Source organism: Pyrus communis, chromosome 10, assembly GCF_963583255.1.
Source record: "Pyrus communis chromosome 10, drPyrComm1.1, whole genome shotgun sequence".
In the NCBI taxonomy this organism is placed as follows: Eukaryota; Viridiplantae; Streptophyta; class Magnoliopsida; order Rosales; family Rosaceae; genus Pyrus; species Pyrus communis.
The window spans coordinates 3282876-3564729 of NC_084812.1; the positions used below are offsets into that span (position 1 = coordinate 3282876).

The 281854-nt window shown below is 37.6% G+C and overlaps 28 protein-coding genes, 3 long non-coding RNA genes and 5 pseudogenes across 46 annotated transcripts; 20 read left to right on the plus strand and 16 right to left on the minus strand.

The window, feature by feature from the left end:
• The first annotated feature begins 2086 nt into the window (after positions 1–2086).
• LOC137746589 (sugar transport protein 14-like) lies at positions 2087–4958 on the plus strand (annotated as a pseudogene).
• A 310-nt stretch (positions 4959–5268) lies between these two features.
• On the minus strand, positions 5269–8397 carry LOC137748330 (CRS2-associated factor 1, chloroplastic-like). Its single transcript, XM_068488472.1, has 5 exons — positions 7389–8397; positions 7043–7170; positions 6674–6899; positions 6446–6573; positions 5269–6341 (listed from the first exon to the last, which is right to left on the minus strand). The coding sequence occupies exons 1-5, from the start codon at positions 8242–8244 to the stop codon at positions 5355–5357; spliced, it is 2325 nt and encodes a 774-aa protein (XP_068344573.1). The 5' UTR covers positions 8245–8397; the 3' UTR covers positions 5269–5354.
• Positions 8398–9063: 666 nt separating this feature from the next.
• On the plus strand, positions 9064–13275 carry LOC137747419 (probable glycosyltransferase At3g07620). The gene is made up of 5 exons (XM_068487523.1): positions 9064–9141; positions 9708–10553; positions 10641–10771; positions 11025–11379; positions 11535–13275. Exons 2-5 carry the CDS (start codon positions 9729–9731, stop codon positions 12201–12203), a joined length of 1980 nt encoding a protein of 659 aa, XP_068343624.1. The 5' UTR covers positions 9064–9141; positions 9708–9728; the 3' UTR covers positions 12204–13275.
• LOC137747420 (uncharacterized) lies at positions 12919–17325 on the minus strand. 8 transcript variants are annotated; one of them, XR_011069967.1, is made up of 11 exons: positions 17204–17325; positions 16867–16910; positions 16577–16753; positions 15594–15691; positions 15060–15464; positions 14498–14595; positions 14297–14409; positions 13961–14178; positions 13747–13872; positions 13601–13666; positions 12919–13508 (listed from the first exon to the last, which is right to left on the minus strand). It is a non-coding gene; the product is annotated as an uncharacterized lncRNA (long non-coding RNA). The 8 variants fall into 8 exon arrangements; XR_011069966.1 differs by having other exon boundaries at positions 14498–14599; XR_011069963.1 differs by having other exon boundaries at positions 14498–14599; positions 15043–15464.
• Positions 17326–17386: 61 nt separating this feature from the next.
• On the minus strand, positions 17387–25554 carry LOC137746952 (putative disease resistance protein RGA3; annotated as a pseudogene).
• A 1850-nt stretch (positions 25555–27404) lies between these two features.
• LOC137747422 (probable glycosyltransferase At3g07620) lies at positions 27405–30913 on the plus strand. Of its 2 annotated transcripts, none has more exons than XM_068487524.1 (5): positions 27405–27610; positions 27968–29045; positions 29123–29253; positions 29344–29692; positions 30004–30913. In XM_068487524.1, exons 2-5 carry the CDS (start codon positions 28203–28205, stop codon positions 30670–30672), a joined length of 1992 nt encoding a protein of 663 aa, XP_068343625.1. In that variant the 5' UTR covers positions 27405–27610; positions 27968–28202; the 3' UTR covers positions 30673–30913. The 2 variants fall into 2 exon arrangements, with proteins under 2 accessions (XP_068343625.1, XP_068343627.1); XM_068487526.1 differs by having other exon boundaries at positions 28117–29045.
• A 1278-nt stretch (positions 30914–32191) lies between these two features.
• LOC137747665 (uncharacterized) lies at positions 32192–35656 on the plus strand. Its single transcript, XM_068487811.1, has 9 exons — positions 32192–32432; positions 32599–33084; positions 33196–33448; positions 33560–33664; positions 33857–33985; positions 34152–34201; positions 34307–34404; positions 34494–34778; positions 35022–35656. Exons 2-9 carry the CDS (start codon positions 33015–33017, stop codon positions 35532–35534), a joined length of 1503 nt encoding a protein of 500 aa, XP_068343912.1. The 5' UTR covers positions 32192–32432; positions 32599–33014; the 3' UTR covers positions 35535–35656.
• Positions 35657–42942: 7286 nt separating this feature from the next.
• On the plus strand, positions 42943–44135 carry LOC137748836 (ethylene-responsive transcription factor TINY-like). Its single transcript, XM_068489025.1, has one exon. It carries the CDS (start codon positions 43263–43265, stop codon positions 43971–43973), a length of 711 nt encoding a protein of 236 aa, XP_068345126.1. The 5' UTR covers positions 42943–43262; the 3' UTR covers positions 43974–44135.
• A 28261-nt stretch (positions 44136–72396) lies between these two features.
• Positions 72397–73990, minus strand: LOC137746953 (uncharacterized). Its single transcript, XM_068486956.1, has 3 exons — positions 73879–73990; positions 73483–73589; positions 72397–72804 (listed from the first exon to the last, which is right to left on the minus strand). The coding sequence occupies exons 1-3, from the start codon at positions 73988–73990 to the stop codon at positions 72397–72399; spliced, it is 627 nt and encodes a 208-aa protein (XP_068343057.1).
• Positions 73991–87564: 13574 nt separating this feature from the next.
• On the plus strand, positions 87565–92212 carry LOC137746657 (protein unc-13 homolog). The gene is made up of 5 exons (XM_068486659.1): positions 87565–88411; positions 88807–89673; positions 89864–90316; positions 90427–90616; positions 90708–92212. The coding sequence occupies exons 1-5, from the start codon at positions 87905–87907 to the stop codon at positions 91637–91639; spliced, it is 2949 nt and encodes a 982-aa protein (XP_068342760.1). The 5' UTR covers positions 87565–87904; the 3' UTR covers positions 91640–92212.
• A 216-nt stretch (positions 92213–92428) lies between these two features.
• On the minus strand, positions 92429–99201 carry LOC137746658 (dolichyl-diphosphooligosaccharide--protein glycosyltransferase subunit STT3A-like). Its single transcript, XM_068486660.1, has 23 exons — positions 98994–99201; positions 98538–98600; positions 98230–98285; positions 98045–98116; positions 97761–97866; positions 97626–97676; positions 97437–97532; positions 97184–97243; positions 96979–97092; positions 96428–96514; positions 95858–95961; positions 95668–95763; positions 95015–95135; positions 94815–94895; positions 94592–94723; positions 94265–94495; positions 93893–94036; positions 93581–93767; positions 93405–93502; positions 93200–93279; positions 92999–93086; positions 92780–92869; positions 92429–92683 (listed from the first exon to the last, which is right to left on the minus strand). Exons 1-23 carry the CDS (start codon positions 99108–99110, stop codon positions 92624–92626), a joined length of 2334 nt encoding a protein of 777 aa, XP_068342761.1. The 5' UTR covers positions 99111–99201; the 3' UTR covers positions 92429–92623.
• A 713-nt stretch (positions 99202–99914) lies between these two features.
• Positions 99915–101359, plus strand: LOC137746591 (SNW/SKI-interacting protein-like; annotated as a pseudogene).
• Positions 101360–102186: 827 nt separating this feature from the next.
• LOC137746954 (SNW/SKI-interacting protein A-like) lies at positions 102187–103998 on the plus strand. Its single transcript, XM_068486957.1, has 2 exons — positions 102187–103240; positions 103280–103998. The coding sequence occupies exons 1-2, from the start codon at positions 102187–102189 to the stop codon at positions 103996–103998; spliced, it is 1773 nt and encodes a 590-aa protein (XP_068343058.1).
• Positions 103999–110572: 6574 nt separating this feature from the next.
• On the plus strand, positions 110573–112976 carry LOC137747034 (SNW/SKI-interacting protein A-like). Of its 2 annotated transcripts, none has more exons than XM_068487030.1 (2): positions 110573–110648; positions 110956–112976. In XM_068487030.1, the coding sequence occupies exon 2, from the start codon at positions 110988–110990 to the stop codon at positions 112815–112817; it is 1830 nt and encodes a 609-aa protein (XP_068343131.1). In that variant the 5' UTR covers positions 110573–110648; positions 110956–110987; the 3' UTR covers positions 112818–112976. The 2 variants fall into 2 exon arrangements, with proteins under 2 accessions (XP_068343131.1, XP_068343132.1); XM_068487031.1 differs by having other exon boundaries at positions 110604–110723.
• Positions 112977–113291: 315 nt separating this feature from the next.
• On the minus strand, positions 113292–115815 carry LOC137747035 (protein phosphatase 1 regulatory inhibitor subunit PPP1R7 homolog). 2 transcript variants are annotated; one of them, XM_068487033.1, is made up of 7 exons: positions 115481–115815; positions 115078–115308; positions 114827–114973; positions 114589–114731; positions 114391–114505; positions 113657–113806; positions 113292–113557 (listed from the first exon to the last, which is right to left on the minus strand). In XM_068487033.1, exons 1-6 carry the CDS (start codon positions 115781–115783, stop codon positions 113726–113728), a joined length of 1020 nt encoding a protein of 339 aa, XP_068343134.1. In that variant the 5' UTR covers positions 115784–115815; the 3' UTR covers positions 113292–113557; positions 113657–113725. The 2 variants fall into 2 exon arrangements, with proteins under 2 accessions (XP_068343134.1, XP_068343135.1); XM_068487034.1 differs by having other exon boundaries at positions 113653–113806.
• A 971-nt stretch (positions 115816–116786) lies between these two features.
• LOC137748373 (cell division cycle protein 27 homolog B-like) lies at positions 116787–124005 on the plus strand. 2 transcript variants are annotated; one of them, XM_068488519.1, is made up of 16 exons: positions 116787–116952; positions 117522–117594; positions 117720–117829; positions 118077–118123; positions 118638–118735; positions 119015–119319; positions 120115–120267; positions 120630–120843; positions 121149–121372; positions 121465–121530; positions 122099–122218; positions 122465–122541; positions 122654–122773; positions 122898–123117; positions 123229–123510; positions 123643–124005. In XM_068488519.1, exons 1-16 carry the CDS (start codon positions 116848–116850, stop codon positions 123688–123690), a joined length of 2262 nt encoding a protein of 753 aa, XP_068344620.1. In that variant the 5' UTR covers positions 116787–116847; the 3' UTR covers positions 123691–124005. The 2 variants fall into 2 exon arrangements, with proteins under 2 accessions (XP_068344620.1, XP_068344621.1); XM_068488520.1 differs by having other exon boundaries at positions 116938–116952; positions 117770–117829.
• A 280-nt stretch (positions 124006–124285) lies between these two features.
• LOC137748374 (lachrymatory-factor synthase-like) lies at positions 124286–124938 on the minus strand. The gene has a single exon (XM_068488521.1). It carries the CDS (start codon positions 124884–124886, stop codon positions 124380–124382), a length of 507 nt encoding a protein of 168 aa, XP_068344622.1. The 5' UTR covers positions 124887–124938; the 3' UTR covers positions 124286–124379.
• A 6679-nt stretch (positions 124939–131617) lies between these two features.
• On the plus strand, positions 131618–133469 carry LOC137746608 (uncharacterized). The gene is made up of 4 exons (XR_011069881.1): positions 131618–132341; positions 132879–132954; positions 133073–133205; positions 133332–133469. It is a non-coding gene; the product is annotated as an uncharacterized lncRNA (long non-coding RNA).
• Positions 133470–136545: 3076 nt separating this feature from the next.
• LOC137746955 (uncharacterized) lies at positions 136546–137892 on the plus strand. Its single transcript, XM_068486958.1, has 5 exons — positions 136546–136549; positions 136653–136794; positions 136908–137321; positions 137408–137531; positions 137633–137892. The coding sequence occupies exons 1-4, from the start codon at positions 136546–136548 to the stop codon at positions 137529–137531; spliced, it is 684 nt and encodes a 227-aa protein (XP_068343059.1). The 3' UTR covers positions 137633–137892.
• A 290-nt stretch (positions 137893–138182) lies between these two features.
• Positions 138183–140054, plus strand: LOC137748979 (uncharacterized). The gene is made up of 4 exons (XR_011070138.1): positions 138183–138316; positions 138808–139225; positions 139336–139543; positions 139678–140054. It is a non-coding gene; the product is annotated as an uncharacterized lncRNA (long non-coding RNA).
• Positions 140055–140878: 824 nt separating this feature from the next.
• On the minus strand, positions 140879–143285 carry LOC137748484 (DEK domain-containing chromatin-associated protein 4-like). 2 transcript variants are annotated; one of them, XM_068488645.1, is made up of 3 exons: positions 142873–143285; positions 142645–142666; positions 140879–142238 (listed from the first exon to the last, which is right to left on the minus strand). In XM_068488645.1, exon 3 carries the CDS (start codon positions 142221–142223, stop codon positions 141177–141179), a length of 1047 nt encoding a protein of 348 aa, XP_068344746.1. In that variant the 5' UTR covers positions 142224–142238; positions 142645–142666; positions 142873–143285; the 3' UTR covers positions 140879–141176. The 2 variants fall into 2 exon arrangements, with proteins under 2 accessions (XP_068344746.1, XP_068344745.1); XM_068488644.1 differs by lacking the exon at positions 142645–142666.
• A 7744-nt stretch (positions 143286–151029) lies between these two features.
• Positions 151030–151944, plus strand: LOC137747474 (uncharacterized). The gene has a single exon (XM_068487587.1). It carries the CDS (start codon positions 151094–151096, stop codon positions 151724–151726), a length of 633 nt encoding a protein of 210 aa, XP_068343688.1. The 5' UTR covers positions 151030–151093; the 3' UTR covers positions 151727–151944.
• Positions 151945–156017: 4073 nt separating this feature from the next.
• Positions 156018–162172, plus strand: LOC137747241 (golgin candidate 1-like). 2 transcript variants are annotated; one of them, XM_068487311.1, is made up of 21 exons: positions 156018–156321; positions 157019–157096; positions 157360–157409; positions 157501–158148; positions 158260–158322; positions 158508–158585; positions 158689–158892; positions 159101–159157; positions 159239–159313; positions 159402–159473; positions 159871–159933; positions 160038–160136; positions 160325–160402; positions 160524–160592; positions 160697–160744; positions 160825–160920; positions 161052–161128; positions 161260–161305; positions 161382–161480; positions 161567–161611; positions 161713–162172. In XM_068487311.1, exons 1-21 carry the CDS (start codon positions 156294–156296, stop codon positions 161782–161784), a joined length of 2145 nt encoding a protein of 714 aa, XP_068343412.1. In that variant the 5' UTR covers positions 156018–156293; the 3' UTR covers positions 161785–162172. The 2 variants fall into 2 exon arrangements, with proteins under 2 accessions (XP_068343412.1, XP_068343413.1); XM_068487312.1 differs by having other exon boundaries at positions 160331–160402.
• A 2568-nt stretch (positions 162173–164740) lies between these two features.
• LOC137746956 (probable RNA-dependent RNA polymerase 5) lies at positions 164741–172531 on the plus strand. The gene is made up of 20 exons (XM_068486959.1): positions 164741–165251; positions 166133–166252; positions 166349–166507; positions 166620–166710; positions 166817–166946; positions 167185–167259; positions 167387–167567; positions 167918–168116; positions 168215–168305; positions 168430–168567; positions 168674–168745; positions 168940–169046; positions 169170–169318; positions 169470–169695; positions 170209–170434; positions 170574–170722; positions 171176–171332; positions 171605–171743; positions 171850–172019; positions 172108–172531. The coding sequence occupies exons 1-20, from the start codon at positions 164741–164743 to the stop codon at positions 172339–172341; spliced, it is 3324 nt and encodes a 1107-aa protein (XP_068343060.1). The 3' UTR covers positions 172342–172531.
• A 1916-nt stretch (positions 172532–174447) lies between these two features.
• Positions 174448–179486, plus strand: LOC137746957 (uncharacterized). Its single transcript, XM_068486960.1, has 5 exons — positions 174448–174868; positions 175191–175313; positions 175524–175618; positions 178029–178277; positions 178370–179486. Exons 1-5 carry the CDS (start codon positions 174448–174450, stop codon positions 179303–179305), a joined length of 1824 nt encoding a protein of 607 aa, XP_068343061.1. The 3' UTR covers positions 179306–179486.
• A 5908-nt stretch (positions 179487–185394) lies between these two features.
• Positions 185395–190179, plus strand: LOC137746757 (NADP-dependent malic enzyme). The gene is made up of 19 exons (XM_068486767.1): positions 185395–185664; positions 186395–186515; positions 186740–186814; positions 186988–187139; positions 187223–187328; positions 187436–187501; positions 187634–187729; positions 187818–187889; positions 187989–188072; positions 188168–188266; positions 188384–188431; positions 188549–188602; positions 188696–188794; positions 188881–188970; positions 189076–189153; positions 189263–189337; positions 189431–189521; positions 189646–189774; positions 189885–190179. The coding sequence occupies exons 1-19, from the start codon at positions 185528–185530 to the stop codon at positions 189971–189973; spliced, it is 1761 nt and encodes a 586-aa protein (XP_068342868.1). The 5' UTR covers positions 185395–185527; the 3' UTR covers positions 189974–190179.
• Positions 190180–191330: 1151 nt separating this feature from the next.
• LOC137747493 (2-oxoglutarate-Fe(II) type oxidoreductase hxnY-like) lies at positions 191331–194462 on the minus strand. 2 transcript variants are annotated; one of them, XM_068487615.1, is made up of 11 exons: positions 194218–194462; positions 193911–194106; positions 193703–193801; positions 193516–193567; positions 193029–193150; positions 192844–192944; positions 192684–192742; positions 192399–192455; positions 192184–192229; positions 191780–191859; positions 191331–191617 (listed from the first exon to the last, which is right to left on the minus strand). In XM_068487615.1, the coding sequence occupies exons 1-11, from the start codon at positions 194323–194325 to the stop codon at positions 191527–191529; spliced, it is 1011 nt and encodes a 336-aa protein (XP_068343716.1). In that variant the 5' UTR covers positions 194326–194462; the 3' UTR covers positions 191331–191526. The 2 variants fall into 2 exon arrangements, with proteins under 2 accessions (XP_068343716.1, XP_068343717.1); XM_068487616.1 differs by having other exon boundaries at positions 193911–194132; positions 194218–194352.
• A 2584-nt stretch (positions 194463–197046) lies between these two features.
• On the minus strand, positions 197047–197439 carry LOC137746959 (E3 ubiquitin-protein ligase CIP8-like). Its single transcript, XM_068486961.1, has one exon. It carries the CDS (start codon positions 197437–197439, stop codon positions 197047–197049), a length of 393 nt encoding a protein of 130 aa, XP_068343062.1.
• Positions 197440–204499: 7060 nt separating this feature from the next.
• On the plus strand, positions 204500–205126 carry LOC137746960 (pentatricopeptide repeat-containing protein At4g14820-like). Its single transcript, XM_068486962.1, has 2 exons — positions 204500–204814; positions 204941–205126. Exons 1-2 carry the CDS (start codon positions 204500–204502, stop codon positions 205124–205126), a joined length of 501 nt encoding a protein of 166 aa, XP_068343063.1.
• Positions 205127–211559: 6433 nt separating this feature from the next.
• LOC137746743 (putative ABC transporter B family member 8) lies at positions 211560–218487 on the minus strand. The gene is made up of 9 exons (XM_068486754.1): positions 218212–218487; positions 218024–218078; positions 217073–217251; positions 216240–216697; positions 214432–214972; positions 213995–214174; positions 212598–213887; positions 212086–212513; positions 211560–211905 (listed from the first exon to the last, which is right to left on the minus strand). Exons 1-9 carry the CDS (start codon positions 218485–218487, stop codon positions 211560–211562), a joined length of 3753 nt encoding a protein of 1250 aa, XP_068342855.1.
• Positions 218488–224932: 6445 nt separating this feature from the next.
• LOC137748433 (tRNA A64-2'-O-ribosylphosphate transferase) lies at positions 224933–232229 on the minus strand. Of its 2 annotated transcripts, none has more exons than XM_068488582.1 (7): positions 231770–232227; positions 231515–231672; positions 230306–231005; positions 230019–230116; positions 229824–229932; positions 226139–226198; positions 224933–225690 (listed from the first exon to the last, which is right to left on the minus strand). In XM_068488582.1, the coding sequence occupies exons 1-7, from the start codon at positions 232065–232067 to the stop codon at positions 225512–225514; spliced, it is 1602 nt and encodes a 533-aa protein (XP_068344683.1). In that variant the 5' UTR covers positions 232068–232227; the 3' UTR covers positions 224933–225511. The 2 variants fall into 2 exon arrangements, 1 of the variants encoding a protein (XP_068344683.1); XR_011070053.1 differs by lacking the exon at positions 224933–225690 and adding an exon at positions 226973–227269 and having other exon boundaries at positions 226164–226198; positions 231770–232229.
• A 6522-nt stretch (positions 232230–238751) lies between these two features.
• On the minus strand, positions 238752–241019 carry LOC137747293 (senescence/dehydration-associated protein At4g35985, chloroplastic-like). The gene is made up of 5 exons (XM_068487380.1): positions 240320–241019; positions 239816–239943; positions 239563–239729; positions 239285–239369; positions 238752–239031 (listed from the first exon to the last, which is right to left on the minus strand). The coding sequence occupies exons 1-5, from the start codon at positions 240908–240910 to the stop codon at positions 238839–238841; spliced, it is 1164 nt and encodes a 387-aa protein (XP_068343481.1). The 5' UTR covers positions 240911–241019; the 3' UTR covers positions 238752–238838.
• Positions 241020–245137: 4118 nt separating this feature from the next.
• Positions 245138–246925, plus strand: LOC137748648 (cytochrome B5-like protein). The gene is made up of 6 exons (XM_068488815.1): positions 245138–245275; positions 245600–245717; positions 245821–245852; positions 245946–246023; positions 246113–246204; positions 246706–246925. The coding sequence occupies exons 2-6, from the start codon at positions 245639–245641 to the stop codon at positions 246770–246772; spliced, it is 348 nt and encodes a 115-aa protein (XP_068344916.1). The 5' UTR covers positions 245138–245275; positions 245600–245638; the 3' UTR covers positions 246773–246925.
• Positions 246926–247389: 464 nt separating this feature from the next.
• Positions 247390–252340, minus strand: LOC137747630 (uncharacterized). Its single transcript, XM_068487772.1, has 14 exons — positions 252195–252340; positions 251473–251528; positions 251167–251341; positions 250610–250711; positions 250254–250325; positions 249932–250048; positions 249761–249838; positions 249529–249591; positions 249328–249424; positions 248955–249033; positions 248662–248873; positions 248340–248485; positions 247972–248094; positions 247390–247847 (listed from the first exon to the last, which is right to left on the minus strand). The coding sequence occupies exons 1-14, from the start codon at positions 252288–252290 to the stop codon at positions 247698–247700; spliced, it is 1566 nt and encodes a 521-aa protein (XP_068343873.1). The 5' UTR covers positions 252291–252340; the 3' UTR covers positions 247390–247697.
• Positions 252341–257340: 5000 nt separating this feature from the next.
• LOC137746665 (rRNA methyltransferase 1, mitochondrial-like) lies at positions 257341–258613 on the minus strand (annotated as a pseudogene).
• Positions 258614–274114: 15501 nt separating this feature from the next.
• LOC137746965 (disease resistance protein RPV1-like) overlaps positions 274115–281854 on the minus strand; it is a 9222-nt pseudogene continuing 1482 nt past the window's right edge.

The following is a 281854-nucleotide window of genomic DNA, read 5'->3' on the forward strand; positions in this document are numbered from 1 at the left end:
TAAAAATATTAATAATAAATTATACTCTCCAATATATATATATTGTGGGTGTGTGTATTTACACATGGGTACGTTCATAAAAAACCAACCAAAAAATTATTGTACCAAAACATGGGTACATTTTTCAAAAACACTATATATTATATATATATATATATATAATATTAGGCTTAATAATATTATTAAATTTCTTCTATTAAACTTGACATAGATACATTATCAAATTAACGAAATAGAATGTACCTATATAGGTTTAAAAATGGATTAGAGAAAAGATTGAATGAATTTTATATAAAAAATGGGTACACTTTATATTAAAAAAGGGTACATTTTTCATATAACAAATTGGTATATTTAAGAATTGATACATATCAGTTTTTTTTATAAAAATTTAATAGGTACAAACTTATTCTAATTTTATTTTTTATATTTTGGAAATGTTTGAATTGAAAATTAATTTTTATTATAAAAATTATGTAACTTATATGTAGTATCCCACATTGCCCGTGAGGGCGTGGTCTTTGGGCCTTATATATCCATGCCCAGAGCTTTAACTTCAGAGAGGCCTTTTGTGGACTACGGTCCACAAGAACAAAACCGTGCGGTAGCTGGGTGGCTGCGACATAGTCCAGGCCCAGAATGCCAAAGCGGACAATATCCGAGAGGTTGGAGTCTGGGATGTGACAATTTGGTATCAGAGCCAGACTCACGGTCGTGGTGTGCCGACGAAGACGTCGGGCCCCCTAAGGGGGGTGGATTGTAGTATCACACATTGCCCGTGAGGGCGTGGTCTTTGGGCCTTATATATCCATGCCCAGAGCTTTAACTTCAGAGAGGCCTTTTGTGGACTACGATCCACAAGAACAAAACCGTGCGGTAGCTGGGTGGCTGCGACATAGTCCAGGCCCAGAATGCCAAAGCGGACAATATCCGAGAGGTTGGAGTCTGGGATGTGACATTATATGTAATTCATTAATATATTAATGATAGGAACTTTGATGAAAATCTAAAAACTAATAAGGTCTTAATCAATGAACAAAAATTAGGGACCGGATACTAATATTTCATATATATATATATATATATATATATATATATATAGACGAGTAAACTGTCGATTTACCCCTTGAACTTTCACTTAGATTTTGATTCCCCCCTGAACTTTTCTATTGGAAAATTAAGAACTCAAACTAATTTTTTTTAGCCGATTTGCCCCCTACCGTTAGTTTTGCATATATTACGTCCATATTTCTATTAAGTGAGACCATATGCACAACATGTGAAGGTAATTAAGTCATTTCACTCTTAAAAATGTTTAAAAAACCGAAAATAAATTAAAAAAACAAAATTTTCCCTCTATTTTTTCCCGCTAATTCCTATCCTCAATTTTATTTAACCCTCTCATTTGTGGAATTGTATTGGGATTATTATGGCATTATGAAAAGTATGTAATTATCTTGAGCATTTTTTTATGAGTATTATGAACATGTTTCTTATATTAATGCACTGTTTTGGAGACAATAACACTATGAGCGTTTGTCAAATTATTAATTTGTTAGAGAAAATAACAATAGTAGTACATGCTTCAAGAAAAAGATTAACTTAGCTACTTATGAAGAAAATAACACCATATGACATTTCTCATGCATAGAAGTGAGAGGAAAAAAAAAAATTGAGGATAAAAATTAGTGGGAAAAAATAGAGGGAAAAATTTGTTTTTATTTTTTTTATTTTCAGTTTTTTAATCATTTTTAAGAGTTAAATGACTTAACTACCATCACATATTGTGCACATGGTCTCACTTAACAGAAATATGGATGAAATATATGAAAAACTAACGGTAGGAGCAAATTGGCTAAAAAAATTAGTTTGAGTCCTTAATTTTCCAATAGAAAAGTTCAGGGAGGAAATCGAAAATTAGGTGGAAGTTTAGGGGATAAATCGACAGTTTACTCGTATATAGACACAAACACACACACACACACAGACACTTCTGCTCCTCTCTATGTATATATTGTCCTTGTTCCCCAGCATTCAAGCAAGCCAATAGTTCTACTGCCATAACTGACATATTAGAGAGAGAGAGAGAGAGAGAGAGAGAATGGCAGGAGGATTTGGAGGTGGAGTAGTATCTGAAAGGGCTCATCAGTATGAGTACAGAATTACTGGGTATTTCGTCTTTGCCTACATTGTTGCAGCTCTTGGAGGCTTCCTCCTTGGCTATGATCATGGTGTTTCAGGTCAGTTTTCTTCCTGGTCTATTCAAAATTTTAAATAGATTAGATTTTTTATTTATTAGGTAGTAATTTTCACTCTCATTTTCTTTCATATGCACTCCTCGTTGTTTTTCTAGCATTTGGATTGAATAAATTAGAGGAGAATTGAGTGACGGGACTGTAAAAATCATTATCTTCTGATTTGCCATATATCTGTATTTCCTAGCATCATCATATCCTGTGAACCGGATTTGTTTGACTGATGCTTAGCTTCGGTACTAATGTTTTTATAGAACTAATTTGAGAGATTAGGGGAGGTGTCTGAAATATGAAATTTTGAGTGTTCATGGACATATGAAGAGAAAGATGAAGACTTTTTTATGTTTGTTCAAGAAAAAAAAAATTTATCAAATGATGATATAAGGCTTTTATGGTATATTTCAAAGTAATAGATAGACATTTTTTTCACTCTTGGTATTATTTGTCACATGATTGCGATTTTCACGCTCTCGTTTTCTCTTTGAGCTTCTCATGTTTCCATCCCTTGATTCTCTGTTTATTTATTCAATTCAAAGGCTAGAAAAAATGGATTGTTGCAACAAAACAATGCAATCATTTTCCTTTACTAAATTTCCAAATTGCCGCAAAAATCTTTCAATGATATACCTTAGTTGCAACAAACGATCAGTGATGTGCTCCTCACCTAACATTGGAGCTTATCCTTTCCATGATTCCCTTTTGATAAAAATAGACAGAAGTCTTTACAAATTAAGAGTTACCATAACAAGTTACTCTCTGGTAAATTTCAGGTGGAGTGACTTCCATGGATGATTTCTTGAAGGAATTCTTCCCCAAAATATACAGTTGGAAGCAATTGCACCTCAATGAGACAGACTACTGTAAATATGATAACCAAATTTTGACACTCTTCACATCCTGTTTGTACTTTGCGGGCCTCATTTCTACATTCGGAGCTTCTTATGTTACCCGAAACAAAGGAAGAAAGGCAAGTATTCTTGTTGGAGCAGTCAGCTTGTTTTTAGGAGCAGTCCTGAATGCTGCTGCAAAAAACATTGCAATGTTGATCATCGGACGAATATTACTTGGTGTTGGCTTTGGATTTGGAAATCGTGTAAGCTTAATTCTATGCTATCCGTCGACCTCTAATTTCTAATTTACTAACAACTTTCTTGTTCTGTAATCCAGGCAGTTTCCTTGTATCTCTGGGAAATGGCTCCTGTGAAAATTCGAGTAGCAGTTAACCAACTTTTCCAGCTGACAGCTTGCTTAGGCATCCTGATTGCTAACTGGATAAATTATGGAACCGATCAAATCCATCCGTGGGGTTGGCGATTGTCTCTTGGATTAGCTACAGTCCCAGCAGTTCTTATGTTTGTTGGGGGTCTTTTTCTTCCTGAGACCCCAAATAGCCTTGTAGAGCAAGGCAGGTTAGAAGAGGCAAGAACTATACTTGAGAAAGTGAGAGGTACCAAAAAAGTTGACGCGAAGTTTGCCAACCTGGTTGGTGCTAGCAATGTAGCTCGAGCCATAAAGAACCCGTTTAGGGATCTACTCGCGCGAAAAAATCACCCCCAATTGGTGATAGGGGCTTTGGGAATCCCTGCATTCCAACAGCTCACTGGCATGAACTCGATCCTCGTCTATGCACCTGTCATATTTCAGAGCTTGAGATATGGATTGGGGGCAGCTCTGTACTCATCTGTCTTCATAAGTGGAGCACTTCTTGTTGCTACATTCATTGCAATGGGTTATTATGATAAGTTTCGTAGAAGAGCTTCCTTCTTAGAAGCTGGAACTGAAATGATATGCTGCTTGGTAAATCCTCTTACTTTAATTACCTGAATGCCTATAACTGGGATGCCACTGTGGCAGTATTCCAAGTCAATCAAGTACTGTCGCATGGGAAAGTTATAATACACGCCAGCATTTGATTAGCTTAGGATGCCGCCACATTGACATCCCAATGGTACGGAAGTTTTTCTCCGGACTTCAAATAAATTACTCACTAGAATGTCTGAATTTACGCAGGTTGCTGTGACCGTAACCCTAGCCCTGAAGTTTGGACAAGGAGAAATCCTCCCAAAAGGGATAGGAACCTTCCTTGTTATCGTCATATGCATATTTGTTTTGGCTTATGGAAGGTCATGGCGTCCTTTGGGGTGGTTAGTTCCTAGTTAGCTGTTTCCTTTAGAGATGAGTTCGGCTGGACATAGTGTCGTTGTCTGTGTCAATCTCCTCTTCACGGCTTTGATAGCGCAGGGCTTCCTCGCAGGGCTTTGCCATCTTCAATATGGGATTTTTCTGCTGTTTGCTTGTTTGATAATCATCATGAGTACCTTCATCTTCTTCCTCTTGCCAGAGACAAAGCAAGTCCCCATAGAAGAATTATATCTTCTGTTTCAGAAACATTGGTTTTGGAAAAGAATAGTAGGAGATGGGGAGCAAATTGGACCCAATGGGAAGCCAAGCCAACCAGATGGGAAGTCTGGAGCACAAGTTTAGAATCAATCTCTCTCTAGCTAGTACATAAAACATTGTTCAGATTTCTTTTCCATAGTCTGTTTTCTGAAACCCAGTTCTACAGATAATAGGGATTAGTTTCAACAATTTTCAAAGTTTTAAAGAATTGATGTCATCTAGGTGTTGGATAAGTCCCTAAGTCATAGCTAAAATGTGGAAGAGTCTCGTTCTTCTGGACACCATGTGTTGATTTGATATTAAGAGTTGTGACTGAAACATTAAAAGCACATTTATAAATCTCCACCCTTGATATCAAATCAAAGTGTCGAAATATGGAAATGCCATATGGGATGGGTGAAGTATGCATAACCTTTAATTCGGGTGATTCGTGGTACCACAAGATGCTCTAATACCATGATAAAGTTTATGAGTTAGTCGAATGGCCGGTTACCAATCAACACCGATATTGTCCCCAACTTCCCGGTTCTCACCTCTGCAGTCCAATACATGTGGGGTTTTGTGTTTTCAAGACTAAAATAACAGAAATTGAAAACTGAAATGGGAAGTGAAATAAGATGGAGAGGAAGTCATGTGAGATAATGTGTCATATTTTATCACCAAAAGCTGTGTTAACATTCATAAATACGTCTCAGGAACTCATGCTAATAGCTTAGCAAGTTCATCAACTCTCAAACTTCCCTGTGGTACAACATTATCTAGTATATTTTCACCAAAATCTCTTGTCATTTTAACTTTACTACCCTTCTTCTGAATCTTCTCACTTCCTCTCTTCACAGAAACTGTTATCTCTTTCACTTCTGAATCCCCAGCATCTTGTTTCACAACCTTTACTCTCTTTAAAACTGCTACTTTCTTGGGTCGTTGATGCTTAAACACCGGGCCAGGGGGAGCAGACTGCGCTAAGGCAACTGACCGTTGATAAATAATATCGGCATCCAGGGATGACTCATCTAAAATAAGTGCACTCCCACTACCAACAGCTTCATTCAAGAGTAACAGCACATTTTCTGTACAAGGTGCACTCAATTTTGCTGGCTCACTATGAATTTGTGAGCCTACTGAAGCTTCTTGAGGATTCTCGTCACTTCCAGGACCTACCGTTATGGAATCCAACCTGGTTTCGGCGCTTCCAACAGGCACTGCCATGGTCCCAGACCCCATTACTGCAGTTGGTGATGCTTCATCAGCACAGCCTGCTTTAGCCAACATGGGATCAATTTCAGATGTAAGCGGCGTAGTTTTTGACTTATCATCAGCACAGTGGATATTGTCTTGCAATGTTGAGCTGTTACTGGCATTCATTTTAGCTTCTGATTCATTGTTTATATAGCCTTCAACATCTGAAATGGGTTTGTTTTCAGAGGTTCCTCCAACGGTAGAAGCCCCATCAACTGTGGCATGTGGCTCAACATATAGTGATGGCGAGAGATCCTCACTTCCCTCTGCCCCCACAACTTCAGAAGTACATGATGTTGATGCAATTGAAGTTGAATCATCAACATCAGATTCGTTGACTTCCTTGAGATCACTCTCTAGATTTGGAAGAGAAGACTTCCATTCCCGTCCTCTCCACAAAAGAATGTGCTCAAGTTCAAATGACATTAACACACAAGGGACAAGATCCTGCATTCACATGGCAAAGAATATTGCTCAACATGCTTTGTTATGAAAATCATCATGACTTGAGAAATGTTTTGTTAAACAAAGAAACTATAAATTTAGCATACCTTAAGTTTAGCACCTATTTTTCGGTAGTCACTCCCATTCATCCCCTGACAATTTATTCGAACTAGCTCACACTCTTCGAAGGCCTCTCTGACATTTTTTACCAATTCAGAGTACACACCATTTTTCCCTGTTAAAATCAAACAACACATTATCAGTTTACTTGAGGCCAAACCTTAAACATTCTTATTGCCATTCAACAGATTAAATTCAAGGCATAACCACGTTACCAAGCTTGCATATTGGTATCAGATTCCGTCCCTTCTTACGCATCTCAGATGCCTCTTCTACTGTTAGACCCTCGGGAGCCCGCTGAACCAGTCTAGGATATACAGGAGTGATAGGCCTCCAAAGCATGAGAGGAAACTTAGGACGAGTTTTATAGTTGTAGTTTCTGCCTCGGAAAAGGTATATCACTCCACCTTTCCTGTAAATGATCTTCCCTCCAGTTCTTTCCTGTCAAATAATATATGATCCAAGAATAATTAACTTAAAAGAAAAACTGGAAGTAAAACACAAGGACGAGCATATTCAACTAAACTGGAAGAAAAACACATCCCCAAACATATCCATTCAGAAATCAGCAAGGAGAAACCAACCTCTAATTGCTCGCACACGTTCTCCATATCCACTGTACAAACACCTTTGCATTTAATCTTGCACACTCTCCGGCGCTTCCAGTGAGCATGTATGTTATCCAACATGTTGTGGGTCAAACCATCTCTACCTACAAATTCCAAATGAACTGAATCAGTAACCAGAAACTCATAACCTTTCTTACTATTTTCCTGCATTTCGAAGCTCTAAAGTCAAAAACTTTCATCAACGAAAACCCAAATCGAAACGCTCTCCAATTTCACAAATCTCATTAAGAAGCAATCAAATGAATCAAAACCCAAATGAAGGCTATAAAAAACAAAGGAAGAAGATTATCTATAGATATACCCATATTCAACTGCCTCTTGGTTTTGATGCACCCTTTAACTAATTCCTTAACTTCCTCAACTGTCAGCGGCTCCCCCAAAATCTCTTCCCTGGACTTCACATACTTAGGACCCGACCCCGCCAAATACGGACCCGGAGATTGCACCGGCTTAACCCCCTTCTTGTGCGGCGGAGGCAGCTGGAAAGAGTCGAATTCCTTCAGTTTCTTCTTGCTTGCTGGCAAGGGGGCCCGACCCGTCCATGGCCGGTCCATCGTGGTGGGCCCAAATGGCACGAACGGCGGTTCCCGGAGCTTAATGGGCTTGATTTTAGGAGTCTCGGTGTAGCTGTACTTGAATTCAAAAGGGGCTCCGTCGATGACGTAAGAAAGCCCATCGTCGCCGATGGAAATGTCGGCTTTTCTGTCGACTGCCGGCCTTTTCTCCCTCAAAATTTTCGAGACCTTCGTGGGTCTTATAATTCGGCGAAATGCCGGGTGCGAATCGTTAGGGTTAGGGTTTTTGGAGTACTTGGATTTCTTGCCTGGGATTGAAGGGCTCGAGGGATACGACGGCGTGCCAACGGATTTAAATGTTTCACTACTCGTGGTGGCGTTGGCGGCGGCGGCGGCGGTGTCAGTGGCAGAGTCGGAAAGAGTGGCAATTCTGGTAGCGGACTCGAATCGGCGCTCCCGGCGAATATCGTCCTCGATTTCTTGCTGGGCCCTCCGGCGTTGGTTGAATTTCTCGGCGTTGGCGTTGTTCCACCGCGCGAATCGGACCTCCGTTGGCGGGCGGTGCTGGGCCGGGTTGTGGGTGGGGCTCGGGTTCAATAGTGGCGCGAAAATGGGACAGGAAGTGGGCAAATTTAGCGCCATTTCTTGCTGGGTTCCTCAAATTGAAGCCGAAAGCTTCAAACTTTCAGCAGATAGGAGTCCTTTTGCTGGGTTCTGGATGCCTATCAGTTAAACGACGTCGCAGCAGCTGACAGTAGGGGGCTTTCAAGGTGAGATTTTGCAGGGAAGAATTGAGAGAGAGAGGGGGGGCTTAAGGTTTAACTTGGCGCTAACTGCCAACGGCCATGTCCCTTCGAGCGCGACAACTAATTGAACGACATGCCGTTTGACGAAAACGTGGCTTTCACCGTAGTAATATGCAACAGCAAGGTTACTTTCGGAGTCCCCGTTAAACCCCTAATTTAAGGGCATGTTTGGTACCTTCGTAGATTCCATTTTCTGTTTTTAAAACTAATGATTACTATTACCAATTAACTTAGCTATATTTATAACTTTTGAAAACTATAAATTAAAAGAATACCAAACATCCTCTTGGCTACAGTACTAAAAAACAATGATTGATTCTTTTTATTTGATCTTGTAAAGTGTTTAAGTCAATATCGGTAGCACTGTGTGCTCTGATTTCTGGAGAGATTCTTTTATCTTATCTATTTTATTTTCTTTCTTCTTATTTGAATGATTACGATTAAATTACGTTAACATATTGATACGAAAAAAGTGTTTCCCCTTGCTAATGTAGACGTTTTTTCAGTGCGTAAAACTCAAGGATGACGAAAGAGTGGCTTCACCGTAAATACCACGAAACAGGAAGGGTTTTTTAGCTGTACCCTGCCGTTTCCACTTCCAGCGTGGAGTATTCTGAGATTATAATAATTTGGCCAAGCGGTAGCAGAAGCAGAAGCAGAAGCAGTAGCAGTTTTAGTTGACCGTAGGCTACAGAGATCTCTTCTGAAGTCGGAGCTCCCCCATTCATTCAAGGTACTCAATACAACCAGTGATTCTAATTCCTCATTTGATCTTGTAAAGTCTTTAAATTTATGAGGGGTTTTTAAATCATAAATCTTTCCTGTTCTGAAATCTGAATTTGGAAAAGTTATGTAATTTCTTGATGGAATGCATAAAGATTTCTGGGTTTTTGTGATAAATGTAGAATCTTGCTTCCAGCTTTTGAAGTGTGTTCAAAACAGTGAATCTAATCCTTATTTGGTTTTGTAAAGTCTTTAAATTTATGGGTTTTTTTTTTTTTTTTTTTAATTTAATATAGTGGGCAGGCTGCTACTAAAAGTCTAAAAGGACGAAGCCAAGCTAACAAAGCTCCCGGTTTGCGAGAGTGGGGAACGTCTATTGCGCCCTTATCTTTGCTTTGTAAAAATGCTGTTTTCTCGACTTAAACCTGCGACCTTTGAGTCACCTTTCCGTTGTTACGAAAATCCTAAATCTTTTCCTGTTTTGGATTTGGCAATATTTGTGTAATTTCTTGATGGCATGTATTAAGTATATGGATATCATAGTTTTTGTGGTAAATGTATAATCTTTTGTTTCAGCTGTTGTGCTTTTTGTATGATATGGATACTGCTGCTGCTCGAACCCAGAGATTTTGGAACATTGGAATCCGGAGACTGCTGTTAATAATCGGCGGGGCGGTTGCCATTGTAGTTGTATCCCAGTGTTTTGAGCTTCCCTATGACACAACTTTTTTCTTTTTCCCTGCTGATATTGGTTCGATTTCAACAGCCACAATGTTTGCCAATGTTGGTAGCTCAAACATGTCAAAGTCTGGCAAGTTTAGTGTTGGTGGTGTAGAGGGCCTGGTGGTTAATGACACTGAAGTTTCCGATTCGGTGGAAGAATCTGGGCATGGGAATGATACGAATCAACAGACCTGGGTGTATGGATTAGCACTTGGTAATGACAGCAGTTCCACCGGGGATTCCATGTTAGAGAATAATGTAACACTTGGAAAGAGTTATCCCGTGGGAACGGGTGGAAATGAAGATGGAGTTTTTTTCCGGGGAAAGACTCGAGATTTTAAAAATGGTTACTTACAGACAGCTAATGAATCAGCTGACAGTTGCAGGGAAGACAACGAGCCTGGAATCAGCTTTGGTTTAAGGGTTAATGAAGTTGGTCTTGTGCCAGTTGTATCACAGGAAAGCTCTACAAAGAGTCCGGAAAACTTGAATGTAGATTCAAACGGCAATGTCGAACAAAATATAGAAACCCAAATTGATCACCAGAAGATTGAGCTACGGCAACCTGTTTCAGTCACCTTGGATGATAATTCTACAATGACTGATATATCTGTACTAAGGAAGTGGAACCGACGACCAACATCAATATCACAGATGAACTCATTATTGCTTCAAAGTTCTGTTTCTTCTCGTTCAATGGTATGAATTTAATTTTGAGGTTCCAATTTGGGAAACTAGAAATGAGTTAGATTTCCAGATCCTCACTTGTACTTTTATTGGCACTAGCAACTGCGGAGGTACTCAGCACGTGATCGTGAACTACAATCTGCAAAACTGGAGATTGAGAATGCTCCCATCATAAGGGATAATGCAGGACTTAGTGCTTCTGTTTTCCGAAATCTCTCCAAATTTATAAGGTAAGCCCAATTTGTCTGTCCACTCCGTATATGCATCTAGTAAATGCTTTATATTGTTTTCTCTTTATGATTGCTTGTAAACTGCTTCAATTGTGTCTGTATATAAATATGGTGCTTTTCAAATATCTGCTTCACGTTGAAGCTTATCGTCTCTATACAGATATGGAATCCTTCGAGAGTAAAAAATTTGAAATGTAGGCTTCTTTTTGGAAACCCGTGACAATCTTGAGATTTTATTTGTACTCGACTGCAGGAGTTATGACTTGATGGAGCACATGCTCAAAGTTTACATCTACAGGGAAGGTGAAAAGCCGGTATTCCATCAGCCTTTGATGAGAGGAATCTATGCCTCAGAAGGATGGTTTATGAAACTAATTGAAGGAAATAAAAAATTTGTTGTGAGGGACCCCAAGAAAGCTCATTTATTCTATTTACCCTTCGATTCGCATATGCTAAGGTTGACTGTTCCTAGACACTCTATCCATGGTAAGAGTAAGACGGTCCTAGAAGAAGTTTTGAAGAGCTATGTTGGGTTAATTTCTAGAAAATATCCTTTCTGGAACAGAACGAAAGGGGCAGATCATTTTCTTGTTGCTTGTCATGACTGGGTATGATTCTCATGCATCAATCTAGTTTCTATTTCATACTGTCAAAGTCACTAATCTTTCTGGTCTTGTCTGTCTATGCTGATGAGGTCCTATGGATTTTAGACTATCTTCAATCGATGCCTTAATCTAACACATCCTTGTAATTGGAATTTCAGGCCCCCAAGCTCACAAAACAGTGCATGAAGAATTGCATCAGGTCTCTTTGCAACGCTCATGTCGATAGAGAATTCGAAATTGGCAAGGACACCAGTCTACCTGTGACATATATACGTTCCGTGGAGAATCCTCTTCAGGATCTTGGAGGAAAACCTGCTTCAGAAAGATCTATCCTGGCCTTCTTTGCCGGGGGCTTGCATGGCTATCTCCGACCAATCCTGCTACACTACTGGGCAAACAAAGAACCCGACATGAAAATCTTTGGCCCAATGCCGCATGATATTGAAGGCAAAAGAATGTACAGGGAATACATGAAGAGCAGCAAGTATTGCATATGTGCCAGGGGTTACGAGGTCCACACACCTCGAATAGTTGAGGCCATATTCTACAAGTGCGTGCCAGTCATCATATCGGACAGTTACATGCCTCCTTTCTTTGAAGTATTTAATTGGGAGGCATTTGCAGTTTTCATACAAGAGAGGGACATCCCCAATTTGAGAAACATTCTGCTCTCAATCCCGGAAGAGAAGTACCTTACAATGATGTCGAGAATAAAGATGGTGCAACAACATTTCTTCTGGCACAAGAAGCCCAAGAAGTACGACTTATTTCATATGGTACTTCATTCAGTCTGGTACAACAGAATTCTTCAGTTAAAAACCAGATGAAGATGGGAGTTTCTTCGGGTTCTTTGATACTAAAAAAGAAGACCGGTGAGTGCAGATTAAAAGGTTTCTGTGAAAAAGCAGCAAACAAAGAGACACAGAAACCACACTGACTCTACTGAATCTTTTGCCACTGAAATTGAATTCGAAGCTGACAGAGGGATTCGTTCAAGTACAAGGAAATGGTCGTCGGATTGTCATTTATGTTGTGTCCACCTGGCCAAGACAACACGGCTGCGATGCTATTCACCCTGCCGGAGAGGGATCCTGCTCAAAGCCTCCTTTATTATCTGTAAATGGGGTGAATTCAGTTGTGTACTCGACAATTTCGACTCCGATAGCGAGGACGTCTGTAAATGACCAATGGTTAGGGCCGGCCTAATCAGCTGCAGGTTTCGACCTCACAGGGTTCATAAATCTCTAAGGCTGGCCCGGCCAGCCACGTCATAATATTCACCTAAGGAAAACAATAATCTCTTGATCGAAAGTTTTTATTTCTGGTAGGACTATATGTCGAAGAAAAGTGTACAACAACAATAATATAGAACCGGACCGAAAGGGGGAATATGATGCTGATGGGTCCGTCTAAAATCATTCTGCGTAGGGATTTTATTTACAAATGAAGGTGGAGTTTAACATATATTTGAACATAAAATTTCGTCCCAAGGCACATTTTTCTTTCAAATATCAAAAGTATGGACATCCAACTGAAGTTCAATAGATCATAATGTTCACTCTTATCAATTTTAATTTAGAGCGTAATGCGACCAAAGTTCGATAGCATTTACAGTTAAAAGAGAAACCGCAAAAAATAAAGACTACGCAGAGTACGTCGAACAAGTGATACAAGGTTCAATACGAAGGGAGGCAAGAGATGTACGGTTCCCCAACCAATCTGGTAAAGCCTCCAGTCCACTAAAATCGTGTATCTTCAAAGTTGTTAGAGACTCGAGCTTAGGCGACCCCCACAAGTCTAATCTTTCGAGTTGTGATGGAACTTGAAGGTTGAAAATCAGGAAAAGAATCGAGCTCCTCCCAAAACGCACCGATTGACATCATTTCAAACCAGTCAGGGAGTGTAATGATCAAAATTCTAAGAACACGAAGTCTGAACATACTCGGGATCAAAATACCGCACTGTGCCCATGACCGGTGCCACAACATGAGTCTCATTGTCACTGGGAAAAACCATGGACATACCAAAATCTGCTATTTTTGCATCCAAGTTTTCGCTTAAGAGAATGTTGGCAATCTTTACATCTCTATGCAGGATACGTGGATTGCATCCTTTATGCAAGTAATGTTGCCCTGTGAGCCAAATTTCACAATGTACATAAGTTGAATTAGGCACATGAACTTACGCAAATATATTAGTGTACGAAGTAACACGCAGCACCAACCTAACGCAATATCTAATGCTATCCGATGTCTCATTTCCCAAGTTACATGTGAGCTTCTATCTGCATCTGCAACCATTAACGTGACACTTCAATATTTTGAAACCCTCTGATGGAGGACAATGCTTATAAAACATATAACTACATACCTGAGAGATATTCTCTTAGGTTTCCGTTAGGCAAGTACTTGTATATAAGTGCCAAGTTGTCGGTATCATCACAGTATCCAATAAATGAGGCCAAGTTTCTAGATGGATTCTCATCAGGAGCTCAACCTGCAGCGATAAGGAACTCATCAATCTCTAACCAACGAGACAAGGCATTTAACTTGCATTCCAAGGAATTAAATTATAACTATCAAACCTCTGTTTGGAACTCCCTAACTCCTTGCGATGACGATGGAGAAAGTATTTTAACCGCAACTTGAGTGCCATCTTTCAAGTAGCCATGGTATGCAATCCCAAATCCTCCCTTCCTGATTTTAGTTTGAAAATTTTCGGTGTATTGTAAAATCTTGTCGTAATTGAACTGGGACTTCTTTGATGCTACAGGTGTTTTGTTATGTTTTTCTCCATCTTCAGCTTAAGCAGACAAAAACATATGAGTTCTGACAAAGTGGATAGGATCATAGGAATACCACTAAGCCATAGTAACAGCATTGGTTCTAACTGAATAAGTATCAAGCATATAAAATGGTACCTAGTTTTCTTTTTCTTCTAAGCTTCCATACGAGTATGAGCACTATAACTAGAAGGAGGGCCACTGCTGATAGTTATGATCCAAGTATTGGAACAACTTGCACTTGCTTGGATCTGAGCTAAAAAAAGAACTTATAAACAGAAAGAAAATATAAATCTGAAGGATGCAATACCATTCGCTTTTGTTAAGGAAAATGCTAACCTATTTGGCGCTCTCCATGAACGAAACTTGCACAGAGCAGTAGGATGAGGAAACCAGTTGAGATCTTCATCTCTCTTTATCTCATTACAGCCTATGAACTACCTGGTATTTAAAACGTGCAACAATGTCCCGATCAGAAAAACAGAAAAACGTATATGACAGTGTGGATTTGTAATTCATGCTGCACAACTTGCACAATACATGCATGATCCTTATTACATGGAGATGCCTAGTCTATGACAATCAATGGATTATGAAATGTTCATACTAAAAGAGCAATTTGGTCAGGCCAACGTATTTTCTAGTCAAAGCATTTCAAAGATCGTTCCTGTTAGGGTTATGTGGTGTCATACAAGTCAGGCACACAACCCAAAGTATTGGACCAAAGTGATTAAGTCGAAGAGAATATGAATATATACTAGTATTTATCCTACACTGATTCACTGCACAACAGATCCACACCCATTTTTAAACCACCAAATTTTGAACATGGGATGAATGAGATAGTTTGTAGGAACCGGCAAAGGTAAAGCCTAACTAGCTACCTAGCATGGTATGGAACCTGCATTTGTGAAATCTGAACATATGGAAATCACTCTAGGTGAACTCTGGTATGGTGAAATCATAACACGAGTTTCTTCATTTGAGCCTGGAGTTCTTTCTCGATGCCCAGACACCTCCGTTTCCAAACATTGTGTTAGTTGACACAGCACAAAACCCATGGTGGCTCTATGTTGGGAGGTTGAAGTTGTGCATGCCATTGCTGTTTATAAGGCTTTCCAAACCGAATTCACACTGAAATCTCCTAAAATCCTTCAATACAAAATAGTTGTAAAATCCCTCTGCTGGAACTCAGGATTTACCCGCTACACTATGTGGACAAGATCATCACTTTCTACGATTGCAGGTTGTCCAGTAAAACTATAAACATCAAAATTCTTTATTCAACCATTGATAGTTATGGTACCTGCAGACCAAACCACTCATTGTTCATACATTTGTATTCACAACGTTATAAAAAAGAACTTATAAGCAGATAGAAAATATAAATCTGAAGGATGCAATACCATTCGCTTTTGTTAAGGAAAATGCTAACCTATTTGGCGCTCTCCATGAACAAAATTTGCAGAGCAGTAGGATGAGGAAACCAGTTGAGATCTTCATCTCTGTGTCTCATTGCAGCCTATGAACTACCTGGTATTTAAAATGAGAGACAATGTCCGATCAGAAAAACCGAAAAACGTATATGACTCTGGATTTGTAATTTCATGCTGCACAACTTGCACAGTGCATGCATGATCCTTAATTAGTCTGCGACAATCAATGGATCATGCAATGTTCATACTAAGAGAGCAAATTGGTCAAGCCAACGTATTTTCTAGTCAAAGCATTTCAAACATTGTTCCTGTTAGGGTTATGCGGTGTCATATAAGTCAGGGACACAACCCAAAGTATTGCACCAAAGTGATTAAGTCAAGGACAATATGGATATATACTAGTATTTAGCCTACACTGATTCATTGCACAACAGATCCCACACCCATTTTTAAACCACCAAGTTTTGAACATGGGATGAATGAGATAGTTTGTAGGAACCAGCAAAGGTAAAGCCTAACTAGCTACCTAGCATGGTGCTGTCATGGAACCCGCATTTGTGGAATCTGGACATATGGAAATCACTCTATGTGAACTCTGGAATGGTGAAATAGAAACACGAGTTTCTTCATTTGAGCCTGGAGTTCTTTCTTGATGCTTAGACACCTCTGATTCCAAACATTGCGTTAGTTGACACAGCACAAAATCAATGGTGGCTCTATGTTGGGCAGTGGAACCGTGGAAGTTGTGCATGTCATTGCTGTTTTAAGGCTTTCCACACTGAAATCTCCTAAAATCCTTCGATACAAAATAGTTGTAAAATCCCTTTGCAGGAATTCAGGATTAACCCACTCCACCATGTGGACAAGATCATCACTTTCTATGGTTGCAGGTTGTCCAGTAAAACTATAAACATCAAATTTCTTTATTCAACCATTATAACATGATAAAAAGGTTTAATAGAACAAGGAAATTTGAACATACTCTGGATCAAGATAACCAGCTGTGCCCATGACCTATGTCAGCACCCGAGTCCCATTATCACTGGAAAAAACCATGGACAGACCGAAATCTGCTATTTTCGCGTCCAAGTTTTAGTTGTGCCGCGCTTGCTCTCCTCTCTTAATGCAATTCTCTTACTGGAATCCCTTGTCAAGTGAGCTGAAATACTAATCCAATTTATCTGTGATTAACGTATTCTAGATAACTTGACATGATTATTTTCGAGGATGAAAGATGGAAGAAAGAAGTTAAATATGAACAAAACAGATTACCTTCCACAAAATTGGTCTAATAAAACCGTGTTAGTTGGGTGAACCTGCACCCTGTACAAAAGTGTATCTGCACCATAACAACCAAATGGAACTAAGACGAGAACAGAACACGAAAGGTTGCGTAATCACTCGGGCCTTTTGAATCATCAAGTGACAATGATTCCGATTCTTCACCAGACAAACATCCCCGTAAAAAAGTGTGTTAGTTGGGTGAACCTGCACACAGTGAGATGAAACACAACCCCGTAAAAAAGTGTATCTGCACCATAACAATCAAATGGAACTAAGACAAGAAAACAGAACAAATCGTGAATTACTGTTTCGGGAAGAAACCTACTCTTGACTGTCGGAAATGTGAGAAATGTTGCAATTTCTTTGAATTTAGAACGCAACAGAAAAAATTGTACCGGCTTCCCCACTGCCGTAGATACTTGAGATTCCCACAGCTGTGAATAGATACTTGAGATTCACACGAAAGGTTGCGTAATCACTCTGGCAAGAGCCCTTTGACTCCGATTCTTCACCAGACTAATATCCGTTTATTGCAGAAAACGAGAGTGAGTGAACAATATTGGACAAAATATACATGCAAAATTGATTGGAAATCAAAATAAAGATTACCTGTGATATCTGGAATGTGAGAAATCTTTGGCCATTCTGGGCCGCTGTCCTTGGCGCATCTTTCTTTGAGATGGGGACACATGAAGATCTTTAGCTTATGTAATTTGGCTAGGCGTTGCATACCTTCGACCGTAGGCAGATACATCAGATTCTCACAACTGTGAATTGTCAACTTTGTAAGAGATGTAAGGTCGCCCAACCACTCCGGAAGAGCCTCCACACCACCGAAATCAGAAATGGACAAAGATGTAAGAGAAGTAGAGTGTTGAATTGGCTGAGGCAGAGACTTGAGCTTAGGCCACCCGTACAATACTAATTTTTCCAGTTGCGATGGGACCTGAAAATCCGGGAAAGAATCGAGCTCCTTGCAGAAGTTACCGATCGACAAGCTTTTCAAACGAGATAGAGAGTGCAGCCCCTTGGGAAAATATTGTAATTTCCCACAATTAGTAATACCTAAATAGGAAAGAGATTGCAAGCTGGACAAATTGTGATCCGCCAAAGATATCAAATTGTGGCAACCATCGACAGTCAAAATGGTAAGAGCTGTGCAGGATGCAAGCCCACTCGGTATACTTGTTAATCCATCACAACTAATATCCAGCAGAGTGAGGGACGTGAGGTTGTCTAAACTGAAAATAGCCTCAAGATTAGGACATCCCCGTATAAACATTACCTCAAGAGAGGCGGGGGTTGGTAGCCCAGGACCCGACAAAGTCCTCAAATTCTCACAAGAGAAAATTTTCAAATTTGTAAGAGATGTAAGGTCGCCCAACCACTCCGGAAGAGCCTCCACACCACCGAAATCAGAAATGGACAAAGAAGTAAGAGAAGTAGAGTTTTGAATTGGCTGAGACAGAGACTTGAGCTTAGGCCACCCGTCCAATACTAATTCTTCCAGTTGCGATGGGACCTGAAAATCCGGGAAAGAATCGAGCTCCTTGCAGAAGTTACCGATCGACAAGCTTTTCAAACGAGATAGAGAGTGCAGCCCCTTGGGCAAATATTGTAATTTCCCACAATTACTAATACATAAATAGGAAAGAGATTGCAAGCTGGACAAATTGTGATCCGCCAAAGATATCAAATTGTGGCAACCATCGACATTCAAACTGGTAAGAGCTGTGCAGGATGCAAGCCCACTCGGTATACTTGTTAATCCATCACAACTGCTAATACCCAGCACAGTGAGGGACGTGAGGTTGTCTAAACTGGGAATAGCCTCAAGATTAGGACATCCCACTATAGACATTTTCTCAAGAGAGGCGGGGGTTGGTAGCCCAGGACCCGACAAAGTCCTCAAATTTGGACAACCGATGATATCCAGTGTGCGAAGACTAATACAGGAATGGAGCCCACTCAGTATACTTGTGAATCCATCGCAGTGTTTAATTCTCAATTCACGGAGGGATGTGCAACCGTTTAAAGACAAGTCATCTTCCTGCTGCTGCTGCTGCTGCTGGAGAGTAGTGCTGGTCGTGGACTGTAGATTTTCCGACTCCTCAAGAGACGTACATCTTTCAATAACCAATTTGCAGAGCGAGGACAGACTGTGAATTGAAGTGCATCTTAGCTTTGGGCAACCACGTAATTTCAACTCCTTAAGAGATTGGAATTGTGCAATTGGAAAGGATTTTAGTTTGGGGCATTGCTCAATGGAAATCCTTCCAAGATTCGGCAACTGTCCGAGTGGTGGGACCGCTTCACATTCTCTACAACCGATTAACTTAATCTCCGTTAAATTAATGAGCAACGAATCACTCATCATCCATGATGCAAATTTAGTACCCATGAAGTTCTCAATCGTCAAGCTTTTTAAGTTGGAGTGCGGTTGGAGTCCTTCAAGAATATCCTCGTCAAGATTCGCAGAATGGTACATCCCCCCAGTGTAATTCCAATTTTTGTAGGTTTGCTTTTCCCACTAAATTTGATTTCATTGCTTCTTCCTTGTCTCTCACATATTCCAATGCTCCAATAACTAGTTCCCCTTTCAATTCATTTAACCCACCTAGCTCATCAAGTCTATGACGCCTTGCTCTATCCAAAATAAAAGAAGGTAGCGTTTGCAGATGAGTTAATCTTGTCATCCCAAATGGAACTTCTTTGTACTTATCGAAATAAACATGTCTCAAGTTGATCAAATTTTCCATTTCCCTTGGAAACTTTGTAAGATTCCGTGTCCTTGACATTCTTAACGTCTGAAGATTGTAGAGCTTGCCAATAGATTTTGGGAGTTTTTTTATTCTTGTATTAGAAATGTTGAGATATCTCAAGTGTTTCAACTTTCCAATTGAGCTGGGCAAATCCTCTATTGCAGCCTCGGATAAATTCAACATCCGTAAAGCTCTAAACCTTTGGAGGATGTTACCAGGGACCTCCCAATCAACAAACAACGATCGCAATCTCAACGATCGCAATCTCCTAACACTCCTTTGTAGAATTCTTTCAAGTGTCGTGGAAGAAATTCGCCCAACATGCTGAATCTCAAGTGCATCATCCATCTGGTCGGAGTCCCCCATCAAGCTTTGAGATTTAAATACTTCCTCTGCAAGATCATGCACAAGATCGTGCATCTTGCATTCGGTAATAACACTGTACTCATCTTCTATGGCATCTTGAAATAAGGAGCTTTGCAATAGAATATTAAAATATTTATTGCCTATATCCTCCATGCTCATGTTGGGAGAGGAATGGAGATATCCTTGAGCCATCCAAAGCTGGACCAAGTTATCTCGTTCAATTTCAAAATCTTTTCTAAACATTGAACAATATGCAAAACATTGTTTCAAGAATGGCGACTTCAAATTATCAAAACTTAACTTCAAAACCGACATGATTTTCTCCTCTTCATTTGGTAATTCCCATATCTTACTTTGTAGAATTGACGACCATTCACTTGTACCATAGTTAGAATGCATAAAGCTTCCCAAAACCTATTAACAAATAAATTAATAGTTTAATACTTGATTAGATCAATTAAATACAAGTCTTAGAATAAAATCATCATGTTTATAACTTAGTAATTGAAGAGTTCGTAAGGGCCATAGTTTGAAAGAGCGTTTTGTAAAGGAGTGTGCTATCCACACACTTCTTTTTACTTCTCACACACCTCTTGTTAATTTATGTCCGTTACTCTTCTTCAATTATCCGATCCAACGATCCAAAACTAAAAAGGTGTGGAAGAAGTAAAAAGGGATGTGTGGATATCACACCCCTTTGTAAAATGCAAGCTATTCCTAGATTAAGAGTACTGTTACTTAACCACTTGTCTTATTTCTTCACCCACTATCAAATTTAAAAATGAACTTTTTGAAATTTAGTCCTTAAATAAGATTGAAATCTAAAAACAATAAAATAAAAATAACTTTAAAAAAAAGATATGAAGTGAAAATAAAATAAAAAGTTCACAAATAAAATGGAAATAAAAAATGAAGATTAGGAAATATCAAGTGGGCGGTGAAGATGGTTGTGGCTACATCATGACAGTCTGCACCATTTCAGCAACCTCCACGACCTTCTTCTCATTGTTTGCTAATTGAGTTGTAGGGTGCAGTTTGGGTTTGGAGGTGATGGCCTGATATGGGTGGTGGTGACCGTTACTTGGTGGAGATCATGCTTCCATTAATTTCTATTGATTTTGGAAACAAAGTAAGCCCTAGATGATTTAACAGAAATTTAATTTTCAATAGATTTGATACTTGTTTGAAATGTTTAAAAATGTTGAGACCAATTTGGAATGACACTAAAAGGTTAGGGGGTTTAGGTACATTTTTTTTTTTTTGAATTAACGATATTATCTACACTAAGAGGGTGAGGGAATATGATAAGCTTCACAATGGGTTAGCAATAATGTGATTCAAATTCACTTTTGGTAAGAATTAAACCTAATATCCCTCACTTACAAGTAATGAAGAACCACTAGACCGGAATACTAAGTGACGAGAGGTTTTATGTGACATCCCGTCCCGGGATTATTAAAACGCACGTGTGAAATTACCTTATTGCCCCTAGTTCGTTTTTGTCACGTTGTGGGTTGTTTTGTGTGGTGAGGCATGTGTTGGACCACACACACACTCTCACACCCACAGACACTGTCTCTCTCTCTCCCCCGAGCTCCATTCCTTCCTCTTCTCTCTGTAACGTACGGACAAACACCAAAACCACCCAAACCATCACGGATCGAGGGAACCAACTATACCATTGAACTCGTGAGGTCGAGGCGAGCACAGCCATACCATTTTCAGGTAAGAAACACTTGGTTTTCACGTCGATTCGACAATGTCCGTTTCAAGCACTGTTCATGCAAAGTTTATTCATTTAGTTTTTGGGATTTCTAAGCTCGTATGTGTGTTTGTGAGGTTCCAAGGAGCTTGGGAGTGCTTCGTTGGTCGAGTTTTGACGTCGGAGAAGCTTGGTTCGAAGTTGGCCGAGTTTTGGAGTTTTGAGACAGGTATGATCGCGTGGTTTTTAGCTTTTGAAAATTATATAACGTGATTCTACTAGTCTAGGGCTTTCTTTTGGTCCAAGAATCATAGAAAATGGTTGAAAAACGAAGGAGAATAGTGAAATTGAAGTTTTCCCAGTTTTCCGATGGCCGGAGTCCGGCGAGGGTGAATCGGAGAAGAAAGGGGAATATTCCGTTAAGTTTAACGGAATATTCCTAACGGCAGTGACGGCGTCAGTTAGGTTTAACGGAATATTCCGTCAGTTTAACGGAATATTCTGACGGCGTCTGTTGACACCGTCAGTGTGCATGGCACGTGGCCGCGCGTGGGGGCGCGTAGGTCCGTGCCTTGGCCGGCGCGTGGGGGCGCGTGCGGCGGAGGAAATTTTTTCTAAAAATATGGTTGTGATCCTGAGGTTGTGTAGAGCACGTTGGTATATTCATTTGTCCATTTTGAGCAATGTATGAGAAGTTATTACGAGAAGTTGGTTATGTGCTTTAAAGTTAACGTTTTTATAGTTGTTTCGCATTTAGGTGACACGTACCCCGAGGACGAGCGTGCACACGCGAGGCAGGGGGGCTACGACCCTTCTACATACCAGTGAGTGGGCTTTTGTTTTCCGTATATACCTATATACGTTTATTTTCCCATAAATTGTTTAAAAAGGGTTAAGTGTTTTATGCCATGCACCATATTATTATCGTTTATGCATCATTGCATACATTAGTAGTGGTACACATATACATATGCATATTGGGTGCTGTGGACGCACAGGTAAGTGTCAGGTAAGTGGTATTCGCATTTACATTCAGCAGTAGTTTGAGATGTTTAGAGAGCTCATAACCTGCACCCCCGGTGTTAGTGCTCCCGCCCAGAGTAGGGCACAGTCCTTCACGTGTTGTTCACCTCCCGCACCACACGCTCAGCTTAGATCCAAGTTAGGTGCACAGGCTTGTCGTACAGACCACATTAGGTGGTTCCGACTCGTAGGTGACCCGCGATTATTCGCACAGCCTTCACGTGATCGTAGCACTAGAGCGTATATATATGTTACACCCAGGCCTGTCGTACAGACCACTATAGGTGGTTCCGACTCGTGGGCAGGTTCAGTTACTGAGTTTGAGATTTGAGCTCTATATGCAGCCGTACAGGTCACTTTAGGTGACTCCGGCTGCCAAATTTCATGTTATCGACATACTTTATACCTGAGCACTTGCATACCATTACGAGACTTTGACATGGCATATTGTTGAGCATGATTGGCATACCCTTGAGCATGTTGGCATATCTTTACTTACGTATATATATGTTTACTTTCTGGGAAGTATACAGGTTTTACGGCGAGGGGTTAGAAAGTATTTTATAAATGGTTTTCGAAAGCTTTGTTTTTGCCCACTCACGCTTTTGTTTTGCGCCCCTCCAAGTTCTAGTTGCTTAGCCGTTGCGGTGGTTTTCCCTGAGGGTTTTCCGGCATTTCTGACAGACATTCACTATTGTAGGTTCGCCTTCGGGCGTACTACTGTTGTCTTTTCATTTGGGCTGCTATAGACCTGCTCTGAATTGTATCTCACTTGCTAGCACTTATTTTAATACCTTGTATGCTAGTTTTTAATTATTTGTACTTCTATATTATTACTTTATTAGCTTCCGCACGTGCACATGGCTTCATCACCTTCGTGTGATGGCCAGCACGCTCCGGTCTCGGTCGGGGTGTGTCATTTTAAGTACTTAATTCTAAATTCTAGATTATATATTGATTTTGGTCCTTTCACTAGATATTTAATGTATATCTTCATTCTAAAAATTATCCTCATAAATATTTGATTTTATGCTTAACTTCATCCAATTATAAATGAGAAAATATTTCCAAAAAAAAAAAAAAAATATTAGAAATACAAAAAATATGCAAATCCATAAGTGTATCTAAATATATTAAAAGATGTACTAAATGTTTGTACCAAAATGTACATTAACATACTTAAGTGTATGTAGCAAAATATTGTATGAGTTGATGTACCTACTTTTTTGTATCAAAATATATAAAATGAATTAATGTAACTAAATGAAGAACGTAAAGTATATCGAATTATATTGTTTAAAAAAATTAATGTACCTAAATGTATATATCAAAAATATTACCATGAATAAAATAAAAAGATAATTAAATGCATTAACATAATGTGAACACATGGTATTACTATTATAGCTAGGAGGAAAAGACTAATAAAACCTCAAATTATAAATAATAAGTGAGGTAATTAAATGTATTTTGACTTGGATATTGAGTAATGGGACTCGAATTAGACTATAATCTTACAAAAGGTATTAATATAAGAGTAACCTTTTTCAACGATTAATTAAATTAAATCTTACACCCAAAAAACCCCCACCCATCCTTCTATTTCTATATTTATGTTATTAAAATAGAATTTCAAATACATAACAACAAGGGGAAATATAATAATATATCAATGCATACCTTTGCCACCAATGGTACACCAACACACTTTTTAGCTATGTCCTTTCCAATGCGCTCTTGATCTGAATCTAGAGGAAAAACATTACCATTTGATAATGCTTTACTCTTTATTATGGACCAACAATCCTCCACTGGTAGGAACTCCAAATCACACCTAGGCATTGTCTCCATGATTGATGCAACCTTAGCACTGCGGGTGGTAACAAGGGCAATGCTTCCGGGGGCAGAATTGAGTCCAGACAAACAACTCTTAAAATTGCTCCATAAATCCTCATCTTCATTCCAAACATCATCGAGTATCAGAATATATCTCTTCCCTGTCAACCTTTCTTTGAGGTTATTCAGCAATGCTTCCCGACGTTTAAGTCCAGCGTTTTTTGGGTCGAGCAATTCAAGCATCCCATCTAGAATCAAATTGACCTCAAAAGTGTTGGACACACACACCCACAATTTTTCCTGAAAATGTCTACCAATGGCATCATCATTGAATATTGATTTTGCCAAAGTCGGCTTTCCGAGTCCCCCCATTCCCATAATGGCCTTAACCGAAAGGTTCTTTTCCTGATTCTTGGACTCGATCAACGTTGCAATGATATCCGACACAATCTTCTCCCTTCCGATGATCTTCTCATCATGACCCAAGCTTGAGACGGTTTCTCTGTTCCCCATACCCGGAAGGGTTGGATCTACTCCCCTTGCAACTAAGCCAATGTAAGATGCCTTACTCTTGAGAACCGCCAGAGACGCACTGATGTTCTTAATCTTGTGTGCCATCTTTTGACGAAATAAAATGGGATTGGAGAGCGAAAAGAAGTTAAGTACCTTCTTCTTCATGTGGTCTTGAATTTCTACTTTACGCCGGAGAACTTCGTAGTTGATGTCCTCCAAGACGTCATCGGCATCTTCAGCTACGTCTTTCAGTTCCTTGACCCAGTTTCTGACTGCCATGCCCCGATCCTGTGGTTTGTGGGCAACATCGCCTAAGTACTCTTGAATTTCCATTAACGATTGATGAAGCTCAGTTCGTTCTTTTTTGAATCGTCGGAAAAGACCGATTTCTTGAGCAGCAAGTGAAGCGACCGAATTCAGTATTCTCTCCACCGGAAAAGTGTAGAGAACTTCTAACACCTTTGCAGGATCCATACTCGCAGGGGAGACGACGGAGATAAGGGGAGAGCAGAGAATAGAGAAATAGCTAAAGGACACAAGAAGGGTGGAGGTGTAGAGTGTTGGAAGCTGATGAATGAAAGGTCTTGACAAATGACAATATATATGGTGCATGAAATAGTGAATAATAAGAGAGGAGAAAGATCCATTACCATTACTTGTTCTTTCTGCAAAGGGAGGTGCCTTGCTTCCCCGTATAATTAACTGGTCTTTACATAAGCATAAAAGCATAAAAGCATAAAAAGCATAAAGCTACTTCCAACAAGCAAGACACAATGCTCACAGCCCCGCCAAGGTACAATGCTTTACCCAACCATAAAGCCTAAAGCCATTCCATGCACCCATTTAAAAATCATCTATGCAGAAAAAATATTTCATTTTTATTTTTATTAAAGATAATACTTGGGTACTTACTTGGGAGTATCCAATTTACTGTCCGGATGACATGGCCCAATATAGTCAGCACAGCTGTCCCTCTAATTCTTTATTAAACTTTTGCTATGTTAAGAACCAAACAGCCCTCCTCTTCCTCCCATTACCCCTGCCATGGCATATCTGGACAAGTCCTATCCTCCTCCAACCTCCATCAACCCCATCCCATGACCTCGTCGGCTCCGGCATCATGCGCAAGCTTCAAGCTCACTAAATCATCCCAGATTTCGTCGGGGCAGTCTAGCAAATGTTTGCCAATGTTGGTAGCTCAAACGTGTCAATGTCTAGCAAGTTTAATCTTGGTGGTGTAGAGAAGTATAGGGCCTATAGTTAATGACACTGATGTTTCGGATTCGGAGGAAGAATCTGGGCAGGGGAATGAAACGAAACAACACAACTGCGTGTATGGATTCGCACCAGGTAATGACAGCACTTCGACCGGGGCGTCCATGTTAGAGAACAATGCAGTACCTGGCAAGAGTTATTCAGTGTGCACGGTCGACAGTGGCAATCTTGTAATTGAATAAAGCCAAGTGTAACTTCAACTTTGATAGTGGTCCTTTAAACCCAATATAGCTTGGTTCCCATTTGTTTACGTCCAGAAAAATTTCGGTTCAGTTAGATCTGTTCTCAAGTTGAATGTGATCAATATGAATCGGAAGAGACTAAAATGCAAGCAAGTCTTAAATTTTGTGTAATTTGGCATATAATTAACATGGTCACAATCCTTTCTTTTGTTAAGTATGTTTTGGCCAATTCTTAAGAAAAATGATTATATGCTACTTTAATTTACAAACAATTTTTTAAACAAAATCTAAGATACAAGCACATTATATTTTCGATTGATATCGTCTTTACGAGCTTTTATACTAAAAAAATAGAGTAAAAAGGGATCATCTAATGCTAGATCCTTAATGATTAAATCTTTAAGTATTGAATCCTTGACACACATTTTATTATTGAATCATTGTTATACATCCAACTCTTAGTTCAGTCGATACGGACTACACCCAGGAGAAGAGTAAATTTTCGAAAACTTAATCCATTTCGTAAAAGTTTAACCATCCGGCAGGAAAGTAATTTAATAGACAAAAGAAAATAATACTTAATTCTGGCACCTATACTTAATGGTGGAAAAAGATCCTTGCGGATCAAATTTCGTGATCGGGATCGTTTATTGTATATCGTCTGATCAGTTTTTTAAGTACTTTTTATATTTAATTTTAAATTTTAAAATAATTTTTAACTGCACGATATACTATGAACGATTCCGATCATAAGACAGATTTCCAAAAAAAAGATTCGAATCCTTTTTCCTTCTCCGAACCGTGTCACAGTAAAACCGGTAATTTATGTAAGGAGAAAATATTTTAATATAATAAGTGGATGCGACTGTGACTGATGAGAGAGATTCTCTCTTTCTTCTTCAAACGGAGTTCCGACCGGCCCAAATCCCAACTTGGAATGCCCTGTTCTTTGCAAAGTTGTCACCTTTGGATCCTTGTTCTTTGCAAAAAGCTTCAACCGATCGGTTTCTGGGGTTTTTCTATTTGGCTTCTGAGAAAATCCAGTCTCGAATTTTGTGCTTCACTGTACTCAGGTCAGTTCAAAACTTTCATTTTCTCGGCAACCAAACAGGAAATAGCATTTCTTTTTTGCTAATGCTTAGTGGGAATGCAACTGTTACTCACTCTCATAAAGCATAGATTCATTCCTCATAGATTAGACTGCCTGCTAATTGCAACTGAAATTTATACTGGGATTGCTTGGATTCTGATTAGCATTGTTGAGATTAGTCTTAATAATCAGTTCCGAGTCTTCTGACTGTGCATGTTACGAGTCTAGTGTTTACTTAGCCTGAATTAACAAGCTCTATTAAGCAAGATCTCACCTTTATTTTCTGTGATTAATTGTGACTGTTCTGGAAATGCTAATGTGCTAATTCTTTGTTCTGCAGAATTGCTAATAACTACTGAATTTCAACCTTTTTGTTTCGGTTTTCGCTATGACCCCGATTTCAGGACAGATCTATGATCTAACTGTTATTGAACTGCACTGTTGGATTTTGATTGTGCATAATTTGTGCTGTTGTGGGAATCTATGCAGGATTTGGTTTTGCAAGTGAGTCAATTTCCTGTTAAGATGTTTCGGTAGCTTCTGAATTATCTGCATTGCAAGTATTAGTGCCTAGTATGGAGTACACATTTCAATTTCCTAAGCTATGCAATATAGAACCCCGGAGTCGGAGATGGCTTTTTCTTCTCGGGGTAGTGTCTGTTACTTATTTATCGATTCAGTCGCTTTTGCTTCCCTATGGCATTGCTCTTCGGTCTCTATCGCCTCACAGTGAGGTTCCAGCACAAGTCAAAGGTAGCGGCCTCCCTGTTCATTCTTCTGCCAAGTCCATGATGGTTCGCAATCCTCTCATGGTAAATTCTTCGGCTTCGATTGATGTTTCTATGTTTGGAGGAGAAATTAGGCAGGGTACTGAACCAAATGGAAAGGATGTATCTAAGGAAATCGATTTAATGTTAGAAGAAAAAGAAATAGACAATGATTTTGAAAGTGACACTGATCGAAATGTAGATGATGATTTCCCGTCTGAGAATGTTGTAGCCATAAATCAAAGTCTCAGCATTAAGAATCGAGAAACTGTTACTATTTTGGATAAGGCTGATGGAACTAGGGATGGCTTCCATTTGGAGAATTTTGTGTTGCCGAACTCTGAAATTACTAGGGAGAATGCTTCAAAAGAAAATTTAACCGTGACAGTAAAAAAATCTGATGGTGTCAAAACTGCTGTTCCATCGTATCCACTCATTTTTCCTGCAGCGAATTTGTTAGAAAATAGAAGCACTTCCGTTGGTTCTACTTCCTTGAAAAGTGGTGTTGTGGCTTCAAAAAATGGTTCTGTAGTGACGACAAGACTTGGGAAGAAGAAGAAGATGAGGTGTGAATTGCCACCAAAGTCGATAACATCAATATCTGAGATGAATCGTATACTAGTGCGGAAGCGCGTTTCTTCTCTTTCACCGGTAAGATACTGCTGCTGCTAATCTAATCATCCCCCAATCAATTTGTTATGGTTCCTAACTTCTTCCATTGATTGTAGAAACCACGATGGTCCTCTGTACGTGACCAGGAGATTCTAGCTACGAAGTCACAGATCGAGCATCCTCCTATTGCAATAAATGATCCAGAACTTTATGCTCCTCTCTTTAGAAATGTTTCCATGTTTAAAAGGTGGTTGGAATTAAATTTTAAGAGGTAAAGTTAATTTTAATGCTAAGTGGAAGTGATTCCGTTTACAGTAACATTTTGTTCCATTCTCAGGAGTTATGAACTTATGGAACGAACGCTGAAAATCTATATCTACAAGGAGGGAAACAAGCCGATCTTTCATCAACCAATACTCAAGGGTTTATATGCTTCAGAAGGATGGTTCATGAAACTGATGCAGGGATATAAGCGTTTTCTTGTGAAGGATCCTAGCAAGGCTCATCTTTTTTATATGCCATTTAGTTCCCGGATGCTAGAGTATGCTCTATATGTACGTAACTCTCACAACCGTACAAACCTACGCCAATTTCTGAAGGAATATTCTGAAACAATTGCAGCAAAGTATCCTTATTTTAACAGAACTGATGGCGCAGATCATTTTTTTGTTGCTTGCCATGACTGGGTATGCTCTCAATGCACCTTTATTTTTTCTTGCTTTTTCCTGCGTGACTAATATCTGCTTCGTTATTAGTAATAAGATACTACGATAGTAAAATGGGATTCCACAAATGGTTTTGAGATTCATACGTACTGCCAAGATTCTCATGAAAATGAATCCTATCATATTGGACATTGATGTTTACTTATTTCAAAAGTCAAGTACCATATGTTCTGTCTATAAATGTGTACTGTGTCCCCCCACACGAATGTATTTCTTACATGCGTGTGTCTCAGAGTGCATGCCTTTCTAACATGTGAGGTTGACTTTTCTAGGCTCCATATGAAACAAGGCACCACATGGAGCGCTGCATCAAAGCGCTTTGCAATGCTGATCCGACTTCCGGCTTCAAAATAGGAAGGGATGTGTCTCTTCCAGAGACATATGTTCGTTCAGAGAGAAATCCCCTTATAGATCTTGGAGGCAAACCTCCTTCTCAGAGGAAGATTCTTGCCTTTTATGCTGGAAATATGCATGGCTACTTACGTCCAATTCTGCTAGAGTACTGGAAGGACAAAGACCCCGATGTGAAGATTTTTGGCCCAATGCCTCCCGGTGTTGCAAGAAAATTGAATTACATCCACCACATGCAGAGCAGCAAATACTGTATCTGCCCCAAGGGTTATGAGGTCAACAGTCCGCGAGTGGTCGAAGCAATATTTTATGAGTGCGTACCTGTGATCATATCTGACAACTTTGTGCCGCCATTTTTCGAGGTTTTGGATTGGGGGGCATTCTCTGTGATTCTTGCAGAGCAAGACATTCCAAAGTTGAAGGAGATACTAGTTTCGATACCAGAAGAGAAGTATCTTCAGCTGCAGCTAGGGGTCAGGAAGGTTCAGAAACATTTTCTGTGGCATGCTAAACCCCTCAAGTATGATCTCTTCCACATGACACTTCATTCGATTTGGTACAACCGAGTTTTTCAGTTAAAACTCCGTTAAGTTCTGCTGAAATTCCCCGACGAACAGAGGTGGAGATGCTAGCACACGAAATAGAAATGAGGCAGTTTCCGATCGCGTCTTGTTCTACCTGTGAAGCTGTAGAAAGAGTGTTTAAATGCTACACCACGAAATTAACTGTGAGTAAAGCTTTTCAACTGTTTTGTAAGTAACATATTTCACATTTTCCTGTTTTGTAAATAATTTCTTTCTTCTAATCCCAATAGCTGAAACTGTTACTACTAGTTGCTACCAGTAAGAAATTCACACCTGAAAGCTATCTTTTAATGGTTAAAGGTATTTATAGTGATCACCAAGACAAATGAAGGTGATAAAGATAAGTTTTAGGGCGTGACGGACACGAGGACTTTCATGGCGCGGACACCAATGTGACAGTGTTCCGTGGCATATGAGTTGCTGTGTAACTGCCAGTTTGATACAACAACAACAAAGTCTTTTTCCACTAAATGAGATTAGCTATATGAATCTTAGAACGTCATTGCGCTCAGTTAACGTTATGTCGTTCAGGATTCATTATCATGATTTGATGTAAGATAGGAGTGTCGACTGTTTACTATCCGATACCCTCTCCCTCCTTTTTTATCCGGAATTGGGACCGACAAAATCAACGTAACAGTGTTCCGTGACATGTAAATTGCTCAGTGACTAAGTTTGACGCAGGATTCCCAGCATGGCTCATTGAGCAACGAGATGTCTCCACGCCAAACCAAAAGAGTTCGTTCCCAACACGCCGCGTGGTTCCTCTTCTCTCACGCACGAGCGAGCTATCCACTTTGAATTTTGATTGGAGTAGTCACTGAGAGACATCGACGTCTTCTTGGTGGGCCCCAGCTGTTCCACTCGCTGACTGTTTTCTGCACACACCAGAAAAGCACCACGTATACTTCTCCATCTTCAAAGTTCAAACCTTGTCCCCTTTGTTACCCTACAATTGCCACTGCTTCCGAGTTTCGATCCTCAAATTCTGGGTTTTACTGTTATGGCGGAAGTTTAAAAATTATTTCTCCGTTTGCCAATGTTTTTATTTTTTATTTTATTAGTTTTCAAAATACTCATTTGTTGAATGAGGAAATGAATATCAACTCATACATATTTGTCTATTTGAAGACGACTTTCTCTTCTAAATCTCATAAAAATAGGATTTTCCCTTCTAAACCTTCTACCTTCGATTGACATTGGAAGTTTCCATCATTTTTTAGTTCTACAAACATTGGACTGTGTTATACAAAAACGTTAAGTTTAATTCACTCATCATGTATCTTTACTTTAAAATGATTTTAATGCAATATAAGTCATTATAACAATATTGTAAATCTAACATTCTCATTTAAAGATATTAACAGTTTACGATTAGTTTTAAAATATCGCTCCAACATCTCGAAAATGAGTTATCTCCCTTTGCCACCTTGGCCGCTGTTGAAGTCCTATGGTGGGCCAGAGCATCCACGAAATAAAGGTAACTGGATAACGATAATCTATTGCTCCATTGCATCCCCCACGACAGCTTTTTTCTCATTCGGTTGGTACCATTCCCAATATTCCACTAATCCACTTCTCTCTCTTGTTCTTCTCATTCATTAACTTCACTTATTTCAAGCTTTCAACTTCGAAATTTAGTTTGGACTTCATTGGAAATGGGGTCTGTAGATACTTGTCCATCACTCTTCCCTCTATAAATTCAAGTGGCTTTGCTTCTGAACAGGAACCTGCTTCTGGGGTTTTCAAATCGTCCTCCTTTGACTGTAAGTTGCTATCTTTCTGCTATTTTACTTGCATTTTGTTTGCAATAATGGAGTTGTTTTGTTATGTTTTTTGTTCCATATGATTGATTTGCTCATCTGGTTTTTGTTGCTGTACCTTAATTGTGTCAAAGTTCCAACCTTTTAAGTTTTCTTGTTGTAAATTCAGGATTCAAAGAGTTAATGGGCGATGTGGTTTTTGAGAATGATATATCTGAAATGCCTGTCACAGTAAGTACTTTCAACTTCACAATTCTGCATTATTGCAGACGATTCTACTTTTTCTGTGAGTGAGTGTATTTGGTAATCTCTCCTCTATTGCAAGTTTGTAACTATTATTTTTTCGCCTTTTGACTTAATCTTCAATCCATTCCGCCATCTGATCTACATCAACATGTTAAAATTCGGAAGCAGCTTCCGGTCCATATCTTTAAAGTTTGTTTTTTAACATCTATCTGTAGTTTTGTGTCAGATTGATTTCAAACATTGTGTTTAAAGTGCTAATATAGGTAATTGAATCAGGTCTATAATGATACCGTGAGGAACACGAGTTTTCTTTTCGATAGCTTGGGATTGTATTCGTCGATGGATGACATTTTCACCCATCTATTGACATTGGCTAGTTACATTAGTCATCGGTTTGTTCAATTTATCGGTGAGTAGTTTTTTCTATGCTTACATGTATGCATAGTTGCATAATGTATACTGATGCTGATGTTATATTCTCATAACATAATGAATGGATTTGGAAATGGTGTTATTGCAGAGGATCTCGTACGTAGAGATGCTGATAGATGTTCAGATGATTTGCTGGTCAATTCTGCTGGACAGCATTTAAGATCATTGAGACACGGTGTTTGTAATTTTTTTGCTGAAGGTTGTTCATCGTCTTCAAACTCTTGTATTTCCGGTCGAAACCCTGGAATCTGTGAAAGAGCCTCAGAGCCCGGGGAAGACGCTAGAACTGAAATTGTAGCCGCCAATTCCAGTTATGCAGTAGTCCCATTCATCTTTAAAGGGTAATACCATTTGGTCCAATTACGAGAAAACACCATGATCCCATCTACTTTTAAGTTTTAAACTGAATGATAAATTTTAAATATTTAATCTGTTGCTTCATCCTGATGTAGGTTACTACTGCCATTACATGGTTTACAATTCGCATGGAGGTTGGCAATGTCTTGTTGCAGAAGCTCTGTGGCATACGTTAGATGTACTCATCTTCGAATTTGTAGGTAAACCAAGCAGATTTTAGTTATACAAAATTGCGAACTGATGAATCCATATTCCGTAGTCTATAGATCGTTTCTTTTAGTTTTAGTTCAGATTGGATTTTATTTTACTTCGAGTAAGAAATTTGTTGCTTTTACATGTCATCATTCATTGTTTTAGGTTCTCGTAGGTTAACATCATTTTGCATTTGTCAGCATTGCATCTCGAATACAGAAATCATTGCGAGGCTCATCAGATGATATTGGATGGTTGCAGCACACTGACGGCATGCCTGGTGTGGAGGATGGTACAGCAAGATTTTTGGAATTGCTTGTAGGAATTAGGTACCATCTAATATAATAAGCTCGACTGCACTAGACGGTTGGATCTGTTAAGAACTGAGTTCAATTTGTTTTTATGTGCTGTTCAGATATTTGATCAATTGTGTTTACTAGTGTGTTCATGTGTTTATATATTCTTATTGCTTGTATGCCATGCTGTATACTTCAGGAATGGAGAGCACCGACTTCCCAGCTCATATGTCTATCTACTAATTCCAGGTACAGAAGATTTATTTTTCCCTGAGTTTTGATTTTGTTCTTCTCACCCGTTCAATCCACATTTAGCGTTTTGCGCATATAGTTACAGGAATTTTGAACTTTCAGGCCTCTTTAGCAATCACGGCCCCTTATACTTTGTTGGAACTAAGAAATTCTTTTCGAAGATGGGTCTAGTGTGCCATGTTGCAAAAATTCACAGCGAGGTAATTACTTAATACTGACTTTTAAGGATCTTCTGAACTGGTAAAAATATGATATTAGTCTTCTTTTTTCATGTTATTTTTGTACAAAGGCATCTGTTGCACACAATGCATGGGAACTCAAGCAATATATAGAGGAGCTATATTGGGGATCCGGTAAGCGTGTTATGCTGCTAGGGCACAGCAAAGGTGGTGTGGATGCTGCAGCTGCATTGTCAATCTATTGGTGTGATTTAAAAGACAAAGTGGCTGGTTTAGCACTGGTACAGAGCCCATACGGCGGCACTCCATTGGCTTCTGATTGTCTTCGTGAAGGCCAGGTTGCTGACAAAGAAACCCGCCGGATCATGGAGCTCTTGATATGCAAGCTAATTAAGGTAATAGCTACTTTTTACCAAACACAAACATCATGGCATTCCCTTTTTCGAATTTTATAAACTCAATCTAGTACTACATGTTTGTAAGGCCTTTCCTAATACACTTCTGTTTTCAATTATTCACTGATCAATGTTTTGTGATGCTTATTTTTGTTACACTAATTTCCAAATGCATAGTCATGGAAAGTTTTTCATTCAACCATCTTGTTGGGTTTTGTTCATTGCCCTCTGTCACGCTGGTAGGGTGACATTCGGGCACTAGAGGATCTTACATACGAGAAGCGAAAGGAGTTTATCATGAAGCACAAACTTCCAGCAGAGCAAATTCCTCTGGTTTCCTTCCACTCTGAGGCCAGCATTGCTCCCGGCGTCCTTGCAACAATGACACACATAGCGCATGCAGAGCTTCCCTGGCTTCCCCTACCAAACTTTGGCAATAAGGAGTCAGATGAAATCATTCAAGCAGGTCGTCAGCTGCCAGTGGTGATTCCTTTATCTGCTGCCATGGCTTTGACTGCACTTCATCTCCAACTCCGGTATGGGGAGAAGAGTGACGGGTTAGTGACCTGCCGTGACGCTGAAGTTCCAGGTTCGGTTGTGGTCAGACCGGACAGGAAGCTTGATCATGCCTGGATGGTTTATTCTACAAAGAAAAAGAACCCAGGTGAGGCTGATGCCTCAGAAATGTGTGAGGCTATTCTGACTCTGCTTGTAGAGCTTGGAAAGTTAAGGGAAGAGGCAAAAGCTATGAACTGATCTAATCCTTCATACAATTTCTTTACTTAGCATTTTATTTATGTTGTTTTTGCTTTGATTTGCTATACATTCTGTTATTTAAACATATATTCACAGCAATCAATGGTAAATGAGAAAAACTACTGCCTACTTAGTCTCTTAACAAAAATCATGGAATTTCCTATATTTTGGTTTCAATTAACTCTGTATTAATTCTTTTCGATATGAGAATTACCCTAATCAGATAGCTTAGTCGATGTTTCTCTCCTTATAATAAGGCCCAAAACTATCTGCTAGGCCCAATTAACAATTAATTTTGTTTGAGTCCATCAACAAGTAAATTTGAAAAGTCCAAACCAATAAATTCTTGTAGGCCCAAAAGGTCACCAACCCAATAGCTAAGACCCAAATTTTTCTTAATTGAACTAGCAAGTTAGCAACAAAGCCTAGCCAACAACCCAGAAATTGTTAATGAACAATTGAACCCTAAGAGGCATACCAAAAATAGCTTCTTTTTTTTTTTTTTTTTTTAACAAATTATAGGACAATTTACATTTAATTTATCTAAACTACTGACAGGAGAATTTGAACATAGAACCACAAGCAAACCGAGTCGTAAGCCACTCACACCAAATGTAGCTTCTTTTGAGATATATTTATTTTCTTTGAGAATTTTTATAGTTGAGGTCAGATTTTACGTCCCCTTCATTGTAATGTTTCTAAACTAACTAATAAAACTTTTCCTTGCATCGTGGAGTTTCTCTTAAGATTTAAAAATAAAAGGAATAAAAGAGTATGATCCATTGCCATATCATAAGGTAGGAAAAACCAATTCTAAACCTAAGAGAATCCAACAAGTTTCTTTCTTTATAAAAAGTATGGGTGACACATGGATTGCATGTGTATGAGATTGAAGAACAGTAGAGCTTAGCATTTATATTTTTAAAGGTCGACATTCATGAAGTTACCAGTTGGCTCAAATGAAAATAAAATAAAATAAAATCAGTTGGCTCCACATATTTAATGGCTCAATGGGTCTTGCTCTGCACAACTACTCCTCAAACGTGAACACTATCATATATAAGAAAACTAATATATATATATATATATATAAAACAACCAATTTATAAGACCCATTTCGTAATGTATTTTAAGATTAATGATCCAAACTATTCATTTTTTAATACATTATTGATAGATCATTCTTACAAAAAAAAAAAAAGATAAATCTAAAACCATTAAGACATTCATTTGTAGTAAAAAAAAAAAAAAAAAAAAAAAGGCAAATACGATCTTACAAAGAAACATTAAATTTAATCCAACGGTCATATGATTTCGGATTTGGGGATTTTTGGTAGAAATGATCTTTGAAGTAAAACATAAAAGATGAACGGTTGGAAAGTAACCAATTGTCTGGTTTTAGTGAACATGAAAAGTACTAATTAGAATTCAGTTTTGAAACTTTGGGGTTTTCCTTTGAAATAATTATGTTTCAGGTAGCTGTAATTTTCATTTTCATGATATAACATCACATTTTCTGGTGCAACTGAAGCAGTGAATAAAAGCTTCTTTCTGTTTTGTGTTAAGAGATGGATAACTTTCTGGCTTGCATGTCGATTGCTTCCATGGATGTGGCAGCTATTAAAAGTTCAAACCATCACACTTTCCATCAAACTGAAACCCTAGATTAGTTCATGAGAACATTATTTTTCTTCTTAAGGCCTAAAAACCAAGAGAAATCTCACTTTCTGCACTAGTCAATTGACATCCAAATTACATTTCAAAACCCAATAGATAAATACTCCTTGTGTTTTCGATTATGTTGTTTTTGCAGAGAGAATTTTTAAATGCTGGTTTAAAAGAAATTTTTTTTTTGGTCGAAGTTTAATTAAGAGCAAATTGTTCTCATCATTGTAAGAATGATTAATGCATGACAACATGTATAACCCGTCAATTTGACATGAAACAATTCAAACGACACAACCTAATAACTAATCGAGTTGTTATCAAGTCACCTAATAAGAACCCGTTAAGATAATGGGTTTGACACGACACGACCCGTGTGAAATTGGTTTGTTGGCCATATTATTTCCTTAGAATAAAAGTATAGAATTAGAGCATGATTTTCTCCACAAACCGTTCAATATTGGCTTTAATTCGATACATTCTGCACAGCAATGAATATAATTTTAACCCTCCAAAGGTATACGTATCACTGATTTTGCATCAAAACCATATGTTGAATATTGGTGGACACTTTCCAGTGAATATAGTACCCCCACTATCAGTTACATTATTTCAAGCTTTTCAGGCCGTCCATGAAACTCAATCGATTAAATTGTACGTGTGGCCATGAAGGCAAGATGCATGCATGCAAACCCTAGCTAGCAAAGCGGACCCAATTGATAACTACGTTCCAATTCCAAAACTAGAATGGAAACAAATCGAAACATCTTTTGCAGATCTTGTTTTCGAGTCTGGCCAGCTCTACAATTATTCAACGACCTATTTCTTATACACGCAGTAACATGCTACAAAATCAATTGGTGCATGCATGGGAAGTTAGTTTTGGACCTCACATTCTTCATCACATTATATTATTAGTTACAATCGTTTAGAGTTATGCAGAAAAGAAGAACAATGTGGAAAATGAGCTTATAGCTCGTTGATATATAAGCTAAGTCTCAGTCTGTACTTTGTTCAAGGTGGGGGAGGCATGAAAAAGCAAATTTATTCAGCATGCATGAGTGGTTGATTCATTGTCCCATTAATAGATAAATTTAATTACACGAACATCCTCTGGAAAAACGATTACTTTTCGTTCGGTTTAGGTCATGTATTTTCTGTTTCTTTGGGTTACATTAGGAAGAAAATCGAACCCTTTGACCTAACTTGATCCTAATAATTGAACCCTTATCAACATTACGCCGATATATAAGATTGGAAGAGAATCGAACTCTTGATGATCTGATCTCATTCAAACCGAACCCTAAAAAACCTATGCCTATAAGACGATTTGGGACGTAGTAAAGTTCTCATTAGAACTTACTTTAATTTCTTATTCGTCCGATTTTCCAATAATTCAAATATCTACAAGTAGGGCTAGCTCGAAGGAAAGCATGAGTTTGGTTTCTAATATGAAGCAAATGAAACAAAAATCTATATAAAATAAAAAAAAATGGAGCTTGAAAATTAATTCGAAGTTTGTTGCGTTAGACTTGCCTTAATGGTCAATCACTGTTGAGTTCAGATGCTGATAGCACAATATATGAAACTGATGAACCCAGCTGGGCCATGTTATATATAGGCCTTTTTTGTTCTAGTACTCCATAGATGCCTGCATTATTTTTTATTGGGCAAATTAACAATAAATATGTGGTTTCCAGCTTGCTTTTGTTTTCGTTTCAGATCAAATGATTAGAAAACTCATACTTTACGAGGCTCGCTTGCTTTGCAAGATTAATGGATATCTTCTAAAAATCAAAGATATCGCGTTAAATTACGAAATAATGGTGGAAATGACTTTTTTTTTTAATTATATAGTGTTAAGGGTGATGAGTTTTTTTTTATAAGTATCCAGTCTCGTTTTCTGAATAAACTCTATGTTTTAAGAAAATTATGGTGATCTATTATTTGATTTAAATCCAATGGTGGAAGAGAAGAATATACAAACTGGACATCTGCAAGACTGCAATAGAGTATTTGCCATGGAAATTAATTGCTCTAATTACTAGATTATATTATGTTATCTCCGGTGTTTAATATATTGGTATCAGTGAAAATATCAATATGCATATTTATGAAAATATCAATGCCAACATGATCCTCTCCGGATCTTTTTGGTGAGGATCCTGAGGATCAGCGAATCGTGTCCGTTCATCGTACATCGTGCTATCAATTTTTATCATGTACTGTTTGTGTTTAATTTTAAATGAAAATATTTAAAATGATTAATGATCTCAATTCATGAAGCCTGACTTGCCCTAATTTGAGTAACCCCTTTAGCAAGTGGAAACAACTACAAGGACACTCATGACTCATTTATTAGAAAAGAACAATGAAACCGTACATGTACTATAATATAGGTAATTTATTTACAGTATTATTGATCAGATGGTAATAGCTTGGAATGGATAAATGGACTTTGAAACAATGAGAGATTTTTATATGTCACTAATTGTATACATTCATACGTATATTTCTTTCATTGTAATAATTGAGGATGTGAAAGATTCTTTGTTTTACAGTCAGTTGTAAACATTTATATGTCTATTTCTTTAATTACATAACAAATCGGGAATAGGATAGATAATTCTCTAAAAAAACAAATGTGTTTCACAACTGTGTATCTTTTTCTCATATTCACATGACAAACCGGAAATAGAGCAATTTCTCTAAAAACCGACTAATTTTATAAATCTATTCGTCTATTTCACTCGGTAAGTGACAAACCGTGAATAGGGCAGCTTCTCTAAAAAATAATTGTTGGATACACATTTGAGTCTATACCTAATATCTCTCATCACACGACGGATTGAGACTATGATAGACTCTCTAAAAAAAATCGAGTTTACATACAAACTAAAAAAAAATTATCTTTCTCATCATATGACAATTGAGAACACAGCAAATTCTCTAGAAAAAACAAGGCATGAGCCAAGAGTACACCGAAGGGTTATGCAGGGCAGTAGTCTAGCTGTTAAGGTTGGTCCGGCAATGGCTGTGGGGTATGGGGAGATTAATGAATCAAAAAATTTTGAAGTCTGGGTTGGCTGAAGAAGTAGAAGAGTTTTAATTATCGTTGGTGCGTAATGCTTATGGGGAGAAGGGGAAAGAAGGAAAGATATTGGCAGGATTGGGTGGTACACAACAAAGGCCTAGCCCATCCTAGTATGGTAATCTTAAGGTCATTTTCAACCAAAATGACTAAATATAGTCTCGTTCAAAATTATAGTCATACAAAAAATTATTTTTAAATAAACAATATTAGGCTATATTCATATATTATCTCTAATCGAATGGGCTAAATATTGCACATTTAATAATTTATTAGTTTTAAGTTTATACTTTAAATTTATTATTTAAATTAATTACACTACTATTAGATGTTTTCAAACTCAGCCGTTGAATCAATTATTGTTGCAGATGAGCTATGCCCCAAAAACAGGCTAAAGTGGGGCTACATTTGTGTAACTTGATGCCCATTTAGCCAAATAATAGTCTAGTGGTCTTCAGAGCACTTCCAACGTGTGCTTTCCCCCGAGGGACAAGCCCACGAACAATGGCAGAGAGCCCGAGCAACCAAGCCCAGCGTGTGCTAGCGATGGAGCCCGAGCGAGCCCTAGGGAGAGGCTCGGCACGAGTTGCCAGCCCGAGAGCCCGAAGGCAATGTGACGTGGGCTGACGTCAGGGCGACGCCAGCCATAATATAAAATTAATAAAAATATAAAATATTAATAAAAAAAAGTAAAATTAAAAAAAATTAAAAAAATTGTAAAACCCAGGTTTTGAAGTCAATAGCTCTCGCCGGAGTTCGTCGCCGAGGTTGATGAACACCCACAGACAAATGGCAGAAATCCAGTCCCTCCTCCGCCGCAGTTGCCGCTGCACCCCACACCGCCTTCGCCCCTTCACGATCCTCCTCCTTCCACTAGCGTGCCCAGATCGCACGATTTGAGATTTGTTTTGGAGGAAAAAAGTAGAGAGAGAGAGTTTGGTTAGGGAGCGGGGAAGATCAGGACCGTTGATGGAGGCTGAGGTGGGTGGGATGGTGAAGATGGAGGAAGAGAGGCGGCGGTGGGGTGGTGAAGATGGAGGAAGAGATGCGACGAGGGTTTGGGTGCGTTGGAGGGGGGCACAGGTTGAAAGCAAGGGTTTGGGTTTTTGGAATGGTGTGTTGGCACCATGTGAAAGAGTAGAAGAAAAATAATAAAAAAAAAAAAATAAAGGTTTTGGAATGATGTGCTGCACCATGTGAAAAGAAAAAAAAAATTAATAGAAAATGGTACAACGATATCGATTAAAAATCTTATCTGAAATTACAAATAAAATTATTTTGTATTATTTAAAAAAATAATAATAATATTTTATTGCCTATTGACAAGGCTATTCAAATGCAACGGTGGAAATGCAAAAGGTAATTACTATTCATTAAGGGCAGTTACTGTTTACTGGATGTATTAAATAGTGAATAGCTTGGGGGAGGGTTTCCCACGGTGGAAGTGCTCTCATAGAATTATAACTTAGTCATCTATTAGTAATGTATTTTTGTAAAATCGAGCCATTTTTGGCTTTAGACTTTTAGCCTCTTCGTTGAAGATGGCCTAATTATCGAGAGATTTTTTAATGTTCCCAAAATATGAGATGGTATGTTATATATTATTATACAAGTAGGAGAAATTATTTTTTTCAAGTGTTCCTATACTTATATAATAATATATGACGTATGTATCTGATTCTGAGTAATAAAAAAATCTCTCATAGTTGTCCCACACGACTGTGTTGCTGTGCCAGCTCTGCTTTTCTGACCCTTGGAGCTGTCTCTGATATCCTAATCTATCCGTACCATTTTTTCTTTTTACACTCCCATTGCTTTATGACCGTTTCTTGTTTCTTTATCTCTACGCACTGCGTATCTTCGGCACAAACTTTACTTATTTACAATGAGATTGGTTGTTTGGAAATTGAAAAAAATGGAGTTGTATTTTAGGAAAAGACTTGGTTCAAAGTAGGTATTTCTGCTAGGTATTTTCTATGGTGCTGTACCTTGGAACACAATAAGTTTTTTCTTTATTATCTTATCAATTATAGTTTGACACTTGAGCATAAATTTATTTTTTTTGTGTTTTTACGATGAGTTATTTTTGCATACGTGTCAAATTAGATTGCAGAAAGGAGAAATTGTCATTCTTCCTTCTACCACAAGGTCATTCATAAGGAAACTCACTTTACCAACAGTTAATTCGACCCACTACACAATGTATTAGATAATTTGAACCATCCATTTTATAGACTTTGAGCGTAAAATCATTCTTACAAAAATTCACAATTTAAAAGTAAACTCAAAAGACTAATTTAGATTACAACATTATACTGCAATTAGACTTCAATGAAAAATAAGTGTCATATTAGCTTATTAACGGATTAGTGCTTGAGCGGTATAATATTTTTATATATGGTCAACAGAATGATGAAAACGATGGGGTTAAAAGGAGGGAGTCAGACCGACTCAGTGTTGTTGGCGTGGTCACTTAACGAAGAAGCCCCACGTTTTTCACTTCAGATTTCTTCTCTCTCTCTCTCTCTCTCTCTCCCCTCCTCGAATAAATCCCCTCCCTTCACTCGCTCTTGTTTCTCAATTCCCCTTCTTCCTTTCCCGTTTCCCTCACTCACCCACACACGCAACAACTACGTGCACTCTCCAACTCTCTCTCTCTCTCTCTCTCCAGCGTTACCCTATATATAATATAACTCGGTCACACTTCCTGAATCTCACAAAAGCCAACTCCTTTCCACTACCAGAACGCATTCTATTTATAGTAAACCAGAGGAAGAAACGAAAGCTCGAAACTTTTGCCTTGGTTTCTTTTTTTAGCATTTCACTGAGTCCACTACTTGTCAACAATGGCTGACCCAACTCACTCGGAGACCGAGTAGAGCTTCAACTCCTCCTCACACTCCCCTCCTTCCCCGTGCTCATCTGGGTTTTCCCACTCCATTCCGATTACCGGTCGAAACCCACTTCCCGAAATGTCCAACTCGCCAGACCCGGATCAGAAGCGGGCCAAGCGAGCCAGAGAAACCAGCAGCAAGCACCCAGTTTACAGAGGGGTCCGAATGCGGACATGGGGCAAGTGGGTCTCAGAAATCCGCGAGCCCAGGAAGAAGAATCGGATCTGGCTCGGTACATTCTCGACACCCGAAATGGCCGCGCGTGCCCACGACGTGGCAGCGCTGACCATCAAAGGCAACTCCGCGATCCTCAACTTCCCCGGACTCGTCGGGTTGCTGCCTCGACCCGACTCGAACTCTCCTCGGGACATACAAGCCGCGGCTTTCAAAGCCGCTTCAATGGAAACTCTAAATGCTCCGCCTCCTCCACCGTCGCAGTCTTCTTCGTCGTCGTCGTCAGCATTGTCACAGTCCTCACCATCATCCTCAATGGTGGCTGCGACAAGTACGAGCGAGGACGCAGGAACGCCGGAGGAGCTGGGGGAGATAGTGGAGCTGCCGAGCCTGGGAACGAGCTACGAGTCGGCCCAGTCGGGGAGCGAGCTCGTGTTTGCTGATTCGGTGGAGGGGTGGCTGTATCCTCCGCCGTGGTGGCACAACAGTTATTTCGAGGAAGATTACGGGTATAATAGTCTTATCAACAGTATTATTAGGGATGATCAAATGTTAATGCCTGAACCACCAGCTGCCGAGTGTGTTGAAGTTGAGGCCTTATTGTGGCATCATTAAATATGAACCGCTGGATCTTATTTTCTTGTTAGTTGAGTTAATTTACAGCCTTTTTTATTTTCATTTTATTAGGATATTTTGAGTATTTTACCCCTTTTGCTAATTGGAGTTGTTATTCCAAATCTATTTTTACTTTCACATACTATTTATTAATTTATGTCATTTTATTTTCTCTAATTATTTTGATTCGATGATCAAGAATTAAAAAAATTGTGTAAGAGATAGACGGAACGTGTGGATAACGGCACCCTTGTCAAAATGGTCAATGGCCTACTGTCCACAGTCCACCCACAAGTTTTCAGTTACTTTCTTAATTTTTCTTCTTAAATATTTATACTTTCTTGAATAATAAAATACAGGAGTTGAGATTTTGACTTCCCCCTTCATTGAAATCAAAAGGGGCCTTTCTAGATACAATGAGATTCGAGCGGAGGATTAAGGTCACGTAATGAGTTGGCCAGTATTTGATAACAAACTTATCATTAAAGAGAATCGAACTTAATGTCTCTAGATTATTGTTACCCTCATTTTTCACTACTCGATCATTTATATCCTATCAGTAAATTAAATATTTTTATATCTAAAGGTTTAATAAAACACAATAAATTAGTTTTTCTTTTATTTTATTTTTTTATCAAAAGACCTTCTACAACTTTCTCAAAACATCAAATTAATAATTTATCAAAATTGGAATTATTAATTTACTCAAATTAGAAACTCTGTTTTTTCTAAATTTTCAGGCATGAGGCAAATTTCAGAACCAAATTACATACACCCTAAAATATGTCTTCCTTTTGTCGAAAGATCGAATAAATAGATTAATAATTTTGTTACATGCATTATTGCCCCCGCCCATGTACTACATGATTTTGGCCACGTGTGCGTGTGACGCATACATGTAAAAAAAAGGAATTATATGAATTAATTATATTTTTTTTTTCTATCGTACTCAGTTTTACTTTTATTTTACAAAAAGATTATTTTCACAACTCGAATTCGTGATCTTTTAATTACAAAAGAGCAACATTTTTATTCGTACTCAGTTTTACTTTTATTTTACAAAAAGATTATTTTCACAACTCGAATTCGTGATCTTTTAATTACAAAAGAGCAACATTTTTATTGTGCTAAGGCTCACCTTCAGTTAGAGTTTTACATATGTAAATTAATTTCATCTCATTTAAGATTGTGGTTACTTAACTAGGTAAGTGCGTTATTTGGAATTACATAGAGGTATGTCGTTATTGGTCTAGTTACGAATAGATTGTACAATATAACACGATGTGTAACCCCCTTACTTTCACATTTCTCCACTAGAGTCATCTTCGGATCTCTCCCACTAAAGCTACCAAGTTCACTCATTCGGGCCTTTAAAATTTGATCAAACGTCTACAATTATTATAATTTTTTTAAGTTGAAATCATGGGTGTATGTACCTGCCATCATTACAATCATTGCCATAAAGGAAAGACAGCAGGGAGGACATTAACTTCTGGAAAGGAAGGTTGCATGTGGTTGCTGTGCTGTTGCATCTGGACAGCAGGGAGAACATTTTAATATTGCTGCATGTGTGGTGTTGCTGCATGTGGCATCGGTGTAAAGCTTTGATCTTATTGTGTATAAGTATGCCTTCCCATAAGGCTTTCAAGTATTGTAAGTGTATGATAGTTCAAATCAGTTGGAAATCGATTCTTTCAACATACATACACTTCGCCATTTTTACATGGTATCAGAGCACCTTCCTGGTGCCTGAAACGCTTCCGCTCGATCTCGTTGTTCATCATGAGTGACGAAGAAACTCCTAAACACAAACCACAACTCACAACAACAATGGACATCACTGATCCATTCTACATCCATCACTCGGATCACCCGAGTCTACACCTTGTTTCCAAACCATTGGATGGTGACAATTATTCCACATGGAGTCGTGCGATGACAATCAGCCTCAGCGCCAAGAACAAGCTCGGTTTTGTGGATGGTTCGATAGAAGCCCCGCCAAAAACCGACGCCAAATATTCTCTTTGGAAACGGTGCAATGCTATGGTCCTCTCATGGGTCGTTAGTTCTGTTGGTAATGATTTGATGAGCAGCGTCCTATACACGGATTCACCCTCTGAGATATGGGAGGATTTGAAGGAACGTTTCTCGCAAGGAAACGTTTCTCGCATTTTTCAAATTAAAAGAGAGATCATTGAACATCGACAACGTCAACAATCCATATCGGCATACTATACCAAACTCAAAGGACTTTGGGATGAACTAGCGTCCTACAATACCATTCCAGCATGCACATGTGGAACGATGAAAGCGATCAATGAAAGAGAACAATAGGAACAGGTTATTCAATTTCTCATGGGATTGGATAACTCTTATTCGGCTGTTCGTGGACAAATCCTCTTAATGCAGCCACTACCAAACATTCGTAAGGTATATTCCTTGACTTTACAAGAAGAAAAACAAAGAGAGGTGGCAGAAGGTGGTGAAAGTAACACTACACATGCCATGCACGTATCCAAAACCACCTGGAATAAGCAGCCTCGCAAGCCGAACAATGGTGGCAAGGCAAACACTGGTAAGGATTTTCATTGTACTTACTGCGATGGAACTACTCATACAGTTGATTACTGTTTCTACCTTCACGGATTCCCTCCTGGCCATAAGTTTCACGGGAAGGACGTAAAGCCTCCCAACAAAACCAGGCGCGCAGCAGCCAATAATGCCCACAAAGAAGAGGCCAAGTCGAGCACTACCAAAGAACCTGTTGATTTGAAATTCACAGTGGATGAGATCAACAAAATCAAGGCTATTCTTCGTGGTGATGGTAAAAATCAGTTTTTTGCAAATGCAGCAGGTATACCTAATACACGATGCTATTCTTTTTCCACAAACAGTCCAGATTCTTGGATTATTGACAGTGGGGCTACAGATCACGTTTCTTCTTCTTTCAATTTACACGACAAAAGGAGACCACATTCTTCCTCTGTCAATCTGCCAGATGGGTCACAAGCACCAATTTCTTGTCTTGGTTCAATCAAACTCACTCCAAATTTAAACCTAAAAGATGTCCTTTGTGTCCCTGGTTTTCGAGTTAACCTGATATCAGTTAGCAAAGTTACTCGGGGATTAAATTGTTTGATCATTTTCTTCCCTACTTTTTGTCTCTTACAGGATTTGGCTACGAAGAAGATGATTGGATTGGGGAAGGAGCGTGATGGCCTGTATTACCTAGTCCCAGTCACAGAAGACTTCGTCTTTCGACAGAATAAGCCTGGGGTCGTTGCTGCTTCTGCATCCGCATCATCCAATGTCTGGCACCAACGCCTTGGACACCTTTCCACTGGTCCAGCCCGTGTCTTATCTAGTTCCATTCCTGATATTTCTTTTAATTTTGATTCTCATTGTGATGTCTGTCCAGTAGCCAAACAAACAAGGTTACCTTTTCCCTTAAGTTCTACTTCTAGTCTGCAACCTTTCGAGTTAATACATTGTGATATTTGGGGTCCGCATAGTTTGCCATCTTCATCAGGTGCTAAATACTTCTTAACCATAGTTGACGATTACTCCCGATTTACTTGGCTCTTTCTCATGAATTTAAAATCTGAAACACAAGAGAAAATCAAACTGTTTTTTTCTTATGTCAACACTCAATTTCAGCGTCAAGTTAAACAAGTACGCACTGATAATGGCGCAGAATTCATATCCATGCGTTCATTTTTTGCCAACTCAGGCACTGTTTTTCAACATACTTGCCCACACACACCTCAACAAAATGGGGTGGTGGAGCGTAAACATCGACACCTCCTTAATGTGGGTCGGGCACTTCGTTTTCAAGCAAACCTTTCCCTCAAATTTTGGGGAGAAAGTCTTCTCACTGCCACTTATCTTATCAATCGCACACCCACCATCGTTTTTTCAAAAAAAACACCTTATGAAATGCTCTACACACGCCCCCCCCCCCCCACTTATATGCACTTACGGGTTTTTGGGTGCCTTTGCTATGCTACACACACCTCACCTAAACACAAGTTTGATGCTAGGGCTCACAAGTGTCTCTTTGTTGGTTACCCTTCTGGACAAAAGGGGTATCGTCTCTACAATCTTCACACTCATCAATTTTTTACTAGTCGTGATGTGGTTTTTCATGAACACATCTTCCCTTTTGCTCATCATCCTCCCGAGACCCAACCTGATGAAGTTGTGCCCGTCATTCCTCTTCCCCTCACCGATACCATATCAGATTCTTCCATCTTTCCACAAGAACCCTCATCTCCCATCATCTCTAGTCCGCACACTTCTCCTCCTTCACCTGCCGTAAATGTCGTCCCTTTCTCACCATCACCTGTGTCGCCACCATCACCTGTGTCGCCCCCACCACCACCTGCCCTTGGTCGTGGCCTCCGCCCCAAGCAACCTTCTGTCTTATTAAAGGATTATGACTGTTCACAGGTCACCACGGCACCTTCTACGTCCACTTCTTCTTCGCGGTCAGGTACTCGCTATCCCCTCTCTCATTATCTCTCTCCTTCACATTTATCACCATCTCATCAAGTGTTTATCAATAATATCACTCGTAGCATCGAACCTACTTCTTTTGCTCAGGCCAACCTTGATCCTAATTGGCAAGCTGCCATGCAGTCTGAACTTGCTGCACTTGAACAGAACCATACCTGGACACTCACTTCCCTGCCTCCTGGAAAACGTGCTATCGGCAGCAAGTGGGTTTACAAGATCAAACATCGCTCTGATGGCTCCATCGAGCGCTATAAAGTGCGTTTTGTTGCTAAAGGTTACACGCAAATTGAAGGCCTGGACTATTCTGAAACATTTGCACCCGTGGCCAAACTTACCACTGTTCGTTGTTTATTGGCCGTGGCTGCTCAACGCCACTGGCCTCTCCATCAGCTCGATGTCCAGAATGCTTTTCTCCATGGTGATTTGGACGAAGAAGTTTTCATGTCTCCACCTCCTGGACTTCGTCGACAGGGGGAGAACTTGGTTTGTCGACTCCATAAATCCCTCTATGGCTTGAAGCAGGCTTCCCGTCAATGGTTTTCAAAGTTTTCTCAAGCTATTCAACTCGTGGGGTTCAAACAATCAACTGCAGACTATTCATTGTTCACCTGCACTACTGCGCATTCCATTACAGTGGTTCTTATCTATGTTGATGACATGATCATTACAGGGAACAACCATGAGGCCATTCAACGTTTAAAACGTTTTCTTCATCATCAGTTTCGTATTAAGGATCTCGGACCTCTCAAATATTTTCTTGGGATTGAAGTGGCTCGTTCACAGCAAGGCATTTCTATCTCACAAAGGAAATATGTTTTGGACATACTGGACGATGTTGGACTATTAGGGGCATGTCCAGTGGATTTTCCCATGGAACAAGACTTGAAGTTAAGGCCAACGGATGGTGAATTATTAAAGGATCCAACCAGATATAGAAGGATCGCGGGACGACTCATTTACCTTACCATAACAAGGCCAGATATCACATTTTCTGTCCAAAATCTTAGCCAGTTCATGAACCAACCACGCAAGCCTCATCTTGAAGCTGCTATGCGAGTCTTGAAATACCTCAAAGGGACTCCAGGACAAGGTCTATTTTTTCCATCTACAGATGCTTTACAATTGAGTGGTTACTGTGATGCTTCATGGGCATCATGTCTAACGACTAGAAGGTCTGTGACAGGTTATTGTGTGTTTTTGGGGAAATCACTTATCTCCTGGAAGACTAAAAAACAACATACGGTTTCACGATCATCTGCAGAGGCAGAATATAGATCAATGGCTGCAATCACTTGTGAACTTACGTGGCTTCGTTATCTGTTACAAGATTTACAGGTCTCCCATGCAGCTCCAGCTCATGTTTACTGTGACAATAAGGCAGCGCTACACATTGCAGCTAATCCAGTCTTCCACGAGCGAACTAAACATATCGAATTAGATTGTCACTTGGTCCGAGAAAAGTTACATTCAGGAATGATTGCAACAAGGTTCACACCTTCAAAACATCAGTTGGCCGACATATTTACAAAAGCACTAGGAAATGCATCGTTTCATTCTCTTCTCAGCAAGTTGGGCATTCAAAACATTCATGCTCCAACTTGAGGAGGAGTGTTGAAATCATGGGTGTATGTACCTGCCATCATTACAATCATTGCCATCAAGGAAAGACAGCAGGGAAGACATTAACTTCTGGAAAGGAAGGTTGCATGTGGTTGCTGTGCTGTTGCACCTGGACAGCAGGGAGAACATTTTAATATAGCTGCATGTGTGGTGTTGCTGCATGTGGCATCGGTGTAAAGCTTTGATCTTATTGTGTATAAGTATGCCTTCCCATAAGGCTTTCAAGTATTGTAAGTGTATGATAGTTCAAATCAGTTGGAAATCGATTCTTTCAACATACATACACTTCGCCATTTTTACAAAGAGGTTCCCTGTTTGTAGCCATTAGATCAAATTTCAGGAATCCAGATAAGTGGACTTGGTGACTTTGGTGGGAGGAATCCGTAGAGAATCTCTTCCCATTTGTGAAAACAATAGAATACAATGACATCTTTGATAGTACCTAAGGAATCTCTCATGGTGAGAGATCTCATTGCAGACTGTAATATATATCTCGTTATTTCTACATCTCTAATTAAGTAACGAGCGAGTATCGCCGAAACACAAAGACACATCATCAGATAAGTACCTAAAGAATCTCTCTCCCCTTGTGAGGGGACTTATTGCAGTGACATGTTCATATATTTACTCAGGGGCTGGTCTTTTTGTATTCTGAGAGTCTTCTGACATGTTCATATATTTACTCATATCTTTATAATTGCACGGTCAATGCTCTATGCCTGCATTTTTTGTTTTTCTCTTGCTGTAACTTGTTTCAAATATCATACTGAATCAATGACATCAAATCAAGGACATGCATATAAATATGGTCAGAAAATGTGATATTTATAAACCAAAGTTCCAAAACAAAAGTTCATAGCGATAGGGTTGTTAAGATTTTCTTTCTCCTCTTTCTACTTCCTTATTTGTTGCTGAAAATGGTGATTGGTGCTAATATTTACAAATTTTTGTGGAATTGTTAAATTACTTATCAAGGGTTTACATCAAGAAATTAAAATATGTGGGTTGTTTTTAATAAACCCTAGTATTTTTGGTTTCATATCTGGTTTTCTTTTTCTTTTTTTTTTTTGTTTTTTTTTTTTTAATTTTATTAAGGGAACACAATTACTCAAACACAATTACTCAAACATAGGAAACAAGGAGTTAGGAGAAGACAGCATGTTGATTGGTTGGTAAGGTTTTCGAACTTCAAACTTGAGAGTAGAGCAGTGGCGAAGTTAGAATTTTTAAATAATGAGATCATGATTTTGATAAAAAAATAAAAAAAATAAAAAACTTAATTTGACCATTTTATAGAGCACCTAGTAGGAATTTATCGATTCTTGCCAACATCTGGCGAAGGCTTATGCCAACATAGGCCAACAATTACTATGATTTGTAAAGCCTTGTCAAGGGTGGTTATAGTAAATGGTGGAGTAATGTTGAAGACAGTCAAGGTTTATCAACTGAGGCATATCATCGAGCGCTTGGTGTGTACAATAAAATTGCACACAAGAAGAGGAAAAGGAAAGACAAGAATGATAGGAAAAAATATAGAAGAAGAAGAAGTAAGAGGAGAAGGTTGTATGGTTTGCCCTAACTGTTTATAGAGTGAAATACAATACAATACAGATACAAATATTCATAGAGTTTTTGAAGTTGTTGAGATCATGAACAACCAATGACCTCATGCTGGCTCGGCTCTGCTACTGGTGTAGAGAAATGAGTATACTACTCTAGCCAACTTGACCCGCTCAACTTCACGTCTTCATTTTAAACATTATATTTGATCTTTTTGTTGTGAAAACAAAATTACAAATAAAACCATAAAGGCAATCCGATCATAAACAATCAAAGTTGGAAGGCATAACTAGAACAATGCTAATGAAGTTGTACGATTCCATTTTATATAGTATATATAGTACAAACTTTGCTTAAAAAATAATTTCTAGGGCTTGGAAGCTGTCAATAGTACTACTCATGAGCTTCCTAAGTGCTACGCACCGGATAAGCATCTCAGCTGCTAGCTCAAAGCCAAGCTCGCGTACTATTTAAGTTTGTGCTTCCATTTACCGACCAAAACAAAAAAGTACTATTTAAGTTTCTGCTATCTAGGATCTAGCTAACCTTTTACACAAAATTTAAAAAGATTTTTTGTTAACTTTATCTTCACATTGTCCCCGTAGTTTTTGGTTGAAGTTGATTACAAATGGAAACTTTTCATTCAATCATCTGTCGACAACAAAATCCTAAACCCAATCACCACGGACTGGCCTAGTAATTGAAAACGAATTTCAAGTATGTATTTTTTAAGGATATGTCATAGGTTCCATTTTTGAAGTTGATGAATTATTTGATGATGACCAAGAGGATGCTAAAATGTCTATGTGAATCTTTATAATCTCTGAAAAAATAAATTGTCATGAACCGAAGAAGAATGCTGTCTTTAATGAACTAAGACTTATCTTCCCTATAACCCACCAGCTGATCTCTTTAAAAAGAAAAATCCTACAGCCCACTTGCTCTATGTTTTCACTGAAGCCGGCCCTGAGCTGCGTCGTGGCTCCTCCATCGATTACAAAAAATAATGATTGAACATTGAAGTCAAATATCTGTGACTCCACTGCAAATTTTTGCGTCGCTGGAAGATGTGAGATGAAAGCAAATTAAGGACCCCAGTTCTTTGATTAATATCTTTGTCTTCTAACTAGAATTATGATTATTGTTTTGCAAGGTTCTGGAATATTAATTTTTGTGGCTGGAAATTGGGGGTCCTTTTTATTTAAGTCTAGCTCGTAATATGATTGAGTCGTAGCAAATCAACATCCAAGGACTAATGATTTATAAATTTATAAAAATAGCCAAGACAATTGTTGAGAGTAAATCCTACATTAAAAAAAAAAAAAAGAACATCGCATGTGCTTACATGATATTGGATTACTCCTCAATTGTCAATTGGATTTATGGTGGAACTTCAACTTTCTTCATAATATCAGAGTAGATTGTTTCACGTGTGAACTCTAACGATCTCACGTGCTCCACGTCATCCTGCTTTTGTTGTTCACGTGATTGACTTGAACATTCACCACATGTGAGAAGGTGTGTGAGGAGTGAAACCCAAATCGAAGAAATAAGGAATTTTATATGTGTTTATAAGAGAGATTAAACTAATCTTCATATTACTAATTAATTTTATAGTTGAATTCCACCTTTCTTCGACAATCTTCACTGTTTAATCCATGGTGATGAGAAAGATCGTATAATATTCCTGTCTACTGTCTACAGAAGACAAGACGTCTCACCTGAATAAAGCTCTCCACCAATATTACGTCTCACCTGTATAAAGCTCTTCACCAATATTATTGGTACTTCTTTACATATGAAAGCTGCGAGCTAAGGACATAAAATGGTATATGTACTTTTGGAGAATTTATTGGAGAACTTACTTGCCAAAAAGGTTGTGTTTGTATCATTTTCGTGTCATATTTATTATCTTAACAGGGTCGTATTGTGCCAAACTCGTTATCTTAATGGATTCTTAAGAGATGATTCGATAACAACCCAATTTGTTAACGCATCATTTCAGGTTAATAGATTATGTAAGAAATTGTTATGTTTAATGTTTAAATCTGGAAAACGATATCTTATTGGGTTCTTAAAAAGTGACCCGATAACGACCTGACTCATTAACAGATTGACTCAAAACCCGTTATTTTTATGTCGAATTAATTGGTTGCGCAATATATTGCTAAACTTACGTGATATATATTAATTATACCACGTAATCGTATTTCACTATCTTACAAAGACTTTCTCCTACTTTACTATATGATTACTAGATTATTTACCAGTTTGCTTCAAGAAAATGAGGCATCCATCTGCTACATTGAAGATTAAAAAAGTGATTAGGTAGTGAGTTGTAGTAAATCCGTCACACGTGCACTTAAATTTGGAAGTTGACCTTTGATTATCTAAGCAATTGATCGGCCATCCCAAAACCCAAATTAAGCATTTGGTGTGTTGTTTCATGCCTGTAATTTCCATGTTACCTCAAATTTTTTAATTAAGATTTTAATATCCCAAAGAATGTTGCAGACTTTGCAGTGCTAAACTTTAAATTAATAATTAGGGTTTTACGAATAAGTAAAAGACTTTTTCATGTCATTCAGTACTACGATCTGGTGGTATTTCTTTTCATTTAGAAGTGAGAGATCTTAGGTTCGAATCTCGTGGATAGCGAATTCGATATTAAATTAGGTTGCCTATTATATGACTTAACAGAACTTCCTTTTTCCCTAATGTAAAAATGTTGATTTACTAAAAAAAAAAAAAAAAAAAAACCTTCTTCATAAACAGGGTTTTGCTTCTGCTTATCACCATTTTCATATAACTGAAATCTGTAAATTAATCACCTGCATTAAAAAAATTATATTGATTAGTGTAGCATCTAATTAGGCGTTGGACTAGGTGGTGCAAAGCACTAACTTCGATGCAAATTTTAGGTCAATAGAATATACTGTTTCTTCAAACATAATAAACTAGTTAATTTGCTTTCTATTTTTTCGTTGTTCCAAGCCAAATCATCTACTAATCATTCTTCATTAGTATTTTAATATACATATATATATATATATATATAATATGATCATTTTACGCATATCTAATTTAGAGTTCAAATCTTTTGCACTTATTTTGTGTGTGGTCTTTCTAAGTTTTTATGACTTCTAGCAATAATTGACATGTCTCCATAAACTTAACCCTCCTAACCCTATCATTCATAAACTTAACACATATCAATAACAAAGATCATAGAAAAACCACACACAAAATAAGGGGAAAAGATTTGAACTCCTGATTTGGAGCCACAGCTTTGTAACTTTTTTAATTGTTTATCGTGATTCACATTAGGGTTTCGTTAGGGTTTGGAGAAAATTAAGAAGTTTCCGGAGCACATGCTTCTATGGAACCTTTGTATGCGCTCGAAATTGACCAGAGTGTAGTTGCTTCCTTTAGTGTGATGATGATGAAAGATATTATCATAAAATGGTGATCGAAGAGACCCTGATGCAGGAGATGCATGTGTTTACTTCATTAGTAAACTTGTTATACATAAATCATATTTTTATGAATGTAAAACTAAAATGCATCTACATATTGACTGCGAAAACATACATTATTGTAGTTAGAAGTTTTGGTCAACGATGTGTCCACGAAGTCTCATATAATACTCTCTCTTAAAAAAAAAAAATCTGTAACCAGCTATATATTTTATTGTGTATATGTCTCTTATCGTGATATATAGACAGAAATAACTATAAGATTCTATCTTCTTTTAGTCATTGTTTTCATTATTTAATATCAAATGTTGCTATTTGGACTACGTTTTATTGACCACCATCTTTAATAAGTTACATATGTATAGGTGAAGTCCATCTTGATTAAATTGCTCATCAACAAGGTGATCATTAGTGAATGTAAAATAGCATTAGTGTTTCTCTCTTGCTTTTATTTTTAAAATTACTAAATTAAAAATGTGTATTGCATCATTAGTTATGATATGCCCAAACTGATAAAATTAGTTGAAATTCTCTCCCCGAGTCCAAATTCGTCAAGTATTATATTGAAAAGTATAATATACATACAAGCATCGAAAGTAGGGAGGGAGACCTATTTGTGGCCCATATACATTCATGAATACATGACAAGTCACGCGTATAAAAATTTTATTTCATTAAGTCAAATTGACTATATGCATCATAGAATGTTACTATGCTCGATTTTGCATCCAGTATCCTGCTAACTCCAAGTACTACATGTCTTTTCGTAAAATCTCTTTCGAAGTTTTTCTAGATATGGCAAGTCACACATATACATGATAAAAGCACCCATGTACATTCAATCATTCAAATACAATATTTTCGTATAACATATGAAATTATTTATTTACATTTATATAGCTAGCTGTTTTGATGAAATCTAATGCATATGCACCCTAATGAAGGTGGTTGGGATGATTTGATGGTACATGTTCTCTTGGAAGAGAGACCATAATGTAAAGGGTATGTGCACCATATCTTTCCGAAGGGTATTTCCCATGCCCTCAGGACTAGTCTTGTAATGCAATTTATGGGATCTATATATCAAAGGACATGTAGGACAACAGATCAAGCAACGTATACAATACAACCCCTGGCTAGGTTTACTTGAACAGCGATGTATATCCATGCACTAATTCACAATTGATTGGTTTTCATTTGCTTTCGGAAATTCTCATCCAAGTAGCTAGCTTCTTATTTTTATTACTTATATTAATGGCTTTTTATCCGAAATTGTGAGATTGATATAACTCATCACTTTGATCTATGATATTTAAAATCAATAGAAGTGGTTCTTAAGATTGTCTATCGTCATCATTTTGGTTATTCTGTGAGAAATCTCCGTTAAATTGATGGTATTTTGTCACCTTAACCCCCCTTAAATTGGTGGTTTCTTCAATTTAACAAAGATTTTTCACATAATGACCAAAAAAAATTGACGATGAACAATCTCATGGACCACTTTTATTGATTTTAAATCTAAGAAAGTAAAGTGAAGAGTTATGACAATCTCAAAAACCATTTTCAAATGTCAATATTAATTTGATACAATGTTCAGTTTCATCATATCTAGCTAGCTACTAGATTTCAAACAGCTACAATTAACAAAACTTTTTCATCCGTATGAAATGTATTGGTAGTTCGTATGCTTTTGAGTTCTGCGATATGAAGTAATACAATGCATAAAAAATAAAGATCAATTCACGTGCGACTGAACGTATCATTTTCCATTAATGTTTTAGTAGTCGCGAAACTATTTGGATGGTTACGTGCAGTACATGCATAACAATATCGTTGAATCAATTAGTTAATTAGAATGCAAGATATTAATGTGATAATTAAGTACGTACAAATTATCGGGGGCTCTAGGTTCTAATTGATCTTAAATTAATTAATTTACGGGCTACAGCCTTCTCTAACTTCTTCCAAGCAGTTCGTAGGTCATGCTCGATCTTTAAGCACAAATTATCGAGTTTGAGTACCTTAATTGACATATACCAACTTGCTAGCTCGCTCTAGGGTTCTAGCTTAGCTTGGTCCTATCTTTTGGGGAGCATCAAGCTTTATGGCACATTATCTTCTTCTCGGCCGCAATCGAGTTTGTGATTAATTTTGGAAGTATGATTCTCTTCCGTCTAAATTCCTCTCCTCAAGTCACCTATTCTCTCACTTTTCTCTTTTTCTCTCTATAAAGAAGTTAACATCAGATGTTGACGGGTCTTAACCGTAACAGTTCAAATATAAGAGACTTGGAAATGAGGAGAATTTAAAGAGGAGAATTACATGATAAGTGTGATTAGGTTCCATTTTGAAGCATGTACGTAGTCTTGATTATCTTCTTACTCTACTTTGGGGATGTTCAAGAAGTTTAATTACCTTATCCGTGTTTACCCTCAGTTAAGTCTGATTGTGCGTGTGTTTGATGCATCTCAATCCTCTCGTGCCTTGTCCTTCCGGTAGTTATAAAAATTTATCCATCATACATTAAAGTAATTGAGGTATAGTAGGATCAGTCTCAATTGAAGATAAGATGAGTGAAAACATGTTAAAGTGGTTTGGACACGTGAATTGAATATCTATAGATACTTAGAAAATACGACTTTGAGATGGATGGTCAGGGCAAAATAGGTAGAGGAAGACTTTAAAAGAGACTTTAAAAAAAAAATACAAAGCAGGTAGAGCTAACGAAAGACTTAGCTCAAAATAATTTGCCAGTGATGTTCTAAGATTCATGCAGCAAATTTGACTCAGTTGAAAAAGATTTAATTGTTGTTGTTTGTATGCATTAAAGTAATCCTATTCAAAGTATGATTAGCATTATATGAACCTGTTTTCATCGATTGATAAATGACCACTGAACTGCATGCAATCATTAGAGTAACCATTTCAGATTATACTTTTAAAATAAAAATTAATTAAAACTCATTAAATCATTCCAAAGACCACTAGTTCACCAATTCAAAGACCACTAGCTTTTGGCAAATGGAAAGTTTCGGTCGATTATTTTGTATGGTATGATCGCAACGAATCCGAATTCTCGCCGGATTCTTTTTGTAAGAATCTCGGATATTTGTAAATCATATTTATTCATCATATATCATACGATTAGAAATTATTTTAAATATTATTATTTAAAATTAAATACAAATAATATATGAGAACAATTGACCACATAATGTGTGATAAACGAACACAATTTATGAATTTTTAAAATCTTCACCAAAATAATCTGGAGAAGATCCTATTGGGATCACAACAAGAAGACAAAAACAAAAGGAGCAAAATTAGAGTATCTTAATTTTTAGGCAACTTTCGGTCACCAATCCCAAATCAGATATAATTACAACGGTTTTGTTGTCAAATTTTCATACATCCTTCTTTCTTTTGACTTACCTGCCTAAGCTCAATATCCTGTTTAAACCCACAAACGATGCAGGAAAGGCAACACGTGTGCAATAAATTGTTAAACTCCATGTTGTCCTTTAAAAAAACAGAGCAATCTTTAACCTTTAATTGGCCCCATATCAATATACGTAGACTTAAACATCAAATATGTTTAATCATCAGCTTAACGACAATGTTGATTTAAACTCCAATTACAAAATACTAACTAGTGAATTTTAACAACTTTCTCATTTGAACTTTTTCAAATATCTTTATCATCCTCAATATTCCACGGTGATTCGAAATTTTTGTTTTCTCAATCATATTTTAAAGATACCACAAATTAACAAAATTTGTAATAATTCAATTATCTAACGGCTGTCGAAAAAATAGACGAATCATAGTATTTAATTAAGTATTGAAATTTTAATGGCGTTAATCAAGAGTTAAAATATTTTTAATTTGGTTAATTTTTGGTTGAGATATTCTTTAAAGGTAAAACGAAAAAGTCAGACTAAAAAGGTCAGTAACATCTCTTCTTACTTTTTCCCTGACCAGGTATAGCTCCAAAATATTATCACTAACCCATTAGCATGATGAATGAGACTTGGTTCCCGGAATGCCATCTCATGCATATGTGAATTTGCTGTAAAATTACCCAGAGAATTAAAGTAACAGCCCAAGTTAAAATTACTTTGGAGTTTACTGGAGTAACTATAAGACAAATACCAACAGCTGTCTTCAATTCCCACACATCATTGTGTTATGGGCTGACCGATCTCTTAAAACATGCAAACATAATTTGGTAGTTAATTAAGTGAAAGATATTTAGGGTGTTAATCTCACATCGAAAAAAATAAAGAACTTTATATATGCTTATAAGTAATTGAGCTATTTTTTATAGTGTCAATTATAGTTTTATGGTAAAATTTCAACTTTCTTGATGGTATTAGAACAAGTTATCCCACGTGTGAAGCCCAACGGCTATATATGCTCCATGTCATCCGATTTGTGTTGTTCACATACTAGACTTGAAAATTCACCACACGCGAGGGAACTTGTTGAGAGTGTTAATCCAACATTAAAAAAGAAGAAACCTTACATATACTTATGAATAATTGAATTACTCCACATATTACTAATTAATTTTACAGTGTAACCTTAACTTTCTTAAAAAAGATCACTATGTTGGATCGAGTGCTCTTCTTTACGCATGAGCTAATGATCATGAAGGATTAACATCTGCCCGCATCCAATCCTTTACTGCGATAGTGCCATCCTTTTTTTCGATCACCTTTTCTGTCACATCTATAAGATAACCAAGCATTCTCTATCGGGCGCGGGATATCCAGGCTTTGAGAGAGAAAAAAAAAGCATCATATATAAACAAATTATTCATAGTTTGGATCAATTAATTTGAATTTATAGGGTATATGTATGTTAAGTGGATTATATATTATAGTTAGATTCCTTGTTGCACAAGTACTGTAGTAATTTAGTTTTTCTTATTTTTCAAATAATCTTAATCCTTAGTTTTTCTTAAATTTTGATGAATTTTAATCCTTAAAACCCAATGCTTGTAATGTACAAAGATATTTACCCTATGAATAAAATCAACTAATTCCATAGTACTAAGGGAATGGTTATTGGCATTCCAAAAATCTCATTCTACATTCCAAACTTTCTATATTTGGAAAGAAAAATATACTTGTGGGAATTGTTATTGGCACTCAAAAAATCTTAATTTTTTTCTTAAAAGTGAATTTAATATTGTAAACCAAGCATTGTTTCTAATGCTTTTTACTAAATTTACAAGTGGCCACTATATATGCAAAAGAAATGTTAAGGAGACCCTTTAAAAAATGAGACTCCATGAGCTCTCTGTCATCTTATATTTTTAACACAATGTTTTATAATGTTGATACGGGAATTGACGTTAAATTGCGAGGTGACAAAGAATCCATGAAGAGTCCCACTTTTGAGGGAGTCTCATTAACAGTTAAAAAAATATATGGTGTTTTCAGCAAGCAAATGATGCCGATATGTATTGACAAGAATGCATGGCACGTCTTGACCATAAAAAAAAGGTGGTGTTATTCACGTATCATTTTTTTACTATCCACACACTTTATGTTAATTCTTGTTATTTGATCTTGTTTTAATTAATCTGATCTTACGATTGAAAATTAAGATAATTGTGTGAAAGATGAAAAAGAGTGTGCGGATAGAATCTCCCTAAAAAATTAATGGCACGTAGGACATGTTAATATGCAGGGATAGGAGTCCGATAATCATATCGACAAAGAAGTACAACCAACCCAACTAGAACTAGCCATGCATACACTGCGTGCTGATAAACAGCAATCTTCTAACAATGATGAAACATTAATCATTACTGCCGATCGAGCATATATATTACAGGAGTGACGACCGAAGACATGTAAAATTACTTCAGGAGGAAAGAAAATATTGAATTCGGAAAGGATATTTCTTTGCTGTATATGTTTATTAATTCTGGTAAGAGGTTATTTGTACTATGTTTGGTAAATGTAAATTACTATATTTGATGTTTGCCTTTCCCATGGAATATTGAAGGGAAATTTTATTTGAAACAAAATATTGAAAGGTTATTTTCACATGCACCTGTTGAGTGGTGTTGTTTTATTCTGATTTGGACGAAAATTGCACAACTACACAATTCTATTTTTTTCTTGTTAAATCTCTGTTTTTTTCCCTAACGGTTATGACGCTTGGTTTGCTTTTTTTATTCACTAAAACTCAATGCGTATAATTTACCATTTTACAATTACCTATTGGGTCCCAAATTAAGAGATACGGCGAAGCTGTTAGCAAGGAATCCAAGAGAGAAGAGAAGACATACGAAAAATAGTAGAGAGGGATTGTGGTCGCCGACGACATTGGAGAAGGGTTGCTGGCCGGCACTAGGTTGCGTTCACCGAATTAAATGAAAAGGTGTAGAGAGAGTATATTGTTGCTGTTTGTGTTTTGCAGTTACAAGGTGATATTTGTCTTCACTTGTAAGTAGGTTTTAATCTTGTGGATGGTAAATTTGATACCAAATTAGGTTGTGCATTGTGTGGCTTAACCGAACTCTCACACCCCTTAATATAAAATATATCGTTGTACTAAAAAAAATCATTTTTATTTATTCAAGGACAAATTTGGATGTTTGGTGGATAAATTTTTTTAGTTAAAGTGTAGAGAAAAGAAAACAGGTTTCAAATAAAATTTTCCGCTATCGAATTGTGGGAGAAGCACAACCTGCTTATATTTTTATTTTTTTTATTTTGATAGAAACGATAGAATTTCATTACCATAAACAACCACTTACAAGGATGCCAGATGGGTACATATACTCCAGTGATCAATTTTTTGTTATGGAGGTAATAAGCACAAAATACAAATAATTTAAAACTTCTATACAGCCATCACACAAATCACACCACTAGAACAAGGAATTATGAGACATATATACCACATAGACAAGATGTGACATACCAAGCACCAAAACTATCCCAAGACAACGAGGCAACAAAATCGCCGAAGCAACACAAACCACTTGCCAAAGCCGCAGAGACCAGTCATAAAACTAAATTAGAAAACAAAAGAACTGACATGTCCACAATGGAGATGCAGTTGAAAAAATTGGCAATAGATGTAGGTAGCAGAAGCAGAGGCATGTGCAAAAATGTCAGGAGGTGTGAAACGTCAGCTGCTGGGACAAACTCAAAGAGGTGAGGTGAAAAGGGATCCAGCCAGAGCCACCAAAGTTATCGGAACGCCACCACAATCCAAAAACCTACATAAAACATGTTAGCACCAAGAACCACCAGAAGTTTCCTCCGATCAGTGTTGGTTGCAATTATAACAAGAAATAGCGGTAACAACATGGATGGTAAAGGGGTTGCCAAGCCAAGACCACCCACGTCGTTGTACCACCATCCCCACCACCACGACGAACCCAAAGAGGATAAAACGATAATTCCAAGGGCACAACCCTCGGAAAGTCCAAACAACCTAGAGAAATTTCTGACGACAAATCTACACAGAAGCTACACGAATCTAAAAAAATGAAACCTCTAATAGGCTTGGCTGCCACCAATGGAACATCCCACATTGCCTAGGGGAACGGATCATGTAAGCCTTATATGTTTGTTCCCATCTCTACCTAGCACGAGGCCTTTTGGGAGCTCACTGGCTTCGTGTTCCATCGGAACTTTGAAGTTAAGCGAATAGCGCGCGAGAGCAATCCCATGATGGGTGACCCACTGGGAAGTTCTTATGTGAGTTCTTAGAAACAAAACCGTGAGGGCGTGGTCGATGCCCAAAGCGGACAATATCATACTACAATGGTGGAGCGGGCCCGAGATGTGGTGAATCCCAGGTCGGGATGTGACAATTTGGTATTAGAGCCTAACTATGGCCGTGGTGTGCTGATGAGGACGTTGGGCCCTTAAGGGGGGTGGATTATAACATCCCACATCGCCTAGGGGAAAGGATCCTATGAGCCTTATATGTATATTCCCATCTCTACCTAGCATGAGGCTTTTTGGGAGCTCACTGGCTTCGGGTTCCATCGGAACTCCGAAGTTAAGCGAGTAGCGCGCGAGAGCAATCCCATGATGGGTGACCCACTGGGAAGTTATGTGTGAGTTCCTAGAAATAAACCGTGAAGGCGTGGTCGAGTCCCAAAGCAGACAATATTGTGCTATGTTGGCGGAGCAGGCCCGGGATGTAATGAACCACGGGACGGGATGTGACAACCAAACAGGCAAATAGAAAGGATCTGACCCACAAAAACAACCCAGAGACCAACTCAAACCTGTAGATCTAAGCCCCAAACAAGGGAGGAGCCCTGTACGGCAACAAAATCTAGAACACGGGTCGGAGGCCCGCAACAAAGCCTTGAAAACTGGTGAGCACATTAGTGGGTGGTGAAGGTGATGGGCAACACCAAGGAATAAAGAAAAAAGGGAAAGCTGCGGGGATGGGAGTCAGGGGGCGTGGAGAGAAAGGAATGTGTGTGGTTCGCGGACGAGATGACAAGGGGGTAGGAAGCAAGGGGTGGAGAGGCTAGGAGGAGGGGGATGCTAGGAGGTGGAGGGGCTACCGCCGGCCTTAGCCTAAGCAAGGGACCGGCCCCTATGGGTTTACAAAGCGGTTTGTGGTTAGGCATGGAAGAAAGATTCTTTGTCGCACGACAAAATATTTTTCAAAATCTAATTTCCAAAGTACCCCACATATATGTTTATATGTAAATGAGTTTATAAATTTTTTAATATGGTGACATACATTAAGTGATTATATTAACCCAGTATACTGGCATGCTAATTTGTTCATGGGACCGGATATATTGACATTTGCCATAACTTAGTTTTGATGGGATTTTATAAAAGTGCCTTGACTGATGATATTTTTCTTAATTAATCTAAATGTGATTACATATGGCATGCTATGGCCAAACAAATGTGCAATCACGTTTAATTAACCCAACACAACAAACATGTACATGTGCTCAGCTGGTATTTATCATTAGGAAGAGACAAATTTGTTACTATAGAAAGACTGATTTGTGGCCCGAGCGTCAGCGTCGCAGCCGTGTTCGATGGACACGGTGGACGGTGGAGTCCGGGGGTGCAGCAAATTGCAATGTCTGCCATAACAATATTTATTATAATTAAAGTCACCAATTAACAGGGTACTGTCGGCAATTCCCAAGTACTCCTCCTCAACGAGTGATCATGCATATGTCACACTGAACAGTCAAGGCTCCATCCCTGCTTAATATTTCAACTCATTAGGGTTTCGCGTTCATATCTTCTCACCGGTTTTTCTAGTATGCACTACGTACGTAGTACATACCAAAATTTCGTTGAATTCTTGATCATTGGAGATTGATTACATTATTCAGCTTTTTACTGTTTCGACGTACGTCGTGTACCGATGTATGGTAAAGATTTTGCCGTGCAGCTCGTGTACTCATCACACAGCTAAGCCTGAAAGCGAGTTTGTCCTTGGTGGCATGGCCCCCATGCAAGAGGCAAAGAGAGTAAAATGATCATTGGGTCCCTCGGCCATGCATGCATGGGGTCCTACTGATCGTCCTTTTTTTTCTTCCAATTATTCATTTTTTTTTTCTTCTTATTTGTTTCATTAGCAGAAGTCAGATAATACATATCACCAAAAGTATGGCTTGGCCTTACTGTCACCGGGAAAAGAGGAAGGCAATGACAAAACACATTAAAGAAACACTGTTTCTTCAGCTTTTCCACATCATATTCGTATGGCGTTTTTGGCATTTTTCCCTCTCGTTTTGCAGTGCTTGAAAGTTGACACACTGACCCCAATCTATTCAGTTTTTATTTTCTCAATTAACAAGTGGGATTATTGGTACACGGTACATGTTTGAATCCTGAATGTATTTATCACCAAGTCTTGAGAGTTAATTATCTGATTCTCGAGACTTGATAATATACGGTTGATTAGAAAGTGTTGAGTTACACATTTTATTTAAGGGCTATGCACTTTTTCTGGGTATACCTTAAAGTAATATTGAAGGAGAAATTAGCTTCTCATGCTTCCTTTTGCTACTCCATTGATTAAAATCCTATTCATTTTCAATTTTTGATCAAGGTCCTTGGGTATTAATAACATCATTAATTATTTCAATAATAAAATATTTTTTTATTTCTAAATATATTCATTTAATGTTAAAAATGTTACGATTAGTATATTTATATTTATGACTAAATTTTTTATCATATATTTTTAGTTTTAGTTTGTACCCATTTTTAATTTGTACCAATTTTCTTTTCAGTTTTAATTTGTACCCATATATTAATTTCTTTTTGTGCCCATATTTTTTAAAGTTTATTTGTATTTGTACCCATATATATATTTTTTTTATTTGTACTTTTTATTTTGCTAAATGTACCCATGTTAATTATATGTACCCATTCATGTAAAACTTTTTAATCTTAAAATGTACTCATTCTTAAATATACCAGTTTGTTATATGTAAAATGTACAATTTTTTATATAAAATCTATTCAATTTTTTTCTAATCCATTTTTAAACTTATATAGGTACATTCTTTTTTTTTTTTTTTTTTTGATTTTAAAATGTATCCATGTCAAGTTTAATCGAAGAAATTTACTAATGTTATTAAGTGACACACCCCGATCGAGATCAGGGCGTGCTGGCCGTCACGTGGAAGTGACGTAGCCACGTGCACAGTGCGGAAGCTAAAAAAATAGTAATACAAATAGTGCGAATAACTAAAAACTAGCATACATGAGGTGATAGAAATAAGTGCTAGCGTAAGTGAGACACAGATTCAGAGCAATAAGTCTACAGCAGTCCAAAAGAAAAATGATGCGACAACAATACACCCGAAGATGACCCTACGCTGGTGATCGTCTGTCAGAAATGCCGGGAAAGCCCTCTGGGAAACCACCGAACCTGCTAGACAACTAGAACCTGAAGGGGCGTAAAACAAAAGCGTGAGTGGGCAAAAACAAAGCTTTTCGAAAACCATTTAGTAAATATATTCTAACCCCTCGCCGTAAAACCTGTATACTTCCCAGAAAATAAACATATATACGTATACATAGATATGCCAATCATGCTCAAGAATATGCCATGTCGAAACCTCAGGATGAAATGCAAGTGCTCAGGTATAACTCATAACAATAACATAAAATCTGGCAGCCGGAGTCACCTAACGTGACCTGTACGGCTGCATATAGAGCTCAAATCTCAATCGCAATAACTAAACCTGCCCACGAGTCGGAACCACCTAAAGTGGTCTGTACGACAGGCCTGGGTGTAACATATATATACGCTCGAGTGCTACGATCACGTGAAGGCTGTGCGAATAATCGCGGGTCACTTACGAGTCGGAACCACCTAATGTGGTTTGTACGACAGGACTGTGCACCTAACTTGGATCCAAGCTGAGCGTGTGGTGCGGGAGGTGAACATCACGTGAAGGACTGTGCCCTACTCTGGGCGGGAGCACTAACACCGGGGGTGCCGGTTATGAGCTCTCTAAGCATCTCGTATCGCTACTAAATGTAAACATGAATACACTTACCTGGCACTTACCTGTGCGTCCACAGCACCCAATATGCATATGTATATATAAATGCAACTACTAAGGCAACCAACGATGCATGAATAACGATAATGTAATGCATGGCATATGGCAATAACAATTCAAATTAGTTTCTGGGAAAATATAAGTATATAGGTATATACGGAAAACCAAAAGCCCACTCACTGGTATGTGGAAGGGTCGTAGCCCCCCTGCCTCAAGTGACCACGCTCGTCCTCGGGATACGTATCACCTATATGCGAAACAACTATAAGAACGTTAATTTTAAAGCACATAACCTACCTTTCGTAATAACTTCTCATACATTGCTCAAATGGGGCAAATGAATATACCAACATGCTCTACTCAACCTCAGGATCACACCCAAATTTTTAGAAAAATTTTTCACCGCCGCACGCGCCCCCACGCGCCGGCCAAGGCACTACCACGCGCAGGCACGTGCCTGGCACGCTGACGGCGTCAACTGACGCCGTAGGGAATATTCCGTTAGTTCTAACGGATTCCGTCAACGGCGTCAGGAATATTCCGTCAGACTTGACGGAATATTCCGTCTCCTTCCCCGGCGAACCTCCGACGCCGTCGCCGGTGCCGGAAAACTGGAAAATTTTCAAACTTCGATATCTCGTTCGTTTTTCACCCAAATTTGACAAAATTGGTACCAAAATGAAGCTTAGAACTAGGGGAACACCAATATACCACTTTCAAGGGTTAAAAACCACGAAATCTCACCTGACACAACAACCCAACTCCGGCCAACTTCGAATACAGTGATCCCGACGTCCAATTCCTTCAAACGAACTACTCCGAGCCTCCTTGGGACCTCACCAAGCTTCCTACAAGCTTGAAATCTCCTAAAACGTGAGAAATCACGTGTGCATGAATAGTACCCCAAATCGGGCTTCGTGGAATCGACGTGAAAACGACAGTGTTCTTACCTGAAAATGGTACGGTTGGACTCCCACGAGCTTCACGAGTTCGAATATGGGTTTAGTTTCTTCGATCTGTGGAGGTTTAGTGTGCTTGTGTGTGTGTCCGTACGTTTTCGAAGGTAGAGGAAAGGAATGGGGCTCGGGACAGGTGCAGAGAAACAGGGAGAAAGGTGGTGGTGTGTGGGAAGGTGTGTGTGGCTCCAAGCATGCCAACCAAACTCAAAAATAACAAATGAACGTAAAGAAATCAAACTAGGGGCAATTTCGTCCTTTCACACGTACGTTAAAATGTTTCCGGGACGGGCTGTCACATTAAGCCTAATATCTTTTTTTTTTTTTTTTTTTTTTTTTTTTTTGTGATTTTGAAGAATGTATCCATGTTTTTATACAATTAAATTTTTGGTTAATTTTGATGAATGTACCCATGTTTATACACACACTAGTATATTTATATTTTAATATTTTTAATCCCACAAATTATGGTTTTTTTATTTAAAATCTCATTTATATAAACAACTATTATTTCTAATTTAAAAATATTGTAACGTACATAGAAATAAATTATCATATTAATTTCAAGGACTTTGATAAAAAATAAAAAACCAACAAAGTTTCAATCAAAGAATATTCATAACTAAGGACCGCATTCAAAGTCTCCCAATATTGAATTATGACATAGACAATTATAGTTGTATCAAAGTATCTTATATACTTGATGTCAAAAACAACTAAAAATGTGAAATCATGCAAAATGTGAGAAAGCATTCATCATTTGAACGCTCTCACATCCAACATTTGAGATTTTCTGAGTTTGTGATTTAGTATATACTGATAGCTAGCACTTTTGTAGCCCATATAGTTTGCATTTGTAAAGAGTTGCAAGACAACAATAAAGTGTCGTATTACGATACTATCGTAGGATATAATCAATTTGGGTATTGTATATTATGTATATTGACTACATATATATGTATATATATGAACAAAAAGTCATATTATGTGACGTCATTGTAATACCGACTAATAATTTATCTTCAATTTTAAATGACAATGATAGGCAATAGTATGAAATACTTAAAAGTCCAAATGAACCTCTCACTGTCTCCTTTTTGGCGTGGGCATTGATCACTTATTTTTAATCTTTTGGAAGCAATGTGGAATAATTTCTAATGTGGCTCATTTGAAATTGTTTTTGAAATGGCTGAAAAACGTTTTTAGAGAATATGTTGGCATTTCAAAAACATTTGAAGCACTTCAAATGTTTTTCTAGATTCACTTACATTTTTATTAAAGATTTTCAAATTATATTTTTATAAAAAACGTTTTTAATCATCTAAAAACACTTCTAAATAAGCCTTAACTAACTAAGAAATGATGAGATACCATACTCTAATAATGAAGAAACATCTCTGCTTCTTTGTTAAATGTTTTATGCGTCATAGGCTTCCATCGGGAGTCACATATCTTGTTGAATAGAAAGGGCAATCTGTCTGGTGGTGGTGGAGGAATAGAAAAATGTCTGACATGTATTTTTTTCCACAACTTTCATGAAAATTATACAAAAGGCCAAGCCTACAAAGACATCGGCAACCTAATCCTTCTAATTTCTAATCGAAAAAATGATGCTGACAGCATAACAAAAATATTCCCTTCCATTCAGCGGGCCATTTTGGTGGCAGAGTACAACCATCTTGGATGATTAAGTGTATTGAGTGTTACAACTCATGTTCAAAGGATAAAATGTGAGTGGAAATGCCTGCAAAAACCAAAGTTTTCGGCTTCCAATTTTGTTGTGACATACTCATCGATTGTGAAATGAAAATTGCATGACATATCCTCGATCATTTTCAATGTACCAAGGTAACACAATAATTCATATACGGATCATTGTCATCGACATAAACTTAGATTTTGACATTTTCAACGTGGAATAATTGGAACTGCATTACGAAAAGTGAAGGGAGAGTAACTAATGCAAAGAACTTGCAGCTCGATGAGTTCTTAAGAGAATTTACTCAAATACTCGACTTTTAGTGTCAATTATTTGTCCCCTAATATAATTTGCATCAAAGAAAAATTGATTGCAAATCCAATTAAACTTATAATCTTTTCACTACTTCTGCATTATAATAAGTGAAAGAAAAGTAACAGATACAAGGGACTTTTAAGTCAAGTAATTAAAAAATGGATAATACTTAGTGTAACTCTATCGTGGAAATTCAAAAACAGAATCGTTCTAATTTACCGTAAAATAGAATTGATTATAAATCGTTGTGAGTTGGGCTTTAAAGTATTGATGGGTTGACCCACCCACTAGGGCTATACGTGGACCCAATAGTTATTTTCTTTCATTTTCTCCCTTTTTACTAGAAGAGGATCATCTCCGGATCCATTTTGTGAGGATCTTATTAATCCTCATATCTTAACCATTTATCATATATTGTGCAGTCAGTTTTCATCAAATACTATTTGTATTTAATTTTAAATTAAAAAAATCAAATAAATTTTGACCGTACGATACATAATAAATAATTAAAATGGAATCCCTACAAAGTAGATCTGGACGGGATCCAATTCGCTTTTTACTAAATTATGTCAATGAAATACAAAGGACCAAAGCTACCTCCAAGATTCTACCAACTTTTACCTACAGTTTACATGAGCCAATAGGAGCGTGCCGCCCCAGATTCTGATTAAAAAAATGCGTGTTCTCAGCCGTCAGATCAATGCAGTCACATTCTGCCGACCTTTATTTGGTGGATCACTGTCGTGGTCAAAGTTCAAGGTTCTTCTCCTGTCTTGATGTACACGTGGCAGTGAAAAGTTGGGCGGTGTTGTGGCCTTATGGTGAGAAGCAGTGCAGGGACATCAGGATTTGCGGCGTCCACGGAGTCTCGGACAGTCGCACGTGGGTATCAATTCAACGATCAAACCCACGTGTGGAACTCCTCCCCCGACACCAGTGGTCCAATAGTTGAATGAATTTTAGACATGCATTTCTTACGACGCGCCTTGAGTTTGATTCTTGACATTGATGAATTGCATGATGATGGTCAAGGAAGACTAAAATGACTCTGTGAGTCTTCCTGATCTTCCGAATGATAGAATCGGTGGACTGTAGTGACAAAGCACCAGCTAGTCCGTTAAAAGAAAAAAAAAAAAAAAAAAAAAACCACAACAACCCGAAGCGATCGAAATTAAAAAACAAAATAATTGAAAGCGGAATCTGGTGCTCCAACATTTTGATTCAAATTCACAAAAAAAAAAAGATTATCTGTCATACACTATTTTATTGGTTTTAGATACCGTTACAAGGGCAAGTTTCTCTTCTCTTGCGGACGCCAAAGCCTCCCGCCGGGCTCTCCTCTTAGGGCTACGAGTGGGTGGATGTGGGCTCTTGTGCAATCTTACTTTGGGCTTGTAAAGTGGGACACTTTCTTTCTATGGATTGGGCTTAGATGGATCTATAGGCTCCGGTGGAGGGCCTACCAAATGGGATATCCAAGCTGAATCCTTCACTTTCAAATGTTGGTTTTCATGAGCAGCTCTTGCAGGAGCAATTCCCATCATGAAAATCATGAAACCTTTTTGAATCTCTTAAGAGGAAAGCCCTTCCAGTAGCTTGAGACACAAGCTTCATAAACTCATCGCAATCGCCGCAAACACGAACGTTCTTTATAATCCTGAAGGGTATCCTTTCATTAGGTTTTTTTGTTAAACCAAATGCAAGAGCAAGTTTCTCACTGTGATAACAGATGGACTCAAACTTCTCCTCCCCAACATTGTGAAGAACCAGTTTCGTATTGGGAGTAAAACCGATTCCTGCAAAGTTAGGGTTTGTGGTTAGGCCTGGGAGAAGATTCTTTGTTGCACGACAAAATATTTTTCAAAATCTGATTTCCAAAGTATCCTGCATCTATGTTTATATATATGTAAATGAGTTCATAATTTTTTTAATATGTTGGTGACATACGTTGAGTGATGATATTAACCCAGTATAATATGAGTGAATAGTAAAGTTGATATGTCAAGATTAAATAGACTGGCATGCTAATTTGTTCATGGGACCGGATATGTTGACATTTGCCATAACTTAGTATTGATGGGATTTTATAAAAGTGCCTTGACTGATGATATTTTTCTTAAGGGTAATTTTGGCTTGGTCTCTAATCAACCTAATTGTTAGACTGAAATTTTGTTTGTTTAAATATTTTGATCGAGGTCATTAGCCTCATTTAAGAGATTTAACTCATGCATTTATGCATTTAATGTCCCACAAATTATGAAATTTAAACAAATCAAATAATATTTTTAAAATATAATAAATACTTAAAAATCAATTTTAGAGTAATATTGTTCTTCACAAAAATTATAGCAAAAAAATAATGTACCCACATAAATTTTAACATATTTTAAAAAAGAACTATTGATATATTTTAAAACATAAAATAATACTTATAATTAGCATGGGTACATTTAGCAAAATTAAAAATGGGTACAAATAAATTAAAAAATATGGGCATAAAAAATAATTAATATATTAGTACAAATTAAAACTGAAAAGAAAATTGGTATATATAATAAAAAAAGGGTTGCAAATTAAAAATGGGTACAAACTAAAAATAAAAATATATGATAAAAATTTTAAACATAAATATAAATATACCAAATGTAACTTTTATTTTATTTATTTATTTATTTATTGCTAGAAAAGAAAACTGCATTAAAGAGAAAAGCCCCTAGGGCAACCCTTTTGAGTACAATCAAAGAGCAAAGCAGCATGAGCCGCCACCGGAATATATGGTCCTATCCCAAACATGGGTGTCAACAACAGAATGCCCAACACTAGTGATCGCATCTTCAAGGAAATTGGCTTCAAGGAACACATACTTCCAGGAGATGTCCTCAAAGGAATTCGCCAACCAAGGAATATTAGCAAGAATGGTCCTCAGCCTCCAAGGAACATGATAGGAACCACGGACCGCCTCAATGACCAATTTAGAATCGCCTTCAACAATGATGCGCTTGAAACCTCTCGAAGCAACCAACCGAAGCCCATCATGAAGTGCTATACATTCCATTGCATTTATAGTACTTTGACCAACTCCACGCGCCCCAGCAAGGATAGGAAGACCCAAGTCATTTCCAATCACAAAACCAGAAGCAGCCCTCTGGTTAACCACCAAACCATCAAAATTAAGTTATCTAGTCCCCAGAGGAGATCAGCGGATAACACTTGGATTTACCCCTTGTTTATCATTTTGCTTCGTATGCAAAAGCAAGTTAGCTTCCTAATAATCTCTACCCATATTTAAGGCAAAAAAAAAATGATACTAGAGTAATTAGGTTTCTTATTCTGAAACACAACGAGATTTCTTTCTTTCCAAATTTGCCAACAAATAAGGAAAGCCATATGCAACTCACTTAGACCATCACAAGTGTTGATATCTAGAGAGTCTAACCAATCATTTAAACTCAGGGTTCGATTCATCTTTAAAGAGCTAGGAAGCATGGGATTGTTCCAAATCTGTCTAGCAAAAGCACAATTGCGTTTCTAACACTAAATGAATATATTTAGAAATTTAAAAAAAAAATTATTATTAAAATATTAATGACGTTTATTAAAATTTAAGGATCTTGATCAAAAATTGAAAATGAATAAAATTTTAATCAATGTAGAAAAAATAGGGATGAGAACCTAATTTTTTTCTTCTTAATTAATCTAAATGTGATTACATATGGCATGCTATTGCCAAACAAATGTGCAATCACGTTTAATTAACCCAACACAACAAACATTTACCTGTGCTTAGCTGGTATTTATCATTAAGAAGAGACAAATTTGTTACTATAGAAAGACTAATTTGTGGCCAGAGCGTCAGCGTCGCAGCCGTGTTCGGTGGACACGGTAGACGGCGGAGCCTGCTCAGCCTGGAGGTGCTGCAAATTGCAATGTCTGCCATAACAATATTTATTATAATTAAAGTCACCAATTAACAGGGTACTGTCGGCAATTCCCAAGTCACGTCTCCTCAACGAGTGATCATGCATATCTCACACTGAACAGTCAACGCTCCATCCCTGCTTAATATTTCAACTCATTAGGTTTTCGCGTTCATATCTTCACACCGGTTTTTCTAGTATGCACTACGTACGTAGGATATACCAAATTTCGTTGAATTCTTGATCATTGGATCATTGATTTCGTTATTCAGCTTTTTACGGTTTCGACGTACGTCGTGTACCGATGTATGATAAAGATTTTACTGTGCAGCTCCTGTACTCATCACACAGCTGAGCCTGAAAGCGAGTTTGTCCTTCGGATGAAAGTGATGTCATGCAGCTGCTGGGTGGCATGGCCCCCAGAGAGTAAAATGGTCATTGGGTCCCTCGACCATGCATGCATGGGGTCCTACTGATCATCCTTTTTTCCTTCCAATTATTCATTTTTATTTTTCTTATTTGTTTCAAGATTTAGCAGAAGTCAGAAAATATATATCACCAAAAGTATGGCTTGGCCTTACTGTCACCATGAAAAAGGGAAGGCAATGGCAAAACACATTAAAAAAATACTGTTTCTTCAGCTTTTCCATACCGTATTCGTATAGCTTTTTTGGCCATTTTCCCTCTCGTTTTGAAGTGCTTGAAAGTCGACACACGGACCCCAATCTATTCAGTTTTTATTTTCTCAATTAGCAAGTGGGATTATTGGGGCTGTACACGGTTCATGTTTGAATCCTGAATGTAATTATCACCAAGTCTCGAGTGTTGCATTACACATGTTATTTATGGGCTAAGCACTTTTTTAGGGTATAACTTCAATAAGAAGTAATATTGAATTACGACATGGATAATCATAGTTGTGTCAAAATATCTGATATATTCTACTGTGAGAAACAACTAGGAATGTGAAATTCATGCAGAATGCAAGAAATTGCATCCCACATTTGAGATTTTCTCAGTGTATGATTCAGTATATAATGATAGCGAGCACTCTTGTAGCCCATATAGTTTTCATTTGTAAAGAGTTGCAAGACAACAATAAAGTGTGGTATTACGATACTATCGTAGGATATAATCAATTTACGTATTGTATATGTATATAACGACATATATATATGAATAAAAAGTCATATTATGTGATGTTATTTCACTATACTGACTAATAATTTCTCTTCAACTTTAAATGACAATGATAGGCAATGGTAAGACATACTTAAAAGTCCAAAAGAACCTCTCACATGTCTCTCTCTCTTTTTTTTTTTTTTTTTTTTTTTTTTTTAGGGAACAAGGGCAACATATATTCAACCACAAACATTACAACACAAAGGGCCAAAATATACAACACAAGGGCCCAAAAACGAAAAACACAAACAAAGAACAGCAGCCCAACCAAAATTTGAGACCAAAACAAAAGAAAATCCAGAAACTTTCGCTTCTGATGCATCGTTTGCCACCACCGCCACTGCAACCACCAAAACAGCAGTCGTGCATGTCAATCCATCCAAAATCTTGCCCCAAAATAAACCACGCCTCATCAATACCCGCAGGCAAATCCAAGCTCCACTCTGATCACAGTTACAGACCACCAAGAACCTGCAGCCAATTGAAAGAAGCTCGTGGGAGTCCACGAGCAGCACTGCCAACAAAGGCAGACAACAAAGAGAGGGTGACGGTGCAAGGAACACCCAAACTAGTAGAAGCACCAGATCAATACACACCCACTCAAAACACCGCAACAAATTGTGGTCAAAGGTGACTAAAGCTCGGAAATTTGATGAAGATGGATGAGAGACAGCAGAGGAGAGAGAGGAAGGCAGATCAGCCAAGAAACCCAAGGAAGAAAACAGAGGATGGAAGAAGAGAAAGAGAGGAAGAAAAAAACAAAAGAAAACCCACCGATCCCAGCCATAGCTAGGATCGGCGGCAACATAAAGGGACTCGATTAGGAACCACTCACACAAAATGGTGAGAATCACCCTCAACCAGAGGGAAGGTCTCTCACAGGGAGAGAAAGGGACTCATGGTGTCTTAAGTGTTTGGCGTGGGCATTGAGCACTTACTTTTAATCTTTTGGGAGCATGTGGACCAATTTTTAATGTGGTTTCTTTGAAATTGCTTTTGAAATGGTTAAAAACGTTTTTAGAGAATATTTTTGCGTTTTAAAAACACTTCAAGCACTTCATAAAAAACACTTAAAGCACTTCAAGCCTTTCTTTTAAGATTCACTCACATTTTTATTAAGAATTTTTCAAAGATATTTTTATAAAAAAAAAAAAAAGTTTTTAGTCATCTAAAAGAACTTCCAAATGAGTCCTAAATAACTAGGAAATGACGAGATACCCTACTCTAATAATGAAGAAACATCTTTGCTTCTTTGTTAAATATTTCATGCGTCATTGGCTTCCCACATATCTTGTTGAATAGAAAAGGCAATCTGTCTAGTGGTGGTGGAGGAATAAAAAAATGTCGGACATGTATTTTTTTTCCACAACTTTCATCAAAATTATACAAATGGCCAAGCCTACAAAGACATCGGCAACCTAATCCTAATCCTTCTAATTTCTAATGGAAAAAATGATGCTGACAGCATAACAAAATATTCCTTTCCCTTCCATTCAGCAGGTTATTTTGGTGGCTGAGTACAACCATCTTGGATGATTAAGTGTATTGAGTGTTACAACTCATGTTCAAAGGATAAAATGTGAGTGGAAATGCCTGCAAAAATCAAAGTTTTCGGCTTTCAATTTTGTTGTGACATACTCATCGATTGTGAAATGAAAATTTCTTGACATATCCTCGATTATTTTCAATGGCAATACAATAATTCTCATATATATGGATCATCGTCATCGACATGAAATCAAAATTTGACATTTTTAACATGGAATAATTGAAACCGCATCACGAAAAGTCAAGGGAGTGTAACTACTTAATAGACTTGCAACTCAATGAGTGCTTAAGAGAATTTACTCAAATACTCGACCCTTAGAGTCAATTATTTGTCCCCTAATATAACTTGCATCAAAGAAAATTTGATTGCAACTCTAATGAAACTTACAATCTTTTCACTACTTCCGCATTATAATTAGTGAATGAAAAGTACTAGATGCAAAAGACTTGTAACTCAAGTAATTAAAAAATGGATAGTACTTATTTTCCTCCGTTTATAACGTAACTCTATCGTAGAAATTTTATAAACGGAACCGTTCTAATTTACTGTAGAATTGAATTGTTCCAATTATAAAAATTTCGGGTTAGCCTTTAAAGTATTGATGGGTTGACCCACCTACCAGGGCGATACATGGACCCAATAGTTATTTTCTTTCGTTTTCCCCCTTTTTTCTAAATTATGTCAAAGAAATACAGAGGACCTTTCGACAAAAAAGAAAGAAATACAGAGGACCAAGGCTACTAACAAGATTCTGCCTACTGTTACCGACAGATTACATGAGCCAATAGGAGCTTGCCGCCCCTGATACAGATGAAAAAAACACGTGATCAATGCAGTCACATTCTGCCGACCTTTATTGGGTGGATCACTATCGTGGTCAAAGTTCAATGTTCTTCTCCTGTCTTGATATACACGTGGCAGTGAAAAGTTGTGCGGTGTTGTGACCTTATTGTGAGGAGCAGTGTAGGGACATCAGGATTTGCGGCGTCTCCGGAGTCTCGGACAGTCGCACGTGGGTATCAATTCAACGATCAAACCCACGTGTGGAACTCCTCCCCGACACCACCTGTATATTCGCCCAAACCCACAAAAAGCCCATCTTATTATTTCCCAAATCTAGTTTAAGTTTATTTATTTATTTACTTATTATTATTATTATTATTATTATTATTATTAAGGAAAGATTATAAAACTAACTCACAACAACAACCACCACAGAGTGGTCAAATGGTTGAATGAATTTCAGGTCTGTATTTCATACGGTGCGTCCTGGGTTTGATTCCTGATGCTGATGAATTGCATGATGGTGAGACTGAAATGCCTCTGTGAGTCTTCCTTACCTTTGAAAGTGTGGAGTTGGTGGACTGCAATGACAAAAGCACCAGCTGGTCCCTTTAAAAATAAAATTTAAAAAAAAAAAAAAAAACCACACAACAACCTAAAGCGATTGAAATTAAAAAACAAAATAATTGAAAGCGGAATCGGGTGCTCCAACATTTTGATTCAAATTCACAAAAAATGATTATTTGTCATACACTGTTTTATTGGTTTCAAATACCGTTACAATTTCGATGGGCAAGTTTCTCTTCTCTCGTGGACGCCGAAGCCTCCTGCCGGGCTCTCCTCTTAGGGCTACGAGTAGGTGAATATGGGCTCTTGTGCAATCTTACTTTGGGCTTGTAAAGTTGGGACACTTCCTTTCTAAGGATTGAGCTTAGATGGATCTATCCCCATAGGCTTCAGTAGAGGGCCTACCAAATGGGATAGCCAAGCTGAATCCTTCACTTTCAAATGTTGGTTTTCATCAGCAGTTCTTGCAGGAGCAATTCCCATCATTAAAATCATGAAACCTTTTTGAATCTCTTAAGAGGAAAGCCCTTCCAGTAGCTTGAGACACAAGCTTCATAAATTCATCGCAATCGCCGCAAACACGAACGTTCCTTATAATCCTGAAGTGTATCCTTCCATTAGGTTTTTTTTGTTAAACCAAATGCAAGAGCAAGTTTCTCACTGTGATAACAGATGTACTCAAACTTCTCCTCCCCTACATTGTGAAGAACCAGTTTCGTATTGGGAGTAAAACCGGAATCCTGCAGTTTTCTTATCAATTTGTTCAGCTCCTGATAAATTTGTTTGGTTTCCAGCGTGAGCAAGTTACATCGACGCCCAGAAATAAGACAAGGAAGGAGAATGTTTTCTTGTATCTTTAGATGTTGATACTAACAAGTGATGGTTTGTAACGCTTGTGAACAACGTCTTTCGATTGTTTTCGGATTTTGATTCTTCGTCACGAAAAAACTGATGGAATCTAGCACGCTTGTCACAGGATCAAACTCTAATGTTGTTAGACTATTGATTACTATGTGGTAGTGCCAAGGGAGAAATAGCACACCAAAGAGAAGAAGAGAGTCTGTTTCACGTGTGATAATTTGTCTAGAGGAATGAATCATCCTTTTATAGACTTCATCATACCCTTTCCATAGAGTTGTGAGACTTTTCTAAATGGTCTTATCCTTTCATGATAAGACACATCACTTATAGAAGGGTATAACTCTTATGATAAGTCATACCTTTTATCACACCCTAATTTGGTTAGGTGTATATCAATACACCAATCTTATGGTGCACCTTCAAACATCAAATACACACATAGTAAAACCAACATCATCATGATCATATTCCAACAAAAACTGTAGATGTATATCTTCTTTTTTACATTTTGGATAAACAAGTATATGAATAACATTCACCAAAATGAAACGTAAAAATAATTTTTGAAACTCGGTTCGAGTTATTTTCTGTTGTCCAAGTAACATACACATAAACAATGCTTGTTCTCAATCACTCTCTCGCAGATAAGTGATTTTAGTAACCTCTTAATTAAGTTTCTAACTCCGCTCCAGATCGATGTTCGTATTCTGACTTCACAATTTGGTACATTGTGTTCAAGTTTTTCCCTCAAAATATCTTCAAAACAGCTCACATTGTGGCTGCCTATGTTTCTAAAGAACATTGTGTTTTTGGGATAGGTTTGAGCAAGTGTGACTCTTTGATATCTTTGTTTTTTTGGTCAATAACTCTTTGATATCTTAGCTTCTCATAGATAATGATTTACCAAGCTTTTGTCAGGACAACAATTTTCTATTTAATTATAATTAAAAATTAAATTATACATCTCTAATCAAGTTTATGTGAAGCAATTCCATGAGTTGGCATCTCTTATTTGTACGTAGATGATCCGATTTCTTAACCGGTGACATGAACACACTCATTAAGTTAACACACGAAAAAATCAATATGCGTGTTTTCACCCATTACAAATTATAATTACAGTAAACAAAAGTATATTTTACAAATAAAAAAAAATTATATAAACTACGTTTTATCAAACAGGTGAAAAGTAATGTGTTGCTACGTTGGACCTGCATTTGAATCCCGTTCACACATACACTAAAAAAGATAAATATCACTGCAATTGGTAAATTATTCTTATGGTTAGAAATTTTATTTTTTCAACCCATTACATCTTTAGTTCAAACCCTCCGCTCTCTTCTCTGGGCACGAAAATAATTAATTATGGATAGAAAGAGACCTAAAAAGAGATTAAAAATAAGTTCAACCCACCGGAAGCAAGACGGTTAAGTTCGCTAATGGTCTGGGAGTCTGAAAGCGAAAAGTTAGTTAATACTGTTAGCAAATAAAACTAACTAATTTCTCGGTACCTATAATCTCTATCTACTTTTAAGCAAATTTGGGCTCCATTTCTTGAAGAAAAATCTCACAAAATCCAAACCCCAAAAACAGTTTCTCTTCCAGAATCGATGACAAACAGAACAACAAGAAAACGGAGTGCCCGGCGGACCCCCAGCAGCTCAGGCACGGCCAATCAGCCCCAGAACCCACCTGAAGCAACTGAGGTCGTTGAAGCTCTTCTAGGACTGACTTCCGGGCAGATCCCCAGCGGCTTAGGCACGGCCAATCAGCCTCAGAACTCACCTCAAGGAATTCAGTGCGCTCAAATTCTTTATTCATTTAAGCAAGAAGCACTGCAAAACCAAGGAGGAGGAGGAGGAGGAGGAGAAGAAGAAGTAGAACAACGCTCGTTCTATGGAATTGGAAACTACGTCCCTAGTCGTCTGCCGCCGCTCCCGAACCACCTGCTGGGTTTGATTCAAGGACAACAATGCAGCAACCCTTTCGAGAAGCAGATGACAGAGACTGACGTGAACCACCTCTACCAGAGGCTCATCCTCTATAAAAATGATGTGAAAAGATACCTCTCGCCATTGCTCAATGAGAAGGAGGACCTTAAGGAAGGAGTTAACGTCACAGTTTACGACACCGGCGGTGTAGATTACGAGATGGAGTTGAGCACTTGGAACAGTGGTACTCGTGTTCTTGCTGGGGAAGGATGGAAAAACTTTCGCAAGGCTCATGGTCTGATGGCGTACCGGGATTTTTTAACCCTTTGGATGTTTCGAAATGCCGATACGACTAAGCTTTGCATGTTCATCAGTTGCAGAAGGTTGCCAGTGGTTCAGACCATCCAAAGACAGGGAAGAAGGTAATCTTTGAATAGAGTTGATTAGCGATAAGATCCATTTTATTGATTTGAAGATTTGGGATGAAGCAAGAACATTAGGAGTATAATTGGCTGTAATTTATTCCTTGGATTGATTAATTCCTGGGTTTTGATCGATCGTTCTTGGGTTGATTAATTCTTGGGTTTTGATCGATCGATTAGGTTCATTTTCTTGATTAGGAGATTTGAGATAAATGCACGATTGGGACTTAAAGGTTTAATTTCGGAAGAAAACTGAGCTTGTATATTTGGTTTTGGTTTTAGTTTCGTACTAAAGATCATTGCTTATTGCCTCTGAAAGGTTCAATCTTTTTATTGATTTTATTTTATATTTTCTGCTCTTGTCTTGTTTTTTCTAGCAATGCAATTATATCAATATCATATCTGGATGATTTTGCTCAGTTTGTGCCGGGAAGAGAAGGAAGGGGTTCAAATTGATTCTTAGTTTTTTTTTATTACACAAGGTGATTTACTACCCGCCTATTGGGGGCGGAGCATACCCTACTAACTTGAGAGCTTCGGGCATGCTTAATTTGACCTCAACATGAGGTGACAATAAATCACTCACCCACTTAACTCTTCCATCATACAACCAATCATTTTAATGTCGTGCTTAATTATAACTCCAAGCTACTAGACTTTAAATTTTGGTGATAAAAGTTAATTTACTTGTTTAACCATATGACAATGAGTACTGTCACTGAGATGAATAATGTTTTAAAGTTAATTTTGGGTTTAATTTGTTTTGTTACAATCACACCATCACCAGGAAATCGATTAATTGGCGAACCTTCATGCAATGTAAATATACCATTTGAAAATCATTTTTGAAAAAAAAAAAAAAAATCACTGAAAATCGAGATCCTTGAATCATCCATATATATAGAATAAATTAACGGTGATAAATCCCATTGGTCGCCAGAAAATATTCCGATTCCAACCCCACTGTTACTTGTTCATCAAGAAAACAGCATATATACCCTAATTTTCCTTTTTTTGGCTCACGACAAGAAAAATATGAGATTATCAGTCTGTTATTAATGAAAAAAAAAATTGGAAGGTAAACAGTGTGAATTCTAGGACGATACTGTGCTCGGCTTTGCGTCAAGTCTTTTACTAGCTCCATGTATTCCACGTCTCTTCTTAGATTATCTTTCCAAGTCTTCCTAAGTCTTCATCTACCGGTTTTGCCCTAAGTCTCTATCTCATAATCGCATCTTCTAACTGGGACATTTATTAATCTTCATTTCACATGTCCAAACCATTAACCGATTTTCTCTTATCTTATCTTTAATTGCGAGGCCTCCTTCCTGTCGAAGCAAAGTCCGTTGATTAAGGGTGGAGTAATCCAGAGAGCATGATCCTCCAAAGGGTTTTGGCATTGAGATATAGGATGTGATCTAATGGTTCCGTTCTCTAAGTTGAAGATATCAAGTTCATCCCTTCACGAATGATGTATGTTGAGTTTGGCTGACATCCGGAAAACTTTGAAGCCGAAACAGACATAGATGGATGACAACCCTCGAAATTATCTTCTTCGTCGTTGAACGCCAACTTGTTAACTATGAACTTCCCCTTTGATACACGTATAACCAATAGATCTCTCTTGGTTGTTCCACTACACGTCATATCTAATTATTCTCTTTTCCCAGAAGCGCCCCTTGTTTCAAAGAGAGGGGGACAGTGAGGAAGCGGCTGTTGCTCACCCGAAAAGATTGTACGAGGTCACAATTCACCTAACATGATAATCGGGGGAGAACAATAATGGGGATCGGGATGCAGGCCAAACTCCGGCCAATGGCTGAGTTGTTCAGTTGACTCTCTCCCCCATTGTGGGGTCCCTCTATAACATATAACATTTCTAATAATCACTGTTTCAAAGTTGCAATTCGTCTTACAAGTTTAAAGAAATTAAACTTGGAAGATGAATTGCCAATGAAGAAGACCATAACTGCATAATTGTCTCCATTCATTGTGAGATTAGCGGACAAGATAACCTTCATCTTACAATGATTTTTTCCTCCATTTGTGGAGTAAGATATTCAAAGTATTATGTTTGTTACGAATTTGTACTCGATTTGAAGACTTAAAATTATAATCATCATCATACTGCATTGAATGTCACATTTGTCCCTTAAATAATACATGTGGCGGGCCTATTAAGTGGTGTAGAAGTAACACAACTAGAAGGTCTACCAAATCACTTGCTTGGTTTAAATACGTTATTTGATGAGTCATTTATAGATCTTCATGGTGACCAAAATCTGGGATGGAGGCCCTCTTCTTCCGGGGGAGAAAATCTTGGTGAGCTCCAACACAGCTAATAGATTACATGGAACACACGATTGATATACAGCGACGGCAACGTCTTAGCTAATTACGAATTAATTATATAAACAATCATACAAATACAAACAATGTGTGTGTGTGTAAATGAATCTTTTTGACGTGCAAAAATTTGCCAAATGGAAAATATTGCTCCTCCCAAATTCCCAATATTACTTACAATTTTATAACATTATGCCAAATGCAGGCCTGTGTTTCATCTAGTCCTGCCTGCCTAGTTTGATGGCATCCACTTTCAGAATCACATATGTGATGTCATTTGTGAGATCGGTGGTGTTATTCATAACCTCTTTCTACCTCCCACGTATTCTTCTTAATTTTCAACCGTCAGATCGAACGAATTGAAGAAGATCAAGGGACATAAATCAACAGAGAATGTGTGAGAGGCACCAAAAAAAAAAAAAATTTGTGGATAACCCTACTCTTGTGATATTACTAATTCGGTTGGCATGTTTACTTATTTTGGAAAAAAGACGTGTTTACTTATTTTGAAACGAAAAAGTTACAAGTAGAAGAAAGACTGAGTGGATATGGATCAACTATTCATCTCTTTATTTAATCTAATTTATGGTTTTTAGGTTTTGAGTTACGGATTGTGATTTGTTTGTTGGGTAATACTATGGAGACCAAATTTTTAAACTAAAATTTGTACACCAAATGATGTGATGGTTAATGATTGAATTATTACTTAAGTATTGATTAATATGCTTATTTACTATTAGTGATACATCATTTGGTTTAAAATTGGGGGAACTTGATATGAATCCAATTTTGGGAGTCATTTTTGAGATAAGTCCAATTATATTCCATGTCAGTTTTTTTTCATTTTCATACCAATATACTCCTAAAATTACTTATAAGTAATCAATATTATCCCTTGATTTTAGGATTAGTATTTGTGATAAGTTTTACCTATTTGAGGTTTAAAGAATAAAATTCCCTTAATGATAGGATAATTGTTGAATAAAATTACTTCCTATATATCTCCAAGTGAGGATACGCCTCTTCATTTCTTCTTCATTTATCTATTATTTCTTTTTAGTTTGTTATCTAAAACCTTCTTCCTAGTTAGGATTTATCATTTGCCTTGCGAATCTTCTTCTTCTTTATCATTGTTCAGTTTTCCTCTTCTTTTCTCAGGCTTCCACTTTATATGAAATTTGATTCTATTTGATCAAAGAATGGAGGTCGGTTGGCTTCTTTCATCAAATTGCTTGTTGTGTTCAAATTATTTAATATCATGGTCAAAATTGGATCTTCATTTGAGTTGTATTTTTACTCAAATTAATTGATTTCATGGCCAATATTAATCTACCTGTATCACAAGATTTTGTTATATAACCTACCTCTATTATAGGTAGATTATATTTATTTTTATTTTTATTATCTATCTCTATCACAGATTGCTTCTATATGTTTTCCTATATTACATAATAATTTATCTTGCTTATAGGTGGGTAAATTGTGTATTTGTACCTTTCAGTTCGTTTATCTACCTATTGATTAAATATATTTTCTTCGTTTGATATCTTACTTATAGGTATATGTACATTTATGTATTAGTACCTTTTAATTAGGTTGTATATTTTTGAAACTTAATCTATGATAAAAATATTTTATTTTATTAAAGGGTAAAGAATTGAAACGTTTTTTTAAATGTTTAGTAGATTGCAAATGTTTAAATATTCAAAATTTGAAAACAAGGGGTAAAATAGGTTTAAAAAATAGTTAAGTGGACCTAAATCAGAAATTTCAAAAAATTGGACTAAAGCCAATAGTACGTCAATTTTTTGGACCTATATCTTAATGCCCCTTTAAAATTTTGGTTTTTTGCATTATCCTTGTTTGATTATGCAGGTATTTATTAGTAACGCATGAAAAGTTTTTGGGTAATGCTACGGTAACCAAATTTGCAAACCAAATTATGTGGTTGTAGATGATTGCGTTATTAACTAAGTGTCGATTAACGTGTTTTTTTCTTATTTGTGACACATCATTTGATTACAAATTTAATCTCCTTAGCATTATCTAAAGTTTATTTTATTTTATGAAAACACATAAAAAGTTAAGAATTGCAATAGATTTAACATACATATAACTATTCCATGTTAATAAAATATAATATAATAAAATAAATAAATAAAAAAACTTTAAGAACCATGAAATTCAGGTCCTTGGTTTCTTTGAAAAAGAGATTTAAGCTCTTGATTTGTGTGAGATGAGTTAGAAAAATAGGGTAATAGGGACCGTGAAATTCAATTTGAATAGTTTAAAATGTCTAATCTTTGAGTTATGGACAGTAAGATCTGAATAGAACCTATGTCGGTGGTTGTGATCATAGTAGCAGAGCAATTCATTTGGCTAGTGACTTCCCAACTAACAAAAGAATTTAAAAAGAAAACAGAATAAAGAGATGTAAATCAATAAGGTTGAAAGGTTGGAGAAGTAAATCGAAAAAGGTCTGGTAGGTAATATTTTATTTTCTGTGCCTTCATTCACAAGTGGGATTAATATACAAGTGGGTTGGAATTTGGTGTAAATGCACATGGAAGGTGACATTAAAGCGGTCACCTTTGTTGGCTGAACCAACCTAACTACGCAATCAAACATTTCCCTTTTTGCTTTACAATTCTGGCCTACAAGATATGAGAGTTGCCGGCTTCTTCGCCGGAAACTCTTACTCTTGCCATGCTAGAGGAGATAATGCACCCAACGCCAAACCTTCCTCTTCATCTTGCCTCGAATTGGCTAAAACTTAAATAGAAGAGCCGAACGAGGGTTAACGAGGCTTGGGTAAAGCTGAACTCTTGGCAAGAGCAAGAAAAATAGTATTTTGAAGCGTTTGTATCATGCTAGACTTAAAATGACGGGTTATACCAAGAAATGACTTGTACATCTTTAAAACGGTGACGTTCAAAAATGCTTTATCATTACCGTATAACATGTATTATTGGTTTGAAATGTTTAAATAATGCGTCAAATGCTACTAGTAAGACTTTGCAAGGACAAAAGCCTAATGCAGAACTACCTTAAAAGTTTGGAAGCTGTTAGATTTAGGACCAAAATCCAGGAAACAACATGGTACCACCCAGAGGCATGTTCCCCCTGAATTCCATTGGTGGGCTCACCTTCAAATTTCAAGTACATAAAAAAATCTAGAAAATGTAAATGGTGGTCTTGACTCCCAACTAATTGCTATTATTTATTGTTTTGGCCTTTTTTTGGCTTGGATAAAGACCAAAATTTTTAACCTTACTCTTGGTGCGGTGAGAAAAATTTACTTATCGATAATGCTAATATTTTCATAAGTTAGTCTCACTCACTCTCGTCACGTGCCTTATCTTCTTCACAAAATAAGAATGATTATTTTGAGATACTACTACCATTATAGTTCAGTTAGAAAGAGAATAAAACTTGTAAAATGAAAACAAAAAGACAAGAATGTTTAAAATGGATGATGACAAAGAGACCCATCATCATATTTTAATTTACTTTTTTATACTAAGATATAAAAGGTCATTTCTCATGCATCTCAGATTCTCCAAATAAAAACACACAAAAACAAAATCGAAACTACTAAATTCCAATTTCTATACGCGCCTTGACTCTGACTTAATTCTCTCTCTCTCTCTCTCTCTCTCTCTCTCTCTCTCTCTCTCTCTCTCTCTCTCTCTATATATATATATATATATATATGTATGTATGTATGTAACTCAGATCCTTTTATATCCTTATCCTTATTTTTTCATAAAAATAGGAAATAGTTGTGGGCTTCATTTAATCTTGAATTTCAATGATTTGAACATTTATTTTGTAAGTCTCGATTTATAAATTATCTTTACAAAAATTAATTCGATTCAAAACCATTTGCTTATAATTCAGATCCTTTTATATCCCTAGTTTTTCGTAGAAGTAGGAAATAGTTGTGCACATTTAATCTTGAATTTCAACGATTCGAACGTTGATTTTATAAGTTTCGATTCATAAATCATCTTTACAAAAATTCAATTTAATCCAAAACCATTTGCCTATTTAATTATCACTTTAAAATTTTAATGTTCTTTAGAGAACAAAGTGTTCCATCATTAAAGTCAATTAGATGCTTCAAATATTTTCGATTTAACTAATATTTTACAAAAATGATTTATGAGATGCAACTTGAAAAATAAACGATTCGAATCGCTAAAATTCGATGTAATGTAAACCTCACAATTAATCTATATTTTAATAAAAAATAAAATAAAAATCTCTTTCCTTTGAAAACTTCCTATACATATAAATTTCCCTTAATAAACCACCAAATCTAAACTCCCCCTGCTAAATCTTTTTCTGTTTTCGGATAAACTCAATCTCTTTCTTCTTCCCCTTCCTTAAATCCAATCCCATCAAAACTCTCTCTCTCTCTCAAAATTTTCTGATCTGATTTCCTCATTCTGCACCATAAAAGTAAAAAACCCCACATCACTATCTGCAAAACATTCCCACTCTCTCTCTCTCTCCTCCCTCTCTCCTCCCTCTCCTCTCTCTCTCTCCTCTCTCTCTTTCCTTGAAATTCAGTACCTTTTTTAAATCACACTTTACCATCATGGCTTCCTTCAAAGTCAAGCAAGAATAACAGAAACCCCGAAAGCTTCTTCCTTTTTCCTTTTTTTCCTTTTTTCAAGCAAAAATGGCTCAGATTCTCAGAGACAGAGTATTCGGAAGCTCCAGACGACACTCCCAAAACTCCAATCCAATTCCAATTCCAATTCCAATCCAACCCGCCATGCCCTTTCACCCAGTTGAAGCCCTCCCCAACCCCTTTGGGGAACTGGGTCCGACACTCTCGGACTCGGAGCTCCGGGAAACCGTCTACGAGATCTTGGTCGGAGCCTGCCGGAGCTCCGGGCCCAAACCGCTCACCTACATCCCACAGTCCGAGAAGACGGACCGGAGTGCTCTGACTTCGCTCCCGTCGTCGCTTCAGAGGTCGACGTCGTCGGCGGCGAGCCGGGTCAAGAAGGCGCTGGGTTTGAAGTCGTCGTCTGGCAGGAGACTCAGTGGCGGTGACTCAGTGAGCCAGGGGAGGAGTAAGCGGACCGGGACGGTTTGGGAGCTCGTGAGAGTTCAGATGAAGGTTTCGGAGCAGACTGATTCGAGGGTCCGGAGAGCACTTTTGAGGGTTGCTGCTGGTCAGGTATGTGAATTTTGATTTGAAAGACATTTTTTTAATTTTTTTTATAATTGGGATTCTGGGTTGTGTTTGGTTGCCGAGAAAACGATAGAAAAGATAGGAAGATGAATTATGAATGATAGAAAAATCGACAATTGTGGGGAAGGAGAAATCAAAGCTTCAACCTTTTTGATGTCTAGTGCTCAAGGAGTCAAAATTTGGTTTTAATTTTTGGCACTTTTGTTTTGATACAAGCGATAATCTATATTAAACTAATCTAAGAACTTGGTTGCACATGGGAGCACATCCGCTCTAGCCAATGTGACGCAAGTGTCTGCAATTTTTTATACTATTTTTGGTTGTTTGTGTTATCTCTAATCCAGCTTAGTGAATTGTTTGTATTTGTTTATATGTTTTAGCTTGGACGGCGAGTAGAATGCATGGTATTGCCCCTTGAGCTATTACAGCAGTTCAAGTCTTCGGATTTTCCTAACCAACAAGAATATGAAGCTTGGCAGAGGAGAAACTTGAGGGTTCTCGAAGCCGGACTTCTTTTGTATCCTTATTTGCCTTTAGAAAAGAGAGACACTGCTTCTCAACAACTCCGGAAGATTATTCATGGGGCCTTAGATAAACCCATAGAAACTGGAAAGCACACTGAGTCGATGCAAGTTCTTCGCAATGCTGTTATGTCTCTTGCTAACAGATCAGTTGACGGTTCTGTTTCCGAGACATGCCACTGGGCAGATGGGTTTCCGTTGAACCTGAGGCTCTACCAAATGCTACTAGAATCGTGTTTTGACCCGAATGAAGAAACATCTGTTATTGAAGAGCTTGATGAGGTTTTCGACCTCATAAAGAAGACCTGGGTAGTTCTCGGAATAAATCAAATGCTGCATGATCTTTGTTTCTCATGGGTTTTATTTCATCGTTATGTTACAACTGGCCAAGTGGATAATGACCTGCTGCTTGCATCCAGTAACCTGTTGGCGGAAGTTGAACAAGATGCCTATGGCACAAAAGATCCATCTTATTCGAAGATCTTAAGTTCGACATTGAGTTCGATATTGGGTTGGGCTGAGAAAAGGCTCCTTGCTTACCGAGATACTTTCCACAGTGGAAATATTGAAGCGATGCAAAACATTCTCTCTCTGGGGTTATTATCAGCAAAAATACTGGTTCAAGATATTTCTCATGAGTACCGTCGGAAGAGGAAAGAAACTAATGTGGGTTATGACAGGGTTGATGCTTACATAAGATCATCAATACGCACCGCTTTTGCACAGGCAAGTTCCCATATTATTTTTGGGCTTCGATTAAATAAAGAGGCCGTAAACAATGTATATTATGATAGGAAATATTCTTTTTATGCCTGTTTCTTGTCGATGATCAATTGGAAAACCAGGTTGATAAACTTTAACTATCTAAATTTTGGGTATAAACTGATCCAAGTTTTTGTATGTTGTCTTAAGGCAGAAACTGGAAAAGGTAGGTTCTCGCAAGCGCTACTCGAAGAGCCAAAACAATCTTCCTGCCCTTACCGTCCTCGCACAAGAAGTTAGTGAACTGGCTTTTAGTGAGAAGGGGATATTTGGTCCAGTATTGAAGAGATGGCACCCTCTTGCAACAGGCATTGCTATGGCTACGCTGCATTCTTGCTATGGAAATGAGCTGAAGCAATTTGTGGCGGGTCTCACTGAGTTGACACCGGACACTATACAAGTGCTGAGAGCTGCTGACAAATTGGAAAAAGATCTTGTGCAGATTGCCGTCGAAGATTCAGTGGATAGTGAGGATGGGGGGAAATCGATCATAAGGGAGATGCCTCCTTACGAGACTGAAGCTGTAATTGCCAATCTGGCAAAGACTTGGATAAGGACAAGAGTAGACAGGCTGAGGGAATTGGTTGACAGAAATCTGCATCAAGAGGTATGCATTTTCTGTTTCCACGCACCAAAAAAGTTGACAAACAAGAGATACAAGCCTCGGTGCTTGCTTCCTAACATAAAAGTATATTTTGCTGAAATTTCTTTGGACAGGTATGGAATCCAAAGGCAAACAAAGAGCGGCTTGCTCCTTCTGCTGTCGAAGTTTTACGCATTATAGATGAAACGTTGGAAGCATTCTTTACGTTGCAGATACCCATGCATTCTGTCTTGGTTCCAGAACTGATGACCAGTCTTGACAAATGTATTCAACATTATGTTTTGAAGGCCAAATCTGGATGTGGTACAAATATTTCTTAGCTTGCACTGGTACATTGAATTTTAAGTTTTTGATCTCCATAATGACTGCCAGTTCTCCTCTGTTACTTGTGCAGGGACCCGAAGCACTTCCGTACCTGCTTTACCGGCTTTGACCAGATGCTCAGCAGGATCAAAATATGCTGTGTTCAAGAAAAAGGAAAGGTTGCATATAAGCCAGAGAAGGAAATCTCAGGTTGAAGGTACAAATGGGGACAGCTCATTTGGGATTCCGCAACTTTGTGTGCGCATTAATACTTTGCAGCTTATTCGAATGGAATTGAGAGTTTTTGAGAAGAGGATAATTGCCCATCTTGGGAGCTCAGAAACCCGTCAAGGGGACAATATAGCAAACGGAGTGGGCAAAATGTTTCAGCTTTCCGCATCTGCTTGTGCTGAAGGAATCCAACAACTTTGTGAGGCAACAGCATACAAGGTCGTTTTCCATGACCTAAGTCATGTCCTCTGGGACGGCTTGTATATTTTGGGAGTTTCGTCGTCTAGGATTGAGCCATTTCTTCAGGAACTTGAGCAATACTTGGAGATTATTTCGTCAACTGTGCACGACAGAGTTAGAACACGAGTCATTACTGATGTAATGAGAGCTTCTTTTGATGGGTTCTTGTTGGTTTTGCTAGCTGGAGGACCTTCTCGCACTTTCACGCAGAAAGATTCTGGCTTAATCGAGGAGGATTTTAAGTTTCTGACTGATTTATTCTGGTCAAACGGGGATGGACTGCCGGCTGATTTGATTGATAAGTTATCGACCACTGTTAAAAGTATCCTCCCTCTGTACGGTATTGATACTGACAGCCTTGTTGAACAGTTCAAACGTGCAACTCTGGAGAACTATGGATCTTCAGCGAAATCCCGACTTCCAATGCCTCCAACTACAGGCGAGTGGAATTCCAACGAGCCAAACACACTTCTACGTGTCTTGTGTTATCGGAATGACGAGACTGCAGCGAAGTTCCTTAAGAAGACTTATAACTTGCCTAAGAAGCTGTAACAACTTGAAAAGATTGATGAAGGATAAATTCATCGGTTGAGTAAGGATCATTTTCGGCTTGGCTTATTCACGGCATCGCCCACCGAAAACTCTGTGTTCGCGTTTTAGTCGGAAGATCTGTTCAGTTTGGGTGCAGAATATAGAGATACAAAGCATATTTATTGGTCCACGTTCTTGCTGTTTAGAGCTTTCACCACCGTCGGTCCAGAACTTCAAGCAAGCAGTGGACTTGTTCTTAGTGCATAGGATTAACAAGGGTTTAGCAAATATTTATACTATTCGTTATTCTAATGTGTCGATTACTTTGCCGAATGCAGTGGGGGTGTATGCTTCAGCTTTCTTTCTCCGTCGCGTTGTTCCTACTGCACCACCGGCATCACACGACAGAAAAACTGCACGATATGGGGAATGATAATCTGAAATCTAACCGGTTACGAGAATTCGGACACAGAGGCTTGAAGAAAACTGCAGATTTGAGTTGTAACTTTGGATGTGTGGGTAAATAAGTCATGGTCTGTAACATTTATTCTTTTGTTGGCTTGAAGTTCTCTATTTCAGAGTTGTGAACCTACATTTTCCCGATTGTTTTCGTCCTCGGCTTGTTATTCTTCGTGATGAAAATAACGGAATATTTTCAGAATATCTTTCTGTTCGTTTTTACGTGTTGGATACAAAAGTATAGGGAAAATGATTCACCGGACTGAACTGGAAAAATAATCCTGTTCGCTTCCAGTTATCACCGGTGTGAGTAGTCCGATTTTGCCCGTGGTTTTTCGCCTAAACAATCTGTTAAAAAGATTATGCTGTAAAACGAGTATACAAGTCAAGATCCATATCACAAGTGGCTACAAAATCTTTTGATCGATTTGCGTTTTGTAAGAAATGATCAACTAAAACTATGCCTGATCTCAATCACTTTCTCCAGAGGCCCTCTCAGCGTTTCTGTATATATGTCATATGAGATTACAGATACGTGACCACAGATTAGTGCCAAGGATTCCTTTTCATTCCGCTCTTCTTTGCGCTACTCGTTGAGCTCGATTTCTGCAAAGGAAACAGATTCAGTTCCTGTTGCATCGATAGAACTGGTAGCCATTACAAATCTATACTACTGAGGAAGAGCGATGATCTAATACATACCGATTTTGACTTCTTTGTCTTTCCTCGGATCCTGTTCTTTGGCGGTTTTAGTTTGTATAACCGAACCATCCAATGGTGTGTTGTGAACACCTACGTTGATTAAGATCCACAGCGTAATCAGAAACCGGCGTGTTTAAGTTTTGAATAATCAATTGAGGGTCACACTACTCAAATATATATTGTTGCAGACAAAAATTTCATACTAAAAGATCGTCTGACCTCTTCAAAATGAGTAAGTTTGAAATGTTTCTTTCCGATTTCTGTTTGCCTCACCCTATCAAAGCCTTTACCGTCTGTGTCCACAAACCTAAAGTAAAAGAACACAAGATGCACTGTATTACTCACAGCCGGAACAAAGAAACAAAGAATTTAAGAAGAAAAACTCTACAAATCAGCAAGCGATGTTGCGAAAATGCAGACCTGTAATAAGAGAGCTTGTACATGAGACAATTTAGCATAGTGGGGGTCGCCTGATTGTCAATGCGATACTGGCCATCCCTCTTTAGAAACGAAGACAATACACGACATGGTTAATGACTCAACAATAACATCACTAATATCTCAACGTCTCAAATCATAACCAGTAGGAAAATAAAAAAGAAGATGAAAGAAATGAGGGACTCACTAAGTAATCAGGTTCCTTGATATGAGGGAATACGCCCCCTCCAATTCGGACCATCCACAAGAACTTGTTAATATCATCACTGGGGTAGCCAACAAGACCTGATAGGTAAAGTTTATCGATCAGAATAAGGTTTTACTTTCTTTTTATACTATCATATCATGTTAAAAGGAACAAACCTCCAAAAACAACGAGGACATATTTTACATCCAACGAGTTGAAAATTTCCCAAGCTGCCTTTTCTGGTGAAGACATGGCAGTACCCACGGTTGCAATATGCGTGTTGTTCCATGTATTATTGTCAACAATGACCGTGCGATTAGCCATGGCAGTAGTTTGGTACCCATAATCCCACCAAGAGGCAACCTGCAACAAGTTTATAGAAAAAAACGAATATTAGTTAATATCTTCATTTGACAAACAGCACAATTTGTCTGTCAAATTAAACTGAGTTGATACAGGGGATAAAAAGAATATGGCGAAGAACTCACTTTATCATCCACCTCAGTGTTGTGGCTTAGCCACGCATAAGCCTCTCTAAAATCATCAAAAACATGAAGACCATCATGTGAATGAGAAGTTAGAACAATAGACGGGGCTGAATAAGCTTCTGCTGCTGCCCAGACACAATGAACCTACAAAATGAATGATAGCTCAACTTCAGAGGAGTCGCATGTCTTTTTCAACTCACTGTTAAAGTTGATAAGGAATATATATTTCCCCCGGAAATTGTCTCAGGTTTGAAGAATGTATAACTTTGAGTGCCATAACATACTACAGCATACAGTATGCATATGCATCGGAACCAGAACTGATACGTGATTTAAATCACACAAAATGGAGAACGAAGAAAATTTATTTACCACATAGAAGGCTCCAAGCAACACAAGTAGAAATATAGCAAGAATAGATCCCTCAAATGGTAAAACCAGAAGCCTCTTTTCAATTTGAGATTTAATGGAAGGCTTTTCAACTGCTTCCTTTTCCTTCTTCCTGTTCTTTCTCGAGGGTCTCTCCTTTAATGTGTCTGCACTTTTATCTGCTTTCGGCACTTCATTCTGGGATACAGTGTTCTCAGAACTGGTTTCCCCTGCCTTGAAAGTCAAAAAGACAAAATCAATGCTATCCTTGAATAACTTATAAAAACGGCTTGGTGAAGGAAGACCAGCAGTGGAAAGCAAGAAGCTTACATCAACTTGGGAAGGCACTAGAAGACCAGGTAACTGAAACTTGATTGATCGTGTGAAAACGTCAAAAGCTTCAGACAGAGCAATCCCAGACATGATGCACGCTGCTGGAGCAAGTACTAGCATAAGTCGCACCTGTAATATTAGTGAACAACAATATTAATATGAAATATCATGAAAATGGGAAGAAAAATTGAACTTAACCATGCCAATAATAATTCCTTACCATGACTCCAGAGAAATATACTGATGTTACAATATAGAGGATCACAAAAGAGCTGGCATCTGATAAGGGTGAAAAGCATGCCTACCAACAGATATAAACCGTAAAAACAGTGGTAAGGAACATGAATATATGAATAAAAATCAAAATATAGTGACTTGAGAAACTAAAAGAAAAGTATGGTTTTCAGATTCGATTCTTACAATAATTCCAGCTGGAACCAAGAAGGCCAACACATTAATGTCCATAAAGTAAGAGGGCCAAGTAGGAGGCTGGTGCTCGCTAACACTAGCAATAATTGGTATGTACTTGCTCGCATAAGTTCTGAAGTGAAAAAAATAAAATACAAACATATAAAAGTTACTTTGTCTCTCAGTTAGGCAGCACAAGTATTCATGACAAGTTATATAATACAAACAGGTCAAATGGTGACTAACATCTCAAGTTGGGACGCCGCTGGCCTCGAGGGGCCAGAAGGGGGGTGAATTCTAAAAGGGTCATACTATAGACACCAAAAAGAATCCAAATTATCCTAGTGATCCATTTACTTTTTCCTGTGAACCCCATTATGTTAGCAAATACGATATTACCAAGTCATTTACTTTGGAATTCCAAATTTGAGATGTATTTTGGTGCTTGCCGTATTATGCATTCTAAAAGAAATAGCTTGCTGCCGCATCAGGCCCTCTGAATAATATATCAGACAATAGCCAGATGTTTGGAAAATTTCGGAACCAGTTACTCCATATTAAATTACGCCCCCAATTGAAATTTCTGCTTCAGTCAAGTCAGTTCGTCCATTAAACCAAAGGTTAACAAACAAAGAACACACATAACTAGCAAATTATGTACTTACGGATCAAGTAGACTTAGACTTCGTCCACTCCATCCCTTTGTTGGGCTGGAAGCTACCAGAGCTACGAGTACTGCTACCACAGCTAAACATACTAGCCTGGAAAAAGTAACGTGAGAGGCATAGAGATCAATTTTGTGTTCAATGTTTGAGAACCTTAACAAATTTTGAGGACAGAACAAGTGAAGCATACAGGCCAATGGATACTACAAGCGTGACAGCCACTTTGAACATTTTCGGAGAGAGAATCCCTTTGATATAGTAGACAAGAGCGACCACATGTAAAATAATAAAAACCTGCAGAAGAAAATATAGCAACAAGAAAACATATTGTCAATAAATACAACTAACATGAAAGGCAGTGATACAAAGTACAAGAAATCTAGTTTATGGACAAAATGAAGAAAACATGTGGACCACACCATATCGTTGACATATTCATCTCAACTCTTATCTATATTTAACTTCTAATCAGTTCCTTATTTATACAACCTTTTCTTTAACTTCTACTCATTCAAAGCTTGAAACCCTTCAATTGGTATTATCAAATATCAAAGTCCATAAAAGCACAACCTATATTTTACAACTGCTTTATGAAAGTCAAACTTTTATAAGTGGATCAGTCCAAGACAGCATACACTCTTATGAGTTCCAAGGTTTATAAAAAAAAGTAGAATAATGGTCATTACAATGCAAATCTAGAAACAGGCAAGCAAGCATAAAATGAGAAGTCAATGAGAAAAGAAAGTTGGGAAATGCTCACCAAGAAGGAAGCAAAATGTTCTGATGTCATGACAGCATTGAATCCAACCACCGGCACCAAAGCCGCTAACAACGTTCCCAAAACAACCTGCATTGAGAAAGCTATAATTAGGAACCAAAAGTGTCATTTTGAAGCAGATAGAACTGACCTAATGTCACGTCCTTAACAATTATCCCAGTGTTTCAAAATTCAGAGACAGGTGTCAGAAAGTTCAAAGGGAAATCAACTATGTACTAAGCTTTTCTCACATCCTAGTAAATGATGACATATTAAAGGAGAGAAAAACATGGCAAATTCTTTTCAAAAAGTTCAAAAAAAAAAAAAAAAATCAACAAAGTAAATGAATCTTGACCAAAGTATTTTACAATCAGACAGTATGAATTTAATAATTTTCCTATTAACCATATGAATTTAATATTCACCCTTCTTTTCCATCTAGTATTTCTAGCTCAAAACTGTTGAGAATGTTCATACGCTTCAATTTTAGTGCCAAATGCATGTTCCTCTTGTTTTCAATCATAGTTAGCTTCATTAGTATTGCGGATACTTACAAGAGGAGCGTATGCAATGTATAGACGAGAGGAGTAGCGGCCAGTTGCAATGCAAAGAAGCACATGCATTGGAATAAGGTTAATAATAAATGTGTAGCCTCCCCAAGAGCAAACCTGAAACAAAGAAACAAAATGCAATCAAAATAAATATCAGAGGAATTCATAAAACGACAAAACCAAAAACAACACTAGTACATATACTTACCATGTAAAAGTACGCTATGGCATTAAGAGTTGCATAGAAGAGGGATCCTGTATTCAGAGTCTGCATATGATGTATAATGTAGTGAGAAAATATTCAAGCATTATTTTTGAAGCACATTATATTATTCCTGTAAAATATGCCAATGATACAAACTCAACAGTGAACAAAATCCGATCATTATTCATAAACCACCACTGTATTTTGATACATTAATAGAACATGAATGAATTAAGTAATCATTTCGAAATCTAACCTTTATATAAAGATAGAAAGTGAAGATCAAAGCAAAAATAGCCACAGCTTCATTGTCATAGCTTCCAGCAACTGACCGAGAAATATATGACGGGACCTGCATACAAAAACATAAAACAAGCACAGCTAAGCATTTGCTTTTACCCGTTCCAAATGTTGTAGAGTTAAAATTACCCGCTATGTAATTTACCATGGCTATAAGAGCAGCAGCTGTTAGTCCAGCACCAGCACCCTTAACTTCCTGAAGAAAGAGGCAATTGAAATCATCATAATATTGGAGGACAGTAACCAAAATCTACAAAATAACTAAGGCTTGAATACAAACCCGAGTCAGCAGGTACGTTGCCCACGATGTGAAAGCAGAGAATATAGGGGCAGTAAATACACAGATAGTTTCCACGGAAAGAGGAATGTTCAATGAATTCAAAAACCTGATAGAGAATAAGAGGACAATGAATCATAAATATTGGCTAAAACAAGAATCACTGTAAAGTAGGTCCTTTCTCTCTTCTCCTTCTTCTCCTTTTGGGTTGTGGGGAACACATACTCAGTAGTTAAGATCCGAATGAAAATAAACTTTTTTTTTCTAGCATTTCTAGTCATGCTCACCACCATAGGGATCCTGCTGTCAAGGTCAATCCAGGGTACACAGTTCCACCAATCACACGACCAAGAGGATACCTAGAATGTAATTTTAAGAAAGTTTAAATTCATATTGCTGAATTACGTAATCTAAGAAATCAAAACAAGAACCCTGCCATGAGGTTTGACAAGCCAGAAAAATTCGAAATTACCAGGTTCGGTCATCAAACCAGTTCCAAAAATCGTATATACCATTCTTCGTCAGAAACTGAAACCAACAAAGAAAGCTGTCATCTTTTATATAGCCTCCCGTCACTACATTATAATAAGATGAATCGACGCATGCACTCATAATAAATTTCAAAACTTTCAAGTACATATAATCCACTAGCAATGCCATCTTATTCAGCTAGAATTATATGTCCAAGTGCAAGACAGGTTAAACTGTATTTAAGCAAAAAAAATTAAAAATCGGTATACTTGACGGTAAACCAATCTTAAATCAGATAAAGAACCAAACCTGAGTGACTCTGTAATTGAAGTACGGATCAAACTCGTGAATTACACTCTCGTACTTTATAACCTGTAGATCAATTCAGGCCAAAACACGAACATGAGGACCATATGAATACATAGTTACACACTTACACTCCTTATGATTACTGAGAAATGTAAATGTGAATGACAAATCAAAAGATTCAAAACTACAACAATTAGAACTCAACAATTTACAGATAACACATGTCAAACTAATTTCGAAGCACCACTCGGTTCAGTAATTCACAAGAGTAAATAATCAAGTGCAAAGTGGTATAATTTGTACAATTTAACCATATACATATGTACATCAATAGATATACAATTTCAACATTGATGCATTTTCCTGCATTTTCTTGGCTGTCAAACGAGCAACGCTGGATTTTGATATCTGTAAACGATTAGATCCAGATAATAATATAATGATCGAAGAGCTCACAGAGAAGAGCCGGATCGAAAATGCGAGGACGCCGATCAGGATGAGGATGAAGAAGGAGAGGACATTTCCAAAAGCGTGCCTCAAGGTCGTTCCGTTGGGGGTCTCCGAGGCCGCCATTGACGGCCAAATCAAGCTCTGAGCTTTTGGAATAGCGATGGAGGAGAAGACTGAGGTCTGAGGAGGAGGAATGGTTTTTGCGGGCAGCGACTAAAACAAGTGGGGGAGAAGACTTTGTAACACTAATCCTATGCAGAGCGAGGGGAGAGAAGGGAGAGAATGAAATGACTAAACTGCCCCTGGTGTATTTTGACAGAAGTGTCCTTGTGCACATGTACGTGGCTTTTTGTTATAGTCATTGCAAGGAGTAAAAGCTCGTGATTGGTTTCGCGCTACGCAATATGTCACGTGGCGTGATATGATAAGTGGAGTAGGTTGTAATAGTAAGAGATTTTTTTGTGCGGTGAAAATATTTAGAGAAAAATATTATAACTAATTTTATTATAACACTTAATGTATTGAATCATATTTTTGACATAATAAGTTTCTCTTTGTTGGTAGCGGTGCAATTCATTCCTTACAACGGCTTTGGGCCCAGATTCATCGCGGGTGGTTCGGTTTTATTTGGTTCCATTTTTTAGCTAAAATTGAAAATCAAATTAAATTACTATTTGGTTGGGTTTTTTCAATTTTGGATTTTTTTTCCTCTGTTTTTTGTTCGATTTAAAGTTAGGAGAAATTTTTGCTTGTGATCGGAATAATGGTATACCGTATGTTTTTATATAAATAGTGTACCACTCAGTGTTCCGGTTACATTGAAAAATCTCTTTAAAGTTGGGGTTTCATACTTTTGGTCTGCCTAGGATTTTTCAAGTCACGTCCGTTTGCTTTTTGCGATTTAGGGTTTGAAGTAGCTTTATCACCATGTCGGCTTTGACACTGCGTCGGAACATAGACTTCGGCAATGGCGGTGCTTTTCCGGAGATTCACATGCCTCAGAACCCTCTCGGCATGGGGAAGGATAAGATCTCAAAACCCGGGACGAAGATTCTTCCGGCTACGGTTGATGCGAATGGGGACATTGCGTATGACGTTCTTGTAAAGCAGTTCGAGAATTCGAAAAAAATTGTCTACTCCCAACACAAGGATCTCGTGCCAAAAATTTTGAAGGATGAGAAGATGGATGAGGATGAGAAGGAGGAGGAGTTGCAAGAGGTGACTAGAGCGGAAACGAATGTGGCAATCGAGAAAACGCTGAACGTAATATTGAGCGCTGCGCAGCCGAATAATGTGCCCAAGCAATCGTCGGAGAAGTCAGCAGCGTTTAATTCCGGCGCCAAGGAGAGGATGATAAAGATGGTGGGGAAACCTGTGGATCCACTTGAGCCGCCAAAGTTTAAGCAAAAGCGTGTTCCTAGGCCTTCTGGTTCCCCGCCCGTGCCAGTCATGCATTCACCTCCCAGGCCTGTGAGTTCGAAGGACCAGGAGGAATGGACCAGGATTCCGCCATGTATTTCAACCTGGAAGAACCCAAAAGGGTATACAATTCTGTTGGACAAACGTCTTGTGGCTGATGGGAGAGGCCTTCATGATGTTCAGATTAATGATAATTTTGCAAAGCTCGCCGAGTCTTTGTATGTAGCGGAGGAGAAGGCTAGGGAGGAAATTGAAGCAATAAATCAAGTTAAGCTAGAACTCAATAAAAAGGAGAAGGAAAAGAAAGAGAGGGAGTTGAGGGAATTAGCTCGGAAAGCTCGTTCTGAAAGAGCTGGAATGGATGCGGATGTGCCAAAGGAGACGACAGAGGAACGACAAGGGAGGTTGGAGCGGAATAAGATTAGCGAGGAGAAGGATGGAGAGAGGAAAACGAAGAGAAGGTTGGAGGCAAAAGATGGAGCAATGGGGAAGAAAAGTAAAACTACTAGAGATAGAGATCGAGATATTAGCGAGAAAGTTGCCCTAGGCATGCCTAATGTTGGAGGAGCGGGCGGCGGAGGAGGAGAGGTTATGTATGATCATAGGCTGTTCAACCAGGAAAAAGGAATGGATTCAGGGTTTGCCACAGATGATCAGTACAATGTTTACGACAAGGGCTTGGTTACGTCTCAGCATACAATTTCACCCTATACAGGCCTATGAAAGATGCTGATAGCAAAATGTATGGCGGGGCTGATGAGCAGTTGGATAAGATTAGGAAGACGGAACGCTTCAAACCTGACAGAGGGTTTGGAGGAACTGAAGAGAGGGCAGCAGGACGAAGAGATGGACTGGTTGAGTTTGAAAGGGATGTTGCTGAAAACGCCGATCTATTTGGTCTGGACCAATTAATAACAAAGATGAAGAAGAAGGGCAAGAAAGGCACGGACTAGGATGGAACATGAGGGACAATGAGAACAAGTGTTGGTGGGTTGTGGATGCGAAATATTGATCAAACGGGGCTCCAGCAGAAGAAGTCGGCTTTGAAGGGGGTGGCTAATTAGCCGTTTCGAATCTCTTTATTAATTGTCGTTGTTTTCATGGGCGGTTTTTTATTCAGTAGGTCTTATCTAACTGCTATATATCTCAACCATGATTGTTTATCAACTAAAACCTTCTTATAACATATTTTGTCTATTTCAGATGGTGGATTCGTATATCGTTTGTGTTGGCTTTTAGTTTATCTCAATATTTATATGGATTTGTTGGCAAATTAGCTCTAGTTTAACAGTTTTTTTGTACCAGTATTTGGGATTTGGGTTTGTGAGTGATAAGCTTTTGTAATCTCCATGTGATATTAGTGGAATTTTCTCGCCGCTTTCGATCTGGACGTTTTTATTATATTTTGCCTTGTTAAATTAGTGGCCTCATATCTGAAGCTTCTGCACAGCAGTTTGGTGATTTACAACTACATCTACGCATATTAAAATGCAAAAGGCGGTTTAGTTGTCCGTTTAATTAGATTCCGGCGGTTAATGTGAGTATTTTTCCAAGTTGTATACGGAATCCTTTTTCTTCGTTGGATACAAGCTGTATGCGGAATCCTAATCCCAGAATGATAACGAAATTAAACTCGTACATCTATCTATATAAACGTACATACATGCTGTATGTGGAATCATAATTTTCGTTCATAGAAGTCGTCTTCTGATTTTCGTTCTGGTTTTCTTGTTTCTTTTGCAGTCTGGTTTAGGTTGTGACTTGAGTAATTAAGACCGTGATGGCTCTGAAACAGCTTCTTCCGCGTCCGGCGGCGATCGCAGCGACTTTCTACGATCACCCGAATGATCCGTGGGTCAAGCAGCGCTATGGCGGTTCTGCTGTGGCGGCAGAAAGACCTGCTGCTGCTGTCGTCAAACATAACCCTATACCTCAATACCTGAAGCGTAAAGGGTTTGTTCCTAGGAAGATAGAGGACTTTGGTGACGGCGGTGCGTTCCCGAAGGTTCACATAGCTCAGTACCCTCTCGGCATGGGCAGGGACATGTCGAAATCTGGAACGAGTATTCTTCCAGTTTCAGTTCATGCCGACGGGAAAATTGCGTATGATGCCATTGTTAAGCAGAACGAGAACTCGAAAAAAATTGTCTACTCCCAATACAAGGATCTCGTGCCGAAAATTTTGAAGAATGAGGATGAGGAGATGGTCGAGAAAGATGAGGACGAGGAGTTGCAGAAGGAGGTTGAAGAAACTACAGCGGAAACGAGAGCGGCCCTGGAGAAGATTGTGAATGCGAAATTGGGCGCTGCACAACCGAACAACGTGGCAAAGCAGTCGACAGACTCGAAACTGATCAAGTACAGGTCGTCGCAGAAATCAGCGGCATTTAATTCTGGCGCCAAGGAGAGGATGATAAAGATGGTAGAGATGCCAGTCGACCCACTAGAGCCTCCGAAGTTTAAGCACAAGCGTGTTCCTAAGCCTTCCGGTTCCCCACCCGTGCCGGTCATGCATTCGCCTTCTAGACTGGTGAGTGAGAAGGACAAGAAGGGCTGGAAGATTCCTCCGTGTATTTCGAACTGGAAGAACCCAAAAGGGTATACAATTCCGTTAGACAAACGTCTTGCGGCTGATGGGAGAGGGCTTGAAGATGTTCAGGTGAATTACGATAAGTTTGACAAGTTTTCGGAGGCTTTGTATGTAGCGGAGAAGAAGGCTATAGAGGCAGTGACTATGAGGTCTAAAGTTCTCGAAGAAATTATTATCAAGGAGAAGGAAAGGAAGGAGCAGGAGTTTAGGGAATTAGCTCGGAAGGCTCGTTTTGAAAGAGTTGGTGGCGTATCGGTATCCATTGACCCATCTGGCGAAGCAGGAATGGAGACCGATATGCCAAAGGAGACAAGGGAGGAAAGAGAAGGGAGGTTGGAGCGGAACAAGATTCGCAAGGAGATGCATGTAGAGAGGGAAAGGAAGAGAAGGTTGGAGGCAAAAGATGGCGCAACGGGGAAGAAGAGTAGGGTTACAAGAGATAGAGATCGGGATGTTAGCGAGAAAGTTGCCCTAGGCATGGCTAATGCTGGAGGTGCAGGCGGCGGAGGGGGAGAAGTTATGTATGATAAGAGGCTGTTCAACCAGGAGAAAGGAATGGACTCCGGTTTTGCCACAGATGACCAGTACAATATATATGACGAGGGCTTGTTTGCTGCTCAGCCGATGCTCTCAACTTTGTACAGGCCGAAAAAAGATGTTGATAGCGAAATGTATGGTGGCGCTGATGAGCAGTTGGATAAGATTATGAAGACTAATCGCTTCAAACCGGACAAAGGGTTTCAAGGAACTGCTGAGAGGGCGTCAGAGAGCAGAGATGGACCTGTCGAGTCTGAAGCCCCTGTCAAGTCTGAAACCCCTGTCGAGTCTGAAGCCGATATATTTCGTCTAGACCGGTTAATGACAAAGATGAAGAACAAGGGCAAGAAAGCCACGGACAAGGTTAAAACAGGAGGGACAATGAGAGCAAGTGCTTGCGGGTCTTCGATGCAAGATGGTTATCAAACGGGCTCCAAAAGAAGAACTCGTATCAAGCTTTTCTGAATGTGATCCACCTGATTGGGTTGTGAAGGTTAATTGCTCGTACTTCTTATTTGGAGGATGTTTGTTTTTGCATTTTTGTTTGTTTGGAATTGTTTTCAGTTTTTATTTAACAGATTTTTTTTTTATATGTTTTCATCCTATTATTTCTTATTCTTCTTGCTCTTCATCAGTGCAGGATTGCAGAAAGTGCATCTCCACTTTTCGTGTAAGCTGATTCCAAACTGTTGAGTGTTTTTTTTATGTATATTTCATGTCTGAAACCATTACACAATGCAACATATATGGGAGAACCGAAAGCAACAAAATGATGACATCCAACATAATGATGACCTCCAACATAATGATGACACATCCAATCCCACTAATCTTAATCTATTATCTATATGGGAGAACCGAAAGCAACAAAATGATGACCTTCAACATAATGATGACCTCCAACATAATGATGACACATCCAATACTTCCCCTCAAGCTGGATCCAAAAGGTTGATAGATCCAAGCTTGCCAAGAAGAAGCTGAAACTGATGAGAGGCCAATGATTTTGTGAATAGGTCCGCAAGTTGATCCGAGCTCCTTACAAAATGCGTTTGGATAACCTAAGATTGAACTTGTGTACGAACATAGTGACAATCGACTTCAATGTGCTTGGTTCTCTCATGAAAAACTGGGTTGGAAGCAATGTGCATTGCAGCCTGATTGTCACAGAAAAGGGACATGGATTGATGATTGAAAACACCTAAGTCACACAGTAAACCTTTGAGCCAGATTAGTTCACACGCAGTAGATGCCATTGCCCGATATTCTGCCTCAGCACTGGATCTTGCAACGACAGTTTGTTTTTTGCTTTTCCATGAGACAAGGTTGCCTCCCACAAACGTGCAAAATCCCGTTGTAGACTTACGATCAATGGAATTGCCAGCCCAATCTGCATCACAATAACCTGTAATCTGAGTGCTTGCATTTTTCTTCATGATTATACCACGTCCCACAGAACCTTTTAGATACCGAAGTATCCTTTTGACTAGGTTAAAGTGCTCCATCGTGGGAGAGTGCATAAATTGGCTAACAATACTGACAGCATAGGTAATGTCGGGCCTTGTGATGGTCAGGTATATCAACTTACCAACCAACCGCTGATAATAACTTATGTTTGGAAGAGATTGACCCTCTAAGCTGACTTTAAGTTTAATGTCAAGAGGTGTAGGGACCGGTTTAGCATCACTCATGTTTGCTTCCTTAAGGAGATCCAAAACATATTTGCGCTGGTTAAGGAAGAAGCCCTTGTGAGATGTAGCCATTTCGATGCCAAGGAAGTATCTCAGAACACCAAGATCTTTTATTGCAAAGCGTTGCTGAAGGGAGTGCTTGAGTTCTTTGATTTCTTTAGGGTTATCTCCGGTGATAATCAAGTCATCAACATACACAAGAACAACCAATGTACCAGCGGTGCCTGAGCGTACAAATAAAGAGGAGTCCGCATTGCTTCTTCCAAAACCAACACTGATAAGGACTGAACTGAGCTTAGCATACCAGGCTCTCGGTGATTGTTTAAGACCATAAATTGATTTGTGCAGTTTACACACAACATCCTGTTTTATGACTTTGAGAGTGACCCGGTGGTAATCTCATGTAGACGTCTTCTTCAAGCTCACCATGTAAGAAGGCGTTTTTTACATCCATTTGGTACATAGGCCATCCTTTGTTGACAGCCACAGACAAGAGTACGCGCACTGTGTTCATCTTTGCAACGGGGGCAAAGGTTTCCTTGTAATCCACATCAAATGTTTGAGTGAAGCCACGGGCCACTAATCGTGCCTTGTGTCTTTCAATAGACCCATCCGAGTTGAATTTAATTTTGTATATCCACCTGCAGCCTACTATCTTCTTTCCTTTGGGCAGTGGCACAATGCTCCAGGTTTTATGTTGATCTAGTGCATGCAGTTCATCCTGCATTGCTTGCTGCCACACTTGGGATTGGTTAGCTTCTTGAAATGATTGAGGCTCTTCATGCGCAGATATATTACTCAAATAGGCAGTGTAATTATGTGACAACTTTTGATAAGAACAGTAGTTGGATAAGGGGTGCTTGAGCTTGTACGTAACAAAGTCTTGCAGTCTTGCTGGTGGGTGCCTCTCACGAGTTGGATTTCGTCGAGGTATGGTAGGAAAAGACTCTTCTGAAGGTTCTTCAGGACCAATACTACGTAGAGTTTCATCTTCTACAAGCATGTTGCTGTCGTCATATGAATCCGGTTGATTTGGAGCCACAAGATCCATTGTGTGAGTTTGATCACCCGCATTGTTGAGTATCTCAGTCCTTGGCAGTGGAAACATGTTCAAGATAATCTCCCCCTGACTTGTACTATCCAGAGACTTACTGTAATAAGAGTTAGTTTCATGAAATTGAACATCCTTTGAAACAATTAATCTCTTAAGTTGTGGATTATAACACTTATACCCTTTTTGTGTGGACGAGTAGCCAAGGAAAATGCATTTAGTTGCCCTAGGATCAAGTTTGTCTCGATGTAATGATTGAACATGAACAAAACAGATGCATCCAAAGACTTTAAGGTGAGACAAGTCCACCTTTCTGTTCTTGACTATCTCCATTGGGGATTTGAACCCCAAAACCCTACTAGGTAATCTGTTGATCAGGTAAGCTGCTGTCATGACGCTTTGAGACCAAAAACGTTTTCGTACATTCATTTGTAACATCAATGCCCTAGTTTTTTCAAGGAGATCTCGGTTTTTTCTCTCGGCAACACCATTTTGTTGGGGTGTGCCAACACAGCTAGTTTGATGTATGATGCCATTGTTGCTCAAATATTGAGTCATGACTTGGGACATGTATTATGTGCCATTATCAGACCTTAGGGTTTTGATTTGAGAAGAAAAATGATTTTTGACAAGGTTGTGAAAGTCCTTAAACACTTCCATCACCTCATTTTTTGATTTTAACAAATATAACCAGGTGGCTCTTGAATAATCATCAACAAAAGTTATGAAATATTTATAACCATCAAAAGATTCATTTGTTGGTCCCCATATATCAGAGTGTACAAGCTCAAAAAGATGAGAAACTCTAGACATCGAAGACCCTAGAGGTAGTCTTGTTGCCTTTGACAAATGACAAGTTTCACAGTGGGTTGATTCTTTGCCTAAGTCAGGAAATAAGGTGGATAAGATAGGTTGAGATGGATGAGCTAGTCGTTGGTGCCACAAGGTGGAAGCTTGAATGGAGGTATGGATGGACTTTGACTTGGCATGGAACCCACAGGAAGAGCTTTTTGATATGTAATAGAGACCATCAAGGTAAAACCCCTCACCAATCGTCCTGTTGGTTATACAATCCTGAAAAATGACAGTTTTTGGTGAAAAAATGGCCAAACAATTTAAGGAATTTGTGATTCTTCCCACTGAGAGAAGTTGAAATGGAAATGATGGGACATATAGGGCCATAGACTCTATTTGATCAGATATCAGGTGGATTTTTCCCTTTCCTACAATCCTAGCACCTTCACCATTAGCAACAGATACATGTGAAGGATTATGTAGTTTCTCAAATCTATGTAACTTTGACATTTGATTAGTCATATGGTCTGTGGCACCAGAATCTACAACCCAAAAATCATGTAACTCATTTATTTTAAGAGCAGTTTGGAAAGCAGTTACGATACCTTTCAAGTCTGTCTGAGGTACATAATCAGCATCAGCTAAAAAACCTGCAAATTTGCCCATCAATGCAGTAGTACTTCCATTTTCATGATCAACCGATCCATCCTCTTTTCCCTTCTTTTTTTGGAGATACGCTGCGAACTCATTTAAAAGGATGGTAGGATTTGCAGTGAACTGTTGATAGGTATCAACATTGTTGATAGATGAAGATGTTGCAGTGTTGGCACGAGGGTGTGCTCGACTTGTCTTTGGTGCGGATTTATCCTTCATGAAGTCAGGTTTGAGTTCTGGATGTAGGATCCAGCACTTGTCTCTCACATGCCCGATGTTGTCACAATGTAGGTACTTTAAATGAGGGTTTTTTCCTTTATATCTTTTTTCATTTGTCAGGTAAGCCCTAGCTTTTGTCACGTTGGTTTTTATACCATTGTTCATGACTTTTCTCCTTACTTCCTCACGTTGGATAGTTGCACAGATACTAGTGAAGGATGGTAGCTCCGAGTTCATGAGAATGTGACTTCTCAAATCCTCATATTCTGAGCTCAAGCTAGACAATAATTGAAAATTTTTATCTTCTTCAGTTCTTTTAAGGAGCACAGAGAGATCAGTTGTGTGAGGTCTGTACACATCTAACTCATTCCACATGCTTCTCAAAGAACCAAGATGTTGAACAAAGCTTTTACCTTCCTGCTGTATGTTGGAGATATCCTTCTTGAGTTGAAAGATGCGAGCTGCATTGTTTTGATTTCCATACATCTCCTTCACGGTGGTCCAAAGGATGAGAGACGACTCGGAATAGCTGAAGATTTCAGCAATATTCCTTTCCATAGAATTTAACAACCATGACATGACCAGTTGATATTTACATAGCCACCCTCCATATTTTGGAGAAGAAGCATCTGGTGCAGGTTGACTGCCATTGATGAAACCGAGTTTGGATCGTCCACCGAGAGCAAGACTAACAGCCCTTGCCCATGGCAAATAATTAAACTCATTCAATAATACTGAACTGAGTCGTTGGTTTGGATTGATATCCATTTCAGAAGCGCTTCCAGATGAAGAAGCAATGATACTTCCATCTGCCATTGTTTTTGAAAAATAAACACAGCAGATTCGATATACAGAACTGGCTCAGGATGATGCCCGCTCTGATACCATGTTGAGTGTTTTTTTTATGTATATTTCATGTCTGAAACCATTACACAATGCAACATATATGGGAGAACCGAAAGCAACAAAATGATGACATCCAACATAATGATGACCTCCAACATAATGATGACACATCCAATCCCACTAATCTTAATCTATTATCTATATGGGAGAACCGAAAGCAACAAAATGATGACCTTCAACATAATGATGACCTCCAACATAATGATGACACATCCAATACAAACACTAATAACCTAACTTTTATTTTAATTTTTAGTTATATTCGAGGGAATTCAATCCTAAAATTAACCTAAACTTTCATGAAAAATCTAAGTTATAGGTAATATCAAGTGCTTGGAAGACTACTTTGTTGATATTGTTGTTGACAGGACTTGGTCAGGTCTACTGCAGGAGTCATGGCCATGTGGTGTTTCAGATACAGCCGTTCAAGCGAGCTTTTCTCGAACATGCGAATACTTAAACTAAGCGATGGAGCTAGAACCCGTGACATGGATCGTTGCCATGAAAGTCCTTCTCGTTAACGCACCATACTGGAACGTATACCATCAAATCAACAATGGCATGCATAGCAAGGAGCTATATATTGAAACATCAAACTTGTTAATCCAAGGCCACTTCTCAGCATCCAAAACTGATATATACAACATACCAAGGACAAGGATTAAACAACGTTACCTCATAAAACCTGAAGTAAAAAGGAAAATAACAAAAGTAAGCATTATTAACACAATTTAGAAAATCTTAAACGAAGTGCAACCGAGTGAGTGAGCTTCAATCTGAACAAATCGCAACTGAGAGAGAGCGAGCTTCTCTCTTGAACGAATCACAACTGAGAGGGCGAGCTTCTCTCTTGAACAAATCGCAACTGAGATATATATGGCTCCATTGCAGTTCCTATATATCTAAAGCAACACATTCGGCAATGGAAGAAGTTATCTGGAGGAGTAAACTTATAGCTTGAGCTTCAAGTAAATGATTTGACAAGTCCAACAGAGAAAAAATTATCTTGGTTCTACCCCAAATCGAATATGGATTGGATCAAATCAAACAAATGCTTCTTTTTGACTTTTTGGCATAGGTGAAGCGGAACGAACTAAGATATATATGAACCATGTCCCCAAATTAAAAGGATATCACACTAATAATCTTTGTAGTTTATCTCAATTTTCACGTTCATCGATGTAATTCCATTTTTCTTTAACATAAACTAAAACTTTTCCAACTCGTATCTTTATGGGGGTATAGGAGTGAAGGAGAAATCGAAAATGAAATCAAAACTAATAAACTGTGAATAAGGGTGAACGCTCTTATTAAATTGAGATACAAGTTCCTTGCATCCAAACTAGGTTTTTCAAAATGGACAGGGATCATCTCCGGATCTCTTCCACCAAATCTACCAATACAGGCCCTTAAAATTTGATCCACTGGCTAAAAATAGGGGCCATTTAAAAGTTATAATAACTTTAACCGTTAGATCAAATTTCAATGGTTCAAATTGGTGGATTTGAGGAATCTGAGTATTCCTTTTCCTTGCAAAATAATGATGACGTGGACAAGAATGAAAATATCAACTCATTTAAAATGCAAACAAAACTAAACTCCAAGGGAAAAATAATAATAAAAAAAGTTATAGGGACAAAAATGAAATCCAAATAATTACAGGGACTATTAGTGCAAATTGACCCTTTATATCAACTCAGTCATCCATTAAACCACCGCCCAAGCTCATCTCAGAAACGTTTTCCAAAAAACAAAAAAAAAAAAATTCTCATCTCAGAAACCCTAACGCTGCCAATCAGGTTCGCATTCGATTCTTTCCCTCCGCTATTTTATTTTTCCAATTCAATTTGTTCTTATTTTTCGCGCGATCGAAGGTTAGGGTTTTTCATAATTCGTGTTCTAATCGCGTTCTTAGGGTAAATTAATCGTAAATTATTGCTTTTTTTTTATTAATATTTGATTGTTAATTTGAATATTTTGAGTTCAATCTGATTGGGTATCGACTCAAATCTATGAACTCGATTTATTTGTTTAGTTTTAAATTTTTGTTATTCGAAAGTTTTGAATTTTATTTATTTATTTTGGTACCCTGTAAAATTGGAACAGTTTGGGGTTGGAGGAGGAGGAGATTATCGACCATGACGTCTCTGAAGGAGCTGATTCCGCCGCCGGCGGCAACCACAACGACTTATTACGACCACTCGAATGATCCGTGGTTCAAGCAGCGGTTCAGTTCGGCCGAGGCAGAAAGATCTGCAGCTGTCGTTAAACCTAATCCTGTGCCTCAGTACTTGAAGCGTCAAGGCTTTGTTCCTAGGAAGGTGGAGGATTTCGGGGAAGGCGGGGCTTTCCCAGAGATTCACATTGCTCAGTACCCTCTTGGCATGGGCAGGGACAAGTTGTCGAAACCTGGGACGAAGATTCTTCCAGTTTCGGTTGATGCGAATGGGGAGATTGCGTATGATGCTATTGTTAAGCAGAATGAGAACTCGAGAAAGATTGTGTATTCTCAGCATAAGGATATTGTGCCGAAAATTTTGAAGGATGCGGAAGAGGAGATGGAAGAGGATGAGGATGAGGAGGAGCAGAAGGCGATTGAAGAAACGACGGCAGAAACAAAAGCTGCGCTTGAGAAGATTGTGAATGTGAGATTGAGCGCTGCACAGCCGAAAAATGTGGCCAAGCAGTCGTCAGAATCGCAATATATCAAGTATAAACCGTCACAGAAATCGGAGGCATTTAATTCTGGTGCCAAGGAGAGGATTATCATGATGAACGAGATGCCTGTGGACCCACTTGAGCCTCCAAAGTTCAAGCATAAGCGTGTTCCAAGGGCTTCTGGATCCCCACCTGTCCCGGTCATGCATTCCCCTCCTCGGCCAGTGACTGTGAAAGACCAGCAGGATTGGAAGATTCCACCTTGTATTTCAAACTGGAAGAACCCGAAAGGGTATACAATTCCATTGGACAAACGTCTTGCAGCTGATGGAAGAGGCCTTCAAGATGTTCAGATTAATGATAATTTTGCAAAGCTCTCTGAGTCTTTGTATGTTGCGGAGCAGAAGGCTAGAGAGGCAGTTGCTATGAGATCTAAGGTTCAGAAGGAAATGTTGATGAAGGAGAAGGAAAAGAAAGAGCAGGAGTTGAGGGCATTAGCTCAGAAAGCTCGTTCTGAGAGAACAGGTGCTGCGCCCCCTGCGGCTGTTCCAATGGCTTCTGACAGAACAGCCATGGATACTGATATGAGAGGGGATTATGAGCGTCCAACAAGGGAAAAGGAAATGGATTATCCGAAGGAGACAAGAGAAAAAGAAGAAGAGAGGATCGGGCGGGACAAGATCCGCGAAGAGCGGCGCAAAGAGAGAGAAAGGGAGAGAAGGTTGGAGGCCAAAGATGTAGCAGTGGGAAAGAAAAGTAAAATTACGAGAGATAGAGATCGTGATATTAGCGAGAAAGTTGCTCTTGGCATGGCTTCAGCGGGAGCAGGCAAAGGGGGAGAGGTTATGTACGATCAGAGGCTATTCAACCAGGAGAAAGGAATGGACTCCGGGTTTGCCACTGATGACCAGTACAATGTTTACGACAAAGGCTTGTTTACTGCTCAGCCGACACTCTCAACTCTATACAGGCCTAAAAAGGATGCTGATAGTGAAATGTATGGCGGCGCTGATGAGCAGTTGGATAAGATTATGAAGACTGATCGCTTCAAACCCGACAGAGGATTTGGAGGAGCTGCTGAGAGGGCAGGGCCAAGAGATAGACCAGTCGAGTTTGAGAAGGATGCTGTGGAAGAAGCTGATCCATTTGGTCTTGACCAGTTCTTGACAGAGGTGAAGAAGGGCGGCAAGAAAGCGCTTGATAAGGTTGGAACAGGAGGAACAATGAGAGCAAGTGGCGGCTCTTCCATGCGAGATGACTATGAAGGCGGCTCCAGCAGAACTCGTATTGGCTTTGAAAGGGGTCGCTAAGCTGTTCGGAACTGCCTTTTTCAAAGTTGATCTGTATTAACTCTTTAAATTTACGTATCTATTTTGGTCTCGTGGAAAGTTATGAATGTGGCTCTTTAGTTCTTGACAGCAATTGGCTGCCTAAGTTTGTGGAGATAAACCTTCATACTTCTCTTTGGAATATGTCATAGGTATTGCATAATCTCGGAGTTTTGATTCCAAAAAAGCCATCATGCACTCTTCGGGTTGCTTTATAAGGTAAAGAATGTCTGATCGAACGTTGCGAATACACAACGCGCAACCTACGAGTGTGCACGGATAACAGATCAACAATGAAATGGCAATGCGAAGAGACTTTCGGTGTGCCGGCGACACTACTTGTATCGGATCGTGATGTCGATACACTAAAAAATTTCTTGGCGATGTGGAGGTTGATGGAGAAGTAAATCTAGTATTACATCTGTAAGTTTAAGGCACCTTCTCGGCATCCAGAAATGATGCAATCAAAAAGTCATGCACTAAGGATTGATAAATAATAGATTCAAAATTACACACATAAATTAGAAGGATTGAAAGGAAAAGAAGTAAGAGGAGGGTGGTTTAAATAACTTCAGAAAACAACACGGAAAATTCGTTTTAATCAATTTTCGAGTGAGTTCTTGAGCCATCCATGATATCGAAATCTATCACTATTTTGCGGAGTCTCTTTTCAAATTCGGCACTCTGACACTCCGGAAGCAGCCTCCCGAGCAACAGTTTTCCTGCATACAACATCCATGAAAACTCGAACATTACAAATAAGTTCATTTTGAGGAGGCAATGCCATAACCACTGGGACATAGTCGAGAAAGAATACCTACATTGTAATTTTGTATTTCTGGTGGTGCTCCATGAAAATTATGTTGAGAGAGCTGAAGCCATGAAAACTTTTATGCAAACATATGAGAATCAATTTGCTCGATATTTGGGAAGATTTGTCTCAGGGTAGTAGCATAGTTTGGCGACTTTGCCTGCAATACGAGATGCATGACCAAATATAAATAATTTTAAAGCATATGAAACACATTTATCAACAAGCCAAACAAAGCATATCAACACAGAAAGGAATACAAAACCAATCATATATTTATGCACGTTGTCGTTATCTGTTTAACAGTCTTCTACTCTTCTTCGTTACTTAAAATTAATAATTCTTCTCAATCATTTACCATACGCCAGTTCATAGACACAAAGTATGGTTTGCCTTCATGCTAACCCTAAAGGATGTAAACATTTATATATATATATATATATATATATATATATCAGCTGATCCACACCTACGAAATCTCACAACCACTATTCTTCCTTTTTATCTAACGGACTCTGCACTTTCAACAGACATGTATACATATCAGAATATTGCTGCAGCTGGTAGTACGTTTCGCCCCTATACTTATTTGACCAAAGCATTAGACTTGCATGAACTCTCGCACCACTTGGCATTTATGAACACGCTAATTTTAAACTTCCTTAAACGGAATCTAAGCATGTTAAATGAATACAACAGTAAAACTTAAAATATAGTACGTTTGCAGGTTACAGATAAACATACACATGGGTTTTTTTCGAGATAGATGGTAGTGAGCTTCTCTCTTGAACCAGCAAGAACCTCGGCAAAGCCTTCAAGTGACTCTATGCTGTTGTCATTAAGCCATAGATCTTCTAACCTATAACACAAGATTCCCATAAGAAGGTAGAAACGACAAGACCAACATCAAACCCAATAGCGACAAAGAGGTCTAATACATACATTGTTAGGCTTTCTATACCCTCCACCGATGTTAGCTTATTATTTGATACATCCAGGACACGTAGGTTGACTAACGTTGAGAGGCCTTCCATTTTCGAAATGCCATTATGGCTCAAGTACAACTCCTCTAGAGCAACGCACTCCTGCAAAAGGTGGAGCGATATAAATTTTCAATATTTATACAACAAATGCATTTGAGATTTCCATCTCACACAAATCGTGGTGGCAAATCACTTACCTCAAATCCCGCCATCGAAGTTAACCGATTGCTTTGCAAGCTCAGCTTCTTGATGCATTTCAACCCACACAAATTCACCACCTTAATCCGATTCCGCCCCAGCCACAGCTCCTGCAACTTTGTCAAGTTCTGCAAATTCTCCATCACCTGATTTGCATTTCATCATGCAATCAGAACAGGCCGGATGCTAGTTTTGCTACACTATCAATAATTTTCCATGTACATAATCTCAAACGCTCAATAGAACTAACCCGCAATCGATTCGAACCGAGCTCGAGAATCAGAAGCTCGTGGAGGTGCTCAATTTCTTCAATCTTGGTGACTTCATTTTTCGACACGTACAGCTCCTTGAGGGTACTGGTGACCTTGGACAATCCATGTAACGACGTAATCTCGTTGAACGAAACGTCGAAAACCAGAAGCTTCGTGAATATGCTGACATCAGGTATTTTTCCGAGCTTATTATCCCTCAGCACCAACTCCTGCATCCCTCAAAACTGTTAATTTTCCCGGGAACCAAACAGACAGCCAAGAAAATCACATTCAATCTTATTTTCCCGGGAACCAAACAAATCACCGACAAAATCACATTTAATTTATTTTCCCGGGAACCAGACAAACCGCCGAGAAAAACACTTAACTTTTTTTATTTACCTCGAGACCGGAGAGGGCGTCCCAGCCGGAGATCGGTTCGACGGCGGCGTCTTCGATGAGGTTCTGGCGGAGAGAGAGCTTTTTGAGGTTCGAGAGGGTCGCAATCCGAGGGTCCAAACCGGTGAGGCGGTTCGCCGTCAGGTCTAACTCCGTTAGACTCGGTGATAACTCGACCGAGTCGAGGTCGTGGAGTTGGAAGCTGGTGAGATCGAGGACCGTCGAGGACGGATCGTCGTCCGCCGTCTGATCATCGTGATCTACGGGATTCTGACCCGGCGGTGGCGTTTCAGTCTGGTCGGCCATTGAGGTGAACGGTATACGCTCTAACGCTACCACTCGTGTTGCGTTTTTTGGTTGGTTTTTATTTCCCAGATATTTTTATTTTATTTTTGTCGCTTCTGCTTCGCAGCCGGAAAGTTTTGGGCCCCTCATATGGGCCGGCCCAATCGTAAATTGTTGAGTCATGTTTAACTAATAAATCCATCACTTGATTCCTTGATGACTTTAGAATTTATCTTCTTGAAATTTAATGGCATAATTATTAGAATTATTCTAATTATGGTATTATCTTGTGTTTGCTAGCTCATGAAACTGTATTAATTTTAAACTTCTTTTATCTTTATTAACTTGTTCAAAATAAGTGGTAAATTGAATTGGTGGTTGAGGTCTTATTTTTTAACCCATTGGTTCAGGTCTAAACTATTTTCTCGTTTTAGTATGGAAAATCGTGTATGCTATAACAAAAAAAGGAATATGATTCTCTATGGATCGATTTTATTCGGATCTTCCGAATATTTTATTATGTCAGTTCAATTGAAAATTAAACGATCACAAAAACGTTCAAACGACCTTGACGCCATCAGAATGAGAAGAAGCTGCGATGATAGCAAAAGCTTTGGGATCCTTTGCCTTGAGATCAGCGACAATGATGTTAACGGTAGGAGGGTTGAGAGGGGCGCATACATCAGAGAAAACGACGACATCGTTGGGATTGTAGATGAGATTGATGGTGCCTTGTTCAAGGAATGAGAAGAAGTTGTGATGGCTTCGCGGCCTTGTTCCAAGCAAGGCATGCAAGCAATCTTGAATGATCTGAATGGAAATGATCCGAAGATGATTATTTTCCTGAAAAGAGCTATAAAATTATTTAACCGTTACAAGATTATCTCCCTTTTTCATTATTTATTTTTTAGGACGTATTTTGAAATCAAGAAAAAAGAGAAGGAAAAATAAAATAAGAAGGAAAACAATGTCCCCTGACGCGTGATTTGAAATGAGGAGATCACACGTGCCGCCCTGATTTGAACCCAAAACCAAAACCCCCCTCTGTCCTTCTCTCTCTCTCCTCCCAATCAGAGCAAGCAGCCATGGAAACGATACTTCGAGACTGTGTCCAGCACAGTCTCCGTGATTTCATGCACCGGAACGCCATTTTCGTATGCGAACGCCTCTGCGCCGAGTTCCCTTCCGAGGTACCTCTTATCCACCTACTCTCTCACTCTCTCTTTCGTTCATCGCCTGCTTGTTTGGTTGCCGAGAAAATCCCAGGAAAGAAAGACAAAACGAGGGATATGACGTATTCGGAATGAAATTTCTTCTTTTTCTGGTGTTTGGGGGAACATTACCGCTTCTATTATCTTGATCGACTCTTCGTGTTTAATTTACTAGTAATTTGTGAAAATTTTACTTATGCCTGAGTAATCTTAGTGTTCTGTAATTTGAGAACTAGGGTTTTGTTGCTTTAGAATCTTTAAGGATATTTGTATTTACCCACAGTTCACATTTTTCTTTTCTGGAATAAAGTGCTTTCTTTTAAGGTTAATTAGTTACTTTCAGTTTTTTTATGAGCTTTGAATTATTGGAGCTCTGGACTGCAAATTGTTTATGGTAGCTCTTTTGGAATGAAGCATAAAGGTGTGGCCTTTTAGATAATGGGGTTTCTAAATGGGGTTTACTTACTACATTGGTGCTATTTTTGTTAGCATTAATCGGATCAGTTATGGGATTTTCAGAAGTTAACATGAAATTTGTTATATGGCAGACGAATTTACAGTTGTTAGCTGGCTGTTACTTGCAAAGCAACCAAGCTTATGCTGCATATCATATTTTAAAGGGTAAGCAAGTCATATTAAGTACTCCCCTTTTTTTCATTGTGGGTTTTCGTTGCTAATTTATTATTTCCGTCATAGTATTTCTCATCCACATGGACCTCTTTTCTTTTTTCTGATGTTTTATGAAGGAACACAAGTGGCTCAATCCCGCTACATGTTTGCACTATCATGCTTTCAGATGGATCTTCTAAGTGAAGCAGAAGCAGCGTTATGTCCTGCTAATGAGCCTGGTGCAGAGGTATTGAACTCTATTTTATTTGGAGCATGATTCTAAAGTAATACTTACATAGTTGCTTTTTCAAGTCTTGCTTCCTAAAACATTTTTCATTGTTTTCTACATAATAGGGGTTGAAATGAATGGCATTAACCCTTTAGACATTATGTAATTTCTGCTTAGTGTTCCAAATGTTGATATTGGTATTCAGTTTTCAGCCTGTTCATGTGGTTTCTAACAGCAGATGACTTGCTCATTATTCCTTTGGCAGGTTCCAAATGGCGCAGCGGGTCATTACCTTTTAGGGCTTATATACAGGTTTGTCTCCTGTCTTCTGGAGCTTCTGTGTATGCGTTACCTTTGTTACAGGGATACTTTATAAGTTTCTTGAAAAGGATTTGTTTGTGATGATGGTTAAATTGATGTAATCAATCTATTTTATGAGGCTGAACCAAAAAACATGCGCACATGTAAGATGTGAATTCTAGTAGCAATGTTGTTGTTCCTCCAAGAAATATCTTTTGGGTCTATAGGTTTGAATCTTCTTCCTTCTAGTAGTGTTAGGTGAACTATTGATGGTGCTTCTGAAATTCTTCTGATTGGCAAAGTATCCTCTTCTAAACTGATCCCTCTGTCTCTCCGCTTGCATGTTTCTTGGGATAGAGGACTTTGTTGTGTTATAATAAGTTAGGTATGCTACCTTTAGTTGAATTTGTAGCATCTTGCAACTACTTAAGTATCTCTTTCTGTACTTTACAGTAATTGTATGCTGGATTGTATGATTTTATTGTACCTCTCATGATTTTATTGTTTATAATTGGTATTGTTCTAGGTATACTGACAGAAGGAAAAGTGCCATCCATCACTTTAAGCAGGCTTTGACTATTGATCCTTGTATGTGGACTGCTTACGAAGAGCTGTGCGTATTAGGTCTGTACAGTGTTACACACATGAAAATAATAGTGTAGGCAGATTAGAGCCTTTTGTTCTATACGAATGTACTTTTAGAGTGGCCCCCATGTCCACAATTTTACTTTTGGACGTTTTTTATTGATATAATTTTGGCATCTTGTGAAAATAATACAGTTTTTTTGCAACTGGTTAATTAATGGTTTTACTAAATCAAAAATTCTGTGTTGATTATTTATGGCGATTTGTTGCCTTTGGATGCATATTTAAGTTGAGGCTTTGTATTTTCCGTTGTTTCAGGCGCTGCTGAAGAAGCAGCTGTAGTTTTCGGTGAAGCTGCCGTTCTTTCCATACAAAAACAGTATCTACATCATGGATTAGCTTCTCAAAGTTTACTTACCCTGAATGAGGACTGCAGTTTAGTTTCTGGCAGGAATTTTAGCTCCGAAGATGTTGGCCAGAGACAATTGAAACATGTTCAAGGAAATAATATAAGAGATTTGTCTGGAAATTCTCATGTTAGTTTGGGCGGAGTGTCTGGTCATCCTGTAAATGGCACTTCTGGTTCATCTTTCTTTAACACTCCTTCCCCAATGCCCATGCAGGTATATATAAGTTGTCCCCTCCAATTTTTCTCTAGCAGCCCTGCATTTATTGCTGTATATCTGTCCTTTCTACCACTGCTTACTCTTATCTTACTATTGGTATCAAATGATATTAGGTCTGTTATGGCTTTGTAACTATGTGTCTGGACCACTTCAGTTAGGTTTTGTCTTGAAGGAAGTATTTGGTTTCTTTACTGATGTGTTTGGTCTCTTTGTAATTAGACCAATTAATGTAGGATAAGTGCAAATATTGCCTACAATTGGATATGCCAGGCTTTAGGATTTGGAAAGTTGTGGTCAAAAGACATAAGGCTGTAGGAGAAGAGGTTTATGATTTGTAAATCAAAGTATGGTTTGAATATGGGTCAAAAGGAGGGAAGGAGGGGCTGATTTGAGGAAACCTGGTTGCTGAAATTTCGCACAGCAGGCAGCTAAGGTTCCCAATCAAGACACCTACCCAATAAGCACATTGCTAACCAAGATTCATAAAAAAATCATTTTACTCCTTTAAAATCTCTGAAAACCTTAAAGCAAAGATAATTTGAAGAATATAAACTTATGGGAATCTGGTCCTGCAGGCTACTGTTATGTATAAGCACCCACATCTCTAAAATTAAGGACCAAATCTAAAACAAATTCAATGCTAGAGTCTTTAGGACATAATCACTCAATATATACGATTTAGTTGTCATTTCATGTTGCTTGTGGGTACCTGAAATGAAACATTGAAACTTATATTTGTCAAAATAAAAATATGAAATTCTTGTATCATCACTGATCTGTCCCTGTTTGCAGTTGTCAGGTGTTGCTCCACCAGCTCTCTGTAGAATTGGCCAGCCAAATGGCCCAAACCTGAGCACAGGTACTGATAGCTCTCTGAAGTCAAATGTGAACTCTACAATTCAAGCCCCCAGAAGAAAGTTTGTTGATGAAGGAAAACTCCGCAAGGTACAGGCTCCACTTATTCATAATTCAAATAATTTTTTTTTCCATGGATACAATTCTTAATGTCACTGATTTCGTACTTTTCCTTGCTATACCTTAACTATTTGAGTACATGTAATGTAGTTCGGTATTGTTTGAATTTCATGTGCGTCATCATGTGAGTCTATGCTTTCTTGTTTTTGTGGTTTAATGTAGGCTTACAATGAGATTATTTATTTGGTGGTGATGTTGCCTTTGGCACCTTATTTGAGTAATTAGTTATAATGGGTTTTCTTGTCTCTGTATATTACCTGGTGACATTTTCATGTTGTTTCTGGAATGTTGAGGTCAATGACTTCTTACGATTATTTGCCTTCCCTTTGCAGATTTCAAGCAGGTTGTCTTTTGATTCTGGCAACCGGCGGAGCAATAGACTTGCTGCTGAAGCAGGGGCCAACACTAATGTCAGTGCCTCAGTGACAGCCGGAAATGGAACTACCAATTCATCTAAATATCTTGGAAGTTCCAAGCTGAGCTCTGTTGCACGTTCCTTGGCAAATCGCAAGGGGCAGCCATGGCCCAATGAAAATGTTGATGAAGGTGATGCATCTTCTCATTTCTCAGTCATTTGGTGAACTATACTACCATATAGAGATTAGCAGGCAAAGAAGCCATTTTATCACCAATATACTTAATTTCTTCTCTTCTATTAATAGAGAAACAACAAATTGCGTTATAGTGATTCAAGTCTTTTCACTTCCTTTGTTCATATAAGTTTAATAGCGTTTCCTGGATAATATAAGTACAAACTTTCCGCTCAAGGATACTCTTGATTTTTCTACGCTTGTTATGTCCAATGGATTTTTTGCTAATAGTTGTGAATTCCAAACTTGGGTCCTATTTAGGAATGCGCAATGAGACATATGATGATTCCCGTTCAACAACTGCGACAGTAGCTTCTGGTTTTACTCCTAGTGATACTAGATATCTTGAACAAGAAGGAGCAACCTTGTCAAGTACTGGTGGTATTATCAACGTTTCAAGAGTTGCCACTGGTGCTTCAGAAATATTGAGTCTTTTGAGAACCCTCGGGGAAGGCTATAGACTTTCCTGCATGTACAGATGCCAGGTACTACTTGGTTACCGTGGAATAAAATGAATTAATATTTTTTCCTAGGTTGAGGTTGTATTTTGTTATCTAATATTGACTGTGTTGCGCAGGATGCACTCGATGTCTATCTCAAACTTCCATACAAGCATTACAATACAGGATGGGTGCTTTCCCAGGTAGTTTCTTTTTTATAGAAAACTTGGCTGTATTTCTATGGTCTCCTGCTGTGATGACCTTGTACACAGCACTGGATTCTTAGTACAGGATTCCATTCACCGATTTTCTGCTGTTGGTGGATGTCTGTATAAGTTAGTTAGCTGGTTTCAAAAACTAAAAGGAAAATAATATCTTTCTTATCAGATTTGAAAAACACGGGATTTTCTGCTATTTGTTTGATTTCCCACTGTCATCAGAACTTAATTAATTTGTCTTGTCATGCGTTTATCTCATCTTTAGACTTATTTCATTCACACACTTCATATAGTCTACCATGATTTTTTGATACCAGATGAGTGGTACGATTTGTCAGTCTTCATTGCTTTATTTGTAATTAGTTCATTCTCTCTTTTGTTACACTTCAGATAGTCTTCCATGATTTTTCTATACCTAAGCCTATGTTTTTCAATAATTTCATGTTCACCACACCAACTCAAATCCCTTGCAGCTGCTCCTTTGAATGATTTTTGCCCTTACATATTCTAATACTTGCATATAGTTGACTATTTTGGCATTCTTCAATTGCAGGTTGGAAAAGCTTATTGTGAATTGATAGACTATTCAGAAGCTGATCGGGCCTTCAGTCTTGCCCGTCAGGCATCACCTTACAGTTTAGAAGGGATGGACATGTATTCTACAGTTCTTTATGTGAGTCCCCAAATTGATGTAGCTCAAAAAAATTGTTTTGTCTTATGACTTGGATAAAAAAAGTGTTGTAGTTTCCAGAAGATGCTTTCGTTATACATTAGATGGTCAGTTGGGTTGCTCTCCTGTCCAGCTAATCCTTCTGAAATCAAGCTAGGCACTAATTTTTCGTTGTTGTGTGGCTAAGCTTTTCTCTGTACTTTACTGTTAATAATTGCTGTGCACTGAGAGTATTCTTACTCTTTGCAGCATTTGAAGGAAGATATGAAGTTAAGTTACCTGGCTCAAGAACTGATATCAACGGACCGCTTAGCTCCTCAGCCTTGGTAGCTATATCATAATTTTGCGAAATAATACATCATTCAAACCTCAATTTTCTTTTCAGTATCTCTTGTCAGTCATAAAGACTTATTTCTTTCTTATCGAATGGTATTGCAGGGTTGCAATGGGAAATTGCTATAGCTTGCAGAAAGACCATGAAACTGCTCTGAAAAATTTCCAGCGAGCTGTTCAACTTAATCCAAGATTCACATATGCGCATACCCTTTGTGGTCATGAGTATGGACAAGACTTTTCCTTCCCTTCAACCTTTAATTCATGAAATTGAAGTTCCTCGTAATTTGATGGTTAGTTCCGACCTTGTATCAGATAGTTACGTTGTCGTGGAATTATCTATCTGCAGATGTGTTGCTCTAGAGGATTTTGAGAATGGAATAAAGAGTTATCAGACCGCACTTCGTGTTGATGCAAGGCATTATAACGCCTGGTATGGCCTTGGAATGGTTTATCATCGCCAAGAGAAGTTTGAGTTCTCGGAGCATCACTTCCGGACAGCTTTCCAAATCAATTCACGTTCTTCTGTTATTATGACTTATCTTGCCTCAGCATTGCACGCTTTAAAGGTTAACATTCACAGATCCATTCTAACTTTACGGCCTAGAAATCTTTTTATTTATGAAATGGTTTTTATTTTTTTATTCAATTGTCTGAAATGTGTTTATATCATATGACAGAGAAGCGAAGAAGCTCTAGTGATGATGGAGAAGGCTATTAGGGCTGACAAGAAGAATCCACTTCCAATGTATCATAAGGCTAGTATACTAATGAGCTTAGAAAAGTTCGATGAAGCTTTAGCGGTCTTAGAGGAGGTTAAAGAATACTCTCCTCGTGAAAGTAGTGTCTACGCTTTGATGGGTAAGATCTATAAGCGGCGTAACATGCATGAGAAAGCAATGCTTCATTTCGGTTATGCATTGGATTTGAAACCATCCGCAACTGATGTCGCTACCATTAAGGTGATTTGAGCATATTTCTTACTCTTTATTAACACCCCATATCAACAACTTTCCATATGTGCTTTGATCACAACACAAGCGTAGCTTTCATTTGCATCTTACTCCAAGGCTCATCTCTTGATTTTCCAACAGGCTGACATTGAGAAGTTACATGTACCTGATGAACTAGACGATGAGTAGATCCATCGTGTCGGAATTCAGTTAAAGAGAACATCGTGCAAGTTATCTGGCTGAAAAAGACGCTGCCCGGATTAGCAGTCTGCTTGTGCTTTCGAAGGTGTATGAATGGCCTAGTTCGTGAGGCTCGCCTGCTCATTCGGGCACCCGCATCCGGTCTGCATACTGTAGAACCTGACCTCAGTTTTGTAGGTGATTCACGTACTGGTAGAGAACAAGATGTGACGCAAGTAATAATAGCTGCTGTATTGTACGGATAGTTGTATCATGATGTTGAAAAACTACTTGTATCATCATCTTTAACCCTAATGTTTATGATTGTAATCTGCCTTGCTCGTTCACCAAAATTGTAAAAATCCATACATGAACTTCCCGTCAACGAGTCTGAATCGTAGAATTTACCCAGATTCAAAGCTAGGGTTCTTTTGTTTATTTCAAGGACACCTTGTGGTACTCACTCTAACTTTTTTCAAGGATCAAAACCGTTTATATTTAGTTCATAATTCATAGATCATCTCTCCAAAAAATTATGTAAATCCAAATTCACCTCGAAACATGGGTAATTACTTTTAACGACTAGAGCTACAAGTCCGACAACTTATCAACCTTACAAGATTTTATTGCCGGTTTTATTGCAGGGTAATACAATACACACCTCAACAGAGAGTAATAAATCACTTTTGTGTTTCCAATTATTCAACTTGGAGCTGGAGAGAGGCTTCCATTCTGCTAGCCATGACTTGCAAGCCAGTGCCGATAAACAGGTCCAGATCCTCCAGCCTCCATCCCTCCACTGGTTCAAATTCATAGTTCCACACAATCGTACACCCGGCGTCCTTCGGCACCACTTGAACGGTCGAAATGTACGAGTTAAACCCAACATTCCCATCTATGATAGAGTAACTAAATGTCATATTTGCTGGGTCTATACTCAGCAGCTTCTGCTTAGTCCAGTTCACCTTCTCTTGGTCTTGGTTCTGGTCACTTTTAGGATCAACCGGAGTCTTGAACCCAGCACAGAACCGCACGCACCCGGCTACCCCCGATGTGCCTTCAACACCAAGGCAAGTTGTGAGAGTTGGGAACCACTTGTGCAGGCCAAAGAAGTCCTCCAAAAGAGGCCAAATTTGCTCTGCATTGGGGCCTTTTAGCTCTGCACTTGCCTTGCCTTCCCATTTCGATTCTTTCTCAAGTGCCATTTGGTTTGCAGGACAAGAAAGCTAATAACAAATGGATGCTTTGAAGAATGTTTATCTCAATAGGCTTTATATAGAGGCTTCATCTGTATAGGAGCTGTTACCAGCACATCACGATGCACCCATTCCTTCTAATAAAAACACATGGAAGAATCACGTGTGAACAATTGTAGAATAACTTTCTTGAAGTGTCAATCACCGCTCTCTATATGCATATAATTTCTAAAATATGAACTTATGGTCATGAGATCTTGGTGAGATAAAGCAGAGTTCAACAAGACGAGAGATATTCTTTTGTCACCAATTCACTATAAGCGTTTATTGGACGGATGATGCCACTAGAAAAAAAAAAAAAAAAAAAAAAAAGAGAGAATTTGTCCAATGAGATGAAGACTCGTGTACCACAAATTTGGAGAAGATAAGGACTGCTCAACAACTTTGATCAGCACCACACGTCAGAGATATTGAGTTAGATTTCCTCAAATTTATGTGGTGGAATTTGAAGATTCTCCCTCCTTTCCGAGGTATACAGGAAACTAGAAAAGGATGCCAAACATCACTATTAATCCATATTTAACAGCCCTGCAATAATGTTGGGATGCAACTGCAGTTGTATTTCAGGCCAATCATACATTGTCACGTATACATAAATGGCTTGGGATGCTTCCGCAATAGCATCTCGTTATAGGCAAGTTTTTATCCTCTTAGTGATCCCCAGTAAGTAGTGATTGATAGTAGGCTTCATCTTGATGATGAGATCACTGAATCAGAAGAACAGTAATTGCAGAAGCAAAGGACCAGCTTGAATGGTAATATTAACTGAAACTGAAACTTTGTTTCTGTAATAGCACCGAGAAAGTAAACATTTTAGTACGTATATATGACTATTTGACGTCAAACTATGACCTGTTCTCGGATCTAAGGCCAAGAAAATGTCCAACGACTTGTAAGAAAACTCGAAATTAGACTGTACAATGTCACTCGAGAAGAAATGCTACTAATTCAACTCACCTTCTACCTCTAGTTTCTTCTGCTTGTGCAGATACTTGTAATGTTAATGACATTTTGTTTCGGCTATGAATCTGAAACGGAACTGCCTCCCTGTGTAGCCTCTTCAACGGTATCAATCCTTGAGATGTCTGAACTTGTTTCCACCTTCGCTTTAATGTCAATGTTCGAGTCTTGTACAGAAATTTTGCTTTTGGCTTCCAAATCAGCACCAGTTGTTCCTTCTTTAGACCCAACTTCTTCATTTACCATGTTTTCGCTGATTTCACTTTGATTGTTAGAACTCGAATTCATTTCCTGATGTCCGGTAATTGCGTGATCACCACCTGTTCCAGTCACTATGGATTCTACGAGGTCATGGCCATCTACTGGCACGCCATTCACATCGTCAAAGCCATGGACCAATGTGTCTGCCACTGAATTTTGGCCCTCAAGAGAGTCATTCTTACTTTCATCACATGAAATGTCCTTGTCAGTGGTACTAGATTCCTCCGATCTCTATGTCTCCTTAGCTTGGCCCCTTCCATTTTCTTGCTCGTCGTGCTTATCTTGTGGTATTTACTCCTTGTCCTCTCCTACGACATCATGATTCACATGTTTCGCACCATCTTGATCAGCGAAAATTGCCTGCGTACCTTCATGCCCCTCTTGGTAATTTTCTTCACGCGAACGAGTCTTGTCGAGCCCCACCAATTCATCATTTCCTTTAACTTTACCATCAGAATTTCTATATATACGAAAGCTTAGCGGATTGGCACTGTTCATTAACAGTGCCCACCCGGTTTTGTCCCTCGCTTGCTGATCAATTTTTTGCCCTTTTTTGGAATTGTGCAGTGAGTTGGCCATTTTGCCCTTTCCCCTTTCTGGTGCCGTTGCAGTGTGCTTTTTTCCATTTCGCATAGTGATTCATCGGGTTTGCCCATTCTATCCACCTGTCCATCATTTGTGGGTCTTTGTAATTTTTTATATTTTTTTGGTGCCACAAACCATGTGCCGGGTTTAACTCCTGACAATTTTACTGTGTATTAACAGTAATATGTTAGATAATAAATGAGATAATAAATGAGAAGACCCATTCTTGAAAAGACAAAGGACAGGATACCGTAAAAGATAGATGCCACAGTTATGTAAAATGATAAAGATATCGGTTAGAGAGAAAAAAAAATTGATTAAAAAACATGAAAAACTGGTTTGGTGTGTTTGGCTTTTGTTTTCTAATATCTTTTTTAGCATACCAAGAAAATTGATGGACAACCATTCCCTTCCATTTAAGAAAAAGACAGAAATCAGGGATGCTTGTGTGGTGGTAGTAAGAAGGCTCATTCCTCGAAAAAAGGCTAATAAATGCAAAGTCGCAGAAATATATATATATATATATATATATGTATATATATGTAAGAAAATATAGTCTAAAAGTGTGAGGCTAATAAATGCAAAGTTGCATAAATATATATATAAAAGAAAAGATAGTCTAATCAGACACGTGTTGATCATCTCTTGCATTTGGCTTTTAGCTCTTCTTTTCTAATTTTTTTTTTCTTTCCCGCACATTTGCTCTCTCATTTGTCCTTGTTGCCAGCGCATATCTCATTCCTCCGTCTCTGGTCTTTTTCTTTTTTTTTTTTTTTTTTTTGGGGTTTTGTTCTGCTTTTTCAGTAGATGATGTCCACGTGTTGATCATCAACAGTATTTATGTTCAGAGGATTTTTACTCTTTTTGTTTCGTTTTCACTCCTTTCTTTGTTTACTTTTTCCTTTCGTTTTTCTGCTTCTCTCTCGCCTCTTTTTGTTTCGTTTTCAGTTTTCTGTCTTCATCTTCTTATCCTTGCTCCAGCGCTTCGCACACCGCCTTCTTGGCGTTTCAAGTCTTGCTGTTTTCTGGTTAGTTGTGTCTTTTTTGTTGCCTTATTTTTTTGTTAATTTTGTATTTAGAGTTATGTCTTTTGTTTAAATTTGGGTTTAGTTGATTTTGAAGGTTTTCAATTGGTTGCCCTTTTTTGTTTTTAGAGTTAGGTCTTTTGTTTGAATTTGGGTTTACCGATTTTGAAGGTTTAGAGCTAACTATTTCCTTTCGATTTTTTATGGGGGTGAGACTTGACACGCCCCGACCTCGAGGTCCTAGGGACATCGAGATGGTCACGTGCTGGCCGACACCCGAAGGGTGATGAAAGCCATTTAATTTAAACAAAACTGAGAAAATAAACTAAAGTACGCAATAAAGGCTAAAAGCACGAATAAAAGTTCAACTTCTAAATATTGAAATTAGGTAAACACGCAGCACGTCAAGAGCATAAGTCTAATACAGAGTACCAGCGGAACTAAAATAAAGAAGTGCTATTACAATATATGACGAAGCGGAGCAGATATGACACAAATCACTGGTAGGGGAACGCCTCGTAGCTCAAGTCGTAATCCTTGTTCCTAGGTCCTGAAGGGGGCGCAAAACAAAGGTGAGTGGACCAAGTTTATATATACAGTAATAGTAAAACAGTTATCAACATACTAACCCCCAAGTTTTATGAAAACACAAGTATAATGAGAAACATAGATTTTCTGAAATCTAGCATGTCGTGCAATGTCTCAAATCATAAATCGCATAAATAATAAACACTAGTGAATGTTCGATATAACACTTCAGGCCCTATGCCGGCTCCCCGTCTTTGAGCAGACAGTCAGAGGAAAGTGCACTTCAGGCCCCTTGCCGGCTCCCCGTCTCTGAGCAGACAGTCAGAGGAAAACACACTCCAGGCCCTATGCCAACACCAAACCGTCGCCTGGGACGGACCGGATCTATCTCTACGTCCCGTAGCGGAAATGACCACTAGGTAAGTACAAAACCAGTGAACATACATATATTGAAAATCAACTTCATAGTATAAAGTCATTCATCATCTATACTATAAAGAAGTGTTCTAAACATGTTCTAAATATCATATCGTCATCCATCAGATATTCTATAAGAACATGGGTTATAGGAAAAATAGTAATAAATCAAACTAGCCTTAGGAAGCATGTTATCTCAAAACGTTTCATAAAACATAATCGTAAAGTCATGTTTTTCCTTGTATGCAATTCTACCATTAAAACATGCATTTTTAGAAGGGGTCAACTCACCGTACACCGATGGTGCAAGCCGTACCAAACAGGAATAACGGAATTACCGCTAAGAATCGCACCTAAACACATAATTGATACTTTCAGTTAAACTCTACTTAAATGATTGAATTTGAGAAAACGGACATCGGAAACGGGTTTAGAACGTCGAAATTAGCCTAGGAGGGTCCCCGCACGAAAACCAAAAAGTCAACGGTCAAAGTCAACGTTGACTAGTCAAAGTCAACGTTGACCGTTGACCCAGTCACCTGTCAACGGGTCAAAGGCACAGGTCAAAGTCAACGGGTCAACGGGTCAACAGGTCAACGAGTCCACGGGTCACGGGTCAGGGCTTTAGGGTTTTGGGCTAGGTTTTTAAGTGGGTTGGGTTTGGGTAAAAACAGAAAATGGGTTTGGGTTTTTGAACCTCACGGCCCAAGGCCTAATTAAAAAGGGGAAATGGGTTTGGGCTGCAACCAAGGCCCTAAGGCCTTTTAGGTTTTTAAATGAAACAAAATAAAAATAAAAAGGAAAAGGTTTTGGGTTTTGGGCCAGAGACCAAACAGGCCTAAGGCCCGTGTGAGGGTGGAGAACGGCCCGAAGGCCTGGGTGCGCCGGAGAAGGACGCCGGAGCTTCCATAGCTCCGGCCAACGCCAAACCTACATCCTAGACCCCGATCTCGGTACCAAAATGAAGCACTAGGCTAGAGGAGTATTTTTATACCTTTAGTTCGCCGTAAAACGGCCTGTGGTGGCCGGAAAACCCTCGGAAACCACACAACTCGCCGGAATTTTGGGTGAGCCTTCACCCGTGCTAACAACGCTCCAAACCTTGGAAATAAAGAACCCACTCTCAGTAAACACATCTAGGCACGTCTAACATAAGAAAAAGGAAGGATTAAGGCTTACCCAACCGGAGAAATAACAAAACTCACCGGAGGTGTTCGTATCCTCCCGGCGCCGTGAGCAGGAGAGAGAGAGAGATATGCAGTTAAATGGCGACGATGGTGACTCTCCTTGAGGTGGTGCACTGTGGGTGTGTGTGTGTGTGTCTTTCACGGGGAAGAAGAAGAGAGAAGTGGAGGAGTTTCGAAAGAAGGATGAAAAGGGTGCAGACAAACAAAAGAAAAGAAAAGAAGAAAGAAGAAAGAAGAAAGGAGGGACACGGCAGGTGGGGGGGACAAAAGAGAAAAAGGTAAGGGAGTTGGGGTGCTGCCACGTGGCAGCCTAGGGATAGGGTAGTAGACTAAATTTTCAGATCTTGATAGTTGATTGTGTGACAAAATGAGGACTAAAGTGATAATTCTATAAATTTTTAGGGAGAATTATAAAATTATCCTTATAAGCAGGGGTGGGTATAACAAGACTTATAGAATAGTAGGGTTTTTCTTTTTGTGTTGGGATTCTAAGTATGACTGTGTCGTTTTCTGTGTTGACATTCTAAGTATGACTGTGTCGTTTGATTCTCATTTTATTTTTAGCAAACACAAAATGGCAAGCTCTTGAAACCAATGAAACCTCTATTCACCCTTCGTGCAGATACCTTTGACTTAGAAGCATGCAGCTTTCCTCTCAAAATCATTATACATATTATGCACAATCACGTTATATGTACTGATACATACGAGTAAATCAGGTTGCACCAACAATTAGCTACATAGTATTACATGACAAGATTATTAAAATTAATTCCCACCAACCATATGTATGCAGAAGGAATTCTTTGAATTTATAAGGTCATCATTTGCAAACTGATGCACTCAACCAGTGTCGAACTGTCTTTCCTGTGTGCTGGGAAGATTGTCTAGACATAAATGACTAGATTAAAACCAATTCTTGACTGATTGGTCTTAGGAATATGTTCAGGTGTAGGTTTTAGATCTTTTTTTTTAATTGAATTCTAACTTTATAGGTTCTCTATTCTAATTGTTATTACTTTTGGTTATTAATTAAGCTGTTAAATTTTTCCTCCCAAACATGGATGGACAAATAACAAATGATTTCAGTTTTCTTTTCAGTGTTTTTTTTATGCTTTTGGATAAATTTGTGGCATATTATGTAAATTTCATTGTTGCAGGATAAATGGAAAACACACAGCCAATTCCTATTCATCAGTTAAACCATACACGAAAGCAAAAAAAATCAAAATCCGGATATGCAGGATATGGAAATCGACAATCCCATGCACTGTTAAAAAATATATAGCTTTGAAATGTATATTAGTTGATGAAATGGTGAGATAATTGATTCATTATTTTAATCAAAGACGGTAATACTAATAATTAACTAGCCAGAAAATATTTGTCTACCCCTATTTTTTAGATGTTGGGGAATAAAATTTAAGTATGCCGTGTTACACAAAATGAACAGATCAATGTTTTCTTACCTTTTTTTTATGAATTTTTTATTTTCTTACCTTTTTTTCATGGTGTTACATTTTTTTTCTTAAATTTTTTTGGCATTCATACATTTCTTTTCAAGTGTTGATTATAATAATTTAACTATTTTCAATAATTCTTTTTCCTCATGCTAACAATTTCATAAGTGTGATGTTCTTTGTGTTAATGATAGTATAATCTATATTTTTATTTATTTTTTAATTACTTTTGTAACTTTTTTTCCTTCTCTGTCTTGGCATGATAAATTGTGAAGCAAGATGTTGTTGAGGCGACCACATTAAATGTTGAGTATGATGTTATGGTTGCGAAGATTGAAGCTGGTGGATGCTATGAAATCATTGATTTCCGTACCAGTAAAATCAGGGGACAATACAAAGTAGTCCCGCATGAAACTCAAGTTTTGTTTAATGCAGTAACAAAATTTAAAAAATTGGCCAGTGTGTTTCCATCCATCCCTCGCCATCGGTTCTTTCTACAAGATTACAACACACTTTACCCTCGCTTGGACAGGGTTGACATCCTTACAGGTACTGTTAACATGTCTATGCATATAAATCCATTCAAACGAGTTGGTATTTATTTTCTAAAGTAGTATTTAACAATGTGCTTATATTTATGTTTTAAATTATAAGATGTTATCGGTTATATAAGAGCCGTACAGTCCTTGGAAGAAAAACAGATTAATCAGAGGGTTGCATACAAATGTGATGTACACATTCAGAATATAAGGTCATTTTTCACCTTTTATTGTTATTAGCCTAAATTGTCTTCAGTCTTTGTTCCTTTGCTGTTGTAAAAATTTAAACTTTTACTTGCGAGTTTTTTGATCCACAGAAAAGAAGAACTCACAGTTACGTTATGGGCAGACATTGGTGAAGCTTTTTCTTCTTTGTCAACAGAGGCATTTTCGCTGCTAGTCGTGGTTGTTTTCACAAGTTTAAAAGTCAGACGCTACCTAGGTATTTCATTTAATTTAAAATTAATCTTTTGCATCCTTATTTTGCTCTCTGTCCATACTAAGTCATTTAAATTCTTTTGGTGTTTAACCATTGTTGGATTTTATTATATTTATTTGTTACAATTAATCATTCTACGTTGCCACCCTTTCTAACCAGTCAATTTGCAGCTATCTGATTATATTGGTGCTCAATGATTGTTGTTTGTCATACTTCTACTTATTTTCTGCTTTCTCCAGTTTTATATATTTAGTTGATTAAGCTATTGATAGTCTCGACTGACAATTACAAAATAACTAAAACTATATTCTCAATCGAACACTCACTTAGGAATCCACTGCATGTCCCAATTAATTCTGTTACCAGTTTATTAAAATTTTCACAAAAAACATCATCTATATGCCATGCGTACCTTTTTTTTTTTTTTTTTTTAAATTACTTTTTGTGATACAATGATGCAGCTATTAAAACAAATTTTAAACTGTATCCGTCATGATTTCTGTTTCATCACCTTTTTTCTGCCATGATTTCAATGCGCAGGCAAGATTGTCTTAAACAGTACCGGTTCATCACTTTTTTTCATTGATCCAGACATCCCGGAAGTGAATTCCTACAAGTCAGTGTAAGTATATTTCTAATTTTTGGAACAAAATAACGATATATCTATTATTCTTGAATGAAAACATATGCTATTTCTATATTGTTCAAACAATGTGATCTTTTCAATCATGCAGGTTTTCCAACTGCAAATAATTTCCAAAAATATTGCCTCCATCTTCAGACCAGGCAAATGAAGCTAAACTTCTACAGACTGCGAAAAAAGTTACAATTGATGAATTGGCTTTCTTGGATCCAGATTTGTACAAGGTTTAAAACTTGATTATCCCTGTTAATGTTCCCTTAAAATTTTACAACTATGATTTCACACATTCAATAAAAAGAATGCATATGATTGTTGTCAGTTTCACACATATATGACAAAATATATTACAGGATGAGACATTTCTATGTAAAGCAGCTATGAAGCATTTTGACACACGTTACGATTGGTGGTATAGTGCTTGCCCCATTTGTGTAAAACAAATGCATAAGGACCCAACAACTGCACAACTAATTTGTCAAAAACACCCAAATCAAATTCCAACACCTTGGTAATATTTAACATGTTGTGCTGCAATTTTGTTACTGTGACAACCCGTTCTAAATTTTACGTTTTTATTTTATTTTAAAAGCGTGAATTTACTAAATTGCCCTAAAGGCAAGGACTTTGACTTCCGTTGACCATCGACTTGAGAGATGTGGGACTTATTCTTTAAGCATATCCTCGTAGTACTCTTTGGTACGAACGTATAGGCGAAAGCCGTTTGCGCGTCCGGATTATAATGGTATAGTTACGGACGTTCGAAATTGGTTATTCAAGATTTAGTGTGTATTTAAATTAAACCCCCACGAGACGGAGGGAGGAAAGAAAGAAAGAAAAAAAAAAAGGGAAGAGAGCTTCCCGTGCACCTATACCCGCGCCACCACGAGACCATCTTCCAAGGCCGATTCCGGCCAACTCCGGTGGAGTTTTTGGATGCCACCACCACCATCTTGAAGCTCTCATTCCCCTCTACAAAACCCACCCAAGAACCACCTTGATTAACCATGGTATGGAGCGGTTTGAGGCTACGAAAGTTGACGAAAATCAATGGTGCTCCGGCCACCTTTTTCGATTTTTCCGGCAAATCGGCAAAGCGATGGCCGATGCCACCACTTGGGCTTTGTAGCCCATCATCCCAGGAGCAAAACCCAACCAACCTTGACCCCGTTGGACCACCGTAGACGACGAATCGACGTCGGGAAGTTTTAGGCACCTGCCGGCTTCGTGGGCAAAATTGACCATCTTCTGTCCACTTTTGGACTTCATGGCAGGTATGAAAGTTGCTCCACTCACTGAGATCTTCATTTCTGTGAAGTTTGAGAATTTTTGGAAATAGTTGGATTTTCCGGCGAGTCGGGGCGGCCGACCGCCACCCGCGGCGGCTCGTGCGGCGGCGCGTGGCCAGTGAGCCGCCAATGCTATTTTTAGGCTATGTCGAATGTTTTGAATTCAGTTTTTTCGTTTGAATGACGTAGGTTGATAGTTGGAACATAAATTCGTTACGATACGTTACTTGATAAAAATGTGAATCGACGATCCAACCATTGGATCGTCACCAAAATTGGATAAATTATAATATATAATATTTAAGGATCATAGGAATTTACGGATCGGGAATCCGACTTACGGATCTTCCTGAATTGGATTTGTAAGTTAGTAAAATAAATGTTCACGGCCACTTGTTTTAGGCAATTGGCGGAGATCTGACCGTTGGATTGTAATGAAACTTTAATATGTTATTCTAGAAACATATTGTGGATCATTGGGAGTTACGGATGGGAAATCTGATATGCGGATCTTCCGGGTCAAGTTATACAGGGTTGTAAACCCTACCGTCGATCTTTGATCGACGGTTGATTTGTGGTCAATGGGTATCAAACTATTTTAGAATGTCGTTGTGGTTGTGTTTTATGTGAATTGCGTACTCTTCGGATAAGAGTTCTGAGATGTGATTTGATAATTGGTCACAGGGACCAATCATTCAGGACGCCTCGATGTGTGCGCTAGAGAATCATAGCGTGGACTCCAGGTAAGTGGATCTTTTCCTTTTTATCGTACATATTGTTGAGAGTTCTATCGACACTTTTAAATTGATTAGGTATATTACTTTCATATATAATTATTCTGAATGCTTGAAGTACGATATGAACTACGAATGGCTTGATCCCTATTTAGGGTACGTAGGCAGTCTAACGAGACATTAGATGCAGCCATAAAATATTTGAGACCAAAGCCTTGCTTGGGAAATTGAGTAAGGTGAAGGAAATTGGTAAAGGCAAGTTTTAGTTTTATGAATTAGTTAGCTAAATTAGTGTTAATTGGGTCGTCATGGATAATTATCCCTGAAAATAAGTAGTTTGGGAGTAATGGGTTATTGATTGTACACTTCTCACTGTATTGTTTATAAATGAACATGCTACGACATGGATGAGTATTAAATTGCATCATAGTATATCCATATGTATATTACTTGCATATAATTATTGGGAATGCTTTCAAGTGCAAAGGTGAACTCAGGGCACCCAGGTAAGTTCAGATGAGTTTATGGTACTAGTTGAATCGATTGCATTATAGCATGACTACAGTTATGAGTTAGGCAACTTCGATATTGTCGTACTGGTTGCCATGAGTTGCACATGTTATATTGAGATGCATTGAGAGCTCATAAACCTGCACCTCGGTGTTAGTGCTCCCGCCTGTGGCCAGGGCACAGTCCTTCACGTGATGTTCACCTCCCGCACCTTATGCTCACCTTGGATTCAAGGTAGGTGCACAGTCCTGTCGTACAGACCACTTTAGGTGGTTCCGACTTGTAGGTGACCCGCGATTATTCGCCCAGTCTTCACGTGATCGTAGCACTCGAGCGTATTTATTTACACCCAGTCCTGTCATACAGACCACTTTAGGTGGTTTCGACTCATGTGCATGTATACTTATTGAGCTATATGCTAGCCAAGATTGATGAGATATGGATAAGTCGTACAGGTCACTATAGGTGACTCCGACTTATATACTAGCCAGGATTGATGAGATATGGATAAGTCGTACAGGTCACTAGAGGTGACTCCGACTTATATGCTAGCCAGGATTGATAAGATATGGATAAGTCGTACAGGTCACTAGAGGTGACTCCGACTTATACGTTAGCCATGATTGATGAGATACGGATAAGTTGTACATGTCATTTTAGATGACTCTGACTGATATATCACTTTGTATTGATTTAGTTCATTTGGCCTACTTATTAATGTATGGTGGAGTTAATGGCAAACCGTGGTTTTGGTCAATTCTGAGTATGGTTTGGATATATGTATATATGTTGTACTGTCTTATGGAAAACGATACGGGTTTTACATTAGGGCATTACTTTTAGAAAGGTAATAACTTTGGGAAGCTTGGTTTTATTGCTTACTCACACCTTCTGTTTGGTGCCCTCCAGGTTTTAGCTGCTGAGTTTGTATCGACAACAATCTGTGGTGAATCTTAGTATTAATGGATATTTTTGAGGGTATGATTCTTACCCATACTACTGTACCTTACTTATGCTCTGACATCGCGTGTGAAATGGGTTCGCTCCCACTCGTAGCGCACTCTGGTAATTAGACACCTTTAGATTCAAATTTATTCACTTTTTGTACACTATCACATTTTATGGCTTCGTCACCTTCCAGATGTCGGCCAGCACAGCTCGATTCAGGGTCCCAGTGGACTTTCTGGGTCGGGGTGTGTCAGTTACTATGTATACCATGAGTTGAATTTTTTTTACTTTGCGCTTTTCAGTTTAGAATCAATTAATTTTTCGCTCCATCAATGGTATGTAATTTTTCAATCTCACTATTGATATTTTTTTTAAACACCTAAATTTCTCATGGTTGTTTTTGTTTTGGATATTTCATTGTAATCTTACATTAGGTTTTTAAATGTAGGTATAAGGTCAATCTGATACTCGAAGATGAAACCAATGAGATTGATGCTTTGATAATTGGAAAATGTGGTGAAAAACTTTTTGGCATGAGCTGCAAAGATTTGGTTCTGAATCAGACATTGGTGGACCATCAGCAATTACCAAATGAATTTCTTAGACTAATCGGGCAAAAGAAAATTTTCCATCTGCGGTTTGGAAATAGAAGAAATAATTTCAATCCAAACAATGTCCTCATTCAGAATGTAACCGACGATACAACCATGCAACCAGCAACTCCACTGCCTTTGCCAAGAGAAATCACAGGGTCTTCCACGACGGTTTCGTCTTCTACTTCAAGTGCTGAAACTACTGAACAATCGAATAAAAGGAAGAGGGAATCAATCAAGAGAACTCTTTTCACCAACAATGAGCAAAGGTTTGTTTCGTAACTTCCTTTCAAAACATAATTTTGAAATTATTTTTCATTCATTTTATTTAACATTGGTAGCCCATTTAAAACAGAGAAATGGAAGAAGTTTCAGAGGCGGATCCAAGGGAGTTTGATGAAGTTCCAATAAAGTTGCTCAAAAAGAAATCGTCACCAACTAGCGGAAAACTTGGTACCACTCCTGAAAAAACCAACTAGGTTGCTATATTTTAAACATGGCTTCTTTTTTCGCTCTACATTTATTTTGATATATATATTTAATATCCATCTAACTGTATTATTTTCTTTCTTTTCCCTAGCTTGCTTGCTTAAGGATGAACGATGCAGTGCCAAAACTCATCTCCGATACTGAAACGCAGTAACCGTTTTTTGTTAATATGTATCAAACAATATTGATAATATTTGGCTGCCATGCAAATGTCTCTCTGGTCTGGACTTCATAATATTTTTTGCATGTACAATATTTGGCTGCCATGTAAATATCTCTCTGGTCTAGACTTGATAATATTTTTTGTATGTACATGCTGGTTCCACTTGAGAGGTAGATGCAAGTGGTCGAATCCAATCAATCACTTTTATGTTTTTTTTTTGTCTATCCGTAAAGAAATAGGTTTTAATCTTTTGTATCTGGATTGTACAAATTTAATATTGTATATATAAACCACTTCCAACATCTTTTTTTACGCTGATGTAAATATTCTGTGATCTACTTTTTACATGTCTTCAACACAGTGTTGCATAGAATTTCCACAACTACCCTCATTCTGAACTCAATTTGGAGCAACATTCGGTAAGCCTTTCTTTTACAGTTAGTTTCATTTGTTTATATTTGAATCAACACCTTTTTAACAAATAATGATTCTTCCAACTGCTCATAAATTGATTCTTTTTTTTTTCTTGCAACTTCGACCGTTCATCTATTGAAAATACCATACGTCAATCAGCGATGTGGACTTTTCTCAACATATGACCATCAAATCTTGGTATGTCTTTCATCATATTTGCTCCTTTACAATTCATAGAACTGTTATGTTTCTTTATATCCAATCCTTGCCGATAAACTAATTCTTTGTTCAAAACTTGAACCATAAATGTAATAGGCTAAAATTGTTGTGACCATTTCTCTCTATACAATTCATAGAACTGTTATGTTTTTTTTCTGTGTTTCACCACTAAGATTCAAATTCATATATTTCGGTGAAAAACAAACTTTTATCTTTTTCTTGAGTTAGGCGGAGTTGTAAAAATAACTTTCTACATGCTATATGCTATTTAAAAACCCGCAGCATCGTGTGGGCACCATTGCTAGTATCATCCGTACTGTTCAATTCTTTTTTCTGATTTTCTGTTTCCTTTTCAACTTCATTCGCTTCGTTTACATTCTGCAACGATTGTTCTTCATTTTTCTCTTCTGCATTTCCATCTTCTTTCTTTACACTTACTTCTCCTACATGTTTCGGATCTTCTGATGCAGACACAGCTCCACCTTTTGACCACCCTGCACACCCCTTACGCCCTAACCACGTTCTTCGCTGGCCTTGTCCTTTGAACCTTCACCATAGTCCTTGCCATGTGACTGCTTCATCTGGTATAGCAACGAGAAGCAAACAGCCAAAATCAATGCAATCTGAATTGCCTGTTTCCTCCTGACAATGTTCATCGATCTACTAACTAAACCAAAGTTAATAAACAGAAAACAGAAAAACCAAAATAACCCTCTGTTTGGTTTCCGAGAAAATACAGGAAAATGGACTAAGGTTTTAATCTTTGAGTCAACTGAGTCCAAATCCAATTCAAGTGCATAACTTTCAGGAAGCTTCCAATATTTCCAAATCAATTCACGTTCTTCTGTTATTATTACTTATGGTGCCTCAGCATTGCACGAATTAAAGGTTACATTCGCATATCCATTCTAACTTTACGGCCTAGAAATCTTTTGATTTACAAAATGATTCTCATTTTATTATTCAATCGTCTGAAATGTGTTTGTATCATATGACAGAGAAGCGAAGAAGCTCTAGTGATGATGGAGAAGGCTACTAGAGCGGATAAGAAGAATCCACTTCCAATGCATCATAAGGCTAGTAAACTAATGAGTTACAGAAAAATTCGATGAAGTTTTAGCGGTCTTGGATGGCGTAACATGCATGAGAAAGCATTGCTTCGTTTCGGATTTGAAACCATCCGCAACTGATGTCGCTACCATTAAGGTGAGATTTTAGCATATTTCTTAGTCTTTATTGACACCCAATAAAGATAACTTTCCGTATGTGCTTTGATCGCAACACAAGTGTAGCTTTCAGTTGCATCTTACTCCGAGGCTCGTCTCTTGATTTTCCAACAGGCTGACATTGAGAAGTTACATGTACCTGATGAACTAGACGATGAGTAGATCCATCATGTCGGAAGTCAGTTAAAGAGAACATCGTGCAAGTTATCCGGCTGAACAAGACTCTGCCCGGAGTAGCGGTCTGCTTGTGCTTTCGAAGGCGTATGAATGGCCTAGTTCGTGAGGCTCGCCTGCTCATTCGGGCACCCGCATCCGGTCTGCATACTGTAGAACCTGACCTCAGTTTTGTAGGTGATTCACGTACTGGTAGAGAACTAGAGGTGACACAAGTACTGATAAGTAATAGCTGCTGCACTTGTACGGATAGTTGTATCAGGATGTTGAAAAACTACTTGTATCATCGTCTTTAACCCTAATGTTTATGATTGTAATCTGCCTTGCTCTTTCACCAAAATTCTAAAAATCCATACGTGATCTTCCCGTCAACAAGTCTGAATCGTCGAATTTACCCGGACTCAAAACTAGGGTTCTTTTGTTTATTTCAGGGACACGTTGTGGTGTTCACTCTGTAACTTTTTTCAACGAGTCTGAAGTGTCAACCACTGCTCTCTATATGCATATAATTGCTGAAATATGAGCTTATGGTCATGAGATCTTGGTGCGATAAAGTAGAGTTCAATAAGACGAGAGATACTCTTTTATCACTAATTTACCACGTAACAAGCGTTTATTAGACGGATGATGTCATTAGAAAAAAAAAAAAAAAAAAAAAAAAAAAAGTAAAAAATAGAGACACAGAGAGAGAATTTGTCCAATGAGACAAAGCACTCGTGTACCATGAATTTGGAGAAGATAAGGACAGCTCAACGCCCAAGAACTTTGATCAGCACCACACGTCAGAGATATTGAGTTAGATTTCCTCAAATTGATGTGATAGAATTTGAAGATTCTCCCTCCTTTCCGATATATACAAGAAACTAGGAAAGGATACAAAACATCACTATCAATCCATATTTCACAGCCCTGCAATATTATTGGGATGCAACTGCGGTTGTATCTCAGGCCAATCACACATTGTCATTATACCTAAATGACCTGAGATGCCGTCACAATAGCATCTCGTTATAGGCAAGTTTTTATCCTCTTACTTATCTCCAGTAAGTAGTGATTAATAGTAGGCTTCATCTTGCTGATGAGATCACCGAATCAGAAGAATAGTAATTGCAGAAGTAAAGGACCAGCTTGAATGGTAATATTAACTGAAACCGAAACTTTATTTCTGTAATAGCACCGAGAAAGTAAACATTCTAGTACGTATATATGACTATTCGACATCAAATTATCACCTGTTCTCGGATCCAAGGCCAAGAAAACGTCCAACGACTTGTAAGAAAACTCGAAATTAGACTGTACAATGTCACTCAAGAAGAAATGCTACTAATTCAACTCACTTTCTACCTCTAGTTTCTTCTGCTTTTGCAGATACTTGTAATGTTAATGACATTTTGTTTCTTCCATGAATCTGAAAAGGAACTGCCTCCCTGTGTAGTCTCTTAAATGCTATCGATCCTCGAGGTGTCTGAACTTGTTTCCACCTTCGATTTAATGTCAATGTTCGAGCCTCGTACTGAGATTTTACTTTTGGCTTCCAAATCAGCACCAATTGTTCCTTCTTTAGACCCAACTTCTTCATTTACTGCGTTTTTGCTGATTTCACTTTGATTGTTAGAACTCGAATTCATTTCCTGATGTCCGGTAATTGCTTGATCACCGCCTGTTCCAGTCACTATGGATTCTATGAGATCATGGCCATCTACTGGCACGCCATTCACATCATCAAAGCCATGGACCACTCCGTCTACCACTGAATTTTGGCCCTCAAGAGAGTCATTCTTACTTTCACCGCGTCGTACTGAAATGTCCTCGTATGTAGTACTCTTTGGCTCCTTGTCAGTGGTACTAGATTCCTCCAATCTCTTTGGCTCCTTAGCTTGTCCCTTTCCATTTTCTTGCTCCTCGTGCTTATCTTGTGGTATTTGCTCCTTGTGCTCTCCTACTTCATCATGATTCACATGTTTCGCACCATCTTGATCAGCGAAAACTGCCTGCGTACCTTCATGCCCCTCTTGGTAATTTTCTTCATGCGAAGAACTCTTGTCGAGCCCCACCGATTCATCATTTCCTTTAACTTCACCTTCAGAATTATCATCTTTATTGTTCAATTCTTTTTTCTGAATTTCTGTTTCCTTTTCAACCTGATTCGCTTCATTTACATTCTGCAAAGATTCTTCTTCATTTTTCTCTTCAACATTACCATCTTCTTTCTTTACACTTACTTCTCCTACATGTTTTGGATCTTCTGATGCAGACACAGCTCCAACTTTTGACCACCCTGCACTCCCCTTACGCCCTAAAATATCAGAACCGCGTTCTTTGCTAGCCTTGTCCTTTGAACTTTCACTATAGTCCTTGCCATGTGACTGCTTCATCTGGTATAGCAACCAGAAGCAAACAGCCAAAATCAATGCAATCTGAATTGCCTGTTTCACCTTCAACCCTTTGGCGGGTCTCTGGTTGCGCCCGGTAGACTGGTTATTCATCAAAACTCTGTACAACTGCTCAAAAGACAAGCTCCTTATCAATTCCCGATTAATCATCACAACGACAAGTAAGTCAAGGTTTCATTTATGAAAGATCCCCCAAAAAAAATTACCAAAACCAGCAATTAGGGTTTTGCTATCAACATCAAAAAAGGAAAAATCCCAAATTATTATCACCAATTAGGGTTTTGCAAATTTCCAATCAGAGAACTCCCCTCCCCATCAAATTCAGACCTTAATATCTTTCTTAATTAAATTTTATCCTGACAATGTTCAACGATCTACTAACTAAACCAAAATTTATGAACAGAAACAGAAAAACCAGATAACCCTCTGTTTGGTTTCCGAGGAAATGCAGGAAAATGAACTAAAGTTTGAATCTTTGAGTCAACTAAGTCCAAATCTAAGTCAAGTCCATAACCTTCAGGAAGCTTCCAAAATTTCTGGTAAACAAAAACATCGAACTGGAAAATTCAAAACTTGGATTTCTTTCTTTTCCACTGAATTTCAATAGCAATAAATTCACAACAGCGATCAGAAAGTTCAATTACTTGAGCAATAAACATACAGATTATTCAGAAATTTAGACATAAAAAAAAATCACAGAAAAATATAAAGATTTAAATTATTTAATGTGTTAAAATCTTACCTTCTAATCAGGAATGGAAATTCAAGAATCTGACTGCGACTGTAATTTTGTTCTTCTTCTTGTTCTTCTTCTTGTGATTTATTTCAAAGTTTGTCCTTCTGGGGAGGAAGAAATGATCGAAAAAATACGAAATAGCGGTTACTTTTTTTGTGAATCCGAAAATGCCCTTCCTGACTGGCAGACTCTTAGCTTTCACAATCGTGGTTTTTTCGCAAATATGTTGGAGTATTAGGGTTTTTTGGGCACGGAAGAAGAATGAGGGGTGCTTTCTTCAATGTTGTGCTTTTCTTGCCGCCTTCTGAAACGACTAACCTTTTTCCTCCGCCGGTTACGGAAATAAAAGACGGCGATTTGGGCAAATGGCTCGTCGACACGTCTACACTCTGCTTTTTTACTCTCACCAGCATGGGAAGAGATCCCCTCGGATCTCCCCTCATAAAACCCTAGGGATCCGGAGATCCAGATCTTTAAAATTTGATCAAACGGTTACAATTATTATAACTTTTAGAGAGGTCTTCTGTTTGTTGTCATTTGATTAAATTTCAAGGACCCGATCTCCGGATCCCTAGAATTTGGTGAGAGAGATTCAAAGGGGATCTCTTCCCCACTAGAATCATCGATTTTTCAATGTGACGAAGAATGGCTCGATATATAAAATGTCATAATACAAGTAGTTAGATACTCGAAAAAAAAACAATTAAAACTACTTGTAGCATGCCACTTAGCACACTAAAAATTTCTCATTACTAATAGAAATGTGGCCTAAGGTTTAGTCTGTATGGTTATGTTTCTGAGCTTCAAAGAAGGATTTAAACATTTTGGATTTCTGGTAATAGTTGTAGAGAGAATATAGAAGATTATGATGTGTATATTGCATTGTTCTTTCATACGGAGGAGAATTCTCTACCCTCCTAATCTCTCTACCTTTCTATGCCCTCCTATTTGAACGGTCACGGTTAAGCCATGTCAACATCTTATATTGATTTTTTTTATAGAGATAATAAGACAAAAAACAATGTGTGAGAGGAGGGGATGGAAGGAGATGAGAATAGAATAGTCGAAAATCCTCCTCCCCTTCATACAAGAAATGTGATATTACCGTTAGAGGAGAGAGGAAGGGAGATCTTTCTCTCTTTAACATCAAAACAAATCTTAGCCATCTATTTTAGTCACCCCATAAGATGCTTACACTTGTTATAATATATCACTTAAAAGAAAGGTTAGCTAGAAAGGCCGCTTGAACTATGATCCAACAACTTAGAGAGGCCGCTTGAACTATGATCCAACAACTTCCTTACATCTCAAGAAAAACATTATAAAATGAAATTCAAACATTTCTTTTAACACAAGAAATCGGCTGGAGGGTTATACACAAACATAAGGCCTTCATCAGTTGTGGGTTTTTCTTTAGCTCAAAACCCACGGATGAGCCACAAAACTCCCTCTCATTGGAGTACAAGAGTGTGGCCGAACAATTTCGGCCACACTTTGCACAAGACTGTAGAGAGAGTGTGTGTGTGTGTGTGTGTGAGTGTGTGGTATAGATAACATAACTACAATTGTGTACCCTTGACATGTACTAAATATACAAAAAATGTTCGGCCACACTTTGCACAAGACTGTAGAGAGAGTGTGTGTGTGTGTGAGTGTGTGGTATAGATAACTACAATTGTGTACCCTTGACATGTACTAAATATATAAATTTTTTGAGTGCGGTGTTGCGTCCTATAAGGCTATATACTGCTACTGTTTCCAGAAGTCTCGAAGATAGGGCTTGGCTCTGTAAATTAATAGCGGAGGTGGACGTTTCTTCAGGTCGCCAAACACCACCAAGGCATAAGCCACATGGCAGCTCTTAAGGCCGTTACATGCAACAGAGCCCACCATGAATATAACTAGTTGTTACTCGAAGCTCTCGTAGAGCTGGAAAATCGTATGGAACAGGTCGATAGAAAAGTCCCAAGAGCAGATGTTGAGTTGAAGCCACCATCAAATTAATCATTATCATGAATCTAAAAATCTAAAAATCTCACTTCACATAGAGAAATCGGTTAAGGTGATTTGAACAAGTGAACGAATATCTATGATTTCTCTGGTTAAAAGATGCGGCTATAAGATGAAGGCTCATGGTAAAAAGAGTAGAGGAAGACGTTGGAAGACACAGAAAGAAATTTTAAGAAAAAACAGTGTACTTGCTAATGGAAAACTTAGCCAAAACGTACATACTGGCGTTCTAAAATTTATACCGCCAATCTCACAAAGGTTTTTTTTAGCCAAAATGGTCTTTGAGATTTGCATAACACATCTCCTGAGATTGAAAATCAATAGAAATGATCTCTAAGATTGTCCACCATCCATTATTTTGGTCATTCCATTAAAAACTTCGGTGTGTCCCAGAGCTTTTAGCCGAAAGTTTGGGCAATTTTCAAAGTTCATAACTTAATCGTTTCTTAACCAAATTTGACCCATAATATATCAAAATGAAGATAGAAAAGTGTAGAATAAGATTATATGTATTTGGAAGCCCAATGTTTGGCAGAGATGGCCGGAAAATAGTATGAAAGATGACTGGTCAGTGGGAAAACAGGAAAACTCATTGGAAACTGAGTAAATTTTAAACGTTCATAAATTCTTCAATACTCAACGAAATCGAGTGATTTAAAAATGAAAATCATACGTCTCAACGAGAACAAGAGAATGTACCTTTCTCGACAGCTAAATAGCAGTGTTTTGGCCGGAAAACGGCTCGAAAATGGCTGTCTTGGTCTCGAGTTAGCCATTTTCAAGCCCTTTTTTTGGTCAAATCACGGCGATTTAGCATCAAGAAAGGTACCATTTTATTCGTCTCATCGAAAAATATGATTTTCGTTTTTGAATCACTCGAATTAGTTGAGTATTGAAGAAGTTATGAACGTTTAAAGTTTACCTAGTTTCCGGCGAGTTTTCCAGTTTTCACGCAGACCAGGCACCTTTCAGGCTATTTTCTGGCCATCTTCGGCAACCATTGAGGTATAATCTTGTTCTACACTTTCCTATTTTCATTTTGATATATTATGGGTCGAATTTAGTTAAGAAACAATTGAGTTACAAAGTTTTGAAAATTGCCCAAACTTTTGGCCAACAATTTGGGGACACTTAACAGAGTTTTTAACGGAATGACCAAAATAATGAATGGTGGACAATCTCAAAGACCATTTCTATTGATTTTCAATTTGAGGGATTTCGGGACACTTAACGGAATTTTTAACAAAATAACCAAAATAATGGATGGTGGACAATCTCAGAGACCATTTCTGTTGATTTTCAATTTCAGGGCCCTCACAAAATTAGGTACCCTCTAAAGCTAAAAGAATTCAAACCAATCCCAATTTGTAAAGTCCTCACATGAAGGAGAGATTTTTCAATGTGATCAGCACACAAGGTGGTATACCATGTATCATTATACAAATGGTGAGATATAAAGTTAATAACTTAAATAATAAAATTTCTCACCATTTACATAAAAATAAGTAGTGCACTACTTGTTTTCTCGTGACAACCAAAAATTTTTCCCCATAAAGTGCCTCGTTTGAATAAAATACGCACTATGTTCTGCATTTCCAGTCCCACTCGAAGGAAAGACAAAAAGTAGCCCAAATGATTTATAAAAAGAAGCGAAAAAACATGCAGTGCCCTACTGATGTTGATGGGTTTTGTAAATCAATTGTAAAAGCATAATGGATCCCAGCAAATTGAAACCAATTTAATGTGATTAACTTAAGCTTAATTAAGAAGTTTGAGCTAAATAATTAACTTAAATTAATATTTCTGTCACCTTTATATTTTCCTTCCCGGAAAGGTTGCAACGTTACAAAAGCAAAATTAAAAACATACTTCTTCAATTACCCTTTACGAAAAGAGTAATGTTAATTTGTAGATAAAATTCTGTAAAATCAATAATATAGAAGCTAATAATTGAATTATAACTTAAACGTTGATAAACGTGCTTATTTCTATTGATGACATATTATTTATATTGTAAATTTTACCTACAAATTTAGTTTTTCTTGCTTTACCCTATATACATTCGGAGACTCAGAGTTTTAATTACTATTAAGATTTTGACTTTTTTTTTACCAAAAGAAGGAAATAACTTTATCTTCTATTGTTTGTTGCATACCATACACTAAAAAAATGATAAAATTTTCACAAATATATACCATCAAAAGTAAATGAAAATGTATGTTTCGTAAAGTACATTATCCTTCAAACCATTAAAATATAAAGAAAATAATGGAAACATAATTATACAAGTTACATCCATGACAATTTCCACTACAATTATATAAGGCAAAAAGGAAATTTCGAACTTGAAAATTCACCATAATCGTGCAAAATATATTAAAGAGAGGGCAAATAGTTTGATAAAAAGGCATACCCCATGAATATGATATTGACCCCAAAACCCCACCAAAAAATATCAGAACAAAATACCGCATACATGAGCACAATGATCATAAGACAAAAATTCTAAATGAGTGTCTAGCATTCCGAATGTTTTAACTGCTAATTTTTTTATATTTTTAAATAAAAATCTAACGATTACAATATTTAAAATATCAATTGCTCCAAAACATCAAAGAAAAATATTAATCATAAAGTTATTTCCAATCAAAATCACTAAATATAATTCAATACAGCCCTTCTGATCAAATTAGACACCCTCTGGGCAATAGTATGGTAGTTGACAGATGGCATTAGGTCTCCCAAGCTTAGGATTCCTTCGTGGCTACGGCTCATTGGTGTGATTTAAAGAAAAAAAAGGGTTTTGAATAGCATTTATGTTCGTGGGTCGTGGCCCAATCAGAAAAGAAATTTCACTGAATACCCTAAAAAGAAGATTAATTTTTCATTTAAATCCTTTTCCAGAGTCATATGCAGCCTTTTCTTCCTACTTTTTCTATTTTGTTAAGCTGAGTGGGAGTAAGAATGTGGATCAATCACCACCACAAATCACAATTGATTATGGATTATAGTTCTAGAAGTTGAATTTACATCCTCTCTAGATCTACGCGTTTGTAGTCAACAAATCTAAAAATTTGGACCATTTATTTAAAAATTTTGGTCTTTATTTCAGTGATCCATTTCACACAAATCTAGAATTCAGTTTCTCTTTTTCTCTCTTCAACTGTCTAGATTTTTAAGTACTTCGACTTTAGACACAGAGATCCAAAGAGAATCTCGACTCCTTAAAGGTAACTATTCATATTTTTTTATTTTTTATGCAAGCGATAATGAAGAAGAAAAAAATTCAAACTCGAGAGCATAAATTAATACATGAATATTCAATTGTGCTACAAACTGATGCATCGATATATCAATTTGAATCCATATTAATGAGTCACGTGCCTTCCATTTGCATGCATATGTAGAATTCGGCTCGGACCAATCATTTTCACAAATACAAATTTCTGAAAGAGAGAAATTGTATGATGAGAACCAATTGTAAAGGATGTTTATAGCTTTCAACCAATTGTAAAGGCTGTTTATAGCTTTCACTTCAAAGAACTTGGAAAAGTACACGTGCCCAAATTGCATCCTAATTAGATAGGTATATGACTTAGTCACTAAACATAATTAACTTGCACACATGTTTAATCTGCATTAAAATGATAAGGGTTAATCTTAAAGATTCAACATATCCTCATGTGTTATACATGCAATTGATTCATATTGTTAATGAGTATGAGTTAATATCGTTAATGAGGATGAGTCAATCACACAATAATTCTCTTACACATATAGTTTAATAGTCCTTACAACTCATAAATGGTTAGAGTTGAACATTTATTTATGCAAATCTCGCAACAAGTCTCGCACAAACCAACAACTCAAAGTTGTCCAACTTGGAAGCAAAACTTATTATGATCAATCATTAATGAGTATAAAATAATTCTCATACAAATCGATGTAGTTCTAAATCGTCCACATAGATATGAATAATTGTCAATTGCAATGTGTGTAGGTTTTACTACATAAACAACTTAGAATCCCTAATACCTTGACTCCTTGTTTATGTGAATCTTGTAACGTATCTCCCACAGATCAATAACTCAAAGTCGTCCATCTTGGAAGCAAACCTCAAAACATGGTACATTAGCACGCAAAGCGAAGTAGTTTTGCAAAGTGCATTTCCTAGCATTTGGTTAGGTGGTGGTCGATCGTGAAAGGAAAAGCATAACGTTTGGAGTTGAAAAAAGGAAAAGCATTTCCTAGCAATATGGTGGCCGGCTACCATTTATGCTTTTCTTGATCAAGTTGAACAATGTGTGTTATTACTTATTAGCATGTATATTTTAATAGGTTAGCTAATTTATTGACCAAACCAATCTCCTTGGAGGAGAAGGAAAAATAAACATAGAACAATAAAATTAAAATGTGATTAGGGTTTAGAGGTCCCCAGGGCCCTGGGTGTCTTGCTTTAATTTCTTCATCTGAACGCCCAATTTTAGGGTACGCAAAAAGGTGGGTTTTCGTATATGGGTGTACGGTGAAAGATTCATTTGCGGCCTCAAATCAGAGGGCCACGTGTTCAGAGTAGGTGCCTATAATTCAATCCTGTCAAACTTTGTCAGGCTGGCTGGGTTCCATCCAATCCCTCTCATGGGCGCTGTAGCAACGAAGATTATTTTCCACGCCATCGGCTAAATGTCTGCAGCTTGAAAGAGCAAAGAAAAAACACTCAGTTTTGAGCATCGTTAGAGAGATCCGACCGTAGTTAATTAATTGCATAAATAAGAATTGACATTAACAATTAATTACAACTAATCATAATTGAGTATAGATGTGACATGTATATGATATATATAACAATTAACAACTAATCAGGTAGTACTCTTAACTATCTCTAGAATTACTTTTATTATTTAATAACAATGGTGTTTTTAGGACTTTGGATTGTAGGAGACTAAGCTTGACCGAGTTGAGAAGCTTTTTAGAAAAATATACACCGCTACACTGTATTATTGTCATAATCATGTTACTCATCATATTAAGCTTATCATTAAATGGTTCATATTAAGCATATGCTTTTGATAATATCAGAGTTGCTTTTGTTTAAAGATATATTTTTTCAAGTATCAGGTATTTAAGCGATACTCCTTATATCATAATATAAGTGAAGGAACTGATATTTTTTTTCTGTGTCCCTCCAAGCTTTAATGTTGAGCACTTAGAAAAATTATGTGTCTAAACATATTTTGTGCATGCAATAAAAACACACCCAAACAAACTAGCTATCATTTCTTTTAAATATCAATCTCTTTTTTCATATACTTTTATGTTCTAACTTCCATCAGTGTGTACATAATATGATATTTCAAAGATATGATAGATCTTGCACACCGTCTAACGAAGTTTGATTTTTCTATCGGTCATTGTTTAGTCTAGTTTGAGAATCATGGTAATGTTATATAGAATATATTCACTGAAGACTTTGTATTTGAATGTCATTTAATCAATAATATTGTTACTATTTCCTAACGTATACACTACAATTCTAATCCATGAACTTAATGCTTGAGCCTTAAACATTTCAAAGCACCAAAAAGAGTAGTTGAAGGATTAATTGAATTTCATAAGGAAACAAATGGAAAAAGTCAAATACCTTAACATGTAGGGCAAAGGCTGTGTGTATTTGACACTTGGGACCTTCCCAAGATATTTAATCATTGCATATGGGAGCATACTTAAGTAATTTGGTTCCTGTCATAGGGACCTTCTAGTAATTTTAAGAAGCCCATCATAGGAACTTTTATATATATATACACACACACATATACATACATATATATATATATATAAGCACTAACCAAAATATTAAATCAATCAAACAACAAATTTGGAAATGCAAATTCACTCACTCATCACACCGCGTGAAACAAACTCTCCTACTTATTTTGCATTTCTTGATCTTTCTCTTAAGATTGTTACACTCACTCGCCATAGAAGAGAATGATATAAATCTCTACCACTTCATAATTATCAACTTAATCTATTTATTTATTAAATAATAATTCCTAACCCCTTTTTGTTTTTTTTGGTAAACATTTCCTAATCCCTTTATATACCTCCTTCCCCTTCCCCTCACAAGATCGAACTAACAAAAAAAAAAAAAAAAACAACCTTCTTAATCTCTCTCTCTCTCTCTCTCTCTCTCTCTCTCTCTCATCCAATTATACAAATGGAAGTAGAACCAAGCCCGCCGGTTGTGGCAAAGAAATTGTGGAACTTAGTACGCATAGCGTTCTTCATGTTGCGCAAAAGCTTATCGAAGAGCAAGCTTATTGTCGACCTCCATTTGATGCTCAAACGTGGCAAGCTAGCAGGCAAGGCAATAGCCAACAACCTCATGCTCCACCACACCTCCGCCTTCAGCTGCCGCTCAAACGAGGCCCTATCCTTCATCACTCCCCGAGAGTACGAGTTCAGCTGCAGCAACAGCCCCGCCGTTCACAACCTTTTTCATTTCAACAAGCGCAACAAACACCACCACCACTATTTTCCCAAAGCAACCAGTGCATACCAATACGACGACGTTAGCACTATGAGTGCGGTTCAGAAGGTGCTTGAGATGTTGAACAATGAGATTGCAGTGGAGGCCTCGCCGCTTGTGACATTACCAGGGTTTGGGAAGAGCCCTATGGTGAGGCAGCTGAGGATAACGGACTCGCCGTTTCCGTTAAAGGACGAAGGTGATAGCCAGGTGGACAAGGAAGCTGAGGAGTTTATCAAGAGGTTTTACAAGGATCTCAAGTTGCAGAAACGATCGGCTGCCCTTGAATCTCCATCATACCATGCCATGCGTGGTCGATGAGATGAGAGAATGGACACAAAATTTAATTTCACTCGGTTAATTAATTTCCTTGAGTACTCCACGGTTAATTTGTTTCTGAGCTATTTTGTGATTTGCACATAAATGTATATTTCCACACACACAAAGGATTTTGTATGTGCCGGTTATATATGTAACATCACTCAATCTATGTACGTATAATCGGATTTGAATGCATAATATGAGAAAAAAGTTTTGTATATTACTGACACATACTATTATATATTTTTCACGCACGCTAAGTATTTACTTTTAATCCTTTTATTAAAAAAGTATAATGATTTGGAAATTGGGTGTTAGTTTAACGTGGATTGGAAATTGGGTGTTAGTTTAACGTGGATATCTACTAGTTGCTTTTAAACTCTTAGATCTAGATGAAACCAAGGCTCTCCCTTTGGAGAGCAATAATTTTGATTCTTGTATTTTCCTTCCCACCGTGTCTTTTAAAACTTTTTTGTTGTCTTCACTCGTGGGTCTTCATGAATGTCTTGAGTTGTAGTTTTCCTATTATTTTGGGATCAGGATCCTCTCCTAATCTAAGGATGAGGATCTTCATGATCAAAAGATGTGGGTTGTTGGATGAAAATTCAACGATTATAATTATTATAACTTTAAAGGAACCTCCATGTTTGTAGCCGTTAGATTTTCATCCAACAGCTCACATCCCTTTGTCATGAGGATCCTCATCCTTAGATTAGGAGAGGATCCTGGTCCATTATTTTGGCCTTTTTACGTTGAGTTTATTTTGTTTACGTTGAAATTGTGTGTAATATTTGAGTGAGCCTTATATGCAAGGATTGTGAAACAGAGCTATATACTTCATCGACTTTTGAAATTATATAATTTGATTCCATCAATCTTTTCCTCGAAGTTTCACCTATCACAACATTTGCACTGTTTCGAATTTGTACCGATATTTATCTTTTCGAAAAGAAAAAAAAAAAACATGTTTGCTGGTAAGAAAAGAGAAAAAGCGAAAGGGTGCATATATAAACATATATGTGTGTGAATCTCTCTCTTCTTTTTATAAAGCTATGGGGTTGTACCTACTGCGACTGTAGTTGCAACTTGCATGGTAAAGAAGACTTAAAGAGAGAGCGTTATGTTTGTCTTGGTCTCTCATCTGTGTGGGAGTTTAATGTATTGCCTTTCCAGGTTGGTGAGTAGGAGCTTTGGATTTATTAGGGTTTAGGGTTTTTGTCTGTGTAGTCCACTCTTTGTGATGGTGATACTAGCGGTTGTCTGGTTCGAAATTTGATTACGTTGTTAGGGGAGCTACAATTCAATTTTGCCGATCGATGGTCCATGAACTGAAAAATAAAGATAGCCACAAATTTTCAGATCTAGCTATACTACCATTTCGATGAGTTTGTCCAGATATTTGGTCATTTGCACTAAATTATATATTTCAGTTTCTTGTTCTTTTCGTTTTTAGGTTAGTGATTAATCAAATTATGGCTGTGATTTCAATAAGAAATGTTGAAGTTGACAGCAGCGTCTTTATCGTCAATTAGCCTCGACTAACACTATGAGCTCTTGTGATAGATTTTCAGTCCACAAGTTGGGGCAGGTTATTCGTATAATTAAGACAAATGGGGCAATCAGTAGACATCTTCCTTCCTTTAACGGAAAAAATGCAATAATTTTGAGAGAGAAAAGAACATTATTACAAATTTGATGGGAGGGAACGTTGTGAACATCGATTATTGTGTTATATATGTGTGTGTGTGTGTGTTTGGCGGCCCCGGGGGGGGGGGGGGGGGGAGTTGGCTTCATGACGCCCATTTTTTTACACAATTTTTTAGAAATACTTTTATGAGGTTTATTTTGTAATGTATTTTAATGATCTAATCCGTCTATCTTTTAAAAAATCATTTATAAATCATCTTTACAAAAAAAATAAACAAATTCAAAATGGTTAAGATATTTATTTGTTGTGAAGGAAATAGGCGAATACGGTTCTACAAAGAAACCCTAAACCTTTAATTCAATTATCATATGATTTCAAATTTGCATGATTTTTCGCACACATGATATTTGAGAAGAAACCTAAAAGACAAACGGTTTAAATTATTGGGCTTTGGACTTCACACCTAAAATAACCTTGTCCTTGTACCATGAAAAAAAATTAGAATTTCACAGTAAAATCAACTGGTATCATTTTGTGCTTATCGGCTTCAGGGATCAACTCCGATCCTAACTTTTCTTTTCCTTCCCATTTGTATATTCTTCTTTTTTCATTTCAGCTATATTTAATTTGTATGATAGCAGCTGAAGGGTCCATCTCATGTTTTCTTTATTTCCATATTTTCATCACTTCTCCAACGTAAAAATGATATGTGGGCGTGCAAATCTTACCAAAGAAAAATCTGAGAAAGTTATCTTTGTAATACATGGAGAACAGAGTAGTTTCTTGAAAAGAAACCCAAAAATAACTTGAGTCCGCTGAAGATAATTAGGTAACAACACATGCAACATACGAAGAGGAAATAAATTAATATTTATTACCCAGCATGCTACTATGATGGACTGATTAACCCACTGAATAACTTAACCGCTATTTATTTACTGTTCAATAAACTCGTCTATACATATTTTATTATTATTATTATTTTTGAAAAATCGAAATAACATTACAAAGAGAATCCTCAACGAATCTTAATTAAACCATACAAATCAAACTTTAACCTATGCAATGTTACATTTGGAAAGTTAATTATTAAACCAGATACAAGAATGATAGTAATTATAACCTAATTCAAGAAGCAAATCCATATGCTGTCGTATTAGCTTCTTGATAAATATGATTAAGGGTATACTTCAGAATTTGCTGAAGAAGTTGTCAGATATCTTGTATTGGTTAAAAAAAGGAGGTGAATGATTGTCAGAATTAGCTTTATAGATCTTGAGGAGTTAAAAAAAGGAAGAAACAAATGGTAAAATAAAAGAAGGGAAGAAAACGACTGTAATTACAAAGAGTAGGTGGGAGATTGCGATGTATAGTTGCATGATTGACGAATTCTCTCTCAAGCAGTAAAGAGCCTCCTATCTCTCTCTGTCTTGATTGATCGATGCTTTCATCCTGTGCTTACTAATATATACGAATCATCGTCGTGTGTATATATATATGTATATATATATATGTGTGTGTGTGTGTGTATATATATATCGATACTTTCATCCTATGCTTACTAATATATACGAATAATCATCGTGTGTGTGTATTAATATCCATATCAATATCAATATCAATATCAATATTAATACATATCTATTTTTTATTATTTTTTTTGTTTAATTGCTGAAATTTTGAGGAGCCAATGGCACAGCCGCCCTAGTAGACGCGTGCCATGCATGCATGCATGCATGATTTATTTGATATGGACTTGTTTGATTTGGACACAATTAAATTCTTAAGCACTTTCTCTTCAAATCTTCATATTTGATTCAACCTTTATATAATTAATGCACGTGCACTACTATTGATCTTGATCAATCAGCAGAATTCTCAGAAGCGCTTTTATTTTAAGCAGCAGGAATATCACTGTACTCATAAGTGCTTTTTCTTGAAGTAGATTCCAAATTATTATTATTATGAAAAAAAGTGTTTTCTAAAGCATTTGAAAATGCTTTTGAAGAGAGCGCTAAAAACGCTTTTACAATCTACAAGCTTTTTTAAGTGTTTCTTCCAAATATTGCTAAAAGCACTTGTGGAGACAAACAATTGTTCGTCTCAATATACTTACCATTTTCGAACAAAATCAAGTGCCCATACTTTTTTTCGGTTACAAAATATTAAATTTAGGTTGAGGGGAGGCTACTTCATCAGGACCAAGACATACCACAAGTCTTTTTGAGAACTTATAGATGGGGTTTTAGCTCATGTTTTGGTTTTTACAGTTCGTCCACTAAAAGGGATTGCTGGCAGCTGCACTCAAACCTAGGCCTTGGTTTAATAAAGAAAACGATCTTTACCAACTCAACTAACTCTTATTGGCAAGTACTCAAAATTTGACCCAGAAAAAAAAAAAAACTATCAAAATATTATAAGGCCCATATAGTTTTAGGCCTAAGTTTTGAACATCTAACAACATTTGATGGGCCAATAGTTTAAGCCGAGTGTTGCTTTATTTGGTCCAAAAGCCCAATGATGAATCCACCACACTAGTCAACGTCACGAAGTTGTCCTTACGCATTATCCACGTGGCAAAGAAACGTCCAAATACGGATACGGTGGTCGTGATCTCACCTGAACAAACTCGCCTCTGTTAACGCAAAACCTTCGTCCCAACTAACGAGTCACGACTGAGCCACAACTCACCCGAGTCACGACTGCCTTGACGCCTCCCCGAGCGAGTTGAGAGGAGGACGCATTTCACGCAGATCGCAGGAAGCTTTTACGCTTTCGAATTCAAGCATTTCGGTTTGGCAATCTCTCGAATTCGAGCTTTTCCGTTTGGCAATCTCTCCCATTTCTTCCATGGAAGCTGCTCCATTGGTCAGTCTCTAAGCCGCGGTTGTTGGTAGATCCGAATTCGGTTTCGTAACAATGTCTTCGTGGCTCAAGGCTGCCGAAGGTTCGGATCCTCTATGTTTGTTCCTATTAATTTTTTGTTTTTGTTAATTAATTTGGTTTGCATTTGGATTTTGAATGTGTTTTGGGTTTGATCTTATGCTTAATCACTAATTGTAATTATGTGACGTGTTTTATGGATAATATGGTTGCGATAACCCGGTTAAGTTTGGATTTGCATGTTTGGTGATTCTGATGTCATTGGCATTGGGCATTCTTATTGAATAGTGTTTAGAACTTCATTTCGAAATAGAAATTTCAATTTGGAGTCATCATAAACCGAAAAACGGCGATTAAATAGTAATATTGAATATATTGTATATAGTGGGGAATCCGCATTTCATGAATTCTGCGAATATGATATGAAAGTGAGCCAGAGAAATTTGGCTAGTTATTCATATTAACATGTGCGATCAATGTATAGCTGCAGATCTAGTGATGAATTATCAGCAGGGGAACGTGTTCTTCTTGGGTATCAAACCGGTATTGTCAGTTCGGTCTAGTCCATAGGATACGACTGATTAAGCAGTTAATAGTCATGATCCCTATTCTAGCACCTGCACCACCCATCTTATACCATCTACGATTGTTTACTATATAGATCATCCCTGTAGAAGCTCCACGTCAGAGTTCCTTGTATTACTGCGACATTTCTTGTGCCCATGATGTGTAAAGTTTGTAACTTTTTTCTTTGGCCTCAGATTTGTTTGAAGTGGTTGATCGACGGGCAAAGCTAGTTGTCAGTGAGTTGGATGATCAGCCGCCTTCCCAGTCACCAGGTATTATCTTTGAATTGTCCTGCATCTTTTTATTTTTGTTTTGGTTTGATGTCTGGACGCTGCCAAAAGACTTTACCGACTAATGAGCTGGTGCCTCCTCTTCGTTGTTTTTACATATACTGTTAGGATGCAGTTCAGAGCCTTATTAATGGGTCCTAGAATATTCATCCATCAGCCCTTACTTCATCAAGTTACTGTCTTTTAGATAACTTGAAGACCACCTAATTGTTGCAAATTTTTATTTATGTTTTACTTTTCTGAAGCTTCTAATGGGCAAGGATCTCAAGCCAAGAGGAAGAAGTCGAAGACCAAGGTATTGCCAGATTACTCGTGAACGTACAGTGTGCTATATTTCACGCATGGGTATATATATAAAGTTTGTGGTCTACATTGGATATTTTCAGGCTCAAAAGAGACAGTCCACAAATGAATCTCAGAAAATGAGTGATTCTGCAAGTGAGCAGATTAGTACGTTGACCTCACAAACAGACGTGACACCTGAAAAAGACAGCGATGCTCATCTAAATGAAAATGGCGGGGCACCCTTCTTTGCAGATCCTACAAGTCAAACCATCAATGAGCAGCAACAGAATCATGAGAAAGATCCCATAATGAGCATTCCCTTAACAGAGACACGGGCAATTGAAGTTGGTGAAAGTAATGCTGAACGAGCAGAAGCTTCAACAACTCTTACTGATAGGGAGGCTAATACATCAACTTCTAATGGTAAGCTTGTCAATGAGATTGACTCAGATGGTCATGAAGAACATCCTTTGCCGTCACCTGCCAAAGAAGTTGAGGTTGTGGATGAAAACCATCAGGTTGAATCAGTTGATGCTGGCCAAGATAGCAAATCTAGAAATTCAGATGTTCATCCAGAAATTGGCCAAGGGAGAACAGAGTCTATAAATACTGATGCCATCAGTAACAGAGAAACCCAACCGAAAGTCGCTGATGGCAATGAGGAACCAGTTGTTGAGAAAAATAAGCTAATTGAGCATAAATCTGGTAGCTCTCCTGTGAAAGTACAGGAGCAGGATCAAATTGAGGAGGTAAATTATTTATTACGAGGTGATATCTCGTGTGCATCTATGCTTTTTGCTTTGAATCTAGTTAACCTGCCATCTGGCTATTATTGAATAGTTTCTTTAGTTGGTGTACAGGCTCAAGGATTGCTTAAAACTGCTGTTTCCACTGGTCAGTCTAAAGAAGCAAGGTTAGCGAGGGTAAGCTCTACCGATTTCTGTTTTTCTTTCTATCAGCCGATCTCTCGTAAAGGGTCACCATAAGTCGAATAAGCCTGTTTCACATTTGCTTTAAGAAGCTTTCTGCCCCCTTTAGAAATTTCTTATTGGTTTGAAGTTTTCTGTTTTAGGTCATTGTTAATCTTTTGGTTATTATTGATTATTAGGTTTGTGCTGGACTTTCATCCCGACTTCAAGAATACAAATTTGAAAATGCACAGCTAGAGGAGCTTCTCATGTCAGAGGTGAGATACATTCCTATTTTATATTTCAGGTTATGTGAAGTTTCAACCGTTGAGGCATATGATCTAATGCTATTGGTATCTCATGTTACTGCTACTTTGATAGAGAGAGCTGAGTAAGTCGTATGAGGCTCGCATAAAGCAACTACAAAAAGATTTGTCCACATCTAAAAGTGAAGTGACGAGAATAGAGTCAAATATGGTTGAGGCCTTGGCAGCAAAGAATTCGGAAATTGAGGCACTTGTCAGTTCCATGGATGGACTTAAGAAACAGGCTGCCTTATCTGAAGGGAATCTGGCATCGCTGCAGGTTCATTACATGCACCACATTTAATTATTAATGCATGATATTCCTCTCTATTTCACTCTCTCTCTATGCCTGGTTTGTGTGAAGTACCTTGTTCGACTTTTTCATTATTCTATTCATGCAATTATGAATGTTCTTAACTTAGATTTTTGACCAGTTTGAGGCTTAAATAATAGCTTGATTATTATTATTATTATGATTTTCCAATCAGGCAAATATGGAGTCAATGATGAGAAATAGGGAGCTGACAGAGACAAGGATGATGCAGGTTAGAGTTTATGATTTTTCTTCTTTGCATGTATTTGGATCTTATCATTTGATCCTGAAATATTAGGAAAATATTCTTCAGGCTCTTCGAGAGGAGTTATCTACTGTAGAACGTAGAGCAGAAGAAGAGCGTGCCGCACATAGTGCAACCAAAATGGTATGTACCTACAACATTAGTATTATCAGTAATTTCTGTACTTCTCGTTATTTCCTTGAACTGCGATAACCACTTTCTGGTAAAACAGGCTGCCATGGAAAGGGAAGTAGAACTGGAACACAGAGCCCTTGAGGCATCCACAGCTCTTGCAAGGATCCAGGTAAAGTGAGCGCTTCTCAAGTTTGTGACTCTTTGCTATGCACCATTACTTGATAAATAAAAAATTATATACCATTATATTTATGAATTTTTTGTTCTCTTTCTTCTCTTTAGAAGCTTATGATTACTGAGATTCTTAGTTCCTTTATACATGAACCATATAATAATGCTTGCATATTAGGTTTTTATTTTCTGATGAACTTGTTACAATATTTTGAAAGTTTTACAAATTTTGTTTTGTCAATGAGCTTTTTTCCAGGAGTTGTATCTATGATTCCATGTTCTGTCTCTGAACTCTGAAGACATTGCATTTTCATGCTTTTCTGGGATTTCAATGAATTATACATATGTGAGTTTGAGCATAATATACTGAACGTTCCAAGTGCTTCCCTATTCAGAGAATAGCAGATGAGAGGATTGCAAAGGCATCAGAGCTTGAGCAGAAGATGGCATTGCTTGAGGTAGAATAAACATTCTATATTATATTTGTACTAGTGTTTTTGTTCATGTCTGGAACATAATACCGTCTTAAGATCCTTGGATAATTAACATTATGTGCCATCAGGTTGAATGTGCCAATTTAAATCAAGAGCTGCAAGATATGGAAGCTAAAGTTCGGCGTGGGCAAAAGAAGTCGCCAGAAGAGGCAAATCAAACAATTCAGGTATTCTTTGTGATTTCCATTTTATTTCTGCATTTTATTATAGTCTAAACTTCAAGTGTGATTTCTATTACTTGGTAGTAAGTATCATCTCATTGTCACATGGGCGCCCAGCCCAGCCCAAATTAGTTGAGCATATTTAAAGCTTCCCCACAGTATTATTGTACTCACTTACAGTTGTGAATACTAAGGTGCAGGCATGGCAGGAAGAAGTGGAACGTGCACGCCAAGGTCAGAGGGATGCAGAGGGCAAGCTTTCTTCGTTGGAGGTGAGTCCTTTGTTTGTTGCCCAACAGTGTTGTTATTATCAGTTTATAGCTTTGTGCTCTGAAATTTTTGCCTTGTCGAACAACTTGTTTATATAACACTTCTTGAAATGCTTGATTTCAGGCCGAAGTACAAAAAATGAGAGTTGAAATGGCTTCTATGAAGAGGGATGCAGAGCATTACTCACGCCAGGTGATACTGCTGCCTCTCTTTTCATATATCTTCATCATACGAAGATTTTTACTAGGTTATCTCGAGCTCTATGTTATTTACAGGTTATATTTTGCATTTTGCAGGAACACATGGAGCTAGAGAAACGCTATCGTGAACTCACTGATCTACTGGTAATGTCACTCAAGAACACTTATTAACATGGTCAGATGTCGCGTCTTTATTGACACGTCTTGTTCCATTTATTTTTCAGTACTACAAGCAAACACAATTAGAAACCATGGCTAGTGAAAAAGCTGCAGCAGAGTTTCACTTGGAAAAGGAAATTAAGCGTATCCAGGAAGCACAGGTCTGTTTCTAGGTGTTTTATGCTGCTTACATGATAGTTTTTGTATAGATTCAAGAGTCCATTTACTTTGAATTTTTTGGTCTCATATGTTCCCTTCTCTATATGAAATTATGAATCCATTTTATATGCAGGTGGAGGCTGAAAGAAGTAGAGTTTCCCGTCGGGCATCAACATCCTGGGAAGAAGACGCTGAAATGAAGGCACTTGAGTATGTTGACTCTTTTAAAAGGAATTTTTACGTGATTTCCCTTCATTCTTTTTGCATCTTGTTAAGTACCAAGTAATATGTTATAATTGTTTGTCTTTGGATGGAACTTAACGAAAATATAACATCTTCAGGACTCTTCCGTTGCATCATCGTCATATGGCTGGGGCAAGCATACAGGTAAATAATTTTCTTACATCTATCACCATTCTTGTTGTCGGTTCCTCACTCTTACGTTTCACCTCATCTCATGCAGTTGCAGAAGGCAGCAAAAATGTTAGATTCAGGAGCAGTCAGGGCCACAAGATTTCTCTGGCGATATCCAACAGCTCGACTTATCTTACTATTCTACCTGGTAAAACAGTTAAACACGTGTTTAAAGGCAGACATACTATTTGGAGTGTATTGAATTACAAAATAACCGGAATAAATCATATGCAGGTATTTGTACATCTCTTTTTGATGTATTTGCTGCATAGCCTTCAGGTATGGATACTACTTCAGCATTACAATTTGTATGAGAAGCCGACATTCGGTCATGATCCAATATCGTATGTATATCTTCTAAATGTGGATTCTTTATGCAGGCTCAAGCAGACAATTTTTCCGCTAGAGAAGTCGCAGAGTCCATGGGACTTGGTAACACCAACTTACCGTGATTTGGTAGTTGCTTGCTCCATGCCAGAAGCTACTTCCGCAAAAATGACAATCATAGGATGCGTCGTTCGTATGAAGGTATACACGGTTGCTTTTATCTCCATTCTTTATCGAGGATGCACGCGTGCGAAATGTCGATCATATATGTTCTGTCGAAGTTAACAGGCTCCATCGTAATAACATATGAGTCGCTGCTTTTCTTCATCTTACAAACTTTGCTTCTGCTCTGCAGATGTGAAGATTTTCTTCCATATATATACTTGGCGACTTGTGATTCTTTCATTGTATCCTCAATTTTTTGTGTGTTGTCAAGAAATATTTGTGACCTGATTGAATGAAGTTGTGAATGTGAATTACACATGTATATTCATCATTGTTAAAGGTTCAAAACTTGTTTCAAAGTATCACTGAGTCGATATTTTATTCTAAACTATTTTATCAGAGTCGTGGAATTTTGACTCGGGTCCAAAAGAATGTACATGCTACTGTAATCAACCGGTTTAACTCGCATCGGTAACACATCACCTTAAATCTTCTTTGTGTTGTCAAATAAGACATAATGTAATAAAAGTGGCCCTAAATGTTTCAATGAATTCAAAAATAAAGAAAAATAAATAAAAGTGGCCTAAATTAATAATATTTGTTAAAAGACAGAAATTGATCGTAATTTTTGAAAAAAAAGGATTTTCACACTTTTTTTTTTTTTTTTCTTCTACACATTCTTTTTCAACTTCTTCAATTATATTTTATTCCAATTACTTGAAAAGTCTTTCCTAGTCATAGTTCCATTTGCATACGAAGAGAATCTCAAAAGCTCGATTTGACAAAAGCAGGACAGATGATAAATCTGAAGCTGCACATGTAGATAAAGTAGGTCGGTAAAGTACATATAGCAGATTCTTCGTTACGAAAACTTCAAACTTAAGCATCGAAGTCACTTCCTTTTTCGGCCAAATATAAAAGGCTTATTTTTAATTACTCGAATTCGACTTTAATTTAATTTAATTTTTTATAACTCAAACATGATTACTTTTCTTTTTAAAACTTAAAATTTTTTTTTTTTGGTCAAATTCACTCTATGATTTCATTTTATTCCCTGAAACTCGAAAGTCAAAATTCGATTGACTTTCTGACGTTGTTTACCTACCATTACCATCTCTATCTTGCCGGCGAGAACTCTCATCCTCTCTTGCTAACTATCAACCTGGCCTCTTCCTCTCGCTGTTTCTCTAGATTGATTTGACATCCGTCGAATTGAATCAAATGTCATCAGTTGGGCATCATTTGAGTGCACTAGGTTAATCAAATTCTTTTTTAATTTTTTTAGATCTCTGCAACTCAAGCACATCATCCCAAAAAAATTCAAATCTTTAATTTCTTCATTTAAAATAAATATTTTCTGACTGTTGAATGTGGAGACATAGTGAAGATTTATAATCAAATTCATCGCCACCATGCATTAACATTCAAACAATTCATAGTAGATTGAAGAAACCAAAATATGATAAAGTAGAACAAATTTTATATTTAAGAAAGTAAAGCGAACCTTTGAGTGAGTTACATCTAGTGATATCAAAATCGAGTTGATGCACAACTAAAAATAAGCCAATATAAAAAACTATTGGAAAATTTATTTAAACCCATGTAACCTCTTTTTATACTCAACTTAAAATTTTAAATGTTAATTGTCTCTTTTATCCTATTGCATAATTACTATTAAGTACAAAATGAAATTAATAATAAAATTCAAATTTATCAATAAACCCAAACACTATAATTAAACCCTATGATCATTCTTTGTTTATCCTACGTTTATGAATTTTTTGTTCATTTGATTTCAATTTTTTAGAGTTTAGAAGATGAGTATTTTTTTTTTTCAATCAATCCTGCATAGTTTGTTTATCTTTCTACAACAACAAATTGTTGCAATCGATATTCCACTGTCCATCTGCACCGCAAAAAACCAAAAAGACTTGCAGGTATTGCAAGGACCTTGGATTCTGTTTGCTTCTTCTGTTTATATATATATATATATATATTCTCTTCTTCTTCTTCTATGTTGGTGTAGTCTGGCTACACCCCAAAATCATGGCATCAATGTAGCTATTGGTGCAAATAGTATTGCCTAAAAGTCCTAATACAAAATCTGCACCTAAAAAACCAAAAAGACTTGCAGATATTGCAAGGATTGCTTCTTATGTTTTTATATTATTATTTTTTTCTTCTCTGTCGGTGTAGTCTGACTACACCCCAAAATCATGGCATCAATGTATGACCAATGCAGCAACATTTTCTGTGACTTAATCGAGGTTTGGAACATCAGAGACATGAACGACCTTGAGAGCCATTGATTTTTATCTTGCAATTTGCAGACTTTGCAAAAATTCGAGCTATGGGAATTCAAGAAAAATGAGGACACTAAGAAAAATTGGCACACGGTTTTGAAGAGCACAGCTTGCTGCTGCAACTTCTGAATTAAAAATCAAATGGGCGTAAAAAGAAATTCACATATTGAATTGGATTTATGGGGTATTAGGTATTAAATTTGGGTTTAAAGAAATATTAATAGTTTAGTTAAAAATCAAATAAGTGCAAAAGGTAAGTTAATTGGTAAAATAGGTTATATGAGTTTAAATAAAATTTCTCAAAACTATTTTGCCCAGAATGATTAATTAATAAAACTAAGAGCGGGCCAGTGTAACCCAGTAAGGGGCACGTCGTGTGAATTCAAAGCACAAGAAGAAATGGCATGAAGAAGTAACAATATAAAGTAGTAGCTCCTTTTAAACCACCATCTGCGAAACCAACTGGATTTTGTCAGCAAACTTCCCTCCCTGCCATTATATAATTTCACACACGCTCAACGCTGAACTCAAAAAGCTCCAGTCTTTTGAGACTTCTTCCTTCCTTCCTTGCTTGCATGCTTCCTTCCTTCCCAGTTGATTACAAAGTTAATCAATGAATCATCCGCCTAATTACGGTCCCAGCAACTCCAAATGCAGTTACGCAGAGATTGAGGGTGTTGATTTCGATGACCCCGTCTTCTCAAATCCCGACCTTTTGTCTCTCAGCTACTCTTACCGCCCCGCCACCGCCGCCATTGGCTTTTCCCCACCACGCCCAGCAGCCGCGGCCACCCCCGGAGACGATTGCCCACAACCGCAACTGCACGTGCGTCTGCCTCCGCGGGTGCAGCAAAAACTGAACAGTATATGTGGGGAGAAACAGCAGCCGCAGCCGGACGCCGAGTTGAAAAGGAAGCTGGGTTTGCTGGGGGAGGAGAAGGCACTCGAACTCCTTGACATCAGCACCCTCAGTGGATGCATTTGGTTCTTGCTCCACCATGACAAGTACCAGTGTACCCCTCATTCTCCTTCTCCTTCCCCTTCCCCTTCCAAGTCTGGCCCTGCTGCTTCTCCGCTTCTTCACAGCCCGTCTCCTGCTTCTCAAATCACTCCTGGTCGTCAAGGTCAGATTTTTACTTCATGGGTTGTTTTGTTTTGGTTGATCAGCGATGGGTTTTCTTTGCTGATTATTTTTAAATCCGATTTCTGCTATTTCTGTCGAAGAATGCGAGAATCCCACGTGGGAAAATTGCCGCTTGATAGAAAAAATTTGATATAGGTCTAATTTTTTTAGCCCAGTAAGAATAGTCTAGTTTATTAAAATAAGTCAAATTTCTTTAAGTTTTATTATTTTATTATCAATAATTATCTCTTAAATAATAAGATTTATTATAAAAATTAAATTTCTTCATAATTATCTCTTTAATTATTTATTTTTTTTGTTCTTTCTTGTTCTTTATCCCGTTTTAAACCCCATTTATGGATTTTATTTTTTATTTTTATAATCAACCTATATTACATGTTAATTATATTATGTTTTTTCTACCAATTAAGTTTCATATCTTACTTATAGGTATGATATATATTCATATATTTGTTACTTGAGTTAGGGTAGAATGATTTGCAGATAGATTTATGTCAATATATATATATTTTTTTTTGTTATAAGATATTAATTATATTTTTTTGAGGTTGAAAATTCATAATATTAGAAGATTTTAATTAATTTTTAATATTTTTAGAAAATATAAAATGAGCATTAAAAAAATAAATACATATAATTAGATAATTGGACTCATTCCTAAAAACCATATATGTTTTTGAACTTGGATCTAAAATGAATTACAATGTATAAAGAATGGTTTCACTGCTAATAATGCCGATGCCCCCTTGTGATAATTCTCTCATTTGTTGGTTAGGACAATATCGGTGTGATTAGTAATTTAGCAGTGGACCGTTAGTCCGTCCCATTGAAATCTTGACACTTTCGTTATGTGAGTTGCAGGGAGTACTCGTGGAGGACAGATGCAATTGCATTCCTATTTCTTTCCATCTCCTTCAAAATCTGTACGCGCATCTCTTTTTCAAGGCCCGTCATCTGCTCCTATCACTCCTGTTCGTCAAGGTGAGGTTTTCACGTTGAGTTTTTCTTTCATGGGTTGTGTCATTTCTGATTGTTTTTCTTTCAACCCATTTTTTGTCTCGATTATGTGAGTTACAGAGCAACCTGCAGACCGTGAGGGAAGAGTGAGGCCATTCAATTCCTCCTATCCCTCGGATTCTCCTTCGAAAGCTGCCCGTACTTCTCTCTTTCAAGGCCCGTCTTCTGCTTCTCCTCCTGCTTCTAAGTCTTCTCTCGCTCCGGTTCGACTTTTTCAAGGTCAGATATTTTGCACTTTCTCTGTTTCATGGTTTTCATTCATCGTGATGAACTGTTTGTTTGTGATAACTATCTATTTTTGGAGCTCTCACTAATCAGTCCTTGGTTGTAGACCAACCAAGACACGATGGGCAGGCACAATTAGAAGCTCTAGGCGAACTTGAATTCAGGAGACAGTTTCTGATATTAAACTACGCCGGAGGGTATGCGAAAGTTGGACTGTGGCTTATTTGGTTCTGAATTTCCTCTTGATTAAACCGTTTACTTACCTGCTTTTGGGTTTCTTTACTTATGTATCTATTTTTTTAGAACGAAGTTAGAAGATGTCCTAGAACCAAAGACTATTAGAAGTTGGAAAGATATGCCAATGCAGCGGTTTGAGAACACAGTTTGGGAAACTTTGGGTAGGAAATATGCTCGCAAGGAAAACCGACAATGGGTGAGTATCACTCTCAAAGCTGGTTTATGTTTAAATTAATGAATTACCATAATCTTTGCTGGTTGGTTTTCACTCTTAGCCTACTTTTTATTCAAGTTCCTGTAAAGAAAATTGGACTTTTAACGCTGTTCACTGCCACTGGCTTCTTTAGTACTGGCATCAGCCAATCTTTATCCATTACTTTTAGTCTATATGCCTAATGCCCTAATGTCCCTTTCATGTTTTCGGTGGGATGTAGACTTTGGATTTGGAGTCTGGAAAAGCATACGGCTACCATTGTGAAGTCGCTGTGGATGGGAGCTACAATTTTAAGGTTTTTACTCCTACCCCCAGTATAAATGTGATCGCCCACAAACATGTGTCTGCATGCTTGCATATGGGTAATCTGTTTGTAGTTCCTTTCTGACGTCGAATACCTGATATATATTGTTATTTTTCAGGGCCCCTATCTACACACCGCAAAAAGAACTCTCCTACAGAAAGTTTTAGGAGACGACAGCGTTTTAATGGTGAAATTTGCCGATGCGAAAGATCCCTGGAAGCAGAGGGACCTTTATGCTGACTATAGCAAGGTCGCTAGAGAAGGGATTCTTGTTGGTTTGCGCCGATATCGTTTCTTTGGTATGTCTTTAATGCCTTCTTATGTGAAATTTGAATTCACAATTTTGAAGATGTTCTACTTCCTTAACCACTTTGATCTTATTCTTTCCCGTGCTTTTCTTGATTGGCTCAAGAGTATAGTTTATCATGTTACTTCACATACTGGAAGTAGGACGAGAATGATGACATGGTTTAAACTTGGGATTCTATATTTTTGAAACTGATTTTTATGTTATTTAGACCATTTATCAGTGGTGAACTTTTAACGTGTATTTGACAGTTGAACCTGTTGTGTTCATTTCATTCAGTTATTGAGAATTCTAGTACGATTGATCATTATTTCTGTCTTTCTTAATATGGTTATGAATCAGTGTTCAAAGATGGTGGCAATAAAGAAAAGACAAAAAGCTCGACTTCATCACCTGTGAGGTGTTACTTTATCCGTGTGGACTCTAGTGCCGCGATTGACAGGGGAGAAGATTATAAAATATCTAATAAAACGATTCATGAAGCAAGATGCATTTTCATGCATCCACATACTGTGTCCACTGTGAGCAACTACATGATTAGGTATGTCGCTGTCTATAACACACAAAGTTTCTTTTTTGATGTTGTATGGAAGCATTTTTCCTTAAGGTTTTAAGCTATCATCTTTCTCGGGGATTCAGGTTTTCACTTATTTTGTCTAAGACAGAGAGCTTAGAAGTAAAAGATTGGTCTCTTGTGAGGGTTGACGACATTGATGATGAGTATTGTCTGGTACGATCCTCAAACTATCTTTTCCAGTAAACTTGCCATTCCTAATTATATTTAGATATCCTTTTCTTTTGTTTAATCTTACCATGCAGTTTATTTTTTATTTTTTGTTTTCAATAAACTGCAGGATGCATACGGTAATCATATCTATAGAGACGGCAAGCCTCTTATACATTCAGATGGAACTGGATTCATATCAGAGGATTTGGCGTCACTTTGTCCGAAAGAATTGCTGAAAAAAGAGTTCAGCAATGAATACTTTGAGGTTTGTGATTCTATATTTTAGGTAAATTGGAGATTTTGAATTAAGTTCGCTCAATATATTCTCATTTCCTTTGTGCTTTTGTTTTCCACCTGCTTTCCCCCTGTAGCCTTTGCTCATGCAGTGCCGACTTTTCTACAAGGGCCGTGCTGTGAAGGGAACCTTTCTGGTCAATAAAAAGGTATGATTTCTTTCATTTACTTACGGAAATGCCCTCATCATTACTGAAGTAAATCGAAACAATACAACCCCAATTACAGGTTCATGCATTATAATGAAAACTTTAGAGAATAGTTCTGATTAACATTGTTTTCTTCATTATCTAAATTTCTGACGTCCTATACTATTTACAATCTTCTATGTCCAACGTTGTAGCTACCACAAAAAACGATCCAGATTCGACCATCAATGATTAAAGTTGAGACAGATCGAAAGATGCTGGATGGTCAAACAGTGAATTCGTTGGAGATAGTTGGAGTAAGGTACACCCATTATCTAGCATGTATGTTTGCCTAGTTTGTATTGCTCCCCCTACAGTTGAGAATTTCAGATGCAGAGCAAATTATTGAAGGCGTAGTTTTTAAGTTGACGTTTTCATCTTCCAGTACAAAGCCTAGGAATACAAAATTTTCGAGGAGTTTAATTTCCCTTCTGTGCCATGGAGGGGTGCCGAAAGATTATTTCATGGAGTTACTGATGAAAGATCTAGAAAATACTCATGGTGTTTTCTGCAATAGGCGTGCAGCAGCCAAAGGTAAGCTGATATTTCTTTCTTTTCAAATGGCTGACAAATTCTTGTTTTGATACATGTCCATGGATTAAATAACATTCTATCAAATTTATTTTTCCCTTCACTATTTCTAGTTCCTTGATGGGTTTCGTTCCTTCATCTTCTGTATTTGCAGTTGCCTTGAGCTACGGCGGGATGGATTATGACTACAACACATTTAAGATGATCTCTTCTGATATTCCTCTAGAAGAATCATATTTGCAACATCGTTTGTCATTCCTGATGAAAGAGGAAAATACCAGTCTTAAAAAAGGGAAAATTTCTAGTCCTCAGAGTTACATGTTGATGGGGACTACTGATCCAACAGGGATTCTGGAAAAGGATCAAGTTTGCGTTCTTCTGTATGTACAATTTCTGGCATTTTTTAATCCTCTCCTGTCACACAAAATTCATTAAATAATTTCATGAAATTAGCTATAAAATACAATCGCTTGATTACATGTTGTACGATAAAATCATAGAAGGAATGAATTAATCTGCAACGGCAATATTTGTAGTTTGGTAAAATGTTTATCCAAACAACTGAGACGTAAAATCTTTAATCTATGTTATAAGATGGTATTATCTAGTTATGCTGTACAAGTTTTCGTAGTTTCTTGCTTTAGGAGTTATAGTTGCACTAATGTATTATGTATATTATGTTTCTACGGATTATGAACTAAATTTTCCATGTAGAACTGTTTTTAGTATATGTTATAATATGGTTTTAGTTATTTGGATTGTTTTCTTGTTTCATGTGTTCTAAAGGTGTTACTCTGCATTGTTGCTTTGTCGATTCATGCGGATCTTAATGTCAATAGATATGGTTCACTTATCGTTTGAAGGTTTAATTTTCGGCCCAACGACATTTGCAGTGACAGCGGGCCAATTCAAGGAGAGGTCCTGGTGTACCGGCATCCAGGTTTACATTTTGGTGATGTTCATGTTTTGAAGGCCACCTACGTGGAGGAGTTGAAAGAATTTGTCGGAAATAGTGGCTTTGCTATATTCTTCTCTCGCAAAGGTTCGCGTTCAGTAGCTGATGAAATGGGTGGTGGAGATTTTGATGGCGATCTATATTGGGTCTCAAGAAACCCACGGGTTGGCATTTACCTAAAGCATGATCACTTTGTCATTATTTTGAAACTTCAACATGCACAGACCATCTAGAACTACTTAACCAGTTTATGCATGGAATGGAAATAATTTTGTTCATCATTAATTCTTGGAATTATTTCAGCTTTTAGAATGTTTCAAACAAGGTGAACCTTGGATCGATACTTCATCAACGCCCAAAGCTGCCACCACCTTACCACCAAGTGCGCTTTTGCCCGATCATATAGAGGATGTGCTCTTTAAACAATTCTTAACAACTAGGTTTGAACCGAGGTATGGTGAATCTGTATTTAGACCCATTACGGTTGAATTACATTGAAATTCTGGTTATATTTAGGTTCCAAATGTGTTGTAGTTACTATTTTCTCGATGGTTAATGCTCTTAGCTTTAGTAGAACCTTTTGATATCGTTTTGAATGCTTTAAGGTAGCATAGTTCAGTAATTCTACTGGCAAAAGGAAACTTTAAATTCCAATTTTCCTTATTAACGTTTAGTACGTTCTTGACCGTTACAAAGTGTCAAGTAATTGTTGAACCTCATTTTAATTTGGTTTCCATTTTTCTCGATATGATATCAGGTGGTGGATCTCCCTATTTGTTTAGACTGAGACGGCAGTCTCTGGCTATGGTTCATGCTTATTTGTATTAAATTTGTTTATAAATCAAACATTTCATCCACAGCATGTCTTATGTTTCTGGTGCTCAAAATAATTTCTGTTTTTTCAGTTATGCGATGAGTACGGCTTCTGACAACTGGTTGGCTTATATGGATGAATATTTGACCCTGGGAGATGGTCATGAGAAAACCCTTACGAAGGCAAAAATGCTGCGGTTGGTTGATTTATACTACGATGCTTTGGATGCTCCAAAAAAATGTCGAACGGTTAGTTCTGTTGTTTCGTGCTTCAGTCATGTTATTGGATGATATTAATATGACTTTATCTTACTTTCTCTCCTGGATGTTATACAAATGGAACTTTTGTCCGTCTTCGATTACCCTTTGAGTCGATTGCATATGGTGCAAGAACATTCTCACCCTCTTGCTGTTTTAAGTTCATGCATTGGAATGGGAATTCAGTAGCCAGTGTTTGGTTATTTACTGTTTGTGTATGATCTCCGGTGATTTAAAACTTGGATTTCACTTCTGAGTAACAGGTCAAAATCCCCAATGATTTGAAACCGCGGTCATTCCCCCATTACATGGGTAAGCTCAACTCGTACAAATCAACTTCCATTTTGGGATCAATTTATGACGCGTTGGAGGAATATCAACCGGAAGACACTTCTGACGAAGGTGATGAAATGCTTTTCTAATATTAGCTAGTCGTATTACATACGTTGCTGTCCATAGAAAAGCAAGAGTTTTGACTTTGCTCTTGTGCCTCTATGCATTTGTGCAGTAGTGGAAAAACTTCCTTGTTTCGATGTTGAAGACCTCCCCGAGCAGTGTCTGAAGAAGTGGTACGAACTCTACGAGCAGTACAGGAGTGAAATGACCTCCGTCTTGCAATACGATGATAAAGAGGGCAAGAATAAGGCTGCCGATAACCTCATAAGACGGTATAAGGAGGTAAGATTAATGAACAAACATTTCAGGACCTGTTATGTGTTCCGGTGCCTGTTCTGCTCTCACTGGTTTTTCTCAAATATTTTTGCAGATTCTGTATGGTTGTGAGGACTTAGAGAAGAGCACAAGGCCATTGGATGAAATATTCAACGAGGCACTCGCCATATATCGTTTCGCGTATGACTACGCTTGGAAAGCAAACGATGTAAGGAAATGTGGGTTTGCATGGAAAGTTGCAGGTTCAGCTCTCTGTAAGTATTACAAGACCAAACACGAGGACCGCACGTTTGAAGTCTCGTTCTCTGTTCTCAAGGACATCCTCTAATGAAAGGGGTACGGGGGCTCAAGATCCTCGGCTGAAATATTCATCCGAGAACCGAGGCACCCCCGCTCTGTATCGTCTGTGTATAACTTGTGAAGTGCTTGGAGGCAAGACGTGTGCAAGTAAATGCTGTATTAATGCAATGTAACATTATTCATCACTATATATGAAAAAGCAAAAATCATTTCCCAAATATTTGATTATCAATCAGTTAATTTAATAACATAAGAGTCGAAATTGTGAAAAGACAATAAAATTCTGTTGGAACGAAGGAACAAAACTTTAAGAAAGTGATTTTTGCACTACTTTTACAAGTTATGAATTGTTCTGGTAATTAGAGCAGTTGAGAAAGAGACATTCAAAAATTGAAATTTCAATTTAAACACAATGACAATATGATAGTCATTCGAAAAATATTTATTGTATGTCATTGTCAAAGCAGAAAATATGCAAAAGTTTTGAGAAATATTTTTACTCGTCATCCTATTAATTGTCTTAGGATAAGTTTAATTTAATTTTTCTATTACACAATCTCAAAATCTAAAATAATTTAATGATAATTAATCGGGTGGTATGCCGTCACCAATGAACTCAAAGTGTTTGCCTTGTTTAGTAAGCTTCTGAAAAAATCTGGACCTGGATTGTCTTAACCCTCCTCATCCTATTCCCTCTTATTTCTGTGGTCACGATTAAGCCACGTTAACATTTTATATTAACTTTTTTTATAAAAATAATAAAACAAAAAATAATAAGAATATAAAATATTAATATGGCTTCAACGTGATCATAAAAATAAAAAGGTATGAGATGAGGAAGGCAGATAATCCAAGTCGAAAAAATCTACACTTGACTACAGTGGCCCTGACACTTAGCAAGGCAGCAGATCCCAATCCGAATATTATTTGGATTCTTCAATAGCAGACAACCCGACAAAGATATCAGAAATGCAATCTCAAAGTGGAATCTTTGTAAATTTTATATTTTAACGTTAATTTTTGTTAAATATTATAAATATTGTGTAAATGATAATATTATGAGATTAAATTTGTAGATAAAATTTTATAAAATAAATAATATAAAAATTGATGATTAGATTATTACCTAAATATTGATGTACGTGCTCAATCTATTAGTAACATATTATTTAATTTGTAAATTTAGTCTCATCTAGTTTTATCTGTATATAAAAATTATGAGATGGTAAAGAATTTATAAAGAATCTCAGTTTGAAAGAATTTTGGTAACATTTCTCTTATTATATTATTTATTGGTGCTTAAAAAGTCTTTCTTATTCAAAATTCCACCTGCATCATTATACAGAATCTCAAGCCGCAGATGGAGATGGAGGTAAAGTCGTTCAACAATTTACATAAAGCAGATTTACTATTACGAATTAGGCATAAAATAATTTATACAAAATATTATATAATTAAACCGAACACAACAATGATGACCTCGCGATCTAAGCACCATATAAAAATATAAAATAGAGGTTTTCATTAATTTTCGTATATTAATTAAAGAAAAACTAATGAAATTGGTTTGAAAACTTTGAATTTTAACAATAAGGATAAAATAAAATGTAAAGTAAATAATACCTAAACTTTTCGTTAAAATTCCTTATATTAAAACGTAACTTATGGTTTGAAATTGAGTCAGATTGGTTCAAAATTAATGGATCAGTGGACCATGCATAAAAGAGCCCTAAAGGAAAAAGAAAAGAGCTGAAAAAGAATGATATACTTGGGGACTAAGGTACTCTAACTTCTCAAGGAAACCATCTTTTCTATCGTTGAAAAAGGATGAAGAACCACTTTACCTTGTCGGCGCATGGTTCAGCTTGGAGTCTCGGTCCAATCCAAAGTCTCTGTACACAGAAAACTTGGTCCGGTTCATCCCAAGATCAAAAAAGTGTAAATATAAACTTGGTCTGGTTCACATGGCAGGGGGACGTCATGTGAATTCAAAGCACATGAAGAAGAAGAAATGGAATGGATCGGAAAAAGGAATAGTACGTAGTAGCTCCTTTTAAACCACCCGGTTTGAAATCAATTGGATTTTGTCAGCAAACTTCCTTTCTTCCTTCCCAGTTAATTACAAAGTTAACTAATGGATCATCCGCATAATTACGGTTCCAGCAACTCCAAACGCAGTTACACAGAGATTGCGGCGGCGGCCACGGCCGGAGACGATTGCCCACAACCGCAACTGGTGCCTCTGCCCCTGACGGTGGAGCAAAAACTGAACAGCATATGTGAGGAGAAAGGGCAGCCGCAGCCGGACGCCGCGTTGAGAAGGAGGCTGGGTTTGCTGGGGGAGGAGAAGGCACTCGAACTCCTCGGCGACATTTACAATAGTAAAAAACAGATCAAAACCCTCAATGGATACATCTGGTTCTTGCTGCGCGAAAAGTACCAATGTACCCCTCGTTCTCGTTCTCCTTCCCCTTCCCCTACCAAGTCTGGCCCTGCTGCTTCTCCGCCTCTTCACAGCCCGTCTTCTGCTTCCCAAATCACTCCTGGTCGTCAAGGTCAGATTTTTACTTCATGGGTTGTTTTGTTTTGGTTGATCAGTGATGGGTTTTCTTAGCTGGTTATTTTTAAAACCGACTTCTGCTATTCTCTCGAAGAAGGCAAGAATCCTACGGAAAACTCTTAATTGATAAAATGAATTAAAATATATAAAGAAAGGTTTCACTTCTAATATTCCCGAGGCTCTTTTGTGATACTTCTCTCTTATAATATAAATGCAAACTAGGACAATTTCGATGTGATTAGTAGTGAACCGTTGATTAGTAATGGACCATTAATCTGTCTCTTTGAAACTTGGCACTTTGGCTATGTGAGTTGCAGGGAGTACTAGTGGAGGACAGAAGCAATTAAATTCCTATTTCTCTCCATCACCTTCGAAATCTGCACGTACATCCCTTTTTCGAGGCCCATCATCTTCTCTTCCTATCAGTCCTGTTCATGAAGGTCAGATTTTCGTTCATGGATTGTTTTTCTTTTATGATTGCTTTCTACTCCTATCCCTCGAATTCTCCTTCGAAAGATGCCCGTACTTTTCTTTTTCAAGGCCCGTCTTCTGCTCCTCCTACTTCTATCACTCCGGTTCAACTTTTTCAAGGTTAGATATTATGCACTCTCTCTGTTTCATGATTTTCTTTCATTGTGATCAACTGACAGGAGATACCACAGACAATCGATACTTTCAATCTAGCAGAGCTTCAAACGTAAATGCAACTGCAAAGGTGTCAAATTACGAAAGTAATTTGGAAAAGGTGGGTTCCAGATGTTTAAAGTCTTTTTGTGTTATGAGTTTAGTGTCATTGTCTTCTGCCTTTCTACCACCTTTTACAAATTTTCCCTTTGGTTCAAACATCTTCCTTTTGAAGTAATTATCTCTCCTCCTAGTTTTTGATGTGACTACTGACAAGAGATTGGGCCTCGAACAGGGCCAATGTTACCCCGTTTAAATGTAATTAAATTTGGCTTAATTATATAAAAACCTTTCACCTTCGGCTTGTCGGGAAGGGGGTTACAACCATTAAATGACCGTTACTAGCATAAACTCTTCCTCTAATCCACTTACTCTAACGGGCAAATTTTGAAGGATATAAAAGCGAACGCGTTGTCAATTTTCACTTCACCTTCAATTTCCAGAAAACTTTTAAGTCTTCGAAAGATTGATAATTTCATCTTGCGAAAACTGAATTCAACTCTCCGTTCCTGAAAATTTCAAACTCTCAATCAATTCATCCATGCCGACTTCAACAGCTTCTCGTCATGAGTTTGATGAAGGTCTTACCAGCCTTAGAACTCGATTGAACACTCTACAAAGTGCGAGGTGGTCTGAATCTTCCAGTCTACTTTCACCATAGGAATCCTACTATTTGGGCCTTGTGTGGTACCAAGAAGTGTCAGATGTAGTTGAGAACAATATGCCCCCAGCCACCTAGCTCTCTCATTCTCCTTATTCTAATTCGAAGGGAATTTGCCCAACCAGGTGGAGTAACGCTTCTAGAGGTTTCCCGACCTGATTATGATGTCCAAATCTTCTGTGACCCTGAAGCCCGAACTGCTCAGTGTAGCCTTGCTATTCTGGAATAATGCAACCAATACTTTTGTTTTCAGAATGGAACAGATGTCTCTCACGATTTTGGCCATGGCTCAGCTGTTTGGTATGTGGCCATGAGGTAGGTGTTTTGACGTCTCAAAGGATTAGTCGTCTCACTGGGACTTGTAGTCGAAGAAGAAGAAAGGAGAAGTTGAGGCCACTCTACCACCAGTGAAGATTAAGTATCTATCTTCAGAGTTTCAGGCTTGTGCGACCTACTACTTTAACTTTCTTAGCTATTTTAAAAGCAAGTATGGTCCCTCGTCCCTCTCTACCAATAGAGATCAAGAGCACATGGACTTCTTGCTCTATTAGATGAATAAGTTCATGTTCCCCAACCCTTTAAAGGGTATGGAAGTTAGTGGATCCCTCTCGCTGTAGCCTTGAATCAATATGATGATATTGAGGCCACGTTTGGCACTGATGGTGAAGAGGCCGAGGACGAGCTACAAATGTTCCTCAAGCAACCTGTCAGGTGCTAGTTCTCAGGCTCGGGCAACTTCTCCTACCTCTTCATCTTCATCAGAGATCCTCAGATAGAGGAGAACTAAGGCTAGGCACAACAATCTTGCCTCAGAGGCTTCCTATACTTCAACCAGAAATAGGACTAGGCTCAATACTGGTTCAAAATAGGTAAAGCTTCTGGGATAGTCGGTAGGAAGAAGAAGAGAGCAGCCAATAAGTGACTAAATGCTTTTTGATGAATTGTTAACCCAAATTCCTCAAATTTGTTGGTTTATATAACTTACTGATGAATTCTAACACAAGATTGTCCGAATTCAACTAGAAAAATGACTAGGCCCGAGACTAGTCTCAAAATAGGTGAAGCTTTTAGGATAGTTGGTAGGAAGAAGCAAAGAGCAACAGTAAGTGACTAATTGCTTTTTTATGAGTTGTTAACCCCAATTTCTCAGATTTGCTGGTTTTTGTAACCTACTAAAGAATTCTGACATAGGATTGCCCGAATTCAAAAAGACTGGATCTCTTTCCTCACAAATAAGCCAAGGAAGTTTAATAGTATCTGGTGGTGATGATGAGATGACAATATAGTGCTAGCAGAAGTACCACATCTTATCAAGGTATCTTCCTGTCATATCGCCTTCAACTTTTACCTTATCAGCTTTTCAATCAACTAACTTCTCATCCTTCTAATATCTTTGTAGTCCACTGAGGTTATAAGGCCTTCTAGGAAAGCCCCTCTCAATTTTGAGAATCTTTGATTGATCTGACATCAAAGTTAATGTCTTTCTCATAAGAAGATTATGGAGCTAAGATTGAAAGGTCTGTGATACACAAATCACATGGGGAAGGTTTTTCAGTTCCTTCCACAAAGGCAGTTTCTAGTGCCTTATTTGTAAAGAAAATCACCACAGTGCCCGACACTCTTCCAACTACAATATCTACTTCAAAGGTGGTGAGTTTTCATCAAACTTACCGGAGAAAACCACAATAAAAATATTGTTGCTACTATAAGTCATCCTTTAGATATTCGATTTACATTTTTCTGTGGTTCACAAATCCTGATTTTCTCTTATGCCCTTTGTCCATGGATAACTTACCACTTGTTCTGGCAGGAACAAAAGAATCAAGTCATGGATGAACCTCTCCAAGATATCCCTTATCCTTATGAGGTTGGGAGTTCACGAGTCCATCCCTCAGGTCCTTCTGGTGCTGATGCAGAGCCTAAGATGTCAGCGGAGTCTTTCACTTTCCCTTTGGGCAACAACTCTCCTTCATCTCATGTCGTCGAGCAATCAAAGGTTGTTTTGATAGAGGCTGACAATGTTAAAGTGCCTGTAGAGGTAGCAACAATTCCCGAACAGGTATATTCTTTATCACTTATCTATTTTTACTATTCCAGTTATCCTTTTTAACTTTACCATGATTTTCGTTGCCTCGCACACTTTGATTTCAGGATTCAGCAGCTTCATCTTTACCAGCTACTCATGAAGAGGCCTCTCTAACTATCAACCTTCCCCCTACCCCAGCAATTGGAGTAGTGGATATGGACAGTTCGTCAGGGGAGAAAGAGAAGGCCCCTAGCTCGACAACAGAAGCTCACAAGACATATTTCCTTGTTCCTCCTTCTATGCCTGATGCTAGCAAGGAAAAGCTTAGCACACCCTCTCAGAGCAAGCAGCAAAAAGAAAAGGCTTCTTCCTCATCTTCCAACTTACCAGAGCAGCCAACTCCTCTAGCTGTGGTTTATCCCAACATATCCCTCTCTGAGGTCTTGCTCGAACTTCAGAACCTCAAGCAAAAGGTTGACTCCCGGAGCCAGAAGCCATCAGTCCAACAAGCTCAAGATCTAAAACAATCCTTCAAACACTGGTTGGAAGGTGGTTTTGATGTCAACTTCCAACGCGACATGCTTAATCAAGCTGAGAGTACACTTGAGAAGCTGTATGAGGTTAATGAGATCACCAAAGAGCAATTCCAGACCTTTAAATACTTCTTCCAGCTTCTAAAGCAGTTGCAGGAACAATACTTCCAAGCTGCCAAAGAGGCTGAACATATGCAACAAATGAAACTCCAACACTCTGAGTTCTCTACTCTTTTGAAATCTGTTATTGGAGAAGGAACCAAAATTAGGGATAGTATTTCTGTAGTGGACCAACAAATTCAGCAGCTAGAGCAAGAGTTGGCCAAACTGAAAGCTGAGAAAGCTAGCTTGGCTAGTGAACTAGCTGTGAAAGTGGTTGAGGCCCGAAGTGCAAGTCAACAAGTAGATATTTTGGATGCTCAGTTGGTCAACAGCAACATTGCAGTTGAAGAGCCTGAGAGGCTGGAGATTGACATGAAGACTGTATATGCTAGGATTGTTGCCCTAGCTAAGGATGCTCATTTGTAATTTCTGTTCGTCTGTGTTTATTTTCTTTTGTTATTTCAGTTTTTGTAAAGCCACTTGCTGGCTATCAATACTTTTATTAGTAAAAGTTTGCCTTTCTAATTTTTTTTTTTTTATAGTTTTGCTTCAAAATCCTTCTGTTATTATGTAGTCGTATAACAATTTGTGAATAAAGATGCATTGTTTAGAGGCTTTCTTATTCACAACATCTCAATACAAATGATGAACAAAGCTTTTGGATGAAGCTGTTTTTTCAAACAAATTTAACTGTAGTACATACTTCATAAAAAGCATAGAGACAGAAAACTTTTGCCAGCTCGGGCAAAATTTGGAGGGTCACTCAAAATTGACAATGCCAATTAAGGGCATAAAACTTTTGAAATGAAGTTTTAATATAGGCAATGTATCAGATGCAATTACAAAAATGTCAAATTTCAAAGGAATTTGGAAAAGGTAGGCTGCAGCAAGTTTTTGTATTGTAGTTGAGTATTCTTGTCTTCTGCATTTCTGCTACCTCATATAGAACAGATTTTCCCTTCGAAGTAATTTTCTCTCCTCCTAGTTGTTGATGTGATTACTGATAGGAGATAAGAATTTACATTGCAACTTGAGTTTTCATCCCTTCAAAACTACCAAAATGCCATCAAAAAGTGTCTTTCCTCTTTAAAACCTGACTGAGGTAACCGTCCAATGTGAAAGAGGGTTTTGCTACCGGAGTAGGATTCTCTCCCCTTCTATTTCCATCCCTTTCTCTTTCCTCCTTTCACACATTGTTTTTTGTCTTATTGTCTCTATAAAAAAATTAATATAAGATGTTGACGTGGCTTAACCGTGACCGTTCAAACATGAGAAGAGGAAAGGAGAAAGAGATTATGAGGGGAGAGAATCATCCTTTGCCGCCCACAAAGCCTTGTGGAAAATGCTTTTAAATTCTTGGCTTGCACACCATTCACTTTTATCAACATAAATATTCGTCTGTGCATTAAGTGAAAAAGTGAGTCTGAGCCTCATAGACCCAATGTTAATTTGAAGTCCAAACATGCCGAATGCCCTAATCTACACACCGCAAAGAGAACTCTCTTACAACAAATTTTAGGAGATGACAGCGTTTTACTGGTGAGGAGCTCCCTATCAAACCAGCTAAGCTTTCGAAAGAAGACCTAGAAGAGGAGCTCATAAAACTGTTTTTGACAACTAGATTTAAACCAAGGTATGCATTTGACTTTGTTTTATAGCAAATTGGGCTGTATTACGTTCAGTCCTGGCTGTTTTATGGATGGTGAATCTCTCTGTAGTCGGAGTTGAGTGAGCATTCTCCACGTTAACCAAAGGTGATAGAAATATTCTAATATTTGCTACGCATTAAAGTTCCTGTCAATGAAAATATTAGTTTTAACTCGCTCTTCCACGTTAACTCTCTTCAGGAGTTAACAAACTAGTAACATATTCGGATTTCTGATCGTAGATTCTGTACGGTGGTGATGGTTTCGACAAGAGTACAAGGCCGACGGGTGAAATATTTGACGAGGCGACCGCCATATATAATATCTGTTATGACCATGCAAGGAGTGCAGGAGCTGTAAGTAAATGCGGGTTTGTATGGAAAGCTGTAGGGTCAGCTCCCTTCAAAATTCACTTGATCAATCAAGGTGATGAAGGCCCTTTTCTAGTGTCACCCGCCGTCCTGAAGGAACTCTAACTAAGTACTGGATTGTGTAATCAAGCTAGACTTTAGCGACTGTTTCTGGTCAATAAATGTTGAATATATTGTAACATTTTTGTTGTACATATAAATTCATGGTTCTCGATCATGGATACTTAATTAGTTTGGAATGACAAACTCATTATTCCAATGTTCATACGAGAATAAAATCTAACCATGAAGTGAGGAACGGTAACAACTTTCTTATTTGTATTTGTTTTTTTTTTGTGAATTCTCCTTACTATCCTATAATTTGCACATCGATTTGAATAGTATATTTCTAGGTTATTTTTTAAAGATTAATGTAATATGAAATCGTCCCATCACCCAAGTGTTATTCAATAAATACACCAATCATGTAATTTAGTTAAACATTGATATTTTAAAATGCTGATAGAGCGGTTTAACAACTACAATTTCTATTTTAGTTGATAAGTAGATTGTTCCAATTACCGTGCAATAAGCAAGATGAGAATGATAGCTGAAATGTCCAACTGAGAAGGTCGGTCCGTAGCATCCTTCATATGATGCAAGGGAGTTCATATTCATAATACCTATGAACCATGAGGTCCAAGAAAATAAAACAAACCCACTTAAAAGGGAACTTTAAACCAGGTGAGAAGGAGCCAACCCTAATTAAAATTTGACACGGACCTTGGGAAGTGTTTGTTCATATAGGACGTCTGTGCAAGGAGAAATTTTTCGGAGAGCCGTCACACAAGACAGTTGGAGTACCGAACAAATCATGGGTTGACACCTGTCTTTTTTGTTTTCAAATAAGAAAAATGCCGATTAAAATATTTTACCAAACAAAATGTCTGAATTATCCCTATCACACTAATCGTCAACACCGAGTACGCATCACAACCCACCTCCATTGCCGACCGACGATTTTGTCGGTGAATCTCTTCTCTCTCTCTACCTATTTTTCTTTCTCATCTTCCTTCTATTTCTCCACTATTTCTTCGACATGGAAGACCGATGGATGTTGAGCGGCAACTCCCTCAGAGGGTGTCGCTAACTACCGATCTAATAGCTGGTTAAGTGGTCAGATTCCAATGTTCTTCTCCGGCGAGGAGAGGAGGATAAAAAAGGGAAGATATGAGAATGAAACAAAGGGCAACAGAGACGTGATGGAAGGGAGGAATAGGTGGGGGCGGGGCGGAGGGTTCGAGATCTTAAGAGGGTAATTTAGAATTTTTCTTTTTTATTGAAATTTTGTTACATAATTTTAATATTTAAAAAAATAAGTTTAAGGATGGTGTCATTTAAAAAGATGATATTGTACGTGTCAAATTGCAATAGGCGCGGAACTCTAGCTGTCTTGTGTGTTGGGGAACCGGATCCCTTGAATTGAGTAAAGGATTCAGACTGTTGAAATTTGATCTAACGGTTATAAACAAAAGATTTCTTTAAAAATTATAATAATTATAATCGTTATATCAAATTTTAACGATTCGTATGATTTACTCAAAAAATTTAGTCTCCTAAGCTCAAGAGAGAATCCGATCCCTGTACCGGGCTCCTCAAATAATTTCTCTTGTGCAAGGACGTGATCCGGACGTGATCGGGACCATCTCCACCAAATGTCATGCTTCAATCCAATCCAAACCTAATCTGAAAAACCAAACCTCAATCTCCTGTGAGCCACTTGGAAAAAGGAAACTCAGTGGTCAAGGACTAGTCATATTTCAGGGCCCTACCCCAACGCAAAAGCAACTCAAAATGATGAAATTTTTAGCAGACGGCGCCCTTACGGTCGATCCGCCGATCCTTCTTCTTAACAATTAATAATTTAATTCACTTATGTTATAATAAAAATTATATGTACAAAATATTTCAAACTTTTTAATTATTAAATTTAAATTTTTATGTTTTTAACTATAAATTAAATAGTTAAAATATTCGAAATATCTTAAATTTCACATCACTATAAAAATCTTCTTAAATGATGTGAAAGCTTGAGTCATTTGAAAGGTATACACAATATAATATATACTATATATATATATTGTGCAAGAGGAGTATTCTCATGCCTAATTATTTAGAATATAGAAAAAATAATAATTCTATTGATTCTGAAATTTTAATCCGACAACTTAAGAACGTGATATATTAATAATTGTGTTAGTTGGTAGTACTGAGTAGCCTCTAGAGATATGTGGTTGTGTGATAAAAAGTAAATTAACTAGAACAATACAAAGGAGGAAATAGAAAATAGAATAACGTATAATGATGTATTATATATTCTTTTAACTTTTAAATGGTTTAGCAAAGTGTCTTTTTTTTTAATATTTAAAGCAAAGTAATTTGAGATGATATTGTTATTAGGTGATTAACGAGAGGGCAATTACTACGTATAAGAATCTAAACTCATTTTATTAAGTTGTCTAAATTTAAACTCATTTTAATTGGTGGATTTAAAATTTTCAATGTTGTAGAACTGAAATCATTATTTGGTGCATTTATAAGTATATAAAAGACATTTTTACATATGTATATAATAAAAAAATAGTGAAAATTATGAAAAGAAATGTATACCACGCATACATACTAAAGTAACTTAATTCGTATCAAAAGAGAATAGCGCTTACATGTACGGAGGGAAAGAGTTTCTTTTTTTATTTTGATTAGTTGAGAAATGCCAGTATTTTTCTCATTGAACTTTTTTAATCTATCTTATCAGTAATTCTCATTATGTGATTTCACACGATGATCTGAACAATTTGATTTTTATGTCACTCTTTAACTATTAACTTTTTAAAATGAATTAAATTTGAAATCGTTTACACATAATAGTTATATAACAAACATACAACGCATTTTATTTAGTTAAATTTTGAAATATTGAAATCGTTAATTCAAATGTTAAATAATTTGATAAACTTGTCTCTACAAATAAACTAAAAAGTAGATGATTTCGATAATAATATACTATTACAACTTAATAAGAGAACCGAAAAATAAAACGAAAAGAAAATAGTAATTGCAAATTTCTTTAGGTTACATGCATATGATTGACGGACAGCAACGACAAGAGGCAGCTGTGAGAGCCGACACACGGGCATGTGCAATATAATCTCATTATCCAAATGAATCAAACTCCCCCCCAATCACTCCGTGTCAAACTCTCTCTCCTGCTCTCACGGACATGTGTAATATAGTATCATCATCCAATTGAATCAAACCCTCTGCCAAAAAAAAAAAAAAAAATCAGACCCCCCAATCACGTATCAATTCTCTCTCTCTCCTCTCACCACACGGTAAGATTTTTCATTATGCCGAATACACGGTTTAGTTTATCAAAAAAAATTTAAGTACGGTTTAATAAACGGAAAGAGATCATTTTCGCATCTTTTTTTCTTAATCTATTAAGTTCGGGAATTTGGATTATTAAAATTTAATCTAACTGTTTAATTATAACTTTTAAAGTGAATCCTTATTTATAATTGTTAGATCAAATTTCAATAATCCAAATCCTCTGACTTGATGATTAGGAAGAAGGAACTTAACGTGGTAAGCCATCTTTTTGACACACTATAAAATTTCTCATCTCCACCGTCTGTACCGCCGAACACAGACAAAATCCCATGTCTCTGTCTTCTTCTCACTCCCATCCTAGTTCTCTCTTCCATCCTATCCGTTTACCCATCTAACTATTCCCTCGATGTTTTTTACAATGAAATCCTTAAGAATATCCCACTAACTTTTCTGTTCTTTTATGCAAATAATTAACTAAAAAAGAGAAGAAAAAAAATTAAAAATTGAATAGTTAACTCGAATATGACTCTTACCGTTTTAATTTCTGGACTAGGATCCTTTCCTAATCTAAGAATGAGGATCCTCATGACTAAGAGATGTAGATAGTTGGATAAAAATTTAACGGTTATAATTATTATAACTTTAAAGGGACTATCCTGTTTGTAACCGTTGGATAAAAATTCAACGGCCACATCTTTTAATCATGAAGATCCTCATTCTTAGATTAGAAGAGAATCTTGGTCCTTAATTTCCTATTACGATTTGACTTTCCCGTGTAGAAGAAGCTAAAATCGGCAGAAATTTTTAATTGTTATAGTAACACAGATGGTACATCACGTGTTTTTATACAAGTGATGCCAAATTTTATATTTTACATTATTAACTTTATAACACATAAATTCCACTATTTATATAATGACACTTGCTGTACCGTGCCGGCCATACTGAAAAATCTTTCCAAAATCTGTGGTTTGCATAAGTGAAAATTTTATATAATGACATGTGGTGTACCACTTTAAGTGCCGGTTGCACTGAAAAATCTTTTCAAAATGTGTGTTTTGCATTGGTGGAAATGTAAAATGGGTCGCTGTTTGTTTTGTTATTAAAAAGAGCTTCAACACAAAAGCAGAGCACTCCACCATCTTCTGCAACTTCTGCAACTTCTGCTTCTGCTTCTCTCATAAGCGCTTTTGAGCTCAAAAGGGTCACTGAGAAAGGTTGGTGCGGAATCTGATCTTAAGATATTACTTGGGTCGTTGAGGATGGCGAGCAAGGTCACGGATCCTACGGTTAAGATCGACCCGAAATCCACCGTCGGCGGCGGCGTTGAGGATGTATACGGTGAGGACACTGCCACCGAGGACCAACTCGTCACCCCCTGGACTTACTCCGTTGCCAGGTCAACATCTCTTTTCATTAAGTTACTTTTTACCGTCTGGTTTCATATATGGATCATAGTAGCTGTGTCTGATGATGGATGATTGAGGTTCAGTATACCTGTTGTGGGCCCCACAGAATTCTATGATCCCTTGTGAAGCAGTTCTGAAATCTGAACCTTCCATTTTAAGTCTCTGAAAAGTGAAAACTGAAAAGTTTGCAGTTCTGATGCTGGCTGTTTGTTTATTTTCAATAAAAATTAGGATTTTAATAACAAAAACAAAGAATATATATTTATACATGTAAGTTTTTTGGGAAATGATTGGGTTACAAATCTAGACCATTTTTTTTTAGTATTTCTTCGGTTAATATTCGATTTCGATATATCATCATGACCAGCACATGACCACTTTTCAGTATTTGATCAGTTAATGCTTGATCGTTTTATCGTCAGTATTTGATTTTAATCAGTTCATGAATTGAAATTTGTAAATTAATTAATCATTTCAATCAACTTTCAAAGTTTTTAACTTTTTATAATACTTTTTTTTTTTTTTTTTTTTACAAACAATAGCGTTAGGATTAGATGGTTGTTAGGGAGAAGAAGATGGAGATCGAACTCACACCATAATGCATAAGCATGATTACTTTTTGCCACTGCGGTGGTGAAGCGCGTTCTCATTTGGATCAACCCCACTTTTTGTGAAATTTACTTTTTTTTTTGTTTAATTTTTGGTGTGTTTTTTATGCAGTGGGTATTCGTTGCTGAGAGATCCTCAATACAACAAAGGGCTAGCATTTACAGAGAAAGAGAGGGACGCCCATTACTTGCGTGGTCTTCTTCCTCCGGCAACTATTTCTCAACAAGTCCAGGTTTCAATTTTCAGAACACTACTTGGTATTCATCTTAAGTTGATTTACATATATGGTTATGTTTTAACAACTCAAACATGTTAGCTCGGTTAGACCAGTTGGTCATGACAGTGTTCCCGCCACCTTTCACTCGAGTTTGATTCCCCTTCCCGCAAATTAGAATAGTTTAGAAAAAAATGAAAATGTCGTTGGCTCATTTAACATGGTATACTTCTGTTAACCAGGAGAAGAAGTTGATGAATACCATCCGACAATATCAAGTCCCGTTGCAAAAATATATGGCACTGACGGAACTCCAGGTACTTTTTCTTTCACCCGGATCAGTTTAATTTGAGGTTGATTTCGAGTTTATTTCTTGAAGTTAAACTCGGTTTCCATAAGATTGAACCTGTTTCAAGTCTGTTATATTTATTGGTGTAATGTGTTAAACATTTAAGGATGTAAACGATCATTCATTTGCTTTGTTTAACAGGAGAGGAATGAGAGGCTGTTCTACAAACTTCTCATTGATAATGTCGAGGAATTGCTACCAATTGTCTACACTCCGACTGTTGGTGAGGCTTGCCAGAAATTCGGGAGCATCTTCAGGCGCCCTCAGGGTCTTTACATAAGTCTAAAAGAGAAGTACGAGTATTTGTTTACACCGTGATTTTTCTGTTTTCTCAACATGAAGTTCTAATAACGTGAAAAACTCTTGAACATTATAGGGGTAAAGTTCTTGAGGTATTGAAGAACTGGCCTGTAAGGGCTGTTCAAGTTATTGTTGTGACTGATGGTGAACGTATACTGGGACTCGGTGACCTTGGTTGTCAGGTAAGGTAGCGGAATGAATTTTTTTTTCTTTGAGTTATAAGCATTTTGGTAAAATAGCGATAGTGGAAAATAACTTGACGCACACCGCCTTGTTGAACATGCTTCAGGGGATGGGAATTCCTGTGGGGAAGTTGGCATTGTACACGGCACTTGGAGGAGTTCGCCCCTCAGCGGTAAGCGTTTTCCTATTTACTAAATAGTAATCATTGTTTACACTTCAACATGATAGGGTTGCATTGCAAATCATGGATATCATAGCATATTTATTCATTTTAATCAAGAATTCCGTGGACTTTTCTCTTCAGTGTTTGCCTGTAACAATTGATGTTGGGACAAACAATGAGAAGATGCTGGATGATGAGTTTTACATTGGACTCAGACAAAAGAGGACAAGGGGAAAGGTTTACCTTACTCTAGTCTCTAGTTTGCGTGTATGATACAGAATTATAAAGCTTAACTTAATGTGAGAGATTTTGATCGTACTTGCAGGAGTACGAGGATCTTTTAGAAGAGTTCATGAGTGCTGTCAAGCAGAACTATGGCGAAAAAGTTCTTGTACAGGTTGCTTCTTATGTTACATCATCTATACACTGGATTTTTGGAGTACAAAATTTTCATATTTTCTGAGGTTGTCTAGTCCCTTTATATTGAAATGTGCAGTTCGAAGATTTTGCAAACCACAATGCTTTCGAGCTGCTGGCCAAATATAGACCATCTCATCTCGTCTTCAATGATGACATACAGGTACAAATTAGATAACTGACTGAGCTTGCACGATAGCGTTTAGGGTGTGTACACTTTGTTTCTTTCCGCTTTGAACCATTGTCTCCTTGTTTCAGGGGACGGCATCTGTAGTTCTTGCAGGAGTTGTGGCAGCACTGAAGTTAATCGGTGGTTCCCTGTCTGAGCATAGGTTTTTGTTCCTTGGCGCTGGAGAAGTAAGAATTGTTATATATTTGTCGATATTTTTCTTTACTGCATCAGATTGGTAGAGAACCAAGAGTAGTCCAACTCTACAGCATAATTCTCATTCCACTGTTACTTGGTGATTGTAGGCTGGTACCGGTATAGCAGAACTAATAGCTCTTGAGATCTCGAAAAGGGTATTAACTTTCTAAAATCATGTGCATGCCTCATGTCAATCCAGAGATGTAAAGAACTTCTAGTCACGATTGATCAATGTTCTTCCTTCATTATTTAGTTTTCTTCGTCTCTTGTAGACAAAAGTTCCTGTGGAAGAGGCCCGTAAGAAGATCTGGCTTGTTGATTCAAAGGTGGGTAGCGTTCTCGGTCAAAATTCTGACTGTCCCTTATCAATTTTTCTAGTTTCCTCTCATACTTCACGCAGCACATGAATTGTCTTGCAGGGATTGATTGTTATCTCTCGTAAAGATTCTCTTCAACATTTTAAGCAGCCTTGGGCACATGAGCATGAGCCTGTTGATAATCTTTTGGATGCTGTCAAGGTTCGAATCATATGATATATATTTTTAGTGGATATATGTTAGTTTTATAATTCTCGGTTTTTGATAGTACATCCATACTTCATCAGGTAATTAAACCAACAGTTCTTATTGGATCGTCTGGTGTTGGAAGAACATTTACAAAGGAGGTGATTGAAGCAGTATCGTCCTTCAATGAGGTAATCCTCTTCTTTCTCTTACCCCTGTTCCGTGTCTATCTTCTTGTACGTAGGCATAACATGTTCAGCATCGGTTTTATTGACATTAAGAAATGAATGCTGCAGAAACCTCTCATTTTGGCTCTTTCCAACCCAACATCACAATCTGAATGTACCGCTGAAGAAGCTTATACTTACAGTGAGGTATAATATTTACGCTTACTATTAATCTGTCGTTACTTGATTGAGGATTTATATCAGAAAGTGAAACTAATTTCTCATTCATGATTCTTGTCCGGCTTCCATTACCAAGGGTCGCGCAATTTTTGCCAGCGGAAGTCCATTTGATCCTGTTGAGTACAATGGCAAAGTTTTTGTTCCTGGCCAGGTAATGCAAAAGTAGCTTGTAGTTGAACTTTGAAGACCAAATGTTAACACATTGGTTTGAGTATCAATAACCGAGATTTTTGTATCGTCCCAGTCCAACAATGCATACATTTTTCCTGGATTTGGTCTGGGTTTGGTTATCTCTGGAGCAATCCGTGTTCACGATGACATGCTTCTGGCAGCCTGTAAGTAGATGGCAAATTTTGAACGACGTAATTTTGAAAAAGAATGCAAAGTAGAACTTGTATCGCATTTTCCGACTTTTGCATTTACCATTTGTTCAATTTTTTGGTTTTCTCCTAAAATCAGCGGAAGCCTTGGCGGGGCAAGTTTCTGAGGAGAATTTTGCACAGGGGCTGATCTATCCACCATTGTCGAACATCAGAAAGATCTCTGCCCAAGTAGCTGCTAATGTAGCTGCCAAGGCATATGACCTTGGTAAGTTTTCTTCTTCCTTTTGTCACTTTGGTATATTCTGAGTTCTAACCCAAAAATATATCATTTCTTCCATGCCCCATGTAACTCTTTTTCATCTTATGCTTTTGTAGGCGTGGCTACGCGTCTCCCTCGTCCTGAGAATCTTGTGAAGCATGCTGAGAGTTGCATGTACAGTCCCGTCTACAGAAACTACCGCTAAACAGTGTCTGGCTCCGTCGTGTGTTGTGTGTTATGCTTTGCTTCGAGGCTATTTATCAAGAATGTGTGTTTCTGAAGATGTGCTGTATCGGCGCTTGTGAAATAAGGGAAAGATGATGCGTGTAAATCATCGGTTTGTAAAATTCGAATAAATATGCTAATTGTATTTGTTCCTGCAGATCAAATGCATTAGCCTCCTTCGCATTTTGTTCTTTGATGTCGTTACGTCTCCTGCTCAACAAATAATATGTTAGTTCTGATAGTTTCTCAAATGTGTTTGCTCAAAGAGTGCACTTATGTTGTTCGATAAAGCAAAGAATCAAACATAAGATCTCGATTGCAGGGACAAATACCTTAAACCACATGAGGTAAACCTCTTGCGAGCTAGTACGCACTTGTTGAAATGCTACTTTCCAAAAGCAAATGTATTAATTTAAGTGGCACCAAAGACTCAAAAGGAGATGGTGGGTCCCTTTTCATTCATTCAACCATTGCAGCACTAACATGGCTAAAAAGCCAAGTAAAGCAAGTTTTGATACGAATCATTTGAGGGAGTGCAAACGTGTTTGATCAAAGAGTGCACTTATGTTGTTAATACGAACGATAAAGCAAAGAATTAAACATAAGATCTCGGTTGCAAGGTACACTCTAAATTACTTTAATTATAAGCTTTTTGTGAGCGAGTGCGCACTTGTTGAAACGCTATTTTCCAAAAGCAAATGGATCAATATAAGTGGCACCAAAGATACAAAGGAGAAGGTGGGTTCCTTTCCAATCATTCAACCATTACAGCACTAGCATGGCTAAAAACCAGGTAAAGCTATATAAAGTGTTGATATTAAAGATCGGCGTTTGACCCAAAATGATATGATTGGTGTAACTCTTCGTTTTAGTTCCTGCCATTAAAAATCGATATGGTCCTTAAGATTGTACACGTAAATCATTTTGATTATTTCGTGAAATTTTTTTTCAATATTATCGTTAAGTATTGGGGTTCGTTTGACAAAAATGCCCTTAAAAAGGTGATTACATGATATTTCAGGTGAAAATTCAACAAGGATATTGAGAGATTTTTTTACAAAATAACTAAAATGATTTACAATGGACCAACCTCAGGGGCCACTTTATCGACTTTAATTATTAAGTACCAAAAAGATAAGTTATGTTAATTTCAGGAACTATTTTGATTAAAAAGGCATTAATTATTTGAGGGAGTACTCTTTAATTATAACTATGGACGACTTCCTGCCGCACCCAGTTTTACCATGAACCCCGAATATGCAGGCGTACGACACACTCTACAGTACCGTTAATTTAGAACGAACCATCTGTTCCGTACTAGGCCTGTTAGATACAGATTCTGCAACAAAAATGGTTGAAATTTTCTTGTGGTAGGGTACCAGATTACAAGGTTATATGAAGTTACAGAGGGATACGATTTGAACAGTGACGTAGCGATTATCGAGTACAGCAATCGTTGAACTATATCGAAACTTATGATAGCTAGCTTAGAAGAATGAGGAATCATCTTCAATTGCAGCAGAACTGACAAAATTATTTGTTATGTTCGGTGTAGACATTCAGATCAGCGTGAGTGTCGTAATAGCGCTGGCTCAGGTAAGTGCGGCACAAGATCGGGGGAAATCTGGAAAAGTAGACAGATACAGGAATGCAATGAACAGTGAGAATATCACTCTAAATGCTTTATGATTCGAATTTCAAAACCGCCATCCTTTGGCCGCATAAAATTTGAGTTGCTAAAATAGCTATACAATAGTTCCAGCATAATATTTGTGTCGGAACTTACTTGGGAGGGTTATTTTCAGATTTGCACGTAGGCAAACACTCAACAAGACAATCGTGACTTGGTTCCATAAAGTATGCGATCTGCCAAAGAAAAGAAGCAAATGAGATATTGATTCCAAATCCGAAAGAATGTTCTGTAAAAAAGAAAACAAAAATTAGTATATCATATATGTGAAAGTTAACATAACGAATGCCATGTAAATCCCGAGAAAAGAAAACAAAAATCAAGTAATTGAGCTTATGTACAATTCAGGCACAGATACAATAAGTGAAATTGACGGTTTACATTTGAACCAAATGATAGACACAACGAACAAAATAATCTTACACAGCATAAAAACACTGAAACTGATGTAGTCTAGTACGCCATGAAATAGAAAAAGTAAAGAAGAAGAGGAGTCATACAGAGTATCTGTCTTGACCGTTCCCTACAACTCTATGCAATGTGGACCTGAGCACAAAAACAAAGCAGGAGTATGCATCACAATAGTTGAACACAAAAATTCTAAAAGGAGAATGTACATATAATAAGATCCAAATGAAATGCACAGCTCCAAAATGCCAGCATTCATCTTCTATGAGCATATAATGCAGACAGAACTAAGAGATGCGTGCTGTACTTGAAAATGCCGTTGCTCCAGCGTTCCAGCATGTCACCAATATTCACTATAAATGCACTGAAGTAATAAACAGAAAAAAGAATGTTACCATACTGAATTAAAAAGGTGCCTTTGCATTATATTTGCTACTATGGTGGCAAATATAAAATCGTGAAACGTTCCAAACATGCTACTAGCAATGAAGCATATATCCGCAAGGAAGGATATAACTATAGCACATATGAGTCAGCCAGAATTAAGCCACTTTAATGATATCAATCTTCCCCGGAGGGTAGAATGACTAACCCTTTTATTGGTGGTACATATTCCCATATTTGAGGTTTTGCATCCTTATCTTTGCATATCTGCAAAGAGATATAGGTAGAATAACAGATTAATAATGCAATAGTTACACCTGCCTTCTTAACAATGGTAATATAGCTTGAGTTCACAGCAGCACTCTTACTTGGAGACCTGCAACATCATCTGTTGCCAATAGGGTTATAAAACCAAAGTCCGAATGAGCTCCAGCTCCAAAAATTCCATTCGCTGGATCAGAAACTTGACCTATATAACAAATGAACATCGTCTTAGGAGTTAAAATAGTTGTAGGATCAAATTAAAGTTACAGAACTTTTGATTGAAATTTACCATCATAGTGTAGTAAACGCAGTGTTGCTATAGCCTCGCCAAGCATTTCTGGTTTGTCGAAGAAATGGATGTCGAGATCAAGAGCAAGGGCCACAAGCCTACCAACTGACTTAGCCACCTCCCTGAAATGATTTTCATGAAAACAGGTCTCCTCAATGCTTATCATCCACTCTAGAAAGAACTAATCTAGAAGAAGAAATATGGAAAAGGATTATTGAAAGTTATGAAACTAATCAATCATTCATCCTAAAAACTTGTCACTAACATAAGGGATATTCTCATAGCAATCGACACTACAATATTCTGCTGAACAGAGTTGCAAACTTGGCAGCAGATATGAGTAAAAGCCACTATTTAAAATGCCAAAAGGGAAAACAACGATTTCTAACATGGAACAAACATTGATCACATGCCCGTCGAGACACATGCACAAGCACTCTGATCATACAAAACATATGTAGTTGCTAAGTACAAGTGCACAACTTACAAGCATTGTCTATGATAATCCTCCATGGTCTCCCTCCACCCCGGCAACACTTCTACAACGAAAACAAATAGTACGAAAAGATCAATAACACCCTTCTATTGCTAGATGCTAAAAGTACGAAAGGGCACTATAAAACCAAATTTTGCTAGAAATCCAGAATTCAATTCCACATCTTGCAGTTATTTACCTGGAGCAGGCCAAACATTAGGCCCATAAAACGGCTTTTTAGCTTCTGGGTCATCTTCTTGTAGCTCAACTCCTATGTAATACCCCTCCTTGTAATCTCCTACTCATCGAACAAAACCCGAATTTTATGAAAGAAGAACAAAAACCCTGAATTTTAATCCACAAAGAAACAACCAGAATTTGTACTTTCCTAGTGGTTTAATACAAACCGTGAACTTGGTTTTCATGATCGAGATGCTCGTCGAGAGAAGGGGTATATCCCCTGTAATTCTTGTTCCTCAAAAGCTCCATTTTTGCACTCAATGGCAATCCGAAAAGCCTCCTGCTCTGATCAAACACCTTCGCCATGAACTCCTCGCTTATTCCATGATTCACCAGGTAGAAAAACCCGCAATCCAAACACGCCTAAAACAACCCAGAATTTAGTTTTTCTTCACTACCCAGATTAGAAAAACAGAAAATCGTCAAACCCAGAAAAAAGTTGAAGAATTTATGCGGGAGTCGTAAGTTTCTAACCTGTTTGAGTAAAGAGACGGATTGGTGGGTGTCGGGGCTCGAGGGATCGATGCAGTTGAGGGCGGAGACTCTGGCAACTCCGTCGCCGTTTGTGATTTGGGTTGCCATTTTCCGGGGAAACTCAAGTGGCAGGACTTGAGAAGTCAGTGTATGAAATCGACTGTGGAGGACAATCTTTTGGGTTTTTTTAACGAAAAAGCTCACGTGGGCAATGAGACCACGCACTATCCTCGGTTTTTTTTATGTAATTCTGGTTAGCCGCCTATTTTGCTGGCTTTGTTTGCCGCCTTATGTACGTTGTTCTGTCTCTTCTTTGTGTACGTGGAGCTGGACGGGTTTGCCACCACACATTTATGCGGGTGCCATGTGCGGTTGTAACGTATATTTTACACTAAAAGTCAAATCGTTAAAGTAGAGTTGGCTGCCCAAAAATGCGTGTGTAGAAGTTCAAATTCGAGTGAGGAGTTTCAAACCTTTTCTCGCCAGAGCATAAATCAATTCGTGTTCTGGTTCAAAAGTAAGTTGTCTTTGCTCAAGTGAAACACAGACGACTCGCCAGTGATTCTGTTCCTTCTTTCTTCATTCGGAACAGCCCGAGCTTATATTTCAAGTTATAGTATTAGTATTTGCACATGTTAGAACAATGATGAATTACTTGCACCACACAGTTGTGTTTGGAGTCTCATCAAAATGTAAGTCAAACAAATAAGATATGGATACATATTCTTAACAACAAAACAAACATTTAATTGTTAAGACTAGTCAATTTTGTTGTTTATTTTTTTGGGTCACCTTTTCTTTTTTGGTAGATTATTCACAGGAGCGACCCAGCAATCTAGGCTAAAAAAGAGGTAGTCGACCCATTTCCCCCTTTTATTTTGAGTTAGTCGTGATCCAGAGTTTTACTGATTTTGGGCCAAAATGGTAATCGAAACTGTCCTTAATGGCCGTTGTCAAATTTTAATCTCTGTATTTTTTTTTGTCATAATGTTCTTCTATATTTAAATATAGTGGTGAGATTTAGATGGGTGAGCACACAAGGATGATAGCATTAAGAACAAGAATATCCAGGTGGTGTAGGGGTGGTTGTAATTGAAGATAAGATGAGAGAAAATCGGTTAAGATGTTTTGGACACGTGAACCGAAACATATAGATACTTTTGTTAGAAGATGCAACTATGAAGGATGCTCAATGAAAAGGGGATAGAGGGAGATATAGAAAAACATGGAAATAGATTTAAGAAAATATTTGGTGTACTTGGAGCTAACGAAAGAATTGATGCAAAACCAAGCGCATTAGCATTCTTGGATTCAAACAACTGACTATACTCAATGAGACAAGACTTGGTTGTTGTTGTTGTGTGTGTGTATATATATATATATTGTTAAGATTGTGCTACATTTGACCAAGTGATGGTGATTGGTGGCTCTCAAATCGTATTTGTCTTTCTCCTATTAATCTCATTCTAGTAAGTTTACTTTTTATAATGGCTAAAAAACAATTGTATGATCAAATTCATAATGTTTTTGTTGGGATTTCTTCCCTAAAAAAAAAAAAAAAAAAAAAAAAAAAATTATAAAATCTGCTCAAAGTCACATTTACCACTTTTTATCAAAAAATTCTTTTGATTTTATATGTCAATAAATGTTAAAGTGGTGGGAATACAAATTATTTAAATTTTTGTTGGGATTTCTTCACTAAAAAATTATAAAATCTACGCAAACCCAAGTTTGCTACCTTTTATGAACAAATTCTTTTGGTTTTATCTGTCAAAAAATGTTAAAGTGGTGGGAATACAAATTAATTAAAGTTGAACATCCAAAATATATCTATGTAACGTTCAACACACGTTTAGCCAATCAAGGTTGCACTTTTTGAACCGGCCCTGGGTGCTGCCTCCCAGGTGTCTAGTACAACTTTTTCAAGTTATTGTTATATCAGCATTTGTTGTTTTCGCCCATACCTTATATTATAATTTATGACATTTAGTATAGCATAAATATTTGAAAAGTTGAGCAATGTCCTCCCTTAAAATAATTTTTTCTTTTCACTTAGTCCTCAGAACTTTCATTTTGGCTTTTCGTTAATTCTATGATGTACAGAGTATATGACCAACTTCAGGAATATTTGTCTACAAAGAGCTACATGACGTATAAAGCATATGACTAACTTCTGGAGTAATATATGGCAACAAAAAACTACATTCACAACGAAATATGTAAATAATTGGAACTCTTGGTTGTTGAGTTATGAGACAAAACTTAGGAATTGAAGGTTAACACATTTTTAGCAAATTCAAGGGTTTACACTATATGCAAGCGGTGGATTGCTCTGTGTTAGGGTCTTTCTCTTTAATCCATTACGTTTCGAATTCAAACTTCCCCTCTTTATAGTGTACATTTGTAGAAAATACCACTTGCACTAAAAGATATATAACACTCTCAACTTGACAGAATAATTGCGAAGATATGTGACAATGCACAATGATGTAACAGTCACACTATAACAAATTGCTAGCCGAATGACTTGCTAAATTATTACGAAAGGCCAAAACTTGATTATCCAATTAAATTGTCAACTTTCTGTTCAATCAAAAAGAAAAAGAAAAAAAAATGTTATCTTCATAAAAACAAATAAAATCGGGTGATACATGTTTGTTTGTAGTATTTTCTAACCATTCTTTTAATAATTATTATTATTTGAAAAACACTTGAATCAATTTCTACTAAAGAGTACTACAAATTAATTTTGGTGCGGCAAACCAAACCTATAAATAATTACATAAACGAACTGCAGAAAAATTAAATGGGATGGCGCAAACTGCAAAGTCACTGTTCGACGGCGGGGATCATGGGGGAGCGGCAGAGAGGGCAAGAGTTGCAGGCGACAAGCCAGGAGGAGATACACGTGGCATGAAATACATGGCCACATGGGACTTGTTTACCAATAATATTGTGATCCTCCTCACCACCTGATTGCAGTCCTTCCATGCAAACCGCACAAACATCATCGACTGCAGTAACAGGACTTGGCATGCATTCAACTATCAAGGAGCTGCAGGTTGAATTCGATGCTGCAATGATACTGTTATTATTGCAGTGGGCAGAATTGGAATTCTCAGCAAAAGACAAAGTTAAAGCTTCATCCAGATCAAATTCATCAAGGTCGATATGGTAAGTTGATATGGTGTTGAGCAGTTGATCTGAAAATACAGTTGCCATGGAAAGTTTTAGGGTTTTTTTGGCTTTGGACACGGATGAAAAAGATATCTAAATTCAGTGAACAAGAGGTAGAAGATGCTATATTTATAGAGAGAGAGAATGAAAAATTTGCAAAACCCAAGAAAATGAAGGATAAAGACTTCTCGTATACCATAATCATTATTTAATTAACTAGTTTTTCTTAATTATTAGTTTATTAAATAATGAACTAAATTTAAAAATTTGATTAATTCAAATGATGTAGCTGTCTACATTAAATACCATCTAAAATGGTATAAAAATATGATACAAAAACATGATAAGAATAGTATTAGACGAATCATTCAGGAAGTAATTGACTATTATGTGGAGGAATGTGTACGAACCTGACCAAGCGTGTCTGGCTAGCAGATTGGCAATTGGGTCTAAAACCATGGGGTCAAGTGTTTACTAGGTTTAGACTGTGCAAATTTGACTTGTGGTAGTCTGACTCACACCCAATTGGATCGGCTAGTCAAGTACATTTATATATAAATATATGCAGTGTACCTTAACTTAAAAGATAATATTTTTAATTAAACTTTGCAAGTGAGATGTGTTAAGTTTGATTATTACCAAATATGAATGTGAACCACATTATTGCTAACCTATTATGAGGCTTAATTCACTCTCTCACCCCCTTAGTGTAGAAATATCGTTAGTTCAAAAAAATAAAATAAAATAAAAATTGCAAGTCTTGTACCTCGTGTATTTAATGTCCAAAAATTACTGGAGATAGTGAAACTGAATACTGTCACATGCGACATGTTATAATATAGGTGAAGGGATCATATTATGCTTTTTCTTTTGAAAATGATAAGATAATTTCATTAAATTTAGTTAAATTAGAGAGAGTTTTGAACTTAGATGCAAATAGTGTCATGTTGTAGCTAACTTTACTAAATTAGGTTTGCAATGATAAAATTGTTGAAAATGCTGGTGGGTAGTGAATGCCCACAGTACTTTGGCAGAAGTTTTCAATGCCCATTCAAAGTGAAATTGAATTTGTAAATGCATGGAGGTTGTATTGTCAAAGGAAGTACTGTAAACTTCAACGTGCAGTTAATGCATCAGTTTGGAGTTGCTTTATAAATAGAGCACTTCGTATGCTTTCAAGAGATAGAAAAATATACAGACAGAAAGAAAGAAAGATCAATAACATCATCTATTCCTTCGTATTTATTTGTTATCCTCTTGTGCTATAGTTTCTATGTGACAATTTACATCTGCCTCGCACCTATCATTAAAAGCTTATCTCTCTAACTTTGACTTATTTATAACACATTATCAGCATGAGTCTCTAAAATATAATCATTCTCTTATTTCTCTTCGCCAAACGAAAGAAAGAAAAAAAAATGTTTCCCCTAAGGTTTTTACTGTTCATTTTCTTCCTCTGCCTCAACTGCACGGTATACCCTCGCGACGAACTGTTTGCTCCATGTCTGCTCTTAGTTTTCAACCTAACGGTTACATACATCTTTGATTTTTTATTTGGTGTAGAGATTGATTACTAACCCAATATTTATGTTAATTTTACTGCAATCCAAGATGGTGCGGTACAATCGCCCATCTTGAACTGCAAATTTATTCTTACTACGATCCAAGACGGTGCGGTATCATCGCCTATCTTGGACTGCAGATTTAATTTTACTGCAAATTTTAGGTGGAGAGGTATAATCGCCCACCCTACTCAGCATATTTAAATTTGCCTGTCGTTTAATTTCATTGCAATTTTAGGTGGTGCGGTATAATCGCCTACCCTACTCTGCATATTTAAAATTTCTTGCTACTTGAGTGGTGCAGAATAATCGCCCATTCTATGTTACATTATTTCAATGAGAATGGTGCGGTACAATTGCCCTCCTCATTTACCCTGAAAATCTCGAGCCAAAAGTTTCGAGTGCTTATCATTTTGGCCTGAAGATCAAAATGAAATATTTGTAAGAACTAGAAGTTTTAACATTATATTCCTCCAGGGATACATATTATTACAAGTTCTTACACATCTCATTTTCTTCCAGAAAAGAAAATGGAGTACTTGGCGAAGCTTGAATTTGCTGCCCTGGATATTATCGGTAAGAATTACCTTACCTGGGTACTGGATACCAAGATCCATCTGGAAGCAGGAAATCTTGGAGATACCTTCAGGGAAGAAAACATCTCATCCTCTTAAGATCGGGCGAAGACCATGATTTTCATTCGTCACCATCTTGATGAGGCGCTAAAAAGCAAGTACTTAACGGTTGAAGATCCGTTAGCTCTCTGGAATGCCTTAAGAAACAAATACAATCACCAGACAACGGTGATTCTTCCAAGGGCCCGCTATGAGTAGACTCATCTGAGGATCCAGAACTTCAAGTCAGTAGCAGAATACAATTCTACGTTGTTCAGAATTACCTCTCAGATGAAGCTCTATGGGGATACTATTACTGAGGAACATATGCTGAAAAAGACTTTCAGCACATTTCATACCTCTAACGTGCTCCTGCAGTAGCAGTATAGAGCGCGAGGCTACACTGAGTACAGCCAGCTGATATTTGTGTTCTAGTAGTTGAACAGAATAATGAGCTCCTGATGAAAAACCATCATTCCCAACCTATTGGATCTGCACCATTCCCAAAAATGAATGTTACTTCCCTCGAAGTGAACGCCACATCCTCTGGTGGTGATAATCATAAACGAGGACGTGACCATAAGCGAGGTCGGTGGAATAGGAAAGGCAAGAACCAAGGAGTTCAGTTTCACAACTAGGTTCCGAGGCATAATTCAAGCCCGAGCTTTAAAAATGTGAATCGCCACAAAGGCAAAGCTTATATGAACAATACTTCCAGGAATTCTGAAGGAGCCTACCATAGGTGTGGTGGCAATGGGCATTGGGCGCGTACTTGTCGTACCCCAAAACATCTGGTGGATCTGTATCAAGCCTCCCTCAAGGAGAAGGGTGTCGAGACTAATTTTCTCGACCAGGTTAAACCAATGGATATACCTGATCCAGTGTTTGACTTATCAGGGCAGTTGAACACAACCCACCTAGATGGTTCAGACTTTATTGTGGAAATGGGGAATGAAGTATACCGGTTTGACTAAATCATTTATGTTTGATGTACTTTTATTATGTTGAAAACTAGCATTTCAATTCAATAAAAGTGACATTTCCTGTTATAAATTGTTTGTTAACTGTGATTCCATTTACTCATAAAGTATGGATAAAAACTATGATTATTCTCAGAACATGAGAAATGGCAGAGATATTTGTCTTGCAGACAGCGCAACCACACATACAATACTTCGTGATCGAAAATATTTCTCAAGCTTAATACTTACAAGAGTAGGGTAACAACAATATCAGGACCTTCAGATGTAATTAAAGGCTCAGGGAAAGCCCAGATTATGTTACCAAATGGAACAATATTGTTCATATAGAATGCATTGTATGCTACTCAATCTACTCGAAATTTGTTGAGTTTCAAAGACATACGCTTAAATGGATACCACATTGAAACGAAAAGTGCAGAAAATGTGGAGTATCTATACATTACCTCCAATGATACCCAAAAGCGTATATTGGTGAAGTTGTGTGGTTTGTCGAGTGGATTGTATTATACATATATAAGGACAACTGAAACACATACTATCATGAACCAGAAGTTCATTGATTCAAAAGTTTACATGCTTTGGCATGACCGTCTTGGTCATTCAGGATCTACCATGATGCGTAGGATCATTACCAACTAGAATGGACATCCATTAGTGAGCAGACACATTGCTATCTCAAATGATAACCCTTGCAAAGCTTGTTCTCAAGGGAAGTTGGTAATTAGACCATCACAACTAAATGTTGATGTTGAATCTCTATCATTTCTGCAAAGAATTCAAAGGGATATTTGTGGGCCTATTCAACCATCATGTGGACCATTTCGATATTTTATGGTTTTGGTTGATGCATCTACCCGATGGTCACATGTTTGTCTCTTGTCTACTCGGAATGTAGCCTTTGCGAGACTTCTTGCTCAAATAATTAAGTTATGAGCACAGTTCCCAGATTATCCCATTAAGTTAATCCGACTTGATAACGCTGGTGAATTTACATCTCAAACCCTTGATGATTATTGCATGACATTGGGCATTGATGTTGAACACCCTATTCCTCATGTCCATACTCAAAATGGTTTAGCAGAAGCATTGATCAAGCAACTTCAGTTAATAGCTCGCACTCTGCTTATGAAAACTAAATTGTCAGTCTCTGCATGGGGATATGTCATCTTACATGCTGCATTATTGGTTCGATTGAGACTTATAGCCAACCATCAATACTTCTCAGTACAACTCGTGTTTGGACATCAACCAAACATTTCACATTTATGAGTTTTTGGTTCTGCTGTTTATGTGCCTATTGCACAGCCGCAACACACTAAAATGGGACCTCAGCGTAGGTTGAGAATTTACGTGGGTTTTGATTCACCATTAATCATTAAATATTTGGAACCCTTGATAAGTGATATGTTTACAGCTCGTTTTGTTGATTGTCACTTTGATAAGACAGTCTTCCCGTTGTTAGGGGGAGAAAAGATCGTTCCAGAAGAACGGAAATAGCTGATATGGGTTGTTTCCACCTTGTCTCATTTTGATCCTCGCAACATTCAATGTGAAAATGAAGTGATAAGGATTGTTCATCTTCAAAGCATTGCCAATCAAATGCCAGATGCATTTAATGATGCTATGAAAGTGACAAAATTACATATACCAGCTGCAAATGCACCTGTAAGAATTGATGTCCCTGTTGGACAAAATAAAGTGACAGCGAATGATTCATCTGGTGCACGCCTTAAGCGTGGTAGACCCCCAGGTTCAAAAGATTCAACCCCTTAAAAGAGAAAGTCGATGACACAACTGAATCCAAATGAAATCATTCAGGAAGAGAAAATGAATGACAAATCCATAATTCATGATTCTGGACTTCAAGAAAAAGAAAATGTCTTTGATGAGACACATATCCCTGAAGAGACAGAAGTACATGAAAGTAAAGAAATCTCTATAAATTATGCATGTACAAATGAATTGTGGGATCGGAATGAAATAATCATCGATGATATGTTTGCATTCGCAGTAGCTACTGAAATCATCTTAAATGATGCTATTGAGCTCCACTTTGTTGATGAATGCAAACAGAGGCATAATTGGCCTAAGTGGAAAGATGCAATCCAGGCAGAATTAAATTCCTTGGAAAGGCGGAATGTTTTTGGACCAGTAGTCCAAACCCTGCCTGGTGTAAACCCCATGGGTTACAAATGGGTATTCACAAGGAAACGCAATGAGAAAAACAAGATTGCAAGATACAAAGTACGATTCATTGCACAAGGCTTTTCTCAAAGACCTGAAATTGATTATAAGGAGACATACTCTCCTGTAATGGACGCAATTACGTTCCGTTACTTAATAAATTTAGTGGTTTCAGAAAGACTTGACATGCGACTTATGGATGTCATCACCGTATATCTATATAGAGAATTAGATACTGACATATATATGAAAGTCCCAGAAGGACTTAAGTTGCCTGAAACAAGTAACAAACCACGAGGTATGCTCTCGATCAAATTAAGGTGATCATTGTATGGGCTGAAACAATCTGGACAAATGTAGTATAATCGTCTCAGTGAGTATTTGATCAAAGAAGGGTATATCAACAATGTTATTTGCTTTTGTGTGTTCATTAAGAAATCCAATTCTGTATTCACTATAGTGACAGTATATGTTGATGATATGAACCTAGTTGGAACTCTTGAAGAGCTCAATAAAACTGTTGAATATCTGAAAATTGAATTTGAAATGAAAAACCTTGGAAAAACAAAATTTTATCTCGGCCTGCAGATCGAGCATTGTGCTAGTGGAATTTTGGTCCACTAATCAGCTTACATTGAAAAAATTATGAAGTGATTTGGTATGGACAAGGCTTATCCACTTATCACGCCAATGATCGTTCGTTTTTTTGACATTAAGAAAGATTCATTTCGTCCAAAAGAAGATGATGAACTGGTCCTTGGTCCAGAAGTATCATATTTGAGTGCAGTAGGTGCTTTGTTGTATTTAGCACAATGTACTAGACCAGATATAGCTTTTTCAGTTAACTTGTTAGCAAGGTATAGTTCTGTTCCAACAATTCGCCATTAGAAGGGTATCTAAGATGCATTGTGATACCTTCATGGGACAACAGACATGGGTCTCTTCTACTCAAAGAACTCCACAAATGACCAGGTTCTTGTTGGATATGCAGATGCTGGTTTTCTCTCTGATCCGCATAAAACCTGCTCACAAACTGGATATGTGTTTAAGAATGGAGATATAGCAATCTCATGACGCTCAACCAAGCAAACATTAATTGCTACATCTTCAAATCATTCAGAAATATTTGCTTTACATGAAGTAAGTCGTGAATGTTCTTGGTTAAGATCAATGATCCATCATATCCGGAATTCATGTGGTCTAACTTCGAAGATAGATAATTCAATTGTCATTCATGAAGATAATGCAGTCTGTGTTGCCCAAATGAAGGAAGGATTCATCAAGGACGATAAGACTAAACACATATCTCCAAAGTTTTTCAATGCACATGAGCTTCAGAAGGCTAAAATTATTAAAGTCAGACAGATCTGTTCAAATGAAAATCTGGCAGACTTGTTCATCAAATCTCTACCAAAGTGCACGTTTCAGAAGTTAGTGCAAAGTATCGGATTACGTCGACTTATCAAACAGCTAAATTTGGAAAATGCGGAATCAGGGGGAGATACATATCAAGGGGAGCACCCATGATTAGGGGTGGTTCGGTATGGGATCCCATACCGAAACCCTTGTCCCGATTCCCAAACCGAAATTTTTGGGAATCCCAAATTCAATACCAATCCCAAACCAAATTTTCGGGAATCCCAATTTTTGGGAATCCCGAAATAATTTCGGGATTTCGGGACAAATCGGGAATCCCGAAATGTTAAGAGTTAGTGTTCCTGTCTTATCACTGCAAAGCACATCCATACCTGCCATTTCCTCAATGGCAGTCCTCCTCTCCTCCTGCACCCTCTCGCCGAGCCTCTACTACCCTCTTTCCATCTTCAACCAAATCCCCAAACCCCAAATCCATCTGTGCAACAAGCTCCTGCGCGAGTTCTCACGATGCGCTGAGCCCGATAAGGCCCTTTTGGTGTATGAGAGGATGAGGATGGAGGATGTAAGGGTGGACAGGTTCAGCATTCCGCCGCTGCTGAAGGCGGTGGCCAGAGCTTCGGCTTTGAGTGAAGGGATGGAGATTCACGGTGTAGCTTGGAAGTTGGGTTTTCATTCGGACCCGTTTGTGGAGACCGGGTTGGTCAGAATGCATGCCGCTTGTGGGAGGATCATGGATGCACGGTTGGTGTTTGATAAAATGTCTCGCAGAGATGTGGTTGCCTGGAGTATTATGATTAATGGGTATGATTTGGTCTGATGTTTTCAGAGTGGCCATTTCGACACTGCATTCCTTTTGTTTGAAGAGATGAAGAACTCTAATGCGGAGCCAGATCCAGATGAGATGATACTTTCTGCCATTCTTTCAGCTTGTGGTCATGCTGGAAAGTTGGCTTATGGGAAAGCAATCCATGACTTCATTCGGTATGGGAATACCGAAAAAATGGAGATGTAATACCGAATCCCATACCGAAAATTTCGGTTTGGTTCGGGATGACATACCGAAATTTTCGGGAATTTTGGTTTGGGATTTTTTTGGTTTGGGATCGGGATTTTTTCGGTTTGGTTTGGGATTTTTGGGATTTTTTTCCAGCCCTACCCATGATACATGCATGTTGTACTCTTTTTCCTTCGACTAGGATTTTTCCTATCAAGGTTTTAACGAGGCAACATAAGCATACTTGACACTATATCAACAATCCAGGAAAAGTTGTACTCTTTTTCCTTAGTTATGGTTTTTTCCCACTGATTTTTCCAAGCAAGGTTTTAACGAGGCAACTCATGTTGATATGTGGGCATCCAAGGGGGAGTGTTGAAAATGCTGGTGGGTAGTGAATGCCCACAATACTTTGGCAGAAGTTTTCAATGCCCATGCAAAGTGAAATTGAATTTGTAAATGCATGGAGTTTGTATTGTCAAATGAAGTGTTGTAAACTTCAATGTGCAGTTAATGCATCAGTTTGGAGTTGCTATATAAATAGAGCACTTTGTATGTTTTCAAGAGATAGAAAAATATACAGACAGAAAGAAAGAAAGATCAATAACATCATCTATTCCTCTGTATTTATTTGTTATCCTCTTGTGCTATAGTTTCAGTGTGACAATTTACATCTGCCTCGCACCTATCATTAAAATGTTATCTCTCTAACTTTGACCTATTTATAACAAAAATTATACTTTAGAATATCACAGTACAATGAATCAAGATGCTCAAAACATGTGTTTCAGTATCGCGAAATAGTATCTTGTGGGTGAAAAGTGTATAGCTAGTTAATAATGCATGTACGGTATAAGAGTTCAACTCCTCTACTAGCTAGGGTGTGGATTGAAGAGCTGATAGGATCTGATAATCGGATCACGTGTTCATATAGATCCAGACACAAAAAAACCTTTTACCACACATTTTTTTATTTGTGATGCTAATCGTGACACACTGTTGGTTCCAACTCCCTCTCGCATTGTCCCTAGCCCCGTATGCCGTATAAAAGACCTTCTCTACGGATTGTGATACAAATTGGACTTTAAAAATCATGATTCATGTCTACGTCTATATACTGCTTTACACACCGCAGATGTTGAGGTAGAAAGCATGAGCTTGATGTATAATAATGAAACTAGGAGGGAACATAGTTTTCTGTACTTAATACATAAATTTATACTTAATAAGTTGACAAAGCTTATAAGTTCCCAAAATATAAATTAAATACAATTTAAGGGAACATGGTATTCGGGGGTTTACAAATGATTCAAATGTCAAACAATAAAATTCCAAACATGAAAAAAAAGTATAAAAGTAGCGGCATGGCCACTAGCCATGGCTAATATTTAAAATATTGATGTGTGTGGGAATATCAATGGATGTATCGCTATAGATATCGATTGTCTTCGACGAAGATTATGAAAATTTACAACGAGAAAAATTATCCAGATTTAGTTAAAATTAGAGAAAAAATTCTCAACAAAAAAATTCAAAAGTTCAACGCAATGGTTCCTGCAAAGTTTCTATAGTGTATCGGTGATATTCATTGATTTTTCAATATCATGCTTATACATAATGAAATTTTCATCTTACCCAATTTCCATATTGATCATTAATTTTTTAAATATTTCAACAAAAATATTGATAATTTCATGAATATTTTAAACAATACTCATAGCTTACCTTCCAATACTAGTGCAACCTTGTTAAAACTGTGATTTGTCTTTTGAAAAATAATATTGCAACTAGATTGACCCAAAGCATTCACATTTGTTATTTTCTTTGAGATGATTCAAATTTATTATTGTTTTTGTAACTTTATTATCTGTCTATATTCCAAAACTTTTCACTTTGTCCTCGAATCCTCATGTTTCTCGTTTAATACAATTATATATGGGCACATAATAAAATACGTGATATCTAAGTACCATATGTTTGTTGACACATGAGACTCTGGTTCTGAGAAACATCTAAATCTTTTGTTAAACACTTTATTTGAAGATTGTAACCATAAAAATAATTTATTGGATTTTCTTGGAAGGATCTTGGGGTGGAGAGATTTTTCAGTGTGTCAGAAATATAGTTCTGTATACCAAGTGTAATAATACAATTAGTTGAAAACTTGAAAAAAAAATTACCAACCAATTGTATTATCACTTAGTGTACCTAGCCATATTTTTTACACTGAAATGTTTTTATCGCTCTTAGAGAGAGGAAGGAATAAGTCAACCGTATTACGAGTTATGGTGTGTAGTTTGACTCACATAATCTCTCATTTATGAGAGCTAAGTTTTTCAAAAGAAGAAAAGTACTCAATTTATGTGACAATCATTTATCCTAGAGCCGAAAGCATCCCCAACACCGTTAGCAAATTATATAATCTAATTTGAATTTAAAAATACATATCTAAAAAGGGTAATTTCATTAGGGAACTTTTATTAGCACTCCAAAAATCTTATTTTACACTCCTCATAAGTGTAATTTTCTATCTAATTATAAAAAATTTGGAATGCAAAATGAGATTTTTTGAGTGCGAATAATAATTTCCCTTCTATTAACACCCCACAATCTTATGAAGACATCCCACACCTTAATTTTTTCACTTAAATTTCCTCCTTTACCCCTATTTAATTTAAGTTAGTTAACAAAGAGAAAACCCCAACCACCTAACTATTCCTTGCCCGTGGCAACACCTCATGCAAACATAGGCAAAAAAGCCCAACCAGTCGTAATTTCTCATCACAATAGCACAACTCTCTCTCTCTCTCTCTCTCTCTCTCTCTCTATTGCATTTGCATCTGATACTCTAGAAGAAATGTCTGGCTTTTTTTTATGTTTTTCTAGAGTGAGAGACAAAGAAGGGCTACGACGGGGTGGCTTGTGCAGGACGACAACTTCAACAACAAAGGTGATAAAGGTAAAGTAGTATCAGCGTTGGTGAGTCGAAGTGTTGGATTGTAACCAACGAAATGAGGGTTTCTGGCTGATGTTTATGGAGGTAATCAGATATACTTGGTTGTCGAATTGGGGCTGCCAGGCGTGCTTTTTTTTTTGTTTTTTGGAGTGGGAATGTGGGGTGGCTTCAGAAGAATGAGGGACAAAGCTGGAATTTTATAGAATTTTTTTTAATATGAGATGTTTTCATAAAATTGTGGGATGTGTATAAAATAACCCATCTAAAAACGAACAAATTCCAATTAAATAACTAAAATTCTATAAGTATACAGTATTAACTCTTAATTTAATTAGTTGTTGGGGTTGATCGGGATGATTGTGGAGCGGCAGAGAGGGCAAGAGTCAGAATTGGAGAGCCAATTTGCTACGCAAGTTTGGCAGTAGACATGGCCACAAGGGACTTGCTTAGCACCACCTTCTTCATGATAGGAATATCCGTCGCTATAAAATGAATTTATCATGAGTCAGGATTAAATGATGTCGGAAAAGACATTTTACAGTGACAAATAATAATTTTCAACAGGAAAAAGTCCTCGTCATAAATTTTTTTTGGAAATAATTTTTTTTTTTTTCCCCAACCAGCTATCGGAAATATTTCATTTCCCAGGCACGTTGCTCATCATTATTAATTATCTTTACGACAAAAATAAATTCTCAAAATAAAAAATTTATTTTACTTTTGACATGTCAATGTGAAATCATCTACCGCGTATGAACAAAGTTTCCTAGCAAGGAATAAAGGTGAAAATCATGCTCTGTGTTCAAGTTCATCTAATGTATATAAATATTGCATTATGCATGAATGGGTTCCTTCTATTCATGTTTATAGTTCTCAAATTTAGAAACAAGTTCTAAAGACAGGATATGACTTAGGCACTCATGTTTTCTCATTTTACACTTATTCCCTTTGTTTCTCTTCTTTGATTTCTTTTGACGATTTACTAAATTTAATGGCTAGAAAAAAAGAGAGTCTGAAAATCATTTTTCTTAAAAAGTTAGACGTTGTGCTTCAAATGCATATAAGAAATTAAGTGTTCGAATTAAGCAAATTTAGATTGGAATTTTTTTTTTTATTTTAGAGAAAGCCAACATCATATTGCATTCAAACGTGTCAATTTTTAATTTAGAGGTCGAATCCAATCCACCAATGCTATGAAATCAACCAGATTAGGGTCTTGGATTGGATTTGAACACATTTAGAAATAAGTGGTATAATCTACTTAAGTAATGTAAAAATAGTTTCAAAAAGTTGACTTGGTGTCCAATCCAGAGTACCAGATCCTCAACAATGACTGTGTTAATGAATTTACTCCAGAGAATCCATACCTATTACAAACAAACAAACAAAATCTCTATGCATTTATTTTGCAATCTAGGACTAGATATGATGATATATAGAAACAGGGTGCTAAGAACAATTGCTTAGAGGCGCATCCACTCACACGCACATCCTTTTGCATACCAACACAATCAGCCAATTCTGCTGTTTGGATTCTGCATAATCTGCACTTTTTCAGGAGTAAATACATGCCTTTATAACGTGTCATGTCCCCGATTTCTTTTCCTCCGTAAATAAATCACCTTCTCGATCGGCTTGTCATCAATGACACCGGAAAGAAAAATGTTACCAGAACAAGAGTTAGTAGTTGGTATTTCTACTTACAGTTTGACATTGAAAGATGATGATGACATCTGTTACCTGTGTTTTAAGTAGGGAGAGACCCCTGTACGACACCAACAGACTTGATAAGTTTCTCCATCAGCTCAAAGGTAGCAGCGCCAGGTAAATATGACATTTAACAACAGAGCATTTTTCTTTATATTACCATAAATATAATAATTAATTTTCAGGCTAGCATTTGAGCTTATATATTTTGATAAAACTCGAACATGTTTTTGTATAATTTGTGCAATTAACTGCACTGTTTTGTCATACAGCGTTGGAGCTAACAAACTGTGGATTGAGAGCAACGAGATGAGGGAGGCTTTCAAGTCCGAACACGTTGAAAGGTGATGAGATACTACCCCTTTACTTTTAATTCATAACTTTTATATATATATATATATATTTGTTTCTTCCTTTAAACTCAAAAGTCAATCATTTTCGCTGCTACGGCCAATTTTAGTTTGCCTCTTCAAATTATCATTTTTGCAGTCATGTTGAGATTCATGTCTTGTGCATGTTTTTTTATGTATTGTTAAACTTTTGTTTATGAATATTCAAAAGACAAGTAAAGTGTATTAGACTAGGGGTCGGTTTTGGGAGAGCCGGAATCACTTTTGGGAGAAGCTGTTTTTGCCAATTAGTGATTATAAACTTGTCCATGAATGCATGTTTGCAAGACCAAGAGTCAGTTCCAGCTGGTTAGGAGGGCGCATGAGACTCTCAAAGGAAAAATGGAAACCTACTTTCATCTTGTGCGACAAGCTGGACCTGCGCGCAGATGCTGCTCAGCCCCCAAATTAAAGGAAAATGATGAAGCAATGCAACAAGACATGAAGTCTACCTATATAAGTAGAGTGATTTAATTTAATGTTGGAATGAATAAGCAAGGTTGCTCTTGTCGTTGTTGTTGTTTTGTTTCTGAATTAAGGTTATCTTAATTGAGGGTATCCTAAACCTTGTATGCTGTTGTGGCAGAGAATGAAAATCACGAACTTCAAGTTTCTTGAAGTATTATTATTTCGATATCATCAATATTAATATTGACGACATATCTACATTCTAAACCTTGCATCCTAGTTATTTTCATAGACTCCATTAAAATGCAGTTAAGTTTATCGACGACATATCTATCATTCTATCAATTGTATCATCAATATTAATATCGATGATATATTGACTATTCATTTTTAAAATGTACACTTGCACAATTACGAGAGTGATTGCTTCTCTGTTGCACCTTTGAAGTATGCTCATTCAGTGGGTTCAATACTGACGATAGGTGGCTTAGCCACGATGCTTCCTGGCGGATTTGTATGGTGCCTCTCCTACTTACTCATTTTTTTTACACGAAAAAGGAAGATTGGTTGCCTGCATGAAGTCTAACCAGTTGAGGTTATGGTGGTCTTGGTCTGTTCACCTTTGGATGAAATAACACAAAGTACGCTTTTAAACTCTCGAGTTAGTAGGGTTTCCCATCCACCATGATTGGGTAGCTAATAAAAAATAAAATAATAATAATAATAATAATGATAATAAACAAGAAGAAGCAGCATATAGTAGTATAGTATTTATTATTTATTTCGCACCAAAGTAATAACATTTTGGCTTTTGCAATAAGTTCCCATCTAAGAGTCAACAACTCCTCGCTGAAAGAACTGTGAATCCTCATGCCCAAAGCCACAAACCCTAACCTAAACAAGGTTCTCCCATAACCACTTGAGCTGAGTTGAAGCCAACATTTTACACCATTATTAGTTACACACCATTATTAGTTACATTTACCTAACTCTAACACGTGGCAAGGTTAAAAAAGGCACCACGCTTTTGCAGGAGCTGAGCGTAAGTGCCTTTTTCCACCACCTTCCCCTCTCCAACAACTGAAATCATATCTAGGTTTTTGATGGTGTTGAGTCTGTGTGCTATCACAATTGTTGTCCTTCCAACCATAATGAGATCCAATGCTTCCTGCACAAGCTGCTCTGATTGCAGATCAAGTGCACTTGTTGCCTCATCTAGCAACAATATTGTTGGATTCCTAAGTATTGCTCTTGCAATTGCTATTCTTTGCTTTTGCCCTCCTGATAGCTGCACCCCTCTTTCGCCGCACTCAGTGACGTACCCGTCCTTCAGTGACCTGAATCCAATAAACAGACGAACACAGTGTTTTGGAATGATCAGGATGACAATCAAATGGCTAAATGATTTTCAATGATCTAAATCAACTAGATAAGCAAACACAATGTTTTGTGTGATGACAATCATATGGCTAAACGATTTTCGTTCAAGGAGCAATGCTGACAATGTGTATACTTACGAGATAAATTCGTGGGCATTGGCGGCTCTCGCAGCCTCTGCGACTTCATTTTCTGGCGCGTCAAGCTTCCCGAACATGATGTTGTCCCGGATGGTACCGGAGTATATCACCGGCTCTTGGCTAACAAGGGCCGTGTGCCTCCGGAACCATTGAATATCTAGTTCCCTTATGTCAACCCCATCCACCTTCACTGATCCCCTCCCTACATCATAAAATCTTTGTATCAAGCCAATCACAGTTGATTTTCCACACCCACTTGTCCCGACAAGTCCAAAGCTTGAGCCTGCCTTCACCTCCAAGCTAAATTGGCGCAGCACTAATGTCTCTGGCCTGCTAGGGTATGCAAAATCAACCTTCTTCAATTCAATCCTTCCAGTCACTTTCTCTAACTGGATCCAGTTTCCATTATTACTATCTCCATCCCCAACCTAAAAAAGATCAAAATTAATACAATTAGCCATAAGCTAAAAACCAACTTCAGTTTAGGGTTTAGGGTTTCGGTTGCTACTTACATCATGAAAGCCTGAAATTAGTGAATGTCGGTCAAGAATCTTAAACACGGATGCAACTGCAGTCGAACCCTTGGCCAAATCCGAAGTCATGCTTCCAGCTTCAGCTATAACTTTACCAGTGCTAACCAATATGAAAAATGTTTTGAACACATCCCCAGCTGATATTTGCCCTTTTTCTACCAATGTACCACCATACCAGAAGTCCAATGCCCATGACATAAATGTTAGGCATTGAGCTGATCCCATTCCAAGCCCAGCTAGCCATGCCTTCTTCCGTGCTTCTTTCCGTGGTTCCTCCTGAGCCTCATCGAACAATTGAAGTACTTTTCCCACGCTTCCGTATGATGTCACAATTCTGTGGTTATACACTGATTCGACTGCAATTTGAGTGCTGCGGTTTTGTGCTTTGATGAAGTTGGCTGATATGCTAGAGAGCAGGACTTTCTTAGTGTAAAAGCAAAGGATCGTGAGTGGTTGGACCGCGAACATAACGAGTGCTAGCTTCCATGCAACAACTAGCCCCATGATCATGGCTATTGTGACAGCTGAAGTGGTTTGGACTAATAAGGACACCCTGTCTGCCACGAGGGACTTAACCATGGAAGCCTCATTGCTCAATCTCGAACACAATGCCCCGCTCGAGTTCTGCTCCTCATCAAACCAAGCCGTTTCAAAGGTCAAGATCTTTTGAAGCATTCGTAATCGGATTCTTTTCGTGAGCTGCTCACCCATGTAAGCAAAATTGTAGTGTTGGAAGAGATTCAAAGTCATGGAAATTAAGGAAAGTGCACAGAAAGTCAAGGAGTATGTGCGAATTCGAGCACGCATTTCCTCGTGGCTTTGCACAAAGAAAGCTGATATCATTCCACCTATGGTTAAGGCATAGACAGGTTGAACTGAACCGAACGCTATGGCAGAGAGGCTTCCGATTAGGCCTTGCTTCCATTCCGGGGAATTTAAAGACAGAAGCCGGTAAAAGGAAGTCGGAGGATGTGACACAAGTTGTGGAGTCTCATTAGGTAATGGCGATTTTGCAAACGCTGATGCAGGGCTTGATCTTGCCTTGCTTAGCCGGCCAGCGCTGCTTCTAGTGACTGGAGACACCGAAATTCGTTCTTGCTCAACGTTGTCAAAACTACTGAGCTGCCTCTGCAGCTTTGCTAGATTTGCATAGTGCCCGTTTTGGCGGTTGATGAGGTCGTTGTGGGACCCTATTTCGTTGATGCAACCGCCACTCACCGCTGCAATTAGGTCTGCATTTCGGACTGTGGAAAGCATGTGTGCAACAACCTGATCATGGTCCAAAAAATGTGAGATGATGAAAGGTAATTAATGTACTAATTGAGGTAAATATCAAATCGATTCTCAATCAGCGTAACATTTATTTGATTAGTTACCATTGTGGTTCTTCCCATGGAGGCTTGATCAAGAGCATTTTGGACCAAAGCCTCTGATTCAGAGTCAAGAGCACTTGTTGCTTCATCAAGTAGTAGAATCGCAGGGTTCTTAATGATTGCTCTAGCAATGGCTATCCGCTGCTTTTGTCCACCAGATAAAAAAGCTCCTCTTTCTCCAATCTGTTGCATAAATTCCGCTATTTTAATCACAATTACGTCAAATCTGATAACGATGATGATTTTCTATTCAAAGCGATATCCAACTTTAATCTGATTTATACTATATGATCCCCAAAATCCTAGCTAACCTAAACTACAAGGAGAGAAATTCGAACTAGTTTTTCAGAGGGGTGCACATCCTATCTATGCATCTGATCATAATTGGAATAAATTTTGCTTAACATTAAATACCCTTTTCAGTTAGTACATATATTCACCTTGGTCTCGTACCCTTCTGGCAGTTGCCTTATGAAATTATGAGCATTGGCAGCCATAGCTGCAGCTGTGACTTCATCCATATTAGCATCAAGTTTACCAAACATAATATTTTCCTTTATCGATGTCCCAAACAATGCATGTTCTTGGCTCACAAGTCCCATCTTGGATCTTATCCAATTCAACTGAAGCGTCCTTATATCAACACCATCAACCCGAACAACGCCATCATCCGCGTCATAAAAGCGTTGCAGCAACGCGATTGCTGTGGATTTTCCACTTCCACTTGCACCTACAAGAGCAATGGTCTTCCCAGCTTCAACTTTGAGGTTGAAATCTTTGAGGACCATGGAATCGGGACGAGACGGATATGTGAACTTGACACCAATGAATTCTAGCTCGCCTCTAATGTTGTCTAGCACAACTCCTTTGGTGTCTTCACCATCAATCAAGGGTTTCCGGTCAATCCTGTCAAATATTCGGGTGGCGGCAACAGCAGCTTCTGTGAAGTACCTCAAATCCGGAAGTGCCATTCCCAGGGATCTGTTATCATGCATCAGGTTGTGTCAAAATATATCGAATGTATATATATTCACATCAGCAGAATGAAAATAGGATTTTAATTATAGTCAGAAAAACGTCCAAAGTAAATTGTGAAAGATTTTACACTTGTCGGCCAGAGCAGTGCGTCTGCCTTGCACCCAACAAGTTCAAGTTTCTCTCTCCGAATATACAGTTGTACATAAATTTCTCAAGATTGAATATACTAAAACAACTATAATTTCTTGCTAGCTTGTGATTTTCATTTAGTTAAGATATATATATTCTAATATAAATCCAGAAGACTAGATAGCTATCTACATGCTTTTCTCATACGTACTTTGTTCAATACACACCTTTCTAACATGAGCTAAGATCAATTAGTAGATTAACTAACCCAGCAGCAAGAACATCCAAAAAAACATGCGTGGAATTGGAACACGTTTTACCCTCCATATATTAAAAGATAAGGAAAACTAATGAAAATGGTTTGAAAACTTTGAGTTTTAACGAAAATGACAAAATAAAGGGTAAAATGAATAGTATCATGATTGACTTTTTAATGTAAAAATATGGATTTTCGTTAAAATAAACAATACTGTGAGTTTTTCATTACAATTCCCTAAAAGATACTATTAATTATTGGCGGGTTTGATACAATTTATACATGTTTCCATTGATTATACGTGTTTCCATTGATCAAAAGTGGGAATAATTAACTGAGCACTTCATTTATATTAATAAGGAAGAAAGGGTAAAGTTAAAATTAAAATGAAAACCCCACAAAAATTATGGTCTTCTTGATCTCAAAACATAAAATATAAAAAAATAAAATAAAAACATAATTGAGATAAGGTTCGATCAACATATTACATTTGACGTATGAATTATCAAAACATGAATGATATATTATGTGACAATCAAAATTTTCCAATCTGACACATAAGTACAGTGCATAATTGTATAGTGAAGAATTGGAGTATGGATTAAAAGAACCCCATAATACAATGAAGAATTGCAAATGTTACAGAGATCAAAATGAATAAATTGCACATTAAATAAGTAAACGAAATTAATTATTTGCACTTTTGTCAGAGTCGAGCTCAGTTTTCTCATTAAGCAGGTTGCAATATTATTAGTAAATATCTCCATAAATAATCATTAACATGCAATCTTAATTAAGCTAACCAAAAAGATACTAATTAAATACAAACTTTAGACACACAAAAAATATCATAAAATGCATGAGATGAGGGATCAAGAAACATACAGTCCACTCAACACGAAAGAGATGCCCGCCGCATAAATCCTCCCACCACTTTCACCTTTAAACATGACCAAATGGCTCCCATACCAAGCAAGAAATCCCCATATCGCAAAAGAAAGTCCTGTGCTTCCAACAGCCAACCCTTTTGCAACGCCTTGCTTTATCCCCAGCCTGCTTGTCCTCTCCAGTATAGCTGAATATCTGTCCACGATTCTCCTCTCGGCAGTGAACGAATAAACAGTTTTAATGGAGCTCAGTGCTTGCTCTATTATTGTGTTTGCTTCTCCGTACTCTTTGTACGATTTTTTAGACAAGTACATGAGGTACTTCCCATAGATCATTCCTGGAATGATTAGAAGAAGTAGTGTGGGGAATGCTACCAAGGCCAGTCTCCATGACAAGTAGGTGGAGAGGGCCAGGCCAGACACAAAAACGGAGGAGTGCATAACGAATGTTGGCACCTGATGATCGATCATCGAAAATGAGAAACAAATGAAACCATAAAATTTAAGGGAATTTTATTTTGCATAGCAAATATTGGCACTTGATGATCGAACACAAAAAATGAAAAACAAATTAAACCATAGAATGTGAGAAAAATATTGTTCACACTTACTGTTTGTCATTCTACTGTCTAAATTAAAAAGGAATTAGACCATAAAATTTAAGTGAAATGTTATTCACACTTCTAGTTTGTCATTCTACAACTCTTTATATTAGAAGAATGTTAGCTTTAGAGAGTAAAATATGATCCTTGTCAGTGAATAATAATTGCCCAATCTAATAACATAAATTTTGATTTTGATCAATTTGATGGTGATCATGAGTACAATTACCTTTTCACTCAGAACTTCTTGTATGAGAGAAGTGTCTTTTGATATAGTATTGATGACCTCCGAAGTAGTGGCTTCTTGTGAATCGAAAAACCCAACTTCCTGCCTTAGAACAGCTTCCAAGTACTTGTAACGAATCTTCAGCACCTGCCTCTCACTGGTTTTGCTCCAACAATAACCCTCTACAAAGTACCATTAATCACTTCAATTAGTATGGATTTTAATTATAAGTTATACCTCAAACTTTCAATTTCATAGGGTTTTGGATCAGTGTCCCAAATTTACAAAATATAAATGGTCGATCGGTGAGTCCATATGCTTTAGAGGTTTTAACTTTAAGCCATTAAATAGGGCCTTTAGGGCTGGTTTGGTATTGTTGTGCTTTGAAAAAAAACTACTTCTGCTGTGCTGTGAGAATAAGCCGCTGTGAAATAAAGCAGCAGAGTGTTTGGTAAATTTTTTTGTAAAAGTGCTTTTGAAAAAAAAAAAAAAAACAGTATTAGAGTGTTTGGTAAACTTTTATGTAAAACAGATGTGAAAAAAAAACCGGTTTTTCAAAACTAGGTTTTGCAGCTTCTTGTTTTTGGCTTTTTTTCATCCAAAACTGTGAAAAAAAGCTGAAGCTGAGTGTTTACCAAACACAAAAACAGCTCCCAGCTTTTTTTTATAGCAGCTTTTTTCAGAATCACCTCAGTACCAAACCAGGTCTTAGTTTTAGGGTTCCACAAAGATACTTCCTTTTTTTCATTCTCAAACCACGCCCTCCTCTCCCTTTTTTTCTCATAATTTATTGAGATGCCAAGTTACCACTTTTTGGTCAGATCGATGCTATTAGAAACATAACGAACTTGGTCAATCGCGGCTTCGCATCGATTGGAGTCCCTTTGTTCTTGGAAAGCAAAGCAAATGAGAAAAAAAAAAAAAAAAAATTAAAGAGAGGAAGTTTGAAATTACCCAAAAGAGCCACCAGCATTACTGCTAGTCCCAAGTATACAAAGTCTAAGCTGCACTGTTAACAAAAACACAGATACAATTAAAAGATGGAAAATGTGAGACGTTAGGAACTGAGTTTGTTGTTGAAAGAGGAAAATTAACCAAAAGCACTGAGAGCTAATATGATTGACTGAAAATTAGCAACTGACCTTTTCAACTTCGTCCATCCAATTAGTCCCATGACTGTTCTGCTGGGTCTGACCATATCCCAAATTGTTCATAAGACGGCTAACGAACACCAGCAAGCAATTAGTAGACATCCCATCTCCTATTGCTCCCACTGTACCCAGCACCATCAGCAACAGATCAACCCAATCAGCATATCTGAATATTTTCAATACTGAATTTCCTCCTTTGCTGCTCTCATCTCCTTTCTCTGCTACCATATTCTCATCATTCTTCTCAGGAGAGTTCATTTTACTCATTCTCAAAAATTAAAACTAGTGAAAATGATGCTGCAAATGGATTTGGAGGGCCTGAAAAGAAGAGCAGAAGGTTGATGCATAAAAGAGATGGTTTGCACCTACATGGTCTTTTTATATGCAAGCAAATTAAAGTGATTCTATAAAACAGCCTTATTAAAATAAAAATAAAAATTCATATGCTTTATTAACACAAAAGAAAAAAACTAACATATTTCTGACACGCTCTTAAATACGGATGAATCTTACATATTATAAAATGCATGTGGGTCTAAATGTGTTTGTAAATATGTCATGTAGCGTTAGCTTATAAATATTAAGATATATTGATTGTGTGGTGGCTGTACTTTCTCAACAGCATGAATGAAATGAATGAGACCAAAAAAAGCAGAGGTTAATTAACCCATTTTTGGACCAGTGCACTAGTACTGTTTAACAAAGTTGAGTGACCACGGCCCCATTGGCCATCTTTTAAATTTCATTGCCTATAGGTTAGTTTCATTAGTTTAGTTTACTTCGAAAGCATGTCGTTTATACCGTGCGCTTTTTTATCCGTCGCTATTAATTATTTGTTGTCTTGTCCTTATTGGATTGGCTGTGGCCACTTCATCGTGCGCAAGCCTTGCAAGTGCAGAAATAGCATCACACTAATATTTTAGGAACGGAAAGGGAGCAACCCAGTTTGACAACACACTCTATTTTCAAAGTGTAAGGTCTTGTTTGATACAGAAAATTAGATTAAAAAGAATAGAAGAATATTTATCTTCAAGATATGCTGAAGAAAAAACTGAAAAAAATTATATTTAACTTGGAAGTAGAACGACGCATCATGATAAAGAAAAGAAATCAACCGATAATCTTATAGAAGTAATAAAACTAATTTGTGAGAAAATGTGGGATTGTGGAGGTATCATTTTCTTCGCCCACCTTCTCGTACATATAATCTACTGATGATCGGTCTTTTATCATTATAAAAAACAAGAATCTCGTTCTTTTGGCCGTGATTAATAATTTATGGGCATTATACTTATATATATTTCATATAAGGGGTAGAAATTAAAAATCAAAAGTATATTCATAAGAACATGTTTTTATAACCTAACGACATAAGAATATTTATGTAAAAAATAATAGTAAAAAGATGAAACCACATAAAAAAATGCTCGATCGTCTTCAACAACGAGTCAAAAACATTCAACCCCTACAAAAGCCAACATTCCACACGTTTTTTATTTAAATCATAATATGCATGAGTGGATTAGGGTTAATTAACTTATTGTAATGTATTTTTCATAAGAATCACGTGCCTCAATTGAGATTGGATAAAGGTTAATTTTACGTCTGATCTAGGAGACATCCCATGATAAAAAAGTTTTTTTTTAGGTAATTAATTTTTGGGTAGTGCTATTCACACCCCTTTTATCTCTTACACACTCTTATTAATTTGTGTCTATTAATTTTCTTTAATTCGTTCGTTCTGACGGACCGAAAAAAATATTGCATTTTTTTCACTTCGTTCAAATAAGAGTTATACCTACACGAAATTTAAAATGAGTGTAAAATGTAGAATGAGTATATAAATAATATTACTTTCGATTTTTAGGGGATAACACTACTCTTAATTTTTATAGTATAATAGCCAAGCCAGGCCAAATTTGCTACAAAACAATATTTCATCATTCGTTGCTTTTCATGCAACCCTATGAATGTTTTTTCGATTTCGAAGTTTTTATTTATATATAGGAACGGATGTGACACTTTTTTTTGCTTTTATAAAAGTCGTTTTATAGTGTATTTTATAGTCCTGTACTATTTATTTTTACGTCTTTTCTCAAACCTCGGAGATATATTTAGTGGGTTCGTGAAAGGTCACTGTAAACATCGATCTGTGCAATTAATTCTAATTTTCATGTATTTAATCCAATCAATTGCAAACGTGACATTTCTAGCAGGCAAATTTTTTTTTTTTTTTTTCTTTTTTCTAGCAGGCAAGTTTGGTATAAAACCTAGGTGTTCTGGTTCTGCTTTTCTGGTTGCTTTGCTTAAACAACAAATATTTCATGTACTTGGTCTTCGTTGCATTAGACCAAAGAGGCGGCCAAGGTAATCAAGGCAATGACTATATTTTCTTTGAGAGATTATGAACCATAAACCCTAAAGCTTTAATAGAAAGTTAAGCATTATGTATACAAGTTCGTTGTTGAAGAAAATCAAATTCATCGATGTGGATAACTTATTCTGGTTACCTAAGAAGATCTCATCCTTAAGGTGAAGTGCTCTCTCATTAGGTCGAATTTTGATTCACAATTACTAAACACATTAACTTGATGGTGTAGATATGTATTTGAGTTATGAATCAGAATGTAAGTTGAAAACTCGTAAGCTTCTAAGTTACATTTTAACTTGAAATGGACTATATTTCACATCATCTTGATTAATATAATTTTTGAAAAACTTAAATAAATTACAGCGAAGACCCACGAATCTGAAAACTATACATATCAAAATTTAACCTAAACATGACAAAACTGGAAAATCATTGAAAAGTTTTTTTTTTTCAAAAGAAAAAAAGAAGAAGAAGTTTTTATTTATTTTAATGATTAAAAAAAAAAGATATATGTGCATGTCAAACATGCATATGTATGGATTTACATGGTATTGGATCTAGTGGCGGAGCCATATGGAGACCAGAAATGGCCTAGGCCTATCCTGAAATTTGATAATATATATGTATTGTTTCCTAATGTTTTCAATAAATACCTTATAGTACATTGGTAAGTGGTGTTTGAAGTTGCATGGGGGCCTATGTTTGAAAATCATTGATGTTAACAGCCTTCCGGTTTTTTCAAACTTAAACTCTTTTGTTTTACCATATAAAACAAGGTCCATAAACCTTATAATTAGCTTTCAAAATAATTAGCCTTCTGTTTTGAAAGGGAAATTCATTTAGAAGAAGATTCAATTATATTGAAAGGAAAATCTCATTGTATTAGTTTTGAGTTATGAATTTAAATTTTTGTTCGATCTTTTTTTTTTATTTATTAAAATTCGTAAACAAGTTATATTTTTATGATATAATCATCTAAATGCTAAAGTTTTCATAAAAAGTTTAATGGCCCATCACTCTTGTTTGATAAATTTTGGGGTGTGCTATCGACATCTATTTTTACTTCTCATACACTCATCAATTTTCGATCCTCAAATGGAATGAATTCAAAAAAATAAAAGTACAAAAATTAACAAAAGTGTGTGAAGGGTAAAAACGGATGTGTGAATAGAAGGCTCATGTCCGCCACTAATTGGATCAAACGTATGAATGTCGTAATCATCAAACCATCAACACCATAAACTAATAATCTACTGATGACAAGAAAAATGAAAATGTGTATATCTAGAAAAGAGGTTGGTCCTACGCTCTTTAATCTCAGTCCGCAAGTTTCTGTAGTCGGGACTGTCCAATTCACTATTTATGATTATACAGCAAAGTAAAAGTTGAAAAAGAAATGTTCGGTTGATAGCTTTTGATATTATATATATGTACATGCATATATATACTAGTCTTCATGCATTCGTTCACGCCTGTGCAAAAAATATTTTTTGAATCACGGCATGATACGCGCTACTTACACGTTTTAAATATATTTATATGCGTAAATTGACAAAAGAAAAGTCAAATATTTGAAGTAAATGAATAATTTGAGATCATGCTAGAAGAAACTCTTCATAAACCAATTAAAGCAGCTGAATTCACATAATAAAATCAGTCTCTATAGAATTTACATTAAGAATAAACAAAATAATATTTAATAAACAATTGATTGAATCACATTATTACTAACCTATTGTAAGGCTAAACTCATCTCCTTCTCTCTGAGTGTAGATAACATCGTTGATTTATAATAAAAAAAAAACCAATCATTTGATAATTAATTTAATCACATTATTATCTGTGTGTGAAAGACTTTTGACAACTTATTTAATCACATTGTTAACTGCATGCGAAAAACCTTTTGTATTATTTTCTCTCTTCCCACTTATATTTATATTATATTTTATGATAATCAAATTACCAAATTACCCCTGCATTATTTGATATATTATATTGGGATGCTTTTGGACTTTTTTTTATTGAGGGGCAATTTTGTCCTAATATTTTTGTCAAATGGCGTGACCCCAAATTTTTGTCGGCATGCGTGAGCCCTTGGCTGTAACATCTCACATCGCCTAGGGGAATGGATCATGTAAGCCTTATATGTATATTCCAATCTCTACCTAGCACGAGGTCTTTTGGGAGCTCACTGACTTTGGGTTCCGTAGGAACTCCGAAGTTAAGCGAGTTCGCACGAGAGCATTCCCAATATGGGTGACCCACTAGGAAGTTATGCTCATGTGAGCTTCCAAAAACAAAACCTTGAGGGTGTGGTCAGGGCCCAAAGCAGACAATATCGTGCTACGGTGGAGTCAAGCAGAGAATGTGGTGGGGGCCAGGGTCGGGATGTGACAATTTGGTATCAGAGCCAATCCCTAGCCAGAAGTGTGCCGACGAGGACGTCAAGCTCTTAAGGGGGGTAGATTGTTACATCCCACATCGCCCAAGGGAATGGATCGTGTAAGCCATATATATATATATATATATATATATATATATATATATATATATTCTCATTTCTACCTAGCACGAGCCCTTTTGAGAGCTCACTGGCTTCGGGTTCTGTAGGAACTCTGAAGTTAAGCGAGTTCGTGCGAGAGTAATCCCAGGATGGGTGACCCACTGAGAAGTTCTCGTGTGAGTTCCCATAAAACCGTGAGGGTGTGGTAAGGGCCCAAAGCGGATAATATCATGCTACGGTAGAGTCGAACCCGGAATGTGGTGAGGGCCGGGACCGGGATGTGACACCGACTTTCTATTTTATATATATATATATATATTATGTATATGTATATAGGAAATCTTTAATAGAAGGGATTCTTATTATTTTTTTTTATTTATAAAAAAATAAGGATTAATTGTGGGATCTACACTACATCGAATTTTAACGATTCGAATCGTCTATTTTTTAAGTTGCAACTCATAGATCATCCATGCAAAATATTAGCCAAATCAGAAATGTTTAAGACATCTAATTGGGTTCAAAGAAAATAACAAATACTTTGTTATATAAGAAACAATGAAATTTTATCTTGATAATTAAATAAGCAAGTGGTTTCGGATTGAATTGAATTTTTGCAAAGATGATCTATAAATCGAGACTTACAAAATAGACGGTTCGAATCGTTGAAGTTCGATGTGAAGTAAGTTTCATATGTAATCCCCATTTTTTTTTTAAAAATGAGAATTCCTTTGCATAAAGAGTCTGATATATATATATATATATATATATATATGTATATAGTTCCATAAAGTAAATGTAAACGTGAAATAATATAGTTCCATAAAATAAATATAAACGTGAAATATTAATTTCACGATCAAATAATAAGGAATAATTATATAGCTTAAGTAAAGTGTTTAAAGGTGTGATTAAGGGCCAAGGTGGGACTACGGGAGCACCGCCATTTGTGGTGCGGGTTAGGTTGAGCTTTGAATGGGGCCAAAAATGCTGGATTTTTCTATGTATATGCACTTCAAACCAGAGTCATGCTCTCCTAAATTCTTCATTATGAATTTTTTAGGACGTATGAGCGCTAAATAAATATTAACTACAAGATTATATTAATTTAAATTTAAAAGTTTAAAGTACGTGACAATTTAATAAAACAAAATAAGAAAATAAGTTTTCTAATTTCATGATTTTTAAGTTGGTTTTGTTTTATTAAGTTGTCAAATATTTTAAGTCTTTTGTTTTTTTGAGTACGGATATTTTTATACTAAGAAAAGAGGGAGTTCAGCAAAGCCATACAATAGATAGCCTAATTTGGTATCGAATTCGTCATCTACGAGATTCGAACCTAAGATCTCTCACTTCCAAGTGAAGAGGAATATCATCAGATCGTAATATTGAATAATAAATATTTTAAACCTTTAAATTCAAACTAATATAATATTATGACTAAAATGTATTTAGTTCTCACATGTCCACCTGGCGTCCACCGTCATCCTCTGTCTCCTAATTAAGGCAAAGCAGAAGAAACGATTCAAATGGTGCCAAGTTCACTCAATTAAAGCCTTTTTATTGGGTCCATGGTACCAACTCCAAATTCTTGATCATTATATTATATTTCTGGTCTTCAGGTTTAGGATAAGTTAGTCATGAATCAAGAAAGAAGAAGAAAGAATATGGGTATGGAACCAATAGCCATCGTAACTGATTTTATTCCTAATTTTTTATGTATTAGATTACAAATTTAATGTAAAACCTACACCTTTTTTAGTTCCACAGGGTATTATCGCACAAAAAGTTAGAAATTAGTAAACACATGCAAATAATCGAAATAATTCTAACACCTATTACACAAAAGTAAACATACCATAATTTTCCGACATTTCCATGGTTTAATATACAAGCGATACTATGAGAAGGGGGAAATCAAACATATGACATTGGGTGAAATAAATGTTAAGATATGCTTTATCTTGTATATCAAAGGAACTAGGGTTTACACTTCATATTTATCATAAACAGCCCAACCTCAAACGATTTGATGAAATCCCAGAGTTGTTAATGAAGACGTACAACAAAAATGTCCATGGACTTGCAACAAACATGTTCGGACATGGATTTAGCAGCTACTAAAGAATGCAAGAGATTGCGAAACGAATGAAAGTGAATGAACGTAACTCTCCTCTTCCCACTGGGAGCCTCGTATCTGCTTTGTTCTCCAAGTTCCCTTTCCCTTTGTTACAATGGTTACTCGGTTATACAGCTCCATGCCAGATGAGTTGCCTCCCTCTCAAAATTGCGACAGATCACACCAAATGGACTTGTTAAAGTAAGCTTTGAAGCTGTGGCCCAGAAACGATGCAACTTGCTTATTTTCGGTACAAATGCTTAGCTAATTTAGTCAAACTAATTCTGTGAGTGAAGGTCTAAGCAGGCCTGTTCTCCGCGACAGCTCTTCCGCCATTAAGAAAACCAAAAACTTGCTTCAGGTTTCCTCTTGAAGGCCTTGCATTTACTACAAATTTACAGATAGTTACGAGTCTTCTCCGCATTTCTAATTTTGTAATGCATGTCTCACTGAAGAAGCTTCCACCATCAAAGGTTCCTAATGACATTGTCGGAATGTCAGAAAATACTCGAACAAAATATCATTACAACTTTCCTTGAATAAGATTAAATGCTGGTAGTGCAACAGTAAAACATGAATCAATAATGAACATCCAGGACAATAAACAAAATTTAAATCACAGAGAGAATGAGTCAGTTACTACAAGCTAGCTTAGACAAATATGTTTAACTGAAAAGGGATGAGGGGGCGGGGATTATGCGCTACATCTAATCTAAACACCCCTCCAAGAAATAAGAACAACAAGAACATCATTTCTTTTGATAGAGAACAATAATTATCTCAATGAAATAAGAAGATACGCTCAATGGCTTAGACTCATGACAATACATATATACACATACATGCACATAGAACACAACGAGAAAACAATAAAACCCATCAAATTCAAAGTTGACGAAGTTTCTAGGAGCATAAGAAGGCACACCTCTATCATCAAATAATGAAGTCAAGATTGCCAGACATACACATACGCTGATATCTTCCCCTGGAATAAATAGAAGATTGGAAAATATTAGCAGACGCATTAACGGTAATCCAAGAACAAAAAAAATAATAATTAAACATTATGTCGTATAAGTTTCACATAGTATAATTATAATATATATTTTGGAAAAATTAGGGTCTAATTGCTATATTAAATCACATGAAAAATCAAGAAATAATTTATGCAATTATATATCAAAGTAATGCATGCACATGAGTAACTAATGTTAAACGAACATAACATAATGGATTAGAAAAACTTGAAAATACGGTCGAGGCAAGTGTTAGACACTTAATCCTTACGACAAGTTTACGCCCCATTACGGTGCTCATGGTTGATCTGCGCATGTCTCCCAAGATACAACGACCATGTCCTTGTAATAGTAGCACTCCAAATCACAAGGCTCCATGAACCACGATTGTGTTGAAAACTCTCATATGGACTAAATGAGACTCTCTAATATTTAATGCACTATATGTATGTATGATGAAAAGTTATTTTGTGTTTATAGGAGGCTTCCCTATTTATAGAATGTGAGATACCTCTTTGGAAAGCATGTAACTATTCATGAAGAGTCAAAAGTTGCAACACTTCATTTAAATAGACTCATCTTTCTACCAAAAGGCTCCACTTCTAATTTCCATTCAATTAATAAATTTAATATAATAAATATTGTTTTTAAATTTTCCAACAATCCCCCACATGAATGGAAATTGACTCAATACCATACAAATGACAATGCAAACACTAGAGAGAATTCAGTAGGAAAAGTACCGCATCGGGATAGGTGGCTTTTGGCTTTGAACCTTCCGTAGTGAATTATTATTGGATTTACTTGGCTAATCAGTGAACACGATGTCTTGAACTGCTCAGCCGTTTGTGTAAACCAAGACAATAATAATCACACAATACCCTTCCAGACACCTCGTGGTTGCTCGGTTGTGTTCATTTTGGCCCTGAACAATTCTTGGTTTCTCATGAGTGCTTTTAGAGAACTAAGCCTTTCAAAAAAATTTCACAGGACCGGCCCCATTCCTCACTCAAGATAGGTGACTTCCCATTAAGAGTATCCTGCAATACCCCACTTGTTATTTCCAAGTATAGGAATCATTAAAAGCAAAGCTTATCCTAAATACACTGCAGATAGCACTGTTTCATCATAGGACATGGGTAGGAGATTATCTCCGTAGTGCTCCCATTGAATCATCCACAATTCGGTTGTCCCTTTGAACCTAGATCTTGGGATCTCCAGTCACCTAGGTTGGGTTGTCATTATGGCGATTCGTAAGACGTAGGCTTTTAACCCATTCCCCTCGATGATATGACTTACTCTCTAGTCAAACCTTTAATTAATTGGATCCACTATGTTGATGACTATCTCTTATGGTGCGCATTTCCATTTATGAAATTATATTTCATTCGAGAGTAGTTGTTTTCTAACGTTTAGTACTCCAAACATGCGTTCGGACTTGGTAAGTAATTTGCTAATATTTGAGTAAACTCCCCCACATTTAAGGTTTTTTTTTTTTCGGAAGGCCTCTAACCTTTCAATACCTTAAATTAAAGAATATCATTTTTCTTGAAGCAAATTACTTTTCCATTATACTTAAGTATATCATTTTTTAAAAATAGCTAAGCCACCCCCACAATTCCCATACATTGTGGTTGCTTTTTAATGCTATCAATTACTCACTCATCATACTTAAGAAGTAGGAAACAGTGAAGATATTTTCTCTTTTGTCTATTCTTTACTTCTAGGCTTTCAAGCCTCACAAGTCCTTTGTATAAGAAGCACTCCTTTTACATTCAACTAGGTATCCAGACCTTTTGTTAACCACAACATTATTATAATAATGGTTAAGACTACAATTAAATATGTGTCCACTACGGAACGTTTCACGAACATGTATGAGTGTGATGCACCACCGTTTACGTCTTTGGCATAAAGATGATATTGAAAACCTCCGTTTTCACTGTTTAGAAAATTATATGTAACTTTTATATAGTGACTTTTCAAGTACAACAAAGCCAACTGATGCCATTCAAATGGCACCATCACTGCAACCGAAGCTTACAGTTTGAGACGGACCAAATTAATGACTCCACGATCGAAGCGATCATGCCTTTTTTGTCAAATTCTATCAAGAATATGACCATACTCATGATATACTGCAAGTTTTAGTTATGCCTGTTAAACACGAAGTTTTATGCAACATGCCTTGCGTCAAAACACAGTATTTAATATAACTGCAGTATGTCTGACACATCAAAAGAGTCAAAACCAGAATAATGCGACACTATGCATTCACAAGAAGGAGTCTGCATTTAGAATGCAAACGATGCATCGCTCCTGAGATATATACCAACATTTCTTAATTTCGCAAGAGCTTACAAACATCATGCATATCACTTATTGTTAGCCATGTAAGTCATTGAATCAACCGTATATATTACAGAACCTGAAGTGCTTTCCTTTGGAAGAGACGTCTTATTCAATTTGAACAGATACAACCCTATCTGAATCGTATCGGTTCAGCAACCCAGATATATATAATACATGTCTGTTCAAATCGACCGACATTTCTCTTCATACTAGATGCCCCTTCAGTTAGAGAAGCCAATATAATTGAAATAGTCAATTCAACAAACACACATGCAACTCAATTTCAAAGAAATAAGTATCAGATCAAATACGTTAACGGAATCAAATACCATTCACATGCTTGCAACCCTATTATGCATATCCAGGGTTTAAAACATGTCCTAACAGTTTAAAACATACACATATAAATCATATATGAAAACTGACCAAACCAATTTCGTGAATAATAGTCGAAGAAAATGGTTATACGAAATTGTAAGAATAACTTCACACAAAATATACCACACACGCGTCATATGCATATCTCAACATATATGCAAGAAATATGTTCCAATTAGAGTGTTTTTCAATAGGCATTGCACTAAAATAAATTATCAGTCCAAACTTAAAACACGTATAAAAGTAAACCAATAAACATGTAACGGTTATTTGGTTCAATTAACTGTAACCATCCCATCTACACAAGGCATAAGACAAACGAACAAAATAATGATGAAGGTTAAAAGTTGGCATCTTTTGAATCAAATAAACTTGCAATACATTTGGAAACAGTTAACATATGAACTGCTTTATGCAAAACTAGAAACCAAAACATTCTACCATGAAAAAGAAAATCCACGCAGAAACATACACGATAGAATATTGTTCTCAAACATAGCAATCAAACCATTAACTTAAACTTGTCTTAAGATTGTTGGAAAAATTAGGGTCTAATTGCATAAATTATTTCTTGATTTTTCATGTGATTTAATATAGCAATTAGACCCTAATTTTTCCAACAGTTATCAACTAAGTTCAGAAGGGGCAAGTAACAGATCAACGTGGTTAAAGCAGACATATCGACTCTGAACCTAGCATAATGTACTAAGCATGATAACTTAGAAAACAAAATTTGACTACACCCCACTAAAGTTCTTTAGATTCCAAATATGAAAAAACGCTCGAATAAAATGCAATGTTATGCACGGTGGAATGGTTTTATTTAATGGAATAGGACTAAGCAAAGAGCTGTGAAGTCTTTACCGTTGTGGCAACAAATTAGGAGGGTCTTCCCTTCACTTAGATTCAACTTTGCAAAGTTCACAGCAGAAGGGAGATTATTCAACAAGGAAAACCGATCAAACTTTGATGTCTGCCATGAAAAGTGAAAAGTTAGTGGAACAAGTACATAATGAAAATGAATATCAGAATGCTATCCTATTATTCTTTTGAACTCACCACCATAGGAAGATGCATATATGCTTTAGCATTCCGATGAGAAACAGGGATTGACTCTTGATCACAATTTAATATGCAATCAACTTTAGATACTGCAGCTGCAACAAATAAGGTAAACTTCAGAGTAAGCCAAAAGAATTAACAAAGCAATGAGAAACAAAGGAGTGTTTTGGGAGGCAGATGAAACATGAACACATAACATTCACATGCAATGACAGACGGAGCCGAAAATTAAGGGTCTGGTTGGATTTTGAATGCTAACAAACCATGAGTAATTTTGAACATACCGGTTGGAGATATGCCTACAGCAAGGCCAGTTGAACCCAGCCACAACATAGGACAATCTTCATCACAAGGATTTAAATCCATATTTGTGTTTGAAATATCCAAAGGCAACAACGAGTCGCCATGCAAACAATGAACTGAGTTTTCTACCAAATTTGGGGCCTTGACAGAAACCTGAGGAGCAATTTGTCCCCTTCGAGCACGATAAACACGATCCTTCTCAACTATATCAGCTACCATCTGGTTACACAAAACAGGCCCCACATCGATAATATCATAGGCATGGTTCCAGAAGAGGGTAGGTGTTAAACCCCTTGCCCAGCTTTCTTCATCATCACCGGCTCCTGCTATGTAATTCCAGCTAAATTCCGAACTAGTCCTGTGTGGTACAACACCATTAGAGGCAGAGGCAGAAACAAGAATGATGGGTGTGAAATCCCAGGATTCATGGTCCGGAACTTCATTCAACCAAATCACAGTCTTTTGTGATATCCACAGAGGGCGCAGCGGCTTTTTCAATAAAGAAGCAAGAGGGGCAATGTCAGCACCGCTGGCTTCCAACTGTTGAGTCCATTCGTCTAATCGATCCTCAATAGATGCCTTCTCTGTTTCTGAAACCCAAAGAGGTAGATGCAAGGAACAATCCCAATCAAAATTGGTCTGTCCATTCTCTTCAGAATGTTCACCAGAAGTACTTAGCTCCTGATCAAAAGCAAGAAAATTTTAAGGATAGAAAGTCAACATATTGACAACTACATAATTTTGGCAAGAATGGTAACAGATATTAGAATTGCTCAAAGAAACGGAGCACCCAATTAAGGGCATGTTTGGTCTTGCTCCAAATTGGCTAAAAGCTTGTTTTAGACATCCAAAATCGCTTCTGACAACATTTGACAGAACGCATCATAAAGACACATTTTAGTGCTTTTTGGTTGCTCCCTTAGGAAGCACTTCCAAGTGCTTTTCCAGAAACTACTTGGATTTTCAATAAAAATTCTAACAATCCAACTAGGACATGTAAAACGCTTCTAAACAAAAGTGCTTCCTTCAAAAGCCGTCCCAAACATGTTTATCACACTATAATCCAACTAGGACAAGCTAAATTTTACTCACAAAAACACATCAAATTCTCTACCTTTCTAGACTAATGCATAATTCAAAACTACACCAAATTATTAAAAAATTTCTCTTTGTTTTCAATTTGAACTCGCCTCATCATTGAACAAATCACTCTGACGATCTTTTTTCCAATGCCTATAAATCGCCCGATTCAAAACACATGTCCAAATCGGAATCGTCTTCGACATGCTATCCGGAAAGCGCTTCCCCTTCCGAGTCGCATCCACAATAAAGCACCCTCCCTTCTGTCCTACCAAATTCAACAAAATCCCAGAAAAGATCAAACCAATAATCAAACAAAAAAACGAGAATAACAATTGGATGCAGGTTGTTACGGTACACCTTACCGGCAAGTTGGGCGACGTGGAGGTTGAGGCGGGAGGTGTTGAAGGACCAGTTGTTTGTGTGGCCGTCGGTGGATTTGAAGTAGCAGGTGGAGTGGAAGTTGGCAGTTGGAGAATACCAGAGGCCGCAGCGGAGGTTGGCGAGGAGAGGGAGGTCCGGCCAGAGCTGGGAGATTTCTCCGACAAAGATTGAGTCGTCGTAGATTGATTTGAGGGCGTTGTAGAGGGTGTTCTGCCGTTGTTTTATTGTCCTGGCCGCCCTGTATATGCTCAGCTGCTTCGTGCCGTCGTCCTCTTCCATTGAAATCGGAACTTGGAGGGAGAGCTTCTGTTTCTTAATTTCGTCGAAATAAGAAGCGGCGGTTGGGAGTTGTGAGAGTTAGAACTGCGGCGGCTCAGATTGAATAGGTTTTCTTTGTTAGACCAAGTCAGAGTTATCAGCTCATGTTTAAACTCTGAAGTCCGTTATTCAGGAATGCAGTCCTTATCCAACAATAAGTCTGACAGTTCTAGATTATTTTTAAATGTTTGAAAGGTTGTTTCACAGACGTTGTATTATTCAAATTCAAATATTACCGTCTAAATAGGGTTGATAAATCCTAATGTAATCTCAAAATTATTATAAATACACGCGGGGATGCGCATTCTGAATTGAAAACCTGAGAGTTCTAAAGTTTTACAGTTTTGTCATACAAATAACGTTAGTTCGAGAGTGCACTGTAGAATCTAACGCAACAGACGACCCCGTGTGACATTTGCAGTTTGAATTCGATTTTCGATGTTGATGTATCATATTGGTGGCCAGAAAAAAAACTAAAATGTTCTGTCAATCTTCACGGCCCTCAAAAAAATAGATAGTTGTGGCCAAAACCACTAACTTGTCCCTTAAGAAAAAGAACGATATACTCAATTTCGAAGATTATTTTTTTTGTATTTTCTAATCTAGAATATATTAGATATCGCTAGAAAAATACGATCTAATTATTTAGAGTTAAACCGCTCTAATAATTTTGCACAACTCAAATGCTTTGCTCTTCTCTAAGTGGAGATATTTATAGAGAACAAGATACAAACCTAATCAAACAAATAAATCTAATCAAATAAGTAAACGTAATTGAATAAGAAAAAACCTAATTCCTTGAGGACAAAAAACCTAGACGTTAATAAAATAACATAAAACAAAACATCTAAGTGAATAAAATCTTCCCTTTTCCTACATTTTCCAACGTTTAAGACCAACTTCAATGGTTGGGCTAAAAGCCAAATTTTTTAGCCCAGAATCAATGAACTTAGGCTATTTTTTTTCTTAAATTAAATTTAAAAAAAAAATATGTAGACGATCGTAAATTAATTTTATGAACATTTTAATCTAAAAATATGTAAATTCCGATAAATATTGAAAAATCACTAAATTTTCCACAAAGCAAGCCTTCAACTTTCCACCTTGGGCTAACTTTCAATTCACCAACCGTTCAACACCAAACTTTCAACTTTCATCAACCATTCAACACCAAATATCAACTTTCACCAACCATTCAACTTTCATCAATCATCCTCTATATAAACATATGTCCAATATTAGTTGATCACACAACTTTTCAACCTTCAATCATCATTTATCTTCACCAATCTTTCAACTTTCAAAGAGTTTTTGTTTCCTAAAAATCCTCAATATCTCATCAATGGGTGATAGAAGAAGGCGTAGCATGGCAATGCAGATGGCACAAAACCAAGCAAGGATTGAGTTTGAGGATGAAGAATTGTTCAACGCCTCGTGGTTCTGTCATGGGCCGTTCATATATGCAGCGTGATAGAGAAAAGTGTCATGACCGAATGATGAAAGATTATTTCATCGAGCATTCGAGATTTCCTGCTCATGATTTTCAAAGGCGGTTTCGGATGAGGAGAGAGCTTTTTGAAAGCATCTTGAACGCAGTTGTCAATTATGACCACTACTTTGTAAGGAGGCTAGATGTCGCAGGCTGACAAGGTCTATCACCTCATCAGAAGCTCACATCTGCTTTTCACATGCTAGCTAATGGGTGCTCTGCAGACTCAACTGACGAGTATTGCCGACTTGCAAAAAGTAACGCTATTAAGAACCTGAAACGCTTCTGTAAGGCAATTGAAGGCACATATGGAGCCACATACCTCCGCAAGCCAAATCGTGAAGACTTGAAGAGGCTTCTACGCAAGGCAGACAAAAAAGGCTTCCCTGGAATGATAGAAAGTCTTGATTGTATGCATTGGGAGTGGAAGAATTGCCCTACTGGTTGGGCTAGCCAATTCAAGGGCCGTCATAACAAGCCAACCATCGTGCTCGAGGTTGTGGCATTTTACGACACATGTATTTGGCATGCTTTCTTTGGCGCTCCTGACACGCCCCGACCTTGATATTGCTCGAATATCAGGATAGACACGTGCTGGCCGACACCCGAAGGTGACGAAAGCCATTAATTGATACAAAAGCTAAGAATGAGAAATAAATAAGGGTTATGAATTGAAATACAATGAATTAACAACTTAGGAATATGTTCAGAGTATATAGCTAATTAGAACACTAAAATAAATAATATAAATTGAATGAATAAAAGAGTGGGTCTTACACCGAGACGGCTCGAAGATGCCGATGTTGAAGTGTCTTGACGCCAGGATTGTATACCTCGATTCTAAGACCTAAATGGGGGCGCAAAACAAAGGTGAGTGGACCAAGTTTATATACATACATAATACGAAAACAGTTGTGAACATACTAACTCCCAAGTTTTAATAATGAAAACTACTAGCATAATAAGTGATAAGTTTACTGAAAACCCTAGCATGCCAAAAACATCTCAAAAGACATATCGCGGAAAAACATCGCGAAAATCAAAATATCAATCATCTCACAGATCGTCTCGTAAGCGCGGTGTGCTGCTAGTAAGAACATTGAATAAATATAACTTCCGGCCATATGCCAGCACCGTGGTCTCTGCGCCCGTAGCTAGAGATTACCAACTCCCGGCCCAATGCCCGCTCCGTGTCCCTCAGCCCGTAGTTAGGGATTATTTCTCCCGGCCTAACTGCCAACACTAGATCCTCACCTCAGGCGGCATAGTATCCACTAGGTACGCACAAATAGTTACGCCTTTCATAAATAACCACTTCATAGTATAAAGTCATTCATCATCTATACTATAAAGAGGGGTTTCTAACCATGTTCTAGCATCCTATCGTCATCCATCAGATAGTCTACCAGTTTATGATTTTTATAGAAAATACGATATATTAAAATATAGCTCAAGATAGGCCAACAATTAATTCCTTACAAAATAACGAGACGATAATCAACATTTCAATAAACATGCTTAACATAAAATCAATCCATAAACTCATAAGGCATGCTTTTCATTTATGCAATTAAACTATAAAATCATGTAATTTTAGAAGGGGTCCACTTACATTACTCAGCTGCTGAAGAGCCACGCAATTAGCAAAGACGGAAACGCCACAATTAATTGCCCATAAGCACATAAAGGGTACATTTAGTCAAACTCTACTCAAACGACTTATTTTGGAAAAATGGACATCGGAAACGGGTTCAGGACGTCGAAATTAGCCTAGGAGGATCTCGGACGAAAACCCAAACAAGTCAACGAATGGTCAACGTTGACCGGTCAAAGTCGAAGTCAACGCTGACCGTTGAACGAGTCAACAGGTCAAATAGTCAAACCAGGTCAAAGGGTCTTGGGCTTAGGGCTTAAGTCCTAAAGCCTAAGGGTTTAGGGTTTTGCTACACGGGCCGAAGGCCCTTGTTTTCCCAAAGCCCGAAGGCCTGTTTTGAAAGGGTTTAGGGGGATCGGGCTCAAGCCCTTAACAGAAAATGGCCCAAAGGGCCTTATTTGGTTTAAAACAATTTAACTAAAATTAAAATAAAAAGGAAATGGGTTTGGATTTGGGTTGGGCTCGGCAGGAAAGGCCCAAAGGCCTTGGGTTGGGTGGGTCACGAGATTCCAAGGAAGGAGAAGGTCGGATTTCGGCCGGAGAATTCCCAAGCTCCGATAGAGCTCAAAACTCAACCAAAACATGTCATTTAATATACCAAATTGAAGCCCCGAAGGTAAGGAATCAAAATATACCCTTGTTCCCGTCATAGTGGCCGGAGGTGGCCGGAAAACGGCCTGGAAACCACGGGTGTCCGCCGGAAACTGGGTAAGATACAAATGAATATAACTTCTTCAATACTCAACGAAATTGGGTGAAACAAAAAGAAAAGTTGTATTACTTGACGAGACGAAGAGATTGATACCTTTCACGCCGGCCAATTCACCATGGTTTGGCCGGAAATTTCCTCGAAATGGGCGGTGCTCGCCGGAAAACTGAGAAAATATCCCCGAACTGGTTCTTCTTGGTTTTGACGTCCAAAGCAAGTACAAAGGGTTAGTTTTCAACCAGTGACGAGGGAAAGACGATCAAAAGGGTTTAGAGCTTACCATCGTGACTGGAATTCGAGCAAAGACTTCGAAGCTCATCCTCCATACCGGAGCTCGGTAACTCTTTCGCCTTCGTCGAGTTTCAATGATGCCGGAAGGGAGCTCAAGGATGGTGGTGTTGTTTGTTGGTGAGAAAAGCCCTTAGAGGGGACTGAGATAGAAAGAGCCGAGAGGGAGAGAGAGTTAAGGGAAGGTGAGACAGAGAGTGACAGAGAGACAGCGAGAGTGAAAGAGACATGGAAATCGGGAAAAGAGAAAGAGACATGGAAATCGGGAAAAGAGAAAGAGAATGGGAGTTGGGTGTTTGCCACGTGGCAGCGTGGGGGAGAAGAGAAATCGAGATAAAGGGTTCGGATTAGATTAGGATAAGGGACCAAAAAGAAATTTTCAAAAACCTTTTGGGGAAAATATGAAATTTACAAAATAATTGGGGGTGGGGTGTAACAGTTCCTGGATCAAACAACGATATCAACGTTTTTTGGTCTTCTCCTCTGTTCGATAATGTTGTCAATGGATGGGCACCAGAATTTCGGTACAAAGTAAATGGTAATAGGTATGAGCCAGGTTACTACCTAATTGATGGTATTTATCCTAGTTAGTCTACTTTTGTCAAAAGTTTTTCTCATCCTGATAGTGCAAAGAAGAAATTATTTTCGCAGAGGCAAGAGTCTTACAGGAAGAATGTTGATAGAGCATTCGGGATCCTACAAGCTCGATAGGCCATTGTTAGAGGGGCTGCACGATTTTGGCAGACCGAAGACCTTCATTTAATCATGATGACGTGCATAATTTTGCACAACATGATTGTGGAAGATGAGTACGTCGAAATTGAAGAAGATTCAGACAAAGATGTGGATGATGACCAACCAACACATACGAGAGCTATTGCAAGAGATGTTGAATATCTCGCTCCAACCACATATGAGACCCGACAGGATAGGGTCACCTTGACTAAGTGTATGAGACGTTTAAATAGAATTCAAGCTCCTCAATGTCATGACACATTCCGCAAGGATTTGGTTGAGCATGTATGGCGTCGAGAAAGTGAACGTTGATGATGTTGGTTAAGCATTTATGTAATAATTTTAAGTGTACTATGTTGTTATTTTCTAGTAATAAATTTAAGTGTCTTCTTGTGCAAAGTATTTTGTCTAGTACGTTGGATAAATTATTTTGTCTAGTACAATTGGAAGAATTGTAGGAGAAAATTGAGTTTTGTGTGAATGTTTAAACAAATACATAGGTATTTATAGAGTTTTTGGATGAGTTTTGAGTTAAATAATTTTTTTTAATTATGTTAGCCGTTGGATTTAAATTTGAGCTGTTAGATTTTTTTTTTTTAACCGTTACATTTGATTATATTCGATCTTAGCCGTTAGATTAACCAATGGCCTGATGATCATAGCCGTTCGATCAAAAGAGTCGTTGGAGCTTTGGGGAACGCGGCCAACAGGCCCACGTGGATGGGTCCTGGGTGGTCGGAAGGAGTGTGAGTTAGGCGTGTTTGGCGAGTCCACGGGCTGTGTTTGGAGCCCAAATGCTGAAAACCACTCTCTTCGGTGGGGCCCACTCCGATTTTGGGCTAAATTTTGGGTAGTTTCTGGCCTTACTTCCCCTTTTAGCATCTAGCCCACATTTTCCCCTTGGGTTGGAGTGAGTGTGGGGGGAAATTTTGGAGGGGAATTTAGCACTTAGCCCACCATTGAATGTGGTCTAAGGGAGATGAATAATAAGAAAAAGACCAACTTCTTCCCCTAAACAATATAGTTCCATGTTTTTTCAGGTAATAATCACGTTGTGATTGTTAACGGTAGATGTAGTTTCATGTTCTTTTTTACTCTTAAATTGCGTTTGTTACAAGGAAGTATATATGTAGTATAATGTACCAACCCGACCCAAAAAAGTAGGCTTATTATTAGCTATGCTCCTTGTAACTTCATTTTGACCTCACTTTGTCTCCTATAACTTAAAACTCATCGCTTTATTTTTTGAAACTCAAAATTCGTTTCACTTTGTCTTGTAGACTCTCTCTTGTCCTTGAAATTTATAGATCGCTTCCTGAAACATATGTGAGACCCACCACCGAAATAAATTTAATTATAAATCTTCATTATGTATAAACATTCAACAATAAAAAAAAATATTAAGTTTAAAAGAAATTGAAGAGATGAAAAAAAAAAAAAAATTGATTAGCCTGGCGTTGCCAAATTAAACTCACATAAGAAATTAACAGATCAAAGGCAACGTGAATCGAATTTTGAATTTTATAGAGACGATTTTCATGTTCCAAAGGCAAAATGAGATCAAAATCGAGTTATGGGTGGTAAAGTGGAGCAAACTATTGAGTTTCAAAGAGTAAAGTGACGATTTTTTAGTTAAAGGAAATAGAAGAAGATTAAAATCGAGTTCCAAGAAACGTATATAAAAATAAGGCAAAAAAAAAAAAAAAAAAATGAAAGAAGATAAAGAGTTTCAAACTTGAAATTCCCACTTGGACTATGCAATTGCTTGTTAAGAATAGGTTCAATAACGATTAGAATTAATCCATAGTGGCAACTTTTTACACATCCCAACACTAATTAACAAATCTCAGATGGCTTTTAAGAATCTTTGCTTCTATTTTTGACTGCATTGTTGACTCCTTTTTTGACAGCATTCTTGAGCACTCCTGTTTTGACAGATGATGCTGGATTGATGGCCTTTCTAATTTTGAAGACGTTCCAAACAATGCAAGCACAATGCCCTGCTGTTGCAATCGCATCCTCAGTTGCCTCCCCTGCACTCTCCCCAAACCTGCCGGTTCTCAACATTACTAGCAATTCAACTCACATATCCAAGAATCAAAAGTGTACATATGACGGGAAATATGCATAATTAGAACTGGTTATAATCTTTTGATAGAAAATATAAATAAAAAGACACCAAACAGACTGTAATTAAGCTGTCTATAAACGCGGTTTAGGACTTCATTATGTAGTATAGTGTCACTTCATTATGTAATAGTCAAGACCCTTCAATTGTAATTTGTATGATTGGTCATTGTTACCTGTTGCTGACGATTCTACCAGCAGCACCTTTGGTAGCTGATAGAGCTTGTTTCTCTGCAACTTCAGCTGCATCCAAAATCTTATCTGCAATTTGCAGGATGAACCATATTTCAATATGTAGCCTTGGCAATGTGGAGAATTTTTCGAATATGCATTCAAACGAACGGCTAGATTTAAATGTTTTAGATCAAACCATCATATATGACGGTATACTGAATCTCAAAACGCAATGTATGGCAGAATTTTCGATGTAAAGAATGTATGAATTTGAACTTACTGATGGCATCAAGTGAAGCCAAGAGGACCTGTCCCGGAACCAAGGCGAAGAATGCCTTCCCTGCTTTGGAGTTAACTACCGGCCCCATCACCGATCCGGTCGCAATACCAACCCCATCAAGCATAGCTTTGCTGAGCTTTGAGGTCATCTTTGACAAATTTTTCACACTGAATCATGGCAATACAAAAGATCCATTCACTTGAGAACTTTTCAATACACGCTCACAAAATAATGTAAAGAAAATGTGTCTAACCGTTTTAAGTTCTTGTTGATTCCACTCTTCTTTTTTGCAGCAGATTTGCTGCTACTGCTTCCTTGTTCCTTGACATAACTTTTCCCCTCCACGGGACGAGCCAATGTCGCTTCCCCTCCTTTTTGGACCTGTTTTCTTCTCCCATCATGCAAATTATTGTTAGATGTTTAAGCTGAAACTGATCATTTGAACAAAAAAAAAAAAGTTTTAAGTTGTCACAGAATAAGTTACCACTATATATCAAACTTATATCGTCCCAGACATATTACGGTACCGCAATTTGTAAAATCTTTGACCATTAAAATTTTGTAAATCGGGATATTAACTTTTGTTACATGTTGTACTGTTCTTAGGGTAAAAAGAAATGTTGGCTCGGCCAAGTTAACTAGGGCGTGTGTTTCCCATATGAAGCGAAGTTCGAAATCTTGGCACCTAATTTAAATAAATTGTGTGTAAAATACTAAAATTAAACCGCTTGTTTAAAATAAAAAGCCAAAAACAAACCTGATTGGTGTAAGCATTGCTACACATGAAGATCCCCCTCACAATCTGACCAGTCCCTCCTGCAATCGCCTTGGCCAACACATTATTATAATCCTCAATCCTTGGAGCATACTCCTTCCAATCAACCCCCTTATTTTTATTATTCTTGGTCGATGTGGCACTAAAGCAAGAGTGCTCCATCAAAAACGAGTCCAGAAACGCCAACTGACTCTCACACTGATCGGGAAAAGTGACACCGTAGCTCAGCGGATCGCCGTCTTTCATGGGGAGGGAGAAGAGGTAGTTCAAAGCGTCGAGCTTCACGACCGGCTCGTCGTTTGTCAGCGGCCACTGAAGTTCTTCGCCAACTTTGATTATGGTGGCCAGAGTAACGCTGTTTTCCAAGATGTTTTCGAGGACGAAGTCGCCGCTTGCGAGCTCTAGGGTTTCTCCTTCGTCCATGAGGTTGACTCTGCATCCTGGGATTTGGAGGAAGACTTGCTGCTGGATGTTTTTGGGTTGTTGGTATTGCTCAGCAGGGTTTTGGGTTCCGTACTGCGGCGGAGGTGTGGTTTTGGGTTTGGAACTGCGTGAACGACTGAAGCAACCCATTTCTTTGTTTTGGAGGAAGCTAAATTGTTTGTGGTTGTTTTGAGAGGGATTGGAGCAGCAAAGAAGGTGACGAAAAAGGTTGCTGTGTTAAGAGGAAAAGTTGTTGAAATAATTGATGCTTTGTTTGTATCTTTATGCTATTCGTCTGCGTCAGTGTAATTATCGTGTGGCTTTCGGTGGAGAATTTAGAGGGTGCCAACTGTCGATATGATGCTGAATAATCAGTAAAGTACAGACAAACCTTGCAGGTTTCAAAGAGGTTTGAAGTGTGAACTCAAGTGCTTTTGTTTCATATTATCGACATAAGGATATTATTTGTGGAGCAGATTGTCTCTCCTCCGGTTATCGCATCTTCTCTTATTTATGCGATTACGGTTACATTATATTAATTTTTTAATAAAAATAATAAGATAAAAAATAATAAGAATATAAAATGTTGACGTGATTTAACCATGATCATACAAATAGAAAGTAATGAAACAGGTACAGTAACAGGATGACACACAATCTACCTCCATTATTTGTGTTTCCATGTCACTTGTGACTAATGTATTTTATTGTTGGATATTATTATCGGATAGTTTAATTTTTATTGTTTAGAGATTATTACCGGATAGTTTATTCTATTTTTTATCATTAAAAAATTATTTTTGTAAAAAATTATTTAATTTATAGATCTCGTTTAGTTATTCATGCATGTGAAATAATAAATAATTTTGATAACAAGTATTTTTTTTTATCACAAGTTAATCATTTGTTTGATACATGTAAATAGCTGAAATAATATTTTAAATTGAATAATTTTTTGTAGATATAATCTTCAAATTATGATAAAAATTGAATGCGTTCGATTGTAATATTTGTAAGGTGAAATTAGGTTAACCATAAGTGGGGACCAAGTAGACTCCCTCCATATAGGAGAACACAAACATTATCCTATAGAGAATTAAGTTTACTATCACAATAGCATTCGTTTTAATAAAATAATTCATATCATTAGATTTGATGGGTAAATATATTGGATCATGATATTTTACTTGCTACTTAGTCCTACGGCTTTAAATTTTAATAAAATAATTTATATTATTAGTATAAAAATATTATTGTAACTAAAGAAGAAATATAATATCTCACTCGCAACCGAAAGCCTTAATTGACTAATCTCCTACGTTGAATGTCAGTCACCTAATAATATTAAATTGAATGGTGAGCGAACTTCAAGTATTAAAGCAAAAGTCCAAACGCCCACTGTAGCAAAGCACATACGTGTGTGAGAGATTCCAACAAACACGCACTGGTGTGTTGATATTCAACAGCCTGCACTTGCGAACCACGTTGCACGGACACTTCGAACCCTCGAAGTGACGGTGTCGACATTCTAACATGAATTTTTAAAAAAAGAACTAATCACAACTGCTTCATACATGATTAGAATTGGCTGAAACGGATGGACAACCAACGCTTCACGATAGATGGAATTTGACTACTATTGCATATATATAATGAATTCCTTGCTCAAAGAGAAGAAATTCTACGTTCAAAGATCTATCACTATTAGAATATAGAGATCTTTAAGTGAGTAGAAGAATTCTTTTACAACTACTATAACTTCCACAGGTAAGTCCTGTACTCATATATATTAATATGTGATTTAGGATTCATGTTGAGTTTAATATTAGTTCCAACACACACTTCACAGACATGGTCAACAGTATGAACACGATCAAGACACAGTAGAGAAATTCTTGTAAATATAAATAGCATTTTAGGGCAATTTTGTAAACCCAAAATTTGCCGATCTGGACAACAGTCAGTCCTCTCTCTCTCTCTAAATCTGTCGCGGCTCCTCCTTTCTTCAGTTTCTCTCTCTTTCGAAGAGACCCGCTGAGCATTTTCTTTCATCTCCGAACAGATATCCTCAAATCATTACTGGATTTTCTGAACTTTCCGCTGACGGACAACCTTAAATCATGAGTCAGTAACTCATCATCTTGACCCAACCAATTAGTCAGACAGGTACGTCGTCTTTGCGAATTTGCTTGAGTGAGTATGCAATGCATATAAAACACTTTCTTCTATCTAATAAGGGTGCGTTGTATCGAACTGTATCGGGCTGAACTAGTTTCAGAGACTAAGATGGACTGGCTTAGACTAAACTAAAGCTATCGGACTAAGTCATGAACTTTTCTTTTTTTTTTTTTTTTTTGAAATTCAATTGTTTTTCAAATTTTTAATTCATATTTACTAATATTTTACTATTATTAATCTACAATTTTTTTTTCTCACTCACTCTCTCTCCACTATGTATCTTTTCTTTGATTTCTCATGTATCCCATCGTTTCCGTCGAATTGAACTCTACTCTGCATCTCTGTCCTCTCTCTCTCCTTTTCCTTTTTCTTCTCCCAATTTCAAGCTTAGTCAAACCTTATGTTTCCCTTTCCACCTCTTGCCCTTCTCTTTGGGTGTTTTGCAATTCCTAGATGTGGTATTTTTGCAATTCTCAGAGGCTTGGCGAGGTAACTGGTGGGGAGTTAGGGTTTGTGGAGTTGGGGGAGTGAGAGACAACGGTGGCTTGGGGTTGGAACACTTAGATTGCTTGTGGGGCTGCATGAACCTCTTTGAAGTCTCTGTCATGGCCGTTCCGACTTCACTTGTAGAAATTCGAGATGGACTTGGATTTCTTAGATTTGTTTCCATCAAACCCAGTTGAAGGCTAATGCAAGAGACGGTCTTAGTAGTCCGAAGCATTTTGGGGGGTCTCGCGAAGACCTCCTAGCGAGGTCGTTAGTCCCTGCGAGTCCCATCTAATCTCATTAAAACTAGTCATTGCCAACCCAAACACGAGACTGGACTAAGTGTTAGTTTAATCCAGTACAGTGATAGCTAGTGAGGGCAAACAAACGCACCCTCCTCTTACCATTTATGAAAAAATAAAATACAAAATAGAAGTTATATATGTTATGTTCAATCAAAGTTTTAAAAGACGCTAGAGCTAGTTGGACGGTGAATTGATGTCTAGCGGCTAAGCGGGGTTTAAACGGATTTACGTAAATTTAATATAAATTAATTAAATTTACTATATCATGTATAAATAATGTGTCTTTTTACAAAAATAATATATGTGATGTTAGGGTTTAAATACATACTAATGTAAATTGTCTTAAAAGAAAAAAGAATAATAAAACAATAGAAGATTGAGGAGATGGTAAGGAGAGTTCCAGGAGGATCCTTGCCGGATCCCTTTTGTGAGGATTTCAGGGATTCTCTAATCACATCCGTTCATCATATATCATGCAATCAGAAATCATTATAAATTTTTTATTTAAAATTGAATATAAACAGTACTTGACAAAAATTGATCGCAAAATGTACGATGAATGAATGTGATTGGAGGATCTCCGACCCGGAATCCTCACAAAGAGAATCCGACGAGAATCTTCTCTCAAGAGAGTTATTATTCTTTTTACTAGTTTATGTAAATGGTCTTAAAAGAAATAAAAAAAAAATAAAAGTGGTAAAGAGAGTTATTGGGATCAGGAAAGAGGAAACTCGTGCAACGAAAATAGAGGAGATGGTGAGAACATAAAGAATTCACCCGTCCGTTTAAATTGAAAGTTAATGTGGTGGTCCCCACCCGTTCATCTTCTTCCTCGTGACCTGCAACATCATTTTTCCGGATTGATAAAAAATTTTAGATCCCTGCGTCTTCTCATATGTCGGCCTAGCTTCCGCCCAGACTTGCATAGCTCCGCCTAGACCCGACTAATCCCACCTAGCGTCTGCCTAATATGTTTTTCGATTTTGCGATCAATTAGGAATTAATGGCAGCGGTCGATAACCGTCCAGCATCTAGGTAGCTGCCTAAGCCAATTTTTAAAACACAATGTTAAATCAAGAGTTGCAACCTAAGCCGTCTATGCACCTTTTCTTATTTTTTAAGTGCCTATTAAATAATTATAGCAATGGTCACTAAATGCGAGGTCTAGACAGCACTAACATTGAACATGACATTATGCAAAGTTGTGCACCTTCTAATTTATTGTAATAAAAGTTGTGCACCTTCTAGTAACTTTTGTTCTCTACCAAAATGGGTAAAACATATTTGTTCAAACATCCATCTCGTATACAAAAATAAATAAATCTTCTCCTGCTTGGGCCCATTGAGGCCTAATACTAAACCATTATCAGATATAGGCTTCTCACAATTCAGCAACAAAATCTATATGGCCCACACGATGACACAACACAGAGTGCAGAGAGAGAGTGCGTCTGAGTCATAGACAGTTCCCCCTCTAAGATCTCGAAGCGAATCCGCCTATCAAGCTCTCAGTCGCCATCGCCGGAAAACCCACTCCAATCTGCAGGTCTCTCTCTCTCTCTCTCTCTCTCTCTCTCTCTCTCTCTCTCTCTAATGTTGCGCTCTGCCTCAAAATCTAGAATCTTTAAAAACCTCGGTAACTCCAAACACATTCTGGTAACTCGTACTTCAAGAACCCAGTTGGTCTTTCGAGTCGGTTAAAATCCTAGAAAAATGCTTGGTTTCAAAAAAATGCGAACCCAACAAACAGTGTCTTGTGTGTGTGTGTGTGTGTGTGTGTTTATTATCCAACTTAATTGAAAAAGGAGCTTGAGCTCATGTGAAATTTGCCACATTATCTTATCTGTTCTCGTTGGTTGGTTGGTTTTAGAATTCCGATTCGGAAGTGTAAAGATCTCAGCTTTGAGATATGATGATCGCCGCGGTGGCGCTGGTGGCGGTTATCCTTCTGGTAGCTTTCTTTTTGATCCCACGAGGCCCAAAATATGGTATTTTCTTCTTGGTTAATCTTGAAAAAGAAAATGAAGTTGTACGAGATTCAAAAGATTCAACTTTTATAAAAAATAAAAAAAAATGTTTGTTTCGATGCAGGGAAAGTAAAGAAAGTTCTGTCGAATGAGAAGGTAATTGTAATTGTTAACAACATTAACACCCAAAAATTAAGACTGTTTTTTAAGGAAGTGTTTGTGTTACCTTAATTTTCTGGTTTTCTTCAGCCAGCCAGAATGTACACGAAAGCTGATGTCTCGTTGCATAACAAGCGAACGGATTGTTGGATAATTATTAAAGACAAGGTAACATTTCGATTTTTCAGTTGCTTAGGCTCTCTTGTTTTCCATGGATTCACACTTACATAATCCTTGTGCTAACAACAATGTTGTAGGTATATGATATTACCTCGTACGTAGAGGAGCACCCGGGTGGTGATGCCATTCTAGATCATGCTGGGGATGATTCGACTGAAGGGTTTTTCGGGTGAGTATCGCTTGTTTTCTATGTCACTAGATATAAGCTTGTTTTCTTCACTCACACTCATGGTTCCATCCCTAAATTCCTACGACAAAGCCTCACTCACCAACTGATAACTTCGTGATTGATTATTTCGTTGGATGTGTGTTAATTAATGTAAGTGACTGCATAATTTTCAGAAAAGCCTTGTCCATCTACTTGGGATTGATTGCTGATGTATGTTTAGGAGAAGCTCCGAACATAGTGTCTCATAATATGTTGTAATTGTTCTTAGTTTGTGCAAAGTCTGAATGTTTGTTACGTTGATAGTTCCGGTACAGGAAAGGCAGAAGTTCTTGTCCTCCCGGGCTCTGTTTAAAACTAACCCGCTTGTTCTTTCTTAAATCTTTCCTAACCCGAAATCTAAGAATCAACGGAATGTATGTAGACATCAGCACATTCTTTTGCATTTGCAAGGTTATATCAGTTCCTGATATTTTCTTGTTATCTTTACTTTTCATGTGGTAGGCCGCAGCATGCAACCCGAGTCTTTGACATGATCGACGACTTTTACATTGGAGATCTGGTGCTGTGACCAACTCGGAGTCACTTTTCTTTCTCTTTTGTAATATCGGTTGGAGAATGTACTTTGCCATTCCGTTTTCTCTTTGCATTTCCGTTTCTTGATTGCAGCCATGTATCTTTACACACTTTCCAGTGGGTTTTAGTGAGAAATTTTTCCTTTATCCGCTGACTAAATCGAAAGGGCACATTACCGAGATATCTTTTAGTTGTCGATCGTGTTCGTGTTTAAATTTTAGGGCTCCTCACAAGTACGCCCTTCAAAACTCGTATTTCATAGTCAAAACACTTGCGTTTTGTTCTCTAATTCAAACTTTCAAAGTTTTTCGGCTTTTGAGATTGGCATGACTTTTCACTTTGACTCTTGAGATTTAAAATCAATAGAAGTGGTCTTTAAGCTTGTCTATCATCAATCGTTTTCATTATTTCGTGAAAAATCTTCGTTAAATTCAAGGTATTTTGTCAAATCAATCCTTTTACATGAACTGGTGGTTTCTTCAATGATACGAAGTTTTTTTCACAAAAGAACCAAAATGATTGACGGTGGACAATTTTATATAGCATTTTGGCTAAATATCTCCTTCGCTAGAGATGAAAATGAAGGAAGAGCCAACAATGCAACACTGGAAATGGAATCAAATCTCTACTTGCTATCATTTGAATCTCAACTGTAAGAATTTGAATTACATAACTAAAAAGTAAAGGGTGCAAATTACAAATCAACCGAGGCAGGTCAGGTTTGAGGCTGAAGAACAAATGGATTGAATGGGGTTTTGAAAAAATGAGACTAAAATTCCTAAAACACTTTACATCAATCAATAATTGAATGGCCAACCAATCTAACCCCAACAATTTTTTTCTTCTAACAATCTCGTCGCCCATCCGATCTTTCAACGCCGGGCAAACCGATCGAAAGGCGTTTTCTCCAATCACATTCGCTAGATATCGTATTTCTTCGGCTGACGCCATTGTGCCAAACTTCTGGCCAAAGAGCTGAGGAATGGCAGTTTCGGAGGAGCTCCTTTCTTCCCTAAATGCTTTCCTCCCAAGTCCGTATATATCGGACCCATATCCTTGCTTCGTTCAATCTTCAGCGAAAACATACAAATTATAATTCAGAACATGCAGCTCAAACGTTGTACATTGTTTCCCTTCATATGTAGGGAAAAATGAAGTCTTTAAAGCTAAGAAGAAAGGCCTTAGACGGCATACCTTGAATATCTTCCCATCCTTTAAGTGATATCGAATACCAGACCAATTTATCGACTGAGAGAAATGAGAACGGAAGGCAGAGATGGGGTACAAAAAATTATCCACTATAAGTGCGATAAAAACCTGCCAAATCGAAAACCAGTGAATGAGGATTAGAGAATACCCAGTAGCCATCATCAAGACGTTCCAGAGCTCCAACGAAGTATGAAGTTTGGATCTTTAAAGAGATGGAGATTACGAAACACTGTTTTTTCTATGGTACTTCAAAATACTTTCAGTCAAGATATTTAGTTAAGTGTAATATACAGCATTCAAGACACAAATAATGAAATTCACAATTCTTCAAGCGTATAGAGATGGATACTTACAAGGCTCCAGTTGTAAGTAGCAAGTGAGAGTTTAGGAGTCTCTGGCGATAACAAGTTGCATAAATGAACTTCTATCCTGGTCAAGTTCCACATTGAAAGAAGTTCGATAATTGTGCACGTCGCTAGGCAGCCTACCAGTTTCAATCCTGAGAAAGGGTGGTTGAACATTTAAGAGTTTGAGAAACGTTTGGTTTTTTTTAAGGCAAGGAATCGTAATCATATAAACGGGATAGAGAATCAAATTTTATCTTGCACACTGGTTTTCTACATTAGCATTTGAATCAACGCTAATAACCTACCTAAAAGCGAAAAGAGTGCTCACCACCAAAAGTGAAGGTTGTTTCCTCGATTGAATACCCCGTAATATGCATTCGTAGGGCTGCGGTGATATGAATAATGGCCATTAAGAATGGTGTTACAAATCCCCACGAGAGATAGCAGTGGACGGTAAACAATGCACGGTTCATAATCCAGTTAACTGTTGTTGTATATGATTCCAACACAAATGTCTGCTTCCTCAAGTAGTTCCAATACCTACATGAAAAGTCAAAGGATGTAAGCATGAAGTATGACTGCATTTTTACTTTTTTTAGTAAACAAGTGTGCATTACAAACCTTGGAAAACTAAGATCACTTGCAAGCGGATGGGGGAAAACGGCAACTGGAGGTGATGTGATGAGCCTTTTATGAGCACCTGGAAAAAGGTCATAACATCAGCAACAATGCATAGCCACTTTAAAACCATACAGAACCAAATCATGCAAAAATCCCTGATGTAATGTCTCCCTTCCCTTGTAAACGTTTCCCCCCAAAGGCGATTTAAAAACACGAAAATACAAAGGGAGAGCACTAGTTTAACATTCGAACAGCCAAAAAAAAATGGTATGCACAAGACAGGGTATAAGTTGGCAGGGTAATTATATCAGATTGACAAGATGAATGCATCTAAGCCTTCACCTAGCACAGAAAACATGAATGAGTATATTACCGGCTATAGCTGCAAGAGTCATATCATCAGAGTAACCGCCATTTTTAAGTCCTGTGACCACTCCATAGCGGTCGAGTCTAAAATCATCTGCATGCATCTGCATGGAATTAAAAACAGTTAAAACAGCAAGAAATTTAAAACAACTAAAACGGCATGACGATTTTGTGCATGCAGGACTTAAAGAAGGTTACTACTACTTACCATCATGCATCCTCCCCACAGAAAGAATGTCCTTCCACCAGTAGCAAAGCCCATTGAGCAAGGCTATACAAAACAAGATGACAAGGAGTCCGACTTCAATTAAGATATAGTAGGAAGCTTAAGATAAAATACAAGAAATAACTACTAAAAATTATATACGCATGTATTTACTATTTAGATGTTAAAATACAGATATATGTATATGAATTTTTTTTGAAGAATAAGTAGGTACCATATGATATTCATAAATGCAGTAACTCCCTAAGCTTCCCGAAGGCAAATCAAGGGGGTATCCGGTTTGGATAAATATCTGCACATTATTTTAAAACAGAATTAACACCATAACAGAACCCACAGCTAACACACCACAGTATAAGATAGGATCAGCATACAAAAATCTTACATCAGGATTTTTCTCCATCTCGGAGGTTAGGGCTCCAATCGACCCAGGGTGAAGCCTAACATCATCATCCAAAAATAATACATACTTGCTGTCTTTGTGCATTTTCTCAACTCCAATCTGCAAAAAGAGATTACGATCTAGTAATTGATATAATTAGTCACTACAGAATGACATGCTTTAAAGTTCGAACCATGTATGCAAAGAGATTTAAACAAGAAGAAAAGTTACACAACAATGAGTCTGATGCTTTATACGTTGTAGACATATATCCTACTGCAAAAGCATAGTAGCAAAGTGTAAATTATTTTAATCAGGTACATACCAATTGGTTGTGAATTTTCTGACTACAGGTTGTTGAAAGACCAGCCACAACAATCTTAGCATCAACCTCGTCCTGCATGGAAACGAAGTTAAAGTTAAAACACATCATCCGGGCACACAGGTAACCATATACATGTTACACATTAAACTTATAGGGAAGATGAAAGACCAGCCACAACAATCTTAGCATCAACCTTGTCTTGCAAGGAAATGAAGTTAAACTTAAAACAGGTCATCTGGGCACACATGTTAGGCATTAAACTTACGCTTCCAGGCATATATTATATGACTTTTCCTGGATGTTCTTGAGTTCTTCTTATATTAAGGAAACCATAATTATTGGGAAGTTGTGTATACCTTAAGATCTGATAGCAGCAAAGATACAGCACGATAAGCAGGGTCTTCTCTGCTTTCCACGATAAACATAAATTCTAAGGGACCACCGTAGAGAGAAGTGACCTGTGTTCGTTGATGAAACAAAATAGTTCAGACCATACTGGAAGAAAACCTTGGATACAAATTCAACCTATTAAATCAGTTAGCACAAGGATTTTGAACACTTCACCATATAATCTATCATTTAAAAGGTGTTGAACATATGATAATTTTTCAACAACTCCTTTTTTCCCCAAAGAAGAAAATATACACACACAAAAGCGTACCCTCTAAACCAAGGAAAACTCTTAGCATCCCCGTCAAAAGATTTATAATTTGATATGTAAATTGGGGATTGGCAACAATACTTACATGTATTGAATACAATCACCATCTCGATTGTATTAAATACAAATATTTACATGAATTATATATGACCATCAGATGGTGATTGTAGTAAATACATTTAAGTATTGTAGCCAAATTCGTAAATTTATCTTGTTTTTATTGACAGGACCAAAGCAATGCGCCCCTCTAACCTGACTTCTCCAATTGTGTAAATTGTGTTCTCCAAATCCCTTCAAAGGCATAACAACTGTTACTCTGGGCAGTTTGAGCTGATTTGAGTGCTCAAGTTCAGCGATATCATGGCAAAGGAAAGCAAAGCTATTGCCTCGTTGCATACTATCCTTCATCCGATTAATCTCCCTATTCCTGTGCGGTTCACAATACGAAGACAAAAAAATTGTTGAATATCAAGCACATAATGGATTTAACACCGAACGAGCACGGTGACCATGCTAGTAGTTGATATTACATTGAAGTCGGAATATAAACTCAAGTACCTGACATAAGCCGCACAAGCCCATCCGAAAGCAAGAACCAAACAGATTAGACATCCCTACGGCGCAAATACAGAAATTTAGACGTGCCCACCAAAAGAAAAACATAGTTTAACTATGTTAATCTAATACCACAAAGATATTAATCTTCCAAATCTCAGTGCCCAATAGAGTGTAATTTGAACTTCATATGAAAAAAAAACTAATCCTTCAATTTGAAAATAACATAAATAATCGCCTAAGAAATTGCGAAATCAAGAAGTAATATAAGTCGATTTTTAAAGTGCCAATAACATTTCCCAATCCTAAAGCAGTCTACTTTTTTTTTCAGTTTAAACCTCATTTTCTGGATTTTTGACTTCTCTCTCACCCAGAAATCAAATAGTTGACCTCCATTTATTGCAACTACAACGAATTTCACACAGAAATTCGAAAATTACTTTTAAGCTAAAAAGCATGAAGCTTTAATTTTTTATTTTTTTTTCTTTCAATAATCGAAAATAAAAACTGCCGCCATAAACCGAAATTGAAGAAACTCAAACTTCGAATTTGAGGAATCGGCAATTCGAGAACCTGAGTTCGAATCAGCCGCGACGCCAAATTACAAATCAAACACAACGAAAAGAAAAATTTCCACTGAATTTTCTCGGCAACCAAACGGACGGGGATCTGAGCGAAACATAAAATGGCGAAAAAAATCGAAACTTGAAGGATAAAAAACAAACCTGGATCTGAACGAAGACCGCTAGGGGGCTGCAGAACGCTTTGCTGAGAGAGAAGAGTATCGAATCGAGAGGATCCAATGCAGACATTATTACCATACGCTCGTGTGATTGTATATCTCTCTCTTTATATAAATATATATATATATATATATGTATGTATATATTTTAGGTCTCTTTCTTTGTTTCTCTCGGATTGCTTGCTAGAGGTAGGAGGAGTCTAAGATTAAGGCGAGGAGAGAAGCCGCAGACATTCTCTCAGACCACCATGGCCGACGAACAGCGTCGATATCGCGACGGAGAGACGTAGGGGGGAGAGAGAGAGAGTGAGAGGAGAGAAAGGGGATTAGAGTGAGAGAGCGCGTAATTTTATATTTCGAAGGAGACAGAGAAAATTTCCAATTGCCTCGCTGGCTGCGGCTCATTGACCACACAATATAACAGTATTTCCTTCGTGCACTTTTGCTGGCTTTGAAGAGAAAGGGTTGAAAAAGAACGGAGACCGATACCGTTACATTTTAATTCCTCGTTTTTCATTGGTTGTTTAGTCTGACTACAACAACGATATTATTTATATTAAGTGATGCGAGATAAATTAGTATAGTGATATCAAGATCTTCGGATACGAGATTTAAACTTACAGTCTCTCACTTCTAGATGAAAAATATTGTAAAATTGTAGTATTAAGTAACATAATATTGTCAATCTTTGGGTTGTGAGAACATCCTTGGGCGTAGGAAAAATCTCTCAATATTGCTAGACGGACGTATATGTAATATAATCTTTCTATTTAGTCGCACATCATCATTTTGAGAGATTTTTCAATGTGTTGGGTGACACAACATGCACATCAAGATTATAATTCAAGTGGTTGGACTGTGTCTCGGCACATTGAAAAATTTCTCCATTATTTGACACATTAGCATCAATATCAAAGAGTTTTGGCACACATATCAACGTCAAGTTATTGGTTGTAAGGAAAAAGGGACTTTTTACGTGCATGAGCTAAGCATTTTTTGCGTAGTATAGAGATACGGGAATTTACTACTTCATGAAAGAAAATTATTTCCATGTGTCATTTTTCTCATTTTGCTTACACTCTGATTCTCATTTGATTTATTCAATTGAAATACCGATACCAAAGATAAAAAATGCTATACAAACAGAGTGGGCCATATTTTATGTATAGTAACATAGACAGCTACGAGTTTATATTTTCGGTATAACATTGATAAATAAAACACGTGTTATATCGAATAAATTGATAGAAGAATACAAATATTAAAATTGAGAAATTGAGACGGCCAATCAGAGGTCGTGAGGTGTCATCTTGTCATAAAAGGAAGATGCTTATTTAAGATCCGAATCTATAACTTCGTGTCGTTTTGAATAACATTGTTGTGCGTCACTGTCTTTGTACGCTACCATCGGATATCCTTTCTGTCGTGTTTGTTTTCTTTAATCCCTATCTTATTATTTAATTAATTTACTCCCATAATCCCTTTTGTTTTTGCTAACTCCACGACTCAATCTATATCTTCTCTTTCATTTTCATTTTTATTTTTATTTTTTATGTTTGGTCGTCGAGAAAATTAAGAAACTATAAAGAAAAAGAAGTTTAATACAATTTCTTAATTATTTATTGTGCAAAGCAATTATTGACCATGAATCAAGGCAGTTCGTGTACCAACATGATTCTTTCTAGATCCCTTTTTGATGAGGATTTTGAGAATTCGTGAATCATGTCCGTTCTTCGTACATTATGCGGTCAGTTTTTGTCAGATATTATTTGTGTTTAATTTTAAATAAAAATATTTAAAATAATTTCTGACCGTATGATGTACGATGAATGAACACGATTTACGAATCGCCGGGATCCTCACAAAGAGGATCCGGTGAGGATCCTCTTTGTTTCGTGTACGCTAATTGAGTTTACTAAAATACTTGTTTTGATTTATTTTATCAAATAACAATGGTAGACTGCTGCATGTTTTGAATTTAGTTAGTCGGAGAAATGTGCTCTACTTTGATGTGAAACCGTTTTTGGTAAAAATGTTTTTGAAACAAATTCTTATATAAATTCAAGTGGATCTTGAAAAAGTACTCAATGTCTTTTTTTTTTTTTTTTCAAATCTCTTTCAAAGTCTTTATAGGTATTTGTCTACCCTTTTGCTTTGACGGCTGACAACTTGTCTTGTAGTCGTATTTTCTAACCGAAGCATCAGTAAGAGTTCAGTTCACATGTCTAAACCATCTTAAATGATCTCCACTAACTCTACAAATCAACCTAATTCATAGGCTCACTCAATTAATTTGAAATTTGATCCATTGAATAAGGATAGAAACCTATACAAACACATCATCTTGTGATCACATTGGTAGGTACAAGTAGCATTCATAAAAACTTATGTTTCAATGTTTCATGTAACATCTTGAGCTACCAGAGACGACTTTTGGAGATAACTTTGGGTCCGGGGATGTATGAGTAGGACACACAACGTTGGTAAGTCAAAGGAATAAATTTTACCAATCTTGACATAAGTATCGCAGGCTGACTCTTGGTTACAAATTATAAATTGACACGTATTATAAAGACAAGAAAATAATGTTTGCAAGTGCGTTGAACCATAATTTATCTGCAAGGAGCACAATAAGGAGCTAAGTATTTTTTCGAAGTTAATTAAAGAGTTTGTTTAGAATTGCTTTTGAAAAGGTTAAAAGTGTTTTCTATCAACCAGAATCACTTATGAATTGTAATAATATTTTATGGACAAGCGGGTTACATGTTTTTTTTTATAGCATATTTGGGACCAAAAATATTTTTGATCCTGTTTAGCAGAAAAAGTTAAAAGTGATGTGTTTTAAGATGCACTTGCATTTTTGTAAAAAAAAATTGTAGTTAGTGAAAATGCTTTTGAGTACAAGTGCTTTTAAAAAAATACATTTCCAAGGTGGCCCTTCATGATGCATTTCCAAGAAAGCAATTGAAATTTTAATAAAATTTCTACATGTTTATAATAAAGACACTTCTAACAAAAGTGCTTATGAGTATAAGTGATTCACACGTATGTAATTCCAAATAAGCCATGAGAAAGAATGGAACAAATTCGGTGCCACCACCGTCGTTGTGACGATATTCCTTGCAAGTTTTGCTGTCGCCCCAAAGAGGTGGAAAAGTGCTTTTGACTAAAGTGGGCTGTCAATGGGTTGGTTTAGCTTAATATTGGCAAGGAAAGGCGGCTGGGAAGATGGGGGGACCAAATCAGAACCTCAGACAGAGAGAGAGGCATGAGGAGGAGGCATCTTCAATTGCACATTTGGCATCCTCTTCGTGAATCACATGGTCTTGCCAGATTTGAAGCCAATGGAACATGTTGATGGATCATACAACTAACATGGCAACAGTTTATATTTTAATTTTTGCTCTTATTTTTTTTTTATATTTGGGATGGTTGGATTTGGTATATTGTGATAGGGGTCCCTACAAACAAATCCTTCTAATTTGACTTGTACCTACAATTCTTGGTCGAAAGAGGACTGTTAGCTTTTTGAGGGCATTTCCATCGCATAGGGAGTAAGATTCTCTGCCCTTCAAACTCTCTTTTCCTCTAACAGAAATTCTGGGATGGGAAAAAGAATGCAAATATAGGGTTTTTTTTTTTTACATTATCCAATGATACGGGTCTTTTACATCATAAAATTTCCGGCCAATTGGAGTAAAAAACTAGGCTTTAAGATGTAAATTGTTCATTTCAAGACAATTTACATCTCCTGTTGGAGATGCCCTCAGAATTCCATATGCATCGATTCGCTTCCAGACTCTTAAGGCATATTTACTAAGAATCGGCGTGCGAGATATGTGTACTATCCTCATTCTTAAACCCGAACAAACAGAGAATGCAAAAGTAGGTCCCTCGTTGAAATTCGGTATGTCACGACTCATATTTGAACAACTAGGTATCAGATCATTGGGGGAGTAGTTTTACAACTAGAAGAACGGGTATCATTCTCATTCATGACTTCTCCGATTTACGCTTCAAACAGCACTGGGAATCTGGATTGGATGAGCTTTGGGATGGAAAATAATGGACAGAATGTGACACAACTGCTATGGAGATCCTATTCACCTATTCAGGTTGGCAAATTTTGCAAAATTTCGTTTGATCACATGCATCATATAAGATTCAGGAACTGGAAAACAAAAAAGATGGATGCCATTTTCGAACCACATATGCTCGAAAACAACTATGCATAGGCGATCAAGAAACAAACAAAAACTCATAAGCATTTGACATCATCGCTATATCATATGCAGAGCCTACAGAACAGGTCTCGTACCGCACGTTTAGTTGCAGAAAACTTAACTTTCAGCTGTAAATGCAGACAATTCTGCAGTGTAGTGAGTAACAATTGAAAGCTAACCATACTTCATATCATCGCGAGATTTGTGGTACTCATTCATTAACATTGGAACACCACGCTCATAGATTAGAGGGAAATGTATGTGTTTTGTGATAAGGGATAACGGAAAGTTGCAGGAAACACGACAGCAGTCTTTGAAGACGATTAGTTGCTGTTTCTAGTTTCTATGAACAAACGTGAATAATAGCGTCCAAGTAGGGCCGGCCCTGAGATTTTAGGCCTCTGTGCGAAAGTGAATTGGAGGCCTTGCTAAGAATTTATTTATTGATTTTTTTTTTGTCCAAAAAAATAAATTTAGTTTTCAATTGAGTTTCTATAAATTCTAATAGCACAAACAAATTTAACAAATTAACAAGTGGAAAGGTGGCGTATTGTTTTACCTTCACTATTTAGAGGGTCAGGATTCGAATTTTCACGTTATTGTGTGAAATTTTTATATTATTTTGTGAAGGCTTGTGCATTTAATAAAAATAAACTTAAAAAATGATGGAGACGAGGTTCAAACCCATCCTCTAGGCCGATGTAAAGAAGCAATAATACCATTTGTACTAAGGCTCAAGTTTGCAATAGTCTACACATACTACAGTATATACGTATATGCATGCAAAATTGAAAAATCGGGGCCCTTCTGATTTGGGGGCCTTGTACCACTTCCCCCACCCCCACCCACCCCCCCCCCCCCCCCCAGCGCCGGCTCTGCGTCCAAGCTTCAAATAAATCAGTAGTATGAACTGTGATGCACAATTTAATGATCTCAACTCATTTAAGATAATCATTTTAACACCAAAAATTAGAGTTGTTATGGCACACATTTCTGATCAAGAGGCCATACGGAAATAAAAACTGTAAACCTACTCCCAACTTTAGATAAAGCTCTAAAAAGTGCTAATATAAAGTACAATGTTTATGACGAACCTCAGTCAAGTTCGTCAGTCTGTTGATTAACTACATGGACATTCTCATCGTTATTGTTTCCTGTTAAGCGATGAAGCAGCACACCAGCTGCAACACTGTCATTTAAGCTCTCCACGGCCAAAAATGATCGGAACTCTTCAGCTGAGCATGCATGATTCTCTTCCACGGTTTCAGTATCATCAACTCCACCAGCAGTAATTTCCACAGGAATATTCCCGGGATTCTAATCAAATCAGTGCAAGATCTTTCCACCAAAGGTCTCAACCCAGTACCCTCACTTCCCAGAACAAGAATTGTTGGCACACTAGGTGCAACCTCTTTCAAGGGTAGAGCCTTGGAAGAAACAGAACCTCCGAGAACCCGCTAACCACTTTCAGCCGAGGATGTTAGGAACTGCATCATATTCTTGCAGTATCTCAACTCCATCAACTCAAGTGAGCCTGCACTTGCTTTGCTCACAACGCCACTCAGTGGGGCTGAATTCTTGGCACATAATACCACCCCAGAAGCTCCAAAGAAGTAAGCCGACCTGATGATTGACCCCACATTCTGAGGATCTGTAACCTCATCCAAAGCAATCCAGAGAGAACTCTTATCTTCCTCAACTGAAACAGGTTCTAATTCGTTAATTTTCACCATCTCCAACGGAGAGGCATCTGGAACCAGACCCTGATGAGGTCGATTATCAGTAGCCATATTAAGATCATGCTTAGAGACATCCTTCACGTTTAACCCAATCTTGTCAGCCATCATTAAAATTCTCTCAAAGCCCTTGTCCTTCTTCTTCCTATTATTTTTGCTCAAATCCATCCCTTCTTGAATATACAATGCTTAAAATTCTCTTCTTCCAGCTGACAAAGAAGCCAAAACTGGACCAACACCATAAACACTCGGCCAATCATCCTAGGCACGGACGATTCAGTAGCCTCTTTCCATGTCTTCTTACCCCAATCTTCCTGCCTATTCCACCTTCGAAACTCAGGTCTCTCACGTCCAGGTTTTACATTTTCCATTCCCCTGAACTTGTTTTGAATACGATCCCACCTTGGATCATCAACTGCCTCCATTCTTCTTCTCCTACTTCTTCTTCTGCATTTTCTTCTGCAAATTGTTTTTGCGATCATCCCCAAGCGCCTAACTCTTGCCTCTCCGAACCTTGTCGGGTTCTATCGGCCTGAAGATCTCCTTTTGGCGGTAAACCATGAACTCCTTGCCTGCAGCCATTCTCAGATTTCTCAACCCTTTGCCAGCCGCTCAATGCTTTATGTTATGTCTCTGTAAAAACGTCTGCAATCGAAATTCGATCCGCAGTGGGTAAATTTTTGAAGTGAGAGCATCTTCTGTCTATATTAAGTGAATTACTACAGATGACAGAAATGGAAAAAGGCAAAATTTTTGAAGTGAGAGCATCTTCTGTCTACATTAAGTCACACCCAGATCGATTCTATGGTGAGGCACGATCAAGCCGGTGATGCATAGTCATCATCAGCTCATCCACATCATCACATATCCGAGTTTATGGACTACAGATCACTGCCAGCTTCACCATCAGCAACTCAATATTTCGTACTTCTTTCAGATTCTTATGATTTTTCCAGTAATTGTTTTGAATTTTGAAGATATATTGCATCCTGGAACATTTCAACATTACAAAAACTGATATAAGACACGCTTCTAATGACTTGATAAATACCACTCGAATTCGCAAAATTACTTGCCCTCCAAGTGCACCCAACGTTTTCTAGTCAAATGCATGTTCTCATTTTACCAGCGTAATCATACTTAATAGTCAACACTGGACATTAAAGTTTGGGACTTGGTAGGTAAATTCAAGCTAGGGGCTCAAGTCTATTCATCCCTAAGCTTACTCACCAATTCCCTCCCGTACGGATAAATTTGGTTTGATAACATCCTTGGTGTTGACCAGGAACACATCACCAATGTAATGATGGTTCGTGGGAACATAAACACAACACAACTCTTCATCTCCAGAATAGCTCTTCAAAATAATTTTGGGGACAAGGAGAAATAAAGTCACCACTACAAACAGTCTGAAAAACCAATTACGTTTAAAAGCACAGCCTGTACAACATCATTTCATCCGTTGTGTTCTCGTTTTTCACAATGAAAAGTTATTAGCATACCCGAAGGACAACGGATGAAGTGATGAACCCGAATGCATGTTCACAAATCCAGGACCTAACATGTATATGGAAGATGAAAGGTCAGTTGTACATTGTAAAACCAAAACAAAGCAGAATCACTGAAAAAGTATGTTTTGACTGTAAACCAGGCATTATATAATGAATGTGAAAGAAGCATGTAGTGTCATATGCTGCATTACGGGTATATTTCTTGTCTAAATCCAACATTGACCATACCATATGCGATGCAGGAGCCAAGTTAATAAATTAGAGTCCTAGTGTCTCATGTACTAAATGCAGTTTACATGTACTCTGCAGGTTCATTGTCTTTGAGTCTCTCTATGTTACAAGATCAATGTATTAGGTGTTCATAAATTAGTCTTTAGAATTCCAAGTATATTAATGTGAATCTTTCCAGATCCATGTACAAATTAGCTTATAAAAGGAGCTACTCTGTAAGCTTTTGGATTTCCTGCTTATGTGTGAAGCACAAGTTGACTTGGAGTGATTCCAAATTTTCAAGTCGCCTTCGGTGTGATGCCAGAATTTATCCAATTGCTCAATTGGAGTGAGATGCACCTTTGGCGTGATGCCAAAGGCCAAAGTGATTCCGGATCTCTCTTTCGTTCCCATCTCTTCTTATTGGTACATACTCTAGATAAGATACAAGGTCACTAGTGCAACCAAAAACCATTTTCTAAGAATAAGACGATTAAGCATCCAAGTTAAAGAAAATCAAACCCCTAGCTTCACCAGCATCTGGATTTCCTTTCTCTAAGGTTTGAAACTGTCTTTACTGAATTCAGATTATCGCACCAAAATTTGTGTCTAGGATTAGATGAAGAGAGAAAATGGACTAGATACTTAGCTCAGCAACGTCATACCCCAAGATCAATAGCTAATGCAAGTTAGAATGTACCAATCAAATAATGGGGTTTAAGGAATGCATTTCAGAATACTTCATACCAAAAATGTTGATTCCAAGTTCAGCATGGATTGGAGAGAAGAAGCTATCCACAAAGTGAATAAACCACCATGCGATATAGAAAGTGATCGCTATTGGAAATAGGATGCAATGCAATGGAACAAAGAGTGAGCATCTAATATGATATATATGAGCAAAAAGCAATCTCGAAGAAAGAGAAGGAAGCCTTGACCTCGTTAAACAGATGCATCAAGAAAAATCCAAACGCACCTGACAAATTAGCGTAAAATTACATGAAATGGGCTCAGTCTAAAACTTATAAGAGGCTAAGTTGTACATTCGTTGAATTCATCTAGCGAGGGCTATTTCTCTATCTTATCCACCTATTCCCTTGCCTGTAAGAAAACTCCTAGAGTTCAAACAAATGATATACTTCTGCTTTCAGAAAGAGAGAAAAATAGATTATAAATACATGGCAACGATCTAAGTTTAAGTTCCTGTCACTACTAAAGCATTCCATCTTTCAGCATACCTCATGGCTCAACCTAATAAATTCAACAACTACTCTCAGCACTAAATCTTAAGAATAATCAGAAATCCAACAACTTTAATTCGCAACCTATGCAAAAACTTTGAGCTTTTCCCTCGAATTTTCCTCCATTTTCTCAGCAACCAAACACAACACTAACACACAAAGCAATGAAATTTGAAATAGAAATCGAAATTCACCTCGTGGCCTGTGTGGTGGGAGGAGGAGGAAGATGAGGAGGGTGTTTGGACGACGCATCTTCGTCGCCGGAGTCGGCCACCGGAATGAGAAGCTCACAATCTCACGGTACTCTGAGTTGGTTTGGTATTGCTGTACTTTGAAAAAAAAAAACTGCTTCTGCTGTGCTGTGAGAATAAACAGCTATGAAATAAAGCAGCATAGTGTTTGGTAAACTTTTTTGTAAAAATGCTTTTGAAAAAAAGAAGCAGTATTATAGTGTTTGGTAAACTTTTATGTAAAACAGATGTGAAAAAAAGCCGGTTTTTCAAAGCTGGGTTTTGCAGCTTCTTGTTTTTGGCTTTTTTTTTACCCAAAACTGTGAAAAAAAACTGAAGCTGAATGTTTACCAAACACAAAAATAGCTCCCAGCTTTTTTTGATACCAGTTTTTTTCAGAATCATCTCAGTACCAAACCAGGCCTCTGTCTCCGCTCGCCATTCCTTTGTAGTTTCGGCATTTCAAATGTTGTGTTTTGATTTAATTAAATTTAATTATTATTTTAATTGGGTGAGGATTATTAAAGAATGAAAGTCCTATTAGATTAGGAATATGATTGTGTAAATCCTAGTATATAGGAATATCTCTTATATTCCTATTAGGAGTATATTACCTATTAAATGTTGTAATCCTAAAGGGAAAGATTTTACCTATCCTACTAGTATAAATAAAGGCACAATGAGATGAAATAGAACACACCTCAATTACACATCTCTCTCTTTCTCTTTATCTATGCCGCACCCCTCTCTCTCTGGCCTCCTTAATTGTTCAGTAAATTATGCCTACAACATGTTATCAGCACGCTCTTAACACTTGTTGTGCCCACTTATATGAGAAAATTTTCAATATGCTAAAAATACGGTCCAATACATTTAGTGTTATAATACAATGAGTTGATTTTTTATTATTTATTATTAATTTTTTTTAAGTTTTAAGCCAATTGTATTATGACGCTTGTTGTACCAAGTCGTGTATCCGACAAACTAACAAATCTCTGCACTCCCATGACCACTAATTAGTCTCTAAGAATTCCATATCTTCTTCTCCATATATATTGTGGTACTTTTTAGTATGCTAGGAAAGAAACAGTATATCCTAATAATAACAAGTTAACCTTGCACAATTTTGCTCCATTTAACCATATTTTAATGTCATCAGAGACAAAAACTGATTGACTTAAATTGAACTTACTTCGTAAATAGTTCGACCCTTAACAAAAAATATCGAAGGGATCGAGCAATCCTACTAGCCTGTTATAATTTCTCAATTCATCAAAGCTAGTTAGTCTGCATAAAAACATGAAAAACAAACTACTAATTTCTTATGCAGCAGGTGCATAATCATAACCACCATCATCGTTGTCGCCATCATTACCTTCCATAGATGCTGCTGGAGCATAGTCATAAATATGAATCATTGTCATCACCATCACCTTCTATGCATGCTGCAGGGGCATAATCGTATCCGTTATCACCATCGTCGTCATCATCCCCATGCTTCTTGCACCATCCATGAGGCACTTATCATCAATTTTGAAAGGGGAAACAAATTGCCAAAAAAGACCTCTCTTATCTCAATATTTCTTTGTTAGGGGTTGTTTGAGAGCACTTCTCTATATTTCATTATTATTAGGAAGAAATATATATAAAACTAGACAAATACTGGGTTGTTTGAGAGCGCTTATCTATAAAACACTTCTGTTAGTAACACGTTTACGAAGAAGTAGTTTGTTATTTGGCAAACAACCCAATATGTACCTTTATATTATAAAGAAGTGACTTTACAACATAAAAAACGTGTTTTGATATTGAGTGAAGTGTTTGATGCGAGTATTTCTTAGTCTATTATGCCTGATTTATGTTATATGATGTTCAAAGTTCAACAAACTTTGAAACATACTTTTCAACTTCTTTAGGCTTCCTCAAACTTCAACTTTCAAATCTGTGCAGTGGTCTCTATCAGGAGTGGCGCATCCTTCCATCGGAAGGTGCTGCCTTGTGGCTTCCTTCTCAGAATATTTTGTTTACTACTGAGTTGTACAACGGACCCCTTTTTGGTGTTGTCTCGTTGTCCACTCGTCATTGTGCACCGTGATGGAGCTGTTTGTTTTTGTCAAATTGGTCTTCGCCCTTGTGTGTTGCGTTTTGTTAGTCTCATTTGCTAAGTTGCTAACGATGACTTGATGTGCTCTCACTCTTTAGCAATGATTTTTTGTGGCCTTGCATTTCAGCGATGTCCATTGTGGCTATCTGTATTTTTCTGTTGCTGCTATCGTTTATTGTAACAGATATGTATTGGTAGCTCTTGTGCACTTGGCGTTTGTATGTTTGATCTTGTGGTTGTCGTTCAGGGGTTTCCTCTTATTTGTCTATTTGTGTAATTCACTCCAGATCAATTTATTGGTCACTGAAGCTATGTACCCAAGGACATCCTTGTAATGGTTCGTATTGATTAATGAAATTCACTATCGTTTCCCGTCAAAAAAAAACTTCAACTTTCAAAAATGTTGCAATCATAAGGAAATAATATGTCCAAGTCTAAGTCCGAAGTCATTTTATGTCTTTCCTTTCCCTTAACAAAAACCAACTTAAATTCTTTTTTTTATCCCTTCCCCTTGTTCATCTACAAATGCTATCTCAAATAAGATATCTTTTAATTTGAAAAAGTTATTTATGTATCTACATTGAGCTCCACTTTAAATTAACGGTAGAAATAGGTAGGCATGGTGTTTAAAAAGAGAGAAAATACAAAAATAATGTTAAAATTGGCAGCACTTATTAAAGCCGCTATTTCATGTGACTAAAACATTTCAGTTAAAACCAAACTCAATTGCGTTTTCTAAAAGTTAATGATGTCACTATAAATTTGACATCTTATTTAAAAACACTCTTATCATTTTTCAATTTAAGCTCGGTCTACTCATTTCAATCCGTTCTTAAGAATTCAAAGCTGATGTTGAATAATTTAAAAGACCAACCAAATTACATTCCTAATTAAGAAGCGTGTATGTATAAATATTCAACAACTCTCTTATCTAAAGATTTCATTGCCAAAAATTTGAGAAACATTTGAGAAACAATGAGAGATTAAGCATTAATTAATCCGCCCCCTTTTTAATTAGCGGTACAACAAAACACAACATTTCCTTCAAGTCTCATATGCACGTAATAATCCGGCTAGCAGAGACAGAGAAGCGCGTTCGTGAGCTTCTCATTCCGGTGGCGGACTCCGGCGACGAAGATGCATCGTCCAAACCCACCTCGTCTTCCTCCTCCTCCTCCTAACGCACCGGGCGCGACGTGAGTTTCGATTGCTGTTTGTTTACATTGCTTTGCGTGTTGTGTTGTGTTTGGTTGCTGAGAAAATGGAGGAAAATTCGAGGGAAAAGCTGAAAGTTTTTGCATAGGTTGCGAATTAAAGTTAGTATGTGTGTGTTATTTGTGATTTATGGGTTGATTTTTGCGATTAAATTTCTAATTTTGTGTTTGACATTGTCTGATTTAGTGTTTCCTGTGGCTAATGGAGGAGCAAACTCAGATTTGGGTCTTGTTTTGTTTGTCAATTTGGCATCAGTTCATTTGGACTTGTAATGTGCTAATTTGGATTTTCGGTATTACTTTCCGCTCATTTGTTTGAAATTTGGGTGTGAGTAGAGCTCTATTTCTCTGCTCGAGCTTCCAAGTAATGTGATAAGAAGATCAAACAATTGATTCGGATATATCTAAGCATTTCTACAAGTAATTTAGTGACATCGTTGCGTTTTACTTTTAGTCAGTTTAGAGGTGTTCCTGCTGCATTATACCACTGGTACGCACGTAAAAATTTGTCTCGTATGTCAGCAGTAATTTATCAAGAACCGTTTAGAGTGTGCCAAAGTTGGTTGCTTTGGGTGGCCTAAGTTGCTGCTGCATAAGTTTTCCCATACGTTTTGAGTGTTTGTGCTCCTTTTTCTTAATCTTCATAACAATCATTCTTATCTCTTTTATCTCTGCGCAGACGTTTTCCAGAGTTGTTAGATGTTGGTCATCTAAAAAGTTCATGATAGGATGATGGCCATTTCTTTCTTCTGGCTCCTATTTTGTTCAAATCATGTTTGTATGCAATATTATATCGATACTGTGTGTGTCAACCGTCAATCCTATGCTGTGGGGAGGGTCAATCTTTAAAGTTGTTGGATTTCTGATTATTCTTAAGATATAGAGCTGAGAGTAGTTGTTAAATTTATTAGCTTGAGCCATGAGGTATGCTGAAAGATGGAATGATTTAGTAGTGAAGGAACTTAAGCTTAGATTGTTGGCATGCATTTATAATCTGTTTTTCTCTATTCTTCTCGCATTTGTTTGAACTCTAGGAGTTTTGTTACAGGCAAAGGAATAGTTGGATAAGACAGAGAAATAACCTCTCGCTAGATGAATTCAAGAAATGCACAACTTAGCCTCTCATAAGTTTTAGACCGAGCCCATATCTTGTAATTTTATGCTAATCATGCCGTGTGCGTTGATTTTTTTTTATGCATCTGTTTAATCTAGTAGCTAATGAGATCAAAGCTTCGTTCTCTTTCTTCGAGATTGCTTTTTGATCATATTCACTCTTTGTTCTTTTGCAGTGTGATCCTATTTCCAGTAGCGACTTTCTATATCACGTGGTGGTTATTCACTTTTTGGACAGCTTCTTCTCTACAATATATGCTCAACTTGGAATCAACATTTTTGTTACGTCGTATTCTGAAATGCATTCCTTAAACCCCATTATTGGATTGGTATATTCTAACTTGCATTAGTCATTGGTCATGGGGTTTGATTTTCTTCAACTTGGATGCTTAATTGTCTTATTCTTAGAAAAAGGTTTTTGATTGCACGAGCGACCTGGAATCACTCTGGGAAAGGGCCGATTCTGATTGCGAAGCTCATGGGAATCAAAGAGTACCCCTCGAGACCTTTGCAGGCCGCTATGAAGAAACAGTTTGAGGAAGGTGAGAAGACTGTTTCAAGTCAATATCTCGGCAACCAATTACTGCAACAATCACAATCTCGAAACGCTCATCTCAGAAATGTAGCATGTAACTCAACTGAGCGGAAAAGAAATCACTTAAAGAAGGAAAATCCAGCCAAAAATCCTAAAGTAACTAAATCAGTTGTATGTCTTCCTTGTCTCAAAATCGTTTTAGAAAATTTCTGCTTTTGTTTTTTTATTTCTTCACCTTACAAATATAACTTTACGAAGCTAAACGTAGTAATGTTCTTTATGCAGACCAAAAATGTGGTGAGTGAAGAAAGTGAGAAGAGAATTATTACGGAATATAAAAGTGACGCTTCCCCAATCAAAGCAGGTCTTGCAGGACGAAAACCCTAAGGAAGAAGAAACAGATGCCTTTGTATCTCAGAGTGAGTGGAGGTATGGCCTTCTTGAATTACAAGAACTTGATTATGTAATGTCCAGCGTTGAATATTAAGTATGGTTGCACTCGTAAAATGAGAACGTGCATTTGACAAGAAAACATTGGTGCATTTGTATTTCTGCGAATTCGAGTGCTCTTTATTGAATCATTGGATGCATCTTATATCGGTTCTTGTAATATTGAAATGTTTCTGAATGCAATATATCTTCAAAATTCAAAACAACTACGTTTTGGAAAAACCATAGGAATCTGCATGCGCACAATAGGAAGGCAATTAGAACTTAGGGGAGAGAGAGGGAGGGGGGAGATAGATACCTGTATGATGTTCTTGCCAAAATCAGCTGTGAGATTGGTAAACCTTTTCATATCAGTCCATGTCATGGGGTTTAATAACTTATCCAAGCGTGGTGCCTCAGTGAGTTTGGGAGAATCACTTGCTTCCAGTTCTTCATATTTGACATTTCCAAAAAATTGGGCATTGTTTCCAATGCAGGGCAATCAACGGCATACAGAAATTTCAAACTTGTTGGTAAATCACGGATTGTATGAAGATATATGCATCCATTCCCTCCAAGCTTTGAAAGGCCACTGAGGCTGGGTAGGGTATGAACATCATTCCCTCCAAGATCCTTAGGGATTGCATCATTAGGTAATTTGGGCAAATGACGAGGCACAGTAATCAGAGATAAAAGTGAGATTCTTCAATCCTACTATGGAAGGTGGTACTTGTCTTATGGCTGTAGAATCTGCTTCAAGAGCCCCAAAGAACCTCAAACTCCAAAGTAAAAGCTTGAAAAGATAGTCGCCATATAGTAGCTCCTCCCAATCTTCTCTGCCTACATAACATTGCACGAATCGACCTTAGGATATTACTCATACTGAACTTTCACATTTGGTGGTATATCAGGGATTGTACGACGGTTAAAGCATTTATCTAACCGCAGAGTTTCAAGCTTTGAAAGACCACTGAGACTGGGTAGGGTATGAAAATCATTCCTTGAAAGATCCAAAACTTGTAAAGAAATTAGACTCCCAAGATCCTTAGGGATTTCATTATCAGCTAATCGGCAACGTGAGAGATGTAATTCCCTTAAAGAGTTTAAGCCGTGTAACGAATGTGGCAAATGAATACTTTCCACACCTGATAGGGATAAACGAGTGAGATTCTTCAATCTTACTATGGAAGGTGGTACTTCTCTTATTGATGTATCCTCTGCTTCAAGTGTTCTCAGTGATATCATCTCCCCTATATCCTCATGCAGTTCTATGAATTTTGAACAGTCATTAAGAATAAGAGTCTCAATAGATTTCAATTTATAGAAATCCCTTGGTAGAGAAATAAGCTTATCACACCACTCAAGGTTCACCAAAGAAAGTCTTTTAAGATGACCAATGGAGGGGTGAATCTCGGACAAATTCAAACAGCCATTCAATATCAACTCTTCAAGATTTGGGACTCGTGAAAAGTCCGGTGATTTTTGTAAGGAAGAGGAATAGCTGAGATCAAGGGTTTTCAAGTTATGTAGGGACTGTTGCAGAAAATGAAAAGAAAATTGAAATTAATATCCGAAATGAAGATGTTATAAAAAAAAAAGAGATGAAATCCAAAAAACAAATAGAAATAGAACATCATCAGGTGTAATTGATTGTACCTTGTGTCACGGGATGACTCTTTAAGCCTTCCGCCCGTGCGGCACTTAGACTTGAAACCTCGATGAACAAGCTAAGTAAGCCTTTGAAGCCTCGCTTCCCCGGATTGAATCACAAAGAAAGCTAAGATAGCTTGGAGAATGCTAAGATCACTTAGAAGATGGGAGAAAGGAAGCTTTGTATTGAAACTTAGGAGAGCTTTACAATTGCTTACAACTCTTGGATTCTTGGATGGTTTGGCCAAATGGCCTTGCCTCCTATTTATAGGCCTAAGTAACCTCCTCAATGGAGGGTTCTAGAATTCCCTACTTACATCCAAAAATATCTAGAATAGTTCTAGATACAACTTGCCTAATCTAGATTGTTCTAGGTGAGGCTTAAATATCTACACTTGTGTGGATTATTCCGGAATGCCCTAGATCCTCTTGAATGCTCCGCCATGTTCTTGATTTCTCCGGGACGTTCCAGAATCTTCTATGAAGACAAGGCTTAATGGGCTTGGACATATGATGTCTTGGGCATTTTCTTTGTTTGCAACATACGGCCCGTGACATCCTCCCCCACTTAAGCCGTCGACGTCCTCGTCGACTCTTGCCTCTCGAATGCATCAATCAAGTCCTTATATTGCCATAAGGACGTCTCCTTCTCCCATGTCGCTTCGGAGTATGGCAGCCCTTTCCATTTGACAAAGTACTCCACATGCTTTGGTTGTCTTGGTCGCACCACGACACGCTTGGCTTCAATGCTCTCCACTTCTTTGTCAAATGCCTCCGTCATCAAAGGAGGTGCTCGATGAGACTCGCCTCGACTTGGTTCCTCATTGTCTGCATGATAAGGCTTCAAGTTGCTCACATGGAACACCGGGTGAAACTTGAGACGAGGTGGGAGTTCCACGACATAAGCGGCTTTGCCAACCTTCTTGATGATAGGGAATGGTCCCTCATATTTCCGCAACAAGCTTTTGTGCAAGCCGCGAGTACTCTTATGTTGAGACGCATTAAGCTTCACAAAGACTTGGTCGCCAGTTTGGAACTCCACATTCCTTCGCTTACGATCCGCCCATTTCTTCATCTTCTTTGAAGCCTTCTCCAAATGAGCTCGAGCAAGTTCGTGGGCTAATTGCCACTCCTTAGCGGTTTTGAAAGCGGCTGGACTACTCCCCGTGTAGCCAGTCATGACCGTGTTCGGGGTCAAGGGTTGCTGCCCTATAGCCAACTCGAACGGACTTTTCCCCGTCGACTCCGAACGTTGCAAGTTATAAGAGAATTGGGCAACATCAAGTAACTTAGCCCAATCTCGTTGATTGGCACTGACATAGTGCCGCAAATAAGTCTCCAGCAATGCATTAACCCGCTCCGTTTGTCCATCAGTTTGGGGATGAAAAGCTGTGGAAAAGTCTAATTTTGAGCCAAGTAGCCTGAAGAGCTCCTTCCAAAATCTACCCGTGAAGCGAGCATCTCGATCACTGACTATGCTCCTCGGAACTCCCCAATACTTCACCACGTGCTTTAGAAACAAGCGTGCGGCTACTTCGGCTGTGCACTCCACAGGTGCGGGTATGAAAGTGGCATACTTGGTGAATCTATCGACCACGACGAGGATAGATCCACATCCATCAGACTTGGGCAAATGTGTGATGAAATCCATAGTTAAACACTCCCATGGTCTTGATGGGGTGGGAAGCGGTTCCAACAGTCCTCCCGGTTGCCTTTGTTCCACTTTGTCTTGTTGGCACACAAGACAAGTCTTCACGTACGAATCTACATCGTCCCGCATTTGTGGCCAGTAATAAGCATCGCTCACCAAAGCCAACGTGCGGTGAGTGCCAGGATGTCCTGCCCACATTGAGTCATGGCACTCCTTCAGGATTTCTTTCCTTAAGCTTCCCCACTTTGGGACGTAGATCCGCTTGCCCTTGGTGTATAGCAAGCCGTCCTCAAGCCAAAACCTTCTAGTCTTCCCATCCTTGACAAACTCCACAATGTTCTTGGCTTGGACGTCATGCGATAAACCTTCCCGGACACGGCCCAAGAGATGGCTTTGCGGCTTGAGTACCGTAGCCATTAACTCTACTCGTCTACTTAGAGCATCGGCCACCACGTTCTCCTTTCCTTGCTTGTACTCTAGCTTGTAATCAAACTCCGCTAAGAACTCTTGCCACCTTGCTTGCTTAGGTGTGAGCTTTTGTTGGGTTTGGAAATAGCTAGTGGCAACGTTGTCCGTCTTGATGATGAAGGGAGTACCAAGCAAGTAATGCCTCCAAACTCTAAGGCAATGGACGATGGCGGTCATCTCCTTTTCATGGGTCGTGTACCTCTTCTCGGCATCGTTTAGCTTGCGACTTTCATAGGCTATCGGATGTCCCTCTTGCATCAACACTCCCCCTATGGCAAAGTCGGAAGCATCAGTGTGCAACTCGAATGGCTTACTAAGGTCGGGCAACCTTAGTACGGGCTCCTCCATTAGGGCCTTCTTCAACCTCTCAAAGGCCTCTTGACACCTGTCCGTCCATACCCATGCCTTGTTCTTCTTAAGAAGGTCTGTCAAGGGTGCCGCTATAGCTGAGTACCCTTTAATGAATCTTCGATAGTAGTTGGCTAGCCCCAGAAAGGATCGTAGTGTTGGTACCTTGGTCGGCGGTTCCCACTCTTGAATGGCCTTGATCTTGCCCTTTTCCATCATAAGTTTCCCCTCCTTTATCTTGTGGCCAAGAAATTCTACTTCTTTTGTGGCAAAGGAGCATTTCTCCTTCTTGACATAGAGTTCATGCTCCCGGAGGGTCTTGAACACTATGCGCAAGTGCTTGACGTGCTCCTCCAATGTCTTGCTATAGATAACAATATCATCAATGTAAACAACGACAAACTTGTCAAGATAAGGATGGAATACCTTGTTCATCAATGTGCAAAATGTTGCAGGGGCATTGGTCAGACCAAATGGCATGACTTTATACTCGAACGATCCATATCTGGTCACCATCGCCGTCTTCGATTCATCTCCAGGGGCTATCCTCACTTGGTAGTATCCCGATCGAAGATCTAACTTTGTGAAGTACCTTGCTTCACCAAGTTGATCGAATAAGTCGGCGATCAACGGAAGTGGGTACTTGTTCTTGATGGTAATCTTGTTCAATGCTCGATAGTCGATGCACAACCTTAGGCTACCTTCTTTCTTGCGTTGGAACAAGACGGGTGCACCGTATGGGGACTTGGAGGGTTGGATGTAGCCAGCATCAAGTAGCTCGTTGAGTTGCTTCCTCAATTCCTCCAACTCGGGTGGCGACATCCTATAAGGTGATTTGGAGGGAGGCTTAGCACCAGGCTCCAACTCAATTGCATGGTCGACCTCTCTCCTTGGTGGCAACTTCTTTGGCAGTTCCTTAGGCATCACGTCCGCAAACTCCCTAAGGACTGCTTCCACTTGTTTCGGCAAAGGCCCGTACTTCTCCTCCCCTTCTTTCAACATTAGCGTTGCAAGAAAGGTGGCCTCGCCTTTCTTCCAGGACTTGGCAAATTGCATTGCCGACAAGTGCTGGGTGCACTTCTTGGCTTGCCTCTCCAATGGCACCAGGCAAGGTTGTCTTCCATTGTCCAAGATACAGAAAATATTGTAGAAGGGAATGGGAAAGGCTCGTACCTTGTCCATGAACTCTAACCCAATGACTACGCCGTAGTCGTCCATCTTGACTATGGTGAAGTCGATCCTACCCTTCCATGCGCCAATGTCTACTTGTACATTGCGCGCAATTCCAACGATGGGGGTGGCAGCGGAATTTACCGTCTTCACGCTACCGGGCTCCTTTGTGACTCGGAGGCCAAGCCTTATAGCTTCCTCCGACGTCATGAAGTTGTGTGTTGCTCCCGTGTCCACCAACACACGCGTCGTCTTGTCACCAGTCTTGACGTCGACGAACAATGATCCTCCCTCAACTTGAGCCTTAGGTTGTGGAAGGGTTGTTTGGATTGCATTCAGCAGACGGATGCATCCCATCCTTGCATCGTTACTCTCCTCGGTCTTGTCCTCCTTGAAAGCTATGGCCTTAAGGGCGTTCTTTTGTGGGCAATCTCGCATCATGTGAGGGCCGTTGCATAAGTAACAAGAGGGTTGCCAAGACTTACCCTTGCCTTTGTCATGCTTATCGGCTTTCTTCTCCCTCGGTTTGCTTGTCTCAGCCCCTTTGCTTGTCTCAGCCTTATCCTTCGGCTTATGTGCTCCCCCACTTTTCTCATGGTTACCCCTCTTCCCCGTGGCTTTGGAATCACCTTGGTGGCTTGATCTAAACTCAATCAAAGATTCAGCGGCGGCAATGGCATCAGACAATGTTTGCACGTGCCTCCGTTGTAGCTCGAGTTTTGCCCAATTTTGTAGTCCACTCATGAAGTACATGAGCTTGTCTTCCTCTAACATGTTGGGCACCTCGAATAATAAGCTCACGAAGGTGTTGACATAGTCTTTGACACTCCCCGTTTGCTTGAGCCACCTTAGTTTCTCCTTGGCTTCGTACTTGGCATTTTGGGGATAGAAGTGCAACATAAGATCTTTCTTAAATTCATCCCAGGTGGTGAGGGAGAACGTACCTTGTTCAATCTCCATGCTCCGACGACGCCACCACATAAGGGCATTGTCAGCTAAGAACATGGTTGCCGTTGCGATTTTGGACTCGTCATCTTCAAGTTTCAAGTACTTGAAGTATCGCTCCACATTCCACACGAATGTGTCGAGCTCCTTTGCTTCCCTTTTCCCATTATAGGATTTGGGTTTAAAGGAGTCGATTACCTTGGAGTCCAATGCCTTGATTTCCCTCGGCCCTTGCACGAATTGCTTCACAATTGCTTCTTTGCAAAACGCCACATCTCCCTTAAGTTCTTTTGTGTCTTTTATCTCCTCTTGAAGCGCCACAAGCCTTGCCTCCATGTCGTCAAGGTGAACCTGGACTTCCCTCCGCATCTTGTCTGCCATGGTATTGAGGGCGCCAAGGAGCTCATCTCGTAGCCCTTCCACCAAGCCACGTAGTTCATCCTTACCATCTTCCACCATGGTTTGGATTTCCTCCTTGTCGACAACGTCCTCATCAAGTCGAGTATCGAACTCGAGTATGGTTCGTTCCACCTTCTCGAGTCGCTCCTCCATGGTCTCCATTGATGCTTGCAAGTCCTTTAGCTTTGGCTTGCTCTTGGCAACATCTTGGACCTCGGCAGTACGCTCCCTTGGGTCGGAGACTCCGGACACCATTTCTCCACTTGCCATATCCTACTTTCTTTCAAGTGATTCACGAACAAGGCTCTGATACCAGCTGTCACGGGATGACTCTTTAAGCCTTCCGCCCGTGCGGCACTTAGACTTGAAACCTCGATGAACAAGCTAAGTAAGCCTTTGAAGCCTCGCTTCCCCGGATTGAATCACAAAGAAAGCTAAGATAGCTTGGAGAATGCTAAGATCACTTAGAAGATGGGAGAAAGGAAGCTTTGTATTGAAACTTAGGAGAGCTTTACAATTGCTTACAACTCTTGGATTCTTGGATGGTTTGGCCAAATGGCCTTGCCTCCTATTTATAGGCCTAAGTAACCTCCTCAATGGAGGGTTCTAGAATTCCCTACTTACATCCAAAAATATCTAGAATAGTTCTAGATACAACTTGCCTAATCTAGATTGTTCTAGGTGAGGCTTAAATATCTACACTTGTGTGGATTATTCCGGAATGCCCTAGATCCTCTTGAATGCTCCGCCATGTTCTTGATTTCTCCGGGACGTTCCAGAATCTTCTATGAAGACAAGGCTTAATGGGCTTGGACATATGATGTCTTGGGCATTTTCTTTGTTTGCAACATACGGCCCGTGACACTTGGAACCCTCCCAAACTTGTACCAGTTTGCTATGCCGCATCTCTAAACCAACTAGTTTATCTTGATTAAAAAAGTCATCTGGTATGGACTTTAAATGGCATCTTTTCCAACGCAACTGTATTAACTCTTTGGCTGTACGCTTGAAGCTGATGTGGTCAAGGGATAAACGAGTGAGATTCTTCAATCCTACCATGGAAGGTGGTACTTCTCTTATGGCTGTATGCTCTGCTTCAAGTGTTCTCAGTGATATCATCTCCCCTATATCCTCATGCACTTCTCTGAATTCGCAACACCAATGAAGAAGAAGAGTCTCAACAGATTTTGACTTATAGAAATCCCTTGGAAGAGAAATAAGCTTACAGCATTGTGTAAGGTTCACCAAAGAAAGTCTTTTAAGATGGCCAATGGAGGGGTGAATCTCAGACAAACTCTCACACCCTTTCAATATCAATTTTTCAAGATTTGGGATTTGTGAAAAGTCTGGTGATTTCTGTAAAGAAAGGGACTGGCTGAGATCAAGGGTTTTCAAGTTATGAAGCGTCTGCTGCAGAAAATCAAAAGAAAATTAAAATTCATATCAAAATGAAGATGTTATAAAAAAAAAGAGAAGAAATCCAAAAAACAAAAGATACAGAACATCATCAGGTGTAATTCATTGTACCTTGGAACCCTCCCAAACTTGTACCAGACTGCTACGCTGCATCTCTAAAACAACTAGTTTGTCTTGATTAAAATAGTCATCTGGTATGGACTTTAAAGGGCATCGTTCCCAACGCAACCATGTTAACTCTTTGGGCAGATGTTTGTATTCTCTATTGGGCTCCAGTGCCTCATATGTAATATCATTCAGAGATAAATCAGTGAGATTCTTCAATCTTACTATGGAAGGTGGTACTCTTATGGCTGTATACCTTGCGTCAAGTGTTCTCAGTGATATCATCTCCCCTATATCCTCATGCACTTCTCTGAATTGCGAACACCCAAGAAGAAGAAGAGTCTTAACAGATTTTGACTTATAGAAATCCCTTGGAAGAGAAATAAGATCAAGGCAATGTGTAAGGTTCACCAAAGAAAGTCTTTTAAGATGACCAACGGAGGGGTGAATCTCGGTCAACCTCCAACAGCTTTTCAATATCAACTCTTCAAGATTTGGGACTTGTGAAAAGTCCGGTGATTTTCGTAAGGAAGAGGAATAGCTGAGATCAAGGGTTTTCAAGTTATGTAGGGACTGTTGCAGAAAATGAAAAGAAAATTGAAATTAATATCCGAAATGAAGATGTTATAAAAAAAAAGAGATGAAATCCAAAAAACAAATAGAAACAGAACATCATCAGGTGTAATTGATTGTACCTTGGAACCCTCCCAAACTTGTACCAGTTTGCTCCTCCGCATCTCTAAAACAACTAGTTTATCTTGATTAAAAAAGTCATCTGGTATGGACTTTAAAGGGCATCCTATCCAACGCAACCGTATTAACTCTTTGGCTGTATGCTTTAAGCTGATGTGGTTAAGGGATAAACGAGTGAGATTCTTCAATCCTACCATGGAAGGTGGTACTTCTCTTATGGCTGTATACTCTGCTTCAAGTGTTCTCAGTGATATCATCTCCCCTATATCCTCATGCACTTCTCTGAATTTCCAACACCCATGAAGAAGAAGAGTCTCAACAGATTTTGACTTATAGAAATCCCTTGGAAGAGAAATAAGCTTACAGCATTCTGAAAGGTTCACCAAAGAAAGTCTTTTAAGATGACCAATGGAGGGGTGAATCTCGGACAAACTCTCACACCATTCCAATATCAACTTTTCAAGATTTGGGATTTGTGAAAAGTCTGGTGATTTCTGTAAGGAAAGGGACTGGCTGAGATCAAGGGTTTTCAAGTTATGAAGTGTCTGCTGCAGAAAATCAAAAGAAAATTAAAATTAATGTCAAAATGAAGATGTTATATAAAAAAAGAGAAGAAATCCAAAAAACAAAAGATACAGGACATCATCAGGTGTAATTCATTGTACCTTGGAACCCTCCCAAACTTGTACCAGACTGCTACACTGCATCTCTAAAACAACTAGTTTATCTTGATTAAAAAAGTCATCTGGTATGGACTTTAAAGGGCATCGTTCCCAACACAGATATTTGTATTCTCCTTTGAGCTCTACGCTGATGCAGTACCTGTCAAGGGATAAACGAGTGAGATTCTTCAATCTTACTATGGAAGGTGGTACTTCTCTTATGGCTGTATGCTTTGCTTCAAATGTTCTCAGTGATATCATCTCCCCTATATCCTCATGCACTTCTCTGAATTTCCAACACCCATGAAGAAGAAGAGTCTCAACAGATTTTGACTTATAGAAATCCCTTGGAAGAGAAATAAGCTCATGGCAATGTGTAAGGTTCACCAAAGAAAGTCTTTTAAGATGACCAACGGAGGGGTGAATCTCGGTCAACCTCCAACAGCTTTCCAATATCAACTCTTCAAGATTTGGGACTTGTGAAAAGTCCGGTGATTTCTCTAAGGAATGGGAATTGCTAAGATCAAGGGTTTTCAAGTTATGTAGCGACTGTTGTAGAAAATCAAAGGAAAATTGAAATTAATATCCGAAATGAAGATGTTATAAAAAAAAGAGAAGAAATCCAAAAAAACAAATAGAAATAGAACATCATCAGGTGTAATTCATTGTACCTTGGAACCCTCCCAAACTTGTACCAGTTTGCTCCTCCGCATCTCTAAAACAACTAGTTTATCTTGATTAAAAAAGTCATCTGGTATGGACTCTAAAGGGCACTCTTCCCAGCACAGCCATAGTAACTCTTTGGGAAAATGTTTGTATTCTCCATTAAGCTCTACGTCATAGAGCTGGAGCAATCTCAGGTTCTTCATATTGGCAAATGCTTCTGTACTGAAACTAGCATTGTCATTACCATAAGGCAAACATAGAGCAAGTCCTTCAACTTCTTCAGTTCCCTGTTAACAAAAGGTTATACTGCGTAAGAAAGGGATTGCTTATGTTTACATGTATTATTATTTATCAGGCAAAATCACATACAGTGAATATATGCAAGTACTATTGTTGGCTAATTGAGTTTTCCTTGCGCAACCGCATATATTTACACATAAATGTTGTTTAAAGTATAATTAATAGACATGCTTTTCTTGTACGATGCAAAAATCCAAAATTTTATTGGGATGTACTTACAGATTTATATGTCAATACATCGATGACATCTTCACAATTCCATAACCTGCTCCATTTTCCAGGGTGATCAGGAGATTTCTCAGAAATGATTACTTTGGCCATTTCTTGAAGCAAATCATGCATACTCAACGTGTTGTCTTCAATAGTTATAAGGCATCGTTCACAGAGGACACCAATTCCTACTGTTGCAAAAAATCCACATGCATCTAATAATTTTGCAACACGGTCCGTGTCCTGTCCAATAAAGAAACAAGCTATGTTAAGGAATGTAGCCTTCTCCGTATCATCTAGCCCGTCAAAGCTCATTCTTAGTGGTTTTATTATTTTTCCATTAGGAATTCTTTCCAATTTCTTCAATTGACATTCCCACCATGCTATGGTTCTTTTAAACAAAGAAGAACCTAAAACTTCAAGGGCTAGTGGCAAACCATCACAGTAAGAAACAACTTTTTCTGAGAGTTGAAGATATCCTTCATTAGGCCAACTATTTCCAAATGCATGCCAACTAAAGAGCTCCACAGCTTCTCCTTCATTCAATTTTTGAGCCGGATATACTTTGTCCACATTTATTAGTAGACGTACATTTCGTGTCGTTATGATAATTCTACTTCCTGGACCAAACCACTTGTGATTTCCAGCTATTGCATTGAGTTGTTCCACTTCATCTATGTTGTCCATGATGACAAGTACCCTTTTATCTGAAAATTGCTCTTCTATCTGACAGATACCTTCATCAACAGTGCTTATTTAAGACTCTTGATCCAAGATGTCACAAATAAGTTTTTTTTGCAAATGAACCAGGCCATGTTTACTTGTAGTGTCGCTAACATCGGCAAGGAAACTCTTCGATTCAAACTTAGGATGAATTTGGTTATAAATGGCTTTGGCAGCTGTTGTTTTACCCAATCCACCCATCCCCCAAATTCCAACCATGACCACATCTTTCGATTCACCACTCGAGAGATAAGTAATAATATCTCCAACACGAGAATTGATTCCAATTGGGTACTTGGCCACATGTAATTTGTTTGTGCTGGGGAGCCATTTCCAAATATTCTCATAAATAATTTTCTGAATAAGCTTTGCTTCATGCCTGAAAACACAATTTGTAAGAAAATACAAATGGTGGTGCAGACTTGCAGTGACTTACTATTTGCAAGAATTAACTAATCAGAAGAAACATATATTGTTGATATAAAAACAAAATGTAGATGAAATGTGTTTTCTGGTGGAGTTGATTTTCTTTGTGGACAAATAATTGACCTATTATTACGAAGGTTGTCATGTCGACAAATAAGTAACCTATTATTACAAATTATTTACAACTTGTACCAGTAACACCTATTATCAAATGTGTCCTTACGCCATTAGATAACCTACAGAATCTAGACAACAAAATCTAATTATTTTCTTTCCGTGTTTTTAAATATTGTATTGTGTGTTCAATAATTATATCTGCAAGACTATGTACATTAACCTATGCATTTTGAGCTTCTCATAATTTACCTGATTTATATTGATTTACTAATTTATATTCACTAATTTAATCTGCAAGACTATGGATATTGTGTGTATATATATATATATATATATATATATATATTTACTAATGTATTTGGAAACTGTTATTAACACTTCAAAATCTCATTATACACACCTCACAAGTCTATTTTTCTTTTTAATTATAGAAAGTTTAGAGTGCCAAATAAGAATTTTGGAGTGCTAATAACAATTTCCATTTATTTAGATTGCATATTCACTAATTTATCTTTTTTAATTTGTGGCATTGCGGGCTTATTGTAATTGTGCATTTTGTTTTCTGAGTAACTTACCTATATATTGTACATTCATCTAGATAGCATAGGCAAGTTATTTACCTATAGGGCACGTTTGGTGGGATAAATTTTTAGTTGTGACAGGAATACAAGTGGTACATTACGTGTTTTAATAAGAGTTGTGAGAAATTTTATTTTTTAAGTTATTAACTTTATAGCATACATATTCCATCATTTATATAGTGACACGTGATGTACCATCCCGTGTATCAATCACACTGAAAAATCTCTCGTTTGGTGGAGTGGTTAGGCTAGGATTGAATGGGATGGGTTTGGCTATCCATCTACCTTTTGGTGTAGATGATCTCAACTAGATTAGGATTGGATTGAAAAGCAGAAGTGCAAAGAAAACACAGACTGAAAAGCAGAAGTGCAAAGAAAACACAGAAAGGCCGATCCCACGCACTAAACCGAACATTCCAGAAACGAAAACAAAGCAAGTGAGATCAAAGAAAATGCAAAAAGGATAGTAGAAAATTACTGGACAGGGGAGGGGGCGAAGGTGAAGACGATTGAAGCAGCAGAAGGGGATCAATCAAAGTGGGGATCATAGTAATTGTCATCGTAATCGACGGTGGTAGAAGAGTCATCGGAGAAGGTTCGTTTCTGGAATGTTGGGTTTGTGCTTACGACGACCCCACGCCGCTGCTCCTGATGATTCCACGGCTCTGCTGCTGCTCGCGACGACCAACCCCACCTTGTACGACCCCTTTTCTGGACTTGTAACCAAAATTGGAATCCCATCATCCCTAATGCTCATTATTCGCATCAAACACCCGGCAATGGACTTGAGTCCATTTTAATGGTTGACAGCCTATCCCCATCCGACCCACAAAACGAGCTTATAGAGTATCATCATGTACAATAATTTATCCAGCATCAATAGGTAAATTGTTATCATACAACTTTGAAAATCTAGTTTAAAAATTTTGCCTACTAATGCCCATGCAGGTTATATTAACATGAAAATTTAATTCTTATGGAATTTAAAACAATTATTAATTAGCCAAATTTACAAACAAACATAACTAAATATATCATCACATAATAAGGGCCTTTAGGACTGCAAAATTATGTAATCTATGTCATAAAGCAAATTTAATGAATTTTTCTAGTTAAAGCCCAGTCAATGACCAAGGGTTTGTTGTCCCTAGTTGCATGTCTCTTCATTATTATTTTTTTTCATGTGTCATTTCACTTAATTTTCACTTAGTATTACGGTTTAGTGATATTCTTCTTCACTTGTAAGTGACATGTCCTAAGTTCGATTCTCGCCAAAGGCGAATTTTAACCACATTATTGCTAGCCCATTGTGAGGCTTAGCCTACCCCTCTCCTTTTAGGGTTAGATAATATCGTTTGTTCAAAATAAAAATATAAAATTACTAGTCATATGCCCACACGTTATACATGTATAATTAAACTTGTCTATTAGTTGTTATAAAACTAATTTTGTCATTTTTTTTTTAAAGTAAAACTTTGTAATTAAATTTGTGTATTACTTTTTATAAAAATATTTGTCATTTTTTTAACAAACGATATTATCTACACTAAAAAAAAGATTAAGCTTAACTTTATAAGAGACTAATAAAAAAAATTATGAAAAAAAAAAAAGGAAATACAATTGGGCTGGAACTTGGAAGAAGGGGAAGGGGCTGAAGTGGGAGACGTGAGCTTCAACAAAACCTACTTAATTTTTTAATCTAATTTTTAATTTTTTTTTTGTCAATGATATATTTTATTAGATTAAGTGTTAGATTAGCTACCGACAGGATGTTATGCAACATCTCTACTTCTTTTTACCACTATGGTAAAGAGCCACTTGCATCTAATTTTTAACTAGTAAGTAGGGTGTGTTATCTTTACCAGGCTGTAATGTTTGGGTAAAAAAATAACAAAATTTGTATTGTATGTGATTACTAAATTGCTCATATATTCTGTTTTTGTACTATTTTAATAGAGAGGATTAGAATAATAATATAAAGCTTTAATTGACAAATAAGATTTTATTAATACATTAATAGGTATTTAAAATATATATACACATAACTAATTAAAAAAACTAAAGCATTAAATTGTTTGACCTTGATTTACCTTGTTCCTAATCATGCCCAAATTAATAAACCCTCTCTCAACCATCTCTCTCTACGATTTTCTCACTGAGAGACCCCAAACCCTAACCCCCTTCCGTTTTTCATCTCCTTTTCAACCAAAAAAATTATTAATACACAGCACAAGTAGTCCCGAGCGCTAATCACTCCTAAATCGCCGTTATATCAGGTCTTGATCGACGGATTCGATGCCAAGCCGATATGGCAGCAAATCGACCTTCAATCGCAGCCGCTCATCCCGACCCTTCGCCGCGATTTGAAGCCGGAAATCATGGGCTTTGACGACGACGGTGAAGGGAGTGAGTGTGAGGAGAGAGATAGAAAAGATGAAGAGGAGAGCGAGGAAAATGAACATGTGAAAGTGAAGGGGAAGGTAATAATGTGATGGAGGATGGGTTTTCGGTGTTTGGGTGTGGTTGTCGGGTGTTCGTGTTTTTTTACTTCAATTCCTAGTTTTTTT

What these genes read in the sequence shown, in the direction of transcription:
- LOC137748330 (XM_068488472.1), bottom strand. Translation starts at nt 8,244, where the DNA reads ATGGCGCTAAATTTGCCCACTTCCTGTCCCATTTTCGCGCCACTATTG. An exon ending in ACGTGTGCGAGCAATTAGAG is followed by an intron (nt 6,900 to 7,042) that starts GTTGGTTTCTCC and finishes ATTATTTGACAG; the next exon opens with GAAAGAACTGGAGGGAAGAT. An exon ending in AAATAGGTGCTAAACTTAAG is followed by an intron (nt 6,342 to 6,445) that starts GTATGCTAAATT and finishes ATGTGAATGCAG; the next exon opens with GATCTTGTCCCTTGTGTGTT.
- LOC137747419 (XM_068487523.1), top strand. Translation starts at nt 9,729, where the DNA reads ATGGATACTGCTGCTGCTCGAACCCAGAGATTTTGGAACATTGGAATC. An exon ending in CTGTTTCTTCTCGTTCAATG is followed by an intron (nt 10,554 to 10,640) that starts GTATGAATTTAA and finishes TATTGGCACTAG; the next exon opens with CAACTGCGGAGGTACTCAGC. An exon ending in TTGTTGCTTGTCATGACTGG is followed by an intron (nt 11,380 to 11,534) that starts GTATGATTCTCA and finishes TTGGAATTTCAG; the next exon opens with GCCCCCAAGCTCACAAAACA.
- LOC137747422 (XM_068487524.1), top strand. Translation starts at nt 28,203, where the DNA reads ATGGAGTACACATTTCAATTTCCTAAGCTATGCAATATAGAACCCCGG. An exon ending in AATGTTTCCATGTTTAAAAG is followed by an intron (nt 29,254 to 29,343) that starts GTGGTTGGAATT and finishes TTCCATTCTCAG; the next exon opens with GAGTTATGAACTTATGGAAC. An exon ending in TTGTTGCTTGCCATGACTGG is followed by an intron (nt 29,693 to 30,003) that starts GTATGCTCTCAA and finishes TGACTTTTCTAG; the next exon opens with GCTCCATATGAAACAAGGCA.
- LOC137747665 (XM_068487811.1), top strand. Translation starts at nt 33,015, where the DNA reads ATGGATGACATTTTCACCCATCTATTGACATTGGCTAGTTACATTAGT. An exon ending in TCGGTTTGTTCAATTTATCG is followed by an intron (nt 33,085 to 33,195) that starts GTGAGTAGTTTT and finishes GTGTTATTGCAG; the next exon opens with AGGATCTCGTACGTAGAGAT. An exon ending in GTCCCATTCATCTTTAAAGG is followed by an intron (nt 33,449 to 33,559) that starts GTAATACCATTT and finishes ATCCTGATGTAG; the next exon opens with GTTACTACTGCCATTACATG.
- LOC137748836 (XM_068489025.1), top strand. Translation starts at nt 43,263, where the DNA reads ATGTCCAACTCGCCAGACCCGGATCAGAAGCGGGCCAAGCGAGCCAGA.
- LOC137746953 (XM_068486956.1), bottom strand. Translation starts at nt 73,990, where the DNA reads ATGCCACCCAGCAGCTGCATGACATCACTTTCATCCGAAGGACAAACT. An exon ending in AAAATCTTTATCATACATCG is followed by an intron (nt 73,590 to 73,878) that starts GTACACGACGTA and finishes TTGTTATGGCAG; the next exon opens with ACATTGCAATTTGCAGCACC. An exon ending in CACAAATTAGTCTTTCTATA is followed by an intron (nt 72,805 to 73,482) that starts GTAACAAATTTG and finishes GTGGTTAACCAG; the next exon opens with AGGGCTGCTTCTGGTTTTGT.
- LOC137746657 (XM_068486659.1), top strand. Translation starts at nt 87,905, where the DNA reads ATGGCTCAGATTCTCAGAGACAGAGTATTCGGAAGCTCCAGACGACAC. An exon ending in TGAGGGTTGCTGCTGGTCAG is followed by an intron (nt 88,412 to 88,806) that starts GTATGTGAATTT and finishes TATATGTTTTAG; the next exon opens with CTTGGACGGCGAGTAGAATG. An exon ending in GAAGGCCAAATCTGGATGTG is followed by an intron (nt 90,617 to 90,707) that starts GTACAAATATTT and finishes TTACTTGTGCAG; the next exon opens with GGACCCGAAGCACTTCCGTA.
- LOC137746658 (XM_068486660.1), bottom strand. Translation starts at nt 99,110, where the DNA reads ATGGCGGCCTCGGAGACCCCCAACGGAACGACCTTGAGGCACGCTTTT. An exon ending in ACAGCAGGATCCCTATGGTG is followed by an intron (nt 97,867 to 98,044) that starts GTGAGCATGACT and finishes ATTCTCTATCAG; the next exon opens with GTTTTTGAATTCATTGAACA. An exon ending in TATATTTCTCTGGAGTCATG is followed by an intron (nt 94,724 to 94,814) that starts GTAAGGAATTAT and finishes CTAATATTACAG; the next exon opens with GTGCGACTTATGCTAGTACT.
- LOC137746954 (XM_068486957.1), top strand. Translation starts at nt 102,187, where the DNA reads ATGGCTCTGAAACAGCTTCTTCCGCGTCCGGCGGCGATCGCAGCGACT. An exon ending in GGCTCGTTTTGAAAGAGTTG is followed by an intron (nt 103,241 to 103,279) that starts GTGGCGTATCGG and finishes CTGGCGAAGCAG; the next exon opens with GAATGGAGACCGATATGCCA.
- LOC137747034 (XM_068487030.1), top strand. Translation starts at nt 110,988, where the DNA reads ATGACGTCTCTGAAGGAGCTGATTCCGCCGCCGGCGGCAACCACAACG.
- LOC137747035 (XM_068487033.1), bottom strand. Translation starts at nt 115,783, where the DNA reads ATGGCCGACCAGACTGAAACGCCACCGCCGGGTCAGAATCCCGTAGAT. An exon ending in GGTATAGAAAGCCTAACAAT is followed by an intron (nt 114,506 to 114,588) that starts GTATGTATTAGA and finishes CTTGTGTTATAG; the next exon opens with GTTAGAAGATCTATGGCTTA. An exon ending in ATCTCGAAAAAAACCCATGT is followed by an intron (nt 113,807 to 114,390) that starts GTATGTTTATCT and finishes CTCGTATTGCAG; the next exon opens with GCAAAGTCGCCAAACTATGC.
- LOC137748373 (XM_068488519.1), top strand. Translation starts at nt 116,848, where the DNA reads ATGGAAACGATACTTCGAGACTGTGTCCAGCACAGTCTCCGTGATTTC. An exon ending in ATGAAGGAAAACTCCGCAAG is followed by an intron (nt 120,268 to 120,629) that starts GTACAGGCTCCA and finishes TTCCCTTTGCAG; the next exon opens with ATTTCAAGCAGGTTGTCTTT. An exon ending in CAGCATTGCACGCTTTAAAG is followed by an intron (nt 123,118 to 123,228) that starts GTTAACATTCAC and finishes ATCATATGACAG; the next exon opens with AGAAGCGAAGAAGCTCTAGT.
- LOC137748374 (XM_068488521.1), bottom strand. Translation starts at nt 124,886, where the DNA reads ATGGCACTTGAGAAAGAATCGAAATGGGAAGGCAAGGCAAGTGCAGAG.
- LOC137746955 (XM_068486958.1), top strand. An exon ending in AATTTTTCGCTCCATCAATG is followed by an intron (nt 136,795 to 136,907) that starts GTATGTAATTTT and finishes TTTTAAATGTAG; the next exon opens with GTATAAGGTCAATCTGATAC. An exon ending in TTCACCAACAATGAGCAAAG is followed by an intron (nt 137,322 to 137,407) that starts GTTTGTTTCGTA and finishes CATTTAAAACAG; the next exon opens with AGAAATGGAAGAAGTTTCAG.
- LOC137748484 (XM_068488644.1), bottom strand. Translation starts at nt 142,223, where the DNA reads ATGAATAACCAGTCTACCGGGCGCAACCAGAGACCCGCCAAAGGGTTG.
- LOC137747474 (XM_068487587.1), top strand. Translation starts at nt 151,094, where the DNA reads ATGGAAGTAGAACCAAGCCCGCCGGTTGTGGCAAAGAAATTGTGGAAC.
- LOC137747241 (XM_068487311.1), top strand. Translation starts at nt 156,294, where the DNA reads ATGTCTTCGTGGCTCAAGGCTGCCGAAG. An exon ending in AGGCAAATCAAACAATTCAG is followed by an intron (nt 160,137 to 160,324) that starts GTATTCTTTGTG and finishes GTGAATACTAAG; the next exon opens with GTGCAGGCATGGCAGGAAGA. An exon ending in AGCGTATCCAGGAAGCACAG is followed by an intron (nt 160,921 to 161,051) that starts GTCTGTTTCTAG and finishes TTTTATATGCAG; the next exon opens with GTGGAGGCTGAAAGAAGTAG.
- LOC137746956 (XM_068486959.1), top strand. Translation starts at nt 164,741, where the DNA reads ATGAATCATCCGCCTAATTACGGTCCCAGCAACTCCAAATGCAGTTAC. An exon ending in ATGGGAGCTACAATTTTAAG is followed by an intron (nt 167,260 to 167,386) that starts GTTTTTACTCCT and finishes GTTATTTTTCAG; the next exon opens with GGCCCCTATCTACACACCGC. An exon ending in ACAACTAGGTTTGAACCGAG is followed by an intron (nt 170,723 to 171,175) that starts GTATGGTGAATC and finishes CTGTTTTTTCAG; the next exon opens with TTATGCGATGAGTACGGCTT.
- LOC137746957 (XM_068486960.1), top strand. Translation starts at nt 174,448, where the DNA reads ATGGATCATCCGCATAATTACGGTTCCAGCAACTCCAAACGCAGTTAC. An exon ending in AATCACTCCTGGTCGTCAAG is followed by an intron (nt 174,869 to 175,190) that starts GTCAGATTTTTA and finishes TGTGAGTTGCAG; the next exon opens with GGAGTACTAGTGGAGGACAG. An exon ending in TATCAGTCCTGTTCATGAAG is followed by an intron (nt 175,314 to 175,523) that starts GTCAGATTTTCG and finishes ATCAACTGACAG; the next exon opens with GAGATACCACAGACAATCGA.
- LOC137746757 (XM_068486767.1), top strand. Translation starts at nt 185,528, where the DNA reads ATGGCGAGCAAGGTCACGGATCCTACGGTTAAGATCGACCCGAAATCC. An exon ending in TACATAAGTCTAAAAGAGAA is followed by an intron (nt 187,140 to 187,222) that starts GTACGAGTATTT and finishes TGAACATTATAG; the next exon opens with GGGTAAAGTTCTTGAGGTAT. An exon ending in GAGGAGTTCGCCCCTCAGCG is followed by an intron (nt 187,502 to 187,633) that starts GTAAGCGTTTTC and finishes TTTTCTCTTCAG; the next exon opens with TGTTTGCCTGTAACAATTGA.
- LOC137747493 (XM_068487615.1), bottom strand. Translation starts at nt 194,325, where the DNA reads ATGGCAACCCAAATCACAAACGGCGACGGAGTTGCCAGAGTCTCCGCC. An exon ending in ATGATGTTGCAGGTCTCCAA is followed by an intron (nt 192,743 to 192,843) that starts GTAAGAGTGCTG and finishes ATCTCTTTGCAG; the next exon opens with ATATGCAAAGATAAGGATGC. An exon ending in TATGTACCACCAATAAAAGG is followed by an intron (nt 192,456 to 192,683) that starts GTTAGTCATTCT and finishes TTATTACTTCAG; the next exon opens with TGCATTTATAGTGAATATTG.
- LOC137746959 (XM_068486961.1), bottom strand. Translation starts at nt 197,439, where the DNA reads ATGGCAACTGTATTTTCAGATCAACTGCTCAACACCATATCAACTTAC.
- LOC137746960 (XM_068486962.1), top strand. Translation starts at nt 204,500, where the DNA reads ATGGCAGTCCTCCTCTCCTCCTGCACCCTCTCGCCGAGCCTCTACTAC. An exon ending in CGTTTGTGGAGACCGGGTTG is followed by an intron (nt 204,815 to 204,940) that starts GTCAGAATGCAT and finishes TGATGTTTTCAG; the next exon opens with AGTGGCCATTTCGACACTGC.
- LOC137746743 (XM_068486754.1), bottom strand. Translation starts at nt 218,487, where the DNA reads ATGAGTAAAATGAACTCTCCTGAGAAGAATGATGAGAATATGGTAGCA. An exon ending in TCTTTCGTGTTGAGTGGACT is followed by an intron (nt 214,973 to 216,239) that starts GTATGTTTCTTG and finishes GCATGATAACAG; the next exon opens with ATCCCTGGGAATGGCACTTC. An exon ending in TAATTTCAGGCTTTCATGAT is followed by an intron (nt 212,514 to 212,597) that starts GTAAGTAGCAAC and finishes GATCTTTTTTAG; the next exon opens with GTTGGGGATGGAGATAGTAA.
- LOC137748433 (XM_068488582.1), bottom strand. Translation starts at nt 232,067, where the DNA reads ATGGAAGAGGACGACGGCACGAAGCAGCTGAGCATATACAGGGCGGCC. An exon ending in ATATGCATCTTCCTATGGTG is followed by an intron (nt 229,933 to 230,018) that starts GTGAGTTCAAAA and finishes TTTTCATGGCAG; the next exon opens with ACATCAAAGTTTGATCGGTT. An exon ending in CCTAATTTGTTGCCACAACG is followed by an intron (nt 226,199 to 229,823) that starts GTAAAGACTTCA and finishes TATTTATTCCAG; the next exon opens with GGGAAGATATCAGCGTATGT.
- LOC137747293 (XM_068487380.1), bottom strand. Translation starts at nt 240,910, where the DNA reads ATGGGTTGCTTCAGTCGTTCACGCAGTTCCAAACCCAAAACCACACCT. An exon ending in GCAATGCTTACACCAATCAG is followed by an intron (nt 239,944 to 240,319) that starts GTTTGTTTTTGG and finishes AGAAGAAAACAG; the next exon opens with GTCCAAAAAGGAGGGGAAGC. An exon ending in ATCAACAAGAACTTAAAACG is followed by an intron (nt 239,730 to 239,815) that starts GTTAGACACATT and finishes GCCATGATTCAG; the next exon opens with TGTGAAAAATTTGTCAAAGA.
- LOC137748648 (XM_068488815.1), top strand. Translation starts at nt 245,639, where the DNA reads ATGATGATCGCCGCGGTGGCGCTGGTGGCGGTTATCCTTCTGGTAGCT. An exon ending in AAGTTCTGTCGAATGAGAAG is followed by an intron (nt 245,853 to 245,945) that starts GTAATTGTAATT and finishes GGTTTTCTTCAG; the next exon opens with CCAGCCAGAATGTACACGAA. An exon ending in TCGACTGAAGGGTTTTTCGG is followed by an intron (nt 246,205 to 246,705) that starts GTGAGTATCGCT and finishes TTCATGTGGTAG; the next exon opens with GCCGCAGCATGCAACCCGAG.
- LOC137747630 (XM_068487772.1), bottom strand. Translation starts at nt 252,290, where the DNA reads ATGGTAATAATGTCTGCATTGGATCCTCTCGATTCGATACTCTTCTCT. An exon ending in GCTTGTGCGGCTTATGTCAG is followed by an intron (nt 251,342 to 251,472) that starts GTACTTGAGTTT and finishes TGAACCGCACAG; the next exon opens with GAATAGGGAGATTAATCGGA. An exon ending in TGTGGGGAGGATGCATGATG is followed by an intron (nt 249,425 to 249,528) that starts GTAAGTAGTAGT and finishes AATTCCATGCAG; the next exon opens with ATGCATGCAGATGATTTTAG.